The 286082-nt window shown below is 56.2% G+C and overlaps 1 protein-coding gene across 18 annotated transcripts; it reads right to left on the bottom strand.

Annotated features, from left to right (window-relative positions):
- Positions 1-59701: 59701 nt before the first annotated feature.
- On the bottom strand, positions 59702-275416 carry TNS3 (tensin 3). Of its 18 annotated transcripts, none has more exons than XM_053218738.1 (31): positions 230126-230170; positions 228149-228253; positions 221503-221540; positions 195033-195120; positions 180846-180898; positions 178679-178850; positions 176904-176954; positions 174942-175064; positions 171522-171586; positions 168974-169057; positions 161006-161118; positions 160659-160719; positions 159821-159896; positions 148391-148520; positions 148044-148109; positions 146558-146662; positions 128097-129335; positions 119132-119304; positions 118185-118311; positions 118014-118097; positions 85779-85950; positions 83720-84345; positions 82896-82982; positions 79317-79448; positions 75364-75459; positions 74400-74477; positions 73494-73571; positions 65391-65559; positions 63829-63897; positions 63700-63726; positions 59702-62226 (listed from the first exon to the last, which is right to left on the bottom strand). In XM_053218738.1, exons 1-31 carry the CDS (start codon positions 230153-230155, stop codon positions 62082-62084), a joined length of 4662 nt encoding a protein of 1553 aa, XP_053074713.1. In that variant the 5' UTR covers positions 230156-230170; the 3' UTR covers positions 59702-62081. The 18 variants fall into 18 exon arrangements, with proteins under 18 accessions (XP_053074713.1, XP_053074711.1, XP_026901789.1 ...); XM_053218736.1 differs by lacking the exon at positions 230126-230170 and adding an exon at positions 228644-228839; XM_027045988.2 differs by lacking the exons at positions 195033-195120; positions 230126-230170 and adding an exon at positions 274145-274378 and having other exon boundaries at positions 228149-228257.
- Positions 275417-286082: the final 10666 nt, after the last annotated feature.

Here is a 286082-nt window from a genome sequence, read left to right as displayed (position 1 = left end):
GGGACAGGAAAGATGAAAAGGAAGGCTCCGGGTGATCCAGATGAAGACACGGAGGGCAGTGGCCGGGTGCAGGGAAGGGGGCAGAGCAGGAGGTGAGCAGGTGAGCACAGCAGGAAGACAGGGGAAGAGGGCCATGCTGAGCAGGAAGATGTGCTCTCGGGGACAGCGCCGTGGGACAGGGATGCCTGACACACACGTGGCCACAGAACACCAGTGTATCTCCGGGGACACGAGCCCCTCTGGAGCCACGGTGGCATGTCCCATGCAAATGACCCACAGGCAGTTGGAAGTTTCCGTCCACAAGGGAGTCTGGGTGACAGGTGTGTGTTAGCCTCGAGAGGACACAGAAGCCAAAGCCAAGAGAGAGGCCCAGGTGACCGTCCATCCATCCATCTGGACTGGGACAGAGACAACAGGGACAGATTTCCCGCAGCTCTGGAGGCTGGAGGGTGGGGCCGGAAGATTCGGTGTCTGTGTCCTCATGGGTGAGGGGGCAAGGGGGCCTCCTCTGGGGAGGGCCCCAACCCCTCCTGAGGTGACCTCATCACCTCCAAGGCCCCCCTCTGACCACCACCGCTGTGTGGTTCAGACTCCAGTGCACAGTTTGGGGGACACAAACGTTCCGTCTACAGCCACAACCTTAGAGACAATGGACAACGTAGAAAGGGAAAGGGAAGAAATCCAAAGCTCGGAATCTGAGGACAATGTCCTTGGAAGGGCTGATGGAGGGGACAAAGGATGAAGAACCCGAGTGTCACACACCCAAGCACACGAGCGTTTCATAAAGGAAGGGGTGTCAGGGGGTAAAATGGCACCAGGGAGTCACAGGTGACAAAGACAAGAGATGGGAAGACAAGAAAGCCCTCAGTCATTCTCCAGTCGCGTGGCTGTGGGAGCCGACACGGGGCCTCACTTCCCCGGAGATGCAGGAGCCAGTGGCTGAGAAGAAGCAGCACACATTGGCTGCTTTCTCGGGGGGTTGGCGTAAGCAGGGGTAGAAGCAGGTCAGAAAGACGGGCTTTAGTCCAGTGCAGCAAGAGGACAGGAACTCCTGAGATTCCTGTAGAGACGTCTGTGTATCAGGTGCCTCAGGACGCTTGAGACCCTCTGACCAGAACTGACATCTCCCACCTGCTTCCAGGTCTAGAGAGGACCGCCCACGCCAGGTACGCGCAGGGGGGCCCAGGGACGTGAGTGAGGGCACCACCCGCCAACTGGTACCACCGGGTGGCCCCCAGGACAAGTCCCCTGCCCGCACGGTGAGGTGTCTGGGGGGCTGCAGTAAGTACGGCTGAGGCACAGACGTGCCTGCAGCCAAGAAAGCATTTGTCACCATGACATTTGTCACCAAGGAGCCATCATATTGCTATGACACAATACGGAAAGACAACCAGGGTAGTTTTAATCCAAATTGGGGTAAAAGAACCGTGGTGGTTTTAAAGCCAAAATCTGAAGGACTTTCCCCCGAGCTCTGTGCCAGGTAAGTGCGTCTACACGGCCAAGGCCACCTCACTTTGGGATGAAAGCTTGTCTGTCTTGAGCACAAGTAACTTGAAACAACCACGTTCCTGTATTTAGCCAGCAAGGGCAGTAGCGGGACACTTGAATGCCTCTTGGAGACTCTTTAGTTAGCACTTACTGAGAATAATTACTCCCATACGTTTGGCAGTATTTGTGTTTTTATGTTACATACATTTATAAAATTTTCAAATTCTACAACACATCACCCGTGATGCGATAAGTGCATTTAAAGCACTTAAAATCCCACCACCAGGGAAGCATGCTTTTCACACTGTGTATGTGATTTTCCAGATATTGATACAAAAAACTAAGTGAAAATATCAAGGCGCCTGGGCAGCTCAGGAGGTTAAGCGTCTGACTTCGGCTCGGGTCAAGGTCTCATGGTTCATGGGTTTGAGCCCCGCGTCGGGCTCTGTGCTGATAGCTCAGAGCCTGGAGCCTGCTTTGGATTCTGTGTCTCCCTCGCTCTCTGCCCCTCCCCCACTCATGTTCTGTCTGTCTGTCTGTCTCTCTCTCTCTTTCTCTCTTTCAAGAATAAATAAACATTAGGGGCCCCCAGGTGGCTCAGTCGGTTAGGTGTCCGACTTCAGCTCAGGTCATGATCTCACAGTCTGTGAGTTTGAGCCCCGCATCGGGCTCTGTACTCACAGCTCAGAGCCAGGAGCCTGCTTCAGATTCTGTGTCTCCCTCTCTCTGCCCCTCCCCTGCTCATGCTCTGTCTCTCTCTGTCTCAAAAATAAATAAAAAAAATTTTTTAAAAATTTAAAAAAAAGAATAAGTAAACATTAAAAAACTTAAAACAAAAAATAAAAAAGAAAGAAACTCACAAGATGTACTTCAAATTTAAAATAAACATGAATTTTCAGAAATACGGTTTCTCAGGAATTAAAGCCCACATCTGAGAAAGAGTAGTGGACTCCCCATAGTCGAATAAAATTGTTTTATAATATCGGCACTTAAGGTGCTTGAAGACCCTGGGTCCCTGACTCTTCACTACGCCCTTTTCCTCATGAGCCTTTTGAGCCCCAGACAAGAACAAATGTGTCCCCGGTCACTCAGCTCCGGGATAACAGACAAGGTTCTCGCATCCAGGACTCTGGTACTTTCTATGTATCCCAACGGGTTTCACGTCAGAAAATCATAGCCATTTGAACTAAGAGCTCAATGAGAGGCTGTCTAGTTAAACACCTTTATTTCTTTAATCCAGAAAGAGAGCTGACCTGTCCAAAAGGCAGACCACATCTTAGCCAGTGACAGACCTCGAATCCAGATGTCCCACGTGCCCTCCTCTCTCTTTTTAATTTTATTAAACCCTGAGTATAATTTTGCTGCACATGCCATGATATGTTTTCATTTTTTAAAAAACCACACGATGTTCTATAAAGGAGGGAAACAGCCTCAAGTGTAGTAGCAAAGCTATAAAAGCACAGCTCGGAAACAAGGGTGTGGCATCAGCTTTGCTGTCCCCAAGCCCCACGCTTTACCGCATACACCTGTGCCTGAACGCACGAGAACCGCATGGGCCGCACAAAACAACCAGAGGTATTCCAGAGGCTGCACACCCCTGACTGCCGGGGGGGGGGAGCGAGGTCACGGGCGCTCCGTGGCCGTGCTGTTTCATACCGCCTTCTTCTTAAATGGTTTTTAACATTTATTCATTTTTGAGAGACGGAGTGCGAGCAGGGGAGGGGCAGAGAGGGAGACACAGAATCCGAAGCAGGTTCCGGGGTCCGCGCTGTCAGCACAGAGCCCGATGCGGGGCTCGAACCCACCAACCGTGAGATGTCATGACCCGAGCCGGCGTCGGACGCTGAACCGACTGAGCCCCCCTGCGCCCCTCATACCGCCTTCTTCTTAAGAATTTTGTAAGGATATAAGCATAATCCTACTGGATGAGGGCCCACCTAATGGCCACATCTTAACTCCACCCAGAAGCCTGTCTGCTGTTCTGTGTTAGAACCAGTAACAGTGGAGACGACATTTAGCTTTGTAGACACAAACCTACCAGCCAAGCACACACAGCCGAGACGTATAATCTTTTAAACGTTGATGTATTTATTTTGAGAGGGAGAGGGCACAAGCAGGGGAGGGGCAGAGAGAGGCAGAGACAAGCCCCAGCAGGCTCCGCGCTGTCAGCACAGAGCCCGACGCGGGGCTCAAACTCATGAACCCTGAGATGGTGACCTGAGCTGAAATCGAGGGTTGGACCCTTACCCGACCGAGCCAGCAGGCGCCCCGGCATGTTGTCTTAGAGGAACCCTGGAATCAAAGCCAATAGAACCTTGAGTTCCCATACATTTTCCCTCAGTGTAAGCAAACCGTAGAAACTCCCTGCCTCCAAGCCGCCTCTCGGTCAGCCTGGTGCGGGGGGCCACGTCCCAGCTGGGTCGCTGCTAAAATTCAAGGAGGGATGCACAGAGGGACGTATCGATGGGGAGCCTCCATCCCACATTCACACAACCACCTACTGCATGCACGACTTTGCGACGTGTGAAGGATTCTGTCCATTTTCCTGGGTGGAGCCTGAGGACCCCAGGGAAGCAGACCTCCAGCCCCCACCCCACACCCCCGGCACAGAGGGCTGGGCACCACGGGCTCCAAGAAGCCAGGATTTTGTGGGAACACAGCCAAGGCTCCGTCTCGACTGGACCCTCCTGCCTAGGACTCTCCCAGGCCCCAAGTGAGCCATCTGCACACACACAAACACACACACACATACACGGGGCAGGAAGGACGAGGCTCACAGCACTTTGACGAAGCAGTGTTCTCTCTCGTGTCCTGTTCTCAAATTTTCACGGACAGCCGTGTCCTGGGGGAGCCGAGCCCAAGCTTTTCTGCCGATGGAACTCCACCGACCACAAGCAAGGACTGCGGGTGAGCGAGACAGACTCTGGGTCCCCTCCCGTCCCGGCAGCCCGCAGGGGAAGCCCCAGCTGAACAGAAGCCATCTCTCCTGACCCCTGCAGACCCCTGCCCGGGCACCGAGCTGTGGGGCTGAGGGGTGGAGAGCCCCTGCCCTGAGGAAGGATTTAACCCAGGGAGGAAAGCTGGTCAACTGTGCAGCATGAAACACACTCTGGGGGAGACCAGCCAGCCCGGGGCCGACGTGGGTAATGACAGCAGCTGGGAGGAGGAAGATGCCCGCAGAAGCACACGGAGAAAGAACCTGCCGGAACCTGGCGGCCGGATCACCGCGTGAGAAGCAAACCGCAAGAGGAAGGAAATGTCTGTGCATTTTGAAGACGGCCTGGAGAGGCCTGGGTCCTGTCGCTGGGGTTCTCGTCATGTCCTATAGGACAAGCACACACAGGGATGAGGGGTGGACACCAGCGTGCCAGGGTGCTGCTTGGATTTGGGCGATTTTGGTGAAGAGGTGAGCGCTGGCGTGAGCGCGGACAGCCAAGAGGGAGGGCGTCTGATGGTCTGCAGGAAACTTCTGCTGTTTCTTTTGGGGATGTTGGGGTCGGAGAGAGGCTACCGAGCTTCTGCACCTCTTTCTGGGGTTGGGACCCCCAGCACGCCACACTTCCCCGCGGATGGGACCCCGTCTCCCGGCAGGGGAGCTGGGCCGGCCAGTCACTGCTCGCCCGGCACCGAGCAGCCCTGCAAAACGGGCAGGCTGTGACACCTTCTCCAAGCAGGCACTGAGGGAGCCCTCAGTGCCCCTCCTTGGACACGGACCCGAGGACCCCTGGAGCCTCTGACCCAGGGAGAGGACAGGGACCGATCATCCTGCCCCTCGCAGGGGAAATCGCCTTCCCCCGCTGATTCTGCCGAGTCACGCACGCGGCCAAGACAGAGAGCCCCTGGCTGGCCGCCTCTGTCTCCGTAGCCAGAGTGCAGGCGGCCCACGAGCGGGGGAAGGGAAGAGAAGGGGAAGGGGTGGCCAGGACGGGGCCCTCGACTTCTCCTCCTCCTGCCGCTAGAACCAGCCAAAAGCCCCCCGATGCCCCCGCCCCATCCCCGCTGCCCGAGCACATGAGTAGCAAATGTCTTGTTTTCTCTCTGGGGAGGAACCCGACACCCTCCACACTTGTGAGCCAAGCCAGCCGTCACACGATCGAGGACACAACGCCTTGTATTTTCTAGGAAAACGACAACATACAAATCCAGGTGGATCCGGATCTCCAATCTCCAGGGAGACAGCACTTCCTCTTTGTCAGTCTGTAGGGAACAATATCTAACATCTCTTGACTTGGGTTTTCTCGCTTATCCCAGGAAAACCCTCTCCTTCTAGGGGGAACTGGAGGGACTGCTCCACGCGATTCCCGGTCAGAGACAGCCACCTGCTGGACGTAGGACGGGCTGGGGCTGTGTGATTTCCGCAGCCTGGAAAATACCCCGGACAAGTCTATTTCTTGCCGGGTTTGGACAGATAAACGAGCCTCAGCCACTATCTGGTGCCCGTGTGGAGAGGTCTGGAAGCACCTGAGCTGTCCCTCGGTGTGGTGGCCCAACCATGAGCACATGTCAGCATGGAGTCCCCAGCCCTGCCCGACTGTGCTGTGTACTACAGGACGGCCGAGGGGGACCACGCCCAGGTGACCCCAGTCACGGCCCAGGGATGACAGAGGTCTCACAACAGGAACGAGCCTGGGGCCGGCCCATCTGAATTCCAGCCCCTCCCTGGGTCTCTGGACAAGCAGAACCCCCACACGAGGGTGGAGACCCGATCCCATCACCCCCCACACTCCCCACCTCCCACAGACAAGGTCTGAATTCCTCGGGGGACCCAGAGCTCACCCGGCCCCTTCTGCCCACAGTCCTGCTCACAAGACATGGAGATGCCAAGGAATCCACCGACTTCAGAGGGGAAAGGACAAGCAAAGGCCCTGTGGCCCCACAGTCACAGCCGGTGCGGCGGACATCCCTTCCCCTACCCACCACCGTCCCCAGTGCCCCCTCCCCCCACCATCCCCAGTGCTGGCAGAGACCTGGGCCCACAATCATGCCACGTATGTGACAGCAGCTTAGTGCGCGGGCATCCCGCTCGATGTGAAAAGCAGGGATAGGGGAACATGCTCGGAGAAGGCCGGTGGTCAACACGGAGGCCCCAGTGTCTGTGACAGCCTTCACGGCCACCGCTGCGGCAGGACGCAGCCTCGGACAGTCCCTGAAGCCAACGTCCCCACCACCTGCCTCCACGCCCGCTGGTTCCATGTGACCCAGAAAAATCAACAAACAACCTGCATAAAACAGGACCGTGGTGCCAGGGGCTTACTTAAATGTCCCCGTGTGTCCCTGTGCCAGGTGAGGCTGGGCGGCCATGCCGGGGACGGGCCACAGGCAGGGGGGTCTCGGCCTCGTGGACAGGCTGGGCCACTGTCTTCGCCTCGGCCAGCCCTCCCCAGCGTCATCCTGCCCTGTCCCACCGATGGGGAAGCGAAGGTTCAGGGAGGCCGCCCCACAGGACACGGAGCACCTCCGTATCTGTCCTGCTGTGCACGTGCCCCCGAGCCCTCCTCCCGCCGGGTCCTCCCTGGGCACCGCCTTCCCTTCCCCAGCAGCCCTCACACGGCCTTGTTTATAGCTTCCACCAGCTGGCCCATGAGCTGCCTGCAGCCTGCCAGGGACTTTCTGAGATCGCGGCTCAGCAGGCGCTCCCCTGCCCCGCCTCCCCGTCTCCCCGTCTTTCTGTCCCGTCCCGTTGTCTCCCTGTCTCCCCCTCCCTGTCCCCCTGTGTCCTGGTCTCTGTCTCTCTCTTTCCCCAAAGGCTGCTTCTCAGCCCCTACCCCAAGGGGCCGCAAGGTCTTTGATGACAGCTGAGGCAGACAGGAAGGCTGCCACCACCGTGGAGCTGGTGGACCTTCTGGGAAGAGCGAATCCAGCCTGTATTAAAACAGTCGTTTGTGGGCGCAGGGGGCTCAGTCGGTTAAGTGTCGGACTCTTGTTTTCGGCTCAGGTCATGATCTTACGGTTCGTGAGTTCGAGACCCATATCAGGCTCTGCACTGTCAGTGTGGAGCCTGCTTGAGATTCTCACTCTCCCTCTCTCTGTCCCTCCTCTGCTCTCTCTCTCTCAAAAAATTAAATTAAATTAATAAAAAAATAAAATAAAACGTGCCATTCGAGGTCGGGTGCACAATCAGGGAGAGCACTGTGATGACCGCCATGCAGGTGCCAGACTGTGACCCAGGGACGAGCTGTGCCTTCTGTCCACGGGGGCCATGTGCCCAGAGACACACAGCCTCACCCTCCAAGGGGCCGTGGCCCGGGAGCTGCGGGTGCGGGCAGATGGAGGCAGGACGCCCTCTCCCCCCACAGCCCGGTGCCCTGAGCAGCGAGGGACATGGTGCCACCGGGGGTCCCCGGGGGTGGGTGCAGCGCTGGGGTGGTGTTCCCGCCCCCCCCCCAACCTGGGCAGTGACTTCCTCCAGCTGTCCCGCGTCCTCCGCACCTGTGGCTCCGGGGCAGGGGCTCAGAGACCCACCACAGAGCACTGACCAAACGCACACAGACAGGGCCCTACCCCCTCCCTCGGCTTCTTCCTTTGCCTGAAGACGAGGACCCCCCCTCCCTGGCGCCCTGCCCCCCTCCCCGGGGCCTCTCCCCTCTGCCCCAACACCCCTCCCTTCAGCTCCCGACTTCCCACCCCCTTCCCAGCTGCCCTCCCCCCTCCCCAACGCCCCTCCCCTGATGCTCCTTAACTGCCACCTCTTCTGTGGTGCCCGGAGGACACTCTCCGGTCCCAACGACCTTCCTTGTTTGTCCATGGTTTACGGCCTGTCCTCCCCTGGAATGTGAGCCCTGGACAGGGGACTGTCCCGTCCACTGCTCCATCCCCTGCACTTAGAACGCCAGCTGGTCGTAAACTTGTGTTGCCCAAAACGTGACCTCGACCGACACCAGCTGCTACTCACGGATACCCAGCGTGTCACCGGAGAGCCAGCTTCCTGAGGCTCACAGAGGCCCCTGAGAACTTCTAGGGAACAGAGGCCACCGGAACACAGGTCAGAATCGAGGATGATCCATGGTTTGAAGGTTGGGCGGGGAACAGATATGAGCAGCGTCCTGCTCACGTCCGCAGGGGCTCCTAGGAACCCCAGCCAGGGAATCTAGGGCCACAGCCAGGCGCCAGTGAGGCCATGGAACGTGGAGGTGCCACACGTTCACCCGTGACGGGAGGGCACCTAGGTCTAACCACCCGGGAATCAATGTGACAAAATCTAGTAAAACTGAGCCTGTACAGGACATAGGAAACTTCCATTCTGCTGGAAACATCGGGTAGGTGCGCTCCGACCCCGGGGGGGGGGGGGGACATGTGCCCAGGAAACGAAGGAAGGAACCCCTCAGAATAAATTTATTGCACACATTGTCATGTAGTCCTTATCCAGGACATATTGCAGAACAGTACAAGCAAAACAACTCACCACACCCACGGGCCAACGAAGGGAGATCACGCCATCACGCCAACTGATGCGGAAAAGTGCGCCGTCTGCGGTGACGTCGCGGAAAAGCGTCAAGAACGTCCCATCGAGCGAGGAAACGAGTTGCGGAAGAGCCGACGTGGAAGATCCCCGCTGCGGAAAGTCTGCAGGCCGCCCGGCTGTGCGGCGTGTGCGTGAGGGTGCACGGACAGGAGCCGGCTGTAGAGGAGGTCCAGGATGGCGGTGGCGCCCCTGGGGGAGGCGCACGCGGAGGCCCTGGGGGTCTGCACGGGGCTTTTACGGGCTGCTATTCATCAGTGCTATTAATGCTTTTTTTTTTTTTTTTCGTTTATTTATTTTTGAGACAGAGAGAGATAGAGCATGAACGGAGGAAGGTCAGAGAGAGAGGGAGACACAGAATCTGAAACAGGCTCCAGGCTCTGAGCAGTCAGCACAGAGCCCATCGCGGGGCTCGACCTCACCTACCGCAAGATCGTGACCTGAGCCGAAGTCGGACGCTTAACCGACTGAGCCACCCAGGTGCCCCAGTGCTTTCAACGCACGTAGACGTTCATGGTAGGGCACGTTCACGGTTAAGAAGTCACAAGTAACAGGAGTCCTTCTGGCTGGGCGCCTTGTGATGCAGGCACAGTGCACCGGCCACATGTCTGCGGGACCCCTGGTTAACCATTCCCTTGCAGGAGGAGGAGGTGGGAGCCAGCACCGAGAGCAGGATGGTCTCTGAGCCCCACACCGCTCTGTCACACAGATACACAGAGGCCATTGTCCTGAGGGCCCCAGTCACCGTTTCCTTCTCAACATTTGCGTTGCCTGTCGCCTTACCTTTCGGGTTTCTGGCACTCAGAATGTCTTCTGGCTGAAAGGCGGGGACCCGCCTGCACCTGACAGCCTCCGCTGGGCCCCTATCCACCGCCATCCGTGAAGACAGCTCCTAGGGTGGCTGAGGGACACCCCATTAAGTGACAGTGACCTGCTACTGTGTGCTGGTTCTGGGGAAGGCCGCCTGAACGGGGAAGGAAGCCATGGACGCAGAGCCTACAAACGGACAGCAGGTGGACAGACAGTGACAGGCCAGGGCCAGCTTGGGGTGGGTGGGAAGCAGGCTCTGGGGCGCAGGGGCCACCTCTCCAGAGCAGGTGCACCTCAGAGGGCTGGGGAAGGCCTCAGGCTCTTCCAGGCAGGTGCACTCCGGCCAAAGGGAATCCCACTGGGACCTGCCGTGTCGACTTTCAAACAGCGGCCATCTTCCTCCGGCTCCCTGGCATCAGGAGGCAGGCATACAGCTCCTTGATTTGTTCCTGAGCAAAACTGTCCATTTCTAGCCTGAGGATCATGCTCAGGGTCTCGTGTGCTGTTGGGACATCTGTCTTCTGTCACCATCAATGCTCTCCTCCAGCTCTGGGCCTTCCGGACCGGGTCTCAGAAGCGTGCACTGAGCCGGGTCCCCAGGTTCTGACCTCCACGGGCCTCCGCTCTATCTCTGGGGCGTCTGAGCTCAAGCTTAGCTTACAACACGACCAGGCTTCCTGGGGTCTGGTCCTGGTGACCCTCGGGGAAACCTCACGGGGACGCTCAGCTCAGACACCGCGGAGACTGGAGGGCAGGGCAGACCGTCTGCCTTTTCTCATCTTCCACCACCTTCCACACTCACCCTGCGGCCTCTCTGCGCGTACAAGGACCCAGTGGCAGTCCCGCCACTGGCTGAGACCCACGCAGGCCGCTGCGCGCACCCGCTCCTCCAGGTCCGGCCTCGGGGACCGTGCCGTCGGCTCCCAAAAGGAGCACCCACAGCACATCCTGCAGCGTGACCGACCCTCAGCCAAGCGCGGGCGGCCTCCATGCCACACACCAGCTCTGCCCGGTGCCCCTCGCCTTCCCGAGCATGGGCCTCAGAGAAAAGCCCCCTTCTAGAACTGCCTGGGACGTGGTCTTCCCAGCTTTCCCAGCCAGTGAACCTCAAGGCTTCTGGCAAAAAACACCTCGACACCCCCCCACCCCAGAGCATTTGCTGCCCCCTTCCCGAGGACCTTCAGGGCCGTGGGCATCCGTGGTGGCACCTCTCCTCACCCACCACTGCTGACCGGCCATCCCTCTGTCTGCTGCCCATAGGGCCACACACGCCTGGTCCCATGTCCATGCAGGGAAGGTGGAGTCAGGGAGAGAGCACCTTCGTGCACAAGCCCAGGAGTGGCCTGTCCCCAGGGCCACACAGACCATCACCTAGCCCCGGGCACACCGTGTCCACCCTGGGCTTTAGCAAATGAGCCTGACCGTGTGCAGAAACCCCTGGATGTGCATCAACAGACCCCGCTTCTGGCTCCACTGCCCTCGCTCAGGCATGACCCCGAGTGCGTGGGTTCCCTCCACGGCCTCATCAGACAGAGTAGCGGGCACATCCCAGGGCCCCCAGCACGTGCTTCCTTGACCCCATAAAGTTTTTCCAAGCTTCCAACACGTTCTCCTGCTTCTCCACAGGTCCCGAAGGAGGGACACCCCAGCGGGCCCAGGGTCAGCGGGCACCACACGCACGGTGGCCATGCTGGGCTCACGTCTTAGGAAAACATCAGCCGTTTGTTTCTCCGAGGACTGGAGAGAAGCACGGTCACCATAAAAGCTCATAAAGGAACTGGCAGAACACAGAGGAAAAGTTAAACCGAAACACATGGGAGAGTACCGCACGGGCCAGAACTCCTTCTCCCCCTTCCCTCCAGGCATGAGAGGGGTGCCAGGTCCGAGCCGGGGCTCCGTCCATGGGCAGCACTGCAGAGATGTGACGGCAGAGACAGAGGGAGACAGAGACAGAGACACAGCGAGGCACAGGGGACAGACTCAGAGACGGACAGAGACAGGGAGGTGCAGAGAGGCACAGGGAGAGAGGAGATGGAGATCATGGGACAAGGCAGATGGTCATGTTGTAAAAGTGAAATCTGGGGGCAACTGGGCAGCTCAGTCGGTTAAGCATCTGACTCTTGGGTTTCAGCTCAGGTCATGATCTCACCGTTCATGGGTTCGAGCCCTGCGTCGGGCTCTGCACTGACAGCTCGGAGCCTGGAACCTGCTTCGGATTCTCTCTCCCTGCCCCCCCTTCTCTCTCTCTCTCTCTCTCTCTCTCTCTCTCTCACACACACACACACACACACACACACACAAAATAAAATAAACTTTAAAAAAACACTAAAATCTGTACGAACTTAACTTTTCAGGCTATCACATCTCACTCCTGATTTGCATCAGAAGTGGAGGTGACGATGACATGTGACAGGAGGTGACACGGCAGCCACCCTGCTCTCCCACCACCAGGAACTGGCCTCAAAGCCCAAGCTGGTGCTGGGCCTGGTCTCCTGCCCGTCCCTGTGAGCTCCATCCTGGAACTCGGCTTCCGTTCCTCCATCTGGCCGTCCCTCCCTTCCTCAGCCCATCCCGGGTCCCCTGATGACAGGACTCTGGCCGCCCTGACCGGCCACTCGCACACGGTGCTCGCCCCTTGCCCTGGGCAGTTTCCAGCTTCTGTTTCCAGCAATGGGAGCTTCCGCATCGGGTCTGCTACACAACATCCTGTGCCCAGCAGAGGGTCCCCTGTCCCTGCCTTGGGCCCCGTGTCTCAGGCCAGAGAGGAATTCTACAGCAGACACAGGAAGGAGAAATATCGTCCTACCGAGCTGAGCTTGAACCCTAATTCTTGGTCATTTAACGCCACTGAATCTGGGAACAGGTCATAGGTCAAGCTCACACAAGGTGCTGTTGGAACCTGAAACATCACACGGTACTTAAGGGTTTGTGCTCTGGGGCACCTGCAGGGCTCAGTCAGCGGAGCGCCCGACTCCTGATTTTAGCTCAGGTCATGCTGTCTCAGTTCATGGGTTCGAGCCCCTCGTCGGGCTCTGTGCTGACAGCACGGAGCCTGCTTGGGATCCTGTCTCTCTCTCTCTCTCTCTCTGCCCTCTCCCCTGCTTGCTCTCTCAAAAATAAACAAACATGAAAAAAATTTTTAAAAAAAGAGTTTGTGCTCAAAGGCCCATTCAATCCCCTGCACATGTTGAGACCCTGACCAAAGGGCTAGCCTGGCTGGGTGCTGGTGGGGTTATTGCAGATGCTGTCACTGTGATTAGTGTCATCCTGTCATTATCAAAGGGCTCGACAGGATCAGGACCCCTTTGCACAGAACTCATTAGCAGGCTTCTGGATGGTTCTCCTTCCTGTGGATTCGTGTTCCCTCAGATTCTTACAGGGGCCTGGTTTCCATCACAGAGATCCCGAAAGGACATCCAGGGACCCTAGGGCCCAGCTCCCAGCCTGTGGGCGTGGCTTCCCCAAGCAGAGAGGCCACGGGCCGCCCAAGGGCTGGAGTGGGACCTCGAGCCGGGTGGACCCACCTGCTTCTGGCCCTCATGTCACTTGCGCTCACCCTGAATAATTGGGAATGTGGCATTGCATCAGCCACGAAAGCCACGGAACAAGGGATTAAGCGTACCCGACAGGTGTGGGCCACCAGCCCCGCTGAACGGCCTGCACAACCCCCAACAGATGGGGATGCCAGCCCGGCCCCTCAGTGTGACCCCCAGCTGATCACTTTTCACAGGGGAGGCACCCTGTCATAGACTCTCTGTGGAAGATGGAGGTAAAGTCCCCATCCCAAGGCAGCCAGCCAGGTGCAGGCAAGAGTGACCCCCACCAGGCACCCGTCCAGCAAGGGGAGGGCTGGACAGGGATGTGACTGTGACGGGTGATGACTGTCCCTCTCTACATAAAAGGAATGGCCCAACTATCAGGCATGGGGGGGTGGGGGAGACTTTCCTGCCTGTGGGCTGACTCCCCTGGCTGGCGCTGGTCCCTGTGAGGGACCAGGGTGCTCCTAAAAATTGTGAGGCCAGGGTGCCCATGGATCCCCAAAGAACTCAGCATCCAGAGGCCCCATCTTCAGGGGAAAAGCTGGGAATGTCTGCCCAGCAGAGGCCCAAGAATGGAAGCTCCCTGATGCTCCTGTCCTCAGCCAGCATCCTGCCTTCTCTCACCCAAGACCTTAAGAGAAGGCCCCGGGGTAGGGAACGGGCAGAGCCTTCGCATCAGAGCACGGGGCTTAAATTTCCACCCTGCCTCTCTGTGGCTGTGTCACGCGCAATGAGTTTACGTGAACTCATGGACTTCACAAAGCAGATCACGAACGTGACTCTTGGTGGCACCTGGCGCAGGGAGGGAGCGAATAGTCCCCCAAGACGCTGCCGTTCCCGTGAGGCCGACAGTCTGCGTTCTGTCCCCACAGAAGTCACTGCTCCTGGAAGCCAGCGTCCAGCTGTGGGCTCTGGGTACCCACGTTGTGCCCACAAAGCCACTGGTGACTGACCCCCAGCTGTCTGGAGAGGCAGATGCAGCAAGCCCCCTGCATCTCCATGTCCAACCACCAGATGGCCCAGAAGCTTCCAGGGGAAGGTGGGAGTAAGCAGGTGTCCCTGTGTCTGGCGAGTTTCAGGCCCTGAGCCGAGCAACCCTGGGGTCAGTGGCCAAGCCCTGCAGGAGCCTTGGCCGATTCTGAGTCCCCAGCCCGACAGTCCGTCCCCAGGCCACCTGCTGCCCGAGATCTCCAGGGTTCCGGGGGGGCTGTCACTGAGCTGAAGGCAGTAACCAAGAAGCGCAGGTCTTTACTGGTCCCCAGGCCTCTGCTGGCGCTGAAGGCCTCCCCTCCAGCGACTCTCTGGTGACAGGACAGGAATGAGGTCTCAGGACGTGGACCCACCTGTCACGCACTCTCTAGAACCAGCTTAGCACTGCTGCCTCCGTTTACCGCCCCTCCTTCCGCAGAGATGTGAGATGTGGCGCACTTGAAGTGCACCGATACCTCTGAGCACCACCCAGCTTCCTTCCAGTCTTCCACTTGGAACCTTTCCACTGGGGGACGCCGGCTGAGGGGTGAGGTGACAGAAAAGGCCCCGTATTCCCACCTGCCTGTCTGATGTCTGGGGCTCCGGCCGCCTCCCTCCAGCACGAGCGCCAGGGGCCACAGAACATTCGGTTTTGAAGCTCAGCCCTAGTGAGCAAGCACCCTTGAAGACACGCAGTGAAGACGCGCCTGTCCCCTCCGCGTTGTGAGCCCGCAGCTGCGGCCTTGGGGACCCTGGGATGGGGGGAAGGGGCTAAAAAAAAGACAAGGACCTTTCGCGGTCTTCCACGTTTTCCTGGCAGGTGACCGACAAAGCCCATGGACTCAAACAAGGCCCCTGAAATGAGTCAGATTCAAAACGAAAAGCTCTCCTGGGGGCGTGGTCAGCGCGCGCGCCACTTTGCGCGCACAGAGACGGACAAACGGGAGGTTTCCGTCTCTCCGGGGCTCAGCCGCTTTGATCCCCCTGAGAAGCTGACTTCCCTCGTCAGACGTGAAGCGAGACCGCGCACCACCCGAATTCTGCCTACCGGGGGGGGACACGCATGTTGGCAGAGCTGTGGGAGGGTCACAGTGCCGGAGCAGGGAAGAAGCAGCCCAGTAGACCTACTACCCCCCCGTGTCAGACTGCACCATGAACACGCTTCTCCACGCGCAGGCGAGTACTTTATTTTGCATGTCTGAGCCCCTGTGCCGGCGGGTCCCCAAGCTCCAACCTCAGCGCTGGTCTAAGATGGACCTGCCTGGGACCAAGTGATCCTAGGGGGTGGAGGAGAGTCATTTGCAAAGTGGTCCTTGTCAAGGCCTGGCTTCCACCACCGGGTCTCTGCTGCCTGGGGTGAGCGGGGGCCCCGAGCCCCGCGTGGCTCAGAGCTGCGAGCAGGGCGCCGGAGGAGGGCTGGGGGCCAAAGCCCTCGTGAGCAGGATAAACCACGTGTGTCCGATCTCGTCCTCAGAGCACACGTCAGCGCTGGGAAGCCGAGCGGCCGTAGGTGGGAATGGAAAACACCAAAGCCGTCTCGGGTCATAAAGAAAATGCTTTCGATGCTCAGAGCTGTAAATCAGCAAGAGCAACAGGCCGTGTCCTGGCCCGGCGCGGAATGTCGTGGATCCCACATGTGCCTAGAGATGGCCCGTGACGCACAGCGGGAGGCTCGTGGCCAGGACCCCGCGGCGACTGCCGCCACATCGACCGGTGGTGGGGGCTTCGTGTCCCGCCAGCACCGCTCCTCGGGCCCAGGAAGCGCACTTGTCCGCCTCTCCGGCCTGGCCCTGCTCCCTCTCCAATTCGTCTGCTGACTCTCTTTGGGGCAAACACGGCGTATTTCACATTCCATCAGCCAAATAAAAAGAGGGTGGGAGAAACACAACTCTGAGAGACACTGCGGAATTCTTTTCACGGAGCAGTCCTTTGACTTGGCAGAAAATTTTGATTTTAGAGAAAAGTGCCATCACGGCCTGTGACTGCTCATCTACTTGGGCAGCAGGTGGGTGATGTCCACACTCGCCTGGTGAGTGTCCGGTGGTGCAGCCCGTTTTAGGACCCCTGAGTTCCCCACTCGCAGGCATGGACGTGGGAGGTCATCCCCAGGTGGTCTACACTGGGGCCTGTCCAGCACCAGAAATCGTGATGTCTGCATGGATTCCCACGTGGCAGAAACTAACAGCTGTAAGGGTGACTCCCAGGGCCCACAGGAAGCGCACTTGATGGTCAAGTGTGGGGCAAAGGTCAGAGCCCCCAGCTTCCAATGGGGCTCTGACTTCCCACGTAAGCACTAAGCCCCCAATTTGGCTTTTTGCATTTCCTGCAGGAATGAGAGAATTTCCCCAGCTTCTTTCATTTGGAATTGTTTTTAGGATAGAAGAAACAGAACATAGTGGAAAATGATCATGTAAAAAAAAAGCCAATATTCTGGGGTGCCTGGGTGGCTCAGTCGGTTAAGCGTCCGACTTCGGCTCAGGTCATGATCTCGCAGTTTGTGAGTTCGAGCCCCGTATTGGGCTCTGTGCTGACGGCTCGGAGCCTGGAGCCTGCTTCGGATTCTGTTTCCCTCTCTTTCTGCCCCTGTCCCACTGGCACTCTTTCTCTCTCAAAAATAAACATTAAAAAAACAATTAAAAAAAAAAAAAAGATCTATTCTCACAGCAAAGTGTCCAGTAAAGTACTGTTAACCCCACCTTCCAGGCAGGGACCCTGAGATCCAGGGGCCTCCGGAGCACAGTCCTACCGCCCAACACGGGGCTCCCCCAGCCACCAGTGAAAGCCGCAGGCTGGGCGTGGCACGTGATGACTGTGCCCCCCACCCCTGCTTACACATGGTTGCAGGCCACCGCAAACCTGCACTGTAGAACCTTCCGCATGGCCGCACAGGCGAAGAGCCGGTAAGGGGACACCAGACGGCTCTGCCCCAGACACCGAGGAGCTAACATCCCCTTGCCGCAGTCACCATGGGTGCGAGCGCGCCATGGGGTCAAACATTTCCCTACTCCCTCTCCTTGTGTTCGTTCGTGGTTTTAGTTTCAGAATGGATTGCTCTCTTCACGCATCTCGAGATTTAACTACTTGGGTTAGAAAATGGCCTTCACTGAATACCCCCTTGCAAGAAAGGGAGTCCTTTTAGAAGTTGTAATTATGTTGATTCAGTAGCCATAACGTTAAATTGACACATTTTTTAGTTGTCAACAGAGATCTTGCCACTTGGTGGGGTTTGCGGCTTCCAGGCTCCCGATCCAGTCGGCTTTGCGCAGAGAACCTCGACGTGGGATCTGGCTCCTGTGCGTCTGCGGCCGCCCCGCTGGTCCAGCCCCCCTGCCCCCGTACCACACACTCACCCGACATCCGCCAAGGGTCCAGCGACACCCCCTGTTATTTGAAAACCACTAACACCCCCTCCGTTCAGACCCTTCTCCATTCCCCAAAGGGTCGCCCAGACCTGGACCACAGGGAGGAGGGTGGTGGTCCTCGTACTCCAGCCAGGGGGCGGACAGGCTGCTTCTAGAGGGACAGACCACAAAAATACACCCTGCGTCCATACGCCCCGGAACTTTAGCCTCCCCGCCTCCTCTCCTTACCCTGTACCGGGAAGAGAACTCAAAATGACATCAGTAGCTTTCAGACAGCTTTCTATACCGTGACCTGCACCAGTGCCCTAGCCCCCAGGAATGCTGGCATTTCGACTTCACAGATAGGAGAACAGTGGCCGAAGCAGGGGGAGCCCTTCGGCACAAGTGCCCTGAAGCAGGACCCACGGTCTTCCAGTCCACCGCGACCCGCCGCCCCGTTGCTCCTTCGTGACCCGGGAGACCCCGCACGTCCGAAGTTCTTCCGGCCTTGCTTGCTTCCTGCATAAAGTGCAGATTATGACGCCTGCATCCAGAGACACAGAACCAATGGGATATACAGAGGGAGAGATCTGAGTTAATTTCATAAAGACTCTGCCCACGCCTAAGTGGAACCTGGCAAGTCTGGAACGTCAGGGCAGAGGGCGAATGAGGCTGAGCCATGAGGGTGGCCAGCCAGCAAGAGCAGGGACAGCTTCTTCCCCGACAGCCTTAGGGCAAAGGGGCTGCTTTGGGAAGCCCCAGACCTTGCTCTGACCCATCGCAGGAGACCCACCCATATGATGGGAGGTTATGTGCTTCAGCGGACGTCTGTGGACACGAAATCCCTCCCCGGCCGCGTGCAGACGACAGTGTGAGCAAGCAGTGGGGCACCATGGCCGCCTGGCCATGCTGGCATGTGACCTTCGCTTTCACTGTGTTTAGAGGCCAGTGCAAGGTGGGGTCCAGAGTGTTCTCCTGCTCAAGGTGCCTGCCCCTGACAAAGGCAGCCACAGCCTAGAGTCTCAACCAGGGCCAGGGGCCAGGAACCAAGGGCCAGGGGCCAAGAACCAGGGGTCAGGAGGGACCAGGGCCAGATGTGAGGGGCCAGGAGGTGCCAGGGGTCAGGGGCCAGGAGCCACGGGTCAGGGGCCAGGAGCCAGGGGCCAGGAGGGGCCAGGGCCAGATGTGAAGGGCCAAGAGGGGCCAGGTGCCAGGGGTCAGGGGCAAGAGCCAGGGGCCAGGAGGGGCCAGGGCCAGATGTGAGGGGCCAGGAGGAGCCAGGGGTCAGGAGCCAAAAGGCAGGTGCCAGGAAGGGCCAGGTTCCAGGGGGCAGAGGGCAGGTGAGGGAACCTCCAGCTCAGGACCACCCCTTGGACAGCCGTCCCCACTTGAGCACCAGCTGAGGACACCCCCCTGATGGCCTTCCACACTGGGGTCTCTTCTCTCCGTGTGTGTTTGTGTTTCCTCATGTTTGAGCATCTATTTATTCTGTCCTAAAAACACTTCAGCCCCCGGCCCGCTGCCTCGTTTTCCGCTGCCCGTCCCTGCTCTCCTCACGCCCCCCACCCCCCGGCCGCCCGCTTTCCGCATCCTGAGTGCCTGTCACTGCTTCCTGAGTGGCCTCACTGTGCCCACGTGCACAGGTGCTTTCTCCTTCCGCCCCATCCTGCCCCTTCGCGGCCTCCAGGCCTGTGTGGTGGGGGCACTCGGGTAGCTGATTCGATTTGATTTTGTTCACTTCACTCTTTCTCCTTTTCATCATTTATCTCTATGTTTTCATTTTCCTACTCCATTTGGTTTTTTTTGTTTGTTTTGTTTTGTTTTGTTTTTTTATTTTATTTTTGGGACAGAGTGAGACAGAGCATGAACGGGGGAGGGGCAGAGAGAGAGGGAGACACAGAATTGGAAACAGGCTCCAGGCTCCGAGCCATCAGCCCAGAGCCTGACGCGGGGGCTCGAACTCACGGACCGCGAGGTCGTGACCTGGCTGAAGTCGGACGCTTAACCGACTGCGCCACCCAGGCACCCCGTTCCTACTCCATTTGTAAAGCCTTTGCTCTAGCGATTCTGTTCTCCAACCTTCATTACTTGGAGGGGCTCCCTGTTTACTAAGTATTTTCCCATAGGTCTGTGTCACCTGAAAACGGGTCTGGGATGCACAGCGAGTCCTGTCACGGGTGCCAACTTAGACCCTCCAGAATTCTGCACCTGGTGCGGGCACACACGGCCCCACCTGGCCCCACCCAGCTCCCACTCGGCCCCACGCGGCCCCACGCAGCCCCACTCGGCCCCACTCAGCCCCACGCGGCCCCACTTAGCTCCCACTCAGTCCCAAAAGGCCACATTCCAGGTCTTTGCCAGATGAAGGGGCTTCTGCACCCCTGTCCGCCACTGGAGCTGGACACCTGAGCCCCCACCCAGGCGTGTTCTGTCCAGATGAGGTGGCCTCCCGGCTCTGGCGCCAGACCTGCCTCCTCCCTGAGGGCTGTGCTGCCTGCTTCACCTCTCTGTGCCTCGGTTTCCCCGCTCTAATGTGTTCCTAGTAACGCACGGGGAGGCAGGTGTGCAGACAGGACCCCTCCAGAGTCTTCTCAGCACAGCTGCTCGCTTCCTCCCGACAGTGGGGGGTGTGGAAGGTGTGGTCTGTGGGCACAGTGGGATGCCATCCAGCCCAGAGAGGGGGATCCTGCCCTGTGACACCACGGGTGAGCCTTGAGACACGAGGCTAAGGGAGAGAAGCTAGATACAGGAAAACAAGTAGCGTATGATCCTCCTTACAGGGGAAGGTAAACCAGTCGGATCCATAGAGTCAGCGAGCCAGTGGGGTTGCAGGGGGTGGGGAGGGCACTGGAGTCACTAATCAACGGGGGTAACAAGGTAGAGCAAGGGAATCAGCTCTAGAGCACCGCCTAGGGCTGTGCCTGTTGCCAGCTGTGATGGGCTGAACCTGTGTTAGGTGTTCCCACCACAACAAAATAAAATTAAGGGGAGAGAGAGAGACAGTGTGTGTCTCCAGGCTGGGGCTTGCTTCTCCCAGGGACTTGCTCTCTAACTCAGTCTCCTTTCTAACTACTTCTAGTCCTTGCTAAATGTCCCAGCGTTGACAGAGCCTCAGCACGCCGACTGCCACGCCTGAGCCAGTTACAGAACACAGCAGCCCGCTTAACCCTAATGCCCCCTGGGGCTTATGTCCCACCCGCGAGCGGCCTCTCTTGGTACGCAGCACCTCGGCCCCTCACCTGACAGTGTGGATCCACGATGAGGCTGCCACTCCCGCCCCTCGCCCCCACCCCTGCCTCGCCACCGCGCCACCCACCCGGCAACTTGACCGCAGGCAGCTGTAACACATTACAATTATTTGCAGCAGGAAGGAAGCCTCCCCCAAAGCACTGACTTCTAGGAACCTCCGTCTTGATTCCAAGAATAATATTTGTGGCTGACACCATGAGTATGCTATGATGGCCACGAGCTGCCTCTCTTTCCAGCTCTCAAGGCGGCGCCAAGGACTCTGCACGCTGTCCCCTGCTCGGTTCCACCCATTCTGCCATTTAGCAAATTGCTTTCCTGGTGAGTGTCAGAACTAGCTATCCTCTGGACAAATATCCCTCTAAAAATGCCTGTCCTCCGGCACAAGCCAGGAGCTGGGCTGAGACACCCACCCCCACCATCGGCTTCCATCTTCTGTGAACTATCTTTAAAAAGATTCAGGGATAGAGGGGCGCCTGGGGGACTCAGTTGGTTAAGCATCCGACTTCGACTCAGGTCATGATCTCGCGGTTCGTGGGTTCAAGCCCCGCATCAGGCTCTGTGCTGACAGCTCGGAGCCTGGAGCCTGCTTTGGATTCTGTGTCTCCCTCTCTCTCTGCCTCTCCCCCGCTCGCACTCTGTGTCTCTCAAAAATAAAACAAACATTAAAAAGAAATAAATACTAGTTACAGGGAGTTTCAAATGCCTAGCAAATGCTTAAGGTATACCTTTTAGCCAAGTAACCATAATGCTCCTTGCATATTCAGTATGATCTCAATTATATTTAAAAAGAGAGAGAGAGACAAGAAAATTACCAAACTGGCCATCATGTTAACAATGATTGTCTCTGGGTGGTGAAATTAGGAGTAAATTATGTGTTACATCATTTTATATTTCCTGTTTCTTTTAACTCCCTACAATAGCATAAATTTTATTAGGAAGCATAGGGAAAAAAATGAAAACAAACAAAAGCTTTCTGTATCTTCAATACAGAATCAATGACTCCAAGAAACATCCCTGGGTTTATGTGTTTCGGTCCTAAATGTCAAAGAAATGTCTGCTCTCTTTCTAACAAGAGTCATGGACAAGATGGTCGCGGTTTTCCTTGTACGCACTTTAATGGGCAACATTTTGTGTTGACAAAGATGTTTTATTTTTGTAAGGACACATCCAGCTTACTCCTTTTTCCTCCATACTAATCAGACTAGATTTTACCCAAATCAGAAGAGAATTCGGCTAACATTAACTTTGGGGTCTTTCGTCAAAACATTTCCAGCTGTTGTGCCTTGAAACTCCTTTTTTACTTCACCAAGATGTAATTCACATACCATAACATTCACCCTTGGAAGAAACACAACCTAGTGATTTTAGTACATTCACAAAATTGTACAAGCAACACCATTCATTCCAGAACATTTTTATCACCCCAAAAAGAAAGACGATCCCACCAGCAAATACTCCTCATCCCCTGCCCCAGCCCCTGGAAGCCACTAATCTGATTTCTGTCTCTGTGGTCTTGACTGTTCTGAACGTTTATATAAATGCAATCATACGGGATGCAGCCTTTTGTGTCTGGTTTCTTTGGCTTAACCACAGTGCCTTCAAGGTTCATCTATGTGAAGCATGTGTAAGCACCCCATTCCTTTTTCTTGGTTGAATGATACTTCACTTTATGGATGTACCACATGGTCTAATCTGCTTCTTAATTGATAGACATTCAAGTTGTTTCCACTTTGGGCCATTATGAATAAATGCTGCTGGGAGCCTTCATGTACAAGATTTTGTGCGAACACATGTTTTCAATTTTTCCATATGTATGTATCTATAGAAGTTGATTTGTTGAGTCATATGGTAACCGGATTTTAACTTGTTGAGGATTTTCCAGACTCTTTTCCAAAGTGGCTGCACCATTTTACAGTCCCACCAGCCATGAATGAGAGCTCCAGTGTTTCCACACCCTCAGTAATTAATATTTGCCTATTTTATTCTAGCCATCCTGGAGGACTTGAGACGGCTTCTCATTATGGTTTAGCTTTGCATTTCCTTAATGACTAAGGATGTTGAGCATCTTTTCATGTGCCCATGGGCCATCTGCATTTCATCTTTAGAGAAATGTTGATTCAAATTCTCTGTCTCTTTTTAATTGGGCTATTTATCTCTTCATTGTTGGGTTGTAAGAGTTCTTTGCATATTCTGGACACTAGACCTCCAACAGATGTATGATTTGTGATACCTCCAACTTTGTTCTTCCTTTTTCAAGATTCCCTCAGCTATTCTTGGCTGCTTAAATTTCCCTATAAATTTTGGGATCAGCTTGTCAATTTTTACTTAAAAAAAAAAAAAGGCAGGGGCACCTGGGTGGCTTAATTGGTTGAGCATCTGACTTCAGTTCAGGTCATGATCTCACAGTTAATGGGTTGGAGCCCCGCATCGGGTTCTGTGCTCACAGCTCGGAGCCTGGAGCCTGCTTCAGAGTCTGTGTCGCCCTCTCTCTCTGCCCCTCCCCTGCTCACGCTTTGACTCTCTCTCCCAAAAGTAAATAAACATTTAAAAAAAGATTTTTTTTTTTAAAGGCAGCTGTGAGTTGATAGGGATCATGTTGAATCAGCAGATCAATTTAGGAAGTTTTGGCCCCAAACAATATTAAGTCTTCCAGGCCACAAATTCAAGGTGTCTGTTCAGATTTCAGATCTTCTTTAATTTCTTTTGATGATATAACTGGTGTCTGTGGCCCTGCAGATGTAATGTAAGTGATGTAATCTGGTGTATAACTTGTACACTTTTTGTTATATATTCAGAAGTATTTTATTCCTATTTATGTTATCGTAAATGGAATTGTGTCCTTATATATAATTTTGGATTGTTCGTTGGTAATATATAAAATACAGGTTACTTTTGTACATTTATCTTGTATCTTGCAACCTTGCTGAACTTTTATTAGCTCCAATTGCTTTTGCGGAGGTATCTGGATTTCCTACACACCGTGTAGAAATGGAAATGCACACGTCATCCGGAAACGCACATAGTTGTGTTTCTTCCTTTGCGATCAGGATGCCTTTCGTGTCTTTCTTTTTATGAGCAGAGCTTCATTCAACCGCCTGAAGCATTCCTGATTCATACAAGAACATTTTCCAATCTACAGGATTCAGGGTAAAGCCGCATTCCCCTCCTGGGAGTCAGGATGAGTCACAGCCTCAGGGTGCCCACATGCCTTTGATCCGAGTCACCGCCCCACCCCCACCCCCCAGCCTGTTCCCCAGCTGACCTCGTTTATAGAACTGGGCTTCTCGGCTGGTTTTCTTCCCATTTAAGACGTAAGACTGGGCCTCTTCCAGCAACTCAGCAGACGCCTGGTCTCAGCCCCTGGAGGAGGTAAGGTGGAGGGGACCACTGTCCTCATGTCTGCTGGCAGGGGTTGGGGGGAGGGGGTGGTCTTGCTACATTCAAATTCTGCGGGGCCACAGACTCCACTACCTACCTAGTCAGAGATGCCAGGTTGCCCAGCACCACCCACACCTCGGGTCATGGACCCAGACCTGCTCCTTCTCACAGCAAGAGCCGAGCTGTTCTCACAACCCGCTTCCTCTCCCTGCTCCACCTCCTTGGGACAGAGGCCGGTGCTCCTGGGGCCATCCCAGAGCAGGGGAGGGGAGACGGTACCGTGGAAAGGGGCAGGGGAAAACCCACACATTTAGAGAAAACGTCAAGAGGAGAAGAGAGGAAAGGAGAAGGAGCTGGAAACAAGTGAATGTCCCTTTGCAGCCAAGCGTGTTACACACTTCATTTCATTTAACTGACACACGGGAGGAGGACTTGTGTTCTTTCCATGGGTAAAACTTGTGTTCTTTCCATGGATAGTCTTTAACATGTGTTTTTAATTTTTTTGATGTTTATTTATTTGGGGGAGAGAGAGACAGAGCGTGAGCGGGGGAGGGGGCAGAGAGAGAGGGAGGAGACACAGGATCCAAAACAAGCTCCAGGCTCTGAGCTGTCGGCACAGACCTGGAGCTCGAACTACAAGCTGTGAGATCACGACCTGAGCCAAAAATCCAACAGTTGGACGCTTAACCGACTGAGCTGCCCAGCCACCCCTTAACATGACTTTTTAAATAATGTGCTCAAGGTCATGGACCTGGGCTTACAACTGAACTCTCTCCTCACAGTCACCTGACTCCCTGGCGCAGGGTCCCCACAGTACCTCTAGGAGTGATTTTCCCGAGGTAAGTGCTGGTGACAAAGATACCTAAAAACATGAAACAGCAGGTGGCATGTGGCTTAGAGCTCTGGGGGTGTCCTGTGTGCCGCACACAGTGTCCCCATCAAGTGCCTTCCCTGGTCTCCAGTCACAGGGTTGAGTCATGACATCCTGTTCACTGAGAAGGAGCCACTCCTTTTAGGAATGTACCTTTAACCTCAAAGCACAGACAGGCTGCGTGAGCCTTGCAGGTGCCTCTAACTCTCCTCCTACTAGCCCTGCAAATCTGGGCAACTCACCGATCCCCTCCAGAGGCTGCCTCCCGTGGACAGAGTGGGTGTCGGAAGACCAACCTCACTGGTTTGCTGGGAGAACAGCCCGAGCTTCCCAGTCCCCCAGCTACCCGACCAGTATAACCCACAGGCTGCCGACTGTGCTCCTGGGGTGCCGGAGAAGATCCACCCACTCCAAGTACACACACAGGGGCCTTGGTGGGGCCTCCACATCCTCCCTTACGAATCAAATCAAAGGCTTCCCCACCCACCCAAGGCAACGGCTGATCTGGTTCCTGCCTTCACTGCCTGTCCCGCTGGGTACCCTGGCCCCCCTCCCCGGGGCACCTCTGGGGACACGGGGAGCCGCTGGGGCCTGGGCAAGATAGTGCTGCAGACCCCCAGACCAGCGTGCTCCCTGCAGAGGAACGAATGTGTTCCTCCCCAGGGCACGTGGCGCCTTGGCGCACGATCCCTGCCGAAGGCTCACAGAATGTTCCGGAACACGAGCTTCCTCATTTCTCCTCGTGCCATCCCACCCCCAGGGATCCTGACGGCAGTGCTCAGGGCCTAGGCTGGGGACCCAAGGTAGGGACAGGTGCCACTCTCCACTCAGAATGTCAGGTCGGCCCGGTCCGCCTCGGCGTGATGTTCCCCCACCCGACCCTGCTGCCCAACCCGAGTCACAGCCAGCTAGGAGGGGGTGAGGCAGCTCCCCGGGTCCTGAGCCGCCACAGCAGCTCCGAGCCCAGAAGAAACAGTGGCGGGAAGCCAGGGGCGGCCACGCAGCACCCGCTGCCACCCGCCTGGGCTGTTCTCAGCAGCGCCCTGTGGTTGCTCAACAGTCCCCCACACACACAAGCCACCCCAGCCCACCCACTCCCCGCTGCCAGCAGGGACACCAGGCACCAGCACGGGCTCTGTCGCCGGAGATCGATGAGGAAGGTGTGTCCAGGCCTGAGCCCCAGTGACTCACACCCCACCCCCCGACCCACTGGCACCGAGAGCGGCTGTCGGCAGCCAGAACAGGGTCCCTCAGAGCAAGAAGGACAGCGGGCAGGACACTAGATAAATGAAAGCACAACATGTCTTTTATTCCTGTTGCTGTCACTTGGCTCCTTACCTGGCCCAGGTCCTCTCTCGCAGTGAAGTATGGTTGACGGGAGGCCGAGCCATCGCACCGTCAAACGCAAGCAAGTCACTAGAAGGCACAACACATGGAGGAGGCCCAGGGTTTGTTTAAACAGGGAAGGTGTCAGGAACAGTATCCGACCCTAAACAGGAAGGGGAAACTGACTCCTGCTCCAGCGCAGATGAGCCGTGTTGCCCGGCGAGTAAGCCAGACCCAGCAGGACAAACCCTGTCTGCTTCCGCCTCCAGGAGCGGAGACAGCATAGAGGGTGGGAGCCCCGGGCAGTGGGGGGAGCTGGGGAGTTGGTGTTCAACAGGGGCAGAGTTTCGGTTTGGAAAGACAGGAAAGTTCCGGAGGAGGACCAAGGGGGTGGCCATATGACAGTGTGAATGTGCCGAACGCCACTGAATTGTACTCTTAAAAATGGTGAAGATGGTAAATGTTATGTTAGGTGTATGTCACCCCAATTTACTTTTTTAACTTTTTTACATTTATTTTTGACCGAGAGAGAGAGAATGAGCGGGTGAAGGGCAGAGAGGGAGACACAGAATCTAAAGCAGGTTCCAGGTTCCGAGCTGTCAGCACAGAGCCCGACGAGGGGCTCAAACCCATGAAACTTGAGATCATGACCTGAGCCGAAGTCATCCATTTAACTGAGCCACCAGGAAACACTTTTTAAAATTCTCATTACATATTTAATGTGTTCTTAATAATGCGCTCAGTGGGGGGAGGGAGGGAATTTAATAAAAAATAATAGTTATGTGCTCAGTGGTTGAGACACATACCTGCCCAAGAGGCAGGCGGTCCTCACCTGGTGGCCTGACCCTGGGTGATGGATCAGGGGCCCAGGGACAGCTTGTCCTGCAACCTGAGCTCTAACCCCGCCCACCCCGCCTGCAGCCCTCCTGTCACTTGCTTCTGGGGCAGGTATAAGGAAGACAAGACTCCCTCCACACCTGGGACCTTGGGTGCTTCACCTCCCTGTGGGCGGGGACGTGGAGAAGGGGAGTCAAGCCCACCCTGCCCTACCTTCCAGTCAGCACCACTTCCGGGCAGGGAAGAGCCAGCCCAGAGCCCGCCTGGTGTGCCTTCTCCCTGTTGTCGGGCCAGCAGGCAGGGTGTGTGCAGCCAGGCAGGTACAGGAGCCCGGCATTTGCTGGCGCCGCCAGTGCCCCCAAGTTCCCACGACCCCGCTGCACACATGAGCCCGGAAGGCGCCTGGAAGGGAGCAGAGACCCAATCTGTGGCCCACGCTCCAAAGTCAGACAAAGTGAGCATCCTCTGTCCTCTGAGAAAACAGCCTCCTGAAAGTATCATGCAGACACTTTCCTGGGAGGAAAGGGACACTGTCAAAGCCCCTGGCCTTCTGAGGGCAGCGGAGGGTGGCCCAGGTGGGGATGGGAGAGGGGGTGAGATCCAGCAGGTAAAACCACCAGGCTGCCAGCGGCCCTGCGTGCGCCTGCCTCCCAGAGGTTAAAGTTACGTTCCTTCCACGCAGCACCTCAAGGTCAGCAAAGAAAGAACTTCAGACCAGACCAAGCGGGGCCGCACACACCACCAGCATGTGCATGGGCTGCATCTGGGCGCGTGCATGTGCACGAATGTGGATGTACCTGTGTGCACACGTCTGTCCGCACGTACGCACACACCTCAGCTCTAAGTCTGTGGGCCTCAGGTGCTGGCGTCACGACCTGCACACCTCTCGTTGCAGCCACACCCCCCACCTGGCATGGATGCAGAACTCTCATCCATCCCCAGGCTTGGGCTCTGGCTGCTCTGCCCAGAGCAGGCCAGCCCGTTCTCCCCGTGAGCCTCTGCTCCTTCACGGTTTGGAAGAGGTCGGGCCCTACAAACTCAGGGGGGAACTCACAGGACCCTAACTGGGCATCTGAGGACTGGGAGGGGCCTGGAGGAGGCAAGCTCCCAACAGGGAGCTGGGTTTCAGACAGGAAGGCTCAGCAGGGCGGATGGAAGCAGGCATCGGCATGGCTGGAAACCGGAGACCAAGCCAGGCCTAGGAAGGGGCTGCCGGCCAGCTGGGGAGGCAGGGGCCTGAGGCACAAATAGAGGCCGTGACCAGGCATCAAGGCAAAACTCATATAGACATAGACTTGGAAATGGAGTCCACGTGGTGCGGGAGGCCTGGGGCATCTTCGGCTGAGCCAGAAGCTGAGGGTCCTGAGATTCTGGCCTCTTGGTGTCCTGTCCCAAAAGACATTGGCCCGGTAGACACGCCAATATTTTGAGTGTCTGCCTCCATCCTTTGAGTATAGAATGCAGAAGGAAGCCAAGCTCAGTGGAAAGTGAAATTTAAATCCACTACAACCCTAATCCATCCCGGAAGGAGCTGATCAACAAGCATGCATCTTTCTTAAAGAAAAAACAAAAGGAATAAACTAAAAAGAAATCCCCCCACGGAGGCCAGCAGAGACCCCCAACCATCTCTCTACTGTAAATAATGTAGCGTCCACGTGAAAACGTGATGCACCCAACTCAGAAGCCGCCACTAGTGGCCGAAAGGGCCTCAGCACGGAGTCCCTGACCCACACCCCAGGCTCCGTCCACGCTGTCCCAGGAAGCAGAGCAGAGGTGGAGAAAACGCGCAGAATCAAAGCCAGGAACTCAGCTCCATTTGCAGAAACTGTGCCCAGCGTTTGTGTGCGTGAGGGCCGGCCCCATACGGGGGCAAATCCCAGGAGGGTCTGTGTGGAAGGACACCCTGGCTGGTCCCCCTAACCAGGGGCAAGGAAGACGTGTTTCAAGCATGAGACCAAAACGTAAGAAGAAAGATAAAAACCATTTTCATCACAACGTAGTCCATAGGTGGGAGTTCGGGGGCTGACCCTGACCTCAAAGCTGCTGTATCACTGAGCCCACGAGCCGTGGGTGCAGCCTCAGAACTTGAGACTCCGGGCCACCCATTCCAGAAGGCCCCTCAGCTCTGCAAGAGTACGATGTTGTGATGCATTTTCGACCCCTCAAGACCTCCAAGTCAGCCCGACAAAACCAAATTCTCTCTTGAGTCCAAGAGGGTCCCATCCTTGTTAGGGGCACCAGCAGCCACGGGGTCAGAACTTGAGAGTAATATGAGACCCCATCATTTTCCCTAGACACCCCCCCTGTCAGCCTCCTAGTCTTGTGTCTGCTTCCTAGACACCCCCCACCCCAAACCCCATCCCTTTCTGTCTACCCTGCTGTCAAGGTCAGCATTCAAACCATCTTGTCCGCTCATGTGCACTTTGGGAATGGACTGGGGCTACTTTTTCTGTATCCCCTGCAGAATAAGTTTATGAAAGTAGCGTCAGCAATAATAGTGTGCAGAATTTCCATTTCTGCAAACCCACACTTAAAATGGTAAAGATCATCAAAGCATCACAAAACTAGAAACCAGTTACCAAAAATCTAGGTTGACAAGATATTCCCGAACCAACCCCCAAACTAGAGTGAGTCAGAGACACAAATTCTAAACAGGTTTTCTCAGTCTCTGCACTTTGGAAGTGTTGAGCCAGATAATGATTTAAGGCGGGGGAGGGAGGAGTCTTGTACATCCGTGGCCTCCACCCGCTGGATGCCAGCACCCCTGCCCCCTGCCCCAAGTCATAACAAGCAATAGTGACTCCAGACATATCCTCTGGCACTTTGAATATTGCACGGCTATCCAAAATGGGGAGACTATGGGGAGAGCAAATGCAAAATACAGTTTAACTTTTTTTTTTAATTTTTTTTAACGTTTATTTATTTTTGAGACAGAGAGACAGAGCATGAACGGGGGAGGGTCAGAGAGAGGGAGACACAGAATCTGAAACAGGCTCCAGGCTCTGAGCTGTCAGCACAGAGCCTGACGCAGGGCTCGAACTCACGGATTGCGAGATTGTGACCTGAGCCGAAGTCGGCCGCTTAACCGACTGAGCCACCCAGGCGTCCCTAGTTTAACTTTTTTTGGTAAACATATCAGTGAGGGTAAAACCACCGTTGTTAGTCTGATGGTGTTGCCTGAATTGTGGCACAAGCAACAAAAAATGAAGATATTCTAATCGTCTCATTTCTATATCCTTGAGAGCCAAGATTCCCAACGTGAAAGAAAGGAGACACAGATGTAGTAGAGAAGAGAAAGCACAAACACCAAAGAATTCTTGAATTTGGACAGAACACATTAGAATGAACTCCTGGGCTATTTGGTCTTTAAAAAATTTTTTGTTTAATGTTTATTTATTTATGAGAAAGAGAGAGACATAGTGCAAGCTGGGGAGGGGTAGAGAAAGGAAGGCACAGAACCCGAAGCAGGTTCCAGGCTCTGAGCTGTCAGCACAGAGCCCGACGCAGGGCTCAAACCCACAAACTATGAGATCATGACCTGAGCCGAAGTTGGACACTTAACCGACTGAGCCACCCAGGCACCCCAGCTATTTGATCTTTTGAAAAGAAGTTTCTGTAATTCCTGAGCTCAGTTCAATGAATGTTCTAGAATAATGACCAACCAGGTGCACACATGGACCATAGATTGCTGTCTTGAAATGCTTGAAATACCAAAATAACTAGGGCTTTTAGAGATCTGACGAACCCCACACTGGCAGCAGGAAGGTACCCACGACACCTTGTAAAATCAGATAGCAAGGAAGCTATTTGAGACCATCACCATGGCAATACTAGAAGGGACCAGAAGCCTTGATGAGTCTCCTGCTGGTCAAACATGGAGAGTCTTGAAGTCGATAAATACAGTAATTTCCATTGGATTGAAGGCTACAATATGTGTTAAATCCAAGAGTTTATCCTAATATTTTTAAAAGGAATGAGTCATCCTTCAGAGAATGAAATGACCCTCATGCTCTTGAAAATTAGTAAATACAGGAGGGAAGAGAATCCAGCATTTTTCCTACCTTCCCTTTATGAACGATACCACCACTGGGCCCATGAAGGGAAGTGTCTCTTTAATAGAAGTATTCCAACTAAAAAGCGAAAAAAATAAGTGCTAGAATTAGATTATCCCCAGATGGTTACAAACTGATGAATCGAGGTATTTGGCATCAAGGTCTGATAACATCACAAAGGGAGATAAGCTGGTGTTATAAGCTCTGTGATTAAAGAAGAAATCATGGTCCATTTTCTTACTGAAGGCACCAAACCAGAGTCGGATCATGGAGCCCCAGGATCCATTTGTCAAGCAGGAAGTACAGAGGGCAGTCGAGCCCATGAGTGTGCAACCATTAGATAAAGACGTTGGGAGACTACAGGTCAAACAACCCAGATTCTTCTACAAAGAGGCTGCAGGAATAAGGAAGGAATAGAGGAGCACCCACATTTTAGAAGACCTTTCAAACATATGTAAGTTGTTTTAAATGCACAAGGCTGAACAACAGTGTCTAGGAAGCACACTTGGGTGACAGCACCATGACAAAATGGAGGACGGGAGCTCCCCTTGTGGGGAAGAGGGTTGTAACCAGGATAGACATACGGCTGGTGTCTGGGGGTGCTGGGACAGGGCTGTTTATTGGCCTGGGTGGTGGTTATAAGTGTTTGCTTCATGATAGCTTGTGAACCCACGTATTTGTGGTTCTTTGGGCATGGTTTTATGTACTTGTGTTTTATTTTACAATGAAAACAGTAAAATACAATATATTGATATAACCATGTCACCCTTCCATCCTCTAGGGGGACTGGAACCTTCCAGCGATTTCCCTTGAGCTTTGCCATAGAGTTCACCCACCCCATCTTCACCTGAGAGAACTTCACGTAACGCATGAGTATTGAGGTGTCCGTCTGCCTCGAAGATGACCCCCTTTGGCTAAGTGGTGCACTTCCTGTATGTGGCTTCCCCCTCTGATCAGACCAAGGGCTGGGCTGGATTACTGTCCTTGAAGTAGGGGCGGGGGGCGTCCTGCTGATTTTTGCACGCTGCTTCTGGCTCTGTCCTCCATGGTGCTGGCAGGTGGGGAGAGACCATCACTCATTTTGTTCCCTGCGTCCCCGAGTGTACCTGCTCTTCTGATGCCTGGACCATGTGTGTTGTATTTCCATCCCAGACCTTCCCATGGCACCCATGAATTTCTCCATGCTCTTCGTAACAAAAACAAGACAAAAGCAAAGAAGCCTGTTAAGTCGGGGGTGACGTTGTCAAGTCAGAACCAAGTACCTTTTTGGGTTCTTCTGCTATCTTGGTCATTATCTGGGATCTCTCCCACATGTACTTTTTCTCCGAGAGATTTCCCAACTCCTCAGGAATGGAACACACTGAACCTTATGTGATGGGAAAGTTCTGGCACAGTGCTCTCCTCTGACGGCCTCACATTCCTCTGTCTAGAGTGCACTGGGGACGTGGACCCCAGTGGATGCCAGTTCACGCAGGAGGCAGGAGTCTGCTCAGGAAGGCTGCTTCGTCTACGGCCGCGATGAGGTTCACCCAGCGCTTGTGGAACTTTCAATGTTGGTAAGGGATTGTCCCAATGAAATACACCATATTTCCGAAAATACGCCAAATCCACCGAGTGTGCCAAAACGTCCTTTGCAGAATTCGCTTCGCAGTGCGTTTCAAGAGATTTTAAATGTTCAGATCCTTCGGCACACTAGATTTACCTTTCAAAGCATATCCTAAGGCATCCAGAAATGCAGGGAAAAATGCAAGAGCGGGCACGTTCTTACTGCATCACTCAGACTCATAAAGCATCTGGAGACCACATAGTCAAACATGAAGGAGTGATCAAAAAATGAGGTGGCCTTCAGCCAATTAAACTGAATCTTAAAGAGAATGTGACAATAGCAGGATTCGTAATACCATATTACCAGTTAGTGAAAACTAGAATCCACCTCGGAAGGTCCTGATCTTTCCGGGAGTGAGCGGGGGTGGGGGGGGTCTGTAAAATTGGCTGCGCTTTACTTAGTTCTAGGAAGCATTTCTGGATTACACAGGTATGTAAAATAAAACAAGATTACAAGAATTAAAAGTGAAGCAAAAGAAGGGAGAAAAAAGACCAAATAGCATGAGGGATGAGGAGGAAAACAGTGCTTATGAAAAATATACAAGGGCAGGCGACAAACGCTGCCATAAAGGCACTAGCGGCCAACAAATTATGAGAAGGTGCTTCTTCGTATCTGTCTCAGAGCCAAAACTTTTTAATGGGAAAAAAAATGCTTGAACAGATATTTCCCCAAAGAAAAGACACAGGTGGCGCGTGAGCACACACAAAAGATTGTGGGCAAAAAACAGAAAACATGACGACGCCCAGTGGACACAGAACTCTCGGTCCTTGCTCGTGGGGATGCAAAACGGGGCAATTTCCTGAAAAGACGCTTTGTCGGGGGGCGCCTGGGTGGCTCCGTCAGTTAAGCATCCGACTCTTGATTTCGGTTCAGGTCAGGATCTCATGGCTCGTGAGTTCGAGCTCCGCGTCGGGCTCTGTGCTGACAGCTCGGAGCCTGGAGCTGCTTCGGATTCTGTGTCTCCCTCTCTCTCTGCCCCTCCCCTGCTCACACTCTGTGTGTCTCTCTCTCTCTCAAAAACAAACATTAAAAAAAATTTTAAAAACCATATGTCCAGACAGAAAACTGCACATGAATGTTTATAGCAGCTTTTCAGACAGTCATAATAACTAGAATCCACACGATGTTATCAGAACGGTGAACACATAATACATGATACATGACATAACCACAGTCCCTGCGTACCATGGAACAGCCGTCAGCGGTAAGGAGGAACACAGAACGTGGACAAGTCACAAAAGCGTTCTGCTGAGTGCAAGAAGCCAGACTCAAAAGGCTCCATTTCTGTGATGTTCTGGAAAAGGCACTACAGTGGGGACAGAGAACCGACCTACGACTGCCAGGAGTTCTGGCTGGGGGACAGGCTGGTGGGAAAGGGGTCCCATGAGGCAATATTTGGGGGATGGGATGGCTCATTGACTTAATCAAGAGATGAATCCTTGATTTTACTCGTTTCTCAAAACCGATAGAAGTATACACACAAAAAAGAATGAACTTTACTGTATGCCAATTTATAGTGGGTTTTTTTTTTTAGTTTATTTATTTTGAGAGAGAGCTAGAAGCAGGGGAGGGGCAGAGAGAGGGAGAGAGAGAATCCCAAGCAGGTTCCGAGCTGTCAGCACAGAGCCCGATGTGGGGCTCGATCTCACAAACGATGAGATCATGACCTGAGCCGGAGTCAAGAGTTGGAGGCTTAGCGGAGCGAGCCGTCCAGGCACCCCTGTTGCCACTTTAAAAATACATGTTTTTAAATGGACATAAGCCTTTCAGAGATTTGTGGTAGGTGGGGGGGACATGAGGACATGACAAGACAATGGGAAGGGTCTGCAGGACTGTGTCTGCCACCAAGTGGAGACACTGCCTTTGAGTGACAGGGGGACTTCAGGCTTCAAAATGCGGGTAAGCAAGGATGGGAAGACTTTGGTTTTCAGAAAGCAGGCTGGGAACACGCGCACGGGACGGGAGGGAGATGAAGGCCGTGTCACAGACATGAAAACGCCAGCGGCTGACTTGCTTTACCCTCTGACCTTTGTCTCTGGGGCTGGAGGACAGGCATGCCTGCGGGTATGTGCACAGGGATGGCACAGCCACACCAACAGTCGTATCACAGATGGCGAGGATCTGCGCCCACGCCGGCACTCTCTCCTTTGCGCTCACAGCAGACATCACTAAGTGATCGCAGATTCTCTCCGTGGCCTGGGGCTGTGGCCCCAGGGGCTTCTCAACATGGGCCACTCCCTCAAGAGCTCCCAGCCCGACTATGTACAAGTTCTGTGGTTCGCAGAACGAGTCGGCAGGTGGAAATCGCTCTTGGACCGACACTGCCCGACACTTCACGTGCCCTATGTCCTACGGGCAAAGTTACGTGGGTCTCAGCCACTCCCATAATCTGCTCGACTCTGATTTTTCACTGAAGAGAGCCCTCCGCTGAAGCAACTGCATGCATCTGCACAAATCCGAGAAAAGATATCTTAGGATGCGTCCTCATTTTGCTTCGGGGGATCAGGCCTTCTCCTCTAAGCCTCGGGATTCAGATGTTTGTCATCACCGGCAAAGCACGACGGTGGGCGGGCCAGGTTTTACACACCTGCTGCTGATGAGTCAGAGGAGGGCCTTCTCACACTTCCAGGAGGGGGGGCACGTCAAAAATATATCTTCAGCATCATACTGTGACTCTCTATGAATTCAGCTTTGCCAATTTCTGTCGGCTCAGACTTCAAACCATTTTTCCCTGGGCCATGTGCTATCACCTTAATTATATTAATCCTTAATATAACTATATAGATCATTAGTATGTATTATATACATACATATATCCTTGCACATATTTATTTTGTAAGCATCCAGACACTCTAAAGGGATACTTTAAAATTTCAGGGGGGGTGGGGACAAGACAGACTATACATTCACAGGTGCTTGAAACAAATACAGCATAGGTGCCAAAAACACCGATAGCATGAAAATTACCACGGAAACTGCCAATGGCGTTCCAGATGCCATGCACAGACGCTGACCATTACTTGAGTAGATGAAGTATCCCAGACAATGAAGCTTCCCCACCGTGTCCTCTGTATATTAAGAATTACCTGGGGGCGCCTGGGTGGTTCAGTTGGTTGAGCGTCCGACTTCGGCTCAGGTCATGATCTTGCAGTTTCTGAGTTCGAGCCTCGAGTCGGGCTCTGTGCCGACAGCTCAGAGCCTGGAGCCTGCTTCGGGTTCTGTGTCTCCCTCTCTCTCTCTGCCCATTCACGCTCTGTCTCTCTCTCACTCTCAAAAATAAATAAATATTTAAAAATAACATAAAATAAAAAGAAACCCCGCTTAGGCAATGCTGGGCGCGACACGGTGGAGAGCTATCGCCAGGGTCCCTGCAGAGACCACACAAACTACCCTCTGAAGGCAACCTTCTCGCTGGGTCCCCTGTGGGCCCTGGCCACCTGCCAGCCACTATGCCGCCCCAGCAAACGTCTACACATCTCATCGGCTGACTCCCTGCTCTAAACATTGAGTAGTTTCACATCCTTCTTCCTTCTGGGCGTGGCCCCATCTCAGGTCCCCGGGAGCCTCCCAGACTCTCAGCTGAGTCAAGGTCAGCACCCTCCACCGCTCTTGCCAGCAGCATACTCTGCACCCACGCAGTGACTCTGACATCCGTCCCCCTCACTAGGCTGTGGGCCCCGCTCTTGGCCAGCCAGGCCGCCACAGCAAATACCGCGGACCGGGCCACTCAGACTTCAGGTGCTGATTCCTCCTCCGTTCTGTGGGCTGCGGCTTCCAGGTCTGGGGAAGCCCCCTTCCCAGTTCATGGACGACGCCTTCTCACTGTGTCTTCACGTGGCAGAGAGAGGGACAGAGCTCTGCTGTGCCTCCTGAGAAGGACCCTGGTCCGATAGGATCAGGGCCCCACCCTCAGGACCTCATTCAACCTTCGTTACTTCCTTGAGTTTCCATCTCCAAACGGTAGAGCCATCCTGGGAGTTAGGACTTCAATGCCGTGAATATGAACTTGGGTGCAGAGGGCGGACGCAAACACCCTGTTCTGCAACAGTCCACAAAGGTAACATGTGACCTGTCTTCTGCTTGTATTTTGTCACCAGCGCCCAGCAGAAAACCCGGCACTAGGTAGTTCGTAACCACGCGGAATAAAGAGACAAAGTAAGCAACGATTCTTCTAGAAGACCTGTAGATAACGTAATTTTGACACGTGTCTGATCTGCTAAGCCTGCCGTGGGGAAAACTCAAAAAAGTCTCAGACATGGAAGGTTCTTGAAGGCGGCCATCTAATTTTAGACCAAAGGTCTTACGGGCAGACTTGCAGCGTATTATAACCCCTTTGTGATTTGTTGGGGGCTGTGCGTTATTATGATTCTGATGAGAAAGGAGTTGAAATAGAAAGATAGTAGAGAGTCTTGCAATGAAAGGTGGGCTCTTCTCTTGTGAAAGCTTCAGTCAAATACATCCTTTGGAGCTACACTTGAGGTACGCATATCCTGCCTCAGGGGTGCCAGGATATATCACCATACAAATAAAATATCCCAGGATCTCAGGAGGCAGAAGGTCTCCCGCATCGCCTACCACAGCGACTACTTACTACTGCAGGTGGCAGAGGCCGGACAAAGGGGGCAGACGGCTGCTTGGCGGGCACTGACTTTAAGGTACAAAATATCTAAAGCTCTGAACGAAACTGAGAGGCAGAAAGCTGGTCTGGTCTTGACTCATCCACAAATAAGCTTTGTGACTTTGGGCAAAACATTGCACCTTTCCATCCAGCTCCGATATTTTATAACTTTATGACCCTGTTTCTCGACAATGTTTATATTGGTGAGTCAAACCACCACATTTGTTTTCCGGAGCAAGCTCCAAACAATGACACAATGGCATTACATCAGGAGAATGAGGAATTATTGAAAGTTCTACTCTATTCAAAGTCCCCTCCCGCGCGGCAGGAATGACCCTCTGTCTTCTCACCCTGCCTGATCCGCTCAGTGACACTGGAGTCAGATGTACCAGGGGGGACCCCGAGCACCAAAAAGAGGCCGGGATGGCCACTTGGCCTCTGTCCTCAGCTTATCTACTCATCTAAGAGTCTGAAGAACAAAGCAAAAGGTGTCAAGGGAGATGGAGAAGTTTATTTTTCAACGAACCAAGTGATTACTGTGATGGGAGGTGTTGAAAGGTCATGAGTGGCTATATTTGTAGTATTTCCCTCCAGAATATTAAGGGCCAACTCTTGAGAAACAGAGAAAGTCAAACAGCTTCCCAGTCTATTCCAATGTATTCAGAGTCTGGATTATCTCAGGAGGATTAGAACGATTCTAGGTACAATATTCGGGCAGTCAGATGCCCATGCACTTTCTATCATGGACAGAAATTCCTGCAGAAGGCTTTCTATCATCCCTTCCTTTATATTTCTATCCAGGAGGGAAAAGCCTCAAAACAAGAAATGCACTGATTACAACAGAAGTGAATCTCACTGGAAGTAAACAAGGTGCCTTGAAGGGATGGAACCCAATCTTTGTCGAGGCCATGCCATGTGCCCTGCGAAGGCATTTCACATATGTCACCCTATTTAACACTCATGATAGCCCAGCAATGTCAGGACACTGTCCTCTCTGGCACAGGAGGAAGCAGGGACTCAAAATACCCCCTTGCCTCAGACGGCACGTCGGCTGCGAGGCCCACTGCAAACGTGTGTCTTTGCCTCTAGGAGACTTGGGGGCACAAAGGGGAGCTCAACCCAGCTGCATTACTCGGGACAAGAAGACACCCACTGCCGTCTATTAACTCATTCAGCACAAATTTAGCGAGGCCTCGATCAAATCAACGACTCCCAAACTGTGGTGAGCATGTGAATCCCCTCGGGTAGTGTCTACAGTGAGAGCCAGATTCAGCAGCTCTGGGTGCCTGGTCACCTGCACTCCACACGCTGCCAGGTGATGCCCGTGCTGCGGTCCTTGGGCCACATTTTGAGCGGGAAGTGTGGGCTGGCCAGAGAGAATATAAAAATGGATAAGACCCAAGTGCTTCTAAGGTTAGTAGAAGAAGACACGAGACAACTACAGTCACTGAAATGCCGCGGTCATCAGGAAACCCCCAGCTGTCTGGGGTGACAGGGCTGGAGGACACCTTCTTGAGGAGGCTTTGACGCTGAGCCTGAGACAGAAGACACATTTTCCCACAGCGAGCCCCTGAGGGGAGGGGGAGCACAGCTCGTTGCTGGGGGGAAGCAGAGGGGCAGCCAAGGCGGAGAGAGTTAACAGGACAGCAAACGGCAGAGAAACTCATTGTAACCCCAACGCTATGAGCGGCACGAATGACAAGAAAGCTGGAAACCATAATCCCAGATTAATGATGAGGAGGCTGGGGCAAGTTCAAAATAAGGGGCACTCTGTAAAACACCTGGCCGAGGCTCCTCAAGACGTCAAGGTCATGAGAAGCAAGGCAGAGCTGAAATGCGGTCACAGACCAGAGCAGATCAGAGGGAAAGGGTGACCGAATGCCCCGTGGCATCTTGGACTGGATTCGGGAACAACAAAAAGAGAACGTTGAGAGTAAAAGTAGTGAGCTCGGGGGGCGCCTGGGGGGGGCTCAGTCAGGTGGGCGAACAACTCTTGATCTCGGCTCAGGTCGTGATCTCACAGCTCATGAGCTGGAGCCCTGAATCTGGCTCCGCACTGACAATGCAGATCCTGCTTGGGATTCCTTCTCCTTCTCTTTCTCTCTGTCCCTCCCCCTGTCTCTTTCTCAAAATAAATAAATAAACTTAAAAAAATAATAATACGGGGCGCCTGGGTGGCTCCGTCGGTTAAGCGTCCAAGTTCAGCTCAGACCATGACCTCGCAGTTCGTGAGATCGAGCTCCGCATCAGGCTCTGTGCTGACAGCTCGGAGCCTGGAGCCTGCTTTGGATTCCGTGTCTCCCTCTTCCTCTCTGTCCCTTCCCTGCTTGCACTCTCTCTCTGTCTCTCAGAATTAAATTTTAAATTTTTTTTTAATCTGGTTCTTCAAAAAGATCAATAAAACCCTAACAAGACCAACAAAGACCTAAAAAAGACCCAGATTACTAACGTCAGAAATCAAAGAGGGGACATCGCTCAGACCACACAAATAATAAAAGGGTAAGAATGGAAGTGTCTCTTTCCCTACACATGTAACAACTTGGATGAAGTGTTCCAGTTCCGCAAAAAACAAAAGCTATCGGAACTCATTCATGAAGATAAACACTGACCAGCACAACATGTATTAAAGAAATTAATTTTTAGATTTAAATCTTCTAATCCACGTAGAAAATTCCCAGGACTCCACCAAAAACATTTTTTCAAGTTAGAGTCGAACTAGCTTACCGACATCACGGGGTCCAGGTCAATGTTCAAAACCCAATTGCTTCTGTATATACAGTTAACCCCTGAACGACACAAGAGTTGGGGTGCCAGCCCCCCCCCCACACGCACGATCCAAATTCCACATATAACTTCTGGCACCCTCAAATTTCACCACTAACAGCCTAATGTTGGACAGAAGCCTTACTGGTAACACAAACAGCCGATAAGCACGTCTTTTGTGTGTTATATGTATCATATACTCTACCGTGCTCTTCCAATAAAGCAAATGTCACTACGGGAGCATATTTAACAATAACGTCAGCTTACGTTGTTTGTGAGATGAGCCGTGAGCACCTACATCAATACCGTCCTCTATGATACAAAACACTGTGGATGTTACACGCATCGCACTACACATCAAAAACAGAAAGATGATGTGGGGTCACCCGGCTGGTTCAGTCAGTAGAGCATGTGATTTGATCTCGGGGTTGTGAGTTCGAGGCCCATGCTGGGCACAGAGATTACTTAAACTAAATAGGGGCACCTGGGGGGGCTCGGTTGGTTAAGCGTCCAACTTCGGCTCAGGTCATGATTTCGCAGTTTGTGAGTTCGAGCCCCGCGTCAGGCTCTGTGCTGACAGCTCAGAGCCTGGAACCCGCTTGGGATTCTGTGTCTCCTTCTCTCTCTGCCCCTCCTCTGCTTGCACTCTGTCACTGTCTCTGTTTTTCAAAAATAAATAAATGTTAAAAAAAAATGTAATAGAACATGCAGAGAGAAATACATCAGCCCCCACACCCGGAACCCTGTCACCACAGACAGCCTCCCAAGGAGCCCCCAACGGCCCTCCCCCAGGGACCCCTGCAGAACAGTGTGACAGGTGCATGACACAGGATCCTGTGCCCGAGGGACCCTGTGCCCGAGGGACCCTGTGCCCAAGAGCCCCACCAGGTGAGGCAGCTCCCAGACACAAAGCATCCCATTCATAAGTCACTGGAGCCCAGGAGCTGCCTCTCGGGGCGTGTTTCCTGCTTCCCTCCCAGGTAGGGCTGGGCCAGCCAGGCCAGGCCAGGCTAGGGAGTCACCCCCCTGAGGCCAAGAGAGACCAATTCCAAACCTGTGATTTTTGGGGAGGAGGGGGTTCCCACAGGCTCCCCACCAGCAGCGCCGGCATGTAGAACCTTCCTGGGCTGGTGCAGCACGATGAGGCCGTGCTGGGTTGTGTCCGACCGCTAGCGATCACTCCTCCCTCCAGGGGACACTCCACTAACTCTGCACCAGGCACAAATGAGCACACAGGGACGGCCGTGTGCTCGCACGTTCGCATTTGTCCAGCAGCCACTCGTATAAAAAGATCCTGGTACACCTGGCCTATCCTCCTCGTCCGTCGCCATGTGCAGATGCTCACCTTTGTTCGGTTTCTAACGCTTATTCCGAAGTTATATCTCAGCTGACCTCCTTTTGTTGATTTTTCAGAGGATCCTTGTTAAAAAAAATACCACTAACACAGTCTAGGAAAGTTGCATGTGTCCCAAACCGAAGTGATCTGTTATTTCCAAATTTGTTCTTTGTAAATGTGGGACTTTTTCTTTCCCCTTCCTAAGCTTTTCTCGAGGGGTTATACTGTTCCAGATCTTTCCAGCATTTGGAAGAGCTGAGTGGCACACTTAACATTCCTCTTTAATTATGAAGCTGGAATAAACATCAGCGCTCGCCAGACCCAATGGTCGACCAAGGGCCGCGCGCGTTTGGCGGGTGGGGTCCTGCTGGGTCCTGCTGTGGGCTCCTGGCCCGGCTGATGTGATGGATAGCCCCAGTATCGGCCTCTGAAGGAAGGATGAGGCAGCAAGCTTTCCATTTTGGCAGCTTCTTTGTTTACACAAAAAGGAAGGTGGAGAGGCCTGGGTCCCCACAGGCCTCCCCAGTGTTTTGCAACTTCTCCGAAAAGCTACTAGTAAGCGAGGCCTCTGCTCCAGCTGGCTGCCCGTCCGGGTGCCGCATGAAGACCGCCCCGGGGTCACTGGCGGTGCTGCCTGTGGTCAGACGGCAGGGGCCACCCTGGGGGCTCCAAGGTGGCCCTCAGGCTGATCTTCAGGCACCAATCACACCTGGTTTCTCCTCTAGTTACACGCTGGGCACCTTCCTATCCCCACCTCCATCACTGCCCTGCAACGGGGCTCATCCCTTGTGCCTTAACGCCCCTCGCTCCCAGCGGCTGGAGGACACTGGCATTGTCTTAGGTCACCTCACTGGGGCTGGGCCACCCGGAGCCCAGCCCTCCTTCTGTTTGACGCCCGTTATGGACAGATTGTGCCCCCCCCCCCAAAATTTCACAGGGCAAAGCCCTAACCTCAATGTCCCCAGTGTGAGTGTGTTTGGATTGAGGGTCTCTGAAGGATAACTATGTTAAATGAGGCCACTGGGGTGGGCCCTCAGGCCATGTGACTAGCATCCTCCTAAGAAGAGGACATCAGGACATAGGCACACACAGAGGGGACGTCCATTTGGGGACACAGGAGCAGGCAGCCATCTGCACGCCCAGCAGAGAGGCCTCAGGAGTGCCACCAGCCCTGTGACCCCTCCATCCAGGACTCCGACCCCTAGAACCACAAGAAGACCAACATCTGTTGCTCAAGCCCGTGCCTGTGGCACCTGGTGACACAGCCATAGCTGTCTGGCACATGACCATCCCTGTCCCCAGAGAGGCCCCTCCTTAGGGCAGAGGACGCCAGCATATCAAGTGAGGAGCAGGGGACTGACTCTGATAAGTGGTTCCTCCTCGGTGACCTGCGAGACAATCCAGCAGAAGCTGGTCTTTCTGGTAAGGCCACCACCAAGCTGAGAAGTGATGTCTTCATGCTCCCTGGGGTCCCTTCCAATGCCCGAGGCAACTGCCAGGGCATGTCAGCTCCAGGCTGCAGGGGAAACGAAGGGATCTAGGGGAACAGGTAGACTGGTCTGGGTTCTTCCTCCTGGGCGCCCAGGACCCCTGTCCCTTCTGCTTCTCTTGGACGCTGGCCCCACTCTGTTCTGATTCCAGTAGTACGGCCTCAGGCCTGGCCCCTCACAATGCCCCTCTGGCCACGGACAGACCAGGAACAGGTGACCCTGTGTGAGTCAAGGAGGACCAGCGCAGAGAAAGGGAGGCCAGCGAGGGATGCCCAGCAGGAAGGACTGTGTGGTTCCCTCCTGCTCAGACCACGGCTTTGGAGCTGGGTGAGCCCCCAGATGCCTCTCCTTCCCTCTCCTTTCCTTCCGTCCAGTTGAGGTCAGGTTTCTGCCTGGGCACCTGAAAGTGTGTGGAGCGGGGAGGGGGGCTTTTTTCCTGGCCTGCTTGCACAAGCAGATGCTGACCACTGGGTCACAGCCATGTGCTTCCTGGATGGGGTGTGGCCTCCGTGCCCTGGGACGGTGCCCCCACCATGTCACTTGCCCTGAACCAGGGGCAGACGTGCCAGGTGACCAGCCCGTGCAGGTGCTGTCAGAGGCATCCTCTTGTTGTTCTGGGGCTTTCTGGTGCCTCTTCCACGAGGACAGGACATCCCAGACCTGCGTAAAGAGGGCAGAGCTGGTGTGGAGCCGGGCCAGAGCCCCCGAACTGCAGTCATGGCTGACCTGAGGCCGCAGGACAGAGCCACAGGCCCCCACAGGAACGCAGGGCGTGAATGTCACCTCTTTTGGCTTCTGTTGTGTCCACAACGGGCCACCGAGGGCCACCGTGCTGACCGATGAACCCCGACCCCAAGCAGCCCTCCCCCCGCACAGAACAGGTACCTTGTGGCTGCTGGAAAGTCTCCTGTCCTGGCGTTCCCTTCTGGAAGAGTCACCTCCGGAGCCCACGGCCAGTCCACACTTCCCGAAACACGTGGTAAACGCAGAGTCGAAACTGGTCACACATTTTCCCTCATTGTGTCCAACCCGATGCTTTTATCACATGACAGAAAGTTCCACCTTACTGAAATGTGGCCGTGTTCAGGAAAAGGTGCGGCGTGGAGTGAGGAGAGGCGAGGGCGGGCTGCGTGCGGAAGCCGTCGGGTAAGAAGACGCGAATCCGTCCCTTCCGTGGCTGGCTGGCAGACGACAGGATTTGGGAGAGCTGCCAGCAGCCGTACCCAGCAGAACTGGGCTCCGTAGTAGAAACGTGGCCTGGGGATAGTTGAGAATAGCCTACCCCAGCAAGGGACGGACACATAGGGCAGCTCTGACATGTGTCATTCACCCCAAGGCTCTCTCAGCGTCGTGGCTGTCCCTCTGCGCACAAGACCCCCCAGCTGTGGGGCTGTGGTTTATAGGAAGACAGATCTGGTCTCCAGGCGCGCTCCCGGCACAGCTGCCAAACCCTCGGGGTTTCCTAAGTGGAGGAGCAGAAAGGTGTCTTTAGTGCTAACAGAAGTTTGGAAAAGCACCTGAAGTGGGGGCTGGTTGCCACGGAGACCGCCCACGTGGTCACAGGGGCGGGGCTGTCAGCCCCACCCTCGACCTCGGGAGGAGGGGCTACAGCGGGACCGCCCACGTGGTTTACAGGGGCGGAGCTGTAGGCTCCACCCCCAGACCTTGGGAGGAGGGCCTGCAGGTTGCATCCATCCATCACCAATGGCCGATGATTTCATCAATCACGCTCCTGTAATGAAACCCCCATAAAACCCAACAGACAGGGTCCCTAGAGCCTCCGGGTTGGTGAGCACGTGGAGATGGGGGGACAGCGGGCTCCGGGGCGGCAGGGAGCTCAGCGCTCCCTCCCCATCCGCGCCCTGGGCAGCTCTCCCTTTCCTCTGTTCCCGACTTAATCCTTTCACAACAGACCAGGGATCTAGTGAGCGATCTGTACCCCCCGAGTCCTGTGAGCGGCTTCGGCCAGTTCGCCAAACCCAAGAAGGGGTCGTGGAAGCCTCTAGTCTGTAGCTGATCGGTCAGAACCCAGGTGACACGTGGATTGGCGTCTGGAGGGAGGAGGGGCCGTGCTGGGGGCCGAGCCCCTTCCTCTTGATGGTCTGTAGCCCCGAGCCACCCCTAAAATCCAATCAAAATCCCTCCACGTAAATCTGGCTTCTCCACCAACTTCCTGATGCCCTCTTCCCAAAGCCTCTTAGGTGAAACCCCCGAGCCCACCCTGAGGAAGCCTGTGGTGTCCTGGGAGCCAGCTGGGGGCTCCTGAGTCTTTAGGCCAGGGAACGTGGTCAAGTGGGGGGGGGGTGGGGGGGCATGCCTCACCTGAACTTGCTGGTTAGAGCCCACCATTCAGGGCAGAGACAGCTGAGCTCAGGTGGGCACCAGCAGGGGCCTTGGCTCCAGAGGGGTGATGACCCAGCCCTTCTTCACCATGCAACCCCTGGGAGGTTGGGGTTTTTTTTTAATTTCTTTTTTAATGCTTATTTATTTTTGAGAGAGAGACGGAGAGAACACAAGTGGGTGAGGGGCAGAGAGAGAGGGAGACACAGAATCAGAAGCAGCTCCAGGCTCTGAGCTGTCAGCACAGAGCCCGACTTGGGGCTCAAACTCATGAACCTGAGCCAAAGTCAGATGCTTAACCGCCTGAGCCCCACCCCTCTAGGTTTCCTGGCACTTGCTTTCGCTCACTGCCCAAGGGTTTCTGTTCACCTCCATGTCTGTCCAAGTGTTCCCAGTCTCCCCGCCACACACACATCCCAGTCAGCTTCTTGTCCAGAAGCACACGGCCACTTGTGCTGGGTCCGTCCCTCCCACCGAGCCACACAGCAGCCTCCTCTGGGTGCCCTGGTGCTTCCTGGGTGTGGGCCTCCCCGGAGACACCGAGGCCACCATCCCAGATGCTCTGAGCCCCAGAATGTTCCTCAGTGGCTGCGTGGAGACAGATAGATGCTTCCTCCTGCATGTGGCACTTGGTCACCTGGGCCCCAGGCTAGTGCTTCCCCCTGACCAGCTTTGCTATTGGCCGTGTCCTGCCCACCCCAAGAACCGCCACGCAGCTGGGGGGGGGGGGGTTGCGTACCCATGGGAGAGCTTGCCACATCTGTCTCCTTGCCCCTAAGCCCACGCCCAGCAGGTCACTAGGGCAGTCCTAGTGGCCCCTCCTAAGTGGCAGATGTGTGTGGACCCCGCTCTGGACTCCGCCTTGAGCTTGCGCCCCAGCAATTGCGAGCTGGCTCGTACCACACCCTAAATTAGCCTGGGGAGGCGGCCGGAGAGCTTGGCCAGGGTGGCAGGTGGGAGGTGGTGTCCAGGGAGGGGGGCCTCGGGGCTGAGCCCAGTGACAGGAAAACAGACCCCACCCCCGCCCCGGGGTAGATGAACCTGCCCGTGGTGCCAGTCACTTTGCAACTCTGCGAGCTCGAGGGGACATGACCTCATGTCTCGAAATCGAATGTGACATGAACCAAGGCAGGCAAGAAGCCCATCGCTGTTACTGGGGATCCCTCCTCATGGGCCACACAGATTCCGGGGGACGTCGGGCAGGGCTGAGGGCCACTCAGCACCCCTCAGCATCCCCCATGGCCTGTGCAGTGAGCTGGGCTGTCTGCCCTGCGCCAAGCTACCTGGTCCCCCAACGTCATGCTTGCCCAGGCTGTGGAGCCTCTCTACCAAGCCTGGGGGAGCCCCCTCCCACGTGTCTGGGACCACACAGCCCCACCCTCCAAGGATCCCGTACTGTGATAGACAAATCAGCGGAGGGAGCACATTCCGGCAAATCCTGCTTCCCATTCCACCGTCCAAAATGCCTGCAAACTCAGGAGCACAAATGTTTGGCTGCCCTACTGGAAGGGAAAGTGTCTGTATCATACAAAACACCTTTAACCGCTCAGGAAATGTTCCCCCGAACACGTTGTATCCCGGCACAACACCGCCAGAGGCCCTCCGGGACCTCCTCGCATGCAGCCGCACAGTGGAGCCGTCTGCCATCAGACCCAAGTCGTGCTCTGGAAAAGTGAGGTAAGGTAATTATTTATTCCAATCAACAGGAGCCGTGTTTACTGACCAGGCACCTTCCAGTGGCTCCGTCTCTCCCAGTACGGAAATCAGGAGTGAGTGCCCCCTACTGACAGGTGGCGGTAGGGAGAGCTGACGGGCCTGGGAAAAGGCACTGATAGCGTGTGTAAGTCAAGGGCGGCCGGAAAACCATCTCAGAACTTCAAGAGAGAAAACTTCATTCAAAGACCTGGTTAAAACAGGGCAAAATCCAAGAGGCAGATATGTGGTAACCCGGAGATGAAGAAGATCCGGAATCTGCTGGCCACGAGGACAGGATGCCCCATGGGAGCCAGACGGCCGGCCCAGCCCAGCTTCGAGCCCCACCAGAGCCCTCCCTGGTGTGCATTCCACGTGTCCACATACAGTCATACATCCAGAAACGACCTCTCTGGTCCCCAGCACCCGGGGGCAGGAGCAGAGAGACCTCAGACCATCAGGCAGCCCCAATGGAACAGCATGTTGGGTAAAAAGGCCTCAAAAGCCCCACTCAGGTCCTTCGCTCTTGCTCTCCACCCGGCAGAGTGGAAGTTCACTGAGAGTACCATCCGATCACTACGGAGAGCCCCAGGGATCCAGGGGAAACTTCCGGTCTGATTCAGCCCATGGGGCTCTGCAGATACAACCTCTCAGGGGCCAGGACAGAACAGCACCAAGCACACAGGGCGGGGGCCCGGGAAACGGGAGGCCCGCAGAATGGCCCGCCATGGGCCCTGGATAAATGCAACAGACCCTCACAAAGCCCTCAGCTGAAGGAGAAGGAGGCTCAAACCTGGGCATCTGCAGTCAGCCTGCTTCCACCCCATCCCCAGGGCTGCCCTGTGCCTGCCAATCGGATGGGGGCAAGGCTGGGGTTGCCTTGCATCCTGGACACCCACAGCTGCCCTCAGCGGGGACCCAGGCTAGTTGCCAGCATCAGCAAGTAACAGTTTAGGGAGGCCTGGGTGAATGCGGATTTAAACGAGCAAAGATTGTTTACTGTAAGTATGTCCCAAATTCTGCATGGGACATACTTACCCTACCCTAGTGCAATGTCACAGCGGCCTTTCTTCAGCAAGAGGATCCTCCTCTTTACACAGGGGTATCTGAGGTCCAAAGTGTTGAGACCGCAACATGGAACTCAGGGATGGACATTCTGTTTTCCCTCCAGGTCTGCGTAGACACGCAGTGAGACCACATCTGGGTGGGGCTGGTTTCTGACATTCTCTTCAGTGCTGCCCAAAACGGCTCTGTGAGCTCTGAGTTCTATAAAGAGCTCAGAGAGTCCCCAACCAGAATATAAACCTAAAACCGTAATTTAAAAAAAAGGTCGGGGGGAGGGGGGGCGCCTGGGTGGTTCAGTCGGTTGAGCATCCAACCCTTGATTGCAGCTCAGGTCATGATCTCGTGGTTTGTGGGATGGAGCCCCAGGTCAGGCTCTGTGCTGAGCACTGAGCCTGCTTGGGGTTCTCTCTCCCTCTCTCTCTGCCCCTCCCCTGCTCGTGCCCTCTCTCTCTCTCAAAATAAGTAAATATTTAAAATAAATTAAAATAAATTAAATAAAATTTCAAAAGGTGTAATTACAGTGCGAAAAACAAAATCAGAAACACCCTGCCAGGACCCTGGTCATTCTTGGGTCCATGTTCCCTCCCTTCCTTATTACAGAAGACCCGCAGACCAGGAACCCACGTGGGTTTGCAAAACAAGACCACCTCTTCCTGGACAGTGCCTCCTTTACCAACACCATTTCAGACTCCAGGGACACAGGATTGAGCCACTGGTTCAAGGTGACACAGCTGGGAAGCCGCTGAGGGAAGTGGGGGGGGGGGGAGGGGGGCGGTTCCCAGGGCCCAGTGAGCACTGACCACACCCTGCTCTCCCTTGCTTTTCTCACCATACCCTTCGTATGTTCCCTCTCTTTGCTCCTGCAGATGACTTCCCCAACTTACCCTCTTAAAATACACCAAGCATCGGGGCTTATTTTGGTTCAAGCATCTCATTTAATCCACATAGAAACACAGACTTAGCATGAGCTCCAGGTCAGGAGACCGGTCCCGGGTGGCACAGTGAGAAAGCCCAGAACTACAACCACATCCTTCCATATGTAAAATCTGTGGTCTTCCCACCGGATTACTCTGCCTCTCCAAAGATTCTGAAAACCCACTCATTCATGCGCGATTCAGTTTTTCAATGCGATGAAATGAGCACGAAATGAACACTGGCATTTTAGTACATTCACAGTGTTGAGTGATCAGCACCACCATCTAGTTTCAAAACTTTTTGAAACCTTGTACCCAGTAAACAGCCACGTTCTGTTGTCCCCACCAACACCCCCCCCCCCACCCAGCCCCCTGGCAGCCACTGGTCTGCCCTGACTCTAAATTTGCCTATTCTACACACTTTAAATATAAACAGAATCCCATATGTGATCCTTTGTGTCTGACTTCTTCTACTAACATATTTTTGAAGCTCACCCACACTGTAGTATGAATCAGTGCTCATTCCTTGCTGGGGCAAAATAAAGCCCACTGCACCAACAGATGTCTTATCCACACATCAGTTGATGGACACCAGAGTAGTTTCTACCTTTTGGATATTATGAGTGTTTCTGCAATGAACATCCATGCACACATTTTTGTTTAGATACCTGTTTACAATTCCTCACAGTATATACCCCAAAGGGGGGCACTTCTGGGTCACAAGGAAGTCTGGAATTGTAATGGCCATTCTGGGGAAACTCTGATTTAGATAAATCCACCTTAAGAGGCACCCTTAAAAGAGAGGACCCCAAACCTTTCAGAGACAATGGAATGCATTCTTCGGTAGGTTCGCAGAAGCTTCTAAAAGGACATCAAAACCTGCTCAGAAGGGATCCTTACAGCATAAATAAATCTTTAGCTAAAAAAAAAAAAAAAAAAAAAAAAAAAAAAAAATTGGCCACCTGGGGTCACAGGCCTGTGTGTCCACCAGCGTTTTAAGGCCCCCCTCTGTCCCCCAACGCAGGGTCCCTGCAGGAGCCCCCACCCCACTGGAGCAGGCTCTGAGCAAGGAGACTTTCTGTACACTCCACCCCCTCCCCCCCAGCCAGCACCCTGGCCAGCACAGCCCAGGAAGCACCTGTGCCAGCGACCCCGCTAGGTCCTCTTCCCCGGGCCCCGTCCCCTCTCCTTCCCCCTCTCTGTCCTCCGTGTGGACCCAGGCCTTCTCTTCAGGGCTTCCCAAAAACCCCAAACCCCCAACCTCCGTCCTCCCGGAGGAACCCCGACCCCGACCCCTCCTCCCCGCAGACTCCGCCCCCTCTCCTTCCTCCACGCTGACCTCCGCCCTCTCCTCAGTCTGCGCCGGGGACCCCCGATCCCGGCCCCCCCGGATCCTCCCCGGTCCTCCACGCGCACCCCCGCCCCATCCCCGTCCTCGGAACAGACCCCCCCACACCCGCTCCCACCTCCATCCTCCGCGCGGACTCCAACTCCCAACTTCCGTCTGCCCCACTACCCAGGCCCCAGAGCGGAACCCCTACCCCCCATCCTTCTCCCATCCAGCTCCCGGACTCCACCCCTCCAACCTCCACTCTCCTCCAGGACCCCCGCCCCCACCTGCCTGCAGACTCCGCCCCCTCTCCTTCCTGCGCGTGGACCTCCCCCCCTTCCCTCGTCCTGACTTCTGACCTCCCTGCAGAACCCCCCTAACCCCCTTCCGCGCCCACTCCATTCCCCCCAACCTCCATTCTCCTCGAGGGCTCCCGACCGCTCCCCTTCCTCTGCTTGGACCCCCGCCCCCTCCCCAGTCCTCCCAGGGGACCGCGCCCCCGGCCTCCTCCCCTCTCGCCTCTCGCGTGTCCGGGAAGGCGCGCGCGCGCCGCCTGCCGGCCGCGCCGGCACCCTGCGCTCCCCGCGCATCAAGGGGCTTATTTACAGTTTTCCTTAAGATAAAGGATTCTAGCAGCGTTATGGCCATTTCTGAAAATCCAAAATAATTAAAAACGAAGGGAAAACTCTGACCGCTGTGGCACAACTACAGGTAGCCATCGTGTATTTTCCTCCACGTTCTCCTGCACTGCACATGTGGTCCCAGGGGAGGACTGGCCGGCCTGGGAGGGCAGCCCAGAGCCCAGGACAGGAGCCAGGTGCAGCCGCGGGGTCCCGCCGCCAACCCGGGAGCCGGGGGCAGTTTGCACCCACCCACCCAGGTCCGCAAAGGCCATGCCCACTGCATTTTCTCTAAGTCGAGGTTGAAGTGCCCTGGTCGTCGTAAGACACAGGCTCTGTGAGGCACTCATATCACACCCGCCCACGGGAAGGTCCTGGGGTCGCAGGTGTCCCTCCCAGCCGGGTCCCTGACGGCCACCGAGGAGCAGGGAGGCCCCTGAAGCTCCGTGCTCTGCTGCTCCTGGCCTACCGCTGTCAACCTGCCGGGGCTCGAGGGTGATTTAGAAAGACCCGACACACATGCACACGCAAGCATGCACACGCATGTACACACATGCACACGCATGTGCTCACGTGCACAAACATGCACATATATACATGCACGTGCATACAGTAACACTCATGCACACACACTTGCACGCAAACACATACACTCTATAAAGCAGACCCACCAATCCAGACTCCCTGGCGTGCAGGGGAGCTGGGGGCAAGAAACATGGGCAGGGGGTGGGGCCCTCTGTGTGCAGGTGCACAATCCCTTCCATGAGCGGAGCCTCCCACAGAGCCAAGAAGAGGTCTCCTGGCTGTGGGCGGTGGTGCTTTCAGCCCCACACACCCCCTGATGGAGCACAGCGGACTTCTCCAAGGAATACAGAGCAAAAGATCAGCAGTCCTTCAAAGTCCCTTCCATGCCCCCAGCCTAGCAAATGTTTGCGCCCATATAGAGAATATGCATACCTTGTCTAGTATCTAGGCCTGGGGGTGTATGTGTGCCTCAGTCCGGTCCTGGGGAAAGGGAAAGGAAGGAAAGGGGAGGGGTGCGGGGGCAGTCCTGGGAGCAGATCTCATGCTCAGTGCTCATCGTCCGGGGTGATCTGGGCTGTCTGGCAGCCAGAATGGGATTTCTCAGCTCTGCAGTGGGGTCTAGCTCTTACTATCCACTGCCCACCCCCCCCCCCCGGGTTATTTGGAGGGTTGTATGAGATGATGCCCAGCACAGAGTAAATGCCTAGTCAAGTTTAAACATTAATATTGCTCAGATAACTCCCGCTCAGAACACTCCCCTTACTTTATGTTTATTTTAAAATTTACATTCTTTGTTACCCACCACCTAGTGGAAGGACACCAGTCGTTGCCCATTTTGGGCAGTTCTGAAAAGCTGCTATAGACCTCCCTGTATGAGTCTTTGTTGAAGACACGTTTCTTTCCCACTGGGTAAAAACTTTAGCACAAGCTTGCTGGGTTATATGGTATACGTATATGAGAAATTGCCTACGAAATAAGAAAAGCGTATCCGAAAGTAGAAGAAAATGACAAACCGTTCCGGAAAAGACCGCACAGCGTTTGCGTTCTGCCAGCGGCATGAAGACGTTCAGTAACCCCACGCCCTTCTTGGGGTCCTCGGTTGTGGTTGTCACCATGCCCGGAGAGACGGGGTGATGGCTCACGGTGGTTTTAATGTGTATGTCCCCAACGCCTAATGATGCTGGGGTCATTTTCATGTGCCGATCTGCTGGTTGCGTATCTTCTTTGTAAAGCTCCTGTTGAAATCACTTCCCCATTTTCCCCAACGTCCGCTTTTAAATGTAACTGTGTCCATTTTCCGCAGATCTTCTCCTGCTTTCCTCTGGACAACCGGGAGGTGAGAGACCCGCTTAAGAGCCTAAACCGCTCAGATACACACACCTGCTCATGGCCGCCCACAGGCTGGGAGAGCTAGTAATTCTGCACCGTGGTGATGACGATGATGGTGGTGACAACGGTGATGAGGACACAGCACCGCCCACGGAGAGCTCACTGTGTCCTGGGCTTCACACCGGCTCTTTACGCCTCACCTCAGCTTATCTCCGTTGCAACCCTGTAGAGAAATGGTGTCTGCGGCCCCTCATCACACAGCGGAGCCTGAGCAGGCTGCCCCCCTCCCCCGCATGCTGAGCACACACCTGTCCACACTGCTGCGCGGCACCAACCAGAGCCACCAACCTCTTTAAGCCGCCATGGAAGCACCTTCCCCATGTCTCATTCATCCCCTGTCTCTGCGCTCCCAGCTGCAGCGGGAACAGCTCCCATGCCCTCACGGTTGTGATTTGGTGGATGGACCCCTCTCCACACCTGGAGAGGTGATTCTCTGGGCAGAGCCGGCTTCTTCAGGAGGACAGTCCTCCCCGCCACCCGCGCCCTCCTGCTGCCTCCAGGAATGCCAGGCCCCAGGGCCCCCCTGCTGGACGCGACAGCTTTTCTGGCCACGGCCAAGTAGGCTCGTGGGGCCGCTGCAGAGCGGCCTGGCTCCCTCGGCCTTCTCCCTCACACCTGCTCCGGGGGGAGCACAGGCTGGCTGAGAGGTCAGGCCGGCCCGCCACGTCTCTGGCCATTTTTTACACGGTGAGATGCCCCCACAGATGTGGCCCTGGAAAACAATCCGGTTTGGACAAGCAGGTCCTAGAGTTCCAGTTCTCCTTCCCCAAGGATTTGCTGCTGAGCCCTCTGGAAGGGGCCGGGGAGGAAGCGGGACGGGAGGAGAAAGGTGCCCCACCTGGGCTCTGACCCTCCTGGCCCCCCGCGAAGGCTGACGTCTTCTGGGGGCTTCTGAGGGTCTTCAGAGCCTGTGCCCCATTGCCCCGCACCTCCCTGGACCTGGGCAATCACTGCCTCTCTCTCTTCTGCGTGCTCAGAACTGTTTACCCTGCCGGGTGGCGGTGGGAACAAATGCACGGAAGACCCCACCCACCTGGCTGTCTCCCGGGGTCTACCCCCCCCCCCACCGCCTCCCGCATCAGGGGCCGCAGCCCAGGCCCCAGCCCCACCCGGCCACGTGGTCCAGCCCGTGTCTCTGCCAAATTCTCACCAGCCTGCCCTGCAATGTGGTCAAGAGCCCGCCCCCAGATTCCCAGTGACTGACGGAGGCTGAGGACAGACGGGCTCTTCCGTGCCCGCCTGTGCACCCCTGGGAAATCCGACCTGCCGAGTTGGATTTCTTCATCCGAGGTGATGTTGGAAAGCTCGGCCCAGGTCTTTGGGAGAGCTGGCCGCCCCATTCGGAGCCCCCGTTATGTCTGGGGAACTGCCTGTCCCCACGTCTCCCGCAGTCTCTCGGCTCTGCCGGGCCTCAGAGCAGGCGCCCAGGGCCTCTGGGCACAGCAGGGAAGCCTGGCACCAGCCTACAGCCTCATCCTCAGCAGACACATCTCATCTCTTAAAATCAACACCGGGCAGAAGACTGACAGAGAAAGGCTTTTTTTTTTTTTTTTAACTTTTTTTTTTTATGTTTATTTATTTTTGAGACAGAGAGAGACACAACATGAACAGGGAAGGGGCAGAGAGAGAGGGAGACACAGAATGTGAAGCAGGCTCCAGGCTCTGAGCTGTCAGCACAGAGCCCAATGCAGGGCTCAAACTCACGAACTGTGAGATCGTGACCTGAGCTGAAGTCGGATGCTTAACCGACTGAGCCACCCAGGCGCCCCCAGAGAAAGGCTTTTTGTCCAGGCTCCCCAGTCTCGCCTCCCAGACCGCTGCCCGGGGTGACAGGCAGGGCCTCAGCCCATCCAGTGCTGGGTGCTGCAGGCCAAGTCCCGTCTCCCTCCTCACTGGGATGCCTGGATCCCAGCTTGGATCTCCGAGGATGCTCAAGTCTGTCTTTACTCTCCTCCTGGATTCTCTTCTGGTTTTACTTTTACAACTGTGTTCTTGAGATACAACGCACAACATGTCACGTCACCCACTGAAGATGTAAGACTGGGTGGTTCTCAGTAGCTTCCGTGCCATCCACCAACACCACAGTCAATTAGGGGGCATCTCCATCCCCTGGGGAGGAAGCATGTTCTGGTTTTCTCCTGGGATTCCTCTGTGCCTCTCACCTGAGCACGAGGATGGCTTGTGTGGAGGGAAGAGAGGACGGTGCTCCGTCCTCCCCTCGGAGCTCATCCGCCCCCACTCCTGGCAAGACAGAGACGCCCAGGCCAGACCAGCGCGCTCGCCTGGGAGGGGAAGCTTCTGGAACCAGCTGCTGGGGGTCTACCCCCAGCCTCCCCTGTGCAAGCCAGCACACCAGCCCCCCACCTGAACTCGGAAAGGCTTGCCCGCCCCTGTCCTGTGGGGGGGGGGGGGGGGGGAGTGTCACCGCGTTCGTCACTTTTCACGGGGCTCAGCTTTTCAGGGTTGGAAATGCTGATGGTCCACAAATCCTGTGGATTCACCTAACGGGGGTGACAGACCATCGATTTGCAAGCACAACTGTGGCTGGAAATGACGCGCACGGGCTGTGCTAGCCCATCCGCGGAGTTCATTCTCAGGACGACCTTGCAGGGAAGCACTACAACCGTTCTCCTCGGACAAAGGAGCCGGCTCAGGTGGCCGGTCACAGCCGCAGAGGGAATGCGCGTCCGTTTCCGGCGCCACCTGCAGGCCCGCGGCTGACAGCGCAGCGCTGTTGGGACGGGCGGTCCCGCCCTGCTGCAGTAAGCCGCGCTGGCCACCAGGGGGCAATGCCGCCCGCCATGCTCTCAGCAGCCCCCCCCCCCCCCCCCCCCCCCCCCCCCCCGGCTTAAGCGCAAATCCCGGGCATCTTCCGGTCCAAATGCAGGGCAAAGCGCAGCAGGAAGAGCCAGTTCACGGGAATCGCTCACTGGGGGAGAGGGTGCAGGGACGGGCCTCTCAGGGAGGACACAGGCTCCAGCCGCCCAGCTGGGGCACCGAAAGACACTAAACCAAACACAAGGGCGACCACAAACTGCGATTCTTCTTTTTTTTTTCCAGGCCTGTGTCCCGATCAAGCTACTGACCCTTTCTGCCGCCGATCGTCATTGTCTGTAAATGGGCGAGGGCCACCTGCAGCTGTGTGTGTCCAAGCAGGAGGGTCACCTCGCTCTTCACCACCCGCCCCCACCCTACCACGGGAACGACAGGGGCACGGGGAAAGCTCCCGGGGCCGCCCACTGGGGCTGTCTGCAGGCAGTGCAACAGATGGTCACCCGGGCCATCTGTGTGGGGCCCTGTCCCCCCACTACAGCGTGCCTCAAGTGGGGACTGCCTGGACTCTGCAGCCCAGGAAGGGCGGACCCATAAACCAGCAGGTGCTGGCACTGTGCTTGGTAAACAGTAGGCACTCAACCAATGTCTGCTTTCTTGTCCCAATTACACCTGCTGTCCGCCAGAATCCGGGTGACCGTACACGGTCTGCGGAACCATGATTTCTCCTGGACAGGATGCATGCCCTTCCCTGGATCCACCCTCCGCTTGTGGGTCAGAGTACGGGCTATCTTGGCCAACATCGGCAGCTGCTTCAAAACGTGTCTTTTGTTGCTGGTGGGCAGGCCCACATTTGCCCATTCGATCCCGTTGGCTGCTCATGTTGCCTGGGGTCCTGCGTCCTTTGCGGAGCTCCCCCCGTTGCCGAGAAGGGGGCGTTGAGCCCCCAGCCACAAGTGTGGGTTTGCCTCTCCTTCAGGCTCCACCAGCCTTGGCTTCCATCGCTGAGGCTCTGTCTGGTGGATAGGCGTCGAGGGTCGTCGTGTCTTCCCCAGGGACTGAGCCTCCACAGCTGTATGACGGGCCTCCTTGCGCCTTGCTGTGTCCTGTGCCCTGAAGTATGTGTGGTCAGACACTGGTACAGGGCCTTGGCGTTTTAAAATTAACGTTGGCAAGATAGTCTCAAATCCTAATTTCAACCCACTGTCACTGAATCCGAAGCGTAAAGCGTGCAGTTGGGTCGTGTTTTGGTTCTCCTGTGCCAAGCTCTGTCCCTTGGTCGGTGTGCTTAGTTCAAGCGTTTTTATTTATTTATTTATGTACATTTATTTATTTTTGAGAGACAGAGGGAGAGCACGAGTGGGGGAGGGGCGGGGGGGGGTTAAAGCCCAAGCAGGCTCCGTGCTGTCAGTGTAGAGCCCGACGCGGGGCTCGATCCCACGAACCGTGACATCATGACCAGTTCAGGGACTGTAGAATTCACAGCAGACAGTTGCACGGATTTTTTTGCTGTTGTTTGTCTAGCTTGGGGCTCACTCAGCTTCTTGAATCTACAGGCCGGGTCTTTGTGGATTTGGGGTCTTTGGTGGCTGCCTCAACTACTCTGTAGCCCCCGCTCTCCTGCTCCCCTCCCGGGACTCAAGGACACTGCGGTTGTGTCTTCCGTGACTGTCCCCACGGGTCCCGGAGGTGGCCCACTTCTTGTGGCAGGCTCCCTTGTTCAGTCCCAGAAGGCAGGGCCCCTCTCCTGTCCCCTCCCTCCGTGACCCCGCCTCTAGCAAGTTGTTGTTTGTACCTTTCCGTTCTGTAAGGAAACTTCCGTCTGCTTCGTTTCCATCGCCTGTTTCTTTGCTGTGCTTTTCTGTCTTTTCACTTGCGTGAGGATGGCTTGCATGTGCCAGCTGAAGCCTCGTCGGCTGCTTTGTCCTCGGCCGGGGATTCTGGCCTCGGATTCATCCGGATGTTGCGGGCAGAGGACTGTCTTTTCTTCTGTCATGAGTTTCCTGGTTCCCGGTACACGGGTCGTTTGGGGGTGGTTTTCTACCGTCGCCAGGACGCTTGGGCTCTTATGTTAGGAGACTCTGGCTCCTACTAACCTCTGATTGGTCAGCAGGCGGTGGCCCGGTGTACATGTGGCCCCGGGTCCTGGCCCGCGGCAGGCTGTGCCCGCACGAATGGTTCGTTCATCACTGTGTTGCCGCAGCATTTTGGTCTGTGTGGTTTCCCTGGTGCTGAGGCTCCCGTGGTCCCTGCGGCTGCTGCTGGCGGCACAGGTGTCTCAGTGGTAGAGACAGTGGAGCCGTGGCTCAGGGAGACTTCTGTGGCTGAGCCTTTCTGTGGACCCCATGACAGCGGGAGACGGTGTGTTCCCCAGGAGGGGCACAGCCTCCTCCTGGTGGCCCCCCACCACCCTGATATCTCAGATCCATGGGGACAGAGAGGCCTCGGGCCAGGTCACCTATCGTGGCATCGGGCACCCTCCCACAGGCAAAGGGCTTTGGGGTCCGATACCCCCCACTGCTGCCCTGGCCCAGGCACTGCAGACCGTGATTCCTCAGGGACGCTAAGGCCATTTCTTCTTGGGTCCTTTTCTTGTTACCAGCCCAACAGCCTTGCACCCAAACGTGTCTGGATACAGCCAGTCCCGTGTCATGCAATGTCCCTGCCCAGCATGTGCCCACGGCCCCAAGTCTGCCTGGAAACTCCACAACTTTGCATCTGCTGTGTGAAATGTGACCTCTGAGGCCCTGAGGAAGCTCATCTCACGCTCTTGGTGACCACACATACCTCTATCAGAAACAAGAACCATGAGGGAGGATGGGACAGGAAGTCCCCCATGGGCAGGACAAGGGGCCAACTCCCAGAGATCGAGGGGTCTCCCAGTGGGCAGGACCTGGGCACCCATCTTCAATAGACCCAGGGTCCCCCGTCGGCAGGACCCAGATGCCCATCTCCAACAGATCCAGAGCCCTGTGGGGGTGGGAACCAGACGCCCATCACAGTACCTCCATCAGCAGTAGCCCCTGGGTGACGAACACAGAGTTAATCTGCACGGCAGACTCCAGGCCAGGCAGTGCCTGGTGGTGGCTGGTCTCTGGAATCCTCTGGCAGACTCCAGGCCGTGACAAACCCAAACTGTGTTCCTGGAAACCCACCCTGCTGGGCCCTGCCCACCTTGACTCCTTGCTGTGACACTAGTGGTCAAGGGTCCAGCCCCTGCCCCCCAAACCTCTTGTTGGACACGACTCTCCCTTATGCTCCTGGCTGGGACTGAGCAGTTGTGTTTACGTGAATGGTCGCAGCCCTTGGCTTTATGATGACAGTGACCTCATCTGTGCCCGAGGCCTGCAGTGGGAAAGGAAGGCAGTGTGTGGTGCGGCCCAGTGACCATCCCCCCACCGGGGCCTGGGCAACAGTTCTGGGCTTTAGGGACGCAGAGAGTGAGGGGCCATGGGTCCTGTGTCCCCATCAGTCACATGGGGAGGCGGCCCAGACCCAAGACGGCAAAAAGCCAGCATGATGGGCCCCCACCTGGTGGTGGGGGGAAACTGAGGAGGGTGGTTCCGGGCACGACCAGCATCTATTATTGAAGCAACAGGTGAACCCACCAGACTTCAGGTTCAGGCCTCAACTCTGTAGACACGGGAAGAGTCCCCTCGGGGGCTGAAAATCAAAACGGATCAGTATCTATGAGCAGCACCACACGTTATGATTCAGTTCTTAGTATCTTCGAATGTAGGTTTTCGAAGGCCTCTGGGCAGAAATCTTGAAATGCATTCCTAAAGGCAAAACATGTTAATTTATCATGGAATCCAAGGACCCACAAAAATATCAGCTTCAAACTCCCGATTCAACACATGCAGACACACACGTGCACACGCACACTTTCATCCACCGCAAGAAATGCCTGCCTCCCCGAGGCTTTGCCACATTTATAATTTTATTATACTCTGAATAGAGATGATATTTGAGAAGCAGAGAAAATGACTATACAAAGGTTTATAGAACATTCATTTACATACTGGATATATTCTTTACAATGTAAGAAAAGTAAAAATACCCACTAATAAGTAAGGCAGATAAGGAGACGTGAGGTCTAGGACGCCAGGGATACACGTGGAGACCCTTAAATTCGGTTTGACTTAATGTGGTTATAGGTTAGCACTGGAGGAATACAGCATACGGTTAACAAGCAGGTTAATAGGACCCTGGCTATGACACTGTCCGGGGCAGGCCTCGTGACCTCCCCAGGACAGGACCCCTGTGCCTGCTGGCGCCCGGAGGCCAGGTGTCAGGGACAGCGTCTTCCGCGGAGTGACCCCTGGCCTGCATAGGGGGGCGGGACAGGGCTCCCCGCGGTCTGAGCCCCCAGTTTGTGGATTCGTCTTGTTCTGTGAAACGGGTGTGTAACAGGGAGAAATCTGTCAAACCAGCTTGCCAGAACCCGTGGAACTGGCTTCCCTTGGCTCCGGAGAGGGAGCGAACTTCCTGATGCCCTGACCCCTGCGAGAAGCCGCAGCTGGCCAGTCAGTTAAAAAAGCAAGCGGGTGTGGCTTCTGGAATGCTCCGGACAGGGACTGCATGGGAGGCCCCGATGCCTCGGTCATCTGATGGCCTGTGCTCCCAAATCCCACACCCACCCCTGCTCGGATTTCTAAACGAGCCCTCTTCCTTCATCGGAAGGACCCGGGACCCAGGCTGCCGTCTCTGGGTCAAACTGGGTAGAAGCCATCTCAGGCTCAGGTCCCTTTGGCCGAATTTCTGCCACAAAGGGAAAGCTACGATGCCAGTGGCCTCTGCCGAGGACCGGGCCACCAGGGCTTCCGGGAGACACCCACAGAGTCTCTCACGGCCACCCCTACACCTGTCAGCGGAGAAGGTCCGCGAAGACCAAGGCAAACATTTGGCACAGAAATGAGGCACTTGTGACGGGTGCAGCTACTGGACCAGCCGGGGACCGTGTCCGCCTTCTCAGCGACCACGGGGGCTCGCGCACTCGGGCTGCGTGTGGCCCCACGTCGGTCTCTGACCCGCTTAAAGCAGAGACCTCACGAGACACACTCCCACCCCCTCCTGTGTGGCTGCCGGCGACTCTGGGAGGCCCAAGAGCTGGTCTGGACTTTGCAGAGCCGGGCAGGGCGGGCAGCTCCTGGGGCCAAGAGGCACCTTACACTGAAGACCAGGCCTTCCTTCCAGCTCCCGCTCCGGGGGATGCGCAGGGCCCTTGGCACGAACGGCACAGCTGGCTTGGTCTCCAAGGTGGTGCAGAGCAACGGTCCTCAGCTCAAGAACAGGCTGGAAGGTCTGAGCCTCGTGCTGTTCCTCCTGTCTCTCTGCTCAGGACGCTAGAAACACAGGATCCCACGGGGGCCGCAGAGGCGGGACGAGTGGCCGGCAGCTCACAGAGGGGCAAGTCTAAACCCAAATGTGACCCACCCTCCGGAACCTTCCTCCCCAGAAGGGACGTCACCCGAAGCCTGGAAATGCAACGTTGACCATCAGGCTGCAGGCGGTCGAGGCTGTCGGGGCTGCGGCCCCCGATCACCTGTGCACCCACACGGGCTCAGCCCCGCGGCCCGCAGCGATGGGACCCGTCCCGTCCAGCAACAGGAAAGTGTCATCATAAATAATTTGGCATAAGCAGAATATAAATTACATGAAATGGCATTTCACGTCCCTCTTCTTTCTCCTCTCGCGGCCAGTGCGCCGCTCAGACTTGGCGTGTGAGCAGGAGGCTGGGGCCACCACCGCCCGCCAGGCCGAGGCTCTCTGACGTCATCCGGTGACCTCCTCATCCTCACAGCCATCGCACCGTCCCCTCCCCAGAGTTCCGGAAGGGCCTGACCTGCACGAGCCTTCATCAGACGTGCAAACCCTTCTCGGTTAGCCAGCGTCTCTGTCGTGGAGGAGAGAGGTCTCCTCCCGGGGGCACGGGACGGACCGGGGCCCTCCGCACCGGCGATGGCCCCGCTGCTCACACCGGGCCACAACCAAAGGGCCGGGCGCCCTCCTTCCCACAGACGCCGGCGTGCAAGGAACACGTTTCCTTACACGGCCCCTTCCAACGCGGTGGAGCCCAGGTGGGCATTGCAGATGCCCAACTGCCTCCACCCGGGAAGCACCTGGCAGCAGGAGTGTGTGGGGAGCAGTCTTCCAGGGGAGGCAGGAGAGGGCGGGCTGTGTCCTCAGATCTATGAAGACGGAGAGGGATCCCCTTCCCCTCCTGGGGCTGCAGCGTCAGGCTCACCAGCCGCCACCTGGCAGACGCCCCGGCCCCGCTCCTGTCTCTGGCGGGAAGGGGCTCAGATCTTCTTAGGGGAGCCGATCATGACCTTTGACACAAAGTTGACGATGGCGCTGGCGGGCTGCTCCGGGTCATGCTCCGCAAATAAGTGGCACACGTTGTCTGTGGCGCTGCCCTGCTTCCGGGCCACAAAACCGAAGACTCTGCGAAAGAAAAGCCGAGGTCAGACTGCCAACGTCCGTCTGCTTCCTCCCACACTGCAGCCACCGCGACCCGCCACTCATGCTGCCCCCTAGCCCAACACCTGCCCACACCTGCCCGTACCTGCTTGACACCTGTCCACACCTGGCCGACAACCTGTCCACACCTGCCCAAGAACCTGTCCATACCTGCCTGACACCTGTCTACACCTGCCTGACTACATGCCCACACCTGCCTGACACCTGTCCACACTTGCCTGACTACCTGTCCACACCTGCCCGACAACCTGCCCACACCTGTCTGATATCTGTCTATACCTGTCCAACACCCATCCACACCTGCCCACCTCACAGGTCAAGCAGTTGTGTGGCTGGCCACTGCCCCGGTCCATTCCTGGCCAGAATCCTGCAGACTCTGGACGGGATGGGCTCCTGGGCCCCCGCCCAGCATGTGGACTCCGCCCAAGGGAGGGCTGGGGTCCTCGGGTACGGGGGCAAGAGGCTTGCTCTCTCCTCGATCAGGTTATGTGGGGGCACAGACCTCACGGGGCACCGGGGCGGTGAGGGGAGCGCTCACACCTCCAGGGGTCAGAGCTCCCCTCTCCAGCCCCCTACACCCCAGTCAAGACAACACGCTACCAAGGAGACTGCTTAGAAGCACAGCACATCTAACTATTTTTCTTAGAAGAATGGGAACTGTTCTCTGGACAGGCTTCCGTGAGCCCTCAGCTGCCCATAGTGACTTCCATTGTCTGGTTCCCTGGCAAAGCCCCTTCTCCATCTTTGAAAAATGAAGGACTTTTCTGTTCCTGTTTAGCGGTTTCCAAGCGGGCTCGGCTCAAGTAACCCCGATGGCGTCGCACATTCCACGCAGGCACGAGTGCCGTCAGCCCCACGTGCCAGAGCGGGGCAGCCCAGGCCCCACCTGGGGTCTCTATGCGCTTTATCAGACCCCGAGACAAACATCACTGCGAGATGGGGACGCCAGAGCCAGACCCCTGTGATGTGACATTCCAGGCAATCAAATTCAGGTTACACCGAGGAAGCCGGCCTGGGGAGTGCACACAGCTCCGGAAAGTTCTGGGAGCGCCGTGCGGTTTCAGCCCGCCATCTGCGTCTGGGAAACACTGACCACCGTGTGGTTCACGCTCACACACAGGCAGTCCTTCCTTCCACCCTGACCTTGACGTGCCCGCCACGCACGCCGCTCTGAGCAGCCAAAAAGCCGCGCAATCCGGTCCTCGCTACCCAACCACACGTACAGGCCGAATGGAAGTGCTGTGCCTGCAGGGAAGAGCCCGCAGAAACGCAGACCCTGGGCAGGCCCTTCCCACGGAAAGGGATACTTTCAGTTTTGTTTACGGCACAACCCAAACCCGCTGGCGAGATTCAGTCATTTCCTGACGGAAACCCCATTTGCAAACCTGTAAGAGAATGTACTTTGGAGAAGGAAGGTGCGGCATCCCGGGACCTTACCTCGAGCAGGGGCCGTCTGTGATCCACCTTGCAGATTAAAAGAGGAGGAAGAGTTACGTTAGTCTCTTTATTAACTTAACGGGCAAAGGATGCTTAACGCATCGCTTCATACACACAGGGATTTCTTACTTCCTGTCCTGTGGATCCAGCGCGCAGAAAATCACACTGCTCACGGGGTAGTGCCTCCGGAAGAAGAGCCTGTGGGGACAGGGCGGAGGGGGACAGGGTCCCACCACCGGGTATCAGGGCGACGGTGATGCATGGGGCAGCCCCCCCCCAAAGGCGGTTTTATTACTGGTCAAAGAGCCCTGTGTACCATCAGAGGTGGGCAGAGCGGGTGTGGGGGGAGCTGGCGCTCGGCAAGAGGGAAGCTCTCAGCAGGGCAACCCTGTGCAAGTGCCAGCCGCGTGGAGGTCGGGACCGAGCCCGGGAGCCCTGGCACCCAGAGAGAGGGGCCAGTGAGCCTGGCCTTCCTGTTCTCAGCCCACGAACCACCCACCATCGCCAGCCGTATTTCCTCGCTGGGGACAGGGCATCGTCAAGGATGGGAACCCAACTCAGCTATGAGGATGCACCTGATGGCGCCAGGGGGAACTGTCACACTGGCTGTGGGGCAGGTGCCGAGGACGGGTCGGGCTGCACCGGGGAGGGTGGGTGCCAGGGGACCCATCCTGTGCCCCATGAAGCTCCTGCCATTCTTCTGCTCTTACTGTTGAGGACCCGGCTCACTTGCTAACCACACCAGTCTGTTTCCGTAACAGGTAAACGGGAAGTGCATCTGAAATGCCTTCAATCCTGAGGTCAAAGGCTCCGCGGGGGCGGGGGAGGACCAGGCACTGTCTGTGCACCTGACTCCCCGGGCTGGGCTCTACACTGTTCCCGCCGGAACTCCTACTGCATAGAAACTACTCGGTGACAGCTCTGATGAAGGCCACCGAGATACTGTCTATCACCCAGATAATCAGACACCGTCTAGACACGTGAAGGTCATCACCTGTTATATAATGTCTGGATTATGATGAACGATTATTACTAGCACGTGTTACTCTTACCCAGAACTAATCACTATTAGGTTACAATCATCTGGACGCTGAAATAGTATCTAGCAAGGTCACCTGAGCTCCGTGTCACCTGAGACGGGACGACCACCCATCACATGTACGGACACTGAGCAGACCAGTGGGCTCTACCATGGTCCCCGGGTGTTTTTACAGAATCAACTTAAAAGATATTTGCGTTTAAACATTACATAGGCGGGGTGCCTGGGTGGCTCAGTTGGTTAAGTATCTGACTCTTGATTTCAGCTCAGGTCATGATCTCACGGTTCGTGGGTTCAAACCCCGCATCCAGCTCTGTGCTGACAGTGTGGAGCCGGCTTGGGATTCCCTCTCTCTCTGTCCACCCCTCCCTTGCTCGCTTGCGTGGTCTCCCTCTCAAATAAACTTAAAATTTTTTTTTTAACTAAATAAAAATTATACACACGTGTGTGATACTCAAAGGTCCAAATCTCTCTCTCTTCTGACAATTTTACCACATCCTAAGAAGAAAACCTTTGGGCTGAATATCAGGGGGTTGCACGTGGCTCCTGGGAGGTGAGAAAGGACAGGGGAGTGTGGGGGTGACAGACGCATCCCAAGGGGCCGCGCAGGCTGGCGGGGGGATCTGGCCCTGGGGGTGCCCCGGGGACTCACTTCCTCTGGTTGTCGGTCAGGGTGATGCCCTGGGCGGACACCTTGAAGTGCACGACGGTGCACAAGGGAGGCGGCTCCTGGACCAGCGTGAGGCTCAGGGCCTTCTGGACGGCCTGGTGGCCGGTGAGGGACTCTGTCTCCACCGAGTTCAGGTACCAGACATTGCAGGCTGCGAGACGCAACAGGGAGACGCTGTGTTAGTGTGACCCCTGCCAGGTGCCCCGGCACAGAGCCCTTGGCCCCCGATCCCGAAGGCGTGGGGAGCGAGGGACCGGGGACACACCTGCCCTGAGGCCCCAACCCGGGAGTCTCCTGGCGTCCCCGGTGGGGCTGGGGTCCCCTCCCCAGCCTTAGTGTGGGCGTGAGTCCACAGATAAGCAAATGTGCCAGAGGGAGGCATTTGTGTGATCCGCGTAGGCCAGGCTGGTCAGCCTGTCCTGCCCATGCCACGTGCTGCCATGGGCTGGGGGCTTCTCTGCAGCAGCTTCTCTCAGGGGAAGCAAACTGCTGAGTGCGAGTGGGGCTTAGTAAACAGCCCGATGGCGCTGAGCCCGGATCCCTGCAGCTCATGCAGAAGCGGACGTCGGGCTTTGGGGGAGTGTGGGAGGTCTGCGTCACTCTGCCTGCCACCTGCTCCCTGCAGGAGCCACGGCCTTGCCTGGCCGACCACCACCACCGTGTCCCCCAGAGCACAGCCGCCTGCGCCCCCGCCGGCCGGACGCCAGGGTCCGTGTGAGTGCCCACAGCCGGCGAGCTGCTAGCCATCCACTGCTTCCAGGCAAATGCTGCAAGCCACAGCTAATTCACAGCTAACTTTTAAAGTTTGGGAAGCTCTGGGCCTCGAAGCCTCAGTGCCTCGGTGAGACCCGGGTTTGTGCCAACAAGTTCATGTGCCCTCGATCCCGGGGTGCCAGGCGCTACAAGCCTGCTGGCCAGGCTCTTTACCGACGTAGTGGGGAAAAGCCACCCAAATCCAATCGTCGGAGTCTCTGGAACAGGCCCAACTGGAAAGGTCAAGAATGAAGGAAGCAGGTTCCAGAAAACCTCCCGGGCGGCGTCTTCTGCCGGAGCGTCCCCCACAAGGAGCCTCTGACAAGCTCAGCGGGGAGTTTCCCCCGAGACACTAACTTTTCTCTGCAAAGTTCCCCGAAGCATCCGCTCACTCCCGCCCTCGCCAAGGGGAGCTGGAGACTTCACCCCTGTCGTGGCCAGACGCGCCCTGTGCCATCAGCATCATTCAGAGAGAAGTTTCCACCCCGAACACCAGTGTTTCCGTTTCCCCCAGCTCTGCTGACGTTGCTCAGTCCTGAGGACACTCAGTGCATGTCCGGCCACGACAGACGCTTCCCAGACACCATCTCACCCAGTCTGCACCCTGTCCCGGGTGGAGGGGCGTATGAGTGAGGACACTGCGGCCTGGAGGTGCCGGGAAGGTGACAGAAACCTCGCAGCTCCTGGGTGTCCAAGCCCCCGTGCCACCCCAGCTTCGTGCTGGCCGCTGCAGCGCCTACCGAGAACCTACTGGGTACCAGGCAGGTTCCCTGAGAAATGTCGGCCAACGTTCTGGAGGGTGAGCTGTGGACTTTACCATGTGCGACTCTCCCCGGCCACAGATATGCCTGCAGACGATGCCCCGTGCTCCTCCCGACCGCAGGCGCCCCTTTAGACGCCCGCACCTGCACCTGCACGTTCCCACCAGGAGGGGGTGATAAGGGGCAGGCGGAAACAGGAGACGCACCCCGCTGCTCCCTGCTGGCGGCCACCGTCCCCACCATCCCCAGGGGACCTGAAGCTGCCATCTGACCTTGAGAGCTTTACAGGTGCCATCTTGGGGCAGAGCGTGGGTCAACACAAAGTCCTCACAACTGCAGCTGCCCAGCGCTCGGCCCCTGCCATGCTCTGACCAGACGGACTTTTACGAAACGCGGGCGTGAACCAGGACTGCGCTGGCGGACGATAACCAGGCAGCATTTATCAGGAGGCTTGGAGAACAGGGCTGCACTCGCTGACCCAGAGGTCCCGCCTCTGAGAAGGCCTAGAAAGGAGGGTGACCAACCCGACCTTCTCACAACCAATGTGACAGGGGAGCGCGGGGGCCGCGGCTGACACTGCACTGTGGTTCGCAGGGAAGCCAGAAAGGGAGGAATTCTCGACACAAGGAGAGGACGTTTTCTTTTCCTCCTTGGTTGTATCGAGACAAGAAGACGGATGCGAGTGGAGCCCTGGCGCGTAGCCACCTCCTGAGTTAGGTGCTCGAACCCTCGCGCCTCACGTCCTTGGCTCGCGCAGTGATCGTACACCAGCTCTTTCTGGAAGCCGCACACACGGTAGAGGTTAATGGGGAAAGCGGACTAGAAACCACATCCATGCTACGGTCAGGCGTATAAAATAACACGCATGAGTGTGAGAGCGGGAGCTGGATGGGTGCCTGGAAAATTTACCATACTGTGACTTTCGGGGGGTGGACATTCTGCCTTTGATTTCATTCCTGTCACTGTGATGCGGTTCCAAAAAAAAAGAAAAAAGAAAATTCTGATCTAACTACAGTGAAATCCCACACAGCTGGCACGGCCTGGCTCTGAGCCAGGACAGGCTGCCACCAATCTCACCCCCGCTCCCTTGCGGCACCACAAATGGCCTTTTGATGAGGAGTCGGGGTTTGGGGAATCTGGGTCCCGAGGGCAGAGCCACGTGGTCCTTCCTCAAAGCAGAAAAGGGAGGTTGCCCCTCCCGGGGACTGCTCTGCTGAGCCCGAGGGTCCCAGAGCCCCTGCCTTCCAGGAGACGAGGGGGTTTGTCCTGGGGGGACCCAGCCCCCGACCAGCGCTCCAGGTGGGGACGACCACGTGCAGTGGAGCCACACCCATCAGACCCCTAGGGATCAAAGCCTCAGGGACACACGGGTTCCCCCAGCCCGTTTCTGGGAATGTGGGTCCTAAGACAGCGATGCAAGATTCAGAAAAACAGACGTGATGCAGACAGCGCTGCCTGTACTGAGCAGCCAGAGAGAAGTCAAGCAAAGAAACAGCCAGACGAGCGACCGTGAGGAGCCGAACCACGAGATGGACCATTTTGCAGCCACTGAACACGAGACCCACATCGTGTGCAAAAAAAGGCGACCTTCTTACATGACGTGAAGAAAGGAAAAACATCCAGGGCGCGTGGGAAACTCACTTCCTCTCTCTCCAGTGTCTTCCCTTCCTTTACCTTACAGATCAGACTTCTTTTATAAAGAAAAGAAATGTCGTGACATGGCTAGTTTAAGAACACAACCTGACGTTTCTGGGAAACGTGCCAAAGGCCTGGTAACGCCTTCTCTGGACGGAACACGCAGCCACTGCTTTCCCAGCACCAAGGAAGAGTGCGGCCCAAACCCCAACAGTCACCGAGGCCAGAACAACCCACAGGGCCTGGGCCCAAAGGAGGAGAAGACGTGTGCGTCCTCGCTGGAGCCGCTCACTCCTGCTAACACTCCCTAGTGCGGCTTCCTCAGCTTGACGGGGAGGAGACTCGGAGAATTCGGGGAATTCGAGAACCACTGCCAGTTCTGAAGGTGGATTAGGACACACGCAAAATGTAAGAAAAATCAGGGGCGCCCGGGGGGTCAGTCAATTAAGAGTCCGACTTCGGCTCAAGTCATGATCTCACGGTTCAGGAGTTCGAGCCCTGCCTCAGGCTCTGTGCCGACATCTTGGAGCCTGGGGCCTGTTTCAGATTCTGTGTCTTCCTCTCTCTCTGCCCCTCCCCTACTTGCTCTCCTTACTCTCAAAAATAAAATAAAATAAACATTTAAAAAACAAAATTTAAGAAAAAACACTAAATCCATTTCCTTGAAGTGATCGCCAGTGGGAGTCTGACTGCCTTCTGGCCACGGTCGTCCCACACTGTGGGGCCTTGGGGAGCTCCCTGCTGGCTCTGTCCTCGCTCCGGCCACGGATCCGTGTCCTGATGCCACTCCCAGCCTTGTCACCCAGGAAGTGAGCTGAGTGGAAATTTAACCGCCTCCATGTGTCTTAGAAACGTGAGATTTTAAAAGGACATTGTGTAAACGCTCAGCTCAGATGCTCACAGAAGACTCCAGGGTCCTGCCTCAAGTCCTGGGAACTTCCACCCTTCACAAAGGCAAACCAATGATAACTGCCGCATGTTACTGAATGAGATTATAAAGTGAACCTAAAAATGATACCCTGCAATAGAAGAAAAGGCTTTTGTTTTCTAAATATACATATATATATATATATATGTATGTATATATATATATATATGTATGTATATATATATACACACACACATATATATGTGTATATATACATATATGTATGTATGTATATATATGTGTATGTATATATACATATATACATACACACACATATATATATATATTAATTTTGAGAGAGAAAGACAGTGCGAGGGAGATGGGCAGAGACAGAAGGAGAGAAGAGAATCCCGAGCAGGGCTCAAACTCGTGAAGTGGTGAGATCGTGACCTGAGCCCAAACCAAGAGTCAGAGGCTCAACCGACAGAGCCACGCAGGCGCCCCGAACAAAAAGCTTTAACATCTAAAAATAAGGGCGATTATGGTTCCCAATTACGAGTAACTAATTCATTGATCCATTTATTAATTGCACATTTGTTGGGAAAATGTTTGATAACCATGATGCTTAAGGAGAAACTTGCCAGGCAGCTTGCTGTGAGATGATATAAAGCCAAGTGCACAGTCCAGAGGCGTGCGGGCTGGGGTGTAAACCTGAGCTGAGCACAAGTGGAGATGTCACAGCAGGGGGGAAAGGCCATTTCTCCTGGGCCACGAAGAGCATTTTTCCGTGAAAGCACAGTGGCAGGCAAACAACCTTGTGGGTGACCACATTATAGTTCCCAAGGCAGTTTTCAATGTCAGATTCAATTGGTCTCTGCAGCCATGCTGTGGCAAGAGATCATTATCATTATACTAAGATCTGTGTGGCTGAGTGCATCACCGGAGGTCAAAACCCTGAATGGCAGAGCCTGGACTTGAACCCAGGACTCACACAGCCACATTCCACATTTTTGGGGCTTCATGTTCTAACGTACTCGCTGTTTGGGGCAAACTCTGTCACCTTTGTTCTGGCCACACAAAACTTACCCCTTAAGGATAAGTCTGAAAAGAGTTCAACACAAAATCATTCGTTGTGAAACCAGAGAGATGAACTTTAGCTGAGCAAGAGGCAGAGAGGGAGTTATCGCACAGAAGAACAATGCATGTTGTACAGAGGAAGAAAATAGCTGTATGTTTCACTGACCTCCATCACAGAGCCACAGTTGTAAGCTATTCTACAGATAAGAGGTGCAGAAAGGAGGTATTTCGAGCCCAGGCCTCCACCAGACTCCCAAATTCCCTCCCCAACATTTCTGAAAGCAAACGCCCACCATGTATGAAAGGCCTCCTGTGGGGAACTGGGTTCCCTCACAGCTGCAGACCTGCAGGAGTCCTGTGGCCTCAGCCTTGTCCACACTGGGGCCACTAGGGCTGCATCTAATGCTGCAACAGTGACCAGGGCGACGGAGCGTGGCAGGAAACAAGATTACTATACAAGTCAATCCCTTACCATCCACCAGCAGAGGACAATCACAATTTGGAACTAAAAGAACAAAACAATTTAGGTTAGCAGCTCCAAAAGCAGAATACCTAGGTATAAATCCAATAAAATTATGTATAAGATCTATTTACGAGAAAAACTACAAAACTTTGAAAAAATAAACAATAACTGAATAAATGGAGAGATTCCACTTTATGAATAGGAGGGCTCAATTTTGTCAAGATGTCAATTCTTCCTAACTTGATCTCTAGATTCAATACAATTCCAATAAAGATCCCAGCAAGTTACTTTGTGGATATTGACAAACCAGTTCCGGAGTTTCTATGGAAGCAAAACACCAAGAAGAGCCAAAATAAGATCAAAGGAGAAGCACCGAGTTGGAAGACTGACAGTACCTGACTTCAAGATCTGTTAGAAAGCTGGAAGTCAAGGCTGTATCACTGGTAAAAGAACAGACAGAGAGATCAATGGAACACAACAGACAGCAGAGAAATAGACCCCCAACAATACAGTCAACTGATCTTTGACAAAAGAGCAAAGACAACGCCATGGAGCAAAGATGGTCTCTTCAACAGATGGTGCAGGAAGGACGTCTCCGTGCAAAACAGGGACTCTAGACAGAGACCCCGCCCCCCAACACTCAGAGTGGACCACAGACCCGAATGTAACATGTAAAACTAGAACTCTTCTGGAAGATCCCAAAGGAGAAAATCAGGATCACCTTGGGTTTGGTGATAATTTTTTTAGATACAACACAAAAGGCACAACCCATGAAATAAAGAAATGGTGAACTGGATTTCTTTAAAACTAAAAACTTCTGCTCTGCAAGAGGCAGCATCAAGAGCATGAGAAGGTGAGCCACAGATGGGAGAAAATACTTGCAAAAGACATGTCCGATAAAGGACTGATCTCCAAAATATACAAAGAACTCTTACCAGTCAACAATAAGAAAACAACCAACCCAGGGTGCCTGGGTGGCTCAGTCGGTTAAGCATCTGACTTCGGCTCAGGTCATGATCTCATGGTTCGTGGGTTTGAGCCCCACGTTGGGCTCTGTACTGACAGTTCAGAGCCTGGAGCTGCTTCGGATTCTGTATCTCCCTCTCTCTCTCTGTCTCTCCCCCGATCATGCTCTGTATTCTCTCTCTCTCTCTCTCTCAAAAATAAACATTAAAAACAAACAACCAACCCAACTAAAAAATGGACGAAACACCTTAACAGATCTCTCACCCAAGAAAGTATACAGATAGCAAAGATGAAGAGATGACCCCCGTCATGGGCCATCAGGGAAATGCAGGTGAAAACATGGCACCCCACTACACACCTATTAGAACGGCCAAACTCCAGAACCCTGATGACACCCAGCGCTGGCGAGGATGCTGAGCAGCGGGAACGCTCACTCATGGCTGGTGGGAATGCAAAATGGCGCGGCCGCTCTGCAAGACACTGCTGGAAACATGCTCCCACCACCCGATCCAGCAGCCGTGCTCCTTGGCATTTACCCAGAGGAGGGGACATCAGAAACCTGCACACGATGTTTACGGCAGCTTTACTCAGTTGCCAAAAGCTGGAAGCAACTGGGATGTCCCTCAGCAGGTGAACGGATACATAAGCTGCGGTCCATCCAGATGATGGACTATTACTTGGCACCAGAAAAAAAACAAAAATGAGCCACCGAGCCATGAAAAGACACGAAGGAGACTTACACCACATCACTAAGTGACAAAAGCCAGTGTGAGAAGGCCACCAACCGTACGATCCAGCTATGAGACGTTCTAGAAAAGGCACAACTTCAGAGACAGTAAAAGGACCATTGTTACCAGGGGTTTGGAGGGCAGGGATGAGGACGGAGCACGGAGGAGTTTAAGGACAACAAAGTTACCTTGGGTGACCCTCTAACGGTGGATATGCATCATTGTAACATTTGTGCAAACCCACCAAGTGACCACCACCAAGAGTGAGCCCCAGTGTAGACTGCGGACTCTGGGTGATAATGATGCGTAAACGCTGTACGGGGGGGTGCTGTGCACACAGGGGCAGGGGGGTGCGCGGGAAATCTCTGCATCTTCAATTTTGACGTGAACCTTAAAGCGCTCTAAGGAATAGTCTATTAATTAAAAAAATAAAGTGCCCAGGCGAGCCCCGTGGGGAGGGACTGTGCCCCCTGGGCTGGGGGCAGCGCAGGGGAAACAGTCAGCCTATTTAGTGAAGCCCTCTGAACGCTCTTATATTTACAGCTGGAGGTGCGGCCCCCGCACCCCATCTCCCCAGATGAAACGCAGCTCTGGACTTTCTCCCACTGTCTGGTCTTGTTTGTGGTGAGGTATCTGTAGCCTGGGGAGTCCTGGTTCTGTGCCCCCGCACTTGGTGCCCACCCTGTCCTGGGGTGGCTTCCAGAAAAGGAAGCTCCTTCAGGCACACAGCTGGGAAAGGAAACCCGCAGACCCGGGTGACAAAGGAGGCCGTGTCACTGAGCCCCCTTCCGCCCCCAGGAACCAAGACGCGGGAGCACGAAGCCAGCTACTGACCTGCCCCTTGCTTGAGGAGCTCGGCGGCTGAGTTGGCCGCCGTCTGGGGAGAACTATCGGCTATTTCCTCCAGCGGATCTGCGAGAAGGAACAAGAAAGAAAACGCAGAAATGAGTCTGGCTTATCGGAAAACAATCTTCACGACACCATTACACTTGTGACCGGGCTCCCAGGCAGTGGCCAGCGCCGGTCTGCAGAGCTGAGATGGTCTCCTGGGGACCACGGCCCCACCCGCAGAAACCAGCACCAGGTTCTGTGCAGGGGGTGCGGCGACACGAGCTGGCAAGACGTCTTCCTCACCTCTGCATCGCTGTGTACCAACAGTTTCAAAAGGTACATCGCACTCACCTGTATTTTAAAGTCACCACTATGGGATACAGTAATGTTCTGTGAAATTAATACTGCCTACCCAGGGAGCTGGGAAATATGGCCAATCCCACCGTTATGAGGCAAGGGCTTTAGTTCCCTAACTACTGCGATGGTCAGACCGTCACAAAGGTGAAGAGAATACTTTGTCACCTAAACTCAAAAATATCAACGCCCTGCTGAACTCGTAGAATCGCAAAAATTAGCGCAAACGGCCTTGAAGGTCTCTCGCTGCGGGCATTTTCTATCCAGGGGAACGGTTCACAAAGCGCGTCAGGTGACGGTGTTGCTGAGGGCGGCCTCGGGTCTGCAGGCTGGGGTGTATCAACGGATGCCCAGCCTTTAGGGTTTACCCACAGAGCAACACTCTGGTCTGGTTTCCCTCAATGGATCGTCACGGACCCGGCACTGCTGTGCCCGACACGTACACACCCACACACCTGTGCAAGCGCACACACACACAAGCACGTGCACACACATACGTGGGCACACACGCGTGCGCGCACACGCCAGGCCAGCACCGGGGACCCGCGGGCGTACCTCTGTCTGGAATGAGCAGCTTGCAGGGCAAAGCCAAGGGTGTGATGGAATGCTGACACACCAAAGCCGTCAGGCTCCCTGCAAACAGACGAGCAGACAAGAGTTAACACGGCCCTAAATACCGCATCGCTCGGCCGATTTACCCGCGGAAAAGAGGCTGCCGCCGAGGGTGAGCCTTTATATTTTTAGCAACTAACACGCCCCATGATTGTGGGACTTTGTGCAGAACTTCAATAAAGTGACAAGTGCAGGTGAACAGCTAAGAAGTGGGGGCGCCTGGGGGCTCAGGCAGGTAACCGTCCGACTTCGGCTCAGGTCATAATCTGGAGGTCTGTGAGTTCGAGACCCTCATCAGGCTCTGTGCTGACAGCTCAGAGCCTGGAGCCCGTTTCGATTCTGTGTCTCCCTCTCTCTCTGCCCCTCCCCGATTCGTGCTCTGTCTCTCTCTCTCTCTCAAAAATAAAATAAAAACATAAAAAAAAAACAAACAGCTAAGAGGTAAAGAAACTGCAAGTGACTCTCAGCCCAGACACATAGTCACCAATTTATAAAGAGTAAGTCGGCCGTCTGCCGAGCCTGAGGCCACCTCCGTAGACCCCGCAAAGGTGCTTCTGAAGGTTAAGACAATGCCGTGCTTAAGTCTGCACGTGAGTCTGGGCGTCTTCCCAGCAAGCCTGCAACGTCGGGGAGTTCTGGTCTTGCAGGGCCACACTCCGGCTCTGACCCGGTCCACGCTCATAGCCCTGCGTGCCCACCAGAGCGTGGACATCTGTATTTCAGTCTTGAAGCTGCTTCCCATCCGTTTGGTTTCGAGAAAGCTTTCAGAGCATTTCCATACCCAGTTTATTCCAGAGACGCTAAGGGAGTGAGGCACCCTCGGCGTGATAGCCCTGCCTCTCGGGGGCGGCAGGGGGATGCACACTGCGTGGGCCAGAACGGGGACTATGCCCCCTCCGCCACTTACCGAAATAGGGCTCGTTGGGGCAGCCTTTCAACCGCACTCCCTTCGGGGTACACTCGATCAGAAAGTGCCGCACAAGCTCGTTGGCCAGATCTCCCGCTGTGGGAAGAGATTTAAAAGGAAAAAGAGAGAATTTAAAAACGGGAGCCCGGGAGGATGGGAGAGGGGGACAGAACACGGGCTAAAGGGAGGCGCCGTGGGTGGGGCTGTCCTGGGAAGGAGCGCAGAGCCCCCACGGGGACATGCCCGGAGGTGCAGGGGTCCTGGGGACAGACCCGCAGATGCTCTGCAAGAACCCCCAGTGCGGGGAACGAGTCAGCAGCTGCAAGCAGGAACACGGGCATCTGGCACCTTCCCGTCTTACGTACGCGGGGGGGATCAGAGGGCTCGGGACACAAGGGGGATACTCGGGAGTGAGCCACTGAGAAGAGTTGGAGGAGCCAGTCTTGTGGGTGCGACTGACCCAGGAGCCGCGTAACAGGCCCCCAGGAAGGAAGCCCCCCCCCCACCCCCGCCATCACTGTAACTGCACAGAACACCGGTGTCCCTGCTGGTCATGCATCCTACGAGGAGGCACCTGGCGAAAACGCAGCCAAGGGCACACCGTCTGAGGGCAGAATACGAATAACACAGTAAACACAGGGAAAGAAGCGACAGTTCTGTGCCCCCCGTGCCCGCCACAGACCGCGTCTACGGTCACTTCTGTTTCTGAGCAAGAGGCAGCCGGACAGCAGGACCCGCTGCTGGGGGGTCTGGTCCCTTGCCTTGCCCGTGGGCGGCTCACACCGTGGTCCACAGACAACGGCGGTGACACAGGGACAGTGGGGCTGGCAGGAAGGGAAAGGGCCACACTCCTCGAGAGGCAGCATGGCGCCTCATCTCTGAGGAAAATGATCCACGTCTTCAGCACTGAAGGGGACACACGGCCCTGGTGACGAGTGCCTCGGAGGGACAGCCAGCTGCCCAGAGAACAGATCCGTCCTCAGGATGACTGTCGCTGTGTGGTCTCCGGGTACCACGGGCGGGATGCTGGCACGCTGAGCTCTCTCCTCCCAAACTTATCTGTGGACTAGGGCTGGGCGAGGACAGGCAGCCTGCGGGTGCCGGTGACATTGTGCTTCATGCACCTGCTGTTCTGTGTCCTGTTTCGTCACCTTCACCTCAGGGCTGAGTCAAAGTCCGCCTGCGTGGTGGACGCACACCTGGACGTGAGAACGCACTCACGGCATCCTCTGTGCTTCCAAAGTGACAGTGTGACACTACGTGCAGGAAAGATGTTGGCTGGAAGTTTCCATGGAGACCGTCCCGGCTCTCCACCGGGACCCCATCTCCGCAGATACAAGATGCTCCGGTCCCCAGACTCTTGTCTGCTATGATCCTCACCCAGGACTGGTGGGGACACATGGGGCTTTTGGAGCTGCTCTCAAGGCTGAGCTCTTCCTTTTTTTTTTTTTTTTTTTTTTTTTTTTAATTTTTTTTTTCTTTTTGAGAAAGAGACACAGAGTGTGAGCAGGGGAGGGGCAGAAAGAGACAGGGAGAGGGAGACACAGAATCCAAAGCAGGCTCCAGGCTCTGAGCTGTCAGCACAGAGCCCAATATGGGGCTCGAACCCATGAACCGTGAGATCATGACCTGAGCCAAAGTCGGATGCTTAACCGACAGCCCCCCAGGTGCCCCCCAAGGCTGAGCTATTATACTTGATCTGCACGAAGCCTCCTCCCCCCTTGCTTCCAGATGCCACTATCCAGACTTGGGGTCTGTGCTGAGTCACGTGCACCCCCACCCACAGCCACCTGTGCCCAAAGGGACACCTGGGTTTCCCTCAAGCCTCTCGGTCGCGCCTGAGGCCAGACGCCTTGACTGCCAAACCTCACGTCCCTCCAGGCGCAGCCCTAAGGCCGTTTCTCCTGGAAGCCGTGGGCACAGCCTCCGCCCAGGATTTCTACACACCCTCTTCCGTCCTGGGCGCGGAATGTGGGTGAACCATGAGCTCTTCCCGCTCCCAGTGAGGCCAGTGCAGGGGGAGCTGCCTCGGTTTACTGCCTCTCGCCTCACTGTGCTTCCCAGATGTTGCGCTGTTTACAACCCGACGGTTTGTGGCGATCCTGAGTCAAGCCAATCCATTGGTGCTATTTACTCGCTTCGCGTCTCTGTGCCACAGCTTTGGTGTTCTTGCAGTATTTCAAACTTTCTCATTATTATTACGTTCGTTACAGTGATCTGTGGTCAGTGATAGGCAGTTAGCTTTTTTATCAATGAAGTATTTTTTCATTAAGGTACACACGTTGACTTTTTAGACTTAAGGCTATTGCACACAGAGTAGCCCACAGTACAGAGTAAACGTAACTTCTACACGCACCAGGAGACCAAAAAGCTTCTTGGATGCGCATTATTGCGATATGGGCTTTATCGACCTGTCTGGAGATGTGCTCGCAAGGTCTCCAAGGTGGGCCTGTGTTCATGCCCTGGAAAGCTGTCAGTGAGGAAAGACAGCAACAGATAGGAGCAGTCTCACAAGTAGAAAACAACGAATCTTGGGGTGCCTGGGGGTGGGGGGGCTCAGTCAGTTGAGGGTCTGACTTGATCTCAGCTTAGGTCGTGATCTCACGGTTCGAGACATGGGGCTCCAAGTCGGGCTCAGCACTGAGCACGGGGCCTGCTTGAGACTCTGTCTCTCTCTGCCCCTCTCCCCTGCTTGCTCTCTCTCACTCTCTAAAATAAAACATCAAATAAAATAAAGTAAAATAAAACAATGAATCTCATAATATGAGCAAAAGCAGGTCACAAAATACACGTTAGTTTCCTTCTATAAAGTTGAGAGCAGGCACAACTATGGATTCCTATTTTGGTGGTTAATATAATTTAGGTGGTTAATAATTTAACCTCCTACTTACGAGGCTTCCCTGGGTGATCTGAACCATGTGTGCGTCAGGAACGGAGGAAGGGACAGGCGGGAACTGGAAGGGACACGCGTGTCACTGGGGAGGGCCCGAAAGGGCATGTGACTCCCTACTGGAACTGTATCAGCGTGAACTCACCAACTTTTTAAAGTGATACAGTCCCTCCTCTGGTCACTAGCCAGAAGCAGGGACACTGTGACACCAAGAAGCCCACCCAGCACTGACACATTCCAGTTTCCAGGCTCTGTCCCACGGCACACAGACGCGGGGACTTTTGGAGATACGGCAGGGCAGGGAAAACTGGAGGTGCTCACGGGCCGACGGCATGATGTCAGGACATGGGGCCAGTGCCAAGGGCCTCACGGAGCCCACTCTGGGGTGGCTGGAAGGTCCCACAACGATGGATTATGACGCATGGGAGGGGCATGCGGGGGCTTGCCCCCAAGGTTGTCTCCTGGGCCGTGGGAACGTGTGTGTTTGCTTCAAGATAACGTGTGTCCTGCACCAAGACATTGCAAACCTCTCTGCACCGTGGTTATGTTCACGACAAAAAGGGTTCCAGAGAGTAAGCAGATTAGACCACGGCCGTACATGGTTCATCAGGCCAAAGAAAGGTCATCTTATGACTCCAGGCTGACACCAGCGCACTTTTAATCCACCAAAATGCTCCGCCAAGAGTAGGCACAAGAATCGTGTATGCGGGACACTGCCTTTTACGTGGGAAAGAAGGAAAAGTGCGTGTTTCCACGCACTGGACAGATGGTCGGGAAGGACACACAGGAATGTATCAAGGTTCCCGGCGCAGAACAGGGCCCAGGGGCTGTTCACTCCGGCAGCTGGACAATGGAATGCATCACCTACTTGAAGCAATAAAGAACTAGAATTCACAAATAATTATCGTCCTTGCCTGAACAAGGATGGCACTTAGTGGGCCACAACAGAAACAGACAGAAGGAAACCTGAGCGCAGCTGTAGGAGTCGTCTCACTGGTGGAAACGTGAGCCACACACACTCCATGTGGGTTACTTCACCCGACGGGCCCCCCCGGGTCCCTACCTTTCTTGTTCAGCTGCAGGACGGAGGGCGGGGGAGTGGCCACCTTCATGGCCAGGCCGTAGGCTCCTCGGAAGGAGTGGCTGTCCCTGACGATGAACGACCCAGGCTCCTTGTCCTTCAGCATGGCAATGGCTGGGGAGGGAAGCAGAGAAACACACACGTCTGCCGGGGCCCCCCACGGCCCAGCAAGCCACCTCCGTTCACGGCCTTTGCAAACTGGGTCAGGGGAGCAGGCCCGCCGTTCCTTGGGGGGGGGGGGGGGGGGCGAGGCTCTGTAATGACGCACAGTTTTCATGGAGGGCCTGACTGCCAAGGATGCAGACCACCCCGCCAAATGTTGGCTCATGAAGGTACCAGTCATGGTCCCCGAGCTCTCCTGGTACACAGCACGGCCATCACCCCACGGCACCTGTGAGCTATGAGGACCCCAGCTGACCGTCCAGGACACCGGCCCCCAGCCGAGGTGCCCGGCCCGGGTCTCCATACACACAACGTGGCGGGCAGGAAGGAGGCACAAGGCGGTCTCCCATCCCCACCGGGGCCCCGTCCGGCACCCTCTCCCCGTGGGGAGTTTTTCTCAGAGACTTTAGAGTGTGTGCTTCCCACGTAGCAGAAGGAAAGAAGCCTCTGTTACATTTTCCAAACACAAAAGGATGGGCTCCAAAAGTTACTGGACATTTAACACAAATCCCAAGACTCGCCTCAGGGGATGGCAAAAATGTGGCCGTAGGTGGCCCTCCGTCCCCTGGATCCGTGGCAGCCTGGATGGGGCTAGGAGCCCCCTACCCATGTGGCCGTCATCGGCCAGGGCTGACAGCTGGGCCTGGCACAGCCATCCTCCCAACTTCCCGCCTGAGGCTGGGGGCTCGCAGCAAATATGTGGCTTTGAAATCACACCCCTCCCTCCACGTTCAAAACCTGGGCCCCAGGGCCTGGGCTCGGGGTCCTGGAAGATGGCAGCTTGGGGCAGACGACAACCTGTTGCCCAGACACCGGCCAGAATGTCCGCTCGTAACTGGACCACATCTTACAACTTAGCTTATCGACTTGAGGAAAGAAAGGGATTTCAAGTATAAAGTGACCCAAAATGACAGCCACGGAACTGCCGTGTCTGAAATGGAGCAGGACGTCCACGGGTGACATCTCAGCAAACAGCGCCGTGGGGCCCGCTGTCCAAGGCCCAGCTCCCAGTGAAATGACCAGGTTCCCCTTCTCTCACATGGGACAGCGCCCTCCCCCGCATCCAGGCTGAGGCCCCCGCGCAGAAGCGGGCAAACTGCACGCAGTGGCGGCGAGGGCTCGGCTCTCCGGAAGGGGGCAGGTTTGGGGTGGCCCTGGGAGGTGCCTTCGCCCCTGCTGCCCGACCGTCTACACGGGCTCGGGGCTGCAGGGCAGGTGGGTGCGCTGGGGCACCAGGACCCGGCCACCAACACCAGCAGGCTTCTGCTCCTGGAGTGTTTCTACATCTGGGGGCTGACCATGGAAGCGGGAAGAAACGATCCTTAGAGAATGACCTATTTTCAACTGTGATCTACCTCACAGAGCTTTTTCTTTCCCTTTTAACGCTGCGATCTTCCCTGGATGTGGTGGACAGAGGCGCCCCAGCCTCAAGGGCACAGGGGAGGCTGGGTCTGCTCTGCGGAGGAGGGGGGGGGGGCGGGGCTCGAGGACAAGGTCAGACCCTGTTCTGAAACAGAATGAGCCAGGACACATCCTGGACGCGGCACAAGGCCCTGCCCAGAGCGGGCCTCACGCTCCCCTCAGAAGTGGGTGGCGGGCAGTGGCCGTGTCCTCACTGTCTCGCGAAACCGGTGCTTTCAAAGCCAGAGCACGGGGGCCCAGGGCATTCTGCCGGAACAGCTGTATCTCGTATCTACCTCACCCGGAGGCCCCGTTTACCCTGCGTAACTTCTACGTGCAGGTTAAAAAACTCCCGAGGCACCGACCTGGACACGGACGTATGTGACCAGTCTTGTCCCCAAAGAGGCACATCCCCACAGTTAAAACACAAAGCAAACCAGACCAAACTAAACCCACAGGCAGCTTTCTGCCATCTGCAGAAGGTGGGCGCTCAAGGGAACGTTAGTCGGGGGTTGGAGGGGTGACCTCTACACAAAACACGGAGAACACAGAGAAGTTGTGCTCTGTGTGGCTCAACCGGGAAACTCCACGCCCAGCGCACATGTGAACTATTTCAACATGAGGTCCCAGCAGAGAAACACTTGTACACGTGCGGCACAGAGGACCACCCCTGCATGCCTACCAGGCGCCCCCCCATGCCCAACCTCTCCAGAACCTTCCAAGGCAGGGCCCTGCCACGTGTGTCCTACGGGACCACCTGCCTCTAGGGGGAGCCCCGGCTCCTCAGAAAGCCCACCCACCCACCATCCCAGGCTGGAGGCTGCACCAGCGGAAAAGGAACTCCACACAGAATCTTCTAGAACACAGAGCGTGACAGGCCCTTCTCAGACCGTCCCACTGGACCAGGCACTTAGCACTGGGGTTCATGGCCTCAGTCATGGGGGTTCTTGCACCACGAGCAGGGAGGGGACAAGAATGCGGCGCTCAGCCACGCAGCATGGCCACAAAGGCCAATTCAGGAACTCGGAGGTCCCCCCAGGCCGCAGGCTCCCCCCAAGCAACGTGACAATAGGTTCGTTGAGCTCGTGGGAAGAAAGGCACATTCTTACCGTGTTTATGATCCACTTAACTGAATACAAGAATTCCAACGAGAAAGTTGAACAGTGCCGTTTTCCAGCCACTTAACTGTTTCTCTCCAGGCAGTTGTGAGAACTAATCTTCAGGATGAGGCCTGAGGACTTTGTGCAGAAACTGTCCCCCATGTGGGCTGCGTGAGGACCTGCCCTTCATCCCTCCTCCCTGCTCTGAGGCACGCTGTCCCGGCTCGGCCCCTGGGATCCGGCTCAGACAGTGCACGTGCAGCCACATCCCTGCCTCCAGCGACCCCACCAAGCCTGCATCAGGATGACAGCTGCTCACCCCAGGGGCCGCCCCCACCTCTTCCCCAGGTGGCCGCCCCCCTCCCGGACACCACTCCTGTGAATCTTCCAGGAAGAAGTGATACGTGACTTAGCTGCTCAAAAACACCAACGACTTGGAATTTTCCCAGCTGCCGCAGGGCAGGACCACAGGCACACACCGTGTGGCATGTGTGTGAGGCAGGTGGGGACACCCACCACGGGCCCCCTGATTGAGTGCCTGTCTTTCCGCTGTGGACAAATGCACGTGCACAGAGGCCAAGGTGTTGGGGAGACTTCTGGCCTTCCTCCTTCCCCCGAGGCTCAGGGCCTGGACGGGGACACTGGGAACATCTCTGCCTGTGACCATCCGCAGTCATCGCTGCCAATGGCAGCTGGCAGAGCCACCAGAAAGCACACGGGCATGCCGCCATGCTCATGGGCAGTGCTCACGTCTGCCCAGCTCCCTCATTAGGACTGAGCCTCTGCCGTAAAAACCTAAAGGTGCATTTTCTGCAGAGGTAGGTGATAAAGGGCAGGCCTTGCTCAAGGCCACGAGCCCCGGACGTTCCCACCCCGGGGTCCTGTCCTGCCCACGCACCTTGCTCTCGGGAGATATCCGCCTTGTACCAGAATTTGGATGTGTCTTGGACAAAGTTCACGGACACATGTTTATCACCCGCATTATCTGCAAAACAGAATGTAAAACCGGTCACTGCGGAGGGTTTATGGCAACCGCTCACGTCTCATGGAACCAAACGTTCAAAGTCCAATGCGGGGCAAGGATGGGGTGTCCTGGGAAAGAGCGCCGTATTTAACTACGCGGGAGCTGGCTGGTGTGCGTCAGGGAGCAGGGCTTCCTGACCAGCGCAGACTTGGGGCAACACGGCAGCCGGCCCCGGGGAGCAGGACAGACAGGCAGACGGAGTGGCTGGGTGCTGCTTAATCGTGTCAGTATCTTATTCTTACACATTTGAAACATTCCATAGTTAAATTTTGAATGAGTTCACTGAATTCGAAAAACAAAGGGGGTAGGGGGCGCCTGGGTGGCTCAGTCAGTTAAATGTCCACCTCTTGGTTTCAGCTCAGGTCATGATCTCACAGTTTGTGGGTTCAAGCCCGGCATCGGGCTCTGTGCTGGCAGCTCGGAGCCTGCTTGGGATTCTCTCTCTCCCTCTCTCTCTGCCCCTCCCCTGCTCTCTCTCTCAAAATAGAAACAACAACAAAAAGAAAAATTTTCGAAGAACAAGGATTCCCAGTGGCAGGAGAAACAGAACCCACCGTGGGTCAGCGCAGAAGCAGAGGGAACAGAGACCCCACTGGACGGCTCTGGGCTCCGCTCTTAAGGCGCTGCCCGGACATCCCAGGGCCCCCTCCTCGCTGAGCGAGCGCACACGGGGCTCCCACCGGCGGAGACGTGCCTACCTGGGCTGGGTGCCACTGGCTCCAACGCCTTGGGGAAATCCGGGAGGATGTTGGGGAATGGGATGCTCATGGAACTCCCGCTGTGGGGGCTGGAGAAGCCGCTGGATGAAGGGGAGGCTGAGCCCAAAGACCGGTCCCCCTCCGAGGCTCGCTTCTTCTCGGGTAGGGGCGGCTGCCCGGGCAGGGTCAGCGGACTGTGGTGGCCGCTGTGGCCCGGCGTCACCGTGAGAAAACTGGAGGACAGGAAGCCGCTGTCACCGGCCGCTGCTGCCGTCCGCGGGGTGCTGGGGGCCTGGGGTGTTCCGTGAGAATGGACCAGCAAGGCCCCGGGGTCGTCCCCAGGGGCAAGGCAGCTCCCCACGGGGGCAGTGCCGAAGCCCAGGAAGGCCTGGCCACTCGGGGGGCCCAGAGCTTCAGGTGGCTCCGCCAGGGACAGCTGGTGGTTGTGGAAAGGGGCCTGGAGCTCGGCGGGTGGGAGGTGGGGCCGCCCGGGGCTGTCGGGGCCGAGGCTGGAGCCAGGGAACTCGCCGGAGCCCAGGACGCTTCCTGCTGGCCGGCCGCTCCCCAACAGGGCCAGCGAGGCTTTGGGGCTGCTCTCCACCCATGGGAGCTCGGCGGATGGAGGGCTGTTGGAAAGACAGAGCAATCAGAACACTCTAGGAGGCGCCCGGAGATCAGCAGGGGTCCCCCAGGCGGCGAAGACAGACGGGAAACTGGTGCTGAGGCTCCCCCAAAATGTCAGCAGTCAGACCCGCCCTTCCCTCTTCGCTGCTCACCCCAAGATGCTCAGCCCCTCGCACCCGATCACACCTTCCCTGCCTCCTCCCTCCTCACTCGGCCAAGGCCCTTCTGCTCAAGACAAAACCTGGGTCCCCGGCTCTGAAGCCTCTCAGCCCCGTGTCCAGCTGGCAGTCTGTGCCTGCCCTGCATGCACGTCGGCCACGCAGTTCACTGTGTGCGGCTTCTGGCAGAATGGCTTCCCCAGGCACAAACCACGCTCCCCATTTTCTTCTTCCCCCTCCCCTGATAGCTAGCCAGGGCACCTGACTCAGTTTCCCCTAACCAGCTGATTAAAGGAGCCCAGTAGTAATATGAGAAGTTACCCTACCCGAAGCCAGAAATTCCAGGATGGAAGGAATCAGAAATTCCAAATTTCTGGAACTCCAGAAAGTCAGCTCCCAGCCAGCAAATCACACACACTCCCTAGCAAACACTTACTGCCCCAGGCATCACACCAAGTCCTCAGATGAGACCCTGACCCTGGTTTGAAGAAGAAGAACGGGACGCCTGGGTGACTCAGTTAAACGTCTGACTCTTGATTCAGCTCAGGTCATGATCTCAGAGTTTGTGAGTTTGAGCCCCACATTGGGCTCTGCACTGATGCTTGGGATTCTCTCTCTCTCTGCCCCTCCCCTGTTCTCTCTCTCTCAAAATAAATAAGTAAACTTAAAAAAAAAAAAAAAAAAAAAAAGAGGAAAGAGGCAGAATCAAGAGCTGGGGCATGACGCGTCCTAGGGAAACACCAAGAAACTGTTCCTGGTCAGGGCACATGCAGTGGCTCAAGGGCCGGCCCCCACAAAGCACCGACGTGACCTCTGTCCCTCTGTGTGCCCCTCCTGCTCTCGCAATCCACCAAAGGGGTGTCGCTGGGCTTTCCCGAACACCGGGACAAACTCCATGTCCCCAAGAGCACCGCCATCCTGGCCGCCGAGAAGGCCCTTCTTCCAGAAGGGGTGAAATGGCACCCCTTCTTCCAGAAGGGGTGAAATGGCACCCCTGCTCCAGCCTTGGCTCAGAGCACACTGTCACAGATGCCGGTCCTGAACTGGCCACTGTCCCCAGAGTCCACCTGCCGGTGGGTTCCCTGAGCATGTGGCCCGTCAACAGTGGGGGGACGCTCTCAGGAGTGTCTATCTGTGATTACACTTCTCAAGAGCGACGGTTCTCAGCGCACAGAGCAGCCGCGTGTGGGCTGCAGGCCAGGCCCTCCGCCCTCCCCTCTGTGGCCTGTTCCATCTGCAAGGGCAGCTCCGCTAAGCGCAAGGGCCCGTTTCCCTACCTCTCGCGCCGCTGGCCGGGGCTGCTGCTGGAGGTGGTGCTGGACGTGAACGCCCGCTGGAAGGAGGAGGGCGCGGCCGGCATGTCAGCCCGGAGCGTCGCGGCTTTGGGCCCGACGGGGCTCTCGGACATCCCCACAGCGCGATGCGGGATCTCAGGGCAGCCTCGAGGTTCTGCAGCGAGAAAACCAGAGTGGAGATGTGCTTACAGGCCTGGTCACTATTCTTCCAGAAGGGGTGAAATGGCTTCTGAAAATCTGTGCTGCAGGGGAGGGGCCCAAAGCCACTAAGCAGGGATCATTCTGGTCTGGTGCACTCCCCAAATGCAAGACACGGACGGAACACGTGCCCAACTTCCCCACGCTACAGTGAGCTGACGAGCTTCGTGCAAAGCTTTGTTCTGCCTTGCACACGTCATCAACATCCTGCAGGCGACTTTACACAGACAGACCGACCGTGATGATGAAGCCGGCTGGCTGTCACTTTAGAAAGGGGCTTCAGAGGGCACCTGGGGGGCTCAGTCAGTTGAGCATCCAACTTCGGCTCAGGTCATGATCTCACAGTTCGTCGGTTCGAGCCCCACCATTGGGCTCTGTGCTGACAGCTCGGAGCCTGGAGCCTACTTGGGATTCTGTGTCTCCCTCTCTCTCTGCCCCTTCCCCACTCATGCTGTCTCTCTCTCTCTCTCTCAAAAATTAATAAACATTGAAATAAAAGTCAGGGGTGCCTGGGTGGCTCAGTCGGTTAAGCATCTAACTTCGGTTCAGGTCATGATCTTACAAGTTCATGAGATCGAGCCAGGCTCTGCGCGGACAGCTCAAAGCCTGGAGCCTGCTTCCGATCCTGTGTATCCCTCTCTCTCTGCCCCTCCCCTGCTCACACTCTTGTCTCTTTCCCTCTCTCAACAATAAACATGGAAGGAAGGAAGGAAGGAAGGAAGGAAGGAAGGAAGGAAGGAAGGAAGGGCAAGGCCTTCTCTCTGCGAAACAGCTGAAGAGACTCCACAGAAGAGACACTTTCCACAAAGTGCAGACCCTGTGGCTGTGGCTCAGTGGGCACTTCACCTCCATGTGTGCCGAGTTGGTATCTTAGTCCACACCCTGGGCTTCGAGCTTCCTAGCACACGTCCCACCTCCAGCACAGCCCTGATGGCTGTTGTCCCCACCCCAGCAAGATGCAGAGACCCCGGCCCGGACCCTGTCACTCAGGGAGTGAGAAACTGACTGCCATGGAAACCTCCTGTTTAACACCAAGCCAACACCTCCCTGGAATTTCATACATTTTCACGGACAAAATGCCCATCTGGTTATGGCCCGGCATCTCCATTATTTCTGGATATTTGTACAATCTTGCCTTTTTCGATATTTATTTTTGAGAAAGAGTGAGCAGGGTAGAGGCAGAAAGAGAGAGAAGGAGAGACAATCCCAAGCAGGTTCCACACTGTCAGCACAGAGCCTGACGCAGAGCTTGAACCCACCAGCTGGGAGATCATGACCTGAGCTGAAGCTGGACGCTCAACTGACTGAGCCACCCAGATGCCCCACTTGCCTTTTTTGTAAACCCAGCTTCTTAAAAAGTCGACTATGGTCAATAAAATAACACTGTAAGAAATACAGGTTATTTTGCTTTCTGCTTTAGAACAAGGGAGACTTGGGGCACCTGGGGGGCTCGGTTGGTTAGGAGTCCAAATCTGGATCACAGTTGTGGGACTGAGACTCCCATTGGGCTCTGCACTGAGCACGGAGCCTGCTTAAGATTCTCTCGCTCTCTTGGGGCGCCTGGGTGGCGCAGTCGGTTAAGCGTCCGACTTCAGCCAGGTCACGATCTCGCGGTCCGTGAGTTCGAGCCCCGCGTCGGGCTCTGGGCTGATGGCTCAGAGCCTGGAGCCTGTTTCCGATTCTGTGTCTCCCTCTCTCTCTGCCCCTCCCCCGTTCATGCTCTGTCTCTCTCTGTCCCAAAAATAAATAAACGTTGAAAAAAAAAATTAAAAAAAAAAAAAAAAAGATTCTCTCGCTCTCCCTCTGCCCCCACCCCTGCTTGTGTGCACTCCCAGTCTCTCTCTCTCCCTCTCTCTCTCTCAAAACAAAGAAGTTAAAAAAAAATAACGAGAGTTGATAAAAGCATAGTAAAGTCTTTAAAAATTCCAGATCACTCCTATGACTCATTTCCGGGAAGGGGATGGCATTAGGGCGGGTAATGCATCCTGGCCACAGACCCCTTTGAAGCACGTGGAATATAGGCTGGACCCAAGTCTGTGGTCAGGGCTGTGGAAGTCCCACTGATCTAGAGAGAGAAAAAGTGAGGTTCTGAGCCACTTGGGCAGCTGGGACTTGAAGTGAGCCCGATGCCTGGTCACCAAGGCTGAGGTAGCAGCTGGGAAGCCACAAAACAAGCAGGGGTTTGGGCAGTTTCACGGTGGGGCTCTAGGCACTTACCCAGGAAGAGAGGCCCTTGCCAACAGGGATTACAGGTGAGGCCCCAGAGGGCCACATCGTGGGAACACCAGCACCAGAAACAGATCAGGCCCACCTGGACCTAAATGTCTGCCTGGAGAAAATCTCCCTCTCTGGAGATACACCACCCTCCACAGCCTGCCTGTTTATTCATCGACTGATTGATCCATCCATCTTTCCATCTATCTACCCACCCACCTGTCTAACCACGTATCATCCATCCATCCCATCATGCATCTGTCCATTCATCATCCATTCATCCACCTATCCATCAATCCATCCATCCATCTGCCTATCCAACCATCCATCCATCCATCCATCCATCCATCCATCCACCTATCTAACCTAACCATCCAGCCAGTCGGCCAGTCATCTACCTACCTATCCAACCATCATCTATCCATCTACCTATCTAACCATCCATCATCTATCCATCCATCCAGCTACCTAACCTTCCATCCATCCTTCTATCCAGCTACCTAACCATCTGTCCATCCACCCTCTATCCATCCGTCCATCCATCTATCTATCTATCTATCATCTATCTATAATTTCTGGACACAATTCAAATATTTAATTTAAAAAGCCACCTGGGTGGCTCTGTCGGTTAAACATCCAACTTCAACTCAGGTCATGACCTCGCAGTTCGTGAGTTGAAGCCCCGCGTTGGGCTCTGTGCTGACAGCTCAGAGCCTGGAGCCTGCTTCAAATTCTGTGTCTCCCCCGCTCTCTACCACTCCCCGACTTGCATTGTCTGTCTCTCTCTCTCAAAAATAAACATCAAAAAAAAATTAAAAAAATAAAAAAACCAATCAGGCGAGCCAGGTAACAGACAAAGAAATTTAAAACAAAGACAAAGAGAAAGAGAGAGAGAACACTCACAGCTATACATATGTTGGAGTTAAAAGGCATACACGCTTTAATTAAATGGAAATTGTTTCAGAAAATGTAAGAGAATGTCACAAAAAACCTGGAGTGCATTAAGAATAATCCAGTGTCGGGGCACCTGAGTGGCTCAGTCAGTTTAAGAGTCTGACTTTGGTTCAGGTCACGAACTCCTGCGGTTTGTGAGTTCGAGCCCCACATTGGGCTCTGTGCTGACGGCTCGGAGACTGGAGCCTGTTTCGGATTCTGTGTCTCCCTCTCTCTGCCCCTCCCCTGCTTGTGTTCACTCACGCACGCACGCGCGCTCGCTCTCTCTCTCTCTCAAAATTAAATAAACATTAAAAAAAATTTAGAAAGCAATCCATGGAATCTAACCAAGATAAGTAAAAACAAAACTACACATTTTCACTTAGTAGTCAAACTTATTAAAATCAGTGACAAACGTCGAAACATAGCACCTTGTGCAATCCTGGGAAGGGGGAAACGGAGGAACCGATTTCAGTGGTTTTTACGCACTCAGTACACTTTTCTCTACAGAGAAGCCCGGCGCTAATGTATTTTTTTTTTAAGTTCATTTATTTATTTGTGAGAGAGACAAAGAGAGCACAAGCAGGGGAGGGGCAGAGAGAGAGGGAAAGAGGATCCCAAGCAGGCTCCCCACTGCCAGCACAGAGCCTGACATGGGGCTTGAACGCACCAACTGTGAGGTCGTGACCTGAGCCAAAACCAAGAGTCAGACACTTACCGACAGAGTCCCCCAGACTCCCCACTAACGCTGTACTTGTACAAACCACACTGTAAGTCCCTGAGGACTGGCACTCCTGCATCCACAGAGGCACTTGTGGGAGGGACTGCTTCTGTCTGCGGGAGCTGGAGGGCTTCCTGGAGGAAGCATGTTTGATGGGAGCCGGGAAGGATGCGGGATTCCGGTAAAATGGACACTATGGGAGTGCTGTGCACCTTCTGCGGGCTTTGTGTGCATAGGGCAGGGCAACCCCACTGCCCCCTGCCGGGCCCCCACCCCTGCGCCGACGTGAGTGTCTCACACCTGCTATGAAGTAATGAACGAGGTAGGGGTGGCTCCAAAGTTAAAGGAAAAAGTCCAGGGCAGGATGTGGAAACAGCCCCGGGGGCTGGCCTGAGGACTCAGGGTGGTGGTCCTGATCACCCCAGGCCCGGCCAAGGAGCAAGCACCCAACTCTGGAGTCAGAAGACCTGCTTATCGGTAAAGGCCAACATGCCCGCATGAGGGTGGCTGGAGCCTGGCGGGTCACGCAAGGAGCCTGGCGGGTCACGCAAGAGCGTGCACAGCACCTACCCTCCAGCAGGTGACTCCGTCACCAATGGTGCTCTCGGTGGTCCTGCTGCAGCCACAGGGGCACACGCTCTAGTGTTGCCGTGCCACAGCAGCCTCAGGAATCCCACACCACAGCCGCGTGGCGCCTGAGATCGGCACCCCCGGACCAAGGCAGGAGGGAGATGAGATCCCGCTTTGTTCCCATCACCCCGTCCCCGGTTCCGGAAAATAGCAAGCTCAGCGCTCCCCATGAAAGTGGCTTTGTTCACAACTCAGCACCAACTCTGGGCAGTGGCTGGGTTTTGTTCCCTGCCCCGGGCCACAGAGCTTAATTAACCCTCAATCTGGAGAAGGGACAGCCAAGGACCTCAGCGTGGGGACACTGGCTTCCCGGCCACATTTGCCACAGAGCCGGGCCCTCCTGTGTGCTCAGAGACGCATGCACGCAGCTGAAGGTGGCCCCACGGGGCTGCAGGGCCCCCCACCCACCCAGCAGGAGTGGGGCCTCGAGGAGAAAGGGCACGACCTCCATCCTCAGAGGTGCGGGGCACAGGCCCGTCCCTGTGGGACATCCAGAGAGTGTGACACAGGAACCCCACGGGGTTGGAGAAGACACTGGAAACCTGAACCAAAAACAAGCACACCAGGTCTGGGAGTTGGCCCATAGACGCAAACCCGCATCGTGGACCCACCACTTTCCAGGAAGCGCACGCGGGGAGGGCAGGTGGAACACGTGTGGCTGACAGTGTTCACCTTGAACCTCTGCTGTTAGCAGTTACGGTGACATTTTGAAAGGACTGTCCCTGGGCCCGGCCGCCTACTCCAGGCCGTTGGCTTCTGCATTCTCAGTCTGGGTCCGGACGGAGGCCCAGGGGTGCAGTGAGGATGGTCGGGAGCTGGTGAGGCATCCCGCCCGCGAGGGAGCTGCCTGGCCGGTGACACGTGAGGGCCCCGGAGGCCCCGACACGTGCCTCTTTCACGTCCCCAGCATCCTCCAGGCAAAGCCACGTTTGTGTTTCTCCTGACATAGTCTCACATTTCCCCTTTCCTGCTGACACCCCAGGAGGAGGCACAATTCCATCAGTGTTTGGAAACCAGGCCCCTGGCTTCCTGGTTCCCTGGGCCAGCTGCTGTCCTGGCGCCCCTCCCTCCAGGGCTCCCAGACCTTCCAGGACCTTCCGGGCCCAGGCTCCCCTCAGCTTCCCCTTCCTGCACTTCCTTTACCCAGAACAGGGGTGACAGAGGGTCGTGGGCTTTTTTCCAAAAGGTCTATTTTTAGGCCCCGCTGGGGCCGCTGCAGGAGGTTCCGTGGGAAGCTGGATAACATCTGCTCCCCGCTGGCCGCGATTCTCAGCACAGGAAAAGTTTCCAGGAAGAAGGGGGCCCCGCATGCTCGCTGCCCGCCCAGCCCGAGCCGGCCAGACCCAGGTCTATGCGTGCTGGGACGTGGCCCCCACCTTAGGCGCAGGGACCACAATGTGCTGCACAAGTTGGGGTGCAGGACATCAACACAAAGTCACGCCTCCCTGCCTTCCTGTGCGTGAAGAATCTTACAAAGCACAACGATTGACTCGTGCGTCAGTGACTGTTAATTACAAACTACAGCTACACTTCCACATGGCCTTTAAGGAAACGTGAAATAAATTTAGCAGGGGGGATGCCAAGAGGATACTCATCTATCCCGGGGAAGAAAGAGGAGTTTTGCTATTTGACCACCTGACTGAGCCTCAGGCCGTGAGGAACGGGCATATTCTCGGTCACCCCTCTGGAAGCGAGTGTGAGGCTGTACATACGTATGGTCGATCCATCATCGATCGATCAATCCAGCCTCCACCATCATCCATCTGTCACCACGTCCCCCCAACACCCTGCCCTCCTGCTCACACCCGGGGACTACGGAGTTAACTGTGGACCATCAGAGAGATTTCTGCACGAGTAGTATGAACACATTTTTCGTCTCCGTCCCTGTATCTCCAGGTGTGAAGGTTGGGGCTGCCGGGGCTGCCCACACCCCCTGAGGTTCTGGACCTGGGCTCTTGGCCACAAGTCACGGACCGCTGGCCGCACTCCCAGCCTCTGGCACTCCATCTGCAGAATCCCACCTGTGAACAGCAGCTCAGATGTCTTCTCAGGTCTGTTCAGCTCTAAATTTAAAGTGTTATTTTTAAAAAGCGTGACTTTGCATGGGAAGCTGGGTAGAAGTGATTTTTTTTTAAAAGGAAGTCCTTATCATAGCACGCTTCTGTTATTTGTCTACGAACAGCAGGCCATTAAGCCGAGCTTCTGGAAAGCAAAGGAAGGACAGCCAAGCAACCAGATAGAAGGAGAATTAAGTAGGGAAAACCCCTGAAAGGCTGGAACAGCCAAGGCCTCCGTGTGTGTTTCTGGATGAAAATCAAAGCCGCGTACCCGCAGCCCCACAAAAGGAAATGGCGGATGACCTCCGCGTGGACGGACACGTACTTTCTCGGTCCTGAGCTTTTCCCTTCGTGCATCTTTGGGTCAAAATCTCTGACCGTGAACGTGTTCTACGGCTAAGGTCAGCATTTTCCGTGCGTAGCCGGAATGTCCCCCCCGGGGGTGAACTGGTTCCCTCTTCTAGAAGGACCGACGTTCTCGTTCCCCCGACAGACTCAGAAGTGCCCGGCCAACGCCAGGGTCAGGGCTCCTGTCTGGGTGCAGACGGCTGACCCCGCCGTGATGCCCTCCTCCAAGCGGGAGGTACCCCCTCCAGAAACGTCTGCAGGCCTCCCCCAGCCAGGAGAACTGAGAACCTGCGCACACAGCTCAAACAGCCCGTTGCAGGCGGGACCCTGTGTTTCCCAGCCTCTTTGAGGATGTCCCTTTTCCATTCAGAGGTTCTGATTCAAACACGCTGGCAGGAAAACACACTTCCCCCTAGTTAGCTGGGGTGGTGCCGGGAATTCTAATGTGGAAATGGGGAGAGTTTCCAAAGCATTTGCTACCCGTGCGATGCACCACGCGAGGCCAGTCTCTCAGGTGTTCACGGGGCCCCGTGGCAACCCACAAAATTGGGCTTTGGTGTGTGCGCCCAGGAGGACAAACTGCTTCCGTCTGCAGGGCTCAGCAAAGAACGGCATCGGGGCCGGGGGTCCTGGGGATACCGAGACCACCCGGAGCCTGGACGCGGGAAGCTACACACAGAGCGGAGAAGCAGGCGGGGGTGAGGCGTCATGACCAAAACCCCAAGGCCAGAACCTTCCTCTGCGGCTCACTGACATCTCCCTTTCCAAGAAAGAACGTGGTAAAGGACACATAAACTTCACGATCTTAACCACCTGTGGTGTGCAGTTCAGCAGCACCCAGGACGCCCACGGCGTGCGCCTCAGCACTGCCATCCTCCCAAACCAAAGCTCTGTCCCTGTTAGACACTCCTCCCCACCCCTCCCCCAGCCCCACACCCACCTTCCTCCTCCCCGGACGGGACCCCTCGCAGGACCCTGCCCACGTGGAATCATCCAGTATGCATGCTTCTGTGTCTGGCTTCTGTCCTCAAGGGTCATCCGTGTGGCAGCATGTACGAAAATGTCCTTCCTTCTTAGGGCTGATGATATTCCACTGCTGGACGGGCCACGTTTTGTTTATCCTTCATCCAAGGGTGGGTACGTGTGTGCTCAGCCCTCTGGCTCCTGTGAGTAGCCCCACATCTTTCTCCCATGTTCTGTCAGCCAGTTACGTGGTGGGGACCGGTCACTTGCAGCGGCCCCAGTGATAGGAGATCTTGAAGCTGCTGTCCACTGGGTAGGAATCAAGGCAGACTGGAATGCATACGGCAGATGGCGTCGGGCTACCCGGGGGACAGGGCGCCAGGGAGAAGGAGGCACTGGACCTCCCTCAGGGAAGCCTTCCTTGTGCGGAGGCCAGAGCCCAGAGAAAGTGCTTTCCAGGCAGAGGGGAGCCTATGCACCTGCTGGCAGGTCAGCCGAGGAGAGACAGGGAGTGTGGTCACCACAGCCTGCATCCCGGGATTTACATGCAGATGGAGGCCAGCAGCAGACACGGACCCCACAGATGACGCCCAGGTCTGTCGGTGAAGATGCCTGTCCTCGTGACCCCCGTTTGGTTACAAGTCCCAAGTTCCCAGAACAATTCCAGCCCCACAACGGGGCCAGGCCACAGGACAAAAATTCTTGATGTTTTCTTCCTTCGGGCACAATTCCAGCAATCGGCTTTCCGCTAGAAATGCACGTGGGTTTCATGTGAAACGCTGCCATGGGACGTCTAAGGAAAGGTCACTTCAGCCCGGCAAAGACTGCTGACATATGGACCCTGAAGAGCCTTCACCCAGTATGTGGGTGGGAGCCTTCTTCCCACCATGACTGTACTGCAGAACTTCACAGTCACGTTCAAAGGGCCTGTGGCACAAGCCTGCCTCTTGCCATGACTGGAAGACCCCATTTCCCACGGAAAATCTGATGGACATACATCCAAGGCATCCTTATGGGATGCTTACGCCCCAGAACCCCTGGGCATTTGGGGACCTGCCTCTGGGACCCCAGCAGGCTAATGGGAGGTTTCTGTCCCAATTTCAGAAACCGGAAGTCTGCCATTTTCAGGAGATTATCACCGCTCAGATCCTAAAACCAGGTCCCCAGCCAGGCAGCAGTGAGTATGCAAAACCCGTAAATCACCCTGAGATCATAGGATCGCAAGACCACAAACCTTGTTAGGTCAGTGCTGGAAATCTCAGCCTCAGTTAACACTGTGTGGCTCCCTGTGTTCCCGCCATTACTGAGTGTGTGAAGCTGATACGTCTTCACAACGTGTGCTGAGACACAAAAAAGATATTTTTGTTAGAAAAAGCAAGTTTTCATAGAGTGTCAGCACATTACCAATAATCCCTACGTGCAGGGCCCTTTGCAGGCTTACTTGGTCCTCAAAACAACTGGCCAGGGTCTGCACTGTCACCAGCTGACCTGACGGGAAGCCACATCTTCCAGAAACTCCCGTGCCTCGTTGGCCGGAGGGGATTCCAGAACCTTCTCCTGAATTCCCATCGTCATGCTCCTCTTCCTTCTGGACCCGGACTCCCTGGGTCAGAGTCCTGGTGTCACACATGTACCCGCGATCTATTCCTCACACAATGCGATCTATTCCTCAGGTCCTGGAAGCTAAAGTTGGAGATCCAGGCGTGGCCAGGCTGGTCCCTCCCCAGGCCTCTCCTGGATGCAGGGACGGCCGTCTCCTCCCCGTGTCCTCACGTGGTCGTCCCTCTGCATGTCTGTGTCCTGATGTCCTCCGCTTACAAAGACGCCATCACACTGGACCGGGGCCGCCCTAATCATCTCCTTTCACCATAGTCACATCTGCAAATCCCTGCCCCTGAATCCAGCTGCATTCTGACATCAACATGTGAACTTCCGGGGAGGACATGCCCACAGCACTAGGCGCACGTTTTGGGGCGACGTAGCCTCTTTGGAAATGGCAGGATAAGAATGGGGGCGCGTGCTTCAGGGTCATGGGGAGGACTCCCTTGGGAGGACACGAAGGGTGCTCACTACGGCGGGCAATGAGGAACGAGAGATGGGAGGAGACCACCTGTCATCTCCCCTCGTCCTCGGGGCCCTGGATGGCGGCCCGACAAGGCTGAGGCAAGCATCCAGAGGTGCAAGCAACCTCAGACTCTGGGAGCCCTCGCCGGACGGTGCAGTGTCCACGGCACCCGCCATCCCTACCTGCGGCCTGGTGGGTGATCAGGAGGCTCCGAGGGGACGACACTGTGGCTCCCTGGACCCTAATGTGTCTTCACTCTGGCTATTTTCCACTCGGGTTCCCACCTGACACCATTTCCGACAAGCAGGCTGGTCACGCCAATGCACAAAAGGTCTTTGCTAACACAATCTTGGTGGTCAAGGTGTGGGGGAGGCTGTGCACGCACGTGGGAGCTTCAGGCCTGCGTTGCTCTCTGTGCTGACAGTGGGGAGCCTGCTTGGGATCCTCTCTCCCTCTCTCTCTCTGCCCCTCCCTCCCCTGCTCTCTCTCTCAAAACAAAAGGAAAAAAAAACTTGCTCCAAACATCTCACTGTAACTTCCAGCACCCAGTCACCACAACAGATGCTCCCTCCACAAGAGGCCAGGCCAGACGGCAGGTGGCCACCCCTGCAGAGCCACATCCTGGGACCCTCTCCCCAGAACGACCCCTCCCCCAGGACAGGATGCAGGAAATCGCTCCACTTTGGGGGAAAGGAGGAAACAGACCCGAGGGACCTGATCCTAAGACACATTTCCTTCTCTCCAAAGCGAAGTGCAAACCGAAATCCGCAGCGGATACGGGAGCGCCGCTCCTGGTCTCAGACGCCCCAGCCGCCCCCCACATGAGTGGTCTGTCCTGTCTTCACAGTCCCTTAAACAGAACCACGAGAACTGACGGGGACCGAGCGTTCTCTGACCTTCTCGGCCCTCCTGGAGGAAGGGGGATTCTCTGCGTCCAAAGCATGAGCTGTTCCCTGAGATGCGAGCAAGGGTCAGCCTGGCCCCGGAGACCCATACAGGGACCCGGATGGGGACCCACTCTCGCCGTAGCGGGACAGACAGGGGAGGGTGAGATCAGAACAAGCGAGGATAAACAGGAAGGGCGAATTTCATGATTAAGGGAAGAGGAAGGCAGAAAGAAGCTGGTGGAGAAGTCTGGACAGGGCCCAAGTGCATGTGCACGGAGGCCTGGACGCCTCAGACAAGTCTGGGGAGCGCTGCACCACAGTGGAAGCTTCCTGTCCTCCAGAGGGGTCCCTCGTGGTGACAAGCCCCTCCCGGGTGCCAGCGCCCTTGGCCACCCATGGCCAGAACCCCCTGCAGATCCTCCAGGGGCCCTGAGAGGGAGCCGAGGCCACTCCAGTCCTTGGGGAACCCCCGGACTCGGCGGGGGCTGCGGGTGGGGACGCAGCTCCCTGCCTGACCCTGTCCTCACAGAAACCTGAACTCTGCGTGCCCATCTTTTACTACACGGGAGCCGCGGTTTACTGACACCCAGGTGCCTGGGTCCAAAGGGCGCCCCCCCCGCGAGGACGCGGCTCTCCGGAGCAGGAAGCCGCGGAAGAGGAGGCAGAGCTGAGATGTGGACGCGGGAGTAGGGTCTCCGTGGCGCGGTCGCAGCTCCAGCACCACGGCCCCTGGCCTGGCGACAAGGGGGCCGACGCGTTCCCTCTTCCCGCAAGTCTGCCCAAGGTGAGCGTTGCGGGCAGCCTGTCATCGAGGGGTCCCCACCCTGTGGCCACATCCCCAGAGGGCCATCAGGCACCACACCAACCCCTGGCCAAGTGGCAAAAGATAAGGCTCTGGGCCCTCCGGAAACATCCACCTTCCTTCAGGGCAACGGCCGGGGGCGTGCCTCTCCCCCCCCCCCCCCCCGCCCCTCCTTCCCAGCAGATCCCTCAGCCACAAAGACAACACACAGTCTTACTTCTAGCCTCTTCATGATAAACTGTCCCCACGTTCTACTGCAACCCCGCCCACTCCGGGGAACAGGACAGCATCCCGAGCTCAAGGCTTCACACCCCACACGGGATCCGCTCATGGAGTCCCCATCAAGTGCCCCTTGCAGCTAAGGCTGGGATTTACCTCCTTGGCTCCTGCGGGCCACTCCCGGTGCCCGTGGACCATGCCTCCGCCCCGAGAGTCACGTCCCTACTTCACCTCGGTGTCCCATGTCTCAGCACCGAGGACGTGTTTGTACAGCAAATGTTTACCGAATTAGCAAAGCTAAAAACAGTCTGGTTGGGAACTTGTGGTTCCGGCCAGGAGGGAGCAGCCTCACGGTGAAACTACACCCTGGATGTCACCAGGCCGCGGCACAGGAGACCCGGACAGGTGCACAGGCAGTGGCTGCCCAGGGCCCTGGGACCTGTGGGGGTGAGCCGCCTGCTGGCCTTACTGCCTCCCACAGGTCCCAGGACTACCAACCAGCACGGACAAATCAGCTCCAGGAAAAGCCTGCTCACCTCTCCAAAAGGCCAAACCAACCAAACAAAAGAAAGTGGCCACACAGCCACAGAAAACCATTCTGGCAATACCTGCCCCAGGCCAACTCAACACCCACAGAAACCTGCAACGTGGGTTCAGGACAGCCAGGCAGTAAGCTCATCTTTCCCAACACCCCCGCTTCCCAGAGGAAGGGGGCCCTCAGGATGTGCCCCCAACCCCGGGAGACATGGGCATGGCGCAGGGCCCTCTGCCTCCAGCCAGAGGCGGAACAGCAGGGCCGGCAGGAAGGTGAATCCCACCACCACATGGTCCATGCTGCAGAAAGGAGACCAGACAAAATAAATCCAGAGCCTCCCCACATGGCATCAGGAAGGCCCCCTCGTCACACTAGGGACCAGGAAAGTCACTTGGATGAGCGCAGACTGTGAACGATGACGGCGTCAGCATGAATCAGGTGCTGGGATTACCTGGCAAGGATTTTACAGCAGCCTCAGAACCCTGCTTCTGGAAACATTTGCGTACTCTCTTCACACAAATGGGGGGGAGGGGAACAACAACAAACCCAAAATCTCAGTAAGGAAGTAAAAGTTACAAAAAAATGGTAGAAATGAAACAGGCAGTAAGAGAAGTGTGAACAGCAACGTGGGGGGGGGACAGGGAGGGGATCCTGGCCACAAGGTCCAGCAGGAGCATTTATCCCACGTGAACAGCACAGCAAAACAGGCCCAGGGGAGGGACCTGAGCGCCAGCAACAGAAGATCCGATGGCTGTGCCCTGGGGGACCCAGAACAGGGAGAGCCTGGCTGGAGGTCCTGAGACGAAACGATATCTGAAAACCCCCCAGATGTGGCCAAGCAGCTGACTGATCCCCAAACAGGATAAACAAGAAACACCCCACCCATCATGAGGAAGCTTCTGGACACCAGAGACAAAGAGCCCATCCTACACACAGCCCCAAAGAGGAACACCTATGGGCAACTTCAGTTCAAACATGGGTAACTAATTCATCTGAAACCAAGAGGCCAAAACGAACTGGCCCCCATGTCGCAATGACCGAAGGAAAAGGACTGCCAACTGGGAGTTCTACCAGGCGGCCAAAATATCCCTCCGCCACTGGGGAAAATAAGACACTCGCAGATGACGGAGAACGAACAGAATTTGTTGTTCACAAACCTACTCTTAACGAATGGCCAAAGGACACTGTCCAGAAAGAATGACAATCACGAGGCTTGGAACGTCCAAGATAAAGGAGATATCAGAATGGGTGAAAAGTACCTAAGACAGGCAAGAAAACAGAAGCCGAGGGGTGAGATCCAGGGCAGCAAACAGAGGAACGCTCCGCCCCTACTGCTCCCAAGAACTGTGCCTGATGTTTAAGCCCCTGCCCCAACTGCACGTGACGCACACACGCGGCAGAGAGGGGTCCACGTTGCCCTTGTCCGCGTGGCAAACCGTTCTGGGATTCTCTGCAGAGCAGCCCCTTTCCCGTGGACAGCACCCCCTTTTCTCGAACCAGACTTCTAGTCGCTGTGAGTCTGGTCTCACCTTCACCTCCCAGGTGATGGACAGGCCCTTTGCACGCTCAATTCTCCGGCTCGCTGGCAAGTCCTCGCGTCCGGTGGCGGGACCCTAGCTAATGAAGATCCTTTACTCCGTGACTTCTAAAAGCACTTCATCAAGTCCCATTCCAAGAAACCCATCGGTGTTCTGATTGGAACTGCATTAAATGCACACACGAGGTTGGTAAGATGTGACACCTTCACGACGTTATCTTCCTACCCAGGAACACGGTCTTTCTCCTCCTTTATTCGTATCTTTTTAAACATCTCCTTACTAAACTTGTAAACGTTCCCCTATTAACAAAAGAAGTGTCACTTCAGACAGTGTGCAAGCAGCTTTATTACCCCAGTTTTCCTTCAGCTGCCTCCATGTCACTCCTGGCTTGCCTTCGCCCAGCCCAAAGGCCAAGACCCTGCTGAAGACAGAAAGTCTACAGACAGCAGAAGGGACAAGACAGCTGGAAAACAGCATCCTTCTCAAAGGTTCTGCCCTGGACAGACTGTGTCACATCTGCTCCTGTAACAGCCACAAGGAGGGGCCCCCCAACACCCACATCTTCTAAGACCAAATTTCATCTTCAGGGGACCCTTCTTCTTACCCCCTCAAGCGCTGTCAAGGAGCTCCATAACATTCTAGAAGCTTCTCTCTCTGCACTCAGTCACCCAGGAAAGCTGGCTCATCCTTGGGTCCTCCAACCCCATTCTCTCCCACTGAGTTTGTAAAAGTCTGTGTCACTTTCCTTGACCTGGTTTACCTGGCACCCACCTGATCTCCCTGAGGCTAATCACCTGTCAAGTATCAGACAGAGAACATGGCTCGAGGCCGACACTAGTTAGTGGCAGAAAGGGAAGCTGAGCTGGTCCACTTCCCTCAACTTACATCCTGGCAGGATGGAGTGGACAGTGGGCATGGTCTGGACCCCAGCTCTCACTGTCCATGTGACCCAGTTCCCTCCATGTCACAGGGGAATGCCAGCATGGACGACTGGTCTCAGGTGATGTTAGGTAAAGTGAATGGGGAGGAATTCGCCACGGAACCAACTCGGCACCAAGGCCAGCGGGCCACTGATGCCTGCAGAGCCACCAGCCTCCACGAGTCACTTAATGTCCTTCAGCCACACAACCTCACGGCCACCTTCCTGACTCCAACTCAGCTCGGCAGCCTAATGCTTTCGGACGACACTTTGCTGCTTTCTTCAAATACAGGGAGAAGACACGGAAGGACAGGACACACAAAAGTCAGACAGGTAGCAGTCGGGGACATCTTTCCACAAGCGGTCCTGAACGCATAATCTGTGTGCCTCCAACTGACAGAGGGACCCTCCAACCCAGACCTTCACCCGGCCCTCAGCCCAATGCTGTGTGAGCAGCTCTGGATGCCCAAGGCTTTCACATCAGATTTCTCCAAAAGGTTTTAAAATCCCAGTTACGTCACACATATCAACTTTCTTTAATCCTCATGAAAACGTTCCCGTGTGCAAACCATTAGTCCTGCATTGTGGACGAGCTTCTGAACAGCGAGGTTAATTAAGAAACTTGGGGGGCGCCTGGTGGCTCAGTTGGTTGAGTGTCTGACTCTTGATTTCATCTCAGGTCACCATTTCATGGTTCATGGGTTCGAGCCCTGTGTCAGGCTCTGTGCCGACAGCTCAGAGCCTGCCTGGGATTCTCTCTCTCTCTGCCCCTCCCCTGCTCATGTTCTCTGTCCCCGAAAATAAATAAAAATAAACTTTAAAAAAATACACTTAATTAAAAAAAAAAAAAAAAAAAAAAAGACCCTTGGTCAAAGGAGACCAGCTCATCTCTGTGACTCGGAAACCTATGTTCTTGCCCCGAGACGACTTCGCCCCGCACTGGGGAGACGTCCAAGTCAAAACCCAGCCCTAAGGTACTAACTCTTCCCCCCCAAATACAACAGATGCCACCGTGGGCAGGGAGTCCCCTGCATGTTGAGAAGGCACAGGTGCGGGTGAGGCATCTCCGGCCACCGACACTTGATGGAAGGACAGAACAACCTCTCTTCTCTTGCAATCAACAGACCAAAACTCTCGAATCTCACACCTCAGGAGTCAGAAAAACACTCCCATGCTACCCAATTTCTAGTGTCTTGATGTATGCAAGAAATTCACGGGAAATTACTCCCATGTATGAACTGTGTACATTTTAACACATTAAACCGGGGATAACACTGGAACAGACACTACCTTCTGGGCAGGAGCGGAGGAATCTCCCAATTCTGGAAGGGAGCACACACAAGACCCTCCGGGGAAAGAACCAGAAGGCGACGACTGATTGGTTTGGGCTTCTCTTTCTTCAAGAGGCTGAATACCTTTGAACCCTATGAAGCATCTGGGGTTTTCCCGTCTCTCCCTCTTACCCGTCCCCATCCTTCCAGCTACAGCACCGGCACGGTGTGGTACCAGCCCAGGGGTCAGCAGATGTGGAGGCCAGCACTACCCTTGGGCACGGGTGCCGGGTGGCCCCTCAGACCCAGGTACCTGCTCTGTCCACGTCCTGTAGGCTCTCATGAGTGCAGTCGGAGGACAGATGCAGGAGGGACCCCATCCCCCACCCCCACCTCCACCCCCGCCAGGTTCTGGCTGCAGGGAGGGACTCCCACCCCCACCCCCCAGGTTCTGGCTGCAGAGAGGGACCCACACCCCCCTCCCCCAGGCTCTGGCTGCAGGGAGAGACCCCCCCCACCCCCACACCCCAGGTTCTGGCTGCAGGGAGGGCCCCCCCACCCCCCACCCCCACCCCCCCACCCCCACCCCCACCCCACCCAGACTGCTCCCAGTGCCTCCTCCCATACTCGCTGACAGTCTACAGCTCCCAGGAAGCTGAGTACAGCACCTGGGTGCAGCCCGGGCCTCCACCACGGGGAAAGCTGACGTCCCCCAGGGCCTGGGGCAGACGGGACAGCCCTGGAACAGGGCAGGCAGGCTTGCTCGGTCTCAGCAAAAGAATGTGCTGTGCTGGGAAGCAGCCGGGCTCCCAAAGCCGCACATCTGTGAACCAGGCTTTCGGCAGAGACAAAGCATGGCTTTCTTCTGGCAGGAGGGGCCCCCTGGGCTCTGGGGCTGGGGTGTCTATTGCAGAGTCTTAGGGCCCGAGGGCTGTCACCAAGTGACAGGGGACACGGGGAGGGGAGAGTTACCCTCCTCCCAAGTCTAGCTCCCCAGCTCCAGGCCCTGGGACTCTGCACCCCTGTCCCCTCCCCCCACCCCTCCCCCACCTCTGGGGAGCTCAGGTTTCAGCCTGCCCCCCCCCCCCCAATGCCAGCAGGCTTCGGGTGGACCAGAGAGGCCGCTTACCTGGGCAGCTCGGGGCGCCACTCAATCCACGGAAGGGCCCGGGAAGTCGTGGGCCAGGCGGAAGGCGCTCCCTCCGTGGGCTGTCCCTAGCGGCCCAGTGTGTGAGCAGCGTCCCCCACCCCTGGGGCAGGGCGACTCTGGGTTCCGGTGTCCCAGGGGGGTCGGGGCGGGACGGGGGCGGCCACCTCCGTGGAGGCCCATTCAGAGGGCGGCAGGGGAGAGCCCATCCACGGAAAGAATCCGGGACTGCTGTGCGGGCCGCCTGCCCAGTCGCTGCCTCCAGACGCGGCCCCGCCTGCTGGCCGCGCGGTTCGCTTCCTCTCAGTCTCCCTTCTCCCTGCTTTAACCTCTTACAAACCCCCCAGCTGAAGCCATCCCCAGCTCTGGTTCAGCCCCTCGGCCGGTGTCACCCAAGGGATGAACAGAGAGTCCAGGGGGCCCTGCAAGCCCCCGTTCCTGAGAAGGACCAGCACCCCAGGACATGCTCTTCCAGCCCCACCTCCCCCAAAGTGGACCAGATCCTCTGGGATCCCCGCTCACAATGGAGAAGCTCCAGCAGCCACCGGAGTCCCTGGTCAGCCCTGCCCTGCCTACCAGGGTCCCCTGGATGGGGGCATACCGCTCACCGGGGCTGCCCCCACCAGCCCAGGGCAGCCAGGGACCTGCCTCCTGCTCAAACCCTGGAGGTTTCCTTCCTGACCACGGGGGACTCCAACACCCGCCACCCGCCACCTTACCATGTCTTTCCAGCTCTTAGCTGGGTCCCCTGGCTGCCAGCCTATTTCCCCAGCAGGCTGGTGGCGGGCCTGAACATTAGGTCCCTCTCCTCCCTCTTCTCTGCTCCTGTCCTTCCCTCTATCTGAAAAGCCACACTGCCGCCCCCACAAACAAACTGGTGAAGAACTCCTATACACTCTTCAAAGCCCATTTCGAATGACCCTGCATTTTTACATGACTTGGAACACCATCGCACTCAGTCACACGGAGGTATGTGCTCCATCCCCCTGCGGCCTGGCTTCCCCCAAGGCCCCAAGGCCCCCTCAGAGCACGAGGTCCCTCCCAGGACACCTGTTTCTTGCTCTCATCCCAGCGGGGCCTCCAGAGCACTGCAAAGGCCCCGGGTGCACACACACAGGGGAGCTTCCAGCCACTGCCTGCCTGGCCCTCTGATGCACTCATCACCCCGGTGAAAGCCGGCAGGCCCGCGCCCCTCACTAGGACCCCCGGGGCCACCTCTCTGTTACTGGCCAGGAAGATCCCCGGATCACTGTCCTCGAGGTCCAGGCAGGGCACTTCCTGTGGATTGTTTATGTGCCTAAGGGAGAGCAAAGGATATGTCGGAAATGCCTGACCATGGCACAGGGCAGCCTCGGCCGGTGGATGGACGGGCCCTTCCCGTGGTCGACTCTGCCTGAACAGAAAGGAAGGATCACGTTGTGCGACTGGGCCCAGGAAGGCACTCCTCGGGGTGGGTCCTTCCCATGGTGCCCGGCAGACGCCACTGCAGGCCTGAGTATGGGGCAGCCGTTGGGGCACTGGGGGGGGGGGGGGGGGGGTGCAGAGGGGAAGCAGCACAAGCTTTCTGCAAATGCCGCTACCGTGTGGCTTTGGTGCAACTCTTCCCTGACCTGGGCTCTTGGCGTGGGTGGGAGTCTACAGACATTTTAGAACCTTTTGGAGATGTGTCTGCCCTGCCTCCTTCTCCTCTTTGCTTGGGGCTCCCAACAGGGATGAAGCTGGTCTCATGGCTGTGCTGTGAGTAGCAGCAAGTCAACCGATGAAAAGTCAGGAGATTGTCTCCTGAAACTGCTGACCCCCACCTTGCAAGCCCGACCTGGGTCAGCGGGAGGACACTCCCGAGCTCACCCTCACCTCGCTGGGCGCTGGCAGGCTCACCCCCAGGTCGGTAAGGTCACAGATCAAATGCAGATACGGCCCGTCTACTGTGCTGCCCCACACGCATGGCCCGGCTGCCCTCCCTCCACGTGCTCGGCTCAGACGACACCCACTGGAATCAGGTCCTCACCAGGCCCGGATGAGCACCCCGCCCGCCTGGGGTTCACCCAATGAAGCTGAGCCCGACACCCAACAACTGGGGTATCAGCAGGATACGTCTTAGGACTAAAAGCTCCTCCTGTGTGCACAGGAGGGGGCCCCGGGACCCCAGAGAGGAGGCATCGGAGACCCGCACGGAGGACTTCAGCAAGGGCTCTGCCCTAGAAACACAGAAGTGAGGGATCTCCAGAAGGTCCTGAACGACACACATCAGACAGGGGTCCTCAGGGTGGTTCTGACACCCTCCCCCTGCTTTCCCAGGGGTCCACTACCCGCCTCCCCCCCCAGCATCTGGGGAGGCGCTGCTCTGGGCTGCTTATGATCCAGTCCACTGATGGGCTTTTGCAGAGAAGGGATGAAAAGCAAACACTAAAAGCAACCGCACAAGCTCAGTGATACTCTGACTACACGGTCACCCAATGTCAAGGTCCTCCAATGCCTGGTCAGACCGCCCATCTGCCTAGTATGAGACCACCTGCACCCGTGGGCACACAGAACTCACCCACAAACCCACTGGAGCGCACGCTGGGCCCGGGAGCATCTGAAAGGAAACTCTCCCTTTTCTCCCCACTATTGAATTCTTACTTCCCTGGCTTCTGGGTTTTCTATACATTCGCTCCCTTATAGAAGCACACACGAAGGCATGGCACGTAATAAACGCTGAAAAAGCGACGAATCCCTCAACGTAGGCCTACCTAGCCATATGTGCAGGCGCTAGCCATCCGAGGCGCTAGTCCACGCCACATGTGTGCGGTCACGCGCTGACACGTGATGGTATTTAAACCAAAGACTCTGTTTCTTTGCCTAAACAGTGGTTTGGTCAGGGCCTCTGTCCCTCGGGGACACACCCTAACCTGGGGGCTCAGGTGGCAGCCAGGAACGGGGGGGCGGGGGGCGAGAGACGTCTGGCCCTCCTCAGGCCTCGTAACCCACGACCTCCCTGAGTGTACCCAGCAGCACGTGGTGTTTACCCAGTGCTCCGTGGCGCTCACCTCTGGGTGCGCGGTGTGTGAGGGGCGGGAACGGGGCCTCTGTCAGAGAAATGGCACCTGTGCCCGCGTTTCCTTTGGGTCCCTCCCCCCCATTCCGAGAGGTGTCCGACTGGCTGCGGGGACTCCCCACTGCACACACGCCAGGGGCAGCTGCGGGGCGGACAGGAGGCCGAACCACCCATCCAGTCCCAGGACCGAGCCCAGTGTTTCAATGTTGATAACCGACGGGGCTTTGGAAGTGCATTCAGAATTAAAACAAACAAACAAAAAACTTACGGGAAGGCAAATTTTTGGCAGGTGATCCTCTCCACAGGCTGGAATCCACCTTCCTTTCTCAGAGACCACCCCCCATGCCACCCACGACACAGCTCCTTAACTGTTGTTTAAGTTTCAAAGATGCCAGAGGTCCCACAACTTGTGTAAGACCAGAGAGCAGGGCCCCCGGAGGCTGTCACCAAGGCCTGGGGCTGCAGGGCTCAGGATCAAGGGGACAGCAACCTCTCCACACGCACACACACACACACACACACACACACACACACACACACACACCCTTTTCCCCACAACCTCCAGCCCCCACTGGGGAAACACAGAAGTTCAGTGCTCTGAGATTCAAGAACAGTCCAGCAGAGGGGGAAGCAATGAGCTGAGTCCACTAAATTGGGAAACACAAAGACCCCTCTAAGCCAAAGGAAAGCACACAAAAGACTGCATTCATCGCAGTCGGACACAGTCGGTTCATGCGGGCACTTGCAAGCTGGCCGGCTCAGCAGACAAGGTGCTTGCACAGAAGGCCAACGTGCGTATTTTCAGGGCTGCATTCACTCAAGTGAATGAACGCTCTCATTCCCAAGCCTGGCCGCACACGGACTCCACCAGCCCACCAGGATGTTTACTTAAAAAGAAAAAACTTTTTAATGTTTATTTGTTTTTGTGAGAGAGAGAGACAGACAGACAGACAGAACACAAGCAGGGGAGGGGCAGAGAGAGAGGGAGACACAGAATCCGAAGCAGGCTCCGGGCTCCGAGCTGTCAGCACAGAGCCCGACGCGGGGCTCGAACCCATGAACTGTGAGATCATGACCTGAGCCGAAGTCGGACGCTTAACCAACTAAGCCAACCAGGCATCCCAGGATGTTTATTTTTAAATAGATTTTGAAACACTCAATTTTTCTTTCTTTACTTTCTTAATCTGGGGCCTCGGGGGTCAGGGGTCTGGGCAACAGTTGTTCATCCATAGCCATTTTGTGGGGTCAGGGGGCCCTGTTGTGCACAGGTCAGTGTGCAAGGGCATCACACATGTACAGAGACATGGATACGCCCTTTCCATTCACACACAGGCACCTAAACACGGACACAGGATCAGTATATACGTAAATGTGCCTGTTTTCAGGATCTGCAAGATTCAAAGCAATCAGGGCCATCTGTAAACGTCACACACGTTCATGTTCAGCACATGCCTTTACTCCTACTGTAAACACTCTCATCGCAAGTTCATCGCATTTCAAAAAAAAAGCCAACTCGGGTACAGGAAGGAAAGGGGATGCTTGGTGGAAGCATTTTGCAATTTGTCAAGCTTTGAAGAATGACAACTTTTTTTTTTATTTAAACAAAAAGAAAGCATTGCCTCCAAGTACTCTCTCTCACTCTCTCTCAATGAGACATTCCAGGCTGCTCCCTCTGGCAAACGTCCCCCATCTCGGCCCTTTGAATCCAACTCCAAGGGGTCCCAGCAGCACTACCCCAAGACCAGGGGTGAAGCCCTATATACTCTGTCCTGCCGGGGGATCAGAATTCCTCCTGGTCTCAGGGCACCCGGGTGGTGCAGTCGGTCAAGCATCCGACTCTTGATCTCAGCTCAGGTCATGATCTTACAGTTCGTGAGTTCAAGCCCCAAGTCAGGCTCTGCACCAACAGCACAGAGCCTGTTTGGGATTCTCTCTCTCTCTCTCTCTCTCTCTCTCTCTCTCTCTCTCTCTCTCCCCCCCCCCCACTCGCACACTCTGTCTCAAAATAAATAAATAAACTTGAAAAACAAAACAGCTAGTTTTATGTTCCATTTTACTCTAGTTAAAAACAAAATCTATCATGGATTAAATTTGAAGCTGCTATACATCAGAGGCAAATTTTGTAATGAAACATTCTCTCATTTTTTCCCACTTTGCAAACAAATATCAAGGCTAAGTATTGGATCAGAAATGACAGAACAGCTCATATCCTGAACTCCATCATTCTGTCTCTTTCCTGTATGAGGCTTGCGAGCAAATCACCCCTTCACACAAAGTCTTCAAACTTTGTTTTCAAGAAGCACATTTCCTCCTGAGGCTTTAAAAGCTTCACACCCAATTCCAAAGTGTGTAGGGGGTCCCCACCCCAACAAGCAATTCTCCAACACGACACAGCTGGGGCTCCTACAATTCGCCTTGACTCTGACACCATCTACCCGGTGAGACAGCGTCAGACCCCCCAAGCTGAGGGCTCATCCTCCAGCACGGCCCCTCCCCCCTCCAGACACCAGTCCACGTGTCACCTGGGTTCTGACCCACCAGCTACAAACTAGAGGCTCTCACGACCCCTCCCAGGGTTTGGTGAACTGGCTGGAGCCGCTCACAGGACTCGGGGGACAGATCGCTCACTAGATCGCTGGTCTGTTGTAAAAGGATTAAGTCGGGAACAGAGGGAAGGGAGAGCTGCCCAGGGCGCGGATGGGGAGGGGGCGCCGAACTCCCTGCCGCTCCGGGGCCCACTCCTCCCGTCTCCACGTGCTTACCAACCCAGAAGCTCTCGGGACCCGTCTGTTGGGTTTTATGGGGGTGTCATTACAGGAGCCTGATTGATGAAATATCGGCCATTGGTGATGAATCCAACCTGCAGCCCCTCCTCCCGAGGCCAGGGGGTAGGGCCGACAGCTCCCCCAGTAACCACGTGGGCGGTCCCGCTGTAGCCCCTCCTCCCGAGGTCAGAGGGTGGGGCCAATAGCCACGCTCCTGTGAACACGTGGGCGGTCTCCCTGCAGCCCCTCCTCCGGAGGTCAGGGGGTGGGGCTGACAGCCCCGCCCCCGTGACCACGTGGGCGGTCTCCGTGGCAACCAGCCCCCACCCCCAGGTGCTTTTCCAAACTCCTGTTAGCACTAGAGACACCTTTCTGCTCCTCCACTTAGGAAACCCCGAGGGTTTGGGAGCTGTGCCGGGAGCGCGCCTGGAGACCAGATCTGTCTTACTAGAAACCAGAGTCCCAGGGCCCATTATGGAATCGCTGAGAAGTCTAAGGATGGCGTCCCCGCGTGCACGTGTTTCCCGGGAGTAACCAGGCAGGTCAGAAGGGCATTTCACACACACACACACACCATCAACCGTCCGGGGCTGCCACTGCAGGCTGGCGCTGGAGGGTCCTGGGTGGGTCTGACCTGCCTGTCTCCGTCCTCACGGGGCTCCCTGGGTCAAATGTGAAACCTCAAAACCTCACAGGACGCCACCCTGTGTCCCCTCCTGTCCCCAATCCTTCCAGTTAACCAGCACCCCTGGTGGTTACAACCCGCCTCCTGGAGAATTAAATAGTATCTGATCTGAATTCAGATTTAAGTGCTGATTATTTGGGACAAGTGTTTAAATGTCCCTCTCGGTCCCTGAGCAAGCGCTGTGAGAGCAGCTTACTGAGGCCCCCCAACAGCAGGGAGGGGCTGTCTGGGCTCTGACTCTCCCCCCACCCCCACCCTGGCTTCTCATTCCTGAATCTCCCAGTACTCCTGGTGCACACGCTGACACACTTTCTGTTTATCTGGCTTGGTCACTGCGGAGGGGCTGGTGTCTGGTGAGGGGTGAATGAATGGGAGGCTCCGCCAGGCAGGCCGCCACTGAAACCAGGTGGCCAGAGGGAGACCAGAGCACAGGACCTGTGGCCCAGGGAGCACGCGCTGCACCCGACACCAAGCTGCAGGATGGGCCTGACCTGCGACAGAGTGCCTCTGTGACCAAATAGGACTCAGGACCTGAGAGCCCCTTCTCCAGAGGCCCCTTGGCCAGCCGGCCTCGGAGCGCCCTGATGTGGCCAGGATTCTGCAAAGTCATCCCCACCCTGTGTCCAAGCCTCTGCCCTCCAGCAGCAAGAATCCTGCTGGGCCAGTTTTGCAAAACGCCCCCTTCCCTTGCCCTGCCTCTCAGTAACTTTCCACCCACTGACCTGTCCCTGTGCTGAAGTGTAGCCCAGATCTCCCCTGCAGGCTGTCTTTCCCACCTGCACCCGGTGCCTATCACCCTCTCCGACACCTGTCTGGTGGGTCTGGGTTTCTGCAGACTCCGAGGGACACAGAGAGGGTTTCTGCAAAGTAGAGTTCTGCTAACTGTGTGCTGAAACGAAGCCAGAACGTCCCTGAGACTGTAATGGTCACAGCAACAAAATGAGAAACCCGCTATTTCTCCCTTAGCCTAGTTAGTGCTTAGCCCTGCTCCCGCTTCAAACTCGCAGACCTCCTCAACAGGCAACAACCGGTGTGAACTGGCTGAACACACTGGGTCCTCTCCTGGGGTCCTCGCCGTCCCAGGATCACTGATCCTCCCGGATCACGCCCTGCACTTCCAGGAGGGCGGGGCTGGTTGACCACAAGTGCCCAGGGCATGCCTAAAGACCGCACCCACCACCAAGGACTCTCTTACCTATACTTTTACCTTCTCATCATGCAGAATTCCAAACACATACAGAAGGAGGCAGAACCATAGGATAAACCTCCGTGGAAACCACCCCCCTACCCCCAGCTGGTCAACTGGCAGCCAATACTCTCTCTTCAACCACACCTGAACCGTCTCCCCCAGTGGGATTTACACTGAACTTATGAGTTTGAGCCCCTTATAAATTCACACACAGCTATCAAGCGTTACACATGGATGCCCCATACCCCCCTTTTTTGCAATAAAAAATTATATTAGTCTAGAAGTTCTTAAATTTAAATTCAAGTTAACATAGAGTGTAGTAATGGTTCCAGGAGAACCCAGCGGTTCGTCTCTTATATGTAACAGCCGGTGCTCATTGCAACAGGTGCCCTCCTTAATGCCCATTCCCCAGCCAGCCCATCCCGCCAACCACCTACCCTCCATCAACCCTCACTTTGCTCTCTGTATTTAATTGTGTCTTATGGTTTGCCTCCCTCTGTTTTCATCTTAGTTTTCCTGCCCTTCCCCTACTACTGTGTTCATCTGGTTGTGTTTCTTAAATTCCACGAGTGAAATCATACGATATCTTCGTCTTGACCTCTTTCACTCAGCATAATACCCTCCAGTTCCATCCACGCTGTTGCAAATGGCAAGATGTCATTCTTTTTCATCGCTGAGTACTATTCCGTTCCATCATACATCACATCTTCTTTATCCATTCATCCTACCCTACAGCCCAGCGATTGCACTACTTTGGAATTTATCCAAAGGATACAAAAATGCTGATTCAAGGGGTGCCTGGGTGGCTCAGTCAGTTAAGCATCTGACTTCAGCTCAGGGTATGATCTCACGGTTGGCAAGCTGGGGCCCTGTGTGGGGCTCTGTGCTGACAGCTCAGAGTCTGGAGCCTGCTTCGGATTCTCCCTCTCTCTTACCCCTCCCTTACGTGTGCTCTCTCTCTCTGTCTCTCTCAAAAATAAACTTAAATACATAACTAAATAAGCAAATAACTAAAAGGAAAGACTGAATTTTTAAAAATGCTGATTCAAAGGGGGCACATGCACCCCCATGTGTATAGCAGCACTATTGACAATAGCCCTATCCTCCTTATCACTTTGCCCCAAAGGCAGAATCTGACAGAAGGACACCAGGACCTTGACGTTGATACAGCCAACACAGGCAACATCCTCACCCACAAGGGCCCCTCTAAAACCACACCTTCCCCCACATCCTTCCCCCCTCTGTCCTTCCTATAAACCCCTAGAAGACACTATAATTCTTTCTACAATTCTGCCATGGCAAGGGCGTTACAGACATGGAACCATACAGTATGTCAACTTTAGGGAATGACTTTGCTCTGGAAACTCATCCAGGTTATTCCGTGTTATCAGGAGTTGGCTGGGTTTCACCGTGTGGACGGAGCTCGGACCGTGTGACCATTCACCTGCTGAAGGACATCTAGGCTGTCTCCAGCTGTGGGCTACTAAAAACAGAGCCACTACAAATCCCTGCGGAGGGGTTTTTGTGTGACTGGAAGTCTATTTCTTCAGGATAAAAACTCAGGGGTCCACTGCATAGTTGTTTTTTTTTTTTTGTTTTTTGTTTTGTTTTGTTTTTTTAGAAAGTGCCAGACCATTTCCCACAGAGAGGCAGCACCATTTTACACCCCCATCAGCAGTAAACGAGACTTCCCATTTCTCCACATCCTCACCAGCATTTGGTGCTGATGCTATTTTTTACTTTTCCCATTCTGCTAGGTCCGTAGTGATCCCGAGGTTTACACTAGCATCTCGCTGGTGGCTCATGGCGCTGGACGTCCTTCACACGCTTATCTGCTGTCTGTCCATCCTCCTCAGTGAGGGGTCTCTGGGCTTATACCCACGTTCTGATCACGTTGTTTCTCGGTATGTAGAGGGCAAAGACTTTCTCTCAGTCTGCTGTTTCCCTTTCAACCTCTTAGCAGTCTCTTCCTGAAGCAAACTCTTTCAATTTTGATGGAGTCTAACTTTATCAATCTTCCCTTTGTGCTCTGAGTGTTAACTCTCGCTTAGCCTGGGATCCCAAAGATTTTCTATTTGTTTTTCCTAAAAGTTTTATAGTTTTATATTTTAGTTTGTGATCCATTTAAGGTTAATTTTTGTATAAGATACAAGACTTTGGTTGATGTTCTTTTTGGGGGGGGGTTTTTTGTTTACTTATTTTTGAGAGAGAGAGAGAGAGAGAGAGAGAGAGAGAGAGAGAGAGTGAGCACAGAGGAGGAGCACAGAGAGAGAGGGAGACACAGAATCCGAAGCTTCTTCAGGCTCTGACCTGTCAGCACAGAGCCAGATGCAGGGCTCAAACCCACCAACTGTGAGATCATGACCTGAGCTGAAGTCGGAGGCTTAACTGACTGAGCCACCCAGGCATGCCCCCCACCTTTTTTTTGACTGTGGGTCCCCAGTGGCTACAGATTTGTGAAAAGGACAGTTTTTCTTTCATTGAACTTGCTTTTGCACCTTTTCCAAAAGAAATCAGTTGGGCATATTTGTGGGGGTGTATTTTGGGGTTTTTTATTCCATTCCACTGGTTTTGTGTCTGTACCACGCCCTACCCCACACCACACAGTCCTGATTTCTGGTGACCCAGAAAGTCTAGAACTTAGTTAACCCATGCCTCCTACTTTATTCTTTTTCAAAATTATTTTAGCTATCCTGGGGCGCCTGGGAGGCTCCGTCGGTTAAGCGTCCAACTTTGGCTCAGGTCATGGTCTCTTGGTTCATGACTTTGAGCCTGGAGCCTGCTTCAGATTCTGTGTCTCCCTCTCTCTCGACCCTCCCGCACTCACGCTCTGTCTCTCTCTCTCTTAAAAATAAATAAACATCAAAATTATTTTAGCTATCCTAGTTCCCCTGCATTTCCATATAAGCTTTAGAATTGTCTTGCCTAGATCTACAAAAAATACCTTGTTTGGATTTTGTAGGAATTGTGTTAAAACTGTACATAAGTTTGAGAAGAACCAACATGTTCACCAGGGTGAGTGTTCCAACTCATGAACACGGTATTTCTCTTCACTTATGTATATCTTCTTTGATTATTCTTCACCGACACCATGGAGTTTTCAACATATGAGACTTGCATGTTTTCTTTGGTTTATGCTTTAGTATTCACTTTTTCGATCTATTATAAATAGCACTGTATATTTAACTGAGGTCTATACACGTTCACTGCTGGTATATAGAAATATAATTGATTTTTGTGTGTTTCTCTGGTGCCCTGCAACCAGCTGACTTAATTGTTCTGGGAGATTTTTTTGTAGATTCCTGGGAATTCTCCACAAAGATAAATCATGAATCTGCAAGAACGGGCAGTTTTATTTCCTCCCTTCCACTCTTGTCTTGTATTTCCTTTTCTTGCACAATGCCCCCTGTAGAATTTCCAGCATTATGTGCAAGCTGCAGGGTTTTTTAGATTCTTTTTTTGAGGCTGAGGAAGCTCCCCTCTGAGCTATTCTACCGGGAATTTATAGTCATGAACAGATGTGGATTTTGTCCAAAAAATTTCCTTCGCATCTACGAATATAACATCATGTGGTTTTTCTTCTTTATCCATTAAATATGATGGATTACACTGACGGATACTGAAGGAGCTTTGCATTCTTAGAATAAATCCCATTTGGTCAAAGTGTGTAATTTTTTATATATACTATGGTTCTATTTACTCATGTTTGGTTAAGGGATTTTGAGTCTGTTCATAAGGGATATCGGTCTACCTTTTCCTTTTTGTTGTCTGTGTCTGGGTTTGGTACTAGGCTAACTCTGTCTTCATAGAACGAATTCTATGTTTCTAGAAGGAGTTGTGTAAAATTAGTGTTAATTGTTCTTTAAATATTTGGTACAATTCTCCAGTAAAACCATCAGGGCCAGGAGATTTCTTCTGGGGGAAAATGTGTAAATTACAAATTCAATTTCCTTGATAGTTACAGAGCATCATACTGTCTGTTTCACGTTGGGTGAGTGGTCACCACACGTGCTCACCACTAACCCCTGGGTATGGAGCCACTGTCCCGATCCTGTCCGCAGGGTCTGCGGTGACAGGCCCCCCCTTCACTGCTGACATTACTAATCTGTGCTTCCCCCTTTTTTGTGTGTCTTTAGAGAGATCTGTCAACTTTCCTGATCTCCTCAAAGAACCCGCTTTTTTTCATTTACTTTTTCTCATTTCCTTGTTCGTAACTTCATTGACCTTGTATTACATATTTCTATTATATTATTGTAATTTCATTGGTTCTGCTTATATGTATTATTTTCTCCCCTCTGGCCATCTTGGGGTCCTGGAGGCAGGAGTTCAAACATACCTGTTCCAGACAACGGGTATGTTTATGGCCGTGAACTTTTCCATCAGCACTGTGTTTGAGGTCTCTCCCACCAATTTTGAAATGTTTTACTTTTGCTGTTTTCAGGTTAAGATGCTTTCGGATTTCCCTTGAGAGTTCCTCTTGGACCCACGAATTACGGGCTGCTTCATTTCCAGGCGTTTGGGAATTCTCCCGTTACCGGGAGGAAACTTTCTTCTGGCTCTGTGATTTCACATCCCAGGATGCGGTCCCCTCGGGTTCCATGGTCCCAGTACCCATGGTCAGTCTGCCTTTTCCCCCCACCATTCAGCCTCTGGCACCTGTTCCACAGAGACCGCCAGGTGTGCAGTCTCACCTTGCGGGAGGAACGGGGAAAACAACATCTAGTCCATGCAAGGATGACAGCGCCACCCTCTAGATGCGGATCTAAAGCAAATCCTCTCGTGTGTCCACACAGTGGCATTTGGCTATAAGTGACACAGAAGCAGGCATTAAGTTGCCTGGCAGATTCCACCCCGACACGGCACACTGGTCCCAAACGGGGCACTGTTGTACCTGCAGATGAGGAAACAGGCTCAGAGGGGTGCTGAGTCGGAGGCATGGTTCTTCGATGAAAAGACTCAAATCCCAGCCCCCTGAGACCATCCCTGTGCTTTCCCAGCACTGACACGAAGTCACTCCTGGTCTAGCTGAGGAAAGTGAAAACCGAATCCTGTCTACTCTAACACCCTGGATCAAAAGCCCCCGGCTGGGGAGTGAGGCGGACCTGTGTCTGCTGTGTGGCTCAGGGGGATGCGCTTCACCTCTCTGTGTAGTTTCCTCACCTGTGAGTAGGACGGCCCCGTCACGTGACCACCGTGACCACAACGTGAGAGAAATCACACTGGGAAGAACACAGAGCCAACGTGGACTACGCATGAGCTAGTGCAGTCACCATGGAGCCACCCGTGGTCCGGGGAAGTCACCCACCACCCAGGGGAGTCACCCGCCGCCCAGAATGAGGGACCAACTGCGTCAGGACGGCCAGACGAAAACTCCAGAAGACTCACAGGTGTTCTTAGGATGAAATACACTCCCTGTAACGCGTTCGCTTTTTGTATCTGAAATCAAAGCCCTACGTCTCCCACGGGGACATTTACACACGGAAGGCACTAGGACGACACGCTAGCTACGCTGATGCTGAATGTGCACTGGCTGCGTGGGGCCATGGGCCCCACCGGCCCCACCGGCCCCACCCACACCGTTCCCCTCTCCGGGCCTTTCTCAAGTTCCGGAAGGGTTGATACTCCACATAGGGACCCCAGAGGCCAAGTCAGGGGCTGCTGCTCAACCTGAAGTTTCTTTCCGGCATTTTCTGTCCTCGGCTGATCATCCACACCCCCCGGCCGTCACCAGCACGTCTCCAACAAAGCTGGTCTCGATACACTGACATCAGCCTTTGGTCGTGGTGGGCTGGTGGGGGAGGAGGTGGGAACGAAGTCCCTGTGTTCGCCACCATCTACATCGTCCCAGTACAGAACAGATTTCTCCGCATGACGCTTACGGAACACACACGTGCACCAGCACCGCGCACCCTCTCCCTACTCCGCGCTTTACTCCCACCTGCTAGGAAAGGGGGCAGTGTGACCGCGGGGCTCTGCGCGGACAGAGACACAGTATGGTCCTGGAGCCACAGGGGACTTGGGGAGAAGGACAGCCCTTCCTCTAAAGGACGCATAGATCTGGTTTTCTCTAGGAAAGGAAGGACGGAGCACCGGCTGTCGTCACGACAACACTGCTGGGGAAGGAGGCGGGAGTTACGTGCTCTCCCAAAAACTGTGTGAGACGACCATTCAGGGAGCCTTCTTCCGCAGGAGAAAACCAGCAAAAGGAATCCACACTCACAGAGAAGAAAGATTTTCAAATGCGCCTGGGGGGCTCAATCCGTTGAGCGTCTTGTTTCAGCTCAGGTCATGATCTCATTGTTTGTGGGTTCGAGCCCCGCATCGGGCTCTGTGCTGGCAGCTCAGAGCCTGGAGCCTGCTCCGGATTCTGGGTGTCCCTCTCTCTCTGCCCCTGCCCCACTCATGCTCTGTCTCTCTCTCAAAAATAAATAAACATTAAAAATTTTTTAAATAATAAAATGAACACACATTTAAAAAATAATGCTAAATGGACGTTGGGCTCTAACTATAGCCCCTCTCCATGTGCCTGAGGTCATGCTTGAGGTCAGCCCGTCCTGGACTCTCAAGACAAGTGGTGGGGGGGTGTCCACAGGAAGGGGTGTAGAGCGGCCCCTTCACTACTGCTCAGCTACCGTTCCCTCCCGGGGCCCACATGTCATACTTGAACACCGCGCTGCGTATGGTAAGTGTTCGGGGGCTGCGACAGACCCCTCCCGACAGCCGTCGCTCCCCTGGGAAGATCCAGGAGAGCGGCTGGGGGTCTCGGGCGGGCGGCCGTGATGCGGAGCAGGGAGCTCCCCGGCCCTGGGGCCCCAGTTCCTCTGTAAAGGGCAGGCCTTCTTCCAGCTTCTGGGCAGAGAGGAGTGGAGAAGCAGGGATTCTCCGCCCCAGAGCCCACCGCCCCTCCCAGCTTGCTCGAGTGGCAGACCCGGGATGTACCGCAGACGTGCACCCACAGGACACAGGTGGTGATCAGCCCCCAGCATCTGCACAGCACAGTGACAGCCCTCCTCGCTTTCCAGGCTCTGGAGATTGGACACCCGCGAAAAGGTTTCTGCGTGAGTCGCCCGGGCGGGGGGAGGACAGACTCTTACCGTGAGCACCTCTGTACAGACCGCTGGCGCTGCCCGTCTGCGACCCGGGCGGGCTGAACGGCGCATAACGCGGGGGCGTCGTCACTGGAAAAGAAAGCAGAGCGGAGCCCTTGTGGCCGCGTCCTCCCTGACGGGGCGCCCTGCCCACCACGAGTCTGGCTCCGTTCTTACCATACAGTGTTTCCGCAGACACGGGAAACGCGGGCGTGGGAGAGGGTGAGTCACTGCCGCTTTTGGTTGGAGAGAAGTTCCTGCCACTGATCCCATCTGGGTCTGGGGGGTACGCGGCAGCCACCGTCTGGAATTGGCACAGGGAGTCAGGTGAAGGCCACCTCCTGACGGCGGGCCCGGACTGGCCCACCGTGCGGGGACAGGAGGCCGCGTCCCCACGCACAGCCCTGCCACTGGCGGCCACGGAAAACTGGGAAGAGCTTCAGTAACACGAAGGAAGAGGGACATCCCTGCGGCCTGTCCACTCCCGGACACACGGAGCTGGCAGAGACGGCTCAGCTCGGGGACGCGGGCGCTCGGGGGAAAAACAGGAAAAAAATCATCGCTACCTGTGGTGTGCCGGTGGGTACGTGAAAGAACACAGACACACCCACGGCACAGAGAACAGTCTGGAAGTATTCATCCCAAACGTCTCTCTTCTGGTCTATTCTGGGCTCCAATCTTCCCCCCCCAACCCCCGACGAGGAGGAAGACACAGAAGGGGAGGGCTCAGAGTACCGGGTTCCGACCCGTCTACCTGCAATATCTCAGCCGCACCCCCCTGGAAGATGCTCCGTGGATCCCACCACGGGGCCCCACACCCACCCCGACCCACTTCCTTCCTGCTTCCCTCCTGGGGAGTCTGTGTGCCCCTGGCCACTGCCGTCCACCTTCAGCCACCTGCCCGCTCCCATCTCACCCCACTGTGCAGTCAGGGCGCAGAGGCTCAGAGGAGCCTACGGTGGCCACGCCGTGCCCTCTGGGGAGGGCCATGCACCCGGGCTCTCCCGACCACACCCCCTGCTCTTCCGGGAGGAACCCCATCTGTGAGACAGGAGGGACCTGGGGTGTCAACAGGACTGCGATCGGGAAGTGTGCAGGCCCCGCTGTCAGGTGGCGGTGCGTACCTCCTTGGCGTCCGCCGGAGACAGGAAAGGCGCCAGGCTCACGGCCTGTTCCGCACCCGGGGTCTTTCCCCATCCACACTTGGGGAAGGCCGGCTGCCCCGCACCATCGTTGTCATACTGCCCGAGGCTGAGCTTCCGGAATCTTCCGCCCGGTGGCTCGTCCCCTGGGGAGCCTGACAGAGAGACACATGGGCTGCAGGTGATTTTACTGCAGCGAGCACACAGACCTTAATTAAGACCCGACCACACTTTCTCTAAGGGTGCTTCCTATTTTCTTTCACTTTTTGTTTGTTCTAGTTCCAAAACATTTTCATCTCCCAAAAGGAAGCCCCACGCCCCCTCCCTCAGCCCCCAGCAGCCTCTGTGGACTGGCCTGTTCCAGACATTTCCTATAAACGGAATCACACATCACGTGTCCTTTGCCGTCTGGCTTCTGTCACCGAGTGTGGTGTCCCAACCTGCCACTGTCTCGCCTACCTTTGTTCACTTCCTGTTTCTCCCAGGAGGGATCTTGGTGCACCTCAGGCCAGGACGGAGCCCGCCCTCCCCTCGTCGAGGGCGCACGGAGGATCCTTGGTGGCTAGAACCCGACCCGGCCAGGCCCCCTGATGGCTGCAGGCGCCTGGGGACTTTATGATCTGAGACCCCTCACCCCTTATCAGGCTTCGGGGTCCACTTTGGGGTCAGACTACTTGCATTTTGCTTTAGGACAGCCCAGGACGGAGCAGAGACACAGGATGTTTCCCTGACTCATGAACATGCCCCCGTACGCACCTGCCTGCACAGACATCTCCCTTCTTCAGATGCTGTCCCGCCTCTTTACCTTGGCACCCTGTCCATCCCCTATTTGCTCACGAGCACGACCCCAGCACACGTGGATAGTAACATCACATCTGTTAACTCGTTCACCCTTAATTTCATGCCTGGTCGGTGGTGCTTGCTCAGGGAGACTCGGGGGTTGCTGTCGATGGATGTGCGCGCGACAGTGGGGTCCTCACCCTTGGGGTGCACGAGGCAGCCCCGCCAGAAACCAGCAGCTCCTGCAACTGAGCCCCCCCACCCCCCCACCCCCCGCTGCTGAGCCGGATTCGGGGCAGGACAGAACCTTAGGACGCACCCACCATACCGAGAAAGGACTGGACAGGTGTCCAGTGGCAGGTGAGCACCAGGGACCTGTGGACCCATCGTTTGCATGAATCAATACCTCCTGCTTCTGAGCCTGTAAGAACATGGTCCAGGCAGCCACTAAGGGTCTGCTGCTGGCATGAGGCCCAGGCAGCCACTGAGGGTCTGCCGGAATAGGGTCCAGAGCATGCTCGACGGAAGTGGGGGGCATTTTCAGGCTGTGATCTGCACAGAAGCATCTCATGAAAGTTTCCCTTCCCAAAGGAGCAAAAACACAGGCAACATAGTCAGCAGAGGCCAGGCCTGTCTCGGTGACAGTCCCTGGCCTCCTCTGGGACCGAGAGCCTTCATCCCAGGGTGACACTCCTGGAGAAACAGGGCAGGTGTGAGATGCGGCCACAGCACAAGGACAGGCCAGCAGGAGCGACCCCTGCCAGGTGGGCAGGGCAAACCAAGTGAACCTGCAGCATGGAAAGTTAGGAGTTCACTTTGAGGAGTAAAAAAATGCACCAAAATGTTCATCGACGGCTGTCTCTGGTTGTGGGGTTCTAGGCAGCGTTCATGTTTCTTGTTCGTTTCCACCTTCTCTCAAGTTGTCACTAATGACATGTATTACTTTTTAATATTTATTTATTTATTTTGAGAGTGCATGAGCACAAGCAGGGTGTGGGCAGAGAGAGAGAAAGAGAGAGAGAGAGAGAGGATCCCAAGCAGGCTCTGCTCTGTCAGCACAGAGCCCAACGTGGGGCTCGAACCCCCCAACCATGAGATCGTGACTTGAGCCAAAACCAAGAGTCATACACTTAACCGACGGAGCTACCCAGGTGCCCCTGATATGTATTACTTTCAAAGCCAGAAAAATAAGATGCAGATGGTCTCCCAGGAGGAAGGTTTCCTTCCGCTCCACCAGGTCCTGTGTGCCAATTCCCACCCCCCGATGCGTCTCTGTGGCTCTCCCACTGGCAGAACCGATTCTGTGCCAGGGCGACTGTCTCTCTGCTTAGGGCCAGAGCCCGAGTCTGCGCCACGTCTGGGGGGCGGGGCTCGTGGGGGGCGCACAGCCCGGCGAGGGCAGGACAGTGTCCCCAGAGGCGGACACACAGGCGGCCCGCCCTTCGGTCGTTGGGCAAACTGGAAGGCAGGCCTGCCCACCTGCCGGGAGGGCCTCCCTTGGACTTGACTTGCATAACGAAATGCTGCACACCTACTCCCGAACTGTATGAAGAACCTGCGCCATCACCCCGGTGGTGCCCACGTTTTTCCTTTCCAGTGAAGAAGTCAAATCCAGGGAAAGGAGAAAACGAGAGACCAAACGAAGGCAGGAGAGACTCTCTGAGCTAAAGCTGCATGCCGGGAACACCAGCAGGTGGGCTCAGTCCCCCACGGGGAGGGGTCAGCTCTGAGAAGGCTCCCTCTCTGGGCCCCTGGGCACCTGCTGTCCCCACGCACCCCTGCCCTGTCCCAGCCCTACATCCCCGTTCAGACCCCCCACCCCACCCCGCCCCCACACTAAGATTCACCTGCTTCCTGCCACTTCCCAGCCAGTAGCCAAGGCGCCAGGACCTCACCAGCCCTGCAGGGTCACGCAGGATGCTGGAATGGATGCAGAAAACACGGCAGTCCAGGGCCGCGGGGGGGGTCTATGAAAATCCCTGGGGACCTGCACATCCGCCCACCCGCCCTGATCACGTTCTCAGTGCGATGTCCACAGAGGGCGGGCCAGAGGGCTCCTCCTTTACTGGCTGCTGTGAGCCTGCCCCACCCGGGGACCTGCTTCTCCTGCCCACATGCGGCATGTGGCCCGCCACGCGATGGTCACACAATTGGATGCCGCCAATCCCTGCGGTCCCCGTGCTGGGCATGCGCGTGTCTTCAGGCTGGTCTCCTTTCCTCCCGCCACTGGACACTACTTCCCAGGCTTAAAGTGGGGCAGGTGTCCCCAGGAGACCCCCTCCTTGCCATTCCCAAACACCAGTATGTCTCATGTTTGCAATTTGACTTTATTCCCGGGGAGGGGGGAGGTACTGGGATCACACCCTGGACTGTTCAGGTGTCACTTGGGCCTCGGCCAGGCTCCAGGAGGCTCAGGCTCACTGAGGGACGCAGGAGCTCGCTGAGCCTGAGACTCAAGCAACGCTGGGTCCTTCAGGCATTCAGGGGACACGCAATGACGGAGCCCCGCTGGGACTGGGCCATGCACACAGGACGATAGGTGGCCTCAGCCCCCGCACACCCAGTCACTCAGTCTACGGCAGATGCAACTTACACCACTCACCACCAGAAGGTGGGCAATAACGTCACCCTCGGTAACTCAGAACCCACCCGTACCCTCCCTGCACCACCCCACGGGGGCCATCTGATCAGGTCTACGAAGGACTTGAGATCCTACAGTGTGGGGTCACAGCCCCTCCTCTGTCCCACCGAAATAAATACTGTGACAGGAAGGAGGACTCACCACCCTGGTCCCTGGCGTGGGACCCCCTCCATCCTCCAAACTCCACAGCAGGGCTGGAGACCTGGGTGGTAGGGGAGTCACCTGCGGGCGGGGCTCTCCCGCCTCACCCAGCACTGGGTCAGCCCTCCGGGGACTGGGACCCACGCCCAGTTAGAACCACAAATCTAAAACAGCCGTTCGCAAACCCGGCTGCATATTAGAATCGCACTAAAATTCCTGGCATACAGACCTCCCCACCTTTCCCGTGGACCCTGAGGGGAGGCGGGCCCAGATTAGAACCTCCCGGTGTTACCAACACACAACCAGGCTGAGAACCGAGGCTGGGGTCGGTCGAGCCCGTATTCACACTGGAGTCGTGCAGGTTGGGGGGAGCGCTTAGGATAATTCTGATGCCCCCGTCACAACCCCGGTCAACTCAACCTGGCCCTCTAGGGGCAGAAAGTGGCCATGCTCCTGCTCTAGAGCAGACAGAAACCCATGACCTTCTAGAACAGCACCTTTATCTCCCATCTGGGCCGGCAGAAGGCGAGGTGCCCTCAAGCTATTTATTTGTCTTTATACAAGCAGAGAAGAGTGAAGCCCTGCGTCACCAGGCCTGCACAGCGGGTTCTGGAAACTCCCGTGCATTCTTAGGAGTGAAAACAAACAAAGTCCAAACACCGCCCCACGGTGTGCTTGAGGCCTCCGCCTCTGGACTTCAGCTCATTCAGCTAAACGCACCCACCTCCTCCAGAGACAGTGGGAGAGGTTAAGGGGCAGCATGACAGTGAAAGGCCCACCCTTCCTAGCTGAAAGTTTCCAGGAGGACACTGCGAGCTTTATTTCTGCCTAAACGGAAACAGGGATTGGCTGGCCAGATCTAAGAGGCTTTTGTTAGAAAGGCCTAGTGATGGGGCGCCTGGGGGGCTCGGTCCCATAAGCATGCGACTCGGTTTTGGCTCAGGTCCAGATCTTGTGGTTTGTGAGTTCCAGCCCCGCGCGTCTGGCTCTGTGCTGACAGCGTGGAGCCTGCTTGGGATTCTCTTTCTCTCTCTCTCTGCTCCTCGCCTGCTCCCTCTCTCTGTCTCTCTCTCAGAATAAAACTTAAAACAATTTTTAAATTAAAATTTAAAATTAAAAGAAAAAAATTCCTAACGCTGACAACCACGCAGGACCACAGCACGAACGGCCTTCAGCAGCACAGACCTCTGCTTCTGGGGCTGTTTCCACCGTCTGTGACCCCAGCCCAGACTCGAGAGAGCCCACGGGAACGGGCTGTCACTGGCAGAAGGATGCTAAGAGGCCAAGTGAGGCAAGCCTGTCTCTCTGCATTGCAACACTGAAAGGCCTTTTCACCGGACACACTGAAGCACACGGTCAGCTAGCTAGTGCTGCTTGCAAAACGGCCTGCTCAAAAGGGAAACGGTATGTCCGAAAAGCTAGGAAGTCTCTCCTTCCAGTATGAGAAACTTGAGCAACACACCTCGCATGTTTCACTGCCCTAAGCTAGGACCTCAAGCACATACGGGGGAAGCCAGAGAGCCGCCAAAAGGCGAGATCGCGCCTCGACTCACACGGGACTTTCATTTTTTTTCTTAATCTTTGCTTTTGAGAGACAGGGAGAGAGAGAGAGAGCACACGAGCAGGGGAGAAACAGAAAGAGAGGGAGATGCAGAATCCGAAGCAGGCTCCAGGCTCTGAGCTGTCAGCACAGAGCCCGATGCGGGGCTCGAACTCACAAACCGCGAGATCATGCCCTGAGCCGAAGTTGGATGCTCAATTGACTGAGCCACCCAGGCACCCCTGACTTTTATTTTAATGTTTATTTATTTTTGAGAGAGAGAGAGAGAGAGAGAGAGAGAGAGACAGAGCATGAGCAGGGGAGGGGCAGAGAGAGAGGGAGACACAGAGCCGGGAGCAGGTTCCAGGCTCCGAGCTGTCAGCACAGAGCCCGATGTAGGGCTCGAACCCATGAATTGTGAGATCATGACCTGAGCCGAAGTCAGACGCTCAATCGACTGAGCCACCCAGGCGCCCCTCACACGGGACTTTTACACTCAAGACACCATCAGCAAAGGCTAGGGCCTGGCTTCGGTTCCCTTTTGTGCTTATTTGAATTTATCTTCCTTTTGAATGATCCTTCCCTTCCCCAAATGGTCTCCTCAGACATGTCATCTCCATTTTTAGCAGCTGTGGCGTTGACGGAGGACGGTTGCCAGAGCTGTCCACCTGCAGGGCCGCCCTCAGTGGACGTGCGGGCAGGTGCCGGCTGCTGGGCTGGAAGGAGAAATGACGCACGAGACTTCTGAACAGAAGCAGGAGCTGGGACACCCCCGGGGCCATCCCTGCTCAGACGTCACGACCTCCCTACCCCGTTAGAGAGGATCTCACCGCCCTCTATCCACGGACTGAAAAATAAACTGGCACCTGTCCGAAAGTGAGAGTGCCTGGGGCCATCACACCTGTGCGGACCGGCTGCTTGTACCACACCAGAGCCCAGAGGGTCTCCAAGGCGAACTTTCAAACATCTGAGGGGGTGGTCCCCAAGACATGTTAAACAACAAATTGCCACGTGGCCTGGAGGTTCCACTCAAGAACTGAAAACATCCCGACTAATACCTGTACGTGGTTGTTCCTGGCGGCGCTATTCACGGCAGCCCCCTGCGCTCAGATGAGTGGAGACACGTGACGTGGCCCAACCACACAGGGGAGTACCATTCAGCCCCACGCGGCAACGAAGCTCTAACATACGCCACACCACGGAGGAGCGTGGAAAAGCGGACGCCCGCGAAAGCAATCAGACACGGCAGGCCACACGTTGTACGATTCCACGCACGAAATACCTGGCACAGGCCAACGCGTGGAGTCAGAAAACAAGCCAGGGGCTGGGGCCGGGCCTGACTGCTGATGGCTATGGGCTCGGCTGGGATGCGCACTGCGCAAGTTACTAAACTCGGGGCTTTGGAGAGTTGCCACGGATGCAGCGGGTCTCGGGCGTTCTGTGGGCTCCTACGCCAAAATGGCACGGGCTCTTCCATTTCTCCTAATACCCAGTATCAGGGTAGGAGCTGCGGCCACCCCTCCGACATCTCCACAGGGCGGCCTCACTGCCAGGCTCCCACCCAGGGGCCCCCCGCCCCGCAGACATGCTCAGAGGCAGCCATCCTGGTGCTGAGGTGACCCTGGGCTGTGGCAGGTCTGCAGGTCTCTCCCACGGGAAACAAGGTGTGCAGGGCCATGGGTTCAAGCTGTTTTCTGAGCACCATCAAACCCTCACGATCCCACAGCGGATCCCTTCGCTTTGGGGTTGAACACGTAACTTAAACGGATGGGCCTTCCACAATCGATCGTTGCAAGTGGCTGCTTCTCACTGCTCTGAATTCCCCTCAGTATAAACAGGTCCCCTGACTTGGGAGTATTAGAGCGACAGACGCCCTCATCTGTGGAAGCACATGAAGACGCCGGCAGTGAGGCCCGCCCGCAGGATGGGGGCCTGCTGGGGTCCTGTAATCGTGGGCTGGGGGTTGACGTGACAGGAACAAAGTATTCAGCAACACGAAGCAAGGAGCCCTCGAGGTCCGGGAAAAACACAGCCCACTGTCTGCCGTCGGCGGGACCACAAATTTCACAGACTGAGTCATTTCTTCGGTTACCTGGTGTCATCAGGTGACGTCTCCCCCACTTAACGGATGTGACCCAAGAAACCGCCTAACCGGGCTGCAGGGAGGGGCGCACAGACGTCAGCCACAGCCAGGGAGTCAGACCAGCACGAGGGAGCCATAGAGGTACAGAGGGAGCAAACACCACGGAACCCAACTCCCCCCCACCCCGTTTCACCAGGTCAAAGCTTTCGTCAGAAATCTCTGGATGGGGGCCAGGCTCCCCACACTGCCCTGTGATGAACCTCCTGAAGGGCCCAACTCGGCAGAGCCATCCACTTTTCCACCAGCACCACACCCCCCTGCTGACAAACAACACCGTGTGCCGGGACACAAAGGGGTTTCCTGGCTCGTGGTGGGGTCAGGAGTTTAGCGGAAGAAGAGCTCAGCCATGCGATGCAGGGTCACACAGACGGTAGCTCTGTGCACCTGCCACGGTAGGTGCCGAGATCACAGGTGACGCAGGGAAGCTCAAACATAACGCCTGGAACAGCACGAGCACTCAGAGTGACAGTGCTTACTCTCGCTGTTAACCACCGTCATGAACAACGCCAGTATCACCCTGGTGATCATCAGTCCCACCATCTCCTCCATTACTACCTTCGTCACCATTGTCATCATCTCCATCACCACCATCCTCCTCAGAAGCAGGCAGAGCGCCTGGGGGCAGGGACCTATTCCTGCTCTACTGCAGGGGACGCTGGACAGGTCATTTCATCTCTCGATGCCTCCCAAACCTTAACCATAAGACAGGAATCCATCCAGGCAGCAAAGGGGCCTGAGGGAGAGGAAAGGGGTCCAGGGAGCAACGCCAGAGAGCGGCAAGGTCGCCATCGGTGTGACCGGCTCAGCAGGACAGGTGGCCTTCGGGCCCACACACAGAAGGACGAGGAAGTGAGAGTGTCCCCCGCTTTGTGACTCCCGTCTTCGCTTACAGCAGGGACCCAGGGAGCCTGCTGACATACCAGCGCAGGACGGCCTGGCCTCCTGTGGACACCATGCTCTTGAGGGGGCGCTGGGTCCAGACCCTGCCTGAGCCCGGCCGGGGGTCTTGTCCTCGGCCTCCCCGGATGTTGGTGGCGCGCAGGCTTGGACGCCCGGCCGGACTCCCCGCAGCCTCCACACGCAGCTCCCTGCCCCTCACAGCCTCCCTCCGTCCCAGCACCGCTGCCCGCTGGCTGCCCTCCCAGGCTGACCCGCCAGCTCTCCGCGGCCCCCAGCTTTATGCCACCCAGACACAGAGAACAAGTCACAGACCCCGTCCCAACACCTGTCCCTACGTTCACGAAGCCACACACCCCGAGGTCACCGCCTGTCTGCTACAGCCACCCCAGCCTCCCAGGCCCCACAGCAGGACAGCAAGGCCCCGCCCTGGTCCCTGCGCCACACGTCCCGGGGCTCAGGACCCCACAGCCCTAGCCTCCTGGAGTCAGCGTGGCCCCACAGCAGCAGGGGCGCATAGAGATGGTGCCTGGATCCCCTCATCCCCGACTGCCTGGAACCCACCCCTCCCTCCATCCTTCCCTACGCCCGAGCCCCCCACCCTCTGGGCCTGGCCATGAGCAGCCCCCTGCTCCCAGCAAAGCCAGCTCGGGACTGTGCACTTGGTGACCTGTCCCCACATGGTCGTGCCCAGGGGCCCGACTGTCCTCCCTGCGGGCCTCCCCCAGACCCAGAAAAGAGCCCAGCACGCGAGGCCCCATTCTGTAAAGGCACGCATGAACGCAGTGTGCAACCACCCGCTCACCTTGCCGCACCGGGGCCCTGCCGGGGCCCTCTCCCGCATCCCACAGCCTGCCTCCCAGGCTGTCGGGCGGCATGGGGCCGTTGGCCTGGATGCCCGGTGTGTTCATGTGGGTGGGGACGGGCTCAAAGGTAGGGTCCAGCTCCAAGATGAGCCTGTTGAGCTGCTCGATGGACTGGTCGATGTCCAGGGTGGGCGAGCCCGGGGAGGGGTCCGCGCCGGGCTCCGGTCCGGTCCCGTTCAGGACCCTGACGTCTGGAAACCTGGGCTTGAAGGCTTTGCCGGGAGGGGGCCGCTGTGCATCGGGGAGGTGGGGCCCAGGGCCCACGCTCCTCTGCGGGGCCGCTCTGCTGCCGGTCCCCCGGGTGGGGGTGACCGGAACCCGGGGCTGGGCCTGCAGCAGGCCGGACCCATCCTCCGGGCCACGGCCGACAAGCCTGGCCTCCCCGTCGGGAGCAAAGCTGTACTGCTGGGCGGCCACAATCTGCTGCTGGCACACCCAGGTGTGTGTGGAGTAGCCGCTCTGCCCGTAGGCCTGCGTCTGCGCGGACACAGAGGGCCTCCGCAACGCTGGGGGTGGCTGCTTGGCCTCTCGGATCCCGAAAGCCCGCTCCCGCTCGAACGGGGCGTCCACGCCGAGGCTCAGGTCGGGGGCGAGGCCGCCGTGCGCATCTTCGCCAGCACTGCTGCCAAAGCCGTCGGACAGGAGGGAGTTCTGGCTGCTCTGGTAGCAGGCGAAGGGGCCCAGGTGGGCCGACTGGTGTCCCTCCGAGGACGACAGGGTCCCGATGCTGTCCACGCTGTGCAGGTCATGGCCGGGCATGTCGTCGTCCAGGATGTCCGTCTCCCGCTCCTTGAGCGCGGCGTCTCCGTTCACGTGCACCTGAGCCGGCACGACGTGGCGTGTGCCGCTGTGCTTGCTGAGAGCATCGGTCATATCCTTGAGGGGGCTTCCGGAATCTTCCAGGCCAAAGCCGCTGAGCAGCTGGTCCAGCTCGGCCTTCTCCTGGGGGCTGAGGCCCCGCCTGGGGCCCGCAGCCAGCCGCTCCTCCGTCCTGTCGGTCCTGACGGAGGCGGTGGAGTGGCCAGAGTCGCTGCTGACGGACAGGGTGTGGTCACCGTGGTCTGGGCTGGTGGCGGCGGGGATGGCTGGGGCCCCGCCTGGGACGCCGGGATCTGAGGCACTCTTCTTCCTCACCTTGGCATACAGGCTGCCATCGACCGGGCCCTGCGTGTGTGGCACTGGGGGAGAAAACGGAGACCGGCTGTGAGTCAAGGTTGAAAGCGGCCTTCAGGCTCCCGGGATGCACATGTGCACCTGCCTGAACCAAAAGACGAACCCGTAACAGACAATGCGCTGTAATTGGGGACAAGTACTCCTCCGGGACCCCAAAATTCTGCATTCCCCCCCCACACACCGGCAGAGCAAGTACCAGCCCAAGCAATTCTCGCAGCTTCAGGCCCCAGAACCCTTTCTACCTTTTTACGCAAAGGGAGCCATCACTTAGAGAATTTTCCAGATTCTCCAAGCTTAGGAGTCATCCTGTCTGGAGGACTGGGAGTTAATTTTGTCACGAGCCTGAACCCTGAGCACGGCCGAGCCTGCAAATCATCAGGAGGCGAGAACCCATCGTGCATGGGACACAGGGGCCAGCTGGCCCTCGGTGGGGAGAGACATACAGGGGCCTGTCGGGACTGCGCCATGGAGCGGTGTCCTTCCACCGGGAGGGTGAAGCGAATCTTCGTGCACTGACCTCCCTCTGCCTGGCAGGACAGTCGGGAAACACAGATGAGGCCTCACATCAGGGCAGGAAGAGCGGACCCCCTGCTACTATTATTAACTACGGACGGGCAGGCGCAGAGCGGGGTCCCGGGCGAGCCAGTGTCCACACCCTCTTGCCCCCTGGGACACGGCAGGGACACCAGAGCGAGGCAGCTGCCGAGGGCTGCACCCGCGCTCTGGGCACCTGGGAGCCACCACATCCAGGGGTGACTGGGCCTCTGGAGAAACCCGCCCTGAGGTCCGGCTCCCGGCCTGGCGGGCCGGGTGCCCGCGACCACGGAAGTGCCCAGGTCACGCTCTGACATGCGGCTGGACTCGTGCAGGGCCCGTGTTCCCATGGCCCATGCTCCCCCGGCTGCAGATGAGGGTGTGTTCTATATGCAGGCTTGACGTGAGGGTGAGGAGACACAGCGCGCGGATGAGGGGCTTCACTGGCCTGAGAAAACACGCATTTACTTTGGCTTCCGTGGGAGCCCCTATGGCGCTGGGAGGCATCAGCCCCTGCGAGACCCACGGAGCATGAGCCTTCCCTCCCCGTGAGGCTAGAGGCAGCTCTGTATGAATCTCTGACCCCACCGCATCGACGGACAGAGGGGTCTGAGTAGGCCTGGCCGGCGGGTGTCTGGCCAGAGCACAAACCACTGGGCCGCACAGCCGGGCGGCCATCACAAATTCTAGAAGCGCGTCCCACCTGCCAGAACTGTGCATCCATGACTTCCACATCCTTCTCCCTAAATCTCAAATAAACGCACAGGCGCAATGACTTTTTAAAGGAAGCCAAGAGTGGTGCCTGGGTGGCTCAGTCAGTCAAGTGTCCGACTTCAGCTCAGGTCATGATCTCACGGTTCGTGGGTTTGAGCCCCGCATCGGCTCGGAGCCTGGAGCCTGCTTCGGATTCCGTGTCTCCCTGTCTCTCTGCCCCTCCCCCACTCATGCTCTGTCTCTGACTCTCTCTCTCTCTCTCTCTCTCAAAAATGAATAAACATTAAAAACATTTTTTAATAAAATTAAAAAACTAAAAAGTTAAAAAAATTAAAATTAAAAGAGGAAGCCAAGAATGAATGGTACAAAATTTCTTCCAGTGATTGTTCTGAGTTAGAACCCCTTGGCCAGCCCCAGGCCAGGAATGGTCCACAAGGAAGGGTCTGTGTGATGGGTACAGGACCTGAAATGCCCTGGGCCGAGGAGTCCCCAGTTACCCTCAGTACCCTCAGCCCTACCCTCAGTAGCCATCTCAAGACAATAGCAAACGCATTATGACCCCACACTGGCTCTGTGTGAGACCCAGCACTTAGGACATTGGATCCGTAGCCCCCTGGTTAGGACATTGGATCCGTAGCCCCCAGGGAGCTCAGGGACCTTCCCACCCACAGTGAGGACAAGACACAGACATATGCCACCACGGGCTTCCGCCTAAACGTCCTACCACACACACAGGTTGCAAGACCCATGTCCCATCTTCAGGAAAGGAACAGGAAGCAGCACAGCCCCAAGACAGACCTACCCAAACCTGGGGATCCCGCTGTCAGAGCTCGGGTCTTCCCAAAGGCCCAGGAGCTCTGGGGACTGTCCAGATGTGCCCACAGACACACCCACTTGTGATACGGGGGCAGGGGAGTTGGCTGTGGGGCGAGGAGGAGGGGAGGGGTCTCGGGCCCCCACGCCCCCACCCTGTACTCTGGCCAAGGGCTAACACTTCTACAAGCATCTGGTCTGGTTTTTCACTTGAAGGAACAAGATGTCCCTGTTCCCCTGCAGCCTAGAGATGGGAGTCCCAATCCACATTTATGCTCCTGCATTCAGCTCACTCTCTGTTCAAGCCCCTGGCTCCTCATTTACAAAATAGACTAATTATCCCTATCTTTTAGGGCAGTTATGGGACAGACCAACACAGGGGGCCAGTAAGCTATCATCAGCAGGCAGAGAGAGGTCTGTCCCAGGTGGACAGAGCCCAGGAGTCCCTCCCTGCCCCCCGCTGCTCCTAGACCACAGCAGGCACACACCTGCCCCTGCCCCAGGGCCTTTGCTCATGCTGTTCTTTGCCTCAATTGCTCTCCATCCCAGCTCGTTCCCTCCTCTCCTCAGCAGAGCTTCCCTGACCATCCTTTCCCCTGGAGTAGGGGGCTTCCTCTGTTTGTCTGTGGTACAACTACCTGCAAACACACTGTAGGTGTGCACACATATTATGTACTGTCTGTGCCCCCCACCACAACACGGGCTCTGGGAGGCCTTGGGGGTTTTTGCTCCTGGTGGTATCCACAAAATTAGGGAACAGATCCTGGTACCCAGTGGGCACCAAGTAACCAAGAGACGCAATGCTCTATTATGTTCTCATGCAAGAAAAACTGGGGAGCTATTCTGGAAAGTTCCACCATCTCTGTGGGCAAGAGCTGAAAACCACTAACTAGGCCAAGACAAACACACAGCAGCAGGGTGTGAAGGCAGACGTGGCTGCAGCCCGGGTTCCCCACCTCCCGGCAGCGATGCCCCCCACACCGGACCCCCCCCACCCCCCGGACCCCGTGAGCCTGGCCCGGGACAGTAGTCACGCTGCTGGCTGGTCTCCCAACGCTACAGAGCAAAGCTGCAGAAGTACCTGAGGGCACCCGATCCGAGGCTCCAAGACATCAAAGAAAACACATTGTGTCCCACTGTGTCCCTGGGCAGGCAGAGGAGCCAGTCGGGGGCCACAGGACGGGGCGCAACCGTGAGGAGGGCACAGCCCTGGCATACAGTGGGTGCATTAACGATGGCACTGTGTCTCTGCACTTCCCGCCTCCCCCGCTGCCCTGCCTGCAGGCTTCCCCATAAGCCACGTCTTCTCCCAGGTTCACGGCCCACCTCTGGCTTCTGCACCGCACACAGGAAAGCCCCACGTCACCTACACGGGGCTGCTGTCGTGTTTCCAGAGACCCAGCATGAAAACAGCAGGGCATGGGTGGTGAAAAGCCTCCCAGTTGGGAGCCCAACGCCAGGGGCTTGCGTGGCCGCCCACCCAGCCCTCCCTCCCCTCCCCAAAACACTAACTCGGGCCCCACCCCCCGTGCAGAGCCCCCAGAGGCCTCGCGCCACTGTTAAGGATGCCCATACTTGAGGATGGCATAGGGCCCCTTATGATGCGGCCCGGGTCTGGAAAAGAAAAGTGCAAAGTGTTATCCAGGGCCCAGATGCAGCCCAGACTCCAGCTGTGGTCCCAGGTCCCTTGTGCAGGTGTGGCTGGGCCCAGGGTCAAGGAAGATGCGGCCCCTCGAGGGAAGGAGGCGCCAGGCTTCCAAGTTCCGCATCATCTGGGAACTGGACACTAGAAGCGGCCCCTGGGGGGTGGGTGTGTGGTCCAGGACGGAGATTCTGGAAGGTTCAGCCAGTGGCTTCTTCTGTCCCCAGGGCATCTTTTTATACAGTTCAACAATTCGTTTTAACTTTGTGTTTCCAGCTCAAAGGGAATCTGACTGATCCTTGTTCCGCCAGGGAAAACCCTGATCCCAGAAGGTAGGGGCCGAGGGGGACGGCACCCGTACAGTGCCCCTGTGCTCGGAGCTTTGCAGCTGGGCATACAGACTCACTGCCTTCACTGGTCCAGCCCGGGACCAGCCAACTCCCCCCAAGCCATACCCCCCTCTCCTGTCACCTTTCCCTTCGAGCTGCCCCCACCCCTCCGGCCGGAACCCCAGGCTCCTTTCCACAGGAGGCCTGGGAGTTGCCTGGTAATGATTTCCCCGCCCCCAGGGCCTAGTTAAAAATCAAACACACAATAATTCAGCTCTGATTAAGGCTGAATGACACAGCAGGGTGGTTTATCATCTGGAAAAGAACAAGAAGGAAGAAAACACAGAACAGGCTGGGACCCCGCCCCGGCCCTGCCCACCCCACCTGCCCTGGGAAGGGGGCTTTCCTACCAAGAGAGAAAGAGGCACTCAAAAAACATTTCAGAAGTAATGCAAGAACCTGGGTAAAACCAAAAACAAACCAAAACAGAGAACATACCTTCCCATGCTGGCTGAACACACATTAAGCAACACCCACCTGTGCTCACAGGTGTGTTAAAAATCAGCCAAAGGGAACGGCGGAATCTTCTCCCAGACACGGACCACTCGGCCCCCAAAAAGGCACAGAAATGATGGGCAGGATGGGCGGCTGTCCCGGGGCCCCGCTTCCAACAAAAGTCCACTCAAAACAAAGAACAAACCCGACGGACTTATATAGCGACCTGGATTCCTTTCTTTTTTCCACATACTGACCCTGAATCTTACGTTCTATTCTTGTGTCAGGTTTGTTCAAGCCCGTTAAGCGTCTGACTCTAGACTTCAGCTCAGGTCATGACCTCACGGTTCGTGGGATCGAGCCCCGCGTTGGGCTCTGCACGGGCATCGCAGAGCCTGCTTGGGATTCTCTCTCTTTCTCTCTCTGCTCCTCCCCCGCTTTCTCTCAAAATGAATAAATAAACTTTAAAAAAAGAAAGCTCAAGTTTCATTTCAAAAGAGAGAACAGGGTGCTCCCCATGAGTCCTCATTGGAGAAAACGAGAAAGCGCCCAGGGGGAATGTTCACCGGAGGGCCCCACGCACTTGCCAGCTGCCGGCGACCAACAGAGAAGGAGGAGGAAGGGTCAGGGGACTCCCTTCCGTGCTCAGGCCGGGCTACAGGGGGAGAAGCAGGAGGTGAAGGAGCAGCGGGCACATCTCAGGCATCCGACGGGCCGACAGGGGCAGAAGGGGGGAGCAGGATGCGAGAAGGTGCATGCCCAGACGGGGCTATGCCTTCAGGGGAACAGAGAGGTGGGGACGCCCTTTCCCGAAATCGCCATGGCATCAGGATGACATTCTGAAGGCAAAGGCTCTTCGTGCCTGGGCTCCGTGACACCCCCGGGATGGGTCTCACTTAATCCCCAGAGCGATGCTGTGAGGCAGGAATTGGAAACCCCATTTTGCAGATGAGAAAACAGAGGCTCGGAGAGGCTGTGCAGATGTTTCAGACAAAAACAGGCCTCCGGAACGGGGGCAGAGCATCTGGGACTCCACCGCGACCTCGGACCCACCCCAGGTTCCTGCCGCCCGGTATTTTAAAACACTGAACTTCCAGAGGTGACCAACCGCTTCTGTGGAATTAACAACTTAATTTTGGAGAGGAATTTGCCGGAATGTTTTCTCTGCAATTTCCACACACACACCCCACTCCCTCCTCGGCAACCGCCCGGACAGTGTGCTTTCCTCCCTAACTCCTGACGTGCCTCCTGGTGCTCCAGGCCGCTGGGCTGGTGCCAGGTTCTGTGTCCCTTTCCCAGGCTGCAGGGCAGCGGGCACCCAGGCAGACTGTGTGTCTCTGTGCTCAGAATCATGACCTGCCCCCTCCCGCTGTGCCCACAGCCGCTGGGGACAGGACCCCCCACCCCCGAGAAAGGGAAGTCCGCCTGCCAGGACGCACCTGATTGGCCATTTCTCTGCATTCAGAGGGTCACAGCTGCCTCCGGCAGGACCCAGGGGACGTGTTCCGGTCACGCTCCACGTGACTCGCTCCGGCCACCCAGCCAGACCGACCGCTTCAGCACCATGTCCCCACAGCCCACGGTTCTCACGGCTTCCCAGCAAGGAAGAAGGAACATCACAACCAGCCCCCCATGGCCTTCCGGGATAAAGGCCCTCGAGGGGAGGCACGGAGGGGCCCCAGGGGTGATCAGCGACACAGAAACGTCCTGTATCTTGGCTGTGGTGGGAGCTTCGTAGAAAGAAAGGCAAACTTGAACAGCACACTAAGCTCAGTACATTTTACCGTACGTAAAGTACCCCGCGATCAAAACCCCCGTCGTGTGAAGTCAAGAAGGAAAGGAGACTCAGTGCGCTGCGTCCACCCTGCTGTGGTTCCCTCCCCCTCCTCCCTCTCTTCTAGGCCTTTCCTTCCTGCTCCCAGGCCCCGTGATGTGGCCAGAACTCTCCTCCCCTTGGGGTGGCGGTCCCTGGGGCCCCTCTGTGCCCCCCTCTGTGCCACAGAGTCCGTGTGGACTTTTCCACGGGAGTGGATTATGAGCACACTTTCACTCCCTTCCACAATCCATCTGGGTTCCAATCCTGATTAAAAATCCTGACCGCAGCTGTGTGACCTTGGGTGAGTTACTCAGCCCCTCTGACCTCACTTTCCTTATCTGCGGAGAACTGACCCGGCGAGGGGGAGGGAGAGCAAGGGCAAGTTGGAGGAGAGCTGCTCTGGGATCACGGGACTATCCAGGGAGACCACCACAGACAGTGTCACACGTCGGCCCAGGGAGAACACTGTCCCCTCTCTGTCCCGGTGACCGATTCCGGGATCCCCTACCACCTGTGTCTGTGTTCTCTGGGCCCAGAGCCTGGGGAGCAGGAGCTAGACCCATCAATGAGTGCCTGGAATTCAGCTCAACCAACCGTACCCTTTGGGAACTGAGCTGAAAGACGGATTCTTCACAGAACAGCGAAGAAGATGGTTTTTTAAAATAACATCCCCCAATGCTCCCGAAGTCACGGTCTGACCTGACCCAGGCCACCAGGCAGGCTTCAACTGTCCTGCACATCCCACAGCCTGGCCCTGGGACCCAGCCGCCACCCCAAGCTCCTTGGGGTCCTTAATGGTACAGAGGACACAAGTGGCCGCCCTAAGCGGGAGGAGGTTCCCGGGGCCTCTCCGTCGCCCTGTTAGCTCAGCACGAGCCCTGGAAGGCGTAGAACTCGCCGCTGCAGAACCACGATGTCCAAGGGGCTCAGCAGCTGCGTGACAGTCACCCCGGCTCCAGTGGACCTTCCAGCACAACCCTGGAGCCTTCAGTCTGCACCTCCGGACCCCGGCGGGGGTGGGTAGAGACCGTGTCTCCTGCACCTGCTACCTGGGCTCTGGCACACAGATGCAGCAGCAGTGTGGACGGCCCAGCTTGCTATTCTGAGAATGGACCCTGCGGGGACACCGACCTGCGTCCAGACCTTTGGCATCGGGCCAGTGTCTCGGTGCCCGTTGTGTCATGCAGAGGGTGCACCCAGGTCCCAGCCTCTGAGACCCAGAGAACTCTGTCCCCCAGCAAGGCGCCGGAAGGGGGATGGGACCAGACGGGGAGACGCGGGTGTCCCCGGGATGCCTCCTACCCTCAGGGGGCCATGAGGACTGAGACCTGAGGCCCCACTTTTCACAAGTGCCTGGCAGGAGCCGGTGGGGGGGGGGGGAATCCTTTAGGTGGAGGGGCATTATCTCACGAGGTCACTCAGAGATCTCTCTCTCCTCTCGGGCACGTGTAACTGCACCCCTACAAACCGCTCCTGAAACCAGGTTTGCTTTTCTTTTACTCCAACGGGATTCCGCCCCTGTGCTGATTAAAGACTGCCCTGCATTCATATCAAATTATTTCTCCTTCCAGAGTAAATCTAGAGCTACGAGCAGCGACCACACTTAGGTCTCTGAGAACACAACCTCTCATCCCCAAAAGCAGACACGCAGTGACCATGCAGCGACTCTGACAGATCACAGAGTGACAGGAAAGCCACCCCCTACCCTGTGCCCCGGCTTCTGTTTTACCAAAAGCAGAAGATGCCAGAATTGCACGGCCATGAAGGCAGGGCCTGCCCTCTGGACCAGGATACCCGGCTCCTCCCCTGAGGCCCAGAATTACCTGCCTCCTGGGACGGGGCTCCCCGTGGTGTGCCTTCTTACCTTGACAGTGAGCGCTGCCTGGGGCCCCCAACTCAGAGCCCCCCCACCCCACCCCCGAAACCACAAGGCAGGAACGCGTCTCCTGCCAAGCCGGCATGGAATTCGCTCCCTCCGGAGCCCAGATGAGCTCTGGGAGAACGTTCTCTAGAAACAAGGCAGGCTGTAAATTCTTGGAGAAACACGGAGTAGGAGGGGAAAAAAATGCAGGAGTGGAACATTCCAACGGGAAGTCTGCGGGGACCCGCCTCTCCAGGAAGGGAGGCGCCCACCGCGGGGGCCCGGCGTCTCAGAGCTGGGACTCCAGGACTCCAGGTGATCCCTCCTGTCCCCGGGCGAGGCGCAGCATGCTGCGACGAAGGGCACTGGGGCACACGGCAGGGCCGTGCCTGGACAGCCCACACAAACACCACGGCACGGCACCTCTCCTAGCCGACGCCCCAGCTCACGCCCGTCCTGTCCAGGGCATTTATCCGGGCAGTGTGTGACCGGCTCCCTTCGCGGCCACTCCTAACTGTGAAAACACATTCCAGACCCAGCCGGCCAGGGGAACAGGCCATCCTGGCCGCCGAATCAGAGCTCCCCTGGGCCGGCCGGCCACAAACCCCATCCCAAACCACCACTGCCTCTCTAAGAGGAGAGGCACTTATGGGGCCCCTAACCTGCAAACAGTCTTCCCTGGGCCCGCATGGTGCTCCTTCCTGCCAACCTGAAACGGATTCCTTTACATCCCGGGTGTCCTCCCCTTTTCTGGGGAGCACCGTCTCCTGCCTCCTGTGGTTCTGTCTGGTTTGCAACCTCAGAGAAGCACGGGGCTCTGCTGCAGGTCTGCGAAGACTCGCAGAAGCCACGCACGCACACGCTCCCCGCTCACCTTCCTTCCAAACGGCCCAGCGGTGTGCTCAAGCTATGCCCGGGGGACCCGCTTTTCCAGGCAGGACGGCAGCATCCCGCTGCGGGGGTGCAGGTCGGCCTCCCTCTCAGGCCAGGGCAGAAGGTAGAAGGTCTAGGCTAAGAGGGGGACTCGATGGCTCCAAAAAGGGCAGCGCAATGTAAACACAAGGGCGGGGTTTCACGCAATCAGGTTCAGTGAAATTTGAACCCTGGAGGCTGAGGAGGCGGGGAAAAGTTTCTCCAGAGCCACTCAGCCAGACCTCAGCTTTGACTTCCAAGCCTCCAGCTGACACCGGGAGCCAGCCTGACCTGCGTCCTGTCAACACGCCACAGTGTGAGCATCCAACAGCCGACCAGAACATCCCCCCCTGGCATCCTTCCTCTCTGGGGCTGTGCCTCCTTCTCCAGCTGGATGGGGCCGAGTCTGTCCTCCGTGCTAATCGCACAGCCTGCACGCGCCTCCCCTCCCCGCGTTCCCCCACATTTCAGGCCTCAGTACCTGCTACCCGGGTGGTCTGCGGACCCCAGTTTACCCCTGCCCTGGCTGCATAGCGGTGGGGCACGGTCACATGCCTTTACTCTTTAAACGAACAGAACACGCCTGCACAAACCAGCACAGACCATCCGACGCCTGCACATCCCCACAGCACAACCAGAACCCTTACCGGGGTCACTGCTCCGTCACCGTGAGGTGGGACACAACAGGCGGTCAGCGCAGGCAGGGCAGCGCCCACCTCCGATAAGCCACCCCCAAGTGGCCACAGAGACACGAGGCATGGACAGGAGGCCACGACAAAAGTCCGCACTCACCCAGGAAAAAGGATCTCTTCTATTAGGGGCACAACGCACGTTTCTTGCGCAAGAAGGTCTATGCAATCTGGCACCGGCAAGGTCACAGAGAATCCACTTGCCATCGAGGGAGGGGACCTCACCATACCTGCTGTGCAATTAACACTGTCACTGTAATCATGGAAGTGACTCACTGAGCACATGGTATTTCCTCTGTGAAGAATTCACACGGAAAGGAAAGAAATCAGAGTTGGAAGTTCTCTGGGGCCTTCCAGGCTTTGCTGGGTTGGAGCCAGCTTTGCGTCTGGGTGTGAGCGGGGGTTCTGGCCTTCTGCTGGACGAGACCCTGGAGATCAGACCCACACGTCTCAAGCTGGCGCCCATGCCAGGACTCAGCAGTGAGAAGGAGACGCGAGAGTCTATACTCGGATCTGGGTCTCCTCTCTCTGTTTCTAACAGGCTGCAGGTCTCGACGTCCACGCTGCTGGCCACTGAGCACGTTCAACATGCGGTTACCTCCCAGCACTCCCTGCCAGTGGGTTTGAGTACACGGAGCCCGTTCCGGCCGTTAGCATGAACCTCTCCCGAAACAACGTGGTCTTTGAGGCTTTGCTGATGTTTGCCCGGAAGGGAGCTGTGTGGCTCAGGGTCTGGAAAGGCCTCAAAACTTTTAGCCCACACAGAGCTATAATTGTGCACACAGGGTGACCCATCTAATGCGGAAAAGACGCGGTGGGCTTCCCGAGTGTCTCTGGAAGCAGTCAGCAGGTGGCACAGGAGTCCTGCAGGATGCCCGGTGGACCCTCACCTGCGGGGTCCAGGCTGAAAGATCATTCCCCTCACGCCCTGCTCGTCGGGACCTGCTCCTCGTCCAAAGGCAAAGTATCACTGCTGAAATCTTGCCTGAATTCCCAAGATCAACGCCAGTATATCCGTGGGTGTTTGGTCTAAGGGTAGTGAGAATGGATTCCAGGTAACAAATGTGCCACGTTCAATATGGATTTAAAAACAAAGGGGCGCCCGGGTGGCTCAGTCGGTTTAGCATCCGACTCTTGATCCTGGCTCAGGTCATCGTCTCACGGTTCGTGAATTCGAGCGCTGACAGGACAGAGCCTGCTTGGGAATCTCTCTCCCCTCTCTCTTTGCCCCTCTCTCATTCTCTGTCTCAAAAATAAACCTAAAAAAATTTTTAATTAAAAAACACTGCTGAGCTTTCATAGCAGGACTGTCCTCGGAACGTTTCCACCACCAATCCTGATTTACTTCCATTTCCCGTAGTGACGTCCCCAGAGCCAGGACAGCACAGGGTACAGCAGGCTGTGAACAAGCCATTGTTATGTCAGTATAAACCAACAAGGTAAGTCTCTCCATGCCTCTTGGTTTCGAGGAGATAACCTCCTAGGGACAGATGCGCACCTGTCCAGGGCCCGTTCAGTGAGGGGGTCACTGACTATGCAGGTGACCCCACCTTTAGGACAGCCAGGCCGTGGGCCGGGCAGGCCCAGGGAGCTGTCAAGATGCTTGTCCACTGGGAACCGCTTCCTTGGCTTCTGCACCTGCCCGTCACCGCAGACACCCTCCCCGCCCTCCACCAGCCTGACATCAGCCTCCTCTCTCAACCAGACACACCTGTCACCCAGTCATCTACAGGCCAGGTCCCCACCAAGAAGGACCCTTCTAGGCACGGTGCTGCCCTGTAGCGCTAACTCCCTGGCTTTGCTCCCAGAACATGTGTCCTCCATTCAGGGGACAGGGACACGAAGGATGCCACCTTCCCTGCCCTCGATGGAAGCCCCCCTACTCACACACACACTGAGCACTTTGAGGGCACTTGACGCTCACACTGCTGACACGGTGTCACATACTGCCTCTAAAACGACCCCAATTCCCAAGAAATGGCTGGATGCTTTGTGAGCCATATGCTCTGCAATCTGGGCTGGACATGCTAAATATAACTCCAAGACAGACACTCTGTCTCACACTTGCTTCTCCCACCATCCTCCCTGCCCCTGATGACAGCTTCCAGAACAAGAACAATAAAACACAGCCACACCCTCTGTCCTTGGACCTGTAGTGAGAATAAAAACCTAATCGTATGCAATTGTGTGTGTAAAAATCTCATTTGCTGGAATTTGAAGGTGATTTCAACTATGTGCTGTCCCAAAACAACCACATGGGCAGTGGCTTCTGACTTCTGACTTTTAATGGCAGAACCTGGTCTTCAAATAGGACCTTCTACACAATCCCGACAGGGTGGATATAGGAGACCTAAGGATGGACGATGGGCAGAGAAGATCCCGGCAGGGGAATGGGTGGGGAGGGGAAAGTCATCTCCTGAGGTGCCTGCTGGAGACCGTAGACTTGCAGGACATGAAGCCTGTGCCCAGAGACAGCCTCACTGCCACCTGTTACCTAGCAACTCCTGGGGCCAGAGCCAGAGCAACAAGACTATGTGGGCGCGCTGGGGGGCGGGGCGCGCTGGGGGGCGGGGCGCGCTGGGGGCGGGGCGCGCTGGGGGCGGGGCGCGCTGGGGGCGGGGCGCGAGAGCGCAGGTGCATCCCAGCCCCCACCCTGCTCAGGCTCTTGCTCTGCTGACCAGATAGTGAAAACTCGCAATCCTACCCACGTGGGTGGCATCAGACACCCAAAGTGTTGCCGGACTTTTCCTGTAGCAAATGTCGTGGCCTTCCTTTGAGAGGTCACTGTCCCTGCTGACTCGACCTCAAACACCTGTTTGCAATGAGCCCACTAGGGATCAGAACTCTTAAGGTGCTGGTCCCCAAGGCAGAGTCCCAAGACTGCACTCCAGGTAAGGATCAGGGACAACCAGGAACTGCCAGGCTGTGTAAGCAGGTGCAGCCATCAAAGGGTGGGCATGACAGCCACCCCCTCACAAAGGACAGGAGGAGAGTACAAGAGGGTATATGTGCGCTGGCCTGACTCCGAAGCGGTCCAGGAGCTGCCCCTGCCTTTCAGACCCCTGTCTGTGTGCACAGGGGACTGTCCTGAGCGCATGCCCTCACAAGGCTGTGTGCAGTAGAGGCCCATGACCCCAGCCAGACCAAGCGGCCTCTGTGCCTGTGCCCACTGTATGTCCAGGGCTAATCTGCTCAACCGAGCCTGGCTGTCCCCAGGGGGCTCACATGTGTTAATGAACGCAAACTGGTCCAAACGTGAATTCTGATGCACGCACTTTCCCAGATGGCACTTGGGCTAGAAAGGCCATCGTCTCTGAGTGACAAGACAGCTGAGGGCCGGCTATCACTCATTAAACTGCCTCCAGCATCACACGTATTCTTGTCACAGGATCCAATCCGGTTTCAAGTTAACATCCAAAGGATGTTTGCATATGGTTCTTAGCACAGAGGGTGAGACTCTTGTATTTCAGATAAGATGTGCTGTCGCCCTCCTTCCCAACTGGTGCCTGCTGTCTAGGCAGATTAACTCTCTGGGTCCTGGGATCACACGTGACAGGGACCTTGGGGGCCAGGGACTGGAGGCTCTAAGTCAGGAGAGTAACAGGTAGGTGCTTGCTGAGGTCTGCACAGAGCAGAGCCAGGCCCACGGTCTCATCTGCCACATTCTGGCGGACCCTCCCTCTGCTAAGCTGTCGAAGCTCCAAAGCTCACTTTGCTTCTCCCAAACGTAAAACCCCAGGATGCTCTCTAAGCGGAAAAGCTTTCAGATCCACTTGTGAAATGCCAACACCTGATATTACAAGTGGATCCGGAACGAGCACACCCTGCTCTTGAGCCAGCTCCACACACTCCGCAGCCACACATTTCCTGCCCAGCAGCCCCTCTGCCCCTCCCCAGAGTGTGGCGGAGCGTCCTGCACCGAAGGGGAAGAGGACCACACCTCACTGGGAAGGGGCTGAGGAATCTGAACCCCTTCAGCCATCTGCTGCAGCCCTAACAGCTTTCAGGGCACCCCCTTGTCACCCTCCTGGGCCCTCCGGCCAGGTCGTCCTGGACTGTCATCCACCAGAAAGCGGTCTCTGCAGGATAACACTTCCTGATGGGACAAGCCCCCTTTCCCTCCCCCAGCAGCCACTGCTTCCTCAGGCACACCCCACGCTCCTCCACGAGCCTTCCCGCACGCCCTGCCTGCAAGAGCCCCTCCTCTGTGAGTCTCACCGAGTGACTGGCCAAGTGGCAGCTTCTCTGAGAGTTTCCTAATTCCCAGCACACACTCCAGTTCTGGCACACGGCGCATCCTATGGGGACGGCTGGGGGGGTGGGGACAGGTGCATGCACAGATACACACCCACCCTCACCATATACAAATACGAGTATATTAGCATACATGCACATACCCACACATATACCTATGCATACAAACATATATACACACATATCCATGCATATGTAGTATATTCATATACACACATACACAAATATCCATATATATATAGTAAAGTTGTATACACAAATATATATACACATGTAAATATACACACATATACACACACGAGTATACACATATACACGCATATAGTGTATTTGTACACACACATATATGTAAGCATATGCATACACAGATATGTACACACATATATACACACAGGTATATACACATATCACACATGCACATATACGTAGACACATGCATATCCAGATACATACACATATACAGAAAATACACACATACCTATGTACACACACATATACACATATGTACACACAAATACATATACACATACGCATATACACTATATTTGTATATACACTCACATAATCATGTACATATGCAGATATATACACACGTGGACATATCTGCATATGCATGTACACATATACACACATATGACTACATGTATACACATATACATGTATTCGCACATATACATATATTTAGATATACACAGATATACACAAACACATATGCACACATGTGTAGATGTGACTGTTCAGATACATATACAGAAATACATGCATGTATGTGCACGTGCACACACACACATATATACGTACGCATATATACTTCTGTATATATACGTATACTCATAATCATGTATAATGCAAATATATACACACATGCAAATATATATGCTTATGCACATGCACACACATATGCACGTACGTATACACACATACACACACATACAACGACATATACACACATACATACATACACTCATGCACACACACACACACACACATCTCCCCCATCAGAAGGCCTGCTCGCTTCTCCCTGAGCTCCTCGCATGGCAGAAACCTGGTCGGCACGAAGGGAACGAGAGCTCAGGGCAGGCGAGCCGTGTGCACAAGGAGAAAAAAAGAACTTGCAGAGGTGGAGGAGACCTGTGGAATGATCTCCTGAAAACAGGACATTTTCCAGGTGGAGACACAGAGGTTCAGACGAGAAGGAGGCTCAGGAGTGAGCAGAGACCCTCCCCGCAGACAGGGTGCAGGGCTGCAGGCACCCCAGCACCGCACAGCAGAGTTGGCAAGGACGGACGGGACCGTGACCCGGCACAGCAGCCCTCGGGCAGCAGCACTGAGATCTGCCATCACTGGCCTCTGGGGAGTGACACTCCAGACTCAGGAGGTCCTGCTAGGGCAATCCCCTCCGTGTGACATTCCGTGATGCTCAGTGACGGTGTAGTCATGTATCTTCGAGCAAAACAGGCAGAAAGGTGACACGGCGGGAACAGAAACATTTTCTATGTGGAACATCAGAGTCACTGGGGTCCCAGCACCACAGCCCCTTATCACAGACCCCAGCTCCACTCGGTTCCGCTGTGCCGTGGTGCCATCCACCGGTGCGGGGCGAGACGGGAGACTCCTGCCATCCCACAGGCGTCTCGGGCTCCCCAGTCTCCACCGACCCCGTGTTAGGGTTCTCATCAAGCCCTGAGCTCCAGGGCAAGTGACGACAGTGTCAGGGGACCCTGCCAGCTGTGAGACGTGCGTGGCGGTCACAGGGACCACATCCACTCAGCAGCTCTGCCTGTGCGATTACTGCCCGTGGGGAGCAGAAAAGGGCACTGAGAGGTCAAGTGACTTGTTCGAAGTCACACAGCTCCCGTGGAGACGAGGGAGGAACACGTGGGCGGCCAGGGCAGAGCTGCGGCTCCCACTCCCCCCTGGAGGGAGGGACAGTCCCGCAGGACACATGAAAGGCGTGGGAGGAACTGCAAAAATCAAGGCCAGCAAGTAGATTCCACCACCATGACCCTGACTCCATAGCTGCAAGTTCACCTACTCACCAAGAATTTTTACTTCTAACCCCAGATCAACACGTGGCATTTTCGTGGCCATCCATGGAGGCGCACAGAGCGGCCACGATTTGCAGTCGCCCCACGTGCACGTTCCCAGCTCTCACGCCATCAACATGCACCCTCCAGTCCTGCTTGAGGACACAGTTTTTGCATGTCTGTGCTCTTTGCTGGTACTTTTGATGTTTATGATGACTCCCCCCCTGAAGGGCTGCCCAGTGTCCTGAGCGGGAGAAGCTGAGACATGCCTTCCGGGGAAAACCCGTGTGTTAGAGACACTTTGTTTCTGCGTGGGGGGTTCACTGAATCAACAGCACAGACTAAACAAGGCCTTTACGCAGAACCGCACGTATGATGGAGTAAAGCACTGATGGGCTTAAGAAAACACAGTGACATGAGGCTCGCGAGAACCCGAAACGCCCCTGGGAGCAAAGGCTGGCGATCACTAATTCAGTGTCACGGAGATTTTACGGAGCATGACCCCGAAATGACAGGGTGGCAGTCCTCCAACACAGGCAATGCCCTCCTACCGCTCCCAGGACCAGGCCTTCGAACAGGACGCCCCCCACGGCCTCCCGCCACCACCCACCCCTGTGGCAGAGAAGCCTGTCGCTGAGTTCCGGCCACCGCCTGCATGTGTGAGAGCACCGCAGGACAGGCTGGGTCTGCTTCAGGAGCTCGCATGCCCGGCCCAGCAAGAACCTCATCAAGTAAGAAACCAAACAGACACCAAGGTGGAGAAGCACAACGGGGAGAGGAGGAGACACTGAGCTGGCTCTCTAGGCCTTGTTCCTGTCACCTGAACACAGTGGCGGGGCGGGGGGGGGGGGGGTTCCCTGCCCATCCCAGGGAGTGCCCCCCCCCCCACCGGCAACATCCAACTCAGCCAGCCCAGTGCAGAGACACTGACACCTTCCCAGCAGCTCGCAGCCAGCGCCCCAAGGAGACCTCTCTGCTTCTCACATACTCTCCTGAACTCACAGCCCCGGGGGCTCTGGACCCCAAAAGAGGGCAGGGTTTCTGGCATCCGAGCAGACCGCAGGGACATTTCTGATCTAACCGCGAGCAGGCTGCCCTCGCTGCCCCTCCCCTGGGCCCTCACGACGGCTGCTGGACGTACCTTCTCCGCCGGCACTCAGGCTCTCGTACGAGTCCCAGCGGATCAGGGGGTCTGCTGTGTTGAAGTCCACGATCACTCCGTGGTCATTGCACAAGTGTTCACAGCCTGCATGGGGAGGAAGTGTCAGCCACAGCCCAGGCACGCCGCCGTGCGCCAGCCTGGAGGACCAGACGGAGGCGTGCCGGGCCTGAGTGCCAAAAGCCAGCGCCAAGACCTGCGTTCCTGCTCCCAGGAGCCTGGTGCTGACCACAGGTGAGAGTGCTCTGGCTCTCCGTCCGCTGTGCACTCAGTCCACTGTGGGCTCTGAGTACTAACTGTGCATGCCAAGACCACCCAGATCACTTCCCAGACCGGGACGGAGAGGCACCAAGCGGTCAGCCCTGAGGCAGAGGGCGGAGAGGCGCGTTTATGCCCAGGCTCCAGGCTCCCAGACCCCTGCGCCACTCTGCCCACATTCTGGGGAAGCCAATGGTTGTGACCTCACACACCTCGCACTTAACTAGCAACTGAATTAGGGCACTGATCTCAGAAGGAAGGGGACTATCTTCTCCAGCAATTCAAGCCTAAATTAAAACGTTCTCGGGGAGCCTGGAGGGCTCAGGCAGTTAAGCGTCCAACTTCGGTTCAGGTAACGATCTCACAGTTTGTGGGGTCAGGCCCCACATCAGGCTCTGTGCTGATAGTGTGGAGCCTGCTTGGGATTCTGTCTCTACCTCTCTCTGCCTCTCCCAACTAGAGCACACACTCTCTCAATATTAAATAAACATTTTAAATAATAAATCAGTAAAAAATAAATTGTTTTTGAGTATGAATCTCGCTAAAGAAAAGAACCATTCCCCTTGATGATAAAGGGGCAGATTCCTCTATTTTTAGAAAAAAAGGAGAATCTATTTGTTTGCAAATAAATATTTGTACTCAACTGTACTTCTAATCATCTTTAAACACATTCAACTGTTTGTTGGGAGAAAAGTAAACAATCAGCACGATCTCCCAGAAAAGAGGGACAAAAAGCTGAGGGACCAAGGGTCCGGGCTCTTCCTCAGGCAAAAGATTCCCCATGTCTGGGGTCTTACTGATCCAACTGGGCCCTGCTGTCTGTAAGTCGCCCCTCACCACACTGAAAACTATCCTATTATTTGAAACTTGGGGGACGCCTGGTGGCTCAGTCGGTTAAGCATCTGACTCTTGATCTCAGCTCAGGTCATGATCTCACAGCTCAGGAGATCGAGCCCCGCTTCTGGCTCCACGCTGACAGCATGGAGCCTGCTTGGGATTCTCCCTCCCTCCCTCTCTCTCTCTCTCTCCTTCTCTCTCTCCCCCTCCCTCACTCACGTTCTCTCTCAAAATAAATAAACTTAAAAAAAAATTGTGATGACAATGTCCCAATACGCACAAAGGTGGGAGAGTGTGCCGAGACCCCATGGGACCAGACCCTCCACCCAAGCTGGCGAGCACCGCCTCCGCCTGCATTCTGCACCCCACCTACCTTGAATCTTCTCAGGAGTGGCAGAGAAAACTAACTCAATCTTGCCATTATCAGGAAAACGGTCATCTGAAAAACAAATCGTGTTTGGACAAGTTTAGAGATGAAGGGGCAAAAAAGCCCGTACAAACTCCAGCCAGGATGGCGCCCACACCCACCAGGGCAGGCCCCATGGCTGAGGAGTTCTTCATGTTTCCAGAACATTCTCTGGACCAGAGCTTGGTCTTCTGTGAGACCAGCAGTTAGTGGCAAGTGGGTTCAGCGCATGGGGCGTGGGGAGAACAGGGAGAGGAGCAAACAGAGACCCACTGCCCACTGTGACCTGCGTCCCAGCGGCCCGCGGGCCTCACCTTGGCTGGCGGTGTCCAAATCCTCCTTCCCGAATACCAGCCCGCAGCCCTGGACGGCCCCGGTGTGAAACTGCAGGCGGAAGATGACGTCGCGGGTGGCCGAACGGTACTTCTTGTGGTAGCACTTGATCTGGTGTGAAGAGGGGACACACAGGCCAATTCTTGAGCAGCAGGGGGTCACAGGGTAGGCCTCCCTCCACCAAGCCCTGTGGACCAGCTGCAAATGTCACCACTTCCAAGGGACCTAAGTTCTGACGACCACAGCCATGGCCCGTGGCCGTCAGGCCAATGCGGATACTCTGGTTGCAGAGGTCACATCAGGATGAACTTCCCCAGGGTCTAGTAACTCCCTGTGGGGAAGACGTCACTTTCATCCACATTCTCTAGGTGTCACAGGCAGCTGGGCCTCACCATCCACGCTTCATGTGCTAAATGCCTATGTGTGCACTAGGATTTGGAGAGGAGAGCACAGGAGAGAGAGAGAGAGAGAGAAAGGGAGAGGCAGAGGGAGGGGAGGAGGGGAAGGGGTAGATGGGAGAGGGCCTGGCATTTAAATAACCCGAGCAAGGCTGTCCCATATCCTGGACGCTCACTTGAGAGCAGCCTCCAGAATCACCACGGCAGTGATGTGAACTCAGGGCTGCGGGTGCCCTGGGTCCCTGGGGACACCTTTATGTGGAAGCCCCCCCTCCCCCACCCAAGGGAATGAGAGCACGCCGGGGCCGCAAGGAGGTCTCCCAGGCCACAGCGGGGTGATGTCTGCAGGCGAGGACCCTCCCCCCAACAAGCAGGGCAGGGGCTCCTTCCCAGGGTGCTTAGCAGCCCAAGGCCAGAAGCAGGCTGGAGTGTGGGTGGCTGGTCCCTCTCCTGTGCGTGCCCGGCAGGGTCGGGGGGAGGCTGGGGCTCTCAGAGGCAGCCACGCTCACAAAAAAGATTTTTCTAGGGCAAAGATGGGTGTTAAATATCCAGTACATCACAAAGGCCAACGAGAAGCAGCCACGTGGGCCGGGTCCAGACAGGCAATGCAGGAGAATGCCCCAGCTGAAGGCTCTGCCGTGCAGCTGCCCAGGCAAACTACCCCACAAAGGGAAAGTAAAGCCCCAGGAGCCTGGGCCCACTGGCCAGGAAGCGTGCCCCCCTGGGCAGAGCCAGGCCGTTCTTTCGCTCTGCATGTCTACAAGGAAACAGTCTGATAAATACACGAAGTGTGAACAGACCGAAGGGGAGTGTTTCGTGTTGACAAACATGCCCCGGGCTGCCTGGTGCATACACAGCCCGACTCGGACCTGGCCTCCATCTTGGCCTCCGTCCTGGCCTCTGTCCTGGCCTCCGTCTGGACCGGCCCAGAGCGTCTGCACCAACCACCACGAATTCCTGAGAAATGGGAACTCGGCAATCTGCTTTCAACCAACAATGGACCTTCATCCACAGGGCCTCCTCCTGCAGCCACCTGGGGTCACAGACTCCTCAGCGGGGCCCAACCGAAGGCCAATGATGACTGGACTTCCTTCCAGAACACGCCATGTGCTCCTCCCCTCCTGCGAGCCCTCACCTGCACGCACCCCGGGGACTGTGGTCTCAGCAGAGGTGCCCACCCACCTGGACCACAGAGGAGACCCCCCAGGATGCAGCAGGTCCCCTGGTATCCCCATCTCTCCAGGAGGACGGGAGCCGCACCTGGCAAGTAGAGGTGACCCAGGGAGAAGCGGGAGAAGGGGGTCCAGGGAGAAGGGGGTCCAGGCTCACTCCAGGCCAGTTCTTAAATCTTTCTAAATGCCGAGGGGAACCACAGCTTTAAACAATGTCCTGAGGGGGACAGTGCCCCGCCGCCAGCCCGCACGGTCACAGCGCAGTGAGGAGCGGCCTTGCCAAGCGTGGGCGCCGAGGCCTGCGTGCGGGACCCCCAGTGAACAGGAGGTGCAGCAGGCGCTGGGCAGATAAGCCCCTGCGCCCATTAAAGGGCTCATCCTGCAGCCAGCACCCCCCAGGCCAGGCCCCGCCCTCCCCGGGGACCCCAGGGGCTCCCTGCGCCACTCACCACGACTCAGCACAGCCGCACCACACACACCGTGTGGCTCAGTCACAAATCGCAGCCCCTCCGAGTGCCAGGGAGTGGGGAGGCAGAGGTCACCATGCATGGGGCAGGGTCCGGGATGGGGATCGCCCTCCCCAGGCTGCCAGCTCCCGTCACTTCCCAGGGCCAAGTGTGACTCTGGTGTCTGAAGACTCCTGGGTTTTCCCAGGACAAGGGCTCAGAACGGAAGGAGGAGTGACCTATCCACCATTACGGGGCAGCTGCCAGGTCCCGCTCTCCCACAGGGTGTCCCGTCCGCAGAATCCTGACAAGCCAGCTGGCGGACACCCCAGGCCTCCCTGCGCACCTCCGGAGGCTTCGCGCTGAACCTCTCTTCCCGCAGATGGGGAGGCACCCGCCGGCCCCCCCAGCCCAGCCGCCTGCCCTGGGAACAGACGCCAGGTGCCTCCTGAGGACACAGAAAACCCCAGGAGCCTTCCTGCACAAGGTCCGGGCAGCCACCACCACAGAGCAGCTCCGACCCAGAGACGGGGCCTACCCCCGCCGGGAGCCCTGCCGGGGCACGGGCACCAGATGCAGAGCCCGTAACCATCCCCCGCCCAAGCCAACAGGTGTCAGCATCAGCAGCGAGAGATGAGAATCCCGCTCCTCACACTCGGGGGAACGAACCATCGGCAGCTACTTGACGTGAGCGCCCCAAATGCCCCCTCTAAGATACCAAGGACAGCACCTCGTAACGATCACAGTGACCGAGGCCTGTAACATCCCCTTTGTCCCTCTGGGGTCGGTGAGTTTCCACAATACGTCCATCCCCTGCCTTCAGATTTTAGAATACGCATGTCTGAAACAATTCAAAGCGTAGCAGCCTGGACTCCATACAAAAGGGGGAAGGACATCCGTCCACCACAGCCTGTCCCCAAAGCCGCAGGGGGGCACACGGGTGTGACACGAATGTCACAACCCACCAGGAACTCTTGGGTCAGGGGAAGGGAGGCGCTCAGATGGCGCGTGGATTTCTCTGGCGGCACAGCGGCTGTTCAAGCAGTGACCTCCCGTCTCCATCCCGAGGATGATCAGCTCTCACGACACATCCATACAACACGCGAGCCCAAACGCACGTACCGGCCTGACGCTATCAGAGGCTGCAAGCTTCTAGAGGGAGGGGGCCCCGGGGGACGGGTCTGAGCGCTTGGAGCCTTCCTTGTCTTGACGAGACGATCCGGAAACTGTCACCCAGCGTAAAACCCACCTGTGCCCTTGCGCGGTCGGCGCCTGGCCCTTGGTCCCCCCACACCGCACACCGTGTGTGCAGTGGTGGTCCCGTCCGCGACAGAATTCCAAATCACACATGTCATGGATCCATCTGGTGGGCAAGGAGCCGGTAAGCTGACCTCCCTGCTTAACACTTGGGCTGCACGGATGTGTTTTTAATTCAAACTCTCCATCAACAAGAGAACGGCGCCTTGGACCAAGGGCTCAAAGCTTGAGGACGCAGCCCGGGGAGCACCTGTGCCCAGGTCAGAGGCCAGCCCGCAGGTGTCCCCCTCCTCTGCCTGCCACCAGCCCTTGTCTGAGGCAGCTCCTACTTGGAGCCACCTCCCACAAAACATCCCAGCGCCCACCAGCTTAGTACAAACAGCAGAAGAAACAGGACCCTCGACACTCCCCACCAGGAAAGAGTCCCCCAACTGCAACTCACTTTGCTGGTGGTCCCGGTGATGGCCGTCCAGATAGGCTCAGAGGACAAGCTACAACCTCACACTTGAAAGACTGAAAACCATGATCTCTAACCCTGGTAAGTCTGAACACCCACATCATCCAGTGCCAACACGAACCGCAATTTCGAAATGCCGTGATTCGTGTCCACACCCATGGAAAGGTCAGCAGGTGCTGCCTACGAACGAAAGCACAGCCGTGGAGCTAGGACTGCGGGAAGGATCAAGCCCCAGCCTGGGTCTGGGAGGTGGCCCACACAGTCAGGGAGGAAGGTGTGCGCACAGAAGTCACAAGGAAACACAGAGGCAGGCACAGTGGGAAGTGTGTGGGAACTGCCTGCCGGAGGAGCAAAGTCCACAGAGGGAGCTGAGGACACGCACAGAAGTGCCTCCAGTGGGAGGGAGTAAAGGACAGTGCTGGGTGTCCGCAGCAGCTCCCAGAGCAGGCGTCCCCTCTGTTTAGAAGTTGGGTCACGGGAGCAAGGTCGTGGAGCCCCGCAGTCACTAGGACACAACGTGAGTGGCCACAGGGTTTGCACAAGCGGAGACAGCAAGACCAGGCACGCCGGACGGGAAAGTGTTTACAAGCCCATCAAGGCCCTGGGCCGCGGCCAGGATCCCACTGTGTCCGCACCCACGCGAATTCCTAAGCGAGGTTACATAACGGCCTGGCTGTGCTCACAGAGCTCTGGCCTCCTCCCCGAGGACCTGAGGCCCTTCGGAAGGGGTGGACCTGAGAGATGGGAGGGTCAGGTGTGCAGAGGGAGGGCGAGGGGGTGGGCCGGCGGTGCTCAGGCGGTCAGACTGCTCCCTCGGCCTCACCAGGACCAGGGCTGAGCTGCACCCTCCCCAGCGCTTTCCCGGCCCATCAGAGCCGATGCGGCCCGACTTCCCGCAAACGCAGCCCCCGATGTCTTGGCTAACAGGTCTCGGGTGAGGAAAGGGGCAAATCTATCCAGGCACACTTACCAGATCAAGGAGGGGAAAACCCAGAGGGCGAGATGCCTTCGGGAAGATGATGACCGAGGACAGTGAGCCAGCCCTGGGAACTCCTCCCACCTTCGAGGGCAGGGAGGTGGGCTCAGCAAACACCAGACCGAGAGCCAAACCTGCTACAGGTGTTGGTGGTGAACCCGTAAGCGCCCTCCCTGCTCCTCAGCACACTGAGTCACGGCTGTCACCCAGTTCTTGAGTGGAAATGAAAATGCCTTCGTGAGGAAAGCCCTGTAACTCAATCCCCCCGGGCAGGCGACCTGGGGCTTCTCCAGGCTCCCACGGCAAGGGGCAGGAGCAGGGGTGGCTCGCACCGCCCTGGAGACGCTCCACCAACCTCAGGGAAGTTTCTGTAGCATCTTTCTCCCGCGATGATCCCCGAGGTCAATTTCGGGTGGAACCAGAAGGCCTGGGGCTCCAAGCTACCGCACAACGTGCACCCACAGATGACGACCTCCAGGCCAGCCGGCACCTCTCCCGTGACACCCCCGGGATGCTCTCCCCCCGCTGGACCCTCACGTGTCCCTCCATTGAACAAGTCATCCGCCTGCTCGTTGCACTCAAAACGGGGATGTAACTCTTGGAAGTGCGGTCTGCCTGTGACTGCCTTTCCTGTCCTCCGGGCTACGTGCACTGCCGCGAACGACTGAGGTGACCCATCATCACCAGCGGTTCTTGATTTCACTGCTAATCTCGCTGGGATAGGGCTGCGAACGAACACAGGTGTCATGGGCTGGGTTGTGTCTGCCCCCCCCACAAATTCACATGTCGAGGCCTAACCCCCAGGACCTCAGAACAGGCCTGTGTTTGGAGACAGGATTCTTCAAGAGGAGATTACGGTCAACAAGGTCACCAGGACGGGCCCTGGTCCACTGCCTGGTGTCTTGTAAGAAGAGGAGTTCTGGGGCACCTGGGGGGCTCTGTTGGTTGAGCAACCAACTCTTGGTTTCGGCTCAGGTCATGATCTCACTGTTTGTGAGATCAAGCCCCACATCGGGCTCTGCACTGACAGTGTGGAGGCTGCTTGGGATTCTTTCTCTCTCCCTCTCTCTCCTGCTTGCTCACTCTCGCTCTCTCTCAAAATAAAGAAACTTTAAAAAAAAAAAAAGAGGGGATCAGGAGAAGGACAGCACAGAGGGACGACCACACTGGGACACAGGGAGGAATCAGCCATCCATACACCCAGGAGAGGCCTCGGGAGGGACCATCCCAGACATGCCTGGATCTCAGACATCCAGCCTCCAGCGCCAAGAGAGAAGAAATGTGTGCAGTTTATGCCCCTGGTCTATGGAGTTTTGTTAAAGCCAGCTGGGGGGCGCCAAGGAGGGCTCAGTCAGTTAAGTATCTGAGTCTTGATTTCGACTCAGGTCATGATCTCACGGTTTGGGAGTTTGGGCCCCACATCTGGCTCTGTGCTGACAACATAGAGCCTGCTTGGGATTCTCTCTCTCCCTCTCTCTGCCTCTTCCCTACCTGTGTGCGCGCTCTCTCTCTCTCTCTCTCTCTCTCTCAAAATAAATAGACACATTTTAAAAAGAAGAAAACGAAATGAGACCCTCTCTTACACTCGTGTTTCTGAGTTGGGTCGATTATCCCTTCCTGTACTCACTTGTTTATTAAATACTTGCTTGGGATTCTCGGTCTCTCAGCCCCTCCCGTTTGTTCTCTCTCTCTCTCTCAAAAATAAATAAATAAAAACTTAAAAAAAAAAAAAATAGGCCAGCTGGGAAACTAACCCAAGAGGTTCAGATCCTATGTTACTGGGAGACAGATTCCTGAACTGAACATCTCAGGACTCACTTCCGTGAACGGCACAGAGAAAAGTCACTCCGTGTGATGGAAAAATACCCCTTCCCAGCTGGAGCCCCCGCACCCTCCTTGTATCTGGTAACGCTGCAGAGAGCAAGTGCAGAGGGCACAGAACTGAATCGTAAACACAGGAAACATCAATCAAGTAACGGTACTGATAGTGGAGTCCTAAAATTACCCTGCGGCAGGAACACACAGAGGTAGGGGAGAGGCCGCGTCAGGGCACAAGCATCTCCCGGGAAAGCAGCTGGGACACCTTCGCAGGCTCTTCTCATGGGAACACAAGCTTGTAGACAGGGGCCAACAGGATACCAAACACTCACCCCGGGAGAGCCCCAGAGCGCCCGATCCGCACACTCCCTTCTGCCTCGGTGCGAGTGCCCCTGGGGCTGCCAGGGCCCATCCAGTCGCCGTCCCCTCTCCTGAAGGCTGGCAGCCCCAGGCACAGGCTCACGAGGTGGCCTGTGGTGGAGACCTGGCTGGCCAGCGTGCTCTGGCCTCTAGCCTCAGGCATGGGCCCAGCGGCCACCCTCACTGGCTCACAGCAAAGCTGAGCCATTACTCTCAACAAGCACGATGACCAGCTGTGCACAGACAGGACTAGCACTGGGCCCCGCACCATCCAGCATGGGACACAGAGGCGTCTCGGGTGACAGATCACAGATCACGGCCTAAAGGGGGCAGCTCAGACACCCCACCTCTGATGGATAAGACCCGAGGAAAGGGGCGTCTGGTCACCAGCAAAATGAAGCCTCTCAGGGGACAAATGATCGAGGGGGCAGGAAACCCCTCGGAGCCCCCCGCCCTCCCCGCAGGAGGGTGCTCAGCTGTCGCAGAGCAACGCTGCATGTGGACAGGGTCACAGGACGTGGAGCACGGCTCTGGGGACGCACAGCGGCTGTGGGCTCAGGAGGTGCACGGGCAGCTCAGGACTGGGTGAGATGCGGGGCAAGTTCACACTCGGCATCCAGGGGACACGTGGGCAGGCTCCCAGAAACCAGCGCGATGGGCGCTGGAGGCTGGTGGACATGGGCGGGGGGGGTGGACCTGGGAGCCCAGCACGTTGCAGAAGGGAGCAAGGGGCAGCGTGGACCTGCAGGGAGAGGCGGGGAAGACAAGGTGCGATCAAGACGGGGGTGGGGGGGCAGTTTGATGGACGGTCAGGAGCAGAGGGGGCTTCAGGCCAGGAGCCGAGGGAAGAGAAACCTCTGGCCGGGACCGAGGAACTTGCAGAGACAACTAGACGGGGAGGGTCTCCAGGTCTTGGCCAGAGGCCAGGGGGCTGGGTGGGAGGGGACCCAGAGAGATCCAGAAGGCCGGGCAGGCAGGAGACCCCAGCACAGCCCTGTCCCCTCCCCGAGGCCCCCCCCTTCTCGGCGGGAGCTCCAGGCCTCGAGGTGAAGTGGGGTGGGACAAATGAGGGCCCAGACAGGCCCCCTCCCCTGTGCTCCTGGGGTTGGCCCCACTCCCCACCCACATCCGGCCCCCTCGAGTCCCCAGCACAGGGTTCTTGCTGCCACGCGTCTTCTCGTGGACCCGCCACTCGACCCACACCTGTCTGTGCTCCCCCCCTTCGTGACACCGTGGTAGGTCTCGCTTCACAGATCCCCAAGGACCGTGAGCATCGGCCGCACAGCCCCCTCCTGACGGCCCAGCTGCCAGCCCAGTCTGGCCTCATCCACCCAGGGACCCGGGGGCCCCCGCGCCCACATCTGTGCCTCTGAACACCTCTGCTCTGCCCCAGCAGCTCACAAGTGCGAGCTGGGAACGAAATAGCCACAGAAGTGCCCCCTGATCGCTTTTTTGGACTTCCCGCCATAGCAAAGGAGGCCCAAGGAAGAGCCAGATGCCGCAGCGAGCCCCTTGCAGCCACTGGATCAGATCACGAGTACACCTGAGAACCACGTGGGCCAGTGCACGCGGTGACAGGCACCTGTCACGCAGCCGTAGGCACCCAGAGGCACCCTCCATGTGAATGCAGCACAGGTAGAAGCATGCCCAACACACAGGATGGCTTCCGGCCGGAGGGACGTCACGTGGGCAAGCTCGCCGTGTGACCCGCCAGCTCTAGGCACCCCCGCATCGGCCGGGCCTCCCGCCCCCGTCGGCTCCCCTCCCGACCTGCCTCCCGGACCCCAAGTGCCAGACCGGACCCCTCCCACAGCCTCCCACGCTACCTCTCAGCCGCATTCCAGCTGACCCGCTCCTGAGGTTACCTTGGGCCTCCAGGGGTGGGACAGACACAGGCACGTGGCCGGGGCCTGCGGGGTTTCTGGGGTGAAGGCCGTGGAGCCAGCCATCCTAACTCACCTGACCCCCTCACCCCGTGGAGGTCCTCACTTAGCAGAAGGGGCCTTCGAGCACATGGAGGCGGGCCTCCGAGGCCACCCGGACCCGGCAGGCCGAAGCGCTGGTGGGAGCCCAGACACGGGGCCCAAAGCCAGTCCTGGGGACGCGGCCAGTACCCACGTGCGGCCGTTTGGTGCGGCCCCGCTTCCCACCGAGGCAGGGTCCTGACCCCTCTGTCCTCCCTGCTGCTCACACTTGCGCTGACAAGGGTGACCCTCCAGGGTGAGCGGCATGTTCTCAGGTGGCTGAGAAGAGCTTCGGGAACACCAGCTTTCCCGCAAGAAAACTGCAAGCCTCCAAGCCCACACGATCTGGAAGCAACTGACTGTCACCCAGACATCGGGACACACCCAGCAAGCCTCTGGCGCCTCGAGGCCTGGGGACCCCGTGCCCTTGCCACGTGCCTGCACCCGAGTCAGACCACCCTTCCACCCGCCCACCCGCCTCACCCACCGTGGCCCGTCCTGGGATCCGTCTCCCATAGAAGGTCCACAGCCCCACCAGCCTCCTCCGGGACGAAGATGTCACCCTGTCACTCCCTTCCTTCCTGTGCCACACAGAGACCCAGAAAGCTCAAAACATTCAAAACAGGACAGTTGCGTAAATAAATTCCTGGTAAGGAAGGAAGGAAGGAGGGAGGGGACGGGGAAGGGTGTGGAAGGGGGGAGGAGAAGAGAAGGAAAGGAGGGAGGAGGCGGGGATGAGGGACCCAGGCCGCCGGCCAGGCCTCCACCACCGCCTCACAAAGACCCCGTAGCCACCAGCCCACAATCAGGTGGGAGGGAGGCCCCCCGCATTTGAGAGTCATCTTCCACACCTCAGGGCTTCGGCCACCTCCCTCAGGTCCCCACAAGGGGACTTAGCTGCTGACCACAGGGAGCACCCATCCCAGGGACAGGGCCTCCAGAGGCCTCTGCCTTGCCCAGGAGTAGTGACTTAGGGATCTGGGTGCACATCCTTAACAGCGTCCCCGCTAGCCTCTCCTGGCCTCCTCATCCCCAGCCTCTTTTTTAAAGCTGGAACACCAGACCGGTGCACGGAGTGGGCAGACAGAAGCCACAGCCATGTGCAGCCCTGGGAGGGGGTGGGGTCCACAACATAGCAGGTGCTTCCTCACTGCTCTGCCCGATGGCCAAGAATCGAGGGTCCTGGAAGACACACCCTCCCCTCTCCCCCTCGGTCTCCCCACCAGAGGGAAAAGGCTGGGAGTTGCTCTCAGAACACTCTAGAAGAGAAGCCTTTCCTCCCCGGGGATGGTGCAACACAGTGGCCCACCCGACACCTCAGTTCTGTGGCCTATGGAATGAGGACACCAGCCTCTTTCACAGCAAGGTCCCCAGGGACAGGGGACAAGCTGTGATGTGCACCTGAGGAGAACTCTCGCAGGGACACAGCAATGTAACATCGGTGCCCAGGGCACCTACGTTTGTGACCCCCCTGACCTGACTTGCATGAGAATTCAGGATGGGTCAACCAATGAGAAAGGGTTTTAAGACCTTTTAGGGGCGCCTGGGTGGCTTAGTCACTTGAGCATGTGACTCCTGATTTCGGCTTAGGTCATGATCCAGGGTCATGGGATTGAAACCCACATCAGGCTCTGTGCTGAATGGAGCCTGCTTAAAATTCTCTCTCTTCTCTCTCTCCCTGTCTCTCCCCCGCTTGCACACCGTATGCATGCTTGCTCGCTCTCTCTCTCTCTAAGATAAATAAAAACTGAAAAAAAAATCCAAAGGTTTAAGGGAAATTGATAAGAATCCTCAAAAACTTGGAATGAGCCATTTCCAATCTGGTCACAGGTGCTCCCAGGCCCTGGAGACACTCAAGCAAATCAATTCAGTGTGCGTGGGAAGCCATACTGCCTCAAGGTTTCAAGGGAAATTTCTCTAAAATTCATTAGACGGAAGATTCTTTCTACATTCAAGACAGAGAAAAGGCAAAAATGCAGCAGCTAATCTCATCCCAGAACCAGTACATACAGGAATCAAACTCATCCAGAGGAACCGCTGGTTAGGACATCAGCCAAGCTGTGATTCGCTAGCTGGACTGCACACGGGGGCCTCTGAGGACGCCTGAGATCGCACATCACAGCCAGGACCAGGGACCCTCGGAAGGGCAGTGGCCGAGCCGGGACTCGCATTTCGGAGAACATACTGCTATGCGGTTCTCACCATTCGCTCTGTCCCTTCTACTAAAATAGCTCTAGGGGTGCCTGGGCGGCTCAGTCAGTTAATTGTCCAACTCCTGATTTCAGCTCAGGTCATGATCTTGTGGTTCATGGGTTCGAGCCCCGCATCGGGCTCCACGCTGACAGCTCAGAGCCTGGAGCCTGCTTCAGATTCCGTGTCTCCCTCTCTCTCTCTGCCCCTACCCACGCACGCTCTGTCTCTCTCAAAAGTAAATAAACATTAGAACAATTTTAAACCAAGTAAAACAGCTTCACTCAGACAACAAGCCAGCTGCCCCAAAGTAAAGGCCACCCTTCACTCCTCGAGGCGCTGACCAGGAGGGGGACACACCGCGTGCACTCACCATGATGTCCCCCTTCAGCAGCTGGGCCGGCTCGATGGCGATGTGGACCCTGCCTTGGTTTCCTGGGCCGATGTTGCTTGGGGATAAACAAGGTAGAGCTTAATGCAACCTCAGGACTTAACAGAAACGCTGTGTGAGAAAAGCGACTTCGTAACGCAAACTCAGAGATGACGCGAAACATCCCGCCAGGCTCCAGGATCCAAGTCGAGCGCATCACAGCCAGGCTGCCACCCACATGTGGGTCCACGGTCAGTCCAGACACAGGATGGCAGCTCGTTCTGAGCGGTGGCAGCACCATGAGGCCACATCTTACCTGACGCCCTTTATACTAACGCCCATAAAACATCTAGGGGCACCTGGTGGAGGGGGGTCTCAGCTGGTTAAGCGTCGGACTTCGGCTCAGGTCATGATCTCACAGTTTATGGGTTCGAGCCCCGCGTCCAGCTCGGTGCAGACAGCTCAGAGCCTGGAGCCGGCTTCAGGTTCTGTGTCTCCCTCTCTGTCCCTCCCCTGCTCTCGCTCTGTCTCTCCCTCCCTCTCTGCCCCTCCCCCACTTGCACTCTCTCCCTCTCAAAAATAAGCAATAAGAAAATTAAATTAAATTAAATTTAAAAAATAAAACACATGGGGGAGAGAAAAGCACGGGACTCTGGTATGGCTACTTCCATCCAGTTTGGGGCCTGCCCACCCTCCAGGCCCCGCGTCCACACCGCTCTCTGGAGCCAACCGTGCACCTGCCTTGACTGCTAGCCAGGCACTCCCAGCTGGACGCCCCCACCCCTTCCCGCAGGACAGGTGGCTCGGCAAGGCCCATCTCCTGTGAAGGCAGCACACTTACTATATCCCCGATGTGTACACGGGCTGCATGGCCTGGTAGAGCTTCAGAAAGGGCCGGCACGCTGGAAGAGAGGCGGAATCATCTATAGACACAGGAGTGTGGCCAACAGCAAAAGAGACAAGGTGGCCACGGGCTGTGCCCGAGCTTCAGAAGCAGCGCTGGTATAAGGTCACCGGGGTCCCTGGGGAGAGGAGCCCCCCCCTCACTGGCTTTCTCCGGCCGGTGACCAGGACGCCCGGGGCCCGGATCCCATGTGAGCCTCTCCGTGGGAGAAAGGGGGGCCTGTCAAGTGCAGGGTCTGGGACGGGCCAGCAGACCTCGAGACCCCGCTGGGAGCGGACACTCACCTCCGCCCGTGTCAAAGTTGGGAGTGCCGTGCAGGATGACAAAATGCAGGAACAGTGGCGAGGTGTTCATTTTCACCGTCCCCGACAGGAGCCCGCTGAGGAACTGAACATACCTGCAAAGCGACGGCGGCTTAGGGCCCCTGCAGCGGGGGCCTAACCCCAAGCTGGATGTTTCCTGGGGTTCTGGGAGGGGCCCCAACCCCCACTGCTCACAGCAAGGGGGGCCGCAGCATCCAGGTATGACCCTGGGGAGCACAGCCTGGGCACGCAGCCCCGTCGGGATCCCTGGACACCCCACACTGCGGGCAGCCTCTCCGTCTGTCCTCCAGCCCAGAGCCACGCGGGGCCAGGCCACAGGGCTGTTACAGTCCCCCCCACCCTGGGGGAGGAGAGGCTCTGTAAGCACCTCACACTTCTAACAGGGTCCTTCTGCCCTTACCTCCCACCCCACGCAAAGACCCTGGACGGGCCCCCTGCCCGTCAGAGGGGTCAGAGCGCCCATCACCAAGCAGGCGTGGGTTCTCATATCATGAAGGTTTAGCGGGGGATGTACAATAAGCATGTCTGTGACCGCAAATGCCATTAAGGAACAAGGAATCCCATCCACCCCCACCCCCGCACATCACTCCACTCCTAAGACAAGCACATGTGGCAAATGTCACTCATGTAAAGTATCTGGACAGAGTGGAGCCTGCACCCGTGTCCCTCCCAACTGTGATAATCACAAGTCTGTGGCTCCTGCTTTTTGAAGGCGAGCCCCAGCTCAGCACGGGACCCTCGGCTCTGCGCACCCAGCCCCAGCCTGAGACCCCGACCCAGGCAGGTCAGGACGGCAGCCAGAGACGGCGGGTCGCCCCTTCCGGTCTCCAGGGCCGCAGGTGGCTGACTGGCAGCAGATCCCAAATGTGCAGCCAGGCCGGTGGCCCCGCGTGTGCCCACTACCGTGTGCCTGCGTGCTGGCCGGTCCATGCACAGTGCTGGCCCCACGGGCTCCTCACGGGTGCTGGGCGCACACATCACTCAGACCCCCTCTCTACGCTTTGATTTACTCCAGCGTGCACGCAGGGAGGGGTAAGAAAACCTTGTACGGTACAACACGTGTCGAATCTCTATGAAGTTCTCTTTGGGGTGGCCTCGTCCTGCTGTCCCCCAAAGTGTCAGCACAAGCACGAATGCCCCGGGACAACAACCACGTGCACTGCAAGCCTGCTCGGTAGCTGTGGCCGGGGTCGGCGGCCGAGCCAGCGGAGGCTGCACATGGGGGACAGGTAGCCAGGCCACGTTCCACAGGTCTACGTCTGTACGCGGCCACCCGGAAGCCCCCGTCGGCACCAAAGACCAGAAAATCGGTCCACAGGTGGACAGGAGACACAAAAGAAAATGAAAGGGCTTCCTGATCAGTTCCTCCAGCAGACCGCGGGCAGGACTGGTCCCAGCCATGGTGTTCACCTGCGGCGAAGGCAGGAAGGAGCACAAGGGCCCCAGCCGCCTGCCCGACTCTCGAAGCGCACAGCTTGCAAACCCCATTCCAAACAGCTCCACCGTCCCCCACCACCTCCTCCTGCTTTCGAGGGAAGAAACTCCCTGGGAGGTCGTTCTCCTGCATCATCTCTGTGCAGAAGGTGCAGACACGGCGCGTGTACGGGCGGGAGACACACACGCGTCACTCGTGTGCCAAAGCAGCTTGAGATCTGCTGACGTTCGCCACGCTGCTTAACCAGCTGCCAAAGAGGGAATTTATGGCTGGGGTTCCCTTGAATCTCAAACACGTGATCTGCACTTGGGTAAGCCACAGGAGGGCATGGGGGGGGGCACCCTGGCTCCGAGCAGGGGACACCTGATGGCCGCAGCGGGCACGCTCCCCGAGGAGAGAGGATGGGCACCCGGTCCCTTTGCACCCACCCGCCTCCCGTACAAATGCTCTTTCAGACACACAGGCGTTGTGTCAAGACTACAGAAACGTCAAAGACAAATGAAGCCATACTGGGGTGTGTCTGGCTCCCAGACACACCTACGAATCTTAAGTTTCTGCAGGCCAGACATCGGGGCTCTGGTCCCTTCACCAGACTGCAGGCCAGACATCGGGGCTCTGGCCCCTTCACCATGCAGGGTCGGACACAGGAAGGATCCCACCAGGGGCCTCCTTGGGACCCCTCCTGCCCTGCGCCCCTGGGAAGGTCCGCTGGCCCCGTCATCCCTCCCTGATGGAGTCTGGACACGTGTGCCGCTGTGTCGACCCCCTCCCAGGAAGAAGAGTGCAGAGGAGAAGGGGCACAGAAACCCTCATCGTTCACTCGTCACATGCACAGCGTTGATGACAAGCTAAGACTGCAGAAATGGTGTTTTAAATTATTTATCAGAGCAAAAAGAACGCCACGTTCATCAGCAACCCCGGGGCTTCAGCAAGGGGCTCCTCAGCATCAGCCGGAAGCCGGCCGCTCTGTGGCTTTTGAGAGTAAGGAACGGGGGCGCCCGGGGTGGCTCAGTCGGCTCAGCTCATGATCTCACGGTTCGTGAGTTCGAGCCCTGTGTCAGGCTCTGTACTGACAATGTGGAGCCTGCTTGGGATTCTCTCTCTCCCTCTCTCTCTCTCTCTCTGCTCCTCCCCTGCTCACCCTCTCTCTGTCTCTCTGTCTCACTCTCTCAAAATAAATAAATAAATAAACATAAAAAAAATAAGAGTAAGGAACAGAGTGGCAGAGAATAGACCCCCTGTCAAACAGGGTCCCGCCTTGGAGCTCATCACCAAGTATTAATTAAGCGAAAGCTTGGAGGCGGCTTGCTGTTGAGGCCCCAACAAACCCCCACAAACTCCCGGCAAACTAATTAAGTCACTCGCCACGAGACCCATTTTGAAACGGTTTCTCAAATGCAGTCCTGACATAGGCCACGACATCCCCCCTCGGGGTGGCCGGGACCACAGGGAGGGGGTCGTCAGAGCCTCTGTCACACAGATGTGTCCGTCCTGGGCTCTTCGGGCCTCAAAGTGCTTCCAGGTGTACTGTATGCATGCACTCAGTCACCTACCCACTTGAGAACATCTCCCAAGGCGGGAGCTGGGTAGAGAACATCCCTCTAGCCTGTGGGTGCAGGAAGATTCACCTGGGAATGCAGAATGGAGCCCACACGACCATTACGCAACGTCAACACTACAGCTTTCGGCGCACGCCGACAGGAAGTACATGTGGCAGGCGTGGGTTTGCGAAAGTGAGACGGCTTTCCTCCATTTTCCACACTCTTGCACTGCTATTAAAAAGCTACGGTAAAAGGGCGCCTGCGTGGTTCAGCCGGTTAAGCGTCTGACTTCGGCTCAGGCCATGATCTCATGGTCCGCGAGTTCGAGCCCCGCATCAGGCTCTGTGCTGACAGCTCAGAGCCTGAAGCCTGCTTCGGATTCTGTGCCTCCCTCTCTCTTTGTCCCTCCCCTGCTCGTGCTCTGTTTCTGTCTCTCGAAAATGAATAAATGTTTAAAAAAATAAAAAAAAATAAAAAAAGCTACAGTAAATCCTAAGAGCAAAAAGAAGAAAATAAGGCAAACATTCTTCCTTGGTGGGTGCTGAGCATTTTGAGTGGATAGAAATACAAACCATATGATGGTGTCAACAGATGCAGAAAAAACACTGGACAAAATACAACATTGGTTTATGATAAAAAGTCTCAACAAAGTGGGTATACAAGGAGCACGCCTCCATATAACGAAGGCCATGCATGACAAGCCCGCAGCAAACGTCGTACCCAATGCTGAGAAGCTGACAGCTTTTTCTCCAAGATCAGGAACAAGACAGGGATGCCCACCCTTGCTACTTTTATTCAACATAGTGTTGAAGTCCTAGCCACAGCAATCAGACAAGAAAAAGAAATGAGAGGCATCCAAATCAGAAAGATTTAAAACTGTCATGGTTTGTGGGTGACATGATATTATACATAGAAAACCCTAATCCTCCCTTCAAAACTTGTTATGACTAATAAATGAATTTGGTAAAGTTGTTGGGGCGCCTGGGGGGCTCAGTCGGTTAAGCATCTCACTTCAGCTCAGGTCATGATCTCACGGTTTGTGAGTTCAAGCCCCACAATGGGCTCTGTGCTGGCAGATTGAGCCTGGAACCTGCTTCAGATTCTATGTCTCCTCTCTCTCTGCCCCTCCCCTGCTCATGCTCCCTCTCTCTCTCTCTCTCTCTCTCTGTCTCTCTCTCTCTTTCTTGAAAACAAATAAACAGTAAAAAAAATTTTTTTTTAATTTTGTAAAGTTGAAGCATACAAAATTAACATACATCAATAGGTTGCATTTCTAGACAGCTAAGAATGTACTACCAGAAAGAGAAATTAAGAAACAGCCCAGGGGCGACTGGGTGGCTCAGTTAAGCGTCCATCTGACTCTTGGTTTCAGCTCAGGGCATGATTTTGCGGTTTTTTGAGTTCAAGCCCCGCGTCAGGCTTTGTGCTAGCAGCACAGAGCCTGCTTGGGATTCTCTGTCTGCCTCTCTCTCTGCCCCTCTTCCACTCATGCTGTCTTCTCTGTGATAAATAAACTTAAAAAAAATTTTTTTTAATAAAAAAAAAGAAAGAAAGAACCCATTCACAACTGCATCAAAATGAACGAAACAGCTAGAAATAAACTTAACCAAAGCAGTGGAAGACCAGTATGCTAAAAACCGTAAGACGCTGATGGAAAAAACTAAAGACGACACAAACAGAAAAACGTTCCATGCTGATGGATTGGGAAGAACAATATCGTTAAAATGTCCATCCTACCAAAAGCAAGTGACAGATCCAATGCAAACCCTATCAAAATTCCAATGGCATTTTTCATCACAGAAATAGCAAAAAGCAAACAAACAAAAAAGCACCTTAAAGTTCACATGGAACCACAAAGGAGCCTAGACAGCCAAAGCAGTCTTGAGAAAAAATAACAAAGCCAGAGGTAGAACACTTCCCGATTTCAAACTAAGTTACAAAACTGTAGTAAACAAGACAGTACAGCACTGGCATCAAAACAGGTCAATGGAACAGAAGAGAGAGCCCAGAAATAAGCCCACGCACATCCGGTCAATTCGTTTATGACAAAGGAGCCAAGAATATACAATGGAAGAAAGCAGTCTCCTCAATCAACAGTGTTGAGAAAACGGGGCCACTGTCTTACCCCGTGCACAAACTAAACTCAAAATGGATTGAAGACTTGAACATAAGACCTGAAACCATAAAAATCCTAGAAGAAGACACTGGTCTTGGCGATGACGTTTTTAATTGGAACCAAAGCAAAAATAAACACGTGGGATCGCATCAAACTAAAACAACTTCCACACAGCGAAAGAGTCCATCATCAAAAGGACAAGGCGGCCCACGGAATGGGAGAAGATACTTACACAATGTGGTTAATAAGGGGTTGGTATCGAAAATACATGCAGAAGAGATACAGCTCCACAGCAAAAAAACAAAACCAAACAAAAAAACAATAATCCAATTGAAAATGGGCAGAAGACATGAACAGACAGTTCTCCAAAGAAGACATCCACACGGCCCACAGACACATGGAAAGATGCTCAAATCACTGATCATCAGGGAAATGCAAATCAAAACCACCATGAGATACCACGTGACACCTGTCAGAACAGCAAAAATAACAGCACCGGAAACTACAGGTGTTGGCAAGGATGCGGAGAAAAAGGAACGCCCTTGGGCTGTTGCTGGGAATGCAAACTGGTGCAGTCACTGTGGAAAACCGTGTGGAGGTTCCTCAAAAAGTTAAAAATAGAACTACCATATGGTCTGGTAACTCCACGTATGGGTATTTTGCCGATGAAAACAAAAACACCTACTTGAAAAGATCATCTGGGGGCACCTGGATGGCTCAGTCAGTTGAGCATCTGACTTCAGCTCAGGTCATGATCTCAGGGTTCCTGAGTTCGAGCCTCGCGTCGGGCTCTGTGCTGACAGCTCAGAGCCTGGAGCCTGTTTTGGATTCTGTGTCTCCCTCTCTCTCTGCCCCTCCCCTGCTCTCACTCTGTATGTCTCTCCCTCTCAAACGTAAATAGACATCAAAAAAATTTAAAAAAAAAAAGAAAGAAAGAAAGAAAGAAAAGGTCATCTGCGCCCGTGGTTACTGCAGCATTACTGATGGTAACTGACGGTAGCCAAGACGTGGAAACAGCCCAAGTGTCTATCAAAGGACAGATGAATAAAGCTGTGGCATAGATATACCACAGGATGTTAATCAGCTCTAAAAACAAGAAAGAAATCTTAACATCTGCAACAACTTGGATGGAGACTACATTGTAAAGTAAAATCTCCAACAGAGAAAAACAAATATCCTATGACTTCACTTACATGTTGAACCAGAAAACAAAACAAATGAACAAATAAAACAAGCTCCAAAGCTCACACACACAGAGAACACATTGGTGGTTGCCAGAGGCAGGGGTTACTGGATGGGCAAAAGGTGGGAGAGGAGGAGGAGGGGGAGGAAGGAAGAAGGAGGGAGGAGGAAGGGGAAGAAAAAGAAGAGAGGAGGAGGAGGAAGAGTGAGGAGGAGGAGGAGGAGGAGAAGGAGGGAGAGGAGAAGGAGAAGCAAGCGGAGGGAGGGGGGAAGGAAAAAGGAAAGAGGAGGAAGAGGTAAAAGGAAGAGGTGGAGGAAGAAAAGGAAGGACGTGGAGGAGGGAGGGGGAAGAGGAGGAGGAAGAGAGGAGGAGCAGGATAGGAGAGGGGAGAGGAGGACAGGGGGAGGGGCAGGGGAGAAATGGGAATCCCCCTTCCCTGGCGGGAGCAGAACATCCAGGGGGCTCCCTCCTAGTTTAAGTCACACCCACACGAGAACATCTGCTGCCACCCTGGAAAGGGCTCAACAGGGAAACGCCACGTCACGGTTCAAAACAGAACGAGGGGTTCGGTGTACCTGTAATACTAATGAAACGCTGGGTTTCTTGCAAGCGACTCACACTCCCTTGTGGGGTGTGTGGCTCAGAGTGGGTTCAGACTCAGGGTCCCACACCGCCCACACAGCCGGGTCTGAACACACACGGACCTGGACACGGGAAACACCCAGGAAAAAAGGAGGCAGTGCCTTTGGTGGTCCTTGAAATCCCTCTCCCGGATGGAACCGAAACACGCCTGTGAGCCACCCCAAGGATTCCCTCGGAGGCTGGGGAAGCAGGTGCAGGAGACAGAAACCTATCCTGGCAACTGCCTCGGCCATCCTTGGCAAATCCCCTGCTGTCAGCCTTAAAATAGAAGCGCAGAGACTGTGTGCCCGGCTCCGTGTCACTGTCGGCAAGACGTGGGGCCGGGAGGAGGCCGCCCAGGACCCCTCTCGCTGGACCCTGACCCGCTGCGCACACCCTGACCCCATCCGCCTTCTTCAGCTGGGCGCGGAGGGCGGCGTGCACTCCCCTGGGGACACATGGCGAGAGAGTCAGCTCCCCCAGGGCCCTTCCGACCCTGCACACCGAGCATCCCAGGGGCTCCAGAGAGAGGGTGATGGGCGGGCTGGGGAGGCTAGCATAATGGAAGACGCCCCGGGCTCAGGAGCTAAGCGTCTAGCACAGGGGTCGGGGCCAACCACAAACCTGCCACAGAGCCACATTCGCTCATTTCTGAATGCCTGTGCCGCTCTCCCGTGAGGACAGCCGTGACAGAGACCACGTGGCCTGCACGGCCCAGAACCTCCACCCACCAGCAGATTACAGACACAGTTCACCGACCCGACCCGGCAGATAGAAACCAGTTCCGGCATCAGAGCACAAATCCACCCCTGCGCCGAGCGTGCGGAAGGACGCCTGGGTCCCCCTCTCAGAGCCAGCCGGGGCCGGGGGCTCCCCTCCCACCCACACACAGTGGCTCATCTCTGCCACTGGGCACCCACCAGCCCTCCCCTCCCATTCTTGCCTCGTCAGGGGAGGCGCCTCTTCTGTCCCCACCTTCTGAAATATGAAATCTCACCCACCTGTTCACTCAGGCGTGGGGACACGTACGTACCGTTTCTGGGATGGCTGCATTAAATCCGAAACTTTATCATCATAGAACTTCTTCATCGCAAATCTATCCAGGGCCTGGTCGGCGCTGGGGAAGGAGAAAGACGGACAGAGACACAGTGTTGACCCCGTGGAGTCACAGGTGGCGGGGTGACACGGGACAGGTGGTATGGCTGTCCTGAGTGACCGGCCCCCATGGGAGCCCCACCTCTGCCGCGCCTGCACGCGTGCACCCCAGCCTAGCATTAGCATCTCCTCTTGGACCCCAATCCTGGGAGTATGTTCCGGCCACCATGGAAGCCAGGACTGCGGGTCTGGAGCTCTGTCCCAAACAGCAGGTGGCTTCCATGGGCCCCGCATGAGTCTTCGGATCACCGGGGTTTGGGGCACAGTCAGAGCTCTACGGTCAGCAACACCCAGCAAGCCCCCGGAGAGCAGTGTGGGACCCGCAGGGGGGTTACGACTGTCAGCAGGCCGGGGGGGGGGGGGGTCAGAAGGCTGCGCCATCATGGTTCCAAGGTGGCCACCACAGGGAATGCTGCTCACCAACAATCCCACACTGACCTCAGCTCTACAATGCCCACCAGCGCACGCGGCAGGATCCAGGGGACCCCGTAACGGGGCATTTCACGGGCCTGCCTGATCTGACTCAGATGAATCGTGGAACGTGGGTACAAGAGGTCGCAGCAAAAAGCTTCCTTGGAAATGTGATCTACGGGTGAGCCCTCCCCTTAGCGCGTGTACGTGCACCTCCAGAAAATGGGTATTTCACCACCTGCGTTTGTCTTAAAGCTGGACTGATGGGGTGGTCCCGTACGGAAGATGCCCTCAAGCTCTGAATATTTACCATGTCGAGGACTTATGTTTTCAAGCTGGAAAGTACGGTTACATATCCACCCATTCGCTTGTAAGCACTCCTTTCCCCGGAGCTCTCATGTCCCACTAAACGTGGGACACTGATAACGCATCTGGGCCTGTGCGTGTTCAGTATTAACATCACTGTTAGCATCAGGAGTGTTCCCAGGGACGGTCTCTGTGATTGCTCGTCTTCAGGGAGCCGACACACGAGCATCCTCCCTACTGTTTGATTTCCAGTTTTGGATCTGATCTGGAGCACGGTTTCATGACAGAGCTCTTAAAAACGCATGCTCCAGGGGTGCCTGGGTGGCTCAGTCAGTTAAGCGTCCAACTTCGGCTCAGGTCAGCCTGCTTTGGATTCTGCCTCTCTCTCCCTCTCAAACAAATAAACATTAAAAAAATTTTTTAAGAAAACAGAAAGGCAGGTGTCGCTCCATTTTAGCGAGAAGTACTTAACACCGTTACTCGTGCGGCTGCCAACAGCATTAACAGCGGCAAATACCCGAGTACTGGTACTGGACGTTACATGCCACGATGCACTGAACGGCCACAAAACCCCACGAGGCTCAGCCACCATTCCCCCCTTCGCAGGCGAGGACCCCACGGCTCTGAGGTTCATGAAAATGGCTCGACTCTGTGGCAGAGATGGGCCCTGACTATGGAGAAAAATGGAGGATTGAGGAGGGGTGTTGCGGGTGCTCTAGGGCTCGAAGCCGCTGGGCTCTGTGCCCCCTGACCTGCCAGGTGAGCCCCCGCCCATGGAGCCCGGGTTGCAGGCACAGCCACGTGGCTGCAGCAGAAACAGGGGGCGACGCTGTGCAGGCGGCACGTGGTCTGTGTCGCACGCTGTGGCTCGGCGGAGGGAGTCCCAAGTGAGCAGGAGCCTCGGGGTCTGGCACACGCCCCGACGCTGACTATCAGTGAGGGGCAATCCGGTTTGCAGGGGGGGCTGGGATCCCCCCCCCCCCCGCCGGCAGCCCCAAGCTCCCTGGTCCACGTCCAGAGAAAACATTTGGGAAGTCAAATTTCACTCCTTGGCGCTGGCGAGGCCAGGATCCGTGGGCTGCTATGAACAGGGCACGTGTCCTCATAACTGGGGCAGCTCCCGCTTCACGGGAGGGTACATGTGGACGCAAACCCACAGGGAACGACACTCTGGGCTGGGTTGCGGCGTGAGTGGTTCGCACCAGGAGGTTCCCGCCAGCCTCCTGCGCCCGACGTCCCGGCCAAGGGTCCCGTGGTGGCTCTTCCGGCCCCCGGGGACCAGAGGGGACCGGAGACAGCTCCCTGAGCCTTGGTTTCCCCATCGGTAAAGCGTGAGCGGTGACTGGTTCACCCCCTGGGTTGCTCAGGAGGATTGAGGGAGAAAAGACCAACTTGCAAAGTACATTCCAGACGCCAAGGACACGCAAACCGCTATGGCCACTCGTCTTGACAAGGTACAAGGTATCCAGGGAGGCTACACGGCTCTTGCTCTTAAGACAGGTGACGCCCGTCCCTGCTGTTTTCGTCACAGAATGAGGGAGCGCTCACCAGCTGCCTCAAGGCGACGTCGGGGTCAATCAGATACCTGCACGTCCTTCTCAGCAGCGCCAACCACTAGTGGGGCGCTTTCCCCACCCCGAGGGCCGGCCGAGCCTCCCACCCCGTCCCGGAGCTTCTGACGCCCAGGGCAGCTCGGACGCCCCTTGTACCTGGCCGACACGTTGGTGAAGTGCATGTACGACGATATCACCACGCCAATGCGTCCCTTTCCGCCCTGCAGGAGACAAAAAGAAGGGCTCAGTTTCTCTGGACTCACACCGCAGAGACGGAACGCTCGCAGATGACAAAGAGCCCGCTTTGGGGGGGGACGGGTAGCCACCGTCAGCCTCCGCTGGTCCCCGATCTGGAGATGGCAGCATCCAGCGGGCAGGCAGCGTGCACACCGGGTGCCCACGGCAGGTGCCACCTGGGGCATGGGGCAGATCTGCACGGAGGTGGCCAGTCAGCTCACCATCTCCCACTGGGGACCAGCAGCATGTGTGGGGGGAGGCACGCAACGGATGTAGACTCGCCTGCAAGTGAGCTGAAGCCCCGCCCCACAGGCCGAGGTTATGAGGGCCGCACATGCAGCCTGGAAAGCCCGGAGGGCAGATGCCAGCGTGCTGGCAGCACCTCACCCCTGCCACCGCTTACCCAGCCCTGCCTGGTTACACTCAGGGACCGTGGCCCAAGAATGCAGGGGCTCAGTCCGTGACCACAGACACACACAGTCCAGACGCGGCAGCCAGCTGGAACCACGGGCCAACGGGACCCACAGGACTGGGTGTGTGGCAACACCACGGCTGTGACAGGCTGCCTGCCGCCTTCTGGAACATACTGCCAACAATCCAGCCCAGCAGTCAGCAAACCACACTCCACCAGCCCCTTCTGCCCACTACCTGTGTCCACACAACCTGCAAGCCCAGGGCTATGTTTCTGAACAGTTGAAGAAGAAGCAAAACTATGACATCTGTGACACGTGACAGTCACCTAAAGGTCAGCTGTCACTGTTTGACCCCGGCCATGCCCGTCTGCTTAGGTGCACGAGGGGTATTTCCACCGTCAACGGCAGGTGTGAGCAGTTACGGTCACCCCGCACCCGCAAAAGCCCAAAATATTCAGTCTGGGTTTTTCATGAAAAGTCAGCCAACTCGGATGTAGAGGCGCATGAAGCCAAAATGGCAGGGGCACCAGCACGCAGGCCCCCACGTCGGTCCTCGAGAAGAAATGGCCAAGCAGATCCGGTCACAGCTCTGAGGACCCACACCGCGTGGGAATGTCACCCAGGAGCGGGCAGCTCTCTGCCCATGCAAGTCAGGTGCACAGACACACGCCATTTACTGGCACAAACCCACTGCTAGCAAACAGCCCCTCGGCCCGGTGGGGCACTCATGGGACACTCACAGCCACCACGCTCGGTCACTCATGGTCTCTGTGGTGCTTGCACGAGACTCCGAAAGGTTCAACTCCACCAGCTGTCTGTCCTCCACAGTTGTCAGAATCACTGACTGCACAAGTTGCTGAAGGTGAGTCCTTTGTACAGACTCAAAACCAGATGCTGTGGGCATGGAAACTTCTAGAAGAACTGTCTGCTCAGTCAGCAGCTAGCAGGTGGTGGGTGGGCAGTGAAGGAGACTAGGGGCAAAACCGCACAACCCCTACCCTGCAACTCCCGCAGCAGACGGGAGAGCGGGGCCGTTGCAGGGCTGACCTGTGTCTGCCCCCCACCCCCCAGGCCAAGCGCCCCAGCTCTGCCCACATTCCCAGCACGTGCAGAAGGAAACACACACTCTGCTGAGCTCGCAGGTTTTGGCCAAGTCCCCGATGTCACCCCTGCTACGATCAAGGTGAACTTCTGTTAACGCCGACATCTAAAGTTCACACCCAGAGGGGGCTTCTCTCTCACAGCACGTTTTCTAGAACGCCTCGGGAATGGCTTCCACGCCCCCAGAACGGTGCAAGGTTTTCCAGAACTCTCAAGGTCTAGTGTGCCAGGATCCTCCGGGGGCCCGGCCTGGGGGCCTATGAGCCACAGGGGCATCACCGTCGCTCCACCAAAGTCACCAGGCCACAGCTAACGAAGACCCGTTTGTTTTAATTAACAAGAATTGGTTAAAAATTTAAAAAGCCTATCTTCTTTTGAAGTTTGCAGCAAGACGCAAATTCGGAGAGAAGGTCCTTCCATCTAATGCAATCCTGAAAAGCTCCACTTAGCTTAGTTTTGTAAGAAAACTAGTGGGGGGCCTGGCTGGCTGTTTGATGGAGAAGGAAAATCAAGTTAGAAATGAGAAAAAGCAAGAAAAGCAGAGAAAGAAACGTCGTCCCCGTTCGTGTGCACCTGACAGGCTTTCCTCCAAGCTGGGAGCCACCGCACTCCATGAGGGGGGCCGGGAGGTGTCCCACTGCCCCCAGAACAGGGGGTCTTTGTACCCTGGGGGGAGACTGTGCAGAAAGCCCCACACAGCCCGAGGGGGAAGTTCTCTGAAACTAAACTCAATAACGCAATGGATTTTCGTGCAGCTTTGGAACATGAAAAGATCTAAAAAGGAGACATCCCAAGAAGGAAATGTCAACGTTTTCAAGATGCTCTGACGGTCACAGAACACGGTGTATAAGGGACAAAATGGGGAGCAGACCCTTTCCCTCTGGGACCAATGCCCACCCACCGCACCGTCCTTTCCCAAAGCACCTCCCGCATGGAGGGTATGGGCCACGGGCTTCCCCGCTCGGGAAATCCTCTCTCCGTCTGGCTGCACTCCACACCAGCCAGATCCAAGAACCAGGGAATGCAGGGAGGCCGTGCAAAACCAGAGAAGAGACAAGATCTCAGGTGGTCGGAGGCCAGGCGCAGCCCAGACAGTGCCCCCACGGCCAGCACCCGCCAGCCTGCAAGGGGGTGGCCACATCCGGTCCCCATCCAGCTGCCGGCCGGGAGACAACCACGTTTGCAACAGCATCCTGCCCGCAGTTTGGGGGTGGGTACATTACAGCAGGAGTCAGACGGCACCTCCAGCCCACTGCTGTCCATCCTAACAGCACCCTTTTCCTTCTCAAAGGGCTTTCTTGGGGCGCCTGGGGGCTCAGTCAGGTAAGTGTCCAACTTCAGCTCAGGTCATGACCTCACGGTTCGTGGGTTCGAGCCCCGCGTTGGACTCTGTGCTGACAGCTTGGAGCCTGGAGCCTGCTTCAGATTCTTCAGGTCTCCCTCTCTCTCTGCCCCTCCCCTGTTCATGCTCTGTCTGTCTGCCTGTCTCTCTCTCTCTCTCTCAAAAATAAACAATAAAAAAAATTTTTAAAGGGCTTTCTTTCTTTTAAAATGGCGGGAAGATAAAATGGTTCGCTACCATTCCTGCCCTTCGTTCGTTTCAAAATGTTCAGCTACGTGTTCAGCAACCCAAGTCCCACAAACTCTGGAGCCAAACTCTGGGAGGGGGGAATGATGGCTCTTCATTTTTAAGGACAAGTGCGTGAACGTGACCACAGAGGCCGATGGACAGCGCCATGGGTGTGACGGGCGGTCTCCGGGCCCCCCGCCCCGCCCCCGGCCTCCCCCACCCTGCCCTCCACCCCAGGTGCGAGGTGGCACTCACCCTGCAGTGGATGACAACCACGTGCTGGGGGTCACTGTTCAGCCAGGACTCCTGCGCCTTGCAGACGGTGCACACCTGGTCCAGGGGTGGCGCATGTAGCTCGGGCCAGCCCACGTCCAGAATCTGCAACGAGACACGGGCCCCGGGGGTCCTCTTAGGGGCTCTGGTGGCACCAGGCACCCCACCACTGCCCTTCTATCTATATTTCATCTAACAGTAAGGAACACTGGGCCATGTTCCTCTTCTAAAACCTGCTGGGAAGGCCCTGGGGTGGCCCAGTCGGTTGAGCATCTGACTCTTGATTTCGGCTCAGATCATGATCCTAGGGTTGTGAGTTCAAGCCCCACGTCAGGCTCTGTGCTGACAGTGTGGAGCCTGCTTGGGATTGATTCTCTCCCCCCCCCCCCAACCCTCTGCCCCTCCCCACCTCGTGCACACACGCGTGCACGCCCTCTCTAAAATAAAAAATAATCATGAAAGAACTTATTTTAAAAAATTAAAATAAATAAAACCTGCTGGAAATTGTGGCCAGGCTCCTTCACTGGAAAGAAAAACGTGAAGGATTATGTTGCCCCCGTGAGACAACTACTCTGCTTTTTGCAGCTGGGATGGCAATTCTAGAAAGGACTTTCAGGGCCGCTAACGGGGCAGGGCTCGTGGGGAGAGCCAAGGCCCGGTCAGATCTGAAACTGGAGTTCCTGGCCGGAGCTACTGCCAAAAATCCCTCCGGGCAGACGAAAATCGCAGCTTGGGGAAATTCAGGGAGCCTTTCCCCACGCAGCGTGCAGATAACATCTCAGAGAGAGGCCCGCTGGGTGCACTTGGGAGAAACACGGTCCTCAAAGGACAGAAGCGGGCCCACGAAGGAGGAAGCGCCTTGAGCCCCCGGCTTCAATCTGGAGCCGGAACAGAGAAGGTCCTCATCGCCTGACCCAACACCAGCACCCGCCCCTGCCCCGCGACGCAAAACACTATTTTCCTTTTCCTTTCTTGAAGGGGAAGGGAAGGCCGAGCTCCCTTCCCTAGGAGTAACAGAAGTAACATGAAACGATGGAAAATTTCAGAGAGATGCCGGCAAGCTGAAAAATATCACATACCCCCTTCCGCCACTCGGGGGAACAGCTGTAGCATTTAGGTGACGCCCTGAGGTTTTTGACCACATAGCGGAGACGCTACTGTCTTATCCCAGTGGCTGCAGAACGTTCCCACGCGTGGATCACGTATGCTGTTTACGCCATCACTTACACACGTGAGCAATTTCAAAAATTTCCCCTAAATCTTGACAACTAAGAATAACGGAGGGAGAACGAAACAGGTGGCAGGCGGGAGATCCTGGCAGAGGAGACGCCACACGCGTGTGCACACACGCTTGTGCACACACGTGTGTAAACGCAGGAAAGGCTGAACGCAGCCTGCGGATCACGCCAACGTCGACTTCTGGCATCGACATTTTATTACTTATCATTAGTTCTGCCCGGGGGAAGACAGGGGCCGGGACAAGTGGGCTCTCTCTGTATATTTCTGCAACTTCCGGCAAATGTGTACTTCTTTCAGACTAAAGCAGCTGATTTATTTAAAAAAAAATTTTTTTAATGTTTTTATTTATTTTTGGGACAGAGAGAGACAGAGTATGAGCAGGGGAGGGACAGAGAGAGAGAGAGACACAGAATCCGAAGCAGGCTCCAGGCTCTGAGCTGTCAGTGCAGAGCCTGACACGGGGCTCGAACCCACGGACTGTGAGATCATGACCTGAGCCAAAGTTGGACACTTAACCGACTGAGCCAAGCAGGCGCCCCTAAAGCAGCTGATTTAAAAATAACCCCCAGATAAGGGCAGTTCCTGATTCCCCTAATGACGTCACATCCCACAAAGGCTTGCCGGGAACAGCTTCCGCACCAGCAGATACGCATCGTGCACGTTTGATTAAACAAAACTCAGAATATAAAGGGTGAAGGTCCGTACCTTTGGGTTAAGCTTCGTGAGGTCGTACCTCTTTTCGGAAAGGTTTAACACCTGTGAAGGGGAAGGAACAAGCCGTCAGACAACTCAGCGTCCTCGGAGGTCAAAGAGGAAACCGCTGGTTTTCACGTTCACCCGCCGCCTGCCTTCGAGGTACCGAGGATGATAAAGGGTGGAATCGTACGTAGGAACGGAGGACAGCTGAGCGCAGGGGCCTGTCCAGCTGGTGCGGTTCGCCACCCGCTTTCCTCAGAGCCAAGAGCCCTCCTGCCTGCTAAGACCCGTCACCCTGGGCAGCCTCGCTCAATGGCCTGCGGGTTCAGTTAGTTATACTGGCTGCACGTCCATCAGAGGATGCAGGTGTAGACGGGGAAGAGATGAGCCCACCCAGGATTCTTAACTCAGATCTGTACCAGACACGCACACGGGTCTTTCTTCAGACATTTCCAAAGGGTCCTAAGGGTCCTTGTCCCAAAACAAGGCAGGGACTGCTGCCCTCACTGTTGGCGGGGGCCAGGGGTAGGCTCTGGCCCTACAGCCGTGTGTCCGGGGCCCAGGGCCCTCCCGGGTCTCAGAGGACACCTGCAGGGGACCAGCCGTGCGCTGACCCCTGGGCCAGGCATCAGGACGGGGCAGACAGTTCCTGCAGGGCCTTGGGGAGAAAGGAAGCCCCTGGGACAAGAGTGTGATGGGACAAGAGTGTGACGCTCTCGGCTAGGACGGGCTTTCCCGTCGCAGCCAGGTCATCACGCCAAGGACTGGCGTCCGAGGGACCCAGGAGCCAGGACGGCGCGGCTCCAGCCCGACCCTAACCACTCAGCTCCGGGCCGGCACAGCCTGTGGGAAGCGACGCGGGGTCACCTCCGCTCGCCCTGCCTCGTTCGCAGGCAGCAGGCGGCCGATTAGTCATCTGAGACCGATAAGGGCACAATAACGGCCTTGTCGTTTAGAGCGAAGATTAGCTGCTTGGATGGAGATAAGAACAGCGTCGGGGCAGGTGCAGCGGAGGCGTGAGGGGTTGTAATTTAACCCAAGATCACACGGGGCCGCTCCCCTGGGGCTGCCACGGCGCGAACACATAGGGCAAGCCAGGGGATGCGGGAGACGCTGGCCGCGCTTACCCCCAAGCGGGAACTCTCCCCCTCCACAACGTCACACGCGTTCCTGGCTGTCGGCAGCAGGGAGAGGCTTAGCCATATGCAGGGACGCCGACCCCACAGGGGCTGGCGGCCCCCTCCTGACGCTGAGCGCCCAGCGCACCAGGACGGCTGCCCACCACGTGTTCAGGGGCAGCGGCCGTGGGCAGGGGACAGCTGCACTTCCCTGGGGACACTAGTGACCTCATGCCACAGCAGGTGGCACGTGGAACAAAAGCCCCAGTGGGAGGGAGCCCCAGGGCATCTCCATGAAGCCAGGCACAGAGTGAGGGACCACAGCCACCCCACAGGCTCAGTGGCCACCCCAAGACTCTCAGTGGTTTCTTCACACTTCAGGAAACTCAGTGTCTTCCCAGTCACAGTGCCCAGTGTTCCCCCACACCATCCCTGCACTCAGTGTCCCCTCTCCTACTCTCCCCGCGCTCAGTGCCCCCCCCCCCCGCACCATCCCTGTGCTCAGTGTCCCCCCCACATCGTCCCCAGGCTCGGTGTCCCCTCCCCACCATCCCCACGTTCGGTGTCCCCCCCCCACCCTCCCCAGGCTCAGTGTCCCTCCCCCAACATCCCCAGGCTCAGTGTCCCCCCCCCCACCATCCCCGCATTCGGTGTCCCCCCACTCACCAGGTAGTTGTCCCCGTGTTTGGACCTCAGCATGCGTGTCACCTCCTGCAGGTTGTGCAGGTAGGACTCCTCGGAGCAGCTGGCGGGGAAGGACACCGCGATGATGCGCTCAGTGATGTAGGTGAGGTCCAGCTCGCGGCCGTCCTCCATGGCGGGGCTCAGCACCGCGGGCCTAGGAGAGGGGGCCGGTCAGGACGCGGAGGTGCCCACACTGGCTGCTCGCAGGGGAGCCCCGGCGGCAGCCCCCCGGGGGGCTGTGTGTCTATTCCGAGTGTGTTTGCATCACAGGAGCCCCTGCCCTGCGGCAGAGGGAGACCCCCAGGGGACGGACTCTGGAGGGAGGAGCCTGGTCCTCACTCCTGGGGGTCAGGACGGCGGGAGCAGAGGCCCCGTGGCGGGTCCTCAGGTCTTCCTGCCCCACCTGGAGACAGGTGTGGGGGCCGTGGAGGGGACGCGCTGGGAAGGAGTATGGGTGGCCACCCTACAGGTGCCTCCCCTCGGCCACAGGGGTGGCCAGCTCTACCAGCAGGGCTGCTGTGTGCGGGCTCCTGGGGAGTTGGGGGTGGGAGGGCAGGGGTGCGGAGGCAGGACCACCGACCACAACGGGGCCTACAGAGGGGAGGGCTGCTGAGGCTGGGACGGCACCGTGGGGATCATGTCCCGAGAGACCTCCCTCCTCATCCTCATGGCAGGGCAGGCCCCCAGAGCTGACGGTGGCCGGGGATGAGGTGTTGGGTCAACCCCAGAGCGGTAAGACCCACAGAAAACCCACAAAGGGACACAGGACAGTCACAGGAAGGTGGTTTTGGTCCACAGCCATCGCTACCAGGAGCTTCGAGCCTTTGTGGCTGCCACCTGTTTATCGACTGCCCCTTTTATAGGTGTTTCTCTCCTAATTTTGGAAAATTCAAAAACCTACAAAAGTTTAACCAACCGCTACGGACCCACCGTCTCACTTCGACATTAACACACGTTTCCGCCCACACCCCCTCGTCCACCACTCCGGCCGCCGTGAAGAAATCCCAGACATTGTTACCACCTCATTTATAAACATTTTAGTATTTCCTTCTGGAAGACAGACGCTTCTTAGGATACCTAAGGTGTTGTTATTATACCCACTGGAAGCAACATCATCAGATCCAGCATCATAAACTTAGTCATTTAAGTTGATTTATTCAAATCAGGATGCAAAACATCACCAAAGATGTTTTTTCTCTGCCTTATGCACATATGGCCGCAAAAGAGTTTTGATGACTTTTAAAAATTAAATCAGGTTTTGGGGCATGTGGGTGGCTCAGTCATTTGAGCATCTGAGTCTTGATTTCATCACAGGTCATGATCCCAGGGTCGCTGGGTCAAACCCCATGTCAGGCTCTGCACTGAGGATGGAGCCCGCTTAAGATTATCTCTCTCTCCCTGGGGCGCCTGGGTGGCTCAGTCGCTTGAGCGTCTGACTTCGGCTCAGGTCATGATCTCACGGTTCATGAGTTCAAGCCCTGCATCGGGCTCTGTGCTGATGGCTCAGAGCCTGGAGCCTGCTTCAGATTCTATGTCTCCCTCTCTCTCTGCCCCTCCGCCGCTCACACTCTGACTCTCTCTCTCTCTCAAAATAAATAAATAAAAAATAAATAAATAAATAAATAAATAAATAAATAAACATTAAAAGATTCTCTCTCTCCCTCTGCCTCTGCCCCTCTCCCCAACCCCCAAATAAAATAAAATAAAACAAAACAAAATAAAATAAAATAAAATAAATCAGGTTTTTAAACACTTATATAAAAAGTAATAACGTGTCTTATCCACCAACCACAGCTCCTGAGAGACTGCCCTGCATGGAGCACTGGCCATGGCCGTCCCAGCAGGCCCTGCCCGGACTCAGGCAGACAGAGCTTGGTACACCTGCTGGGCTCAACTCTGGAACGCCCCCCAAGTTCACCTGCACAAAGAAGCCAGGGCTGTGCATGGAAACAATCACATTCCCACAATCTGGGCTTCAATGCTGGGAAGGTGCATCCAGGGGGGAAAAAAAAAAAGAGCTTTCTACACCTTGGAACACGACCACAGACACGCATCACCTGGAAACATGACCACAGACTCGAGGAAGACCACACTCAGGCTTCCTGTCGTATCTGGCCTGAGGCAGGGACACCAGGTTCTGGACGCTTACCTGGACGGCCCGGCACGGCAGACAGCAGCAGACGGTGCAGAGCCCCCCGGAGCCTGCAAACGACAAAGCACAGGTCAGTCCCACACGGTCCACAGCCACCAGCCCACAGAGAAGGAAGGACGGCCACCATTCTGTGATTTAGTCATTAAGTGGGAAGTCAAACACGGTGACTGCTGGCGCCTCTTACGGCCAGGGAGGGTCTCCAGCATGTCAGGGCCCTATGACTGCAGACCCCCAGCCACATGGTCCATGAACCCCCAGCAGGACAAACCCACCCACGGCACCGGTAAATGCCTGTCCCCTGTATACAGGAGGTGTTTGACCAACGCTCACTAGATCACTACCATTATCATCAGACTGACTCAAACAAAACAAAGCCTGATAATTCTCTATTGCTTCTACTATTTGCTTTTTAAGGTTTGTTCATTTATTTTGAAAGACAGAGACAGAGGGAGAGGGAGAGAGAGAGGGAGAGGGAGAGGGAGAGAGAGAGAGAGAGAGAGAGAGAGAGAGAGAGAGAGAGAATCCCAAGCAGGCTCCACACCATCAGCACAGAGCCTGACGTGGGGCTCGATTTCATGAACCTTGAGATCATGACCTGAACCGAAATCAAGAGTTGAACACTTAACCCACTGAGTCACCCAGGTGCCCCAACATCTACCATTTTTTTAAAAAGCCCATCCTGCAGGGAAAAAGCCTCAGGTGTGATGACTTTACAATTTGCAAGATCCTTCCATGTGTGCGTGTGTTAACGTGATCCACAAAGGCCGTGTAGACACGATCTCAGGAGACACGCCCAGCAACTTTGTGAGTAGGAATTACCTCCCACATTTCAAAAGTGGGGAAACCGAGGCTCAAAGAGGTGTGCAAGGCATTGCCGAAGATGGCAGAGGCGGGAGAGCCCGTAAGCCCAGCACGGTGTTCCCGAGTGCCCTTCCTGGGACTCGGCGGCCCCTTCCCGGAGCCTGCCGCGTGTCCTGGCCCCGCTCTGCGGATGGAGTGCGCAGTGATGCTGGGAGCGTGTGGCGCAGGAAGCACAGAGCGCCCAGGGAGGCTGTCCGCTGGCTGTCCCTGGCGGACGGGTGCCTCTCGTACGGGTCCTGCCTTACAGACGAGTCCGGGACTGAGCCGGCTCCCTCGGTGCCTGGGACTCTGAGCGGTGTGGACAGCGGCTCCCAGGAGGTCAGGGGGCTGGGCCCACTCTCCCCAAAGCAGCCCTGAGGCCCAGCACTTCCCAGACGGGTCCCAGCCAGCCCCCAGCCCAGGGAATCCCCACCTGCATCCCCTGGCACGGATGGATGGCAGATAGATCGAGGGCAGACACACGACAGGTGCATATACACGATGCGTAGACACATACGTGAAAGGCGGGTCGCTAAACACACACGTGCACACACACACAGAGTGATAGGAAGGCCGGGCCGCCTGCCCCTACCCCTAGCCCCACCTGCAGCCACCCCACGGTGCCAGTTTAGACTGAAGTAATGTGCACGGACTGAAAACCAGACAAGATCCACGCGTGTAAGTTTGTAGAGAAAGCACACGTTCCTTGAGGGCAAGGCCCTTCACGCTTTCCAGCCCACACATCACCTAACCGGATGACGGGCCAGAACCACCGCTCACCGCCTGCACCCCCTCCCCCCAACCCGGTGGTGAGGCCTCCCCCACCCCTCAGGTGCACGGGGAGGTGGGCAGAGCCGCAGGTCAGCGTGGAGGGGCGGGGGTCCCTGCAGTGAGGGGGTCACCTCAAGAGAATGTGTCCCAGGAAGAGCACAGCTGGTGACTGACCATGAAGTAGCTCTATTCTGCATCTTGGGGACAGTGAGGAGACAAGCGTGGCCCGAACAGGTGCATGGAGGGGAAGAGTGGCAGGAAGGGTCCCTAGGACAGATACAAGGCCAGCTTGGGACCCTGTTTCTGGCCCTCTCCCTGAGGGGACGGGGTCCGGGTCCTCTGACCACGTGGCCCCCTGGTCCACCAGCAGCATCCTGTGACAGGCCACAGTGGACTGCGGTCAGAAAGCTCACCACACCTGGTGGGCCACCTGGCTCCCGGTGGGAACCCCCATAGGCAGCCTGGGAAACAGCAATCAGAAAGACCGTGTTGTGTCTAGAATCGCACGTGAAGATGTGATAGTAACTTCTGACACTAAACTCAGGGCTCTTTCGATCCCCTGGCCCTGGTGGCCCAACGGCCCGTGCTACCGAGCCCGACCCCGGGGCCAGGCCAGCATCAAGGAGGTTGGGAGAGCAAGCCCAGCCCCCACCGCAGAGGACAGAGCGGCTGGGACCGAGCCACCTCTGGAAGCCAGCCTCTGAGACTCCACGCGCACCGGACTCCCTCCCTCAGAGGCTACGTTTGGAGCCAAGCAGATGTCGTGTGGGTGATGGGACCCCGGGTACACAGAGATGGCAGCCCCTTGGGTGCCCACTCTGCTGCGTAGCGGCTAGGAGACTCTACAGAAGGGGCAAGACTTCCCAAAACACGTCACTGGCCAGAAGGGTACCCTCAGGTATGCAGTCTCTGTGCGTCTGTGCTGGAGAGCAAAGAACCAATCTGCTCGTGGGGTTCAAAAGCCGAGCCCCCCTTCAAACACCACAGAGCATTTCACGGCTGAGGAATGACCCAGAAACCAGCTTCCTGGAAATCTACCAAAGAGGAAGGTCCCTTGTGCACCAGAACCCTGCATCCTAACCCCATACAGGAAGTGGGAGAAAACCTCTCTGCGGGAAGACCCCATGCCCCCGGGGCTGCGCTTTGCTCGCAGTGCTTGGCAAGAAGACGCTGCCCACCCACCTTCCCGGGAAGCCTTCTGAGGACACCGCCAGCCACTCTTATCGTTACTGACCAGAGCGACAGAGATAACACAGGCGATTCCCGAGCTGGCTCCTGGTCCCCACCTGCCTCTGCCCAGCCCCGCCTCCTTCACTCCTGTCTATTTGGCACCCGCTTATCACAGCCCGCAACTTCTAAACGCGGGAAGAAACCCAGTGGGAGACGGAGGGGAGGGGCACCGGTGGAATCCGTGGCAAAGGTTACACCTGCAACAGGGGAAGCGCAAGCCCACGCTGCCCCAAAGGCACTGTTTCCGGTGAGGGCCAGGCAATGCACGTGCTGGGCCCCTAAGCGGTCCTGGGACCTCGACCAAGTCACTGGCCTCCCTGGCCAGCAGTCACTTTGGGTCCAGCACTTGGAAGGCAGAGAGAACGCAGCCCCGGAGCCCAGGACCCTGGCCAGCAGCCAGGCGGGTGCTCCAGCAGGTAACCACTCGATCGCTGCATCTGCCCAGAGGGGCTCTCTTGCCCAACACACTTTTGCAATAATCGATCCTCATTTCTTTTGCTACTGGTGTTACTTCTATGTTTGAAACGCGCTCAGAAGTAGCAACTCTGTAGCTGTGGGATATAAACCCCCAAATCCATCTTGCAGGAGGGGACACCGATCCCCCGTGATATCTGCATGCAGACACAACTGTCTTTTTTAAGAGAGGCAGACAGAGCCCGTGCTCGCTCCGAGTGGGTTACCCCAAGGCCAAAGGCAGGACTGCATGGCTTTTCTTGGGAGAAACTGGTCCAGGCCTTGTCAGGAGACACGGTTCCCCGTGAGACCGCCTTTGTGCTGTCACTCTGCACCCTGCAAACCTGGAAAGGTCCTTCACCTGCTCCGGCCTCAGCCACCCTCCTCAACTTTCTAGAACAGGGGTTCCAGTCCCCACCTCACCTGGGGGCTAGGGCCCACACAGGACTTGCAGGAAACACCTGCTGTCCATATAGGGATCCTGCAGCGCCGGCCCTACAGGACCCAACCCCAGGCTCCAGTGTCCCCTCCTACAGGACCCCCCCCCACAGCCCCTCCTACAAGACCCCGCCCCCCCCGCGCCCCCTCCTATAGGACCCACCCCCAGTGGCTCCTCCTACATGACCCTGCCCACCCACCCCACCCCCCCCGCCCGCCCACCCACCCTGTCCCACTGGACCCGCCCCCCAGCACCCAGTCTTATAGGGAGCCATTCCCATGACCAGTGGGTAGCACTAGAAAACTGGCCCAAATTTGGGTGACAATGGCCCAAATATGTCTGTGAGACAAAGGCTTTGCCACTAGTAACCCGGCCCCTTTCTAAGCAGATGGCCCGTGGAGGGAAAGCTGGGGTTCCAAGCAGGACCCTGAGCCCCGTCAGCTGTGGGGCCTGATCACTGGTCTCGTCTGGGATCTGATCAGCAGGCTGGCAGGGACCTTCCCCCCTCCCTGGATACTGCAGGGTCTGCAGCTGTGGGACACCCCAAAGTCAGCGTGGGCAACATCAGAACCAAACCAGGCCAACCCCCAAAACTCTGCCCGTTCACACACCCTGCAGCACCCAAATGTGAACCGTCAGCGCAGAGCCTGGTACTACAAGCACACGTTGTCTCCTACTTTTTCAGACGAAAAGTACAGTCCACACGTGGCACGAGACAGACACCCCGAAGACCTGACTGTTAGATGCACAAAGTCCCATAGGACCCACAGGGCCCTGCTCTCCCACCTCAAGTGACTGGCGTCCAGGCCAGAAGACAGGACACTCTGGGTCTGAACCGACAGGTTGGATTTCCAACAATCACGTCCCAGCAGCAGAGGACTCACTCATGGCTTCGAGGAGGGACGCTGGACAAACCTAATGCAGGGGTGAGTCTATACCAAGGACTCCTGGCCACAAAGCACGGAGCACCCCCCACCGCCCCGCCAAGGGCTTCCAGAAGGACCCAGCTTGGGGGCAGGGAGGGCAGTGAGGACACCTAACACCCAGCCGGAAAACAGAGGGAGGACGCAGACAGCGTGCCCCTGACACACGTCACCTGGCAGGTAAGCAGCAGGCCACAGCTGGACGACGTCGCCCCTTCCCGGTGGCTGTGACCAGCCACGTGGGGACGGCCAGCAGGCACCTGGCCAGGGTAGCCACCCAGGCTGTCCCAGAACCGCAGGACCTCCTGCAGATGAGGGCCCTCATCTGTAAAATGGGCTCCTACATCCAGCAGCCTCTCTGCAGGGGTGCTGTGGCACCACAGCAGGCCCGGCACGATGCACCCTTCGCATCTACGATTTCTGCATGTTGTCTGGGAAACCAGAAAGATGGAGAAGACCTGCCTAATGAGACTCACGAGGTGGATGGTGCCCCCATGTCAGCAAGGAGGGCCTGTCCCCAACGCGGTGGGCTGGCAGGGACACCCCAGGTGGACAGGAGCCTGAGGAGCAGAACTCACAGCCCATCTGTAGGGCTAATGCTGGTGCCGTGTCCCCACATCCCACTGCTGTGAGCCAAGGGCAGGCACCTCCCTCTCTCCACCCCTGCCCCATGGCCCTTCTCTTCCAGTTTTCCCAGCGCACTCCACCCTTCCAGCCTCAGGACCTTTGCATATGCCCTGCAGGTCTGGAATGCTCTTCACCCACTTAGGCAAGCCTCACCTGGTTAGCTCCTTTTAATCCTAGACCTCTCAGCTCAGATGTCACCTCCCCACCAAAGCGGCCCCGATCCCTGGCCCTGTTTGTATGTGCCATGATGGCACAGCCCTCAATTGCACAGAAATAACTCGCCACATGAATTCTCGCCCATGCTGTGCATCCCCCTCCGCCGCCCCAGGTAAAGACCCGCAGAGGCAGTGGCTCCCACCTTCCACCTGGGGACCACGTCCTACCCCAGCAGCTGGCAAAGCACGCAGTTTGTGGGATACAGGAGGGAATAAGCCCACCACCAACTTCCACACGTCCAAGGGATGATCTGGCCATGTTAGAGGCACAGGGATACCGCTCTACGTTTTGGTCCTAAATGCCTGTCATGTTTATTCGTAGGATGATAAAGTCAATGCACCGAGCGGCCTGAACACCCGATCCCTAAAAGAGCAACAGAATGAAAGGTAGGAAGTGTGTCCGCCTTGGTGAGGTCACAACAGAGGGAATCAATGACTCTGGGGGATATCTGGAAAGAAACTGTCCCTTGCACAGCCACAAGGCGACACGAGGCAAGAACCCGGAACGGGGGGTGGGGGGTTCTGGCGCAGGTGGGAGCTCGCCCTAGCTCCTGCTCAGAGACCGAAGGCTGTGCCCCTGCTGCCCACCTCCCCTCACCCTCTCGGGCTTCAGGATGACGAGCAGAGACCCTCTGCGGCAGGGGTCCCAGCCAGGTGTGGACCGCAGGGAGCCGCGGGGCCTGTGCGCTGCTCCCAGCCGCTCAGACGGCCCTGAAACCCACAGCCACTAACAGTTCCGTAAAAAGGAACAAAAAGGACAGTTGCGTAACCGAAGCCAGATTCACAAGGAAGCAGGGCTCCGGGGCCAGGGGCAGGGAGCAGGCCAGCCGCGCGCGCAGGAAGAAAGCACAGTCCACAGACCAGCGGAAGCACACCGCACAAGGCAAATGGGAAAAAAAAAACGAAAACCTTTTGCAAAGCCAATAACCAGCCACGTCCACTGGACAAATCCGAAGGCACGGATTCGTTCACTCGCTGCCCAGCAGGCAGGGTGCAGCAGTCAAGCACTTCCCGGCTGCTTCCCGGGCTGTCCAACCTTGAGAATTTACTCAACCTTCTGTGACTCAGTTTCCACACCTGGAAAGCAGAGGTGTCGGCAGCATTGGGTGAGGAAGCACGTGGACAGAGCTAACAACACCAGCTGTGCACCCAGTCGCCGTATGGGGTGCCAGGCGGGGGCTGGCCCCGAAAGCCAGCCTCCCCCAAAAGCCCATATGGACCGCAGTGCCTGGAGAGACCCTCTCACCACCGTGCAGCGGGAGAATCGAGACCTTCCCAAAGCCAGACAGACAGACAGACAGCCACTTCTCCCTTCTACAAGAAGGCCAGAAACAAAGTCATTATCAGGAGCGCCCAGCGTGAATGTCTTTCTTACCGCACTTAAACACAAGCAGCAGTGAGTGTCCAAAAAAAACATAGCAGGCTCGAGTTAGGAAATTAAAAGAAAGTCACTCTGCTCCCCACCACCCCCCCCCCCCCCGCCCCAGCTCCTCTAGGAGCAGCACGGTGTCGCTCCGAGGGAGGTTCTCTCTGAGCCAAGTCTACACCAAGCACTCAGCACTCGGCGGGAAGTAGGCTGCACCATATGGAAGGAAGGCGCCCGTGAAAGCAGAGGGCAAGGAGGAAGGGGGTCCCCAGAAGGGGCAGCCCAGGAAGCCGCCGGCGGGAGAAGCGTCAGACCTGGCGCTACATGGAACTTTTACTGCCCCCTCGCAGCAGAGCAAGGACGTGAGCAAACAGATCAGTGGCACCGGGGAGAAAGCCACTGCCAAGTACACACGGCCCCACAGATCCCTCCGGGAGCAGAACTCACGGCGCTGCTGAGGGGCCCCGGGGCCAGGGCTTCGCCTTCAAAAGCAGGCCCCTCTCACCGCCTGGCTCCTTCCCCGCTTCGAGTCCCGCGCCCTCTCCCTGCCCGTGGCCTCACAGGGAGCAGGTGGGACAGCGCCCGCCCCGCCGTGGCTGGGGAAGTCTCAAGGGCAGCGGTGCCGGAGCCGCGGGCAGGCCCAGCCCACAGCAGCAGCACGCATGCCTGCACGCCGGGCACCAGCAGCATGCGCCCAGCCCGGGCCCTGCAGGACCCAGGGGAGCAGGACAGGCTCACTGGGCAGGGGCTGCGTCCCTGACGGCAACCTGGCTTCCGGGGGGTCGGGGGGTGGAAATGGGGGCACAGTGAGAGGTCTCCGGTGTCCAAAGCCCTACCCCCACCCTCACCCCCAGAGCAGCCTACTGCACATTCCTGGGTAGGCAGGTCTCGGGCCTGCATCCCGCACCCCACAGGTGCCTGGTGCCCTCCCTCCTCTCTCTGTCCCTTACGTGCACACAAAACCACAATGTGGACACAAACACAGGGTCTGAGTGCGTAGATGGACCAGAGAGAAGAAGCGGGGTCTCTCCTAACACATGCCCCTCAGGCTCCAAGGCTCCCGGAGACCAAAACAGAGAGAGGGGGGCTAGACATACATCAGACAGTGGGACTACAGCGACTTTCCAGGCACCCAGGCTGTCTGCACCTGGATCGAACTGGGCCAGTCGTCACTCAGAGCTGGGAGAGGAGGACCCGGAGCAGAGCACACACCCCACGGCCAGGTCTACGCTGGCAACCATTGGCCTGATTTCATTACCAAACGGTCAGGCTCATCCCCTACATTCAGAGGGAGATACAAGCGTGCTCGTTCCGTCTCTCACGTTCCGTCTCTCACGCACGTTTCTTTTATTCTGATCCATTATCTCATAATGAGAACATCTCTCCCTATAAAGAGGACCACGGGAGAGCATAGTGGGTCCGCTGGGCCCCTCCCGACCCCGTCCCTGGCATGAGGGTTGGCGGACACCGGGTCCACACGGGTCTCCTTCCAGCCAGATGCACGGCAGGCCTGGGGCCCACAGGCCGGGGTCTGCCTCAGGTGGCTTGGCTCCTGCAGGCTGGCAGGCCTTCCTGAGAGCAAGCGTGGGGACAGACAGCCGCCCCTTCACCTGTCAGGTCAGCCGACCTGGGAACAGACAGCATCGCTCACTCTTGGGAGCTCCGGCTCCCACCTCTGTGAACCAGGTTGACAAGAGAGGTGTCCCACCCTGGTTGTGAGGACGGGAGAGGCCAGAGGGACACCCGGTCCCCAGGCTGCGCACGGCGGACATCAGCACACTGCACCATCACCGGCCCCGTAAGGGGAGAGAAGGCTCTAGGCCACCTCCCGTGTCGTACAAGTGCGGGATGGGACAGGGAGGCGGTGGGGGAGCTTCCTGGTGGGGGAGCAGCCCAGACGGGCCGAGTGTAGGCATGGGTCAGGCATTTATCCCTTACCGCATGGTGACAGAGGACATGCCAAGCCAGGGATCCAGCTCTCTCAAAAATGCCCTCAAATTCCCAGCAGGAGCATTTTCAACTGAGGCAGCAACAGCTAGGGAAGTGGCTCACGGAGTGATCCTCCACGGTCGAGGAGCCACGCCGGCCACGCTCTTCCAAAGGCAGGAGGGTCCCGTCATTCATTCTGCAGTTGGAAGCTTTAGCGGCAGGGACCCGAGTCTGCTCCAGGTGTGTCCATCAGGGCCATGTCCCCATCCGGCCCCGAGGTCCAACAAGGGCAGCCCGGATAACGCCACAGAGACCCTCAGACGCTGACAAATGTGGACCAAGAAGTAGGCCCTCCACCCCGCCCTCAGCGGTCCCTGAGGGAAGGCAGCCTAGGGTGCCCACAGAGCCTGCTGAACAGAGACAGCCGACAGTGGAGTCCAGGACATGCCGTCCCTGCCCTGAGAAGGGCACAGCAGGCCTCGGCTTTGGTCACTTATGAATCATCAGGTTTCCGGGATGGCCATCCCGGTGCCCTTGACCACCGGCAGGTGGACCACTTCCTGTGGCCCCATCTGTCCTCATGCATGCCTAAGACAGCCCAGTGAGCGTCCTCCCTGCCAGCACCAGAAACACGCTCCATTAAAATGCACCATCCAGGGGCGCCTGGGTGGCTCAGTCGGTTAAGCGTCCGACTTCAGCTCAGGTCACGATCTCGCGGTCCGCGAGTTCAAGCCCTGCGTCGGGCTCTGGGCTGATGGCTCAGAGCCTGGAGCCTGCTTCCGATTCTGTGCCTCCCTCTCTCTCTACCCCTCCCCCGTTCATGCTCTGTCTCTCTCTATCTCAAAAATAAATAAACATTAAAAAAAATAAAATAAAATAAAACACACCATCCACCCGGGCTGGGGCCTCCCGGGCTGCACCACTCAGGATCCTGGTACTGTGCCCATGTGACGAACCGAGCGATCCCCAGAGGGGCTGGATGACAGTCCCACAAGTGCCGGAAAGCAGCAAGAGCATAGGTGACGATGGTCACTGATGGGCCTAGAGACAGGAGCACCGCCCAGCTACAGAAACGGGGCGAGGGGACCTTCAGGAGACTGCCCTGGAGACAGCCAGAAGAGCCCCAGGGAGGGGCCCAGACCACACGGGGACGAGGCAACAGGGGGCCCTGAGGTCTGGGTTTCTGGTGCCTGAACCCAGTCAGAGCATTTCCTGGGTCAGGAGAAGTCCTGCAGAAGTCTCTGAAAAGGGGTGACAAACAGGGTCCTAGATGTGTTCTGAAGAGGTTTTCAGAACCCCTTGCTGGCAGCGTCAGCAAGGTTCACCAAAGGGGGCGCACCTGACCACAGATGGTGCGGGTGGGAACCCAGTGCCACCAGCTGTGGGGATAGGAGTTTCTCCAGCGGGTGCCAAGCGTGCGTCCCCCTCCTGTGAGGACAGTGATGGCATCGGTGACCACTGGAAGCCTCAGTTTCCCCACTTGCCCTCTGGGGCCAGTCACTGAACATGCCTAAGCGTGGAGCCGTCAGATGAGACCCCGCCCAGAGAGAGAGCTCAGCACTGTGCCTGGCAGGCGGTAAGCGCCCATAGCATCAGCTTTATCCGTGTTGTAATCTCACCACCGAGGCCCGCCACGGACGCCAGGAGCAGGGGAAGGAGCACAAGGGCTACTGGGGCCAGGGCGACCCAGAGGACCTGAGAAAAGGGTGGGTGCCCACAGGACCTGGTCCCGTGGCTGAGGAGGGGGATGGAAGGGGGTCCAAGGACCAGAGCCGTGGTGCACGTGGGCAAGCCACACCCAGAGGACCCACAGTGCACGACCCACAGGCCACGACCCACCTGACACGACAGTATTCCTCCACTTTCATTTAGTTGCTGCTAAATTTTTAACAAGAAATTCTCCAGGAAGATGAGAAAAAAAAGAAAACTGGGTTTGATCGTTCACTAGATCCCTGGTCTATTGTAAAACCATTAAGTCAGGAACAGATGAATGGGAGAGCCGCCCAGGGCATGGTTAGGGAGGGGGCACCAAGCTCCCTGCCGCCCCAGGGCCCGCTGTCCCCCCATCTCCACGTGCTCACCAACCCGGAGGTTCTAGGGACCTTGTCTGTAGGGTTTTATGGGGGTTTCATTACAGGAGCATGATTGATGAAATCATCGGCCATTGGTGATTGATCCAACCTGCAAACCCTCCTCCCGAGACCAGGGGGTGGGGCCGACGGCTCCGCCCCTGTGACCACGTGGGCGGTTTTCCTGCAGCCCCTCCTCCCGAGGTGGGGGGTGGGGGGAATAGGACTAATAGCCCCGCCCCTGTAACCACGTGGGTGGTCCCCTGCCAGCCCCTCCTCCCGAGGTCAAGGGGTGGGGCTGATAGCCCCGCCCCTATGACCGTGGGCGGTCCCCCTGCAGCCCCTCCTCCCGTGGTGATGGGATAGGACTGATAGCCCCGCCCCTGTAACCACGTGGTTGGTCCCGCTGCAGCCCCTCCTCCCGAGGTCAGGGGGTGGGGCCGAAAGCTCCACCCCTCGTGGGCAGTCTCCCTGCAGCCCCTCCTCCAGGGGTCAGGGGGTGGGGCTCCCGTGGCCAGGGTGTGGCACAGACAGCTCCACCCCTATAACTACGTGGGCGGTCCCCCTGCAGCCCCTCCTCCCGAGGTCAGGGGGTGGGGCCGACAGCTCCGCCCCTGTAACCCAATGGGCGGTCTCCCTAGCCACCACTCCCCACCCTCAGGTGCTTTACCTCCTTAGCACAGTAAGAGCCACCTATCTGCTCCTCCACTTAAGAAACCCCAAGGGTTTGGGGCGCTGTGCTGAAAATGGGGACAAAGACCAAATCTGTATTTCTTACAAATCACAGTATCCAACGTCCCTAAATTAACGGCTGCCCAAAACCAAGCTCAAACTCCATTCCCCTTCATGCTTTCCTACCAGTGAAGATACCAGATTTCCTAATCTTCAGGGAACTTCCTAATTTCCTAATTTCCAGGGAAATTCCTTCAAATGACCACCTGAAATTGCCATTTACCAAGTTACCATTTCAAAAACCATCCCCAAGGTTTTGGGCTCTTCACTGTAAAAGGACGCCTCTCGCTTCCAGTCGCGTCCAGTTGCTTCCCCAGTGACCCTGGGGAAGTGCCTTCGGTGGGTAAAGCTGGGCTCAAAACCCAGCCTGGTCTCTACAGACAGGACGTTCTTGGCTCAACCGGGCGAGCCGGTCCACTGGGATCCTCGTCTGCGAAAAGGGGAAGGACATTCACCCAGGGTGCTCCCAGCAGCCCATAAACAGGGAAGCTGGCCCAAAACTACCTGCTGCCTTTTCTAACCTGCGCTTGCTTTTGCAATGAGATCTCCTTTCCGATCGCTCCTCTGACAGCTAAGAGTCAGACGAGTGAGAAGGTGGCACCATCCAATAATCCAGAGAACACAGGTCACATCAGGAGAGTAGTCTCCTTGGATCAACCCCTACCAACAAAATGGGGTCAACCTACCCACCACATACAGAACGTGACCTGCTGGGCAAGCTTCGTGTGCTTGAGGAATCGTAATTCCTCACTGAAATGCTGTTCCCTCTTGACCCTGTGAGGAAGTCAAGTTCCCGGCACCAACCCAACCCGACCTGACCAAGGACACAAGGCTCATCCGTGAAAGCCTCAGATCCCCAAGGTCGGTGCCCAGGCCCAGTCTACCCACACAGGCAGACAATGTGACACTCACCTGGACCTTGGCCAAGCACAACTTAAAAATGGTAAGTTTTTAAATGGGGGTCACTTAAAAAATAGTCAAATGGATGGGGCGCCTGGGTGACTCCATTGGTTGAGTGTCCGACTCTTGATTCAGCTCAGGTCATGACCTCGTAGTTCATGAGTTCAAGCCCTGCTCTGTGCTGAGAGCCTCTCTCTCTCTGCCCCTCCCTGCTCTCGCTCTCTCCAAATAAGTAAATAAACTTTTTTTAAAAATGATAAAATGGGGGTGCCTGGGTGGCTTGGTCGGTTAAGCATCCGACTTCAGCTCAGGTCATGATCTCACGGTCCGTGAGTTCGAGCCCCGCGTCGGGCTCTGTGCTGACAGCTCGGAGCCTGGAGCCTGCTTCTGATTCTGTGTCTCCCTCTCTCTCTGCCCCTCCCCCACTCATGCTGTCTCTCTCTGTCTCAAAAATAAATAAACGTTAAAAAAATTTTTTTTAAAAAAATGATAAGATGGTGACTATTATATTTTCAGAGGTGTCCTCTAAACACAGGGCTTTGATCTGGGAATGCTTCATGGGCCAGTGAGGCCATTTAGACCAGCTGTGCCTCCCACAATGGTTTTTCTCTCTTTTCTGTACTCAGGAAGGTCATGTGTCCAGCACATGCTGGATCTGAAAGTTTATAATATATGATATAATTAATGCAATGATATAATTAATACAATGTGATAGGATATACAACATATAATATATGATATACATGATATACAATACATATATGATAGGATACAATATAGTACATGATATGACATGATATAATATAATCCTCAAATTTTCTCCTACAAAGTAGTTTTCAACAGCTGCATGGCATCCAGCAGGAGCACAATTTCCTCTGTGCCTGAATGTCATTTGGGCCCCAAAATTTGTCACTCGCAAGTGGCACTGTGATCAGCCCCTTACGGTTTACAACTTTTCAGCGTCCTTAGTGGCTGCCTCAGGGTGATCACCCCTCTCTCTCTGCCCCTCCTGGGATTCTCTGTCTCTCTGCACCTTGCTCACTTATGCTCGCTCACTCTCTCTCTCTCTCTCTCTCTCTCTCTCAAAAAACAAAACAAAAAAAGCAAGAAAATGGCAGGTGAGTCTTGGCAGGAACCATAGTGACAGCCACACGGCAGTTTGCAGATTAGACTTGAGCCCTGTCTTGCCCTCCAAGAACCGAATGAAGTCACTTTCTTTGAGTAAATACCCAGTAGTGCAATTACTGGATCACGTGGTAGTTCCATTTTTAATTTTCGGAGGAACCCCCATACGACTGTCCAGAGTGGCTGCACCAGTCTGCGTTCCCACCAGAAGTGCACGAGGGCTCCCCTTTCTCCGCATCCTCGCCAACACCTGTTCTTTCCTGAGTCATTCATTTTAGCCACGCTGACAGCTGTGAGGTGCTGTCTCATCGTGGTTTTGATCTGCATCTCCCTGATGATGAGTGATGCTGAACATCTTTTCATGTGTCTGTTGGCGTCGGGAGGTCTTCTTTAGCGAAATATCTGTTCAGACCCCTGCCCATTTTTTAATCAAATTATTTGGCGTTTCGGTGATGAGTTGCATTAAGTTCTTCACATATTTTGGATATGCTCCTCTCAATGGATACAGCAAAACAATGATTGGAAGAGCTGTGTGCACCCCTTTGCTTACTGCAGTGTTACTTACACCAGCCAAGATACAGACGCAGCCCGAGTGTCCATCAATAGACGAATGGATATAGGAGACTGTAGTACACACACAATGGAATATTTCTCTGCCATAAAAAAGAGGGACATCTTTGCAACAACGTGCATCGAGCTAGAGAGCATTGCGCTAAGGGAAATAAGTCAGACAGAGGAAGACAAATACCGTATGACTTCACTCACTATGTGGCATCTAAAAAACAAAGCAAATGAACCAACAGAAAGCAGGAACAGACCCATAAATACAGAGAACAAACCGATGGGCTCCAGATGGAAGAGAAAGAGGAGACGCAGGCTTCCGGTTACGGAATGAACAAGTCACAGGGATAGCATAGGGAATACAGTCAATGGTACTGTGATAATGTGGTATCATGACAGGTGGTACCAATGTTTACCACGGTCAGCGCTGTGTGCGTAACATATACAACTGTCCCATCACTACACTATACACCTGAAATCAATATAACCTTGCATGTCAACTCTATGTCTTTTTTTTTTTAATGTTTATGTATTTTTGAGAAAGAGAGAGACACAGTGTGAGCGGTGGGAGGTGCAGAGAGAGACAGAGACAGAGAATCCGAAGCAGGCTCCAAGCTCCGAGCTGTCAGCACAGAGCCCGACGCGGGGCTCGAACTCACAGACCGCAAGATCATGACCTGAGCCCAAGTCAGACGCTTAACCCACTGAGCCACCCAGGCACCCCTGTCAACTGTATTTCAGTGATAAAAACATTTTTAAGTAATTTAAATAAAGCCATCCCAAGACTGCCCTACTAGCCTTCAGTAATCCTTACCTGGCTGGTCATTCCTTCCGTTCCGGAAGATAGACACGGGCAGCGCAGTGCCTCCGGCTGGGCGCCCGGAGCCAGGCCCTTCAATCCTGGACCACATCCCCCGTCACCCTGCAGGTGGACCGAGAGCCCACCGTGCCGGCCCCCAAGCCTGCCCTGGCCAGATGTACTGGCTGCTGTCACTGCACAAACCGACCACATGTGAGCCTCAGAAGCCAAAGACGTGCTGCTCCTGGAAGGTGGGGATCCGTGTCTGGGCTCCATCAGGCCCGCAGGGCAGCTGCAGGGCGGGGCAGAGCCAGGGCTCGGGTATGGGTAGGCCATCCCGGAAGTCTGGTGAAGCTTTCACAACGAACGCTCTGCGGAGGCCGAACGGGGAATTTCAGGGCAGGGGAACCCCAGGCTGTCAGATGGAGACAGAGCCAGACGGGGACGGCGGTCTGTCTCAGACGCAAGTATGTGCTCAAGTGTAGGATTCCACAAGTCAACAGACATTCCGATCCAGCAACCACCCACAACCCCTGATCGTGTTAAATGGCAGGTCTGACTGTGTGAAGCAAACAGTGCGGGATACACAAGCACCTGTCGCCATCCCGTGTGCATGCCCAGCCCAGAGGCCACCTACATCCTACCGAGCCGGCACAGCATCCCCTGAGCTGAGGACCCTCCCACCCCCACTGCCCCCAGAGAGAGCAGAGGCCCAGGCCGGGCAGGGGGAGGCACAGCGTTAACGTGCGGCAGGGCTGGGACCCAGGGTCCCAGAGAACCTTTCTGCACAAGGACAGACAGTCTACTTCTCTCTTTCCTAGCACCCCCAAAAAGTCAAGAGAACTGCCCACCCCAGGCGCGAAGGAAGGCAGCAAAAGCGGGCTAGGGTCTGCATTGACAGGCAAGCCAGGGGTACAGGAAGTTCGCAGGTGACGACTTAACAATGGAGCCGAATGAGGACCCCCGATCACTACCCCAACAGTGCATTCAATTCTTGCTATTCCAGATCATGCTGTCCTACAAAGTCAGCGTGAACACCCGACAGCTCTCCTGGGCCTGGAGTGCTAGACCCTGCAGCACTGCAGGCGGGCATTTTCAACTGGGGGAGCACTAACAGAGAGCACCGACGTGCAAGACCACGTGCACTGAGCATCGCTTGCCGGGGGCAGGTGTTCAGCTGACGAAGCACCTCCCGGGGTCCCCTGACCTGGGGGGGGGGCAGGCTAGGGGGGCAGCTCCCATGGTCCCCGTCCTGCGTGGGTCCGTGGGTGTCCACAAACGCGCAGGGACTGCGGATTCGGGATTACAAACTCATTCCAGCAAGGCTGCAAATCCGCAGACACAAAATCTGCAAATGAGACGGTTCGACCACAGCTGAATCTATGAGAACCCGTAGATGGGGAGTCTGGGACTCACATAAGAAATAGCAGGAAAATGTCCCCATTTCTTTCCCATTTTTTTATTGATTTATTGGGGGGGGGGGGACAGAGAGAGAGAGAGAGAGAGAGAGAGAGAGAGACCCAAGCAGGCTCTGTGCTGTCAGCGTGGAGCCCAATGCAGGGCTGGAACTCACAAACCATGAGATCATGACCTGAGCCAAAACCAAGAGTCCCACGCTTAACCGATTGAGCCCCCAAGCGCCCCAAATGTCCCCATTCTAACAGAGTAAATGTTAATCTGACAGAGTAAATCTGACAGAGTAAATCTGTCACGATAACATTACAGAACAAATCACGACCACGGTCTAGTCCAGTCGTATTTCCAAGCGTGTGACCCTGTCTCTTTCCACCGAGGATGCTCACAGTTCAGGAGATCGCACCCGGGCTCTGACGTGGAGCCTGCTTGGGATTCTCTCTCCCTCTCTCTGTCCCCTCCCCCACTCGCACAATCTCTCTCGCTCTCTCAAAATAAATAAAATGTTAAAAAAGATCTGGGGACTCCCCCCACCCCCGGAATGGCTCACTCAGCTGTAGTGGAGCAGAGAATACGGGTCCCTAATCTCCCACCTTGACAATGAGGCTGCCGATGTGGGATCACACATTGCAGCCCACGGACCTGAATACTCTGTGCCCTGCTCGGTTTGCATGAAAAATCATGTTACCAAATGCAATGCTGGCTCGACTGAAGCATTCCTTGCTGTCAGTGTTGCAGACCCCAATCACCTTAGGAAGGACCACTGCAGACTCTACTTGAATACCCCCAAGGAAAGACAGCTCGCTACCTCATCACATCCAAGCCCATTTTGAACTCTGAATTTCCCAAACTTCTCTGTCACACTGAGTCCAAATCTTCCCCCCACTCAATGCACGCGCCTTGGCCCCATCTCTTCCACCAGCAAATCTTATTAAAGTTAACCTCTGGGGAGGGAACTAGATGGTCTTCCTGGGGGAACAGAATGAGAACGCCCTTGGCTACTCTGAAACGACCCCTATTCTTTATGAGGAATAATTGCTTTAAACAAGGCATAAATGAACCAAACGTTGCCATTTCAGAAAACAGTTATCAACCCTGTGTCATGTGCTGATGAACTCAGCAGGTTTGCACTGAAACACTTCATCAAGCAGACTCGTCTTTCCAGATGTCACCAGCCCGTCTGTCCATCTGTCCGGAATGCCACACTGATGACTCAGGGGCAAGCCTAAGCCATTAGGTCACACACGACAACAGAAACACTGGGGGGCAATTCCTACCAGTAAGGGGGAAGAGGTCCGGGCCAGCCCTGACCTCCGTGCTCACACTTAAGCCACATCCCGGCCGGACTCCTGAGTTCCAGGGGCCACCTGCTCACCCCCAAGAGCACCCCCCACGCCCACCTACACCCCTCCCTGCACTGTTGTAAGGCTGGCCCCACACATCACATCACCTCCTCTGTAAATGTTTCAGTAAGCGTTCTCAGAAGCTGGTTTTTGTTTTTTACTTTAGAGAGATCATGAGCTGGGGAAAGGGGCAGAGAGAGACAGAGAGAGAGAATCCCAAGCAGGCTCCACACGGTCAGCACAGAGCCCAACGCAGGGCTCGAACCCACGAACTGTGACATCATGAACCTGAGCCGAAATCGAGAGTCAGATGCTTAACCGACGGAGCCACCCAGGTACCCCTGAGTTTTTCAAATACAACCACAAAATGCCTCTAACATTAACAATAATTCCTTAATGCCACCACACAATGAATCAACATTCCCATTTCCCTGTCTTACAAGTTTTGTTTTTGTTTTTTGTTTTTTTTTTTTTACAGTCAGATTGTGGGAATCCAGCTCCAAATAAAGCCTGACCATGTTTATCTAACGTCTCTTCGCTTCCTTAACAACAGAGGTGCTTCCTCCTCCGGCAAGTTTTTTGGAGGTGACCACGTGCTTTCTGCCCAGCAGAACTTCCCCACCCTGGATTCTGCTGACCCGACGGGAACTTCTCCGTATCGCCTGGCCCCATGCTTCCTGTATGCTGCGGATGGGCCTGGGCTCGGTGTGGTTCTGGTCTGGTTTCTGCCAGGCCCACGTGCCTGGCCGACTTCCCCCGACGAGGCACATGACCCTAGCAGCTTCCTTTTGTGACCCAGGAGGTCACAGAGGATCAGGGCCGCTCAGTTATTGCAACTGGGCATATTTTAACTTGGTCACTTTCTGGACATCTGCTGGCCAGCATTTCTCCTAAAACAAAACTTTCCCTCTTTGTGAAAAAAAAACAAAAAAACCAAGCTTTCCCTCTTTATCTATTTTTAACCTTGAGGTACAGCTTGTGCAACAAAAGAAGGTTAAAAGCTGGTTTCTCAGGGCGCCTGGGTGGCTCAGTCGGTTAAGCAACCGACTTTTGATTTCCGGCCTGCCTGGGATTCTCTCTCTCTCTCTCTCTCTCCTTCTTTCCCTCTCTCTTTGAAAAATAAAAAAAAAAGCTTGTTTCTCTTTATTTACCAATTTTCAGGAAGAGTTAGCCCCCTAACACTCCTCAAAGGCCACTAACAAAGTTTCAGGTTTGGGGTTTTTTTTTTCCTTTAGTAAGGGCTTTTACGTAAAGTCTGCTGCCAAGATCAGAAAGTGACATCGCGGCACCAAGTCACAACGCTGACTGCTCTCACAAAGGGATCCAGCCCCACGTCTGCACCGGTCCTCGGGAGTCCGCCATCCAGACTCCGTTCAATCCGGCGACAGGCCACCGCCCTCACCACGCAGCTGGACACGCGGGTGATGGCCGGCGAGGGGGCTGTGCCCGGTCCCCACCGCCGGGAAGCAACGTGTGAGCCCGGTGGAGAAGCTTCTCAGAAACCGGCAGGGGCCCAGCAGCCGTGTGGCATCTTCGTTGTTCTGTCTGCACAGGCGGGCCTCAGACTGTGACGGGACAAAACCTTTCTCTTGATGGAACCGTTTCTTAATAACTCAAAGGAAAAGCCGCAGGAAGTGCACCAGGAGAGTGAGACAAGTGAGCCCGGCGGGGAGGCCAGAACTGCCCGCTGCCTGGTGGCCTTCACCCACACACGCACCCCAAACACACGGAGCGACCTCCCCAAACCTCAGAGACACGTGCAGTGACCCCAGGAAGGTACCTGTCCCGGGCCCCTGGCTCTCTGAACAGAGACGTTCCCGGCTCGGCCGGGACACCACAGACACCACCCCAGCCAGCCCGACACCCGCTTCTATGGCTAAGGAAACAGGAGGTAGAGACCCCAGTCACATAGAACCCTGGGAGGAATAGGGTTCCAGAACGCTGGGCTCCCCAGACTGGCGGCCAGGGTCCCTCTCCCGCAGAGACCCACACGGCTCTGGGGGGGGGGGGCGATGCTGTTGTGTGCGTTTTTGGTAGTAATTACCCCTCTCAAAGGTAAAAACGCACTCTGGTCACTTAAGTGCCATCGATGGCACTTAATGGCACAAAGTGCCACGATGGCACAAAGATGTCTCTGCCGACACTCACGGGGTCCTAACTCAGGGTATTAAACCAGTCAGCGCTCAGCCCTCCTTCAAGTGGCACACTGCTATTTCCACCCCAATCCCACTCAGCCACTGCCTTCCAGGGTCCCCCCACATTCGGAGTCTGTGGCTGCTATAGAATCCATGCCGCAAAAGAAAGGCCACTCAACCTGACCTTCTTCTCCGTGGCAGATTCCAGCCTGGGGACGTGGGGACACTCATTCACCAAAGAACGGGGACCCGTCGGCCCCGAGGGCCAGGGCTGCTGGGCACCGGAAGCAGCAAAGCCCACAACGCAGTCAGTGGCCCATGCCCGTGTGTCCCACACCTCTGGCAGTGGACGTGAGGGACGCCAGTGTCACATGCTGGACGGGAACAGACGCAGACAAGCCTTGGCTGGTGTGACCGGCCTGCAGCCAGCGTGGGTGTTAATCATCAGCCAGGCTCTGCGCTCCCCCCTGGAGGTAAGCGGACACCAGGTCAACGTGTCCCCTGCTGCGTGTCCCTCCACCTGCCACCTGCCGCCTGGCCACCAGCAACATCTAGGTCAGCCCTGCTTATCAGCACGGGCTCATTGTGTGAGGCTCAGCATGGGTAGGGGGGCTCCTGAATTCCTGGAGGCTCGTCCCTCCTTCTCTAAGGGTCTGTGAACCGAGGCTCCCGGTCACCCACCGGCAGTTCCCACGAGGGAGGCGCACATGGGGCCGCCTTGCCCGGTAATGCAGGCAAATGCTCCCTGGCCAGCTGGAAAACACCAAAGGCCCGGATGTAACATTAGGTGTGGGAGGGAACAGTGAAATCAAAGCAAAGTGCGGACCAAAGTCTGGCCTGTGGTTGGAAAGGGGCGGGGCCTCGGTTTCCCAGAGAAATCTGTGCCAGGTGCAGAGATGGCCCCAGGGCGGTACTGGGGGGAGGCTCAGCCAACAGGTGCAGACAGAGGCTGGGGGCAAAGGTCAATGCAAAAGGGCCCCTCCCCCCCACCCCATGGCACACTCAGGCCGACTTAATGCCCATCCAGGCCCCGGCAGACGCAGGGGCTTGGCTGGCCTCCCCCGGAAAGCTCTGGAAGGCTGAGTCCCCAAGTTCTGAACCACTGTTCCTCCTTCAAACACCTTCCCTGCTCCTCTGCATGCCCACAACGTCCATGGGGTCCGCGGCAGGGCCCAGACAGTCATGGCCAGCCATGCCCAGAGCCACAGAGTGCACCTGTCCCCCATGATGGCCCCAGCACAGGGCTGTGGCCAAGAGCAGGGAGAGCCCAGGAGCGCTGGGCAACACACGAGGGGTGGAGGGCGTGTGCACTGCGCTGCCAGCAGCTGCTCGGAGGCCTCCTTCCAGCCTCTTGGGGCTCCTGGGGCTGCCATCCCCCGACCTCTCCCGTGGCCTGCGACCACATCCCCTGCTCTGCTCTTGACGACATGGGTTCAGGCTGACTTCTCCACGTCCGCAAACTCAGCCACATCCCGGGTTCCAGATGGACAGGAATCTGGGGGGCACACAGGTCATCACCCAGGCAGGTGCGGTATCCAGGTCAGGGGTGAGTCCTCTTCTGTGCTCCTTCTCACTGCGGATCACTTTGTTATCTCAGATGCCAGCTGGGGGCCTGCGCTGGGAGGCCCCTCTTCATCCAGGATCACTTGTTCCCTGCGAGGGCAGGGGGCTCAGTCAGGTGGGCGTCCGACTCTTGATCTCGGCTCACATCATGATCTCATGGTTCGTGGGTTTGGGAACTGCGTCAGGCTCTGCGCTGACAGCGTGAAGGCTGCTTGGGATTCTCTCCCTCTCTCTCTGTCTCTCCCCAGCTCATGCACTCAAAATAAATAAACTTTAAAAAAAGAAAAAAAAAAAGATGTGGACTACTACCCAACAGGACTCCTGAGACGTTTCCCTGTAAGATCCGAGCATGAAAGGGACGTTCGCAACACTCTGCTGCCTGAAGGAAGTTATTCCATCACGGCCCCGGTGAAACACGCTCGTGTGAGATGCACAGGCGCGGCAGCCGTGGGTCCAGACACGGCCGTGCGTGCACACGCGTCCTAGATTTCGCGACTTCCGGAAAACAGAGGCGTCGCTCAGCTAAGACCCTGCCGTGCCGAGCAGATCCGCGTCTGTGCTTCTGAGGCGTCCTGCAGCGTGGAACTAGTCTGTGGGCAGGGATGATCCACAGCCGACCACAGACCCTCACGTACTGAGGGGAAGACAAGAAAGCCACACGGAGCCCGCGGTGGACTGGAGCCGGCGAGAGAGGCCAGGCCATCCCAGGACCTCCAGCGACTCTGCTATACAAAGCCCCCTCCCGATATTTGACAGGTGGAAAGCTTGACTGTGTGTCACTGGTAGCTAATCCTGCAATAAAATAAAGGCCGTATCATTCAAGCGGATCTCCTCTCATCCATCTCAAACTTCCAGCTGTCCCTTTTGGTGGGCGTTTTTTCTGAAACAATCCAGTACCTTTCGGAGAATCCGTCACGGCCACGGGTAGGCAGTGTAACACGGGCAGCATGTGCTCAACAGTCACTCGGCCCTTGTGCTCATCTCCACCCATCAGCTCTTCCTCTGCCCCTGTGAGTTTACACAAACCACACCGAACTGCGTCCCAACGCGCACACACACACCCCGTAACCCACACGCACACGCAGGTGCCACCAACAGAACCCAGTGTGGCAACTCTGGCCTCAGTGTGTGCAACCTGACACCTAAGGTCACCTGCTACAGAAACCAGCCACCGTCTTCACTTTAATTAAACACAGAGAAGTCCGGCCACGTGAGCTCGGTAAACAGCGAGCTCCAATTTCAGAAGCTATTCTGCACGGCCCCTCCTGCAGCACGAGAAACCGCAACAGCCCAGCAAAAACCACCGCTGTGTGAGCCAGGTGAGGGCTGGCACCTGCCTCCTAAGCCGAGCCTGGCGCTGCCCCGGAGGCCTGCGGCACGTGGCCACCGCAAGGCGGGGACGCGGCACCTCAGACGCCGAGGAGCCACGCTGGCTGTTGGGGCTCTCCCTGGACCGAGGCCGCCATGTACTTCCAGGAACCCTGGCCCTGCAAGGAGTACCCGCCTGCTGGGACTCCAGCGTGTGCTGGCGAGAGCCACAGCTGCACCCGGAGAGAGTCGAGTTCCGTTCCCGCACTGGCGTGAGTCCGCTCCCCTGGAGGGACATGGAAGGCAATGACCGGGAGGGAAACACCCAACGGCACCCTGCCTGGACCGCCAGTAATCACCCACCACCGTGCCCAATGCGGGCGCCCTCGACATCTCCCAGCAGGCTCCGGGGACACGAGTCCCCTGCGTGTCCATCCAGGCACCTCCACCCCTCACTAGCAGATGGAAGGGTCTGGAACTGATCAAACCAGTTCTCCCCGGCCAGATGGCAAAGGAACAATGGTCAAAAACAAACAAACCGAAAGACCTTTACTGCCCTCCCGCATTCGCTGAACAGCAAAAAAGGCTCTTGCCCTCCCTGTGTCTTTTCCACATGCCACAGCCTGTGCCCTTTCCACATGCCACAGCCTGTGCCCAGACGTTCCACCACTATTCCCCCTGCTCCTCGCGGCGACCCGCGAGGAAGGGGACAGCGTCCCACGTGCAGAGAGAGGTGGAGTCCCGTGCAAGGTGGTGAGGCTCTCCAGGTGGTCCGGTGCTTGCAATCACCAAAGCGTTCTGTGCCCGTGTACACACGTGGTCGGTGTGCCCACGCTTGTCTGCAGAAACACTTCAAACAGAGGCCCAGCTCGGCCTGGGAGAGCCTGACCGCCTCTCCCATCACGAGACCTCGGCTACCTGGAGAACCAGCGGTGCCTCCGCTGGTTGGGGGCCAGCCGACCGGGCTCCCCGGGGGCCGTCCAGGCGGGAAGCAGACAGACCGGATGGCCAGGGTCATTCTTTCCTATCCTGGTGGGAGCGTCAGCCAGGCCGCCGTGGCTCAGGCCGTGCCCCCAGCCACCGCCCGCACCCCACATGATTTCCCATGACACGCATCCCCTGCAGATTCCTGCCGCCCTCCCACAGCCCACACCCCGCGTGACTTCGCACGACGCACGCGACCCCCATGGATTCCTGCTGCCCTCCTTGCTGACAAGGTGTGCACCTTCTATCCTGGTTTCCTTTCCACACAGACACCCTGTGACACAAGTGCCACAGCACCGTGACCCAGACACCCTGTGACACGAGTGCCACAGCACCGTGACACACACAGACGCCTGGCCACATGGGCACCATGACACACACACATCCTATGACACTGGTGTCACAGCACCATGACCCATACAAACGCTCTGTGACACGGACACATTGTGGCCCACATTCTATCACTAAGAAAATGGACTGAGGTATCTTCTGTCACAGACCAGGAAACCCAGGCTGAGCACAGGAACCCCTGACGTCTGGAGATCTGAAAGGCAGATGTTACAAGGGCGAGCCTGGAAAGCGTGCAAATGGCCTGAGGCCAGGGGTCTGTGCAGAGGCTCTGTGAGGAGAGCAGGTCCTGTCTGAGGTCCACGGGGAGCCTGACAGCCCCAAAGAACGCCCCACATGAAGAAAGAGACAGTCCCGCGTGACAAGCCCGGGGCCCCGGGAGACCCCGAGGACCCACCTGTTCCACGTGCACCTGTGGTGAGTCACCCCCGGAAATGGGAAGAAACAGGGTAAGTGGACGGGCTCCCGGGAAAACTCCACGGAACGTCAGCCTGGGCACGGCCCCCGAGGCTGAGCCCATCGGACCCCGCTCACGGCCACAAAGCTGCAGCATCAAAGACAAGACCTGTAGTTAAGAAAGTCCAGATTTTTCCTCACTTTTACGAGGTCCAGCTCCTTTTAGAGAACGTCATAAAAAGCATGGAGCCTCCCCTCCGGAGCAGCATCCCCTGGTCCCACAGAATCTCCTCTGCAATTTCAAACACGCAGCGGACTCCCAGGCTAGGAGCTCAGGAGCCGGAAGGGGGCCCTCCCCACTGTGCAGCATGGGGATTGGGGCCACAACGAGGAGGTGGGGGCCCTGTCTGGTGGTCTTCAGGCCGCCGCCACACCGACGGCTACACCTCGCGCTCATATGCTTTCCAAAATGAACTACTTTTTCTAGAACTCTTACCTTGAGTTGCTCTGGGGCCCGACCTCCTTCTCGGAGCAGAGGAGGCGGGAAGAGCTGGGGTGCTCAGAACAGGCCAGCACGGGGCAGGCTCTCCTGCTCCGGGAGCACGAACCACCCTGGGCAGACAGGTGAGAGGATGACACCTGTCGTGCAGTCCTGCGAGGCCAGGATCCTGGCACCTGCAAGCAGGAATCGGCCCCTCGTGAGCCGCTGCCCCCCGGGGCCCTGGGACTGCCCCCCACCCCATCCTCAAAGTAGAAATGTGCACAGACCCCAGGGATCTGACTCATTGTCCCTGCGGCCTGGAGTGGGTGGCAGCATGACCTTGGCTCTGGCCGTGAAGACTATTTATAACCCCCTTGCTTATCTTCAGTTCCTCAAGGAACATGACACACGGTCACTGGTTTGTCTGGAACGTCCATCGCTCCAATGCTGACTCATATGCTCGTCTGGGGCAGGGCTCTGTCTCCTGACATCCACGCCCCCCACCTGCAACCCCTCCCCACACACAGCCTCTCGATGCCCAGATCCGCCCACCCGATGGCCAGCGTCCCTGCGCTGACTGATACCTTCCGGAAACAGGAACACATCTTCGTGACACGTGTGGCCTCAGCTTCACACACACACGTATCAACGTTTCACGAGTGTGGGAGGGAATACGTGAACAGATAAACATAAAGCAAAAAGAAAAGGAAGAAAAACAGTCTCTGGAAATATGGGGCGTTAGACAGGCCCTACAGGGTGGTGGCAGCCAGACAAGCCGGCCCATGGAGCATGGAGGTGAAGTCTGTGCGTGGAACTGTCCACGCAGCACCTGCACAACCCAGTGCTCCCCTCGACGGGGACTTGCGAGGCAAGGACTTGCGAGGAATTGGGGCTCCTGTCTTTGGAAAATCACTACCTGGGGCGCCTGGGTGGCTCAGCCAATTAAGAGTCCGACTTCGGTTCAGGTCATGATCTCACGGTTCGTTAGTTCGAGCCCCCGCGTCGGGCTCTGTGCTGACAGCTCGGAGCCTGGAGCCTGCTTCGGATTCTGTGTCTCCCTCTCTCTCTCTGCCCCTCCCCTAACTCATGTGCTCGCTCTCTCTCTCTCAAAAATAAACATAAAAAAAGAAAAATCACTACCTATATTCCACGCCAGGGAACTTGTTCAGCAATAAAAAGAAATGAAAAGACACAGAGGAATCCCAAAGACATATCACCCAGAGAACGAAGCCAGTGGCACAATTCCAACCTTGGGACATTCTGGTAAAGGCAGACCAGTGGGGACAGAAATGAGATGGGCGGTTGCCCTCGGGGCAGGTGCGGGGTTGGGGTGGGGGGAGTAGAGCACAGAAAATTTTTAGTGAAAATGGTCTGCGTGACACTATGAAGGTAGTTGCGTGTGACCCAGTGGTCCAGATCCACAAAACGCACACCACCAATGTGTAAACCATGGACTGCGGTTAATAAAATGTGTCCGTATCTGCTCATCAAGGGTAACAAATGTGCCACATTACAGCACGATGGTTAACAAGGAAATCACGAGGGCAGAGGGCTATCTACCTTTGCTGTAAATCTAAACCTGTCCTAAAAAATAAAGTCTACTCACTATTTCTCATTGTTCACAGTCTGAAAGCAAGCATTTGCTGAGTGAGTAAAAGGAAAACGTCTATTCAATCTCAGAAACGGGAGTCTCGGGCGCCTGGGGGGCCCAGTCGGTTAAGCCTTTGACTATTAGTTTCAGCTCAGGTCATGATCTCACGGTTCGTGAGTTCGAGCCCCGCATCGAGCTCTGTGCTGACAGCTCAGAGCCTGGAGCCCGCATCGGATTCTGTGTTTCCCCCTCTCTCTCTGTCCCTCCCCTACTTGTGCATGCTCGCTCACTCGCTCTCTCTCTCTCTCAAAAATAAACATTTAAAAAAAAGAGTGAGTCTTAAAAACAGCAGCTACCAAGTATTCTGTCCAGAAGCCGCTGCTCCCCACAAGTCCCCCAGGCCACAGGGGTGCGGGGACATTGCCCACCTGGCCCCAGCATGTCCCCCCAGGGAATGAGTGCAGGCTCCGGACTGGCCTGATGCTCACAGCAGCCCCATCCATGGCTGACGACTCTGGAGAGCTCTGCCATTCTCCACGGGGGCAGGTCAGACAGGTCGGAGAGGAGGCCTCTCCTCTCCCATCACAAACCGCACAAACCATAGTCTTCCCTGGAGAGTGAGCAGGGGTGGGGAGGGGCGAGCGGGCTCCCCAGCTCAGAACAAGACAAGCAACGATGCTCAACCTTTGCACGTCTCCAGTCTACGCTCATGCCCGGAAAAGAGCCTCTGGGCCAGAGAAGCGATTACAACCCGCCGCAACCTAGGTCTGTTCCCGCCGCAGCCGCACTGTTACAAACGTTACAAAACGCAAACACAAAACATCTGAGAGCTACAATGCGTTTGCAAATAAAATTGCACAAGAAGCACCAGGTCACAGAAGAGGGTGTGGCCTGGGAAAGCCACCTGCCGGTAAAGAGAAAACAGTAATGTTTACGTCAAGAACCGCAAGCACCTAACTTGGCAAAGACCGCTGTTGAGTGGACGCAGTGGGCACGTGTTCCTCCGGCGTGGCTCAAGCCGATCATCACAGGGTGGGAGGGAGCTACGTAAGAACAGACTGCGCGTTCAGGCTGCGTCCCCTCCCTTGGAACAAGACGGAGGAGGGCAGCGAACTGTGGCCCGGCACAACCGTGGTAGGAGGGCCCAGGGGGCACGCCTGGTCCCCCGTGGGCCACGCTGCCTGGCACTGGGATGGCAGCAGCCACGAAAGAGGTGCCCCCCCCTTGCGTATCCTAGACACTCGGGTGCTCCCTCCAGCTCTTTGGCCCGACCAGAGAGGCACCGGGCTCTCCGCCAGCCATGCACCTGCCGCTCTGACCTGGGGCCCGCCTGCCTGCCCCTGGGGACGGAGACATCAGGCTGCCACGCCACGGGCGGCTGTCCGGGGGTCAGGTCGGGTCAGCCACGGCACAGCTCGCTCACCTGCTTTGTGTCCCCAACTGACTGCAACCTCAGATCACATGCCCCACAGCGCCCCCTGCTATTTTCATTCCACAAAAGAAAATACGGCGGTGGGGACCGCTGCCGGGTGGGCCTGGCCCTCCTCGTCACCAAGGAGCTGATGCTTCTCAGTACTCAGGCCCTGCAGGAACCGGTCTTGCCTCGCGGTCAGAGCTCAAAACTGGCAGCACCTGCCAGGCTGGGGGACCGACGTGGCTGTGCTCCTGGGAGCGGTCCTCCAGCAGGACGCCCACAGATCCCGGGGCGCACAGCCGGTGCATTACAGGGAGGCCAAGGCGGCACCCTGGGGGCCTGGGGAAGCCCCTTCCTGCTCCGGAGGGGGGCCCAAGCGAGCAGAGGGAGGAGAACGGGGCCCAGCTGCCGCCACCAGGGAGCACCCACGGGGATACCCACGGCTCCGCGAAGGTGCACGTTCACGTCCAGCAGGGCCAAGCGCCGTGTCGGCAGGTTCCGCTCACTGGCCCTCGCTGCAACCCGGGCAGCCAGTGGGCATCCCGTCGACGCGTGAAGCGTGAGTCCCAGAGACGCCGGGCAATGTGGGCAGGTGCCACCAGGTCCCAACTCCACGTCCCCGGCTGCACTTTCTCACCACAAGCACCCGGAGCGTGGGCGAGGGGAGGAGCCCACGGGGGACAGGGCAGGACAGCCGTACCAGCACCCCCACCAGTGACTAAGAGAGCCCCAGAGAGGTGGCGGGAGGCCCACTTCCAAACCACCTTATGGCCGTGTCATAGCTGTATTTGGGGCCCCGTCACGGTAACCAAGGACGACCACAAACAAACAGGACTGCGCCCGGCCACACCTGGCCACACCGCAAGATGGTATCTAAACCTGTCCCCCAGCCAGCAGGTGGACAGGTGACCAGAACAGAGGCAGGATGGGAGGGGGCAGGGCTCACACCCGGGAGCCACTGTGCCCTAGGAATGGGAATGTGGGTGTGAGCGTTGGTGTGTGTACGTGACGGAAGGTGTGTGCACGTGTGTCTGTGCACGCTCACACACAACCCAGGTCTGGGGAACCAGGGTCCTCCGGCCAACGCCACAGGGCTGACCCAGGCTAGGACAGTCAGGCCTCTTCTCCGCGGGGAGGGTGACTGTCGGTAACGGCTGGCCTGACCCCTCTGTTTACTTCTGGAAATGAAGGTCCTGGGAAAGAAATTACAGTTTGTCTCTCCCGGCGCCTTCCAGAGATGGTTTCCTTTCCATCGGCTCAACAAAACAATGAACTCAGCTTTTGGTGTCCTCAGTTCTTACGAAATTCTGCTTTGCACGAAGCCACATAAACAGGACACTTCCCACTGGTCTCTCTAGAAGTGTATCCGAGGGCGCAGAGGAAAGTTAAAGTAGAGCTGACCTTCTCGGAATCCTGGACAATCCCAGTCGTGCTGGGCCACGTGAGCCAGCCCTCCAGAAGCTCGCAGAAGCCCACAGAAGTTCACAGAAGCCCAGAGAAGCCTGCAGAACCCCAGAGAAGCCCGCAGAAGCCCACAGAAGCCCGCAGAAGCCCGCAGAAGCTGGCAGCTAGGTCTTCTCTCCGGCCATTCTTCCTACCTGCTCTCCAGGTAATTCTGCCCACAGCTAAATTCTCCCCAGTCTGGCCTCATGCCAGCACGCAAGAATTCTCAAGCCCAGGTTCCAGAAGGGGGCATCACCTTGCGAGTACCAAGTTATTAAGATGCATTAAATCGGGGCGCCTGGGGAGCTCAGTCTGCTGCGCATCCAGCTTTTGATTTTGGCTCAGGTCACGATCCCAGGGTTCCTGAGCTTGAGCCCCATATTGGGCTCCACGCTAACAGCTTGGAGCCTGCTTGGGATTCTCTCTCTCCCCTTCTGCCCGCCCCGCCCTCTCTCTCAAAAAAAAAAACAAAAAAAACAAAAAAAACCAAGATGCATTAAATCAATGCACCCACGTGCCCAAAATAAACGCACCCACCACCAACAGACGTCAAGCAAGACAACAGGGAGAGAAAACCAGGTGGGCCACCGACTCACCTGGCAGGTGGCTTAAGAGGCCCTCACGCACAACTTGCCTCATTAACTAAAATCACTTAAGGGCAAACATGTGGATTCCAACAGAAGCTGTGCAGAACCAAGTTTACCTTCGTTCTTTACAAAGGCGATTCTTTACGAAGGAAATGCTGCGTACTGAGATCACGCTGCAGCCCGTTCCTCCCGAAATGCTAATCCCACAGACCCCCTCCCTGCTCCCTCATGCCCTGAGCCAGCCTGGACAGACAGATGCCCCGGTGCAGGGCCTGCCACCGGCCCCACGAGTGCACAGAATCTCGAAGTCCCCAAATCTCTGCACAGAACAGCAGCCCGGAGGGAGGAGGGCAGGAATTTCCTCCAGAATCTTCAATATTCTCTTCATCTTTTATTATTTTACAGCCTAAACCTCCTAGGCTGTCGTGTTACGACCAATAAAACACCAGGTGTTTTTATCCCCCCATGACATAGAATGGAGACAAGATAAAAGTTCAATTGTGTTCACTAGCGTTGGTTATAAACAGGGGGCAGAGTGATGACAAGAGGGAGGCCCCTCTCCCCGTGACAGTCGGCTGGGCGGTCGGAGAAAAGTCCCACAGACCCCCGCACCTGAATCACCTCCCATCCCTGAGGGTGCGAGTCCGCGATCCACGCATGGCAGGGCCAGATTCCCCCCTCCCCTTGGTGCCCTCCCCTTGGTGCCCACGGCCACCTGCTCCCCGTGTCCACACAGTGGTCCCTCCGTGTGTGTGTGGGTCCTGATCCCCTCTTCTTATAAGACCACTGGTCCTGTGGGATCACTCCAGCCATGTCACTCAACCTCGATCACCTCTCTCGAGGCCCCGTCTCCAGATACAGTCACATTCCAAGGGTCTGGGTCAGGGCTTCAACTTGTGGATTTGGGGGTGGGGGCACATTGAGCCACAGCACCCCCAACAAAGGTCTGACAGGGCTGGCAGAGAACCACGGTCAACACAGGACCTGCCCACAAGCCCAGAGGGAACAGGGTCCTCCAGGCAGGGCCCCGGCGGCTGCCATGTGGGCAGGTAACTGGGCTCCTTGCCCGGGTTTGCCTGGAAATGCTCCTCCGGGTGGGGCAGGAGGCCACAGAGTCCTCTGAACAAGGACAGCGACGATGCAAAGGGATGGGCACACAGAGCACAGAATGGAATTAAAACAATACAATACTGCCCGGCATTCATCTGATTACAAACATTTGCTGGAGACCAGAAACCTCAGGGGAGTCTATTGTGGGAACAATGTCCCAGTCATGCCTCTCAAGGGGGCGCGGAAGAGCCCCCATGAGCCCACCGTGGTACGCTCGCTCAGTGACCAGCTCGCACTCCTGTCCTGGGTCTGCGTGACCAGATCAGGCCAAGTGGGGAGGCCTGGCACCTCCCTGATGGTCTCACTTTCCAGGTGAGGCAGCTGGGGGCCTCAGAGGCAAAGTGTCGTGTGCAGGACCCCAAGCACCTGAACAAGGCCAGAATCGAGCCCTACAGACCCCCTGGCCTGGGCCCCTACCAGATTCCTGACTCCAATGTTTTTGCAAAGAGAGAGAGAAAAAAAAAAAAAAAAGACATCATCCAGTAGCTTAATAAGATGACAATGGTTTGCTAAAGAACCAGAAAAAAATCTCATAAATACAGTTTAATCGCATAAGGACAATTCTATATTATGTAACTTAAGCAGCTTTAAAAGAAAAAGTGTTTACTGTCTGGTCATTCGAAAGACCAAGACCAAGATGTAACTGCACCCAACTCCTGGACCCATTTCCTCAAGAAAACTGCAGGTCTCAAATCCAAGCCATTCGGAACCAGTTTCATCCTGACCAGCCTGCAAATGCATCACAAGTGACCAAGAATTGGTAATCATAAGAGTATCCGAGTCGGCAGATAACCTACATTTTAATTCACTAGAAGAAACCGATGACCACCCCTACAGTAACGCCTGTGCTATGTGCAAAGCTTCCCTGTGAGGAGCCAAGCAGGTTGTGTCTTCGCGGTGGGGGCATCACCGCACTTTGGAGCGCGACTCTGCTGCGCCCCAATCAGGCGGGAACAGGACAGAGGATGGGCTGGCACCCAGGAGACGCACAGAACCAGTCGGGTCGGGCGAGCGCCGTCCTTTGCTGTATCCCCACAGGGGAACTGGAGGCAAGCAGCTCTCAACTGTCACCTTTCAAAGCACAAAGCAGCGAGGACCCCACAGGTGACGTTGTACCAAGAAAGACTATGACACCCCGGGTGTCCACCTGCTTCAGGGGCAAAGGCCACGAACCTCAGAGGGGGGCAGCCGAACCTCAGAGGGGGCAGATGGGGGAGGGTCTCCAGCGGTACAGCAGGTGCCTGTGGGGCGAGAGCACTGTCCCCGCCTCCCGTGTGGTCACGCCCACCGGCCCACGGTCAGGCTGCACATTTAGGACGCAAAGCTTTTCTAACCATGTGCTTCAATTTTAAATTAAAGTTTACCTTTTAAATATAATATACACACATTTCAAAGGCACTGAGTCCGTTGGACAGGACAGAAAAGTTCCAAGAGGCACAACCCCCTGCCCTCCCCGCAAACCCATCTTCGCACGTCCTCTGTCCTCCCCCGTGCACTCTCCTAGTGGCCTGACCAGCTCGGGTGGCCCCTCCTTCCTCAGCCACTGTGGTTTCCTCTACTCCCAGCAAGCCCCTCCTCTCTTTCTTCCTCCACTAAGCCCCTCCCCTCCCCACCAAGCCCCTCCCCCACCCAGCCCCTCCTCTTTCCTCCCTCCACCAAGCCCCTCCCCTCTCCCATCAAGCCCCTCCCCCACGAAGCCCCTCTCCTCTTTCTCCTTCCAGGAAGCCCTGACCCTCCCCATCTAGCCCCTCCCCCACCCAGCCCCTCCTCTTTCCTCCCTCCAAGACCCTCCACTCCCCATCAAGCCCCTCCTCTTTCCTCCCTCCACCAAGCCCCTCCCCTCCCAATCAAGCCCCTCCCCCACAAAGCCCCTCTCCTCTTTCTCCTTCCAGAAAGCCCTGAGCCTCCCCACCAAGCCCCTCCTCCCTCTCTTCCACCAAGCCCTCTTCCCCTCTCCCCCACCAAGACCCCCACACACACTTCATAGGAACAACTGTGTGGTGGGAGGTCTTTGCAGACAGGGACATGGGGTAACAGCCCTCCCTGGGCTCGGACACCCGCACCAGACATTTAGGAGATAGCACCGCCGTGTGCAAGGTGCACGGGGCCAGGAGAAAGTGTGCGCTGTGCCAAAACTCCTGAGTACAGAGCGCGCGCCTTTGTTTTTCTTTAAGAGACCAGCCTAAGAAGGACAGTACCCCTCCCCATGACGTTTTTAACACCTTCCTCTTGCTGCCAGAGAAAGAAGAGAAGGCACAAACATACTGCAGTCTTTTGAGGAAGGAACGGGTCCGCCCCACAGGGGGTGCTGAAGGGGACTTCCCCAAAAACACTCCTTCTGCAAGGTCCACGAATAGCACAGTGAACTGTTTGCTTTGCACCAACTCCCCGTGATCCAGGGAAGGGCTGCCAACACAAGGAAAAAATGGCAAATTCTGACAGCTTGCAACTTCTCCTCAAATCTGAAAAGAAAACATTTAACTCGGGCATCAGGGGGCAAGAGGCAGGCTGCCCACCCACCCCCCACCCCCCCCCCCCCCCGCCGAGTGTTCACAAAGACCTCTCTGGGTTCTCCCATCACAAGCTACACTGGAGTTCACAGTTACAAAGTCCCGGCGCACCCAGAGCCGTCTGCAGCCCCATCCATCTGCCGTGGTCTGCCCAAAAACGCCAGACTTAACTCCCTGCTGGCCCTCCGTGTGCACCCCCCATTTCCCTGTGCAGCACAGAACTTTCCAACGGGCCTCCCACGGCCGGGTCAACATGCCCCACACACTTCTTAAGTCAAAAATAAGCCTCTAAAAGGACAAAAAGGCATTAAGTAAAGACTCTGGAATCAGAATTGTGATGTCAGAGCCATTGTGAACCATTCAGGCATGCTGTCCTCTCTGCCCCCCGAAAAAGCAGAAGCCTGGGGTGCCCCCCTGCAAGGATAGAGGGGCAGGCCCAGCTGCGTGGGGGCAGAGGGGACCCTGCGGGGTTCAGAGCTGCAGGTACAGGGAAACAGGGGACCCGCTCTGCATGCCCCCCGACGCCAGCGCCTGGCCCACCAAGACTGCCAGCCGCGGAAAGAATGGGCCAGGGAAGATGCACAGAGAGAAAAGCAGAGGATGGCAATGGTCTGTGAATTCTAACAGGTGCACTGCAGCCGTGGGGTGGGAGCAAAGGGTCTGGGGGAAGAGGGTCCATGAAGCCACAGGAGCACCAGGCGCGGGCAGGCTGGGGAGAGCGCAGGGCAGCAGCACGGTGGTTGGTGGGGGGACCCCGGGGAGCTGGGGAGAGAGGCTGGCAGCACAATGGGGGCACGGAGTACAGATTCTGAGCAGCTCAAAACATGCATGCTGGTCCATAAAAGGCGGTAGCGTGTCTGGAAAAGTAAATCACAAACGGATTAGCTCACAGGCAATGTGAGCGAGGGACAAAGAACTGGCATCTTCTAGAAAGCAGCCAGGGCCACTGTAGACACAGGCGAGTGGCAAGGCGACCGTGGAGAGTCTGGAGCGGTCTGTGGAGGGGACCCCCCCTTGGGCCCCCCTTGTATGGCAGACGGAGGTGATGAGCAGGCCACCAGGAGCATGTGGAAGTCAAACGTGGCAGCATCAGGGGCGTGTGAGCTGATCCACGGCACGTGGGTGGCTTGGAAGGAGCCACAGGGGTACATCTGGCCTGGGGGTCAGCAGGTCGTAACCTGCACGCCTGAGCAGGGTGGGGCAGGGAGTCAGGAGATGCAGAGAGTAGCTGTCACAGCAGGTAGGCAGGATGGTGCCACCCCAAGAGGGGACAGATGAAGAATTGCACATGCACCTGGCACATGCGGCCGCAGGGCCAGACGAGGGGGGGGGGGTGGGCACGGAGCTGGCCAGAGCCAAGGCAGCCCCGACAGGGACGAACGTGGGGGTGGTCCCGGTCTCAGGAACAACGAGCCCCCTCCAATGCCACTGGCCGGACAGAACCACGTTCAGGTTGGGCCCACGCTGCATAAGAGGCACAAACTGAGCCAATTAAATGAGATTTGTCTGCTTGAAGAAGATCCTATTCCCGGGAAGAGAAAACACACCACACTTTAGCGTCGCATAAACAGTTAAGGAACAAAACGCATATTGATTTGTACCGTTCACGTGCCAGGAGACGGCTGAACTAGGACAATGATGACCGTGACCGCAGAGAGTATGGTCTCCAGTTACCGCAGCTGCAGAGAAATACACCTGTTTCTAGGACGCAGGATGCAAATGAGCCCAGTACTCCAGTTCAAGGCGGAGAGGCTCCCTCCAGAAGGCCCCCCCAGGCTGCTGAAGCTGGTTCTCGGAACCGCTCGTGAAAGATGCCTGTGTTCGGATTCCGTGATGAAAGGGACTACGGCCAGAGCTATAGCTTCCATGGGGCGGTCAAGCTCAGGCCCGGGGTGTCTCTGTGGGCCCCCTGGTTTTGCGGGCTGCTTCTGATGGCTACACGTGGAAAGTTCTATCTTCCACTTCCATTCTCCCAGACGGAGAGCAGGCGTGAGGACAGAGTTTCGCAAACCGGTGAATCCGGTCACTGACGCTTAGAAGGAAAGTCTTCGCGGAGCGCTCCTTCTTGGTTTTGTCCACAGTCGAGGGCCACGCGCCCCCAGCAGCCTGTCAAACCATTACTGCTGCCATTCATCCCGCTCCCCCACGTCCCACAGATGCAGGAGACACAGGACACTGGCTAACCTGTCACGCAGGCCTCCGTTCGAGGGGTCTCTGTAAAGGATAAGACACTCAGGCCAAGTGTGACAAGGCAGGAAGGGCCGTGTTCCCAGGAACCTTCCAGAATGTCCACATTTAAACGGCTGCGGCTCTGCATCTCCCCTCTCGTGGAGCTGACTTCAGAGGCTGAGCCAAGCCCTTTGAGGAAAACCAGTGACCAAGGCAAGAGCAGGGACCTCACCACACACTAATGCCAGCGATTCCGGGATTCATCAAAAATCCAGTCATCCCCACAGGCCCAGAGCCCCGCCACCAACAGAGTCCTGGAGACGTGCCCCCAGCCCTGCTGGCACTTCCAAAGGCAGCCTGAGAAACTAGCACTGCCCAGAACTCCAGGCTCACACTGGAGAGGAAGGACCCGAGCAAAGCCCTGGCGGGGGCGGGGGGACAGACATCCCGCGGGCATCATCCCTGGGACAGAAGCAGACACGGAGGGACCAGGCCTGGAGCCTCCCGCTGTTTCGGAGAAGAAGCAGAGGGTGCGGACTGGGGGGTGGTGAGGCCCCAGCTCCACAGACAATCCAGGAAGAGCACACGGACGGCAGAAACCTGACACCCCTGACGCAGTGGCCAGTGACAGTCCCCACTTGCGGGTCCGATGAGGGGGGCGCCCAAAGGACCACACCGGGGACACTCGCAAGCAGGGGAACCGGCAGGTGTAAGTTCATGGTTACAACGTCTCGCTTACACCAGTGGACACCTGGCAACACCAAGGACAGGCATGACGGTGGTTTCTGAGGACATCTCGGGCTCTGGGCCTCGTGGCAACTCCTGCACCAACTACGGCCGTAACACAGGCATCACTAGCATGTGAGGCTGGCAGAGGCAGGAGCCGAGGGCTGAGCTGCCGCGGCCCAGACATGGTTCCCGGGGGGGGGGGGGGGGGGCCAGCCTGAACCTTCAGGGAGAGGAGCCACGTGCCCATTACCAAGCTCGGCATCTGGCAGGGGGAGGGGGGGGGGTGGAGGCTAAAGGCTCCCAGCTTGGCAGCCACATGACAGCCACAGAAAGCAGCCCCTGCGGCAGCCGGTGACCCCTCACCTCTCCTGAAGGGGGCCTCCACTCACGGAGGTACAGTCCTATACTTTATCTCCAGCAAGGCATGTCCAGAAAGGGGAGCGGCGAGCCGGCCCTGGGCAGCACACTGTGGAAGGGACAAAGGGGTCTGAGCACAGAGGCCTGGCTCCCGAGACAGGTGGCAGGTGGCTCTGGCGAGACTGGCGGGGGGACCCTGCACAAGGTGTCTGCCCCACAGCCCCTGCACGTGTTCAGCTCTGCCATGTCACGGGTCAGTCCCCACACGGAGGCCTCACTATCCGGAGGTCTGCAGAAAGAGTGCCGATTCAATACTTAACGCTCTGAACTGAGGGCGCCTCTCAGAGCACGTGTGTCTGGTCTGGGCCGACGTGGAAGGGACCACGTTGGACCACACACATCTTGGCCATCAAGTGGGAGGGACTCCTACCCTCCCACTCGCCAAAGCCCAGTGGAACCCCGCCTTCAGCACACTTGGGAGATACTGGGGAACCCCCATCCCCTGCCTTTCTAAAAAGGTTCTTTCTCCTACTTCCTTATGCTCCTGCCAGTGAGTCAACCAGCGGCCAAGGGAAAAACCAACTCATGATGCCCAAGCGATGCACAAGACTCCAGTGAATGAGCACGGCCTCCCAGGGAGCAAAATATTTGGAATCCCAAACTTTGCAGCCATTATACATAGATTGTGGGACTTCCTGAAAACCTAAACAATCAAGATTACCATAATCAACAGGGAAGAACATAATCCACGCGGACTGGGGGACCTGTTTGACCCATGAACAAACCATAGCCCCAGAGACTTGCTCCAGCAGACAAGATGCCCCCACGGGGATCACAGCCTGGGTCACTGCCCCCGAGTGCCCCCTGAGCTCAAGGCCTTGCCTGAGGGGCCACACTGCCCAACAGCCAGGAAGACACTGACCTAAGTCCATCCGGCCTTCTAGGTCCCAACTCGTGGTTCGGCTTCCCTGCCTGAGACCTGTGGCCTGTGGCTCAGCTGGGTTTCTGGAAGATGGCTCTCTCCTTGGCGACGACAGTATGGTGGGGTTCACCGAGGAGGTCACAGAGGGAACCCACCGTGCCTGCCTTCCCCAGGTCAGCGAGCAGCTGGACCTTGTTCTAAACCACAGTACCCCCTTTTCAGTCAGGAAAGCCAGCAAGCCCTGGGCACGTTGCGCGCGCACGCGCGCGCACACACACACACACACACACACACACACACACACACACACACAAACACACGAGGTAAGCAGGGACCCACGCTGCCTGGGAGAGCCACATCTCGGCTCCTGGGAGACAGAACTGTCTCCCACCCCTTATCTCCAGGGGCAGCTGGGAGTTTATGGCCCCTCTAGGCGCGGCAGCAATGGCGCTATGGATCTGGAATAAGAAGGGGCTTTGTTATTGCTGGTGGAATGCCCTCCTGCCTTTCAAAGCTGGCTATCGAAAAAACCGAATACGGATACATTTCCCCTACCCTGATCTACTGAGAGAGAACGCTTATCTACCTCTCAGCAAACTGCCAATTACTGCGGCTAGAAATGCCATAATCGGTGATAGCTAAGACTTCTGGTATAGTCTCTGAGCCAAAGAATTCAATCCCATAAGTAGCCGGCTCTGGGCCCCTTCAAGAAACGGTGCCAACAGGAGTGGGGCTCAATTCTTCTCTGTCAGGCAGGCGTGGCCGGGCCTGTGATACCGTCACAGACAGAGGCGCACAGTGGCACACACACAGCACACACTCGCATGCATGCATCTGCATGTACACATATATTCACATCCAGGCACACACACACATGCACACACATCCAGGCACACACACAGGATGACAGGACAGCCAGCACTGCTGTTCGGATGCACATCATCTGACAGCTCTGAGAGGTGGGGGAACCAGGGATTCGAAGAGGACGGTGCTGCCGGCCCCCAGGCTGGGTGACCCTCTCCACTCCCAGTGCGCTCCAAATCCCCCATACAAAAAGTTTAAAAAGAAAACTCATTTAATCTCTTCCTTGAAAAAAAAACACAGGGCCGGACTAGCCTTCCACCTGTGTGTGCATGTGAGGGTACATGTGTCTGTGTGTGAAGAGTGTGACTGTGACCTGTGTGAATTGTGTGTGTGCATGTGTGTGTGTGTGTGTTCCTGTATGGCTGTGACCGTGTGCATGTATGTGTGTGCGTTCCTGTATGGGTGTGAACTGTGTGCATGTGCACACATGTGTGTGCATGTGTTCCTGTATGGATGTGACTTTGTGTGTGTGCGTGCATGTGTGTGCGTGTGTGTGCCTGTGTGGCAGTGACCATGTGCGTGTGCATTCCTGTACAGGTATGACGTGTGTGTGTGCGCACATGTGTGTGCGTGTGTGTTCCTGTATGGCTGTGACTGTGTGCATGTATGCATGTGCGTTCCTGTACGGGTGTGAACTGTGTGCATGTGCATGCATGTGTGTGCATGTGTTCCTGTATGGGTGTGACTTGTGTGTGTGTGCGCGCGTGAGCATGTGTGTGCGTGTGTGTTCCTGTATGGCTGTGACTGTGTGCGTGTGTGCACATGTGTGTGCACATGGCGTTCCTGTATGGCTGTGACCATGTGCGTGCATGTGTGTGTGTGTGTTCCTGTATGGCTGTGACTGTGTGCGTGTGCGTGCATGTGTGTGCGTGTGTGTTCCTGTATGGCTGTGACTGTGTGCGTGTGTGCACATGTGTGTGCACATGGCGTTCCTATATGGCTGTGACCATGTGCGTGCACGTGTGTGCATGCGTTCCTGTATGGCTGTGACCGTGTGCGTGTGTGCACATGTATGTGCGTGTGGCAGGCAGGGTGAAGGGACTCAGCATCCCTGGCCCCCCCACATAGAACTTCACGAGAAGCCAGCTCAAGCGCGAGCCCGCCCCCAGCACCCAGCCCTGCCCAGAGCCGGCGCCAGTCGGAAATTCCCAGCAACAGCTGCCCAGGAGGAGCCCGGCAGCCACAGAATCCCAAGGCCCTCCAAAAGCCCATCTCCCCTGGGGCCTCCAGCCACGGGGCTGCGGGACCTGGGGGGGGGGCTCCCACTGAGCCAGGGCGGGCCAGCCAGAGTGGGGGTGCCACACGTTCAGGCCCCACTGCGGACCGCCAGCATGCCTGCAAAACTTGGAGGTGCAGACACCGTGACCCAGGCAGAAAACCAGGCCTCAGTCCAAGGGTTCCCATGATGGCCCACCGCCATCTTCAGGCCTCCTCACTGCCCCACAGAGGTCCTAACCCCACCCCAGCACCCCAGACTTCCAGTGCTTCTAGGGGTGCTCGGCAACTCAGCGCTCCAAGGAACTCAAACCCCAGCCCAACTCTCCCCGATTCAGGGCCCCCAACTCCCGTGACAGCCTGAGAACCCCAACCGATCTAAGAACAACTAACCCTAATGAGCCCCCCAAATCCCCCCCTACCAGGCCTGTGCCCTAAACCCTATTCCCACCCCCACAGAGCCCCGAAAAGTGGCATGATGTAATCATGAGAAAGAAGGGGTCGCCTGCTGGGCGGGAGGCCTGTGCCGAGGCCAGGGCCAATTACTTGATTCTCATCTGAAACCAAATTCTTGAGTTTTACTTTCTGTAATTAGGAACACAGAGCCCAAGGCTCTAAGGCTTCCTCCGGAGACGAAAAGTATACGTGCTATCGAAGCATCTAGCAGCCCTTTCCCGAGGGTTTCACGCCTGTGGCCACAGGCCAAAGCGTCCACCTTCTGCACCCGCCTGCCGTGGGGCAAAGGCCAAGGCGGGGTCACGGCCCCCGGGGAAGGAGCTCAACGGGTGCTTACCTTGGCTTCACATTTCTTGTGGCAGGGATACTTGCAGGCTGCAAGACAAAAAGAAAGAAGGTGTGTAAGTGGAGCAGGTTCTGCAGCACCAGGTCTGGCACCCATGAACCCTCTGGACCCTTGGGGATCGGAGCTGCAGGGGGCGGGGGGGGTCCGCCCCCACCCAGTGGCTCCAAGCTTCAGGCCAGAGCCCAGTGCCCATGGTGTGCAGGCACCCAGCTGTGGGCGGCGCTCCCGGGATCCCAGGAGGAGACCCATGGTGGATCTGAGTTGTACGAAGCCTCCTCGGTGCCCGGGGGGATGCCAGCTTCTCCCTGTGGATGGGCGGACAGGAAACTAGAAAATCCACAACCTCCCCCCCACCCCCACCCCCACCCCCCCCCCGCCAGAGCCAGACCTGGCGCCTGTCACTTAGTGAGAAAGCTGCCAGTGGAGCGCCACACTCCCCGTGCTTCCGGACGGCCTGGGAACGCACTGTCAGAATCAATCCACATCTGAATTCCTGCAGGGGAATCCTTCAGCTGGGGCCATTGTGTGAGCAGCGGAGAGACTGTGTCAGTCCGGGGGGCCCCCGACGGTGCAGACTTAGAGCCGGAACCAATGGGGATTTCGCAGGCCCGCCCTCCGGAGGCTGTGGCCAGGCTGATGGCAGGACAGCGCCAGCGGCCCCCACGAGCCTCGGGCACGCGGCCAGTGCCCAGATGCCAGGCAGAAACCACAGGACAGGGAACCCCATCGTGGGGTCCAGGGGGCAGCTGTGAGATGGGGGGCAAGGACCTAATCGACCGCACTGCCCGGAGCCGGGCCAGTGACCTCTCTGGGCCTCCATTTCCTCTCCCGGGGTGACGGCAACGCCCAGGGGACCCATTCAAGAGACCACTTTCAGACTACAAACACAATGTCAAGGTACAGAAGTGTGCGGGGTCCTGAGGGAATAAGGCCTCGGGGGTCAGGAGGCAGGCCCCAAACCCGGCTAGCATGTGGAAGCCCAGAATGTTCCCCCAACACACACACACGCGCGCGCACACACACACCCCGTCCCTCTCTGCTCCAGGAGCTGGACTCAGAAACACTGAACTGATGCAGGTCCCTGCAGGACTGACTGAGGATACCTCAAAGTAAGGCGGCCGCTGGCGGATGGTTACTGGATCTCCAGGACCAATGGCCAGGGTAGTTATCTTCGCGGATCTCTTTTCTGAATGGTTTCTCTCTGCCTCTGAGGTTTGTGAGATTATCCGCAAAGACAAATATTTACTCTCTGTGTCCTAATGGGTGCACACAGCCAACAGGCCATGAGGGATTTCCTCATCAGGATGGGCTCGCCTCCGGAAGGGGCTTCCAGATGAGAAACGCGGAGGGAAACACAGCCAGGGGCTGGAGGGCAGCGGAGGTCCCGAGGCAGAAGACGTTCGGCAGAGGCCCGCGGCCTTTGCGTGAGTGACAAGTAGCAGAAATGCACGGAGGAACCGCCCTGGAGGGGCGGGTGGCTTGCAGCCTGGGACTGGGACGGGAATCTCATGGTGGTCAGACTTCCAGGATGGCCCGAGGGACCCGTGTGCCCCTGCAAAGAGCCTCACGTGGGGGAACTGAGGCCTCACCAGCCACCGAGGGAGCCGGCTCGGAAGGCCTGGTTAGAGCCACAGGCCTCCCAAACCCCTGTCCCATAGACGCAGGGAGAAATGAGACACGCTGTTGCCACAGGTCGGCACGAACTTCTGGAGGAATCCACCACGCCGTGGCAGATAATTACGACCACAGGCCAACTCAACCCGGAGAGGGCTCTGGTCAGTGGCAGGGTGACGGTAGTGTGACACATTCATGGTGAACAGCCAGCCAACTCAGCCAGAAGAGAGCCAAAGGCAAAGCCGCGACATTCACAAAGGTCGACTTTACAGCAACGTGGTACAAACCACGCAAGTGCTAAGGTGGTGACCCAAGAAGTGGGCCGTTGCTTCTAGAATGGACGCTGGTGACCCCCATAGTTTTATGGATGGCCGCTCGGGTTGTCCTCAGAGTAGCGATTTGGTGGTCAATCTGAGGCCCCACCACGTCCCCCCCATCCCAGCGCTTCATGGACACCTCCACCTGCCATCTTGGCCCCGTGCCGCTGTCTCTGCCTAGAGCTCCCCACACACCCTTCCGTGTCCCACTGACTCGTTTCTTTCTCCAAGACTGAAAGCGGCAGCCGCCTTCTCCACCTGGAAGCCCTCCATCACTCCTCCTAGGCCAGGCTAAGTGCCTCAGGGTGTTCCAGAAGCCCCAGCCTGCCTTCCTCTCCCAATCCCCACTGCTCAGCACTTCACAGTGATCTCTGCCCCCATCTGCCTCCTCCGGACCGAGCTCACCCAGGACGGTGTCCTAGGTTGTACACCGCCAACCTCCCGCAAGAGCATCATGAACACAAGCAAGGGCGGCTCGTGCCAACCGAATGACCACCGCGCACAAGGTCGCTGCAATAACATCTTCCACGGCACAGGCTTGCTGGACTTTCACACGTTTCCTCTGACTGCCAGCCTCGCCCTAACCTCGTACCCTTCTCAGAAGCCAACACGGCCACTCACGCCCTGCTGCTGTTTGCTTCCGGCTTTCCTGCTGTATAATCAACAAAATTGTATATATTTAAAGGGTACATACAGCTTGAACACTTGACACAGGTCTACATTGTGAGGCATTTGCCACAATCACGTTAATTATCACGTCCATCACATGACGTGTGTGTGAACACTTAAGATCTATTCTCACAGCGGGGAGCCTGGGAGGCTCAGTCGGTTAACTGTCCGACTTCGGCTCAGGTCATGATCTGACAGCTCACGGGTTCAAGCCCCGCGTCGGGCTCTGTGCCGACAGCTCGGAGCCTGGACCCTGCTTCGGATGCTGTGTCTCCGTCTCTCTCCCTCAAAACTAAATAAACGTGAAAAAAGAAGAGAGAGAGACAGAGAGTGAGTGGAGATCAATGCCACAGGTCAAGTGGGGGCTGCACTCAAGCGCAGCCCTGCTGGAAGAAGGTCGAGGGTCCGCGTGGGGCCTGTGCCTCCCTCGGGCTCTGAGGCCTGGAGGACAAACAAGCATCCAGTCCACCGCCGCGTCCCTTCACCCCCAGGGTCTGTGCGCCACACACCGGGCTCCCCGTGCAGATACGGGGTCTGCAAAGCGCAGGTGCAAATCCCGGCCCCGCTGCCCAGGGCTGTTCCAGAAGGGCTACCCCCTCCAGAGCCTCGGGGCCCAGGCCGGGCAGCACCCTGCACATGGCACCCCGCACATCCCTCCCGAGCGAGAGACGGCCCTCGCCGCTCAGCCTCAGGTTCACCAGCCTCCCCCTGTCGCCAGGAACTGGCCGGGCGGACAGGCCGGAGGGAACCGGGGGCCCCAGCATGAGGACGCCTGCCTGGACACACACACTGCTCAGCCACGCTGCTCTCTTGGTTGACTCGATGTCCCCTCTGCCACCGCGTCCCGGGGTCGTAACACAGCATCGGGCACAAAGCAGGCACTGATGGCGAATACCAGCGATGGGCCACCTACCCCAAGCTTCACCCATGATCGCTTAGCATACTGTGGACTGGGATGGCTTCATAGACGGGACTCCCCGCTCTGTGAGCCCCTCACACACAGGACTCCCAACTCAGACTGTGTTGCCCCCACACAGGACTCCCCCCTCAGACTGTGTCCCCCCCCACGCACACACACACACAGGACTCCCCTCTCAGACTATGAGCCCCTCACACACAGGACACCCCTCACAAACAAGACTTCCCCTCAAACTGTGAGCCCCACACACACGGAACTCCCCCTCAGACCGTGTTCCCCCCACATATAGGACTCCCCCCTCAGACTGTGTTCCCCCCACAGACAAGACTCCCCCCTCAGACCGTGAGCCTCCGCACACAGAGCACAGTTTCCTCATCCCGTCATTCTAGCAGGTGCTTAAAATGTGTGTTGTTTAGTGAAGGGGCAAAGCCATCATCAAATCCTCCCGACAAAACCGCCTCCCTCCGCTTCCCTCCAGCCTCCTTGTTGCTCCCTCTCTCAGCCCTCATCTCCTCAGGCTCCTCCCTAGAGTGCTCCGCTCCACAGCCTTCCTTCATTCTGTCACTTTTCCACCCGATCTGTCCTCCCCTATCCAGTTTGAGATCCACGCAAAGCGTTTCCGGCGGGATCAGTGCCGTGTGACCAGGCCCCGTGTCCTCCCAGATCCGTCTTCCCCTCGGGGCAAAATCCCCAAGCTCACATCTGTCAGACCCACTCAGAACCACAACACTGAGGGCACCCGCACCTGTACCCTCCAATGGCTTATCTCACATGTGACCAGACTGGGTGTGTGAGAGCATTACCCGTGGAAACTGAACCCCTCAAGCCACCCGAGGGGACCTGGCGGAGCCGCGGGAACAGGTTACCACACACCCTAACTGTGGCCGGTGCACGTGCTCAGAGCAGCTTGAAGCGAGCCACAACCAGACAGGTAGCCCCACCAACACCCTCATTTCCATCTCTGCATGTCCCTGGAAAGTTCCAGAAATAGGGATAAAATAGCCCCAATGTGCAAGCGTAACCGCTTCTTAAAAATGAAGCTTTTTCGGGGCACACGATGGCCCAGTCAGTTGAGTGTCCGACCCTTGATTTTGGCTCAGGTCATGATCTCATGGTTTGTGAGTTCGAGCCCCGCATCGGGCCCTGCACTGAGAGCATAGAGTCTGCTTGAGATTCTCTCTCTCCCCCTTTCCCTCTACCCTTCCCTGGCTCGCTCACTTGCTCTCTCTCTCTCTTTCTCAAAATCAATAAACTTTTTTAAAAACTAAACTTTTTCTTCTAACCTAGTCACATAGGAAATATGTGGTAAGTCAAGAGGTTAAAATGTGAAAACAAGGCATTTGAAAGTCAAGAAGGAGCCAGAAAAGGAACAGCAAAAACATGAGCCTGAGTCACAGAATATACCCCAACCCTTCACCATCACCGTCAGCATCATCTCCATTGTCCCATCGTCACCATCACGATCACCATGGTCACCAACACCATCACCAACGTCACCACCATCACCATCACTAACACTTTTGGACACTTTCCTGAGCCGGTCGGTCAACGAGCTCTGTGTTCCATGTGTACTTATATACTACCCAGGGTCACTCAAAAGGAAAATTCAAGCACAGACAGGCAGAGCGGGAAATCTCCACCGTCCATGCTCCCCTCCAGCACACCCACTGCTTCTCCAGAAATGAACCAAAGAAAGGGCCTCCCACCGCAACCTCACGAAGCTCGCATGCGTGGCTGCTCAGATGACACGTGACGGGCAGGCCTTACCGTCCACGGGCACCACGCACACAGGGGCTCGACACGCAAACTCACGTGACGGGTATCGATCACAGGACACAAAACGACTCACGGTCTCTTTTCTGTCTCTAGTTTACTGAGAAAAGGAAGAGACCATAGAGACAAACTATGTTTTGTCAGGTGCACCAAACAGAACCACAGAAGGGCCATGATTTCCCCTGAGCAGCCAGTCACTCACCCTGCTGGGCCCCGTCTACACCGGCAATGACCCTGCCGAGCTCCCGACTCCAGCTCTGGGAGCAGCATGCCCACATCCTGCCCCCATATGTCCACAGGTGTGTCCATGGGGCAGGGGAAAGGCCTGGTCCTCTGAATGCCAAAAATACCCCAACTCTCCTGATTTACCCCCATGAGATCGGTCTTTCCACGGGCCTTTATCCCCTGACAATGTCACGGCCACATCGGGAGCCATCAGAGTGATCCCTGAACAAAAGAGTATCAAAGCCTGCCATGCAAGACCTCTCTTGGCCTGGGGTGCAGCTCACAGGAAACCAGTTGAAGGGGGTTCCCCAGACCCTGTCACACAGGCCACCTCCAGGGAGAAAGGAGAGGGCCACACACTAGCAAAGAAGAGGACTCAAGGTCTCTTGAGATTCTAGGGAGTCGGGCAGGGGGGCACTGCTGGCAGCCGCGAGACTGATGTCTCCGGTAGCCCCATCGGCAAGCGCTGTGAGGAAGGGTCACCTCCTCACCCCGCGGAAGGAAGTCTGACCATCTTCCCCTGCCCTGTGATGCGGACCCATGACCCCCAGCCCAGACTCCAGGGCTCAAGGGAGCCATTACACACCGTTGTCACAGACTGATTAACGCGCAAGCAGGAGAAACACATCACAAACATGTCGACCGCCCAGTGCTTAAGCATCAGACGGCGAAGCTGGTGGCTTTGTCTCCCGACGGCAGTGGCGCCTGACAGCGGGCTGAAGCGCTCCACACAGCAAGCCCTGACCCCGAGGTGCAGAACGTTCATTTGCAAACTCTTAAGGGGTCAGAGCACACGACTCAATGACCAGTATCACGGACACCACGGGCCGGACAGAGGGCAGTCACGCCCGCGCGGTCACTGCTGTCCCCAACCCGACACCAGTAACTCTCTGCTTCTTCTGGACGAGCTTCCTCCCGGCAGAAATCTGTGTAAATACGGCGGGTCCCTGCCCAGCACAGCTGGGCGATAAACACAGGCCAGGAAGGGGAATTCTGCGATTTAACTTCTGGAAACTCCCAAAAGAAGGTTTTCATTTTGGTTTTCTGTTTGTTTGTTTGTTTGTTTGTTTGTTTGCTATGTTTCGGTTTCACAGCAAGAGAATGAGAAACACAGACTCACCTCGGCATGAAATTCCTTGGCTGTCAATAACCTGCTTGCAAACCCCGCACACCTTGGGTTTTTTGAAGGCTGTGCTCTTAAAGCTGTGCAGGCTCGGTAACTCTTCTGGCTGAAAACGCAGAAGGAGAAGCTGTCAGCTCTACAATTCCTAGGGCGTTTGCTCGCTCTTTTCCCTTCCAGGAAACAAGGCATCCAGGCGGAGTTTGGGAAGAGCTAAAAGAGGAACTTGACCCGTTACACAGAGAAGAAGGAGAAGCCGGCACTGGGATTCCCCGGGGGAGCCTTGGATACCCCGTCAGCATTCTCGACGCCAGAGCCCCCACGGGAGCGCACCCCCACCCTGCCCACAAATCCCCCTGTAAATGGGTGATGGGAGTCGGGAGCCGGCACTCATCAGTGCTGTTCATGTGATCGCGTGTTAGCTCCCACGCTGTGGGCGCACAACCACCTAGTCACCAGACAAAGTACCCCAGAGGCATTCCCGGACCTCATCACTTGCTTGCTCCTCTGGAAGAAGTGCTCGGCCAACAGCACCACTGTGTTCAGGGGAAGCCAAGTGACTGATAATCCCAGCCCCTTGGCTTCTCCGAGGGAATGTGCACGTCTGTGGAAGGAGAAGCGGTCACGGACGACCAGCATGTCAGATTCATGGTTCCTCCCTAAACCTGGCACAGCACGGAATCCGCTACGCACACTGGTCCTGAGAGTAAACGAACCACTTACCTACCCAACCCGCGTTGGGAGGGTCAAGGCTCACGGCCGCATCTGATAATCTTACAAAACTTCAACCTGCCTTAGAAACCACCCACCCCCACCCCCACCCCCACCCAGTAACTGACACCCACGTGGATTCACGAGGCCCCACACCGACCACCAGGTGAAGCCTCGACTCCCTGGGAGATGAAATGTTACCAAGAATGTAACTCCAATGATACAAGTACAGTTTCTTATAAATGTTTTTAGATCTACACCAGTTCTGTGACCCAGCAATGTCACTCCTGCAGACGCTAAGGCAGAAATAAGTGCATATGCCCACAAGTCTTGTGCAAGAATGGTCAGCGCTGCTTTACTTAATAGTGCCCCAGGGACGCCTGGGCGGTGCAGTCGGGTAACCATCAGACTTCGGCTCAGGTCATGACCTCACGGTTCATGGGTTCGAGCCCTGCGTTGGACTCTGTGCTGACAGCTCAGAGCCTGGAACCTGCTTCCAATTCTGTGTCTTCCTCTCTCTCTGCCCCTCCCCTGCTCATGTTCTCTCTCTCTCTCTCCCTCTCCCTCTCTCTCTCTCTCTCTCTCTCTCTCTCTCTCTCTCAAAAATAAATAAACATTAAAATAGAAGTCAGGGGTGCCTGGGTGGCTCAGTTGGTTGAGCATCCCACTTCGGCTCAGGGCATGATCTCACGGTCTGTGAGTTTGAGCCCCACATCGGGCTCTGTGCTGACAGCTCAGAGCCTGGAGCCTGCTTCGGATTCTGTGTCTCCCTTTCTCTCTGCCCCTCCTCTGTTCACACTCTGTCTCTCTCTCTCTCTCTCTCTGTCTCTCAAAAATAAACATTAAAAATAAAAAGAGTGCCCCAGAGAGGAAATAACCCAAATGTCCATCAGAAGGAGACTGGACAGAGAAAGCCTGATATATTCCTACCATGGAACACTGTCTCAGGTACACGCAACAGCTTGCTACTAATACACATGACGTCACGCATCCCGGGTGGGCATCGAAAGCATGACTGTGCTAAACAAAAACACTCCGACACAAAAGCACATAGCGATGCCTATTTATAGGAGGTTCATGAACAGGCAAACCAATCTATCTAGTTCCTCAGAGGCAGGGAAAAAAGTGGCCCGAGTTCTGTGACTGCCCCAGATTCCTGCACCGAGCAAGGTCCCAGGATGCAGGGAAGAAGGGGGCCAAGGTACCTACTACCGGGATGGAAGAGACGGTGCTAAGCGTCCACAGAACAAAGCAGAAAGGGCTCACTCGCCCGAACACCACAAGACAGAGCTGCATGGAAGGCCTAAGATGTGCAGAGGGCCCTCTGAACCGTCCAGCCGGGTACTGACGAGCACGCGTGTGCGGATTGTGCGAGTGTCACGGTACGAACTGCCCGAAACAAGGCACAGAAAGAAGAGACCCCCTAAGTAAAGAGATAGATGAACAGAGCATCAGTGAGCGGGGAGAACGTTCGAGCAGCCTAACACAGGTGTCACTGGGGCCTCTGTAAAGGAAGGAGGGGAATAGTTGAGAAAATAATGGCTAAAACTTCTCCAAAATCTGAGCAGAACTCTAAACCCATAGACTGAAGAACAAATCCCAAGTACAAGAAGTGTGTCAGTGGGGTTGCCGACTTTGGCTCGGGTCATGATCTCACGATTCGTGAGTTCAAGCCCCGCGTCGGGCTCTGTACTGACAGCTCAGAGCCTGGAGCCTGGTTCAAAGTCTGTGTCTCCCCCTCTCTCTGCCCCTCCCCTGCTCTCTCTCTCTCTCCCTCAAAAATAAACATCAAACACTAAAAAAGGAAGTGTGCCAGAAATGACACACAATAATCACACTGCTTGAACCCAGTGATACACAGAAAATTGTGCCCCCAGAGGGTAGGAAAAGGCATGTTAGGACAGGGGACAACCATTAGCAAAACAGCAGATTTCTCTCAGAAAATACAAAGTGCCAAGAGAAAATCTGCCAACCTAGAATTCTGGACCCGGCAGAAAGAGCTTTCAAAAACTCAAGTGAATTTAAAAATTCTTATGATACACGAAAGCTGAAATAATTCATCACCAGCTGACATGACACCACAAGACAAGCTACACGTCGTCTGAGCGCAAGGAAAATGATTGCGAGTGGAAAGATGGCTTTACGCAGATGGTACAGCACCAGAAATGGTTAAGTACGTGCACAGATCGGTACGTAAGATTTTCTCGTCCTGGAAACTCACTACAAGATAATTGGCCAGGCAAAAACTAATAATGATGAAACGTGGGGCTTAACACATGTAAAAGTAAATATAATAAAACAGCACAAAGCTCAGGAAAAGAGGAATGGAACGCATTTTACTGGAAGGCTCTCCTACTATCTGTGAAGTTGCATACTATCACGCAAAGGCGACTGTGATAAACTGTAAGCCCCAAAGCAACCACTAAAATAATGAGGGATAGATAGATAATAATCCAACAAAGCAGATAAAAGGAAATTATTGTTTGCAAATTCAATTAATCAGGGGTCACCTGGGTGGCTCAGGCGGTGGAGCGTGTGACTCTTGATCTCGGGGTCATGAGTTAGAGCCCCATGCTGGGTAGAGAGATTACTTAAAAAATAAAATATTTTAAAAAATAAAAAAATATGGGGCACCTGGGTGGCTCAGTCGGTTAAGCGTCCGACTTCAGCTCAGGGCATGATCTCACAGTTCGTGGGTTCGAGCCCCACGTTGAGCTCTGTGCTGACAGCTCAGAGCCTGCTTCGGATCCTGTGTCTCCCTCTCTCTCTCTGCACCTCCCCCACTCATGCTCTGTCTCTCAAAAATGAATAAACATTAAAACAATTGTTAATAAAAATGTAAAAAATAACGAATTAAATAAAAGTTCAATTAATCTAAACATGGCAAAAAAGAGAGAGTAGATCAATGACTAGGTGAGAGAAATAGAAAACATGGTAGATTGAAACCTCACCGTATTAGGAATCACATTACACAAACAGTTTAAATACCTTAATTAAAAGGCAATGGTTGGGGCGCCTGGGTGGCGCAGTCGGTTAAGCGTCCGACTTCACCCAGGTCACGATCTCGCGGTCCGTGAGTTCAAGCCCCGCATCAGGCTCTGGGCTGATGGCTCGGAGCCTGGAGCCTGTTTCCGATTCTGTGTCTCCCTCTCTCTCTGCCCCTCCCCCGTTCATGCTCTGTCTCTCTCTCTGTCCCAAAAATAAATAAACGTTGAAAAAAAAAAAAAAGGCAATGGTTGTCAGATTATACTCTTTTAAAAAGACAAAGAATAGAAAAAATATACAATGATAATGTTAATCAAAGGAAAGCTGGAGTGGCTATACTGCTATCAGACATTGTAGACTCCAGATCAACGAACACTACCCACGATTTCCTAATGATAAAAGCGTACATGCATCAAGAGAGCATACGATCCTAAACATGTATGCACCTATTAACAAAACGTTCAAAATACATGAAGCAAGAAATGACAGGATCACAGAGACAGAGAGACAAATGTGTAAATACAATCAGAAACTTAATTATCCCTGTGTTAGACTGAACTGTGTCCCCACGAAACTCATACATCGAAGCCCTGACCCCAAATGGGATGTATTTGGAGATGGGGCCTTCTAAAGAGGTGATTAAGGCCAAATAAGGTCATAAGGGTGGGATCCTAATACAGTAATTCTTATAGGTGCCCTTACAAGAAGGGGAAGAGACACGGGGGGGGGGGGGGGGGGGGTGGCTCACATGCCAGGGTCGTCCATCTGGGGACTCAGAAGAAGGCCATCATCTACAAACCAAGGGAAAAGGCCTCAGGAAAGACCAAGCAATAAGCAAAGATACACAAAAGCTGAACGGCGTTATCAAATAACTTGGCCTAGTTGACATCTGACCCCAAGCACAGAAGACACATCCTTTTCGAGTGCATAAAGAATGCTTCCTGAGGCAGAACACAGTCTGGAACATAAAACAAGTCCAAATAAACTTAAAAGTATTCAAACTGTACTAAATATGTTCTCCGACCACAATGGCATTCTATTAGAAACTATTAAAATATATAATATATATATATATATATATATCCCTGCAAAATCCTTCAAGTACTTGGAAACTAAATAACACACTTCTAAATAATACATCATGGCAAACAGGATTTGTTCCAGGGAGGCAGACTTAGTTGAACATTCAAATATCAATCAATAAACTAAAAAGAAACCTACAATCTTTCAATTAATCAGAAAATAACTCTGACAAAATCCAAGATCCATTTCCTGAGAAACACTCTCAAATCAGGACAGAAACTTTCTCAACGTGGTGACATCTACCGCAAACCCCATATTTAACGACGACAGACTGCTTTCCCTTTAAGCTCTGGAACAAGGCAAGGATGTCTTCAATCAACATTTCTATTTAATGTTGTTCTAGAGGTTCTAATCAGTGCAACCGGGCAAGAAAAATAAATAATAGGTATCCAGTTTGGAAAGGAAAACGTAAAACTGTCTTTAATCACTGATGACACCACTATCTATTAAAAAAAAAAAAAAGGGCACCTGGGTGGTTCAGTCGGTTGAGCATCTGACTTCAGTTCAGGTCATGATCTCACAGTTCATGAGTTCAAGCCCCACATCAGGCTCTATGCGGAAAGCTCAGAACTTGGAGCCTGCTTCAGGTTCTGTGTCTCCCTCTCTCTCTGCCCCTCCCCTGCTCATGCTCTGTCTGTCTCTGTCCCTCCCCCACATGTGCTCATTCTCTCTCTCTTTCAAAAATAAATAAACATTTAAAAATAAATAAATAGGGGCACCTGGGTGGCTCAGTGGGTTAAGCATCCAACTTTGGCTCGAGTCGTGATCTGACAGTTCATGAGTTCAAGCCCCACATCAGGCTCTATGCTAACAGCTCGGAACCTGGAGCCTGCTTCGGATTCTGTGTCTCCCTCCCTCTCTCCTTGCTTGTGCTGCCTCTCTCTCTCCCTCCCTCTCTCTCTCTCTCTCTCTCTCTCTCTCTCTCTCAAAAATAAAGCTATAAAAATTAAAACATAATAATAATAAAAATATAAAGAAACAAATATCTCACAAAATCTACAAAAAAGTTCTAGAACAAGCACGTTTAGCAAAGTGGAAGGACAGGAGATCAATGAATGTACAAACTGTATTTCTACATACTAGCGATGAACTTCAGAATCTAAAATTCAAAGAACATTACCATTTACAGCATCATCAAAAATATTAAATCCTCAGGGATAAACCTTAAAAATTCTGTGAAAGGCTTATAAAGGAAAAACTATAAATCATTTCAGAAAGAATGTGAGGAAGACCTAAACAGATAGAGATATACCGTGTTCATGGCTAATGTAGTTAAGCTGCAGTTCTTTCATAAAATCCACAGATTCAACACAATCTGAATAAAAAATCTGTTGTTTTTTCATTTACAGATGGATTCTAAAACTCATATTTAAATTCAAAGCACTTAGAATTGCCAAAACAACTTGTAAGATGGCACATAATTAAGTGTACAATTCAATCACATTTTCTATTATATTTTGAAACTGCATCTTCTTCCGAAGTATATTCTCAGGATCCCACATCACACTAGCAAGTACGAGGTGTTGAACGAACACTCTGAATCCTAGTTTTCGACAAATGTTGCCCTGAGGTCTATGGAAGAGTGATTCATCAGCACACAGACCACAACTCCTTACTCCCTGACCTACGGCAGACATAACTAATCACTCACAGCTCCTGTCCCCAGTTGGTCTTACAAGCTTGTCGGCAGACAACTCCACCAGCCACTGCCAAGGGACGGAAACTGGCAGAGGGGCGATTCCAGTGTGAACAGATGCTGGGGAGGGTCTCTCCTTCCCTGCAGTTCAACCTGTCCTGAGTGCTGGCAGCTTACAGCTTTCCAGGGGACCGTCTCTAGTCCCATTTTCACCCATGTCTTCCCTGACCACGTCTAGTCCCTCAGCCATCTTGTCACTTCATCAGTCATCTCGTGGTGTTTTTGTTGACCTTGCCAAGCCTAAGGAGGCAACGTGTCATGAACCAAGCAGGACACAGGTTCTGCTGCCTGCTGTACAAGCTCTGTAACCCTGGGCAAGTCACTAGAGACTTGGGGACACAGAGGATACCTTCCCCTTCTGCCTATGAAGAGAGCTCCTGTCAATGACCAACCGCTATACCAGGTGCCAGTTGTGTGCCCCGGCAGCCTAAGGGAATCACCTGGTCAGTTTTTATTTTTTAAAATTTTTTTTTTCAACGTTTATTTATTTTTGGGACAGAGAGAGACAGAGCATGAACGGGGGAGGGGCAGAGAGAGAGGGAGACACAGAATCGGAAACAGGCTCCAGGCTCTGAGCCATCAGCCCAGAGCCCGACACGGGGCTCGAACTCACGGACCGCGAGATCGTGACCTGGCTGAAGTCGGACGCTCAACCGACTGCGCCACCCAGGCGCCCCTTTTTTTTTTTTTTTCAACGTTTATTTATTTTTGGGACAAAGAGAGACAGAGCATGAACGGGGGAGGGGTGAATCACCTGGTCAGTTTTTAAAACCACTCTGCTACGGGCACCAGGGTGGCTCAGTCGGTTAGACTCCAACTCTTGGTTTCGGGTCAGGTCACGATCTCACAGTTTGTGGGTTCCAGCCCTGCATCGGGCTCTGCACTGACAGTGCAGAGCCTGCTTGGGATTCTCTCTCTCCCTCTCTCTCTGCCCCTCCCCTGCTTGCTCTCCCTCTCTCAAAATAAATAAATGAACCTTAGAAAACAAAAAAGGAAACCACTCTGCCCAAACCCCACCCGGACCAGTGAACACAGATAATCTGGAAATGGGGCCAGAACACAAACTTTTTCAAAACTCATCCCACGATTCCGATCTGCAGCTGGCCTGAGAGCCACTGCTACATAATGGACTATTCTATAAGGATCCATCCTGCATACACATAGGGCACTGTTAGTATGTGCTTGTTCACATCCTTATTATTACGGGTTTTTTTCAGGAGACTCAACTTTTTTTTTTAGTGTTTATTTATTTTTGAGAGAGAGAGGGCATGCAGAAGCTGGGGAGAGGCGGCAAATCCAAAGCGGGTTCCGTGCTGACAGCACAGAGCCCAATTTGGGGCTCAAACTCACAACCCGCGAGATCATGACCAGAGCCAATTGGAGACTTAACCAACTGAGCCCCCCGGGTGCCCCAAGAGATTCAACTTTATGATAGCGGGGCTCCTGCGCTCGAGGTTTGCAAAAGGTGGACGCCGGAGCCCCTAGGACAAGGTCAGGACATTGGCAGTCTCCTTCTGTGCCGTAACCATGACCACCACTGTCCCACAAACAGGGAAAAGATGCAAAACCGAAACCACACGGCCAAAGGAAAGGGTTGTGGGCTCAGACCCTGTCTCCACCCGTCTCGTGCTCAGACAGGAGGAGCAGGCTCTCAGGCATCTAAAAATACAGTCCTCTGTGGCAGTGGCCCAGTTGGCACAGGCTTCCCCCCTCGTGTTTCAGTCATTTGTTTATATGCCTTCTCGCCTATGCTCTATTGCAACGTCCCAAAGGCAGGACACGGGGCTCTCATCCATTTGCCTCTGAATCTCCCTCCCCCCCCACCCCCCACTCCCCGAGAGGCGGCGGCTGGCAGAAGGGCGAACCTTTGGACCCTCAATTAACATTTGTTAACGGAATGAATTGGCCCCAGTTCCTGGGCCAGTGGAGGATACTGTGACCTTTTATTCCTTACAAATACCTTTATTGGAACCGGGGAGAAAGAGGCACTGTGTTCCTGCGGTTTCCTGGCCCGCTGGGCCGCCTCTAGAAGACCGGAGGGGGAAACAGCAGAGGTGCTGTTCGGGAGCCGATGCCCGGTCGGTGGCCGCGTCCCCGAGGACCCCGCTCCAGATAGTGTAATAACATCTGCTCACGCTTCATCTGTACATAACATCTCCATTGTGAAATGAGCTAGACGGGATTAGACTGCCTTTGTTTTCACCTGATACTTTGCTTTCATTTCTCCAGGGGAGGTGGGGCCGCGGGGTGCGCGGGGGAGGGGAGGCTTCAGTGCTGCCGCGTTTAGCAAGCTCCGGTTCAGGAATCTAAATTGCATTTAATTGTCGGGAGCAGACAGTTGGAAGGGCAGCGAGCAGGGCTGCCCGGTCCACGAGGACTCCCCGAGGGGTACCCAGTAATTAGTGCCGCTCTTGATTGTGAAGTCTCTTTTCAGACAGAAAAATCTCTGCAAAGCTGAGCAAGGAAAGCCCCACGTGAGCGGGGAAGGGTAACCCTCTGCTCTGCTCTACGCAAGTGCAAAACTGCACAGACCTCTCCCTACGGTCAGGGGGCTAATGTTACAGTAGCGAGGCAGGGACCCTCACAAAGGCTGAATCAGCACACCCTGAGCTGTTCTCCTCTTGGGAAAGAGGATCTCGGGGTGAGTTCTGGTACTTGGCATTCTGGCCAGCAGACGGGGGAACCAACTTGACCCTGAAGTTCAAGGGCCACAAAACCCTTCTGCAGGGACACAGTGGCCCCTAAAGCCGCCCACCGAGGTTTCCACCCCATGGCAGCCACAGATCACAGGCGTCCGGACAGATGCCCTTTCCGCACAGCACACTACACACAGTCCCCAAGCTTCCCAGCAAGAGTGCCTGCCTGGCTGCTAAACTGAAAATCGCAATGGAGGGCAACCCAAAGTGACTCAAAGTGGCTGACATTTTGACTTCTCCTTTCTCAGAACCTTAGAAAAGTTTCCTGGAAAAAGAATGCACTAAATGCCTAACCATTAGACTCAAAGAAAGGGGTGCTCAACCTTCTGGGGGCATCTGCTGGGTCCAATGCCAACGCTGCGGAGGACTGTCCCCTGCACCACGGACTGCAATGTGGCCCCGGTGACCTTGCACTCTGGCAACATGCTAGCACATCCCCGACATCAGCACAGGGCCAGCGGCCCTCTCCCTTTGAAAGAAACCTGCGCTGCGCCTCAGGTCCGCGTCACGACCAGTGTCCTACTTCCACTCGGGAAAAGGAGTCCACGGAAACAGGATCGAGAGGCAGCTGGATTGGAGAGTTAACCCTGAACCGCCCCCCACTCCACATGGGCTCACCAGGGCCCCCGCCTCCCACCAGGCAACGGCTGGCATCCCCGCTAGGGGCCCCCTGCGCGCGTGCACAAGGTACTCACGCGCGTGCACACAGAAACATGCGGGAAGGTGCACGCTAGCGCAAAGAGAGGGCACGCGAGCACACACGGGCGCGCACAGCCACGGGCGCACAGACGCACGTGGGCGCACGGACACGCTTCCACCCGCGCGCGCACCAGTCTCAAAGCGCTCCCCCCGCCCCGCGCCCTTGCTCCCAGCTCTGAGCGCCCCGCTCGCCCTCTCCAAGAAGCCCGAGCCGCAGCGCCCCCTCTGCCCCGCGCCCCTGCGGCCCCGCACCCACTCACCTGGCGCCGGTGCCGGCGCGCCCGGGCCCCGCGCGCGCACCCTCCAGGGGGCCCCGAGGTCAAGGCGCGCAGCCGCATGGCCGCCCGGGCGCCCGCAGAGAGCACAGCCCGGCCCCTCGAGGTCGGCCGCGGCGGGCGCTGTCCCCTCTCCCGCGCCCGAGCGGGGCTGGGATGCCTCCAGGGCCCCTACGCCTGCAAGTCCCAGGAAAAGTTGGACCCCGGAGCCCCGAAAGGACGCAGCCGGCACCTCCACGTCCACTCTACCGTCAGGAGTCAGACGCCGGGAACAAAAGCCAGGCGAGCGAGCGCACGGTCCCCCGGGCGCCCCTCCATCTGACACGAATTAGCCCTCCCTCCCCCGCCCCAGACCGCAGCTCCAGAGCAGGCAAAAGGCTTCTCAGCCAAACGCAGGCAAAGTGGAGAAGAAACGCCTCCCCGGGCAGGGTTGGGGGGCAAACCTTCCGCTGCCATCAGACTTGATTACCCACGCCTTTGGCTGGAGGTCAGCTTGGCTAGGATTTCAGACCTCTCCGGGAATGCCAACCCAGGGGCTTAACATCAAACCTGCCGGCTCTCAGGCTTCCAGGATTTTAAAATCCTGAGTGTCGTTCACTAAACCTGCATCTGTAATGCTCAGTATTGAGGGCAGTCTGCGCAGCTAACCAACAGTGCGTTTGGGGTGGAAAGAAGGAAAATTCCAACGCAGATAGGTTCTCTTTCCAGTGCACCTCTTCAAGCGAGGAAAGCAGGCAGCCCTCCCTGCTAGAGGTGGCTGAGGACCACGTGCGGGTCCCAGCAAGCTCGCAGCTAATGATTGGGGTCCTTCCACAGCTGGGGGGCTGGGATCCCCGCTCTCTTCCCCGCCTCACCATCCTCGGGACCGTCCAGCTGCTGGACAATCACATCCTGCTTTCTAGAGTCCTGCTTTCCTCTCTGGCCCTGCAGCTTTAGAAAGAAATTTAAAACCCCAAGCGTGGGAGGTGAAGGTGACCCGGAGGGTCCGGGCAGAATGTCACAGAAGAGGAAGCCGGACACCTGGAAAGTGGAAGGGTCACTTAGCCTGTAGGGCAGCCCAGAGCCAGGCTGGATGCACGGACAGAACAGCTCGCTTCCTAAGCTCGCCAGAACCCCCCCCCCCCCACCTGCCTCCACAGGACTGAGGGGACACGGCTGTCACTGTGGAGCAGTGGATCTCAGCTCACTGGCCTGCCTCTGTGCCCGGCCCAAGAGCCATCCTAACCCCCACCCCCACCCCCCACACACCACAGCTCAGCCCTGCGTGGTTCTAACACTCTGTTTCGCATCTCTGATTCCGTGAGCAACTCCAATGCCTTAGCGCTGGGAACAGTCGGGGTGGGCTAGAGCTAGGCCTTTATGGCTAACACATGTGCGAATTCCAGCCGCGGATTCAAGGCCAGAATTAACCTCTCGGGTTCCGGCACTGAACACCCATCTTCCTGTTTCTGCAGGGAAACAGCAAAGCTCTGACTTTCAGCCATACACACACACACACACACACAACAACAACAGCAGCAACATAACAAACAGCATCACGCCATTCAGATGCAGACACCTGTTTATTCTCATGGCTCCCACTCAGCTTAAGCCTCTCTTCATTCATTCATTCATTCATTTCCGAGATTCATTCATCACTATTCATTTTTCTGGGCCGCATTCAGACTTGTGTTTTTTGCAAACGTTTCTCAGTCCTGTTTCTGTTAAAAAAAATTTTTTTTTTAATGTTTATTTAGTTTTGAGAGAGACAGACCGACTGCGAGCAGGGGAGGAACAGGGAGAGAGGGAGAGACACAGAATCTGAAGCAGGCTCCAGGCTCTGAGCTGTTAGCACAGAGCCCGATGCGGGGCTCGAACCCACAGGCCGCAAGATCATGACCTGAGCTGAAGTCGGATGCGTAACTGACTGAGCCACCCAGGCAACCCTCTCAGTCCTGTGTCTACTATACATCCCTCTCCCCCACTGAGGGACGCGGGACCTGAGGTGCCATCTGTGCCGAACTTGTTTCTGATTCCCCGCCATCTAATACAAGATGGGGTGCCAACCAGCGTCTAGGGGCTGAGCTGGAAGCACATCATTCTGCTATCTGAAAACACTCTTTCCAGAAACCAGCTGGATCTGCCTCCAGCCTTCCCCATGGACCCAGCAGAGGTGAACCCCAGCCACCAGCAGGTGCCCCCCAACGTGGTCAGGCTCCCTGACCTGGAGGTGGGGCTCCACACTCTGTAGGGGGCAGAGGACCCCCTGCAAATGGCCAGCAAGTGCTCAGGAGCTCCAATGCCCAAGATGCTCTTGTGTTCAAAGGGACACCCCAAAACCCCTCTCATTTGAAAAGTCTATCATTCAAAACATCAGTGCACTTTAGTACTACTCGTGGGTCAGATGTACGTGGTACGTGTCACGGGTGACAAGCAATAGGTGAGAATCAACAGATGAGACCAGGGGCTTTGGGTCCGAGTCCAGAACATGACAGCCCAAGTGAGTCCCCCCAGCACACGACACTGGGAGCCCCGCCGTGGCTCCCCACTTTGCCGGCTGGCCACTTCTCCAGCCCCCCTTCCCCGGGCCCTCCTGCAGCATCCCCCAGACCCAGGCTCCTGGGCTCTGTGCCCTGGCGGGTGCTGGGGCCCCCCTCAGGGCTTCCCAGAGTTTTCCGATTCTCCTTTGTTGAGTGGAAAGTACAGCCTTTCCAGGCTCAGCCCAGGACCCATCTCCTGCGCGGCCTCCCCAACTGCGCACCACCCCTCACACCCAAGCCCACCTCAGCCGTGGGCCTGACTCTGCAGCGCGGCCGTCTGTCTGAGCCTCGGCCTGGGCCTGCAGGGTCTAACCTCCGTCTGGGATTTTCTACACAACACAAGCGGGGGCAATAAATGCTGGACAAGAATGAAAAAAACCCATTTCGCTGCATTTCCATGACGTCAAGGCCAGCTACTCCGTCCGTCTCAGCTCACCATCTGGCCCCCTCGGAAGCCAGCTGAAATGTGGGGTCTGGGGGCAGCGGAGTCTGGGGGTGCTGGGGAGCCCAGAAGCCAGGCCAGGCCCTGACCTCCAGCCTGCAGAGGACATATCTCAGGGGCTCCAGGGTCCACACCACGAGGGCAAACTGCAGTGCTGGGCGTCAGACCGGAAGCCAAGACCGGACTGGGGACGGGAGCCCAGGACGAGGCCAATGCCGACACAGGATTCGGGGCTCCCTGGGGGAGGGCGAGAGTGGGGTCTGCTCCCCACAAACCCCCGCACCCACACGCTTACAGAGCCGTCCAGAAACACTGATGGAGCCGCTGTGTGCCTGGCATGGCTGGGAGAATGCCCACCGCTACCCCCGATGGCAGAAGCACCCCCACAGGTGCCTGAGGGGCCGTGGGTCCACTCGCGGGAGCGTCAGATGTTTCCCAAACAAGAAAGAGCCAGGGACCAGAGCAAAGTCACAGCACACGGCGTTTCAGTGAACTGAAGGGACCTGGGTGGCAGTAAGGTCGGGCCAGGGGATGAGCGCCAGTGTGGGGGTGGAGAGCCTGGTCCCAGGCCATATTGTCGCAGGGGGGCCTGACCCCAGCATCGGTGGGGAGACAGGAGCTGCATGAACACTGGGTCCCGGGGGCCCCATGGTGCAGCAGTTTGCAGTGAGGGCAGAGGGAGGCAGGTCGGAGGGGAGGGCCAGGAAGCTGCTGGATGTGAGGACCGGGGAGGGGTGTGGGGAGCGGAGGACATGGAGGAGGGCGGTACAGGAGGAAGGACCAGGGAGGCATCGAGGGCAAGAAGAGCAGAGCCCGTCCCTCGCTAACGGGGACAGGAAGAGTCAGGAAACGCCGTGTTGCAGGCCTGAATCGGATGCTGGTCTGGCCCGTGGTTTCCATGGAGACACAGATACAGACAAATGAAAACTGATGTCAGTGTGCACACACACACACACACACACATCCACACCCGTGCACGCATCACCCCACGCCCCAGCTCTGTCCACGGCGAGGAAGCAGCCCCCAACAGCAGTGGCCACACCCGGCACCCAGGACTCGATTTAAAATCCTATTTCCCAGGGTGCCTGGGGGCTCAGTCAGTTAAGCATCTGATTCTGGGTTTCAGCTCAGGTTGTGATCTCACGGTTCGTGAGTTCAAGCCCCACAGCGGTTCTGCACTGGCAGCTCAGAACCTGCTTGGGATTCTCTCTCTCTCCCTCTCTCTCTCAAAATAAGTAAACTTTAGAAATGAAATAAACTGAAGTTGAAAAGAATAGAATTAAAATAAAATAAAGTAGAAATGAATAAAATAAAGTAAAATAAAGTTGAATAGAATAGAGTGGAGTAGAGTAGAATAATCCTATTTTCCGGTAAAAGAAACCAGGGCTCCTCGCAGACATGGCTGATTTCAGGTGTGAGTCAGGGACCGTAAGAATGAACCTACAATACCTTGTTTTTATTCTGTGGCTTTTTTTGCCGGAAAGTAAGGGAACGCTCACAGAATGATGGGGCCGTGTCTCGAGGACACCAGAGCAGCCCCGAAGAGGCTGGCAGGACCAGACACAACTTGAACATCAAAATAAACAGTGATGACACCCGGGAATAAAGTCGGACCCAAGAGTCCTGCTGGTAGAGATGAGGGAGCACCCTGAAGGTCCGATGAGGTGCCCACGTGGTCTCGAGGCACCTCCTCATCTGGAAGGACAAGAGGGGATGGGCTCAGAGGTAACTGAGGGGCGGGGCATAAGTGTAAAGTTCAGCTTCCACGCGTCGTGGGAGCTTGGAGAGGAAACCCATCACCTGCCGTTCAGTCACGGTCCCCCTCTGCAGGTGGGTGCGTGGTCTCAGAGTACCTCCCCTCACTGTAACAGGGCAAAGGGTGAGCTGGCCAGAGAAGGCTGGCCGTGCCCCTTCGGCACAGGGTCAGAGCGACCGAGACTTTGGTGGGACCCGTCCCCCGTGAGAGCTCGGCTCTAGGGCACAGACCGACCCTGACCCTAACGAGGGGGTAGGGCCCCAGATCTGCGGCTCCCGGGGACTGGATGGATCCTGGATGGGTCCTGCAGGGGGCCCACCAAGCACTCTGGGCAGACAGCTCATGTCTTCACCCCCCTCCCCAGCACACATGAGACTGTCACAGGCCAGGCATTGGTCCCTGCTGGTCCACAGCTGGCCCATGGCTCAATGACCCTGAGTGCCAGGGAGTCTCCCAGAGCCACCTACAGCACTTTGAAAAGCACTTGGCCTCTGATGATGTTAGAGGCTCCAGGCCCAGGGTTTTCTGAGGCCAGCGAGCGGCTGGCAGCTCTCATCTGCAGCGACCTCTGGGCACAGCCTTCTCCCCTCGTGCGGAGGCAGGGACGCCGGCCATGCTGGGGGCTGGTCTCACACCTGGGCCTCCTCCAGCACAGGCCTGGCTCTCAGGACCTTCCTTCTCCTCCTTTCCCTGCTCCCCCTGCTCTGTTCTGCCCACGGGAGGGTGGCAGGACCCAGTGGGCCCCGAGGGGTGCTATCCACAGTCCACTTCTTCCTGACTCGGCATCACTGAGGAAGCCCCACATGCCCCTCTCACTGCTGGTGACACAGCTTGTGCCCAGACAGTGCCAGGAGGGGGAGAAGACGGGCCACTGGACAGAAGGAGAAACTGAGTCCCAGGGCATCCAGAGATGCATGGGGACCCAGGAGAGACAGAGAGCTGGCTTGCAGTGTCCCCCAAGGAGCACAGATGCGTGACCCCCCAGGACACAGGGGACAGGATCAGACTGAAGTGCTGTGTGTTTAGAGCCTGACCCTGGAAGATGCTTAAAGCAGCAGGTGTGACCTACTTAGGAGGGCGCCGAACTGTCAGGGGTTCCTTCTCCAGGCTCTGTCCTTCACACCTGCCTTTCTGGAGAAAGTCACAGGAGGTACTCAGGAATCCCATGGAGAGTCCCCTGGCCTGGCAGAGGCCATACAGCCCGGTAACCAAAGTGTCTTCCAAGTGACTCCCTGCCAGAGCTCACAGCCCACTCCCCATGTCTGGTGGCTTCTTCCAGAAGCAAGGTGGTGACCTCTGACACCCTCAGCACAAAGGTTTCTGCTGATGCGGAGAGAGTGAGCGCCTATTCTCACTTGCCCCGTGTGCGTCCTACCCACCCTCGAAAAGCACGGAAAAGGCACTTCTGCTACAATGGCAACCTCTGAGGTGCGGGCGTATGCCCCACCGCCCCCCATCCTGCTCCAAACCAGCAGCTGCTTCAGGAAAGAACTAGAAGTTCGGGACGAAGGGAGGTGGATCCAGGGCCGCTGCCCCCCCAAGCAGGCTCCAGCCGCCCGGACTACTTCTTCCTGTCGCCACGTGGCGACCGGGATGAGGACAGGACGGGAGGACAGAGGAGGGGCTGGGCGAGGCGGGGAGGTGTCTTTGCTGCTGCACCTGCCCAAGGTGGGGACACGAGGGCGGGGAGGCTGCACAGACCCCCGAGCACCACGGACGCCTGGCCCTGAGGTGTGTGGGCTCCTGCCCAGCGGACGTCACGGCCTCAAATGCAAACCGAAAAGGCAGAAGCAAACCCCACTGGGCGCCTCTTCCCTGCGTCCACCCCAACGGGCACAGAGCACATCCTTCATCAGGTGACAGCGGACCCCCACCCGGGAGTCCATCTGCAGGAGGGGCCGGACGGGAAAGGAAACAGACACCGAGTGTTCTTGCCTCTGCATGGAGATGGCCCAGGGGAAGGGGAGCTGGGGGCCCTCGGGGAGCCTCTCTGCCACCCACACCCACAGCCTGCCTGAGGCCGAGGGCCCCGGCCTCTGGTCAGCACTCACGGTCCCCATGGAGCAGACCCAGGGCGGACAAGCCCGCAGCCACCCCATCCTGTCCCAGTTACCCTGGAGGCCGGGCGGGGGGCCAGCGAGCGGCCTCTGTCGAGCATGGGGAGACAAGGCTGGGGGGGTTGGGGGCTTGGCCTCCGCTCCCCTATGCTCTCTGCATTGACACTGCCTCCAAGTACAAGGAAACCCCCGGAATCAGCAAGTTTCTGAGCAAATCCGCCAGGCCCACGAATGCAGGATGGGACCCTTCAGTTCCTCCCCCAAACCCAGGCTCTCGGTACGCCCCCCCCCCCCACAGTGCTCCCCACTGCCAGCAAGCTGAAGGATCTCAGAGCTAGTTCTATGTCCCACCGAGGAAAATCGAGGTCCCTGTCCAGGCCTGGTGGCAGGTCTCAATACGCCAGCTGTGGCTGGACGTTCTCCGTCCCCCAGCAGGCCGGTTCTGGGGGACGTGATCTCCCGTTTCTCAGAGGTAAACGGAGGCTCTGGGAAGTGAACCTGCCCCACTGCCTGGGTAGCCCCAAACCCGTGCGTTTCCCCAGGCGGGTGTGAGGACAGGGGACCCAGGCCCGCTGCCAGGCCCAGCAGCCCTTGAGTTCTCCAGGCCCCCCGCACGCCTTCCCCGGCTGCCCCTCCCCGGCTCGGGGGGCCTGGATCCCACGGTGAGGATGAGGATTCACGGTACGGGACAGGCAGACAGCGCCCCCCTCCCCCCGCCACGCTTGGGTCACCAAGCTGCGTCTAGAACACCCTCGGATTACCCTTGGCCCACCCATAGGCGTCTGATCTGCAGCCGGTGACACCTGGCACCCCAGCACACGCCCCGCTGTCCCCCGTGGCCTGGAGCATCACACCCCAGGAGGCTGGACCCACACAGGCCACACAGACGCAGACGAGACCTAGCCAGGCTGCGCCCTGACCCTCTCTGCTGCTGGCTGTGTGTCCACAGGTCTGCTAGCAACCACTCTGGGCCAGTTTCTTCACCTGCCGACGGGGACGGCAGCATCACTACCAACCTCCACCAGTCCGAGAGGCTGACTCCACGTGCCTTCCTCCCCCTCACTCAGAGGGTCAGGCCCTTAACAAACAACGGAAAGATAAAGTCGGGGCGTCTGAGGAAGCGTCACTATTGACCCATTTCTAACTCTTTATTCCTGAAGTTTTTAAAAAGGCCAAAGTGGTTTGTGTTGACTGCTGTCACTGTGAGTCCGTATTCTTATTCCTGGGCAGGTGTTGATGCAGGGCTGGGGGTCGGGGGAGACGGGGACTTTGGGACCGCTCCCCTGGTACCTGGTGCCCCTCAAACCCAGGGAGGCCAGGAATCTTATCTCTCTCCCTCACAGAGAAGCTGTGAGCCCACCTGGCCAGGGAGCTGATAACCAAATCCTGAGGTTTGAATTTCCGCAGAAGGCAGCCTGTCCTTCCCACAGATGGGGACTCGCCCAGTTCTCATGGCCCATAGCCTCGCTAAGGCTAAATGGTCACTGGTCAGTCTCCCACCTGAGCCACCGTCCAGGGACGGCTTCTGTCATTCACACGGGACCCAGGCCTCACTGTTCGGAGCTGGACTGAGCCTCCCTGGGGACAGCTTTTCATTCATCTGGCTCCTGCTGGCTCCGGGGCCCTTGAGCATCAGCCCACGGGGGCTGGGCGGTGCGTCTGCCGGGGACTGCTGTCTGTCCCCCCACTTCCAGAAAGGTCAGTCATGTTGCGTTTATAATTTTAAAATCTTCGAGTTAATAAATAAAGCTTTTACATTCTATACTTTTGACAAGTTTAAAAGCTTTGATTTTCAAATGAATGCTCTGTATTAGAGTCATAACGCTCATACGATAAATAAATTTATTTTCACCCTGGAGTTACCAGATCTTAAAACCAACCAACACTCTCATTGTTACAGCTAAGATACGTGAAAAAAATTCTTAAGTGCCAAAATTTTGGTTCAAGTGCTTTCTCACTCAACTTACGCATCTAGAAGGCATTCAATCTACAAATCTTAATAATCACAATTAGATGAATTTCAGGCTTGGTTCTTAACGATCTAGGAGCAGCCATTTACAAAAGTGCCCCAAATGCCATCATTTTATTCAAGGCCACCAAGCATGAGCCTGTTACGCCCTAGAAACCAAAGTCCAACGTCACAATGACATCATCTGGCAGATGAACTTGAAATCGATTCCAGCTACAATAGCTGAGTGACAGACAGTGACTTACATTAACAAAGCTTACCATGGTGACGATCTTGCAATGTATACAAATACTGAACCACTATGTTGCACACCAGACGCTAATACAACGTTATACATCAATTAAACCTCAATTCTAGAAAAGTAACGATAAAGGTCATAAGAGTTTTTAATCAGTTCATTTTGGGAGAACAGAAAATCTACCAGCCAACGTACGTCTAGTGGGGAAGAAGGGTAGAAATGACCGTGAATTGCCTTACTGACTTCCTTCCGTGGCTAAAAGACCCAGATGAAGGAAGGTTTAACAAAACCATTAAAGAGGAAAAGAGCCCACATGCATTCTGGGCTTGGGCTTACAAAAGTACAAATTCAGAAGTTAGAGAGTATGTTACAGCACAGGATCCGTCCTGCTCCCCACCCTCCCTTAGGATGGGCTATTCCACGTCAGCGCCAGTCAGCACCGGGCTTCTCCTGTGGCATCACTGTGCCCATCGCACAGAAGCAGCACAGCGTGTGGCTGGTGTCCCCGAGCGTCCCCCCACCACCCCGCGGGGGCAGACACATAACCGGCCGCACAGGTAACTGACTGTGGGTCAATAAAGACAGACCAGGTTTGAAGATGGCGGTCACTGGAGGCCACACCCTGCGGTCACACCCGTGTTGTATCTGCTGCCCTTTGATTTCTGATTAGCTGACGGACAGTGATTCACAGCGACCATTCACCCACCCATCATCCGCTCCCCAGTTTACTATGTGGGAGGGACCAAGGGAAGACAGCGCCCTAGGAGGGGTGGTCCCAGAGGCGCCGGGGGGCTGGGCTCAAGGTTAGACTTGACCACTGCGAAAACAGGGAGGCTTGTAGCCAAGGGAGGGAGCAGCAGGGGTGGAGACAGGCACTGGCGGGGACCTGCGGAAATGCCTGTGGGAAGGACTGAGGCCGCTCCAAGGGGTCAGAAGGACCCTGCCTGCGCTGAGGACTAAGGGCCATTCAGGGCAGGAATCTTCAGAGCTCATGGGGGCTGGGGCTAAGATGGGCCCCCATGCTTTCACAGGAGGACTCCCCTAAGTGTGGGCTCGGAGGCTGTCCTCCAGCTCTCGGGGTCTCCCCCGCATGGGCACAGGGGCACGGGGACACCTGTCCTTCTACCAGGTGGCCAGGTCCAGACTGCGTACTTGCTATGCACCAGGTCAGGAAGGGGAAGGTCAGGGGCACAAGCCAAGGTCACCGCCCACAAGGAGGGCTCAGTGTGGACTCCAGGAAACCTCTCCACGGGGATGTTGCGTTCATTCATTCACTCACTCACTCATTCACTCCTCTGACCACCCACCACCCTCCGTGGTCGGCACCTGTGGGTGTATAACTGCTCTGTTTTGTTTTTTTTTTTACACTTTTTTTTTGAGAGACAGACAGACAGAGAGAGAAAGAGAGATTGAGAGTGAGCATGAGTGGGGGAGGGGCAGAGAGAGAGGGAGACACAGAATCTGAAGCAGGCTCCAGGGTCTGAGCTGTCAGCACAGAGCCCAATGCGGGGCTCGAACCCGCAAACCGTGAGATCATGACCTGAGCTGAAGTCAGACACTCAACTGACTGAGCCACCCAGGCGCCCCCCCTTTTTTTTTTTTAACTTTTTTTAATGTTTTGTTTATTTTTGAGAGAGAGACAGAGCATGACCGAGGGAGAGACAGAGAGAGAGGGAGACAGAATCCCAAGCAGGCTCCAGGCTCCAAGCTCACAGCATAGAGCCTAATGCAGGGCTCGAACTCACGAACTGATCCGCAAAATCACGACCTGAGCCGCAGTCGGGCGCATAACTGACTGAGCCCCCCAGGCGCCCCTAGCCGCTCTGTTCTACGCACACAGGAGCTCAGCTGCAGCCCCAAGTGCAGGCCACCCAGCTCGTGGACACCCTCAGCAGCTATACCCCGAAATGAACACACAGCAGACTGCCTCCTGCCTGGAGCCCAGCCCCCCGCCCCCAAGGGACCCAGCTCTCGTTCCCCCAAGGTCCTCACCAGCTTCTTCCTCCCTGCACTACCGTCCCCCAGCGGACGCACACCCCAGCTTTAAAGACAGCCCTCCTTGGCCGCACCTCCCTTCCCTGCTGCTGGCTACAGTGCCCACTACCCACCGTCCCGTTCACTCCAGGACCCACAACAACAGCCCACCAAAGCTCCTACCTGTCCCCAACCAGCCACCGCAGTCACACCCACAACTGACTCTGCTCCTGTCAGAGGCACCTGACGGCTCCTTCCTCCCTGGTTTCCATGACCCCGTGTCCTAGACCCTCCCCTCACACCAGACAGGCCCTAGTTCCCCTTGGGGGCCCTCTGCCCCTAGTCACCACTAAGTGTCCTGGACCCTCCCCTGCACACGCCCCACTGCTGTCCCTTCCAGCCCTTCCTCCTGAATGCTGAGCTCTGGGTACCACCCACTCCTCACCCCCACTGGGCTGTCCGGAAGGCAGCATTAACCTCAGCCCTCCCAGTCAGAGTTCTGGATTTTCTCCCCAAACATGGCCCTGGTGTCCAGGACCACCACCCTGTTCCAGGCACCAGCAAGCTGACCGTCTCCTCATCCGCAGGCCAGCTAGATGCATCGTTGTAACCAGGGATCAGGACATGACAATCCTCTGGCACTCCCCAGCTTTTGCAAGGACCCCTTTAACAAAAAAACCCAGTGTCCTGGGCCCATAGACCCCCTGAGCCAGCCCCTGCCCACCCGGACCTGCTTGCCTCCCAGCTCTTCTCTAACCTGCTGGGCTAGCTGCTGCCTCAGGACATTTGCACGTGCTTTTCCCGCACATACAACTGCAACTTCCCGTTGTCCGTCAAAGCACAACCCCTCAGGCCTTGCCTGACCCCCTGTGGAAACAGTCCACCACCTCTGCCCACGCTGTCTGCCTTCCACCACGTTTTCCTTCAGGTCCCTATTACTATCTAACATCAATGTGCACAGGATGGGCAGTCAGCCCACACACCCCTCACTCTGAGGGCCCGGCCCAGAGGCTGCGTCTGGCTCCTCCTGGCAGGGAGCCCACCCTGTGCTTTGGTCTCCGTTCTGCCTTCCGTTTGGGGGCATGTGACCGCCAAACGTCCACACAGGTCTCCCCAGCAGAGCCCGCTCAAGACTTGGTCTGTAACCCAGACAGAAATGGAACCACTTGGAAGGTTCTGAGCAAAGGAATGCCGTGATGTGACTTGAAATGTTTAAAAAGGTTCCTCAGGCTGCCCTGTGACCAAGAGACAGGGGATGGAGGGGTGGCAGGGTGCGTGCGACCCAATGCCCCTGGCCGGGGACAAGGTGGCTCACAGATGGCACCAGGCGGGGGCAGGTGTCCAGGAAGAGGCAGAGGCAGGTGGGGGGTGGACAGCCATGGACAGGATGGTCCCGTCCCACTGCAGTGTTCACACGGCACTCGTGAGATCACGAGGCCTGGGGATGGGCAGAAGGGATGGATGAGGGATGGGGAGATACAGGGCGGGGCTCCGCACAGCTGCGGTCAGCATCCAGAACTGCAGCCAGAGGCCGGCGGTGACTTGGGGTCACACCTGGAAAGTGATTTGACCCTATGTGATCTGTCCAGAAAGCCACAAAATCTGTCCATGCTCCTGGCCCGACCACCGCACCCCTGCAGGCCCAACTGAGGGCTCTTAAGACAGAAGCACCAGGCGCCAAGGGGGTGACCACACCATTGACAGCGGGAGGCACCCGAAGTCCACCCACCGGGAGGATACGGTGTCCCCAGCACCTAGCCCAGGGGACACATCCCACAGACAAGGAAGAAGGAGCCTGCGAGCAAATCCACAGTTGGAATCATTATGTAAACATTAATCCTCTCCTCGCAGAAGAGACACAATAACGAAGATTGATGTCTGCTTGTTACTGGGAGGAAACACAGAACGGTATGTGGGCAGCTGGGCGGATTCCACAATGATCTGTGCCAATGAAGCAGCAATTTCTGGGGGGCGCCGGGGCTCCCTCCTCTCCCCGTCACCTCTCCCCCCCGCCTCTCCAAGGTATCGTGGCCGCAGCCTGTGTCATAGGACGGGGAACTTTTGCACAGACCTTGCAAAGGGGCAGCCAGCGTGTGTCTGCAGGCACCCAACCCCCAGCACATTTTTCCGACACACCCAACGCATTTCTTTTTTTTAGTACTGTTCCCCCGAGGCTATTTTGGCTGTAAGAGAGATTCTAACAAAATAGCAGGGATTTGACAAATAAAAGAACTACTTAAAGATGCGTTCCCGTTCATCTTGCCAAGCCCGGAAGCCAGTCTACAGCACAGCTCGTGAGCGAGCGTGAGAAACAGCCTGCCTGGGAAAACAGAAAAAATCCCTGCTCTCCCGGCCTCCGTTCCAGAAGTCCACAACACGCATACACACACACACACACACAAGCATGCACCCACACATCTATGCAATGGTACACGCGTGTGTGCACGCACCAGCATGCATGCCCACATGTACACATATACACACAGCACTGCGTGTACGCGTGTGCACATACACGCATAACACGTGTGTGCCTGTATGTGCAGTTATACACCGCGTGGGTGTGCGTGCACGTGCAGCCATACACAGCGTGTGTACCCCACGGACTACTGGGCACTGGGCAGCTCTGTAGGAGATTCTGGAGAAGCTTTTATTTATTTTTTATTTATTTATTTGGGGGAGGGGAAAGGGCAGAGAGAGGGAGAGGATCCCAAGCAGGCTCCGTGCTGTCAGCGCAGAGCCCGACATGAGGCTCAATCCTCTGAACAGTGAGATCACGACCTGAGCCAAGATCTAGAGTCAGACACTCAACCAACCGAGCCCCCCCAGACACCCCTGGAGAAGCTTTTCAATCAGGATGTGATCTTTTAAAAATTCCTTTCATTTAATGAAACTGAAATCGGAGACCCTGAGGCCTCCTTCTTGGTCTTGGATGCCCGTCCTGGGCACCAAGGGCCATAACCCCCAGATGGGGTCTCCCCTGGCCGTCTGCAGCCCCTCTGCCCCCCCAACGACATCATGTCCCACTCACAGCCCGTCCCAGAGCATCCTGGGTCGTCACGGGATGCTCTGCGCAGCCCACAAGGGTGTGATTACTGTTTGGTGCTTGACCTTCTTTGTGTGACCCCCATCGTTGGGCCCTGCCGTGAAACAGCTGCTCTTGTCAACAGGTGTACCTCCAGGTCCCCTTCCCCAGAGGAGCAGCTTTCAACAGGTGTACCTCCAGGTCCCCTTCCCCAGCGGAGCAAAGCCGCAGTCTCCCTCGCAGACAAGACCAGAGGGGGACAGGACGAGATGTCTGAGGCGATTCAGCGCAGACCCCAGGCTGGACCGTCTGCCACGTCCCCAGACCCAAAGGGCAAGGCTCCCCCCACAAGTGCTCCTGTACGGGCTCAGCCCCTGCGGCAGGCATGGCCCCCGTGGGTTCGGGTGCGGAGGGCGTGGTCCTCACTTGACGGGGGCGGGCTGCGGCTCAGAGGGCTGTCCCCATGCAGAGCACTCCAGGAAGGCCACCCGAGAGCAGAAGGGCGAGTGGGCAGGGGACAGAGCACCGTGATGGACCCCCGATCCAGAGACTGACCCCAAGAGAACACCCTCATTAGAAAGGTCTGGAGCCAACCACGGGCTCGGTGCGTCTGGGAAAGTTTCCAGCACCTTACTCAAGAGATGGGTAGACTTTCCTCTCCCCGGGCTTCTTCCTGACAGGAACAAGGAACACGGAACGCCCACGCGGCCCCTGAGGGGCCGTCCACAAACAGGAGCCACCGTCACCTTGACCCCAACACCGTCACCTTCACCATGATTCACTCCCGCTTGCTCTGAGCTTGCAAAGCGACCTTTTCTGAGCTCCCAAGGCAATCTTTTCACCCAAACACGGGCCACTTTAACCCAGTCCTCTGCCCGGCCAAAGCCTTCCATGCTTTAATCCTGCAACAACAGGAAATGGATGTCCACGATGGACCATGACCAGACTGCCACGTCATTGTTTTCTTCCCAGTTCATTTTCTCAAGGACGGACGGCTCTGCCCAGCATCAGCGGGCACGTCAAGGGCATCTGAAAACATGAGGGACCCTTGTTTGTTTTCATTGTCACCACTGGGGCGGCCGCGAGCTTTGGGAAGGAGGAGGTAGGAGGGATGCTGTAACATCCTGGGGCAAACCCTCCAACAAAGAATCATTCCACCCGGGACGCCGCAGGGCGGGCATGAAAGGGTGGCATCTGTGTTCCGAAGCCGGCATCATGGAATTTTCCGGAGAGAGCCTACAAACTGAAAGGTGCCCTATTTTCAGAAGGCCCGGGTAGGAGGCGGGCGGTGAGCAGGCCAGGCCCTCAGGACATCCTCTCCCCTAGGTCCGTCTGTCTGTCTGTGGCCCACTCCCACCGCACGGAGGAGGCCCCAGCAAGTCATCAGGCTGCACAGGGGCGACGCTTCCTGCAGGCAGATAGAAGTGCTTCCAGCCAGAGCGCGGGCACCCCGACATCACAGGGAAAGGGAATGTGCTGGAAGCAAGCCGCTGCAGGCCCAGGCACCCGGATCAAAGAGGCTGGGCCAGCTCCCCACAGGCCCCACCAGGAATGCGCCGGCTCCCTGTCTCTGTTTTTCTTTGCTTTTCGTAGCCAGCGGCCAAAAGCAAAGCTCCCCGTTCAGGCCCACTGGATGCTCGCAAAGGATCCACACCCTCCCCCCCCCCCCGGGCGCTCCCAGACTCCCCCAGAAATGTCCCTCAGCCCAGAGAGCACCCCTCCCCTGCAGTGAGGGCGGGGGGGGGGGGGGGGCGGGGAACAGGCCCTGGGTTTCATCCTACAGAGGCGGGGTTCATTCATGCCACTCCAGCATCACCCGCTTGCAGATTTCAACTGGCTCTTGTTTCCTGGCTGGAAAAACTGGGGCGCCTGGGGGGCTCAGTCAGTTGAGCGTCTGACTTCCGCTCAGGTCATGATCTCACGGCTCATGAGTTCGAGCCCCATGTGGGGCTCTGTGCTGATAACAGCTCAGCTAGGAACCTGGAGCCTGCTTCGGATTCTGTGTCTCCATCTCTCTCTCTACCCCTCCCCTGCTCTTGCTCTGTTTTTCTCTCTCAAAAATAAATAAACATTTAAAAAATTAAAAAAAGGAAAAAAGGAAAGACAAGACAAATTGGGACAGAATCACCCCAACACCACACAGCACAGGTAAAGGACAGAGACATTGGGGCTCTCCTGGCCCCAACGTCTCTGTCCCCTGCACACACCCAGCAGGAAAACCCAGCCTAGCACCTTCCTCACAGGGCTGCAGGTTATGCCCAAGACAAGGAGTCAGGAGGGGGCTTTCAGGAACCCATCCACGGGCCGGGGCGTGGGAAAACGACCGGAAACCTGCCACAGCCCAAATTGCCACCTGGGAGCTTGAAGGACCCCAAGAGGCAAACACCCAACTTCCATTCACAGGAGTTGCTCCCTTGACCTTTCAAGTCCCACGTCGAGTGCCTCCTTCCATTAATATGAGACACTGGGGACACATGCTCGGATTTTAGTAAAGGGGGCGGACATCCCCCAGGGCGGCAGAAGCAACATTATGACGTGGACCATCTGGTGAGCTCCAAGGACCTTCCGGCACAGGCGGTGACTCAGACCCCAGGGCCATGCACCAAGAATGGAGACCCAGGGGCTGGGGCGGGGAGCTGACCTTCCCGTCATGATAACCACCATGACCCAGCAAGACCGGTCAGTTTCCAGCTCTCCTTGCCTGAGGCCCCGGGCAACGCAGGGCAGGGCGTGACACCTGACCTGTCCTAGCATCAGGTCACCAGGGCCTGGAGGCGGCTCCCCGACAGGCCATCTCCCCATCTCTGTCCCCGTCCACCCTCCGCCCTCCGCCCAGCGCCCTCCACCAGTGCGGACAGAGCTGCTGGGGGTGGACGCAGAAGGACCAGCCGCCAGGAGGGCACAGGAAAAGATGCGGACTAGGTGACCAGCAGGGAGAGGAGATGCGGGCGGGTGCCGGGGGGAGGCATGAGGAGGGCAAACTGGGGAGAGGTGAGGTCCGGCATGCTGGTTTTAGGGCTACATTCCTGCTTTGGGGAGTGACCGAAAATGTCATCATAAATACTGTTTGCACTTTGGTTTTTTTAGTGTGGTTTTTTTTTGAGAGAGAGAGAGAGAGAGCAGGGGAGGGGCAGAGAGAGAGAGGGAGAGAATCCCAAGCAGGTTCCACGCCGTCAGCGCAGAGCCCGAATTGGGGCTCAAACTTATGAACCGCGAGATCATGACCTGAGCCGAAACCAAGAGCTGGACGCTGAGCCCCCCTGGTGTCCCCAAATACTGTTCCTAAAAGCAGCCCTCACGCAAACAAGGACCACGCTCACTGTTGGGGGTGCAGAGCCCCAGCTCAGGAAGCCCCTTCCCGAAGCTTAGGGGACGACACTCACGCCGTGGCTCATGTTGGCAAACACAGCTGGTGCGGTGACAGCCACCATGGTGCAGAGTCGGGGAAACTGAGGCTCGGGTGGACGAGGAGACAAGAACTTCAGGTACTAGAAGGAGGCGGGCCTGGCAGCTGACCCTGACCTCTGTCCTCACATGTGCCCTGGCTGCCTGATGAAGCCACGAATCTCTGAAGGCAGCTGTCCACGCACACACAGCCTCGCAGGCCCAGCAGGAACCCAAGCTCGGAACCTCGGTTCTGCCGACTGGTGTCCAAGGACTGTGCCTCGAGTCCCCTGCCCAAGCTCCACAGGCTCCTGTCCTGACTCCTGGCCTCCTGACATCACAGCCCTTCCAGAAGCCCCTAGGGGAGTCCCTTGAATGCTGCCTCCCCCGCCCCCCATGGCAGGCCTCCCTCTGCTCCTGCCACACGTGGCCCCTCAGGCCGACCCCTAACCTCTGACCTTCGTGTCCGCTCGTGGGGACTGTGGGCTCACCTCCACGTGACTTCACCAAACCTCACACCACCGCCACAAGGACACTGGGGGTCAGCGCCCGGGCCCGGGTCACAGAGCGAGGCCACCATGGGGCTGGACGCTCGGCTTGTGTCTCCTGAGGGAGAGGTGCGGCCTCGGGGATGCTCAGAAAGTATGTCCCCACGGGAACATCCTGCTAAGCCGTGTCAGGGACCAGCAGAGAACAGTCGCCTCTCTCCCCTTGACCAGCCCCCCAAATAAACAAAGGAATGTGGCCAACATGGCAACGGCACTGTCCGGTCAGTGTGAAAACTTCCATGGAAGCAGCAGGACTGGGGGGACAGGGGACAAGGACCGCCCAGAACGGCAGGGACCCCCAACTCCCAGAATCCCGAAGACGCCCTCCTCCCCACCTTCCCGGCAGCAAAGCCACAGGAAGGCACAGAGAAAGTTCCATCATGTCCAAGCTGAGACCTGCAGCCGGTGTTCAACATGCCCAGGACGCAGGCCCCGAAGTGTCACCTCGGTCACCAAGGGCAGCTCCTGACGCGCCTCCCACCTGCCCCTCCCGTGGGACCTGAGCCCATGCACAGGATGGAGCCTGTTCATCAGAGGCTGGGCACATCTCCTCCAGCACCGGCGACCTCCTCTGCCCCACGTCAGCACATCGGGACACCCCTGGACCCGCCTGCCCGCCCGACAAGCCACGCGAGCCACACAAGTGTCTCCCATTTTACAGCGATGACATTTCAGAAAGAAGCAGGTGATGTCGACTGTAATGATGTATTTTCTGTAACCCAATACATCCGAAGGTCACCTGCATGTAACTGAAACGAAAACCATCAGGGAGACAGTCAGCCCTTTTCTGTACGGTCTTCAGAATCGTGTGCATTATATATCCTGCCCGCCCATCTCCATTTGGACACATTTCCAAGTTACAGTGAAAAGCAGTCTTAGCAAAAGCAGCGTTTTTTTTTTCAGTTTATTTATTTTGAGAAAAAGAAAGAGAGAGTGTGAGGGGGTGAGGGGCAGAGAGAGGGAGACACAGAACCCAAAGCGGGCTCCAGGCTCTGAGCTGTCAGCACAGAGCCTGATGCAGGGCTCGAACCCACGAACTACGAGATCATGACCTGAGCCGAGATAGGAGTCGGACGTCTAAACCACTAAGCCACCCAGGTGCCCCCCAAACAGCTTTTAAATTGAATTATAATCCACAGAATATCGGTATCATCCTCCCTCGTCACCCACCACACCTGGCGCATGGCCAGGAGAACACGCGCTCCGCCGAACAGACTCAGCCCACGTCAGGTTCGGAGGAAGACGGCTCAGCAACACGAGGGTCTCTGCGAGGACTCACCAGGCCAGCCGTGTTCGAGCCCGCTGTGTCAAATCATGGCAGCGCGGCCCCCAAGTCGCCCCGGGGAAGCCATCGCGGGCACACACCACTCGGAGGGCACAGCGGGGAATGCACGTGGCCACCTCTGTGGCCCTTGGAAGGCTGAGTCCGTTCTCCTGTGGTCCCGGGACACCCTGTGCAGTTCCATGTTTGCATCCAGGACACCCGCATCCCTAGGAACGTTCCTCCCACAGACCCGCATTTCTGGCCGATGCTCTTGGCCGCCACCCAGGGCGTTCAAGCCCATGTGTTCCCCCAGCGTGTTGGGTGGACAGTGTGCGGGGGCCCCTCCAGAGGTGTTTCCCTCAGGACTCAGCCTCAGAAACACCTCCGCTCCCTGGATCAACTTGGGTTCACGTTATCTGCTTTTAGCGTGATCCATTGTGTTTTATTTCATGGACACGGCAGAACTACTGACAGCAATGGTTTCCCTTCCCGCGCTGCTGCCAGGAAGCTCACGGCCAAATCCCTGCGATCACGGGGACTTCGTGCCGAACCCGCCAGATGCTGACCTTCCGCAGGCTCCACGGTCTTGTCAGATCGTTTCTCTGGGTCGTGCATTTTTTTTTTTTTTAATATTTCATCCCTCTGTATCTGTTTCCGTGTGCTTTTCAAACCATTTTGGGAACTTGGCAGGGTATTGAATTATGAAAATGAATTAAGATTCCGTGGGTTAGGAGAGCCTTCTGGGGCCCAGAGGCCACCATGGGAGACCCTGAACTCACCTCCCCCACGGACACGCTAATTCTATAGCTGTGCACGGAGCCATTCCCCCTGAAGAAGAACCGAGGGCACAGGGACCACAGTGAGAACACCAGGGAGACATGGGCGCCGGGGCACCTGCTCCCCACACAGCAACCGGCAGGAGGAAGGGAGCTCACTGCAGATCCCGCGCACGCTCCCCGCCCTGGGACGCGAGGAGACAACCAGGCTGTCAGTGAAGGAGATCCACATAGGAACCCTGGAGCATCTGCCAAACAGGCCAGGAATCGCTGGAACTCTCTCCAAGGTTGGAGGCCCCGTCCAGGATCACTTCCTATCTTCCCCTTTACCCTTAGTGCAGATGTGAGCAGGGTCCAGGCACTCTGCCAGCCTTTCTGGGTGCCCCCTGCAAGCCGTGCCCCCAGCCCACAGCAGCTCCTGCGGTCCCACCACGGTAGCCCTGGCAGGGCTTGCCGCGGGACACACCCAGCCCGCATCTGCTCTAGGCCACCCGGTCCACCAAGGTGAACCCAGTGAAGCTCACACCGGGAGCCTCTGACCCACGTGCCTTCCAACTCCAGCCGTCCCACCACGACAGCCTAGGCACCTTGAACCCCAGTATCCTCAGGACCATACCCGCAGCAACGCCAGCACACCTGCCAAGACAGGCCCAGTGAAGGGCACCCAGGACCTCCCCACCCCAGGCAGTACTCACTCCAGACCAAATTGGAAACACAATGGTCCAAAATCTATGGGATGCACCAAACGGTTCCAAGAGTAGAGTTAATAGCAATACAAGCCAAATATGAAAAATCCCAGGGCACATGGGCAGCTCAGTCAGTTAAGTGTCCAACTCTTGATTTCAGCTCAGGTCATGATCTCACGGCTCATGGGATCAAGCCCGGTGTTGGGCTGTGTGCTGACAGCACAGACCCTGCTTGGGATTCTCCCTCCCTCTCTCTCTCTGCCCCTCCCCCATTCTCACTGCCTCTCTTAAAACAATTAAAAAAAAGAAAAGAAACGTGAAAAATCTTCAATAAACAATCTAACTTTACACAAAGAAGAGCAAGCAAACTCCTAAGTTAGTAGAAGGAAAGAAATGATAAAGATGAGAGTGGATATAAATGAAACTGAGACTAAAACAAAATTTTAAATACCAGTGAAACTACAAGCTGCTTCTCCGAAAATATAAATGAAATCAATAAACCTCTAGCCTGACTCATCAAGAAAAAAAGAGCAGGTCCAAATATATAAAAGCAGAGGAGACGTTACAACCAGCATCACAAAATACAGAGGATCGTAAGAGACTGCTACAAACAACTATACACCAACAAACTGGACAAATTCCTAGACACATACGACCTTCCCAGACTGAATCACGAAGCGACAGAAAATCTGAACAGACTTATTACAAGGAATGAAAGTGAATCCGTAATTTAAAAACTCCCAAAGCACAAAAGTTTAGGATGAGACGGCTTTGCAGGTGAGTTCTAGCAAACATTTAAAGAGTTAGCACCCATGCTTCTCAAATCATTCCAAAAAATACAAGAGAAAGGAATGTTTCCAAACTGATTCTATGAAGCCAGAATTATCCTGATACCAAAGCCAAAGATACACACACACACACACACACACACACAAAATGACTGTTCAATAACCCTGATAAACACAGACACAAAAATCCTCAAAAAAATACTAGCAAATCAAATTCAACAGTGCGTTAAATGGATCATTCACCGCGATCAAGTGGGATTTATTCCAGGGATGCATAGATGGTTGGACATCTGCAAGTTGGTCAGTGTGATGCACAACATTAACAACACGAAGGATAAACATCACATGATCATCCCAATAGATGGAGAAAAGGCATTTGACAAAATTCAATATCCACTAGTGATAAAAACTCTCAACAAAGTAGGTATAGAAGGAACATATCTCAACATAATAAAAGCCATGTATAAGAAGCCCCAGCAACATCATACTCAACAGTGAAAAGCTAAAAGCTTTTCCTCTAAGAAACAAAACAAGGATGTCCAGTCTCACAACTTTTACTCAACACAGTTTTGGAAGCCCGAGACACAGCGATCACACACGATGAAGAAATAAAAGGGATTCAAATTGGAAAAGAAGTAAAACTGTCACTATTTGCAGATAACACAATACTATCTGTTGAAAACCCTTAAGACTCCACCAAAAAATTATCAGATCTAATGAATGAATTCAGTAAGGTCACAGGATACAAAATCAACATACAGAAATCTGTTGCATTTTTTTAATTTACATCCAAATTAGTTAGCATAGCGTGAAACAATGATTTCAGGAGTAGATTCCTTAATGCCCCTTATCCATTTATCCCATCCCCCCTCCCACAACCCCTCCAGTAACCCTCAGTTTGTTCTCCATATTTATGAGTTTCTTCCGTTTTGTCCCCCTCCCTGCTTTTATATTATTTTTGTTTCCCTTCCCTTATGTTCATCTGTTTTGTCTCCTATGAATACAGTCATATGATATTTGTCTTTCTCTGACTAATTTCACTTAGCATAACACCCTCCAGTTCCATCCACTAGTTGCAAATGGCAAGATTTCATTCTTTTTGATTGCAGAGTAATACTCCATTATATATATATATATATATATATACCACATCTTCTTTATCCATTCATCCATCAATGGACATTTGGGCTCTTTCCATACTTTGGCTACTGTCAATAGTGCTGCTATAAACATGGGGGTGCATGTGTCCCTTCGAAACAGCACACCTGTATCCCTTGGATAAATGCTTAGTAGTGCAATTGCTGAGTCGTAGGGTAGTTCTGTTTTTAGTTTTTTGAGGAACCTGCATACTGTTTTCCAGAGTGCCTGCACCAGCTTACATTCCCATCTGTTGCATTTCTATACACCAATAACAAGTTATCAAAAAGAGAAATTAGGAAAATAATCCATTTACAACAGCCGGGAATAAATTTAACCAAAGTGGTAAAAAAATCCATACACTGAAAACTGTAAGACACTGATGAAAGAACTTGAAGATGACACAAACAAACACAAAGATATACCATGCTCATGGATGAGGAGAATTGATATTGATAAAACGTCCGTACTCCAAAGTGATCTACAATGCAATGTAATCCCTACCAAAATAGCAATAGCAATCGCTTCTCAGTCTTTTGGCTAAGATCAAGTGTGAATACCAACAGCATTTTTCACAGACGGAACTAGACCAAAGAATCCTAAAATGTGTATGGACGTGGAGCCACAGAAGACCCCTAATAGTCAAAGCCATCTTGAGAAAGAACAAAACTGGACTTACCATGTCGTTCATGTCAACTGTACAAAGCTGTAGTGATCCAGTGTGGTCCTGGCACAAAGACAGACACACAGATCAATGGAACAGAATAGAGAACCCAGAAATAAACCCACAATCGTATGGCCAATGAATGTATGACAAAGCAGAAAAGACTATCCAATAGAATAAGGACAGTCTTCTCAGCAAGTGGTGCTGGGAAAACTGGACAGCAACATGCAGAAGAATGAACCTGGACCACGTTCTCACACCAAACACAAAAATAAATTCAAAGTGGATTAAAGACTTGAGTGAGATCCAAAACCATAAAGCTCCTATTAAGTTCTTTACATTGGTCTTAGTGGTATTTTTGGGGACCAGTCTCCTGAGGCAAGGGCAAGAAAAGCTACTGTAAGCACGTGGGACTGCATCAAACTAAAAAGCTTCTGCACAACGGAAGAAACAACCAGTAAAACTAAAAGGCAACCATGGAATGGGAGAAGATATTTGCAAATGACATGTCTGATAAAGGGTTAGTATCCAAAATCTATAAAGAATTTATACAACTACACACACACACACACACACACACACACACACACACACACACCAAACATTATCCAATTAAAAGTGGTCAGAAGACATGGGGTGCCTGGGTGGCTCAGCTGGTCAGGCGTCCAACTTTGGCTCAGGTCACGATCTCACAGTTTGTGAGTTCAAGCCCCACGTCAGGCTCTGTGCTGACAACTCAGAGCCTGGAGCCTGTGTCTCCCTCTCTCTCTGCCTCTCCCTTAACTCACGCTCTGTCTCTCTGTCTCTCTCTCTCTCAAAAAAACTAAACATTAAAAAAAAAAGCGGTCAGAAGGCATGAACGGACACTTTTCGAAAGAAGACATCCAGATAGCCACAGACACATGAAAAGGTACTCAACATCATTCATCATCGGGGAAATACAAATCAAAACCACAAGAAGATACCACCTCACACCTGTCAGAATGGCTAAAATTAACACAAGAAACAACAGGTGTCAGCACGGATGTGGAGAAAGGGGACCCTCTTGCACTGCTTGGTGGGAATGCAAACTGGGGCAGCCGCTCTGGAGAACGGAACAGAGGCTCCTCAAAAAGTTAAAAATAGAACTGCCCTCTAATCCAGTGATTTTACTTCTGGGTATATATCCAAAAGAAATAAAAACATTAACTAGAAAAGATACATGCACCCTTATGTCTACTGAAGCATTATTTACAGTAGCTAAGATACGGAAGCAGCCCGAGTGTCCATTGACGAATGAATGGATAAAGGAGAGGCGGTGTTTGTACACAATGGGATATTACCCAACCATAAAAGTGAATGAAATCTTGCCATCTGTAACAACATGGATGGACCTAGAAGGTATCATGCTGGGTGAAATGAAGTCAGACAAGAAGACAAATTCTATTTGATTTCATTTACATGAGGAATCTAAAAACAAGAAAACACAGACAGACTTCTAGAGAACAGTGTGGTCGTTGCCAGAAAGAAGTGGGTGGGGAATGGGCAAAATAGGAAAAGAGAATTAAAAGGTACAAACTTCTGGTTATAAAAGAAAAAAAATGAGGCGTCTGGGTGGCTCAGTCAGTTGGGCGTCCGACTTCGGCTCGGGTCCTGATCTCAGGGTTAGTGAGTTCAAGCCCCACATCAGGCTCTGTGCTGACAGCTCAGAGCCTGGAGCCTGCTTCGGATTCTGTGTCTCCCTCTCTCTCTGCCCCTCCCCTGCTCATTCTCTCTCTCTCTCTCTCTCTCAAAAATAAACATTACAAAAAAATAAGATGCTGGGATACCATGCACCACATAGGGATTATAGTAACAGAATCGAAGTACTTTGTATGGGACAGATCATATCTAGATTTACGGTAGTGGTCACTTCATGATGGGTATACATGTTGAACCACTATGTTGTACTCCTGAAACATACAACATGGTATGTCAGCTACACTTCAATAAAAAAGGAAGAAAGAAAGAAAGAAAGAAAGAAAGAAAGAAAGAAAGAAAGAGCTAAGTAAACATTTTAAAAAGAGCCCCAGACTGGGCCTCCAGTCCCTGGGACACAGGAGGTCACAGTGAACCGGACAGGGGCGCCCCTCTCTGAGGCCAGCCACACCATCCCCGGGGGCAGGTGCATGGGGGGTGGATGTGCTCCGTCCTATCCCTCCTGCCGGCGTGGTGGGTGACTTTGCCCTGTAACCTCTCCTGCTGGTGGACAGCCGAAAGAAGAGAAGCAGGGACCCCACAGGGCCTGGGGACACCTCTCAGGGCCCGCTGGGGGGCGGGGGCCAGCCAGACAGCAGCTGCGCCGGGGGAACACGTCCAGGCAGACACAGCCAGCAAGCCGGTGGACCCGCTGCCCCCACCCCTTCAGTGTGCTGAGGGTCAAGAGCACCAGGAGCTCGGCTGGGGTGCAGTAAACATCAGATGCCCAAAAGCACTGAGTGAGGGAGGGGACAAGCAGACAAAGGGCTGGTGCCCCTCCTGCCCGTTTTCGGACACCAGCCTGGGGCCTGTGAAGTGACACGCGCCACGTCAATCCTTAAGCGGGGGACACACGCGCACACTAGGGAAACAGAGCCAGGCAGTGCAGTCACACCATGGCCCTCGAGAGGCCAGCTGCCCACTGAGAGAAGGGCACACGGGCCAGCAGACATAGGGACCGCAGGGCCCGCGAACGAGGCCAGCCTGGTGCTATGTACCCCCCACCCCCGTCCCTCATCCCAACGGCGAGCTGTGGGCTCCCGCCAGCAAGCATACACACAGCAGATGGAAACAGCTCTCCAAAATTTGGCCAGGTTTGTTAATGTTCATTTGTTTATTTTGAGAAAGGGAGAGTGTGCGAGCAGGGGAGAGAGAATCCCAAGCAGGTTCTGTGCCACCAGCACACAGCCAGACGCGGGACTCGAACTCAAAAACCGTGAGATCATGCTCGACCTGAGCCAAAACCAAGACTCAAATACTTAACCGACTGAGCCACCCAGGTGCCCCGAGGCCAGTTTTTTGTTTTGTTTCGTTTTGTTTCCTTTTGTCTTGTTTTGTTTTTTATGTGTTCCGTGAGAAAGAATTTATGAACGTGACCTCGGCAGGCTGGACAGAAAGCCGGTTAAGGAGGACGGGCCACTGCTGTCCCCGCAGGAGTCTGCTGGGTGCCCCGCATTTTTACCAGAACAAAACCCTCGTTTAAATATTAGACAAGAGATTACACATCCTGGTGAGTCTGCATCAACACTGGAATCCATTCTGAGCGTGAGACAAAGGAAATCATTCTTGCCATTTTTTTACAGTGCGGGTTTCAAGGAAACCCCACCACTCGCTCAGTCCAAAAAGAATATTCTTTTGTGCTGCACGACCAGTAAACTCAGGCCTTGTGTTCACGGCTCTGGTCGGGGAGCCTGCATGGGTTCCTAGCGGGCATTTACTGGCAACTCTCAATAATATGACAACTTGAAATGTGGCAGTTTTCCAAGGAAGTAACAGTGGGTCAGATTCTCAAGTCTGTAAGAGGCCGTGTCAGCGCCCCTCGCCTGAAAGTTAATGGAGCTCACCGCAAAGCAAACCTTCCAGAAAAAAGAAAATGGCGGCCCTGAAAAAATTACTGAAACCCTGGGGTAACACGTGAGCACGCCCCTCTCTTCCAGTAAAGAATCAGCTTCTAGAAGGTTTCCCTTGGGGTGTGGAACTGTGTCCTTGGTTTGTGAAGCACGCCGGGCGTGCTGCCGATGAGGGGGGGACAGGGCTCCCGGGACCCGGTGACAAAACGTCTTGCCCAAGGGCACACCGTTAACTCTGTGCAGCTTCCAAAGCTCTTATCTTACAAAATCGAAAGCAGCAGCCTTGGAAGAGCTCAGATGTTAGTGAGAAAGACATGTGAACACAAATGAGCGAGCTGATCCCAGAGGGCATCAGGAAGGGTACACGGGCTGTGACAGCCAACGTCCGCAGCCCACCTCCTTCCCAGGTGCCTGGCAGGGTACGTAGGGGTCAGAAATGCTTACTTGGGATGGGGTCTTCTGAAAAGGCTGAGAAACTGAAGATGAAAAGGAAGGAAAACGCAGTGTGTCCTCAAGATGACCTCACGTCACCAGGGAGCGTCCTTAGGCCGTTCAGCAAGGCTGCGAGAGAAGCTCCGTGGCTGTCCCGGGTCCAGGACCGCAGGCCGGCTCCCATTCTGCCCCAGCCCCAGGGTATACAGCCAGCTGCCCCCAGCCAAGGGCCTCCTCTCTGCTCAACACCATCTGGCACCACAGGATGTAGACATGCTGATGTCCTCAGAGCACTCGTGCCTGACACCAGGCGGAACACAGCAGAAACAACAGGTTTAGATCAATGGAAGGCAGGCAGGCAGCCCCAAAGTCAATGGGGACAAACAAGGAGACTGAGGTTGGCCAAAGGCTCCGGCAGCCCCCAGCCCGTTGACCCAACCCATCTTGGCTCGAGACCCAGGAAGCTGAACCCGTCCAGACCCCACAGAACACTCCAGGCTGCAGAGCTGAGCTCGGCCCCTCCAGGTCCTGGCCACACGATTACCCAGAGCACTGGTCACAGAGCCTCATGGAGCCACGGCCAGCCTGCCTGTGGCCTCAGTGCCCACCATCCTGACACACATTGTCAGCTACCGACTGTTGTTCACCCTGTACGTGGTGACCCCGTAAGGAGACCTATATTGGCGGGGCCCTGGCCGCCAGCCCGAGGAGTGGTGCAAGAGACCTGGACGCTGGGGACCGTGGGCACCACGGGGCCCCCCAACTGCACCCACCTGGTGGCCACATCACCGTGGTAACAGCAGTCGGGCGATGGCATCTCCAGCAATAACGGAAACACTGTGACAGCTAACTATGCTCTCCACGATGACGCACACCATGGGTATTCCCCTAGAAACGGGGTGGGAAGGGGCGAGGACAAGAGAACTCGACTCTGCCGTTGCCCCTGACCTCATCCAAACATCTCATCCGGTCACAATCACAGGCTTGCAGGTGGGCGACCAGAAAGGGCTTTGTGGGGCACCTAGGAGCTGCCAGGGCCATTCCAGAAGTGGAGGTGCACAGGCTTTGGGAAAACAGACCTCAGATGCTCCCAGCGTCCCCCCATGCGGTACCGGATGGGCAGGGCCTCCCAAGGACCAGGCGGCGCATCAGAACTTCCTCAGGGCTCCAGCCCCCGAGCTGCCTGCCCAGAAGCGGGTCAGGACCCCGTGTGCCAGTCCCGGGACGCAGGCCTGGTCCACACCAGCTGCTCCTGTGGGCTGAGCGTCTCCCCCCACCCCCAGATGCAGAGGGCCAGGACCCCTCCCCGCTGCAGAAGGCCACCTCGTCCGGCTCCCCTCCTGTGTGGCTGCCTGCACTTGGAGCAGCCTGCTGCAGCTCCTGGCCACACTAGAGAGCTCCCATGGGCCCCGTTGCAGACTTCGCCCCCACTGGTTAAACAGCGTGGAGACTTGAGGCTTTGACACTTTCCCCAGGTTAGCAAGTGGAACGTTCCATCCTGTGCCTTCTCATCCCCTCTGCCCTCCTCCACCCCATCCCTCCTCCAGGGACTCACGCTCCCAAGGCCGCTTCCCTGAGGGCTCCTTCCCCAGAGCCCCCAGGACTCCCCCTCTCCCAGCTTCCCTGCAACTCTGCAACTCTGCAATCCAACTCCAGTCCCCTTTGAAAGAAGGCCCCAGGCCCAGCCTTCAGGGAGCCCTGTGCCTGGCCTCAGAAAAAGCTTCCGTAAGGGGGAAGCCTGTAAGAATGTCTGCCCCTCCGCGTCCCCCAAACCTGACCAATGCCGCCAATACCCATGTTGGAAAAGATGCCAGTGAATCTGGTCCAACTGCAAGGCAGGGGAGATCTAGGGCCTGCTCCTTGGCATCCCTGACTCAAGATCCTACACGCATTCTTGGAAGATAAAAATTAACCAGCGACCACCAGGCTTGGGCCTCTTGCTCTCAATGCACAGGTCGGGAGGGTGGCCTGTCCCCAAAGCTCAGCACCTGCAGGGCCCCGGCACCGAGGCCAAACCAAAGCAGGCCCGGGTCCGAAAAGCGGCCGATGGAGCCCTGGGTAATTGCACTCATAGATCATAGACTCTGGCATGCGGTTCCCAGACTGAACTATTTATCCAAATTAAAACCATTCTCCAGAAACAGAATCAGACCCTTTTAATTGAAAATAAAACCAAGCAACTCTGAAGGCTCTTTTTTTTTTTTTTTTAAATGAAAGACATTCTTCCTGCCTCGTTCCATTAATCACTGAGTTTACACAATCTGTCAAAATAGCTCAGTAAGAAGTCTCCTCTTCCTTCCCCCGCGGGCCTGGTTTCTACCCTGTGGGCGCCAAGTAGGCCCAGCAGTCAGGGATGCTGGGCAGACACAGAGAGGCTCTAAAGAGCACATTGCGATGCAACTGTATATATCAAGGGGACGTCCAAAAGTCTGTGTCCTCTCCTGGGCACATGCCCAGCAGAAAGGAAAGCGGGGGCTAAAAAACAGATACCTGTACGTCCTCGACCACAGCGGCCCTGCTCACAACAGCCAAACCCGAATGACCCTCTCCGAGGGAGAGAATGTGCTCCATCCACACGAGGAAATATTCTTCAGCCTTGAAACAGAAGGACATTCTAACACCTGCTGCAAGACGAGTGAACCTCAGAGGTCGTGATGCCGAGTGGGATAAGCCCAAAAAGACAAATTGTGGGGCGTCTGGGGGGCTCAGTCGGTTAAGCGTCCAACTTCGGCTCAGGTCAGGGTCTCAAGGTTCGTGGATTCAAGCCCCATGTCAGACTGTGCTAACAGCTCAGAGCCTGGAGCCTGCTTCGGACTTAAAAAAAAAAAAAGACAAATCGTGTGTGACCTCACTTGAACAAGGTCCCTGGAGGACTCATTCACAGAGACAGAATGTAGGGGGGATAGAGCGGGGGGCTGGGGGAGGGGGTGGGGAGTTAGTGCTTCATGGGGACAGGGCTTCTCCAGAGGGAAACGGATCTGGGGATGGACAGCATGAATGTGCTCAACGCCGCTGAACTGTGCGCTTGAACTCTTCAAGTTAACGCGGAAAATGTTATGATTTATGTATTTTACCACGATACCAAAAATAAGTTTGTGTTCTGACCTCGGTCAGACTGGCAAGTCCTTCCGCGGACATGACGGGCCAGGATCTTGCTCAACAGCCCCCATGCAGGGATGATGCATGCAGGCGGTGCATGCAGAGGACACACAGCCCTCACGTCCGCTACGACACATCCCTCTCCTGGGGCACTGTCACCGATGCCTGTGCGTGTGCAGAGGTGGTTACAGGGGGCAGGGGGGCAGGGCAAGGGATGCATTTACTGCCTTGTTGGTGCTAAAACCGCACGTGATCTCAGTGAGGTAAAGTCCAGAAGCACAGCCCTCCAGAACACTGCCTCTGGGTCAGTGCTTACAGAAAGACGGCTCTCCAAGTCGACAGCCAGCACGTATTGCGTGACAATCATTTTGTAGAAAGAGTCCGAAATCAATTTAAGAAGCTAAGACATCCACTACCTGGGAAGCTTCCCTGACTGGGGAAAAATGTTGGTGACAACTGTCCCCTCCCCTCCTGGCCCAGGACAAGGGGAAATGCCTGCCCAACCAGCTGAGGGCATAGATAGGCCCCTTCCTTCCCTCACTGCCCAACCCCCCCCCCCACCCCGGGGGACTTCAGATCCCGTCCCCAGATCACCAGGACAAACGAGTCCCACCACTTCCTCCAAGGATCACACTGCTGGCCCCCGTGGGGGATCAGATAGCGCCTCCAAGAATGCGGAAGTGGAATTCCAGCAGGAGACCCCGGAGCTATGGAAATTCAGCAGGGGCCCTGGGCCACAAGCAGGGAGGAAACCCCAACCTAACTCCAAGAGGCAACCCCAAAGTCACACAAAACACCACCACGGGGCTTGCTGGGCGTGCTGGTGTGAGTCCCCTGGAGGGCACCGAGGCCCCAGGCTGCAGGTGGGGAACCCCAAGGATACTCCCCACGACAAAGGGCGGCTTTACCCCAAGTCTGTGGCCACCAGAACCCACTCTTTCCTCCCAGCAGGCTGCCCGAGCCGTGCCTTTGATCTGCGTCCAAAATCCCCAGTAGAGAGGGAGTGAGGCTCAGGAAGCCCCTGGGAGGTGATGAATTAGGAGGGAGGAAGGCCAGGACCCAGTCAATGGAGCCCTTTTGTTCCCCCAGCCAGCTCCAGCCCGGCTCCGGGAGGAATGCGCACAGAACGCAGACGCCCAGCTAATGGCCCGGCCTGGCCCCAGGGCGCCTCGCCGGCCAGATGTGGGCCTGCCCACGCTTCTCCTGCGGCTCACGATGAGTGACAGGCAGCACCCTGCAGCTGTGTGCCGGGAACTGGAGAAGGGTCCCCACTCCAGGCCCGTCCTGCCCACAGCAGAGCCGCCAGAGGCCGGCAAGGCCTTCCGGGCCACTCCAGTAGACACTTGCCTTCTCTGTCGGCTGTAGCTAGTTCTTGGGCCTTCCGAACCTCGGGGGGTAGTTTCCCTGCTCACAGACGTTCTCAGAAAGTCTACGCTCAGGGCACACCCTGCGTGGCCTCTGAGCACAGTGCCGGCTGCCTGGAGCCTCAGCCTCCTGGACGGGGCCCACGGGCACAGACCGGCCCCGGGAGCGTGAGCAGTTCGCCACTCGGGAAGCTGGAACGGGGGCCCACAGATGACTCCTAAAGCTGAAGAACAAAGCCAGGGCTGCCAAGGGTGCAGTGAGCGCTCTCCGGTCTCCCCAGGAGAGGAAGAGGAAGGCGGGAGCCCCCACGCGCCACAATGAGCACTGACGGAGGAAGGAAGAGAGGCAGAAAGCGACAACAGGCTCCCTGTCCGAGGAAGCAGCTGGGGCAGGAGCCCCGCCAGCTGCGGACACCTCGCCAGCCCCTCGCGGGGACCCATGGATACCCCTGGTCTTGGGAACAAGTCCCAAGATTGCAGATGGACCTGGGTTCCAATCCGGGACGCCCCCCCCCCCCCCGGCCCCCAGCACCACACCAAGGCATGCACTCAGAGGCTCTGCCCACCCGCCCATCACTAAGGCAGGACAGACTGTCCCCATCAGACCAGGGTTCCAACCAGCCCCAGGTCTTGAGAGCTCTGGAAAGCGGAGACAAAAACCACACCTTGCGAGGAGGGTAGGGGAAGATCAGGTCCTATGTCGGTGAGGACAGCTCAGCTGTCAAAAAGGTGCTACTGCAAGGCCATTAGCTGAGCACAGAGGCCCTGTCCAGCCCAGGGACGAGGGACAGACACATCGGAAAGACTTCTCTCCCAGAGCTGGTGGCTCCAAGTTGCCTGATCAGGAATGCCCCACCGGAGGGAATTTTCCTGATTACCGACCAAGACTCCTTAAACACACATTTTTCATCAAATTAGCCCATTTGGGACAATATATATTAATACTAGATCACTGCCTTCTTTTTTAAAAAAAATTAACATAATTTTTAAAACGCGCAGGGGTCATCGCTGATGACACGGGCAGGGGGCAGTGACACAGGGGGGCACTCTGACCGCTCCTAAGGGCTCCCCCAACCCGTGGTCGTCATCCTTGCCCTCGCAGGCCTCCCCCACTCCAATTCAGCGGCTCCCCAGGGGGATTCTGGGACACCCGGCAGGGCTGTACCAAATCCAGGCACAGCAGATACCCAGATGTCCCCAAATGCACAGCCTCGTGGATGTGACAGAGCACCCCTGACCCACACTGCCCCACGGACATTCACCAAACACTGTGCAGACAGGCAGAAGGCAATAGGAAGTTCTAGAAACCAGGAGATTCTGGTTTCCTGCCCTTCTAGGAAAGGGACAGTCGTGGAGAGATAACCGTGCCTACCCTGAGCCCACTCCAGCTGTGGAACCACCCTGCCCGCTGTCCACAGGGCTCAGCCCATGAGAACAGACTCACAACATTCACTGAAGCCAGCAGAACTCAACGTTCAACGGCACTTTGATGGAAGCGATTCTGAATGTCTACGTGTTTTAAAAGCAGCGGCGGAATGGTGTTCGATACCAGCTCCACATGGGCACCCCCAGAAAGGCGCCCCCCTGCATGCACCCCGCCCCACCCTGGGCAGCAAGGGTTCCAGCAGCTAGAACAGTGCGCGGGACCCAGACAGTGACAGTGACCAGTGACGGCTTCCTACACCCAAACAGTAGCTCTGACTTAACCAAACACCTACTGAACTAACCAACTAACCAGGAGTCCTTTTTCGGGATCGACAGAGGTGACTACAGGGGCCTCCAGGTGCACGGGGCACAGATCACCCCGTGCTTACAGAGTTCTACCAGAAAGGGCCTGTATCTTCCGGACCCCAGCCCAGCTCCTGGGGGCAGAACTAGACCCCGCCGGAGGCCCAGCCCGGAAACAGGGCCTCTCCCAGAGAAAGTCATGGCTGGGAGCCACCCTAGAGAAGCCTCCCACTCAGAGAGCAGCAGCCCCACAACAGTAACACTGCTGGCTAAGGCTGGCGGGTTCTCCAGCAAGAACGCCCTGCACCTCTCCACCCCACAGGAGCTGGGGGGGGGGGGGGGGGGAGGGTGCTGGGAGGGAACAGAAAGCTTTCTCCCCACACGGGGGTGGTTTATGCCAGGCTGGTCCTAGACAAGGAGCCTGAGTGCCAGGGCACCAGCCAGAGCTTTGATGGGATCCCTGTTTGTCAATTTACTCATCTGTAAAATGGGCCAGCCAGCAGTGGGTCGGAAACCTTCCCTACTAGGCCCCTCCCCTCACTTTTCTTGCCTTTTAGCCTTCTTCCCAGGCCTTTTTTCCCCCCCTAAATCCCCATCAGCAACATCCCCTGCAGGACCATAATATTTAACCCCGTGACCTTCACCTCCCACAGGCACATTTGCAAGTTGCTCCTTTTGAAACCATTAGGTGCCAAACCTACACTTTGTAAAAGCTGGTCAATTTGCATCGAGGAGCACCCGGTTCCCAGCAGCTACTACTTTTTCCACCTTCTCAGTGCTTTGCAAAGCAAGAACTCAGCTGCTGCCACAGCTCACAGTTTGCACCTCAGCTGAGGAACCTGCTGTCAGAACCTGCATTCAACAGCAGGGGCGAGGACAGGGCCCTGCAAACCTCCATCCCGGCTGGAGCCCTGCGCCACACCACATTTCATCAACCTGAACAAGATGCTTGGCCTTTCTCTGCCTCCGTTTGTGCACCTGTAAAATGGGGCAACAACCCCAGTCCCATCTGAGGAAGGCCACTGGGATGAAATGCAATAAAGGCATGAGGAGCATTTAGCACAAGCAAATGCTCACTAAGTACCTGCTGTTACTATGTGATTATTTTGCCTCAGAGGTCACTATTACTTGGCAATATTGCAAAGTAAGATACTATTACTTTGTCTTTGAGGTCAGGAGTCTGGCCTCCAGCCAGGTCCCAGGCAGCTCCCTGCGCACAAAGGTCCCCTCATTCTCCGGGACTGGCCTCCTTCCCTCCACCCTCCAGCTGCACAGACTCGCTGGCCCCTCCCAGGCTCCTCCAGGCCTCTCCACAGAAACGCCTTTCTTAATACTTGTTGATTGATTTGCAAATATAACCTCCCAGGCCCCAGAGAGGAGAGAATCCAATCTCTTTCAAAGGGCAGAGAACTAACTACAGCACTTCAAAGACGGCAACAGGCAGACCAAACACACCAAAATGTCAAACCGGCTGGTTCTGAAACGCTTTGCAACTTTAATGAAATGAAAACTTTTACCTGATTTTCAGTGCATTTTTAGTCTTTGAGGATCACGTTCATGAAAACCTCCAGAAGGTCAAAGTGTGTGGAGGACTGGAGCCCCCTCAGGGTCGGGGGACTTCTGAACAGGCAGTGACCGCCCTCCACAGTGCGCCCTGCTGGCCCCACTTCCCCGGGCGCTTTTATTAATCGCGGTGGGGAAGGGGGTCGCCCTCTGGCAGCTCCGGAGTCCCTTCCCGCCACACCACAGATTTTCACATCCCTTCAAGCAAAGACCCCAGCGCCCCGGTCGGGCCGCGGCGCCCACCCCGAACGCAGACCCCGCGGGCGCCCCGCGCGCCCCGACCCTCCCCCCTGCCGCTTGTCAGCGACCGCGCCGGCCGGCCGGGGGGCACGTGCCACAGGTGGCGCCGGCCCCGAGCGTCCCCCTCCCGGGGCGCCCCCCGCGAGGCTCCTGCCCGCGTCAGGAGGGAGCGCCCGGGGACCCCCGCCCCCGGCTCCCGCCCACCTCGGGGATCGCGACAGGGCCCCGGCGCGGCTCTCAGCCCTGCGGTCTCGGGACGCGTCCCCGAAAGCGAAGTCCGCCGCGCAGCGCCGCCCCGGCCGCGCCCCCGGACCCCAGATCCTCGCCTCCGGCCCAGCGCTGCGTCCCCGAGCCCCTCCCCGCGCCCGGCGCGCAATCGCGGCCGCCGGCCCGACACAAAGCGGGCGGCGGCGCGGCCCGGTACCTGGGCGAGCGGCGGGTCCCGCGGGGTGATGGCCGCAGCAGGCCGGGCGCCGAGCAGCGCGGCGGCAGCGCGGGCGGGCCGTCCTCCTGGCTCGCGGCCGCGCCCGCCGCAGGGCCCCCTCGAGGCGGCGCGGGCAATCGCCACCGCCGCGCCCGGCCGCCGGTCACCTGGCCCCGTGCGCCTCCGCGGGACCGCGAGACGGTGAACCCACCTGGGGGGCCCCTGCTCCGAGTGTCCGCAGGCTGCGGGTGGGGCGCGAAGGGCTGCTGGGGTCCGGATCCCTGCAAAACTGGCTCGTTCGTTCACTCCTGCATGCTCTCATTCATTCAGCCACGCACGTGTGCATCCGGCGCTAGGGTTACGCGCTCTCTGGAACCCAGACCTCCCTGCCCGCCTGCAGCTTACAATCTAGTAGGGTCGTGCAGACGCAAAGCCGCACAGCCACGACAGGCAAAGCACAAGATGCTTAACAAGTCCCTGGAAGGTCAGGCCAGTGGAGGGAGGGTTCAGGGAAGACTTCAAAAGTCACATGACTTCTTAAAATGAGCCTGGAGAAAGGAGCAGGATTTAGGCTGGCCAGGAGCATTCTGGAAGAGCGGGTCCGGGGAAGAGGGGTGCTCAGGGGAGGAAAGGAAGAGAGATGCCAGCATCCCCCAGACCCACATATCCCCTCAGTCAGCCTCTCGGCCTTGGTTTTCCCACTAGTGAAATGCGGGAAGTGGGCAGCAACCTCCAAAGATCCCCTTGAAAAACGCACACCCTTTGGCAGAATTAGAAGCACTGTACCTTGGGACGCCTGGGGGCTCAGCTCGTTGAACATTCAACTCTTGATTTCCCCTGGGGTCATGACCTTGCAGTTTGTGAGATCCAGCCCCACCTGGGGCATAGGGATTCTGCTAGGATCCCACCAGGAGAGGGCTGGGCTCGCCTTGAGGTGCAGTTACCAGGAGCGTCCCCTGATCAGGGGCCCAGCGCCTCTTCGCAAGTGCATTGCTCTACGGGGTAGCATTATTTCTCAAGAGGTCAAAAGCACATAACTCATTCTCATGGGCATTCTTACTCTGGGGTAAATGCTTCCTGAGCATTGAACCCCAGGCCTCAGGAATAGGACAGACATTTTTCCTGCCCTCTAGGAGACCCCAGCCCCAGGGCTGACAGGAGGGGGAGGGGGGACCCAAAATGGAGCCTCAGGGGAGGAGTCCACAGCCAGCTGACCCCTAAATGGGGCTGAGGCTGGTATTAACTATCTTCTTTTTCCCCATAGGGAAACAAGCTGAAATCCTAGATAATTTGTGCAAGGTCCCCCAGCTGCTCAGCAACAGAATATGAGAAAGATCCAGAACCATCAGGACAATAAGCTACGCTTACCCCTTTCGGAGCTGCCCGCCTCGCCCCCACCCCACCTCCCCCAACATTCGCACCAACTGGCTCTTTGCTCGAACATCCCGAGCCTACCAGGTCTATCCATCTTGCATGTCAGAATCTGTCACGATGTCCAGGTCCCTAAGTGAACTCGAACTTCATAAGGTATCAGGATGTCCACTTGCCAGAACAAGGCCAGATACGCTCACGGCTGGGAAGCTGGGTGTCTTCATCCTTACCAGGCAGCCTCTTCTAGAATTTCTGTCCTCAAATTGCTCTCCCTCAAAGTCCCACCTGCCCCACTGCCTCTCGCCAGCTGGCCAGCCGCACCACCTCCTTATTTCTGGGGCTGTGGGGACTTGGAGGCCTATTGAGACAGTGTCTGTCCTCATTCCCCCCCTCAGAGCCCTAAGAAGGGAGGAGGCACCCTGCACCTGGTGTTCTTGGATATTCTGCCTGCCGTAGTCCGTGCCACTGGCTCCCTGATTCAACAAAGTGCAGGTGGCCACACCTGCGGGGTGCTTTCTCAGGTCCGAGGCCGGCCCCCTTCACTGCCCACAACTTTGAGTTTCTAAGAACTTCAACAAAGAGTGGGACAGCCACAATTATCTGAAAAAGGGACACGCATTTTTTCCATTCTTACCCATCCAAAAATATCTCAATCTGAAAGCAAAAGTCTCAAACCAGTTTAGCTAAGGGAAAAACGGCTTCTCACCAAGAGCTGTCAGTCCCCTCCCAGCACAGCAGACAGGACAGGGGGGAGTCTGGGCGAGGGCTCCGCCGAGTCTCTAGCACCCTGAGCCCCTCTGTGCTGCCTCACTCTTGTTCCCACTGGAGTCCAGAAAGAACTTTCTGGAATCTTGTCATTGCTATGAAGATGGTCTTGGCTGTGGCCAAAGTCTGATAATTTAGTATCCCTGGGTCAAAGGAAGCATGTGGCCAAGGACTTGGATAATTTTCTCACTTTCTTGCGCTGAAAATGAGCATTTTCCAGAGAGCCAGTTGGAAGGGGCAGCAGAAAACAGGACGAGGTTCACGGTGCTGTAGAAACCATGAGGCCAGAGCATGGCCCCAAGCCCGCGTGGCACATGTCGGTAGCGTGCTCCTTGAGAGATCTCTGGGATACGGTATCCTCTCCCCAAACACACAACCCAGCAGCTGGCCTCTTCTGATTCCCAAAGCCTTCCCCAAACCTGCGGGACCTTGGTTCCCTCTCCACCACAGTGCGCACGCACACCCTCTTCTGTGGCCGTGGCCCTGTGGCCCAGTGCCTGTGCGGTTGCGGGGGCCGCGGGTGTGGGTTAGGGTTAGGGTTCTGAGACAGAGACGAGCAGGGTCATCCCCCCAGAGATGAGAGGGAGGGGAGGCAGCGGGTGTGGTGCTGCAGGAGGCGTGCTAGGACACATGGGTCGGTCTTGGGGGTGGACCACCCCAGGAAGGTGGACCCCCACGGAAAGACACTCTTTGCAGAGGAGCCCGACCCCAAAGGAGGCCGAGGCCGAGGGCTGGCCCCCAGAGCCTGGCCGGCGGCAAGGGCTCATCGAAGGGAGCCAGCTGGTTATTGCAGGCCCCTTGCGGGTCCCACTGGGCTGGAGCCCTCTCCAGAATGACTGGCTGGTTCTTGGGGCTCCGGCCATGCTCAGAACTGTTGGGGGGCGGGGGGAGACCTGCCCCAGCCCTGCGAGCAGCCTGAAGACCGAACCCAGCAGGGCTCCATCCTACAGGTACTTAGAGTGGGAGCCCAGGAGACCCAAAGCCAGGAGTGTGAGGACAAACATGACAACGGCCGAGCGGAAGGGAAGATGCCACTGGGCAGGCCCCACTGGGGCTTCTGGTGCCTGCTGTCGAGGCCCCCGGATGCCGGGTTTTCTGTTCCTGCGGCTAGGTGCCTTCCTAACCGGATCAAGATACACGGACCCACCTGCCGGTGCTTCCCAGGACATCTGAGCCATGGGGAGGTCTCTGGCCACCCGAAGGGGGAGCTGCTTGGAGGGTCTGGACTCTGCCTCCTGCCCCACCCCACCTCCCTTCACCCCGTGGTCCTGCGCGGCAGGGGCAGAGCCCCAAAGCCCCAGCAGTGAGGAGTACACACGTCTAGCCGGCTGGGGGCTCCAGTCCAGAAGGAGAGCCCCAGCGGTCATTGGTGCTCCTGCTGCCTTCTCCCCAATAGGTCTTTTCTCCCCGATGCTGCACTGGGTGCATGGGCCACAGAGCGTCTCCAGCGAGTGTTCATGTTGAAGAAATGGGAGATTCTGGAAGAATGGACAAATCCAGGGAGAGGTCTGGAAAGTCGGGGAGCGCTAAGTGACTGATGTTTAGTCCAGTGTCCCAAAGGGGTGAAACATACTGTACATACCTGTGAGAACATCTAACCCTAACCCTCCAAATGCAGAAGAAGGTCGCAAAGGTGCTTTGGTCCCATCTCAGGGTCAAGAGAGCTGAGTTCCGGGTGGTCCGGTGATCACCCGAGGTCGCACCCAAGTCAGCAGCATTTTCTCTGGCTTCCTTTGAAATGAACTTGATCCTTTATTCAAAACACCACTGGATGGGCGCCTGAGTGGCTCAGTCGGTTGAGTGTCCGTCCAACTCTTGATTTCGGTTGGGGTCGTCATCTCGAGGTTTGTGAATTTGAGACCCACGACTGTGCCGTCAGAGCAAAGCCTGCTTGACATTCTCTCTCTCTCTCTCTCTCTCTCTCAATCTCTCTCTCTGTGCCCCTCCCCCTGTTTGTGCTTGATCTCTCTCTCAAAATAAATAAATAAACTTTAAAAAATAAATAAACAAATAAATAAAATAAAACGCCGCTGGAGAAGACTGGGAAGGAGTGACCCCAGGGCCAAGAGGCATCCCTAGCTCCCGGGCCCCAGTTCTAACCCCTCTCCCTACTAAGAGGAGCGGGGGCTCTGGGAGAGGCGGCTGGTTCTAGGGCGGGGCAGGAAACCAGTGAGCTGAGCTTGGGGCACCTCGTGGTGCCAGAGAGCGAGGCCGTGCTCACAGCCTAACAGGATGGAGGCAGCCAAAAGGACACGGCCTCCAAGTCTGACGAGCTCTCTCTCGGTGGTCAAACCTAGAGCAATGTGGGCCACAAAATAAATACAGTTTTGGGTTGTAATTCAAAATATACATGCCAATACCCAGACGTCCATACACATTGACTGACTGATCGATCGATTGAATGTATGCTGAGTGACAGAGAACAGGCAAAACTCCCTGGCAGAATTCCAAATAATCTATGTGTGTAGCTCCCCTCCAGGAGACAGGAGACGGCGCCTCATCCTCACGCGAGTGTGGCTGCTTTGGTGACCTCCTTCCTCTGAGAGAGCAGGGGTCGGAGGCCTGGGAGCAAGTGAGGCCGGCAAACTGGACAGCCGTGACCTCAGCCCAGCGATCGGGGTGCACGGTGACGGGTGGCTCCCATGTGAGCTGGTGGCACTAGGGCCCTGCCTCTGTGCTTCCTCCCAGCTCACCCTGAACCCCAGCCTCAGGAGGAGAAGCTGGCCCGTCCCAGCTGAGGGTCAGTCCAGAAAACACCCTACCAGTCTCATCGAAACTCCCAAGGTCGTCAGAAACAAAGTCCAAGAACTGCCCGGCCAGAAGGATCCCTGGACGGGGTCCTGGGACAGAGAAAGGACAGTGGGGTCCAACGAATGAACTCCGAATACGTGTGGGCTTTCGGAGAGAGTGAGGTCCCAGCCCTGGTGTCTTAGCTGTGCCAAGGTGACACTGTAATGCAAGGTACCCATCAGAGAACAGTGACGGAGGGGTGAGGGGAAGGGGGAGGGTCTATCGGGGACTCTGCCCTGTCCTTGTTCTCAAATAACAAGCTTATTTTCAAAAGGGCCAACGGAGCTGTAAGGAGAAACGCCTTCCTTATAGATGTGAGCACAGCCATGCTTCCCTGGCTGCAGATGTCTTGCAGATCCCCCCCCCATGTCCCCTCCCCCCCGTGCCCCCAAGTGCCAGATGTCCTGCAGACCACCCCTCCACACCCTGGAGCGAGCAGAGCCCCCCCACCCACCCAAACTTCCTGTGAACCTTTGGCCACAAAGAAACCTGCTTTCCTTGCTTGGGGAGCTTGTCCAAACCCGCACTTGTGGACGTTTGGTGCTCTTTCCCTCAATCTCCCCAGCACATCTGCACCCTTCTTAACTTTTTTTTTCTTTTTGAGTGAAATACTAGAGTTATTCCGAGAGACGAAATGTACTGGTTGAAGAATCTGTGCAATACTTCTTCTGATTCTGTGCCTGGGACAAATGGCCACACGGTCACTGGCATCTCTCACCTGAGCACGGACAGCTGAGACATACACTGCAAAGAAAGCCATACACGGGTCTGTTGCTAAACCATACGTGTCCCTGCTTCAGATAATACGAATATTTCCTGAAACTTCAGAACACCAATCACACCTGACTTTCAACCTGCCGACGTAAAGGGAACCACAAAAGCTAGTACCTCCGTCTTCCTTTATTCCGTGTATCAGAGTGAGGAATGCTCTAGATTCCTGAAAGTGGTAACGATCCCTGACAATCTAATTGCTTTCTGCACGAGCAGCACAGATTCCAACATCACCATGGGGGAAGCCTGTTTCAAGACAAGCCGTGATTCCTGCACCAAGCCGAGGTCCAGGCCCCCAGAAGACCCCAGAGTCTCCCCTGCAGAGCCTGGGAGGGGGAGGGCTGACCGTGGGCAGCTGCAGGAGTCCGGAGCCTCTGGCCATGGTCCCGACCAAGCCCGGGACAGCGGAGAGCTGAGGTCAGCTCTCCAATGTGAATGACAAGCCGAGGGCCAGACTGAGCTCGGATCTCCTGATCCAGTTGGACCAGCCGGACAGCAGTACGTCCCCACCAAATATCACAAGAATGAGGTTATCTGGGGCAGGGGCCTGGGGAGGTGACATGGAGGGCCCTTCCCTCTAGACCCACAGACACATCCCCATGCGCACAGCCCCACCTGCAGGGCCCGAGACACAATCACCTCCGGTGGGAGAGAGAGAGAGAGAGAGAGAGAGAGAGAGAGAGAGAGAGAGACCTTCAGTGGGGAAGCCCCTCTCACTAAGCCCCTCCATCTGGGGCCTGAGGGGAGGGAAGGGGCGTGGGGGGAAGCAGGGCAGGCCTGTCTTCCTGGAAACCGGTCTGCAGTCCCAGGCCCGACACTTCAGATGGGAGCTAAGACAGAGAAAGGGGGTCTGCCAAGACAGGACAGAGGGAGGCTGGGTCTCTGCAGCCACACAGAGAGAGCCCCTGGCCGCCAATGCCGTGCGCACCGACATAGACGAGCCCCGGAGGGGAGCCCCAGGGCTCTGCGTGTGACAGCAGCATGGGAACGGTGGGCAGGGGCTCCCCTGTGGGACCTCGATGGGCACCTCCCCGTGTGGTGTGGCCTTCACGGCATTCTCAGTCACCTGCCCCTCGTGAGGCCGCTGTGCTGAACTGGGATCCCCAAAATTCACGTGTGGGAGTTCTAACTCCCTGGATCATGGAATATGACTGTACTTGGAGATGGGGTCTTCAAAGAGGTGACTGATGTGAAACGAGGTCACTAGCGTGGGCCGGAATCCAGTGTAACCGGCATCCTTATAGGAAGCGGGGATCAGGACACACAGGCAGGGGGAACGACCATGTGAGGACACAGGGGAGGAGACAGCCACGTGCACGCCCAGGAGCACAGCCTCGGGAGGGACCGGCCTGCTGATGCTCGGGTCTCCGACTTCCAGCCCCAGAAGGTGAGAGACTGCCTTCTCTCCTTCTCAGAAGGTGTTTGACCTGCCAGCCAGCTGGTACTTCACCAGGAGCCTGAGCGGAGTAAGAAGCCCCGAGGTCACTGGCTCGCTCGCTCACTCACCCACCCAGCAAGGTTCACCGGACCTACTGTGTGCCAGGCACGTGGCACTTAGAGGCTGTAACATTCATCCAACAGACCTTCAAAAGGGCACGTGCTCCGGCAGCCGTGCTCATTCCCAGGCCCTAAGGGTGTGTTCACCGAGCAAACAAGTACTGAGCCCTCGCCGGTGGCAGCTGCCGGGCCCCTGCTTCCTGGACCCCTGCAGTGAGATCCCAGGGCCAGAGTTAGGCGACTGTGGGTCATGCCAGGCCCATCTGAGAAATCCAGAATGTTCCAGCTGGAGAAGTCCCCGACCTCCACCTTCCAGGTCAGGATGTCCCCTTTACCAGGCTCACACTCATGAGGCTCAGCCTGAATGCTTCCAAGCGAATGGGACCCCCCAGCCGCAGAAACGTCAGCCCACTGTCCCCAGTTCTAAGGTCCGGAGAAGCTGTGATTGTGTGCAGATGCCCCGAGGGGTGTGCAGGGCAGGTACCCTGGAGGAAGAGGAAGGTGTGGACGTGTTGACCAGCAAGGCCCGGGAAGGAGCCGGGTGTGGGGGCAAGGACAGCCCTCCTGAGCCTGGGTGCAGGCATCCAAGGAGGTGGGCCTGAGGGGAGGGGACAGGACCGGAGAGCCCAGCTGGAGAGGACAGGACCCCAGAGCCCAGCAGGAGGAGACAGGACCCCAGAGCCCAGCAGGAGGGGACAGGACCCCAGAGCCCAGCCGGAGGGGACAGGACCCCAGAGCCCAGAAGGAGGGGACAGGACCCCAGAGCCCAGCAGGAGGGGACAGGACCCCAGAGCCCAGCCGGAGGGTCCCTGCCTCAGGCAGGAGAGAAGGCGGAGGTACAAGGCTCAGCTCAGGCCCCGAGGCCGTGGCCCCTGTAGTCTTGGGGTCTGTGCAGGATGGAAGGGGGGCCTCCCTGTGGCCTCTGCACAGGGTCTGCCATCCACTGGTGCCAGTTCCGTGACCACGGAGACCTACTGCGGGGGGTGGGGGGGGGCACAGGGCCCAGGGCCGGGGAGAGAACGCAGGGAGGGCCAGTCCGTTCTCCTCTTCCTGTTTCTAGATGGGCCAGCAGGCCAGCGGCCAGGGCTCTGTGGCTTTGTTTTGTTCCTCTGCGTTGAAACGATTATGAATTACAGAAGGAATTACTTGGGTGTGCACTAAGCAGCTCTCCACCGAGAACCCCGCTGCAGAGAAAATCTGGCTCCGCAGATGCCCCGTGGTTCGCCTGGTAGGGTCTCTCCTCCCCTGTCAGACTCCCTTCAGACGCTCCGGGCCTCTCCCCACTCCGACCCAGAGGTCAGCACACTCGGGGAGCGATTTCTGTTCCTCAGCGCCCCCCTTCACTCTCCGCGACCTTTTGCACAATACACCAGTGTCTACGAATTAGACCATAGGTGCATAATCTTCTGGGAAATGATGACGTTTTCTTTTTCTTTTTTTTAAGCTTTAATTATTATTTTCTGTTAAAGTTTATTTATTTTGAGAGAGAGAGAGAGCAGGGGAGGGAGAGACAGAATCCCAAGCAGGCTCCACACTGCTGGACGCAGGGCTTGATCTCATGAACCTCAAGATCATGATCTGAGCTGAAATCAAGAGTCGGGACGCTTAACAGACCGAGCCACGCAGGTGTCTCAATGATGCCATTTTCTGCTGAGAAGGGGATCCTAGGAGGAAAGAGGGACCCCTCAGTCTCTGTCCCGCATCTTGAGCCAATGGTGGCCCCATGCTGTGTCCAGGTCCCCGAAAGGCTGGCCGGAGGCTCACGGGGGCTCAGGCCCTAATCTGATATCAGTGGAGGCACCGTGACAATGAATTTTAAACTGCTCTCAGTTTATGTCTGCATAAGTTTTCTTCATAAACACCCAAAACTAAGGATCACTCCTTGAATCAAAGTCAACATTACCACTCACCTTTAGCCAGACTGCATCCCTCAAGTGCCATCAAAGGAAATGAGAAAGCCCCCACTGTGCATTTGCCCATCAGAGAAGGGGATCTGGAAACTTCTCTGCAGGGGCCGGACCAGTTGGCCTGCCCCACGGCTCACTCCTGATGACGTTCTTACCTCAGCATCCAGCCGGCTCAGCCGGGGGGTCCCCCCACCCCCGGCACCGCCTGGGTGGGAAAGGTCAGCAGTAGGAATCCAAAAGAGAAAGCTAGGTACAGGAGTGGATGCCTGCCTTGGTGGGGCCTCTGCCCACCCCCCCTTCCTCCTCCTCCCCTCCACCCACACGCTCCAGGAATTAGTTATAAAATGATACTGGTTTACAAAGGTAGTCAACAGCAAGATTCTTTCTAAACATATATTGCTTTGAACATGTAAGGTAATTTATTTATTAGAAAAACAAGCTTGCATGTAACATCTCAGGAATGCATCTGTTTCTTGCAGCCGTGCTCCCCCATCCCTGGCTGAACAGCAGCCACAGGCCCCACAGACTGCACCTGAGCTCGGGGCGGTGAGTTTCAGAGTTGCTTTTGGTTCTGAGGTTCGAAAGCCTCCCTATGCTGGACAAGATAGCATCAGTATGAGAAAGATAAAGGCCGACTGATCTGGCTCTTCCTTTGCGGGGGTGTGTCTCTGCAGAGCTGGGGGCCTGTGCACCGCGCCCCCCACAGTGGCATGTGGGTCCCTCTGTCTTCGCCTGGGAGCACAGCCAGGAATCAGGCCGAATGTGAAACCCTAGAGTGGCCGAGTGTTTGCTATGTGACTTTGGCAAGTTAATTAACTTCTCTGTGCCCTGGTTCCCTCTTCTGTAAAAGATGGAGAGGCTGGGGCGCCTGGGTGCTCAGCCCGGTCATGATGTCACAGTTTGTGAGTTCGAGCCCCGCGTCGGGCTTTGCGCTGATGGCTCGGAACCTGCTTGGGATTCTGTCTCTCCCTTGCTGTCTGCCCCTCCCCTGCTTGTGTGCTTGTGCTCTCTCTCTCTCTCTCTTTCAAAATAAATAAGCTTAAAAAAGAAAAAAGATGGAGTTGATAATTGAATCAATCCCATCCAGCTGTTGGGAGCACAGGCTCCCGAGTTCTGTTTAGAACCTCGTCCCGTGCTCGGCGCAGATGCAGCCACCTTGGCCTCTCTCTGTGCGACCTCCCCCCACCCCTCCCTGTGACCCTGACACCCCTCGAGGACAGCAGCACCTCCACTGTCACCAAGGGAGGCTGGCGTGGCTTCTGCTGACTGAACCCTCTTCACCTGGGTCCCCCCACCCCCACCATCGCAGAATCTCCGGCCTGAGGTGTGGCTTCCCAGCACGGGGATCACCAACATCTCCTAGGGGGAGGGGTGGATAAGCAGGCAGATCCCTGAGGCCAGGGCTCCAAATTCCAAGGCTGGGTCCAGGAATGTGCTGTAAAAAAAAGGCTTGTTTTTGTCATTCCCGCCCGAGAGAGAGAGAGAGAGAGAGAGAGAGAGAGAGAGAGAGAGATGTATATATTTAGGAGAGCTTTGTTTTCCGAACATTATTAACCAGCAACTCCTTTCTATTTAAAGACCAGCTTCCGTTGGGGGGGAGGGGAGGGGAAGCCCGAAGATTTTAAACTAGTCCAAGAATGTAGGTGGGCGTATTCCCAGCAGATCTAAGGGAGGAACTCAGTCCCGCAGGATTCCTTAGCCCGGCTGCCTGTGCCCCAGGGCCTGCGCTCTCAACGCCTAGTGCCCCTCCTACCTGGGCTCTCCAAGGGGTCAGGTAGGACAGGAGGGTTTGGGGGAGCAAACCTTTGGTACGTGAAGATTCTGACGGTCTGACAGGCACCCGGGACACTGAAGGTTTTCAGAGAAGAGGTGTGAACGGGTCCCTTGAACACACCCACTTTCGCCCAAGGGCAGAGGAGCCCCTCCGGTGTGCGTCCCCTCCCCCAGGCCTCAGGAAGTCCCTTGCCCTGCTGAGTCACTCCTGTTATCCCCTGGGGTACCCACAGCAGGGCCCCCAGCCTACAGCTGGAACAAGTGAGGCTGGCTTGCACCGAGTCTGCTGACAGCACCGTGAGGAGCATTAGGTCCCCAGGGCTGTGCCCCTAGAAATCTCGGGGACCCGATGGTTGTACCACCGGAGTCCCCAGATTGTATCCCAAGACATTAGGGCCCTCTGGGTTTGTATCCTGAGACACAAGGGCCCCTTAGACTGCACCCTACGAAACCCCAAGCCCCCTCAGATTGCACCCTGAGAAATCTTGGGGCCCGGGGATCATATCCTGTGAAAATCCAGGACCCTTGACCCCTCCAGGGTTGCACCCCAAGAAACCCTGGGACCCCCAGTTTGCACCCCAAAAGCCTAGCCCCTCTGGCTTGCAGCCCAAGAAACTCTGTGGCCTCTAGATTACAACCCAAAACACTAGAGCCCTCTGGGATTGTATCTTTGAGACCCAGGGGCCCCTCAGACTGCACCCCAAGAAACCCCAAGCCCCCTCGGATAGCACCTTGAGAAATCCTGGGGTCCCCCAGTTGCACTCCATGAAAACCCAAGACCCCCCACTCCGTCCAGGGTTGCACCCCCAAGGAGTCCCTGGGCCCCCAGGCTCCTTCCAATGATCTTGTGAATATTTTTAGTCCCAAGAGGAAACGTAGCATCCAATGGGGTCTCTGCTCTGCAGACCTCAGGTGAGAGACCCTCCTTGGGTCTCCATCCATGTCTTTGGAAGGAGGTCTTTGGAGAGGAGGTGGGGGCTCCACCCTGGCCTTCCCTGGCCAGGCCAGAACCACAGGGCCCCCGGGGCTGAATAAAGATGAATATCTTTATTTCTAAATAAGTAAATACATATCAGGGACGCCCTCACTGGTTTCCACCCCTTGGATCCTCCAGGGTCCAGCGTGAAGGAGCACACAGGCCACAGGTCCCCCCTCTCTGCCCCACTTGCCCCGCCCCATCCAAGGCCTCTTCAAGGAGAGCAGCAAATCAGACACCTGACAGTCGCCCATCACCGCTTAGAAACATGGAGCCTGACCTTCCCGAGGTTTCCGAGG

Source organism: Acinonyx jubatus, chromosome A2, assembly GCF_027475565.1.
Source record: "Acinonyx jubatus isolate Ajub_Pintada_27869175 chromosome A2, VMU_Ajub_asm_v1.0, whole genome shotgun sequence".
Lineage (NCBI taxonomy): Eukaryota > Metazoa > Chordata > Mammalia > Carnivora > Felidae > Acinonyx > Acinonyx jubatus.
Note: the sequence above shows the minus strand (reverse complement) of the source record. Positions and strands in the feature narration are given on the sequence as shown.

Bases quoted from the DNA above. Each gene is read 5' to 3' on its own strand.
- TNS3 (XM_053218736.1), bottom strand. From the start codon at position 228,787: ATGCTGGTCGTCCGTGACCGCTTCTCCTTCCACAGACGTGCACATTCC. The intron at 195,121-221,502 runs GTAAGCACCCGT...TTTTTATGGCAG, and splicing joins ACAAGAAATGTGAAGCCAAG to AGAAATATTCCATTGTGTGT. The intron at 159,897-160,658 runs GTAAGTGTGCTG...TTTATCCCCAAG, and splicing joins GTGTACACATCGGGGATATA to CAACATCGGCCCAGGAAACC.